This window comes from Phaenicophaeus curvirostris, chromosome 18 (assembly GCF_032191515.1).
Source record: "Phaenicophaeus curvirostris isolate KB17595 chromosome 18, BPBGC_Pcur_1.0, whole genome shotgun sequence".
NCBI classification, from domain to species: domain Eukaryota; kingdom Metazoa; phylum Chordata; class Aves; order Cuculiformes; family Cuculidae; genus Phaenicophaeus; species Phaenicophaeus curvirostris.
This window is the reverse complement of record NC_091409.1, coordinates 14,866,168-15,147,253: the sequence shown is the minus strand read 5'-3', so window position 1 is coordinate 15,147,253 and position 281,086 is coordinate 14,866,168. Positions and strand designations below refer to the sequence as shown.

At 54.0% G+C, this 281,086-nt stretch overlaps 3 protein-coding genes across 8 annotated transcripts in view; 2 read left to right on the top strand and 1 right to left on the bottom strand.

Moving 5' to 3' along the window:
• AAR2 (AAR2 splicing factor) overlaps positions 1–9,105 on the top strand; it is a 9,648-nt gene extending 543 nt beyond the window's left edge. The window contains exons 1-3 of the mRNA XM_069871771.1: positions 1–200; positions 1,982–2,211; positions 6,974–9,105. The exon at positions 1–200 is cut by the window's left edge and continues 543 nt beyond it. Coding sequence (XP_069727872.1) covers positions 1–200; positions 1,982–2,211; positions 6,974–7,141 — 598 coding nt within the window. The 3' untranslated portion in view covers positions 7,142–9,105. The remainder of the gene's footprint in view (positions 201–1,981; positions 2,212–6,973) is intronic.
• Positions 9,106–97,763: 88,658 nt separating this feature from the next.
• On the top strand, positions 97,764–258,023 carry DLGAP4 (DLG associated protein 4). 6 transcript variants are annotated; one of them, XM_069871730.1, is made up of 14 exons: positions 97,764–97,907; positions 173,340–173,433; positions 182,674–183,715; positions 185,033–185,203; positions 191,852–192,069; positions 195,726–195,840; positions 198,553–198,603; positions 199,695–199,941; positions 248,843–249,204; positions 250,671–250,762; positions 251,202–251,611; positions 253,794–253,885; positions 255,365–255,517; positions 256,225–258,023. In XM_069871730.1, the coding sequence occupies exons 3-14, from the start codon at positions 182,765–182,767 to the stop codon at positions 256,438–256,440; spliced, it is 3,078 nt and encodes a 1,025-aa protein (XP_069727831.1). In that variant the 5' UTR covers positions 97,764–97,907; positions 173,340–173,433; positions 182,674–182,764; the 3' UTR covers positions 256,441–258,023. The 6 variants fall into 6 exon arrangements, with proteins under 6 accessions (XP_069727831.1, XP_069727834.1, XP_069727835.1 ...); XM_069871733.1 differs by lacking the exon at positions 185,033–185,203 and adding an exon at positions 184,284–184,337; XM_069871731.1 differs by lacking the exon at positions 97,764–97,907 and adding an exon at positions 97,987–98,108.
• A 7,833-nt stretch (positions 258,024–265,856) lies between these two features.
• TGIF2 (TGFB induced factor homeobox 2) lies at positions 265,857–274,570 on the bottom strand. The gene is made up of 3 exons (XM_069871779.1): positions 274,540–274,570; positions 271,271–271,509; positions 265,857–266,896 (listed from the first exon to the last, which is right to left on the bottom strand). The coding sequence occupies exons 1-3, from the start codon at positions 274,568–274,570 to the stop codon at positions 266,318–266,320; spliced, it is 849 nt and encodes a 282-aa protein (XP_069727880.1). The 3' UTR covers positions 265,857–266,317.
• Between the last annotated feature and the right edge of the window lie 6,516 nt (positions 274,571–281,086).

Sequence of the window (281,086 nt, the reverse complement as noted above, 5' to 3'; positions counted from 1 at the left end):
GAGCTACGCCGAGGGGCTGGCGAGGCTGCCCCGCATGGAGCCCCGGGCCGGCACCCGCATCAGGTTCACGGAGCTGCCCGAGCAGACGTACCCCGAGGGCGCCACGCCGCAGGAGATAACCCGGCACAGCATGGACCTCAGCTATGCTCTGGAGAAGGTGATCGAGCAGCGCTACGCCAGCCAGCCCCAGGAGCTGCTTGGTGAGTCCCATCTGCCCTGGGGAGCTTTGGGGGAATAAAGCTATAGAGTCATAGAATTGCTAGGTTGGAAAAGACCTTCGATATTTTCAAGTCCAGCCGTACCTGAAACTCAACCACCTCCCTGGGCATCCTCTGTCTGTGCCTGAGAACCCTTTCAGTAAAGAAATTTTTCCTGCTGTACAGTCAGAACCTCCCCTGGCACAGCTTCAGGCCATTTGAGGTGCTGAGGGGCACGGTTTAGTGATTGATAGGAATGGTTGGACTCGATGATCCAGTGGGTCTTTTCCAAGCTAGTGATTCTGTGATTCCTCTCGTCCTGTCACTTTGGAGAAGAGACCAACACCCACCTCTGCACAGCCTCTTTTCAGGCAATCGTAGACACTGATAAGGTCTCCCCTCAGCATCCTTTTCTCCAGGCTAAAGGATTTCATAGAATCGCAGAATGTCCTGAGTGGGAAGAGACCCACAGGGATCATTGACTCCAACTCCTGTCCCTGCACAGGATAACTCCAACATTTACACTGTGGCTCTGAGGGCTTTGGCCAAATGCCTCTGGAATATTGTCATACTCAGCACCGTGACTGCTTCCCTGGCAACTGTTCCAAGGCTCCACCACGCCTTAGGGAAAGAACCTTTTCCTGATGTCGAGCCTAACCCTGCCCTGTGCCTTGAGGCATCACTGTCTACAGTTACCTGGAAAGAAGGTTGTAGCAAGGTGGGTGCTGGTGTCTTCTCCCGAGTAACAAGTAAGAGGATGAGAGGGGATGGCCTTGAGTCACTCCAGGGCGGGTTCAGATTAGACATTAGGAAAAACATCTTCACTGAAAGAGTTCTCAGGCACTGGCAGAGGTTGCCTAGGGAGGTGGTTGAGTCCCCATCCCTGGAGGGGTTTAAAAGATGGGCAGATGAGGTGCTTGGGGATCTAGTTTAGTAGTGGACAGGTATGGTTGAACTCAATGATCTCAAAGGTCTTTTCCAACCCAGTGATTCTGTGGTTCAAATCTGTGAAGGTCCCAAAGTGTGGGTTTGCTTCATGGCAGGATGGAGGGAGGGCTTGGGAACCCAGCCGAGCTGGAGCCTGGAGGCTACTGAGGTTTGGAATAAGCCTTTGGTTCTCCCTTCTTCTATTTTTTTCTGTATTAACATTACACAATTTATTCTTTATGAAAATTGTTAAAGACAGCTTTAGGATGCACAAGGGATGAATTATCTTAGGAAATGGCGACGCCCTCATCCTGGCAGAACAGCCGATGCCAAGCAACCAGTGCAAGGAACCCTAACTCTTCATTTAGTGAGGAAAAATCTGTTAATGTACCACTCACCTCTGTTTCCCCACAGCCCCTGTGTTCCAGGACAGCAGCGTTTGCACTCCCGTGTAGCTCTGGAAACACAGGCACCTGGTGGGTGAATGCTTGCAGGATAACAGCAGTGTCTGATTTCTCATGTGAGCATCAGTTTGAGAGCATAGATGACACGAGAAGCCCTTAGGGGGCTGATTGCCAGTACAGTCGCTCTCCAAGGGCGATAATTACACTGAGAGGTAGACCTGCCCCATTAGGCTTTGCTTTTTTCCACTTGAAGAGCAGAACATTAGGAAATAGTCAGAGTTGGGAGTAATGACTGCTGTTAGCAGAATTACTGGACAGGCAGAATGCTTCTGCAAAAGGCAAATGCAGAGTTTGATGCAGTCATTTACTGGGTTTTTGAGAGGACATGTACCGTGGGTATGATTTTGCTCTTACATGTGTTCTGTTTTGTTTTCCTTCATTGAATATCCGCAGCCGAGTTGCAGTTTGCCTTCATCTGCTTCCTGATCGGGAATGTGTATGATGCGTTTGAACACTGGAAAAGACTCTTGAACATCCTGTGCCGATCTGAAGATGCCATAGGGAAGTACCAAGACCTTTACATCAATCTCATTTCGGTGCTGTATCACCAGCTCAATGAAATTCCAGCTGATTTTTTTGTGGACATTGTCTCCCAGGACAACTTTTTAACCAGCACTTTACAGGTACATTTGCAGCTCTCCTGAAAAGTGGGAGTGGGAAGAGAGGGCAAACAGGAGGTCAGAGCAAAGTTGGGGAGCAAATGCAGATGGAATTAAGCTACAGGAGATAGTGAGCCGGTCTAAGCACATGTGTTTTCTTTTGCTTTTTCCCTGTGTTATTTGCAAAGAAATGCCCTTTGCATCTCAGAGTTGGATCTGCCCCAAAGAGTCTAATGCAGTGTGAGACTGAGTTAGTCTGCATGCAGAGAGGCCAGCGAAGTGAGGCAGTGTGAGGAGATGGGAGAGGCAATGAGAGAGTTGGGCTTGTTCAGCCTGGAGAAGAGAAGGTGAGAGACCTTAGAGCAGCTTCCAGGACTGAAAGGGGCTCCAGGAAAGCTGGGGAGGGGCTCTAGATCATGGAGTGCAGAGACAGGGCAAGGGGGAATGGTTTTCATTTGCAAGAGGGGAGACTGAGAGGAAGAAATGTTTTGCTGTGAGGGTGGGGAGGCCCTGGCCCAGGTTGCCCAGAGCAGTGGTGGCTGCCCCATCCCTGGAGGTGTTCCAGGTGTTGGATGGGGCTTGGAGCAACTGGATCCAGTGGGAGGTGTCCCTGCCCATGGCAGGGGTGAGACTGGATGGGCTTTGAGGTCCCTTCTGGCCCAATCCATTCTGTGATTCTGTGATATGTGGTCAGCTTGAGTGATATGTTTAGTATTCAGAGAAGCTGCAGTGAAACCTTACTGAGCTTAGGGCATTGACAGTATTTAAGAAGCTTTTCCGTTCCTGTTAGCCCTAAGCAAAGCTGAGGATTTCCTCTAATCAGATTCTTATCCAGAGGTACTTCATGGTTAGTGCAAAATGCAGAAGACGCTGCTACTATGGAGACACAGGCAAATCTGTAATTCAGCACAGTTAAAACTAGTTACCCCCACTGATGGTGACCACGTGAACAGCTCAACAAACAGATTGAGCAAAACTTGGTCAAAACAGAAAAAGAAAAAAGGCAAAACTAGATCCTGGTGAAGCTCAGCAGTGGAGATGTGAACTCAGCAGAAACCATAGTTAAATTATGTTGCATGTGCTTGATGCACGTTGGTGCTGCCTTCCCCTCTCTCTGGGAGCGATCGCGTTCCTCTGTGCTTAACTCCAAATTCTTGCTGTAGATTTCGGGAGTAGGGAGCTATTTGTTTTTAATTTGCTGGGTGAAACATTATGGAATGGATCTGGAGTGCAGGGGTTGTGGGAGCAGCTGAGGGCCCTGGGGCTATTTAGCCTGGAGAAGAGGAGACCTCATTGCTCTCTGCAGCTCCTGGAGAGAGATTGTGGGGAGGTGGGTGCTGGGCTCTGCTCCTAAGTAAGAAGGGATGGGACAAGAGAAAAGGGCCTCAAGTTGTGCCAGAGGAGGTTTAGATTGGATATTGGGGAAAATTTCTTTACTAACAGAGTGGTGAAGCACTGGCAGAGGCTGCCCAGGTGGAGTCTCCATCCCTGGAGGTGTTCAAAAAACATGTGGCCGTGGCACTTGGGGACAGGGTTGAGCAGTCACAGTGGGATTGAGCTGACAGTTGAACTAGATGAGCTGACAGGTCTTTTCCAACCTCAATGATTCTGTGATTCCATGTTAATCAATTTACTTTCTTCACTTTTTTTTAAATTTTGGATTCATAAGAATCTCTTATTTTTATTGAATTTTTGTTGGTAGTTTCTTTCCTTCCCTTTACAGGATTGGCAAATCTGGCTCTGATTGCAGCACACTCACACAGTAGCCTTTTGCACTGTCAGTTTACAGCAGTACAAAGAATGTGTGAACCAGCCATTCTTCCCATCTGAAGGGGATTTTGGAAGCAACCTTTCTTGCTGATTGTCTTTCCTTTTTGGTTACCCGAGTCATATGCGCCCTTGGGTTAATAGTATCACAGATTGGTTTCAGTTGGAAAAGACCTTTAAGATCATCGAGTCCAACCATTGTTCCTTGCTAAGTCTGCCACGAGATCAGGTCCCCAAGTACGACATCTACTCATCTTTTACACCCTTCCAGGGATAGGGACTCGACCACCTCCCTGGGCAGCCTCTGCCTTTGTTTGACAGCCCTTTCAGTAAAGAAATTCCTCCTAATGTACAAACTAAATCTCCCCTGGCACGACTTGAGGCCATTTCCCCTTGTCCTGTCACTGGCTACTATGGAGAAGAGACCAACCCTCACCTCCCCACAACCTCGTTTTAGGTAGTTACAAAGAGCGATGAGGTCTCCCCTCAGCCTCCTCTTCTCCAGACTAAACAGCCCCAGGGCCCTCAGCCACTCCCACAACCCCTGTTCTCCAGACCCTTCCCCAGATCCATTCCCTTCTCCAGATGCACTCCAGCTCCTTAGCGTCTTTCCCAGAGTGAGGGGCCCAAAACTGACCCCAGGATTCGAGGTGCAGCCTCATCAGCACAAAGTGCAGGGGGACGATCCCTTCCCTGCTCCTTCTGGCCACCCCATGGCTGATCCAAGCCTGGAGGCTGTTGGCCTTCTTGGCCATCTTGGCTCGTTTTCGGCTGACTGTCAGTCAGCACCCTGGGTCCTTCTCTGCCAGGCAGCTTTCCAGCCACTCTTCAAGCCTGGAGCGTTGCGTGGGGCTGTTGTGACTCAAGTGCAGGATCTGGCACTTGGCCTTGTTGAACTTCTTGCAATTGGCTTCAGCCCCTGGATCCAGCTTGCCCAGACCCCTCTGCGGACCCTGCCCACCCTCAGGCAGATCAATGCTCCCACCCAACTTAGTATTTATCTGCAAATTGACTGAAGGAGCGTTTGATCCCCTCGTCCACGTTGTTGGTGAAGATATTGAACAGAACTGGTGCTAGTATTGAGCCCTGGGGGCATGGCTTGTGACCAGCCCCCAGCTGCCTGCTTTATAGGTGGTAGAATCTGATGCCTCTGGGTGGCTGCGCTGGCTTCAGCGACCACTGCAAAGCCCTTACAGGAGTCCCCAGGCTCCTGGTAACAATGAGGAAATTAGCCTTATTGTTGAACTGAGCTGCTCCGTGCTAGAAGTTCTCTGTTGCTCTGCTCCTGTGATTCCCCTGGTGCCAGGGGACCTCTGGGCCTTACCCAGTGACTTTACACACCCAGCTGTCAGAGTCAACAGTCAGAGGGGGACGTAAGCAGGTGGATCACGGCAAGTGCAGAGCGATTTCTGTGGTGGGAGCAGATTATCTGTGTTAGCTTTCAATACAACAGCTTTGTTTTTTGGAGCTTGATTGAAGGCAACGCGAGTACAGCGTAACCTCCACTGAATGTGCTGCCCTAACGTTGTTGGAAGAAAGAAAAATACTGGTGAAATAACTAACTTAATGTGCAGTTCATTGAGGAGAAGTGGGAAGTATCATCTTTCCATTCTTCTTTAATAGCAGCCTTGCTGAGTACAAGAGTTCTGCTCCAAAGAGGCAGTTTCATGGTAGAATAAGCAAGGAAAAGGCAAATGATCATAAACAAAGCAATGAGTCTTGCTGCTCCTCGTCAATGTTTTATCCAGCTGTCAGAAGGTCTCTGCCAAATAAGAGCCTGCTTATTCCCCACAGGGCTTTCCTTCACCTCCAATGTGCAATGATTTTTTTTCTCTGGCTTTGAAATATAAGTTTCTTCCTCTGGAAATGAATTTGGGATGATAAGAAGATAAGATGATGCAGAAGCAGGCTGGTGAGGGATGGGCTCTGAGGCCAAATGCCCTCTTTGATCACACACAGACACTTTAACTCTCAATATTGTGAATGTGTGAAAACAGGTTTGTGGGGGTTTAGATGACAGAGGGGAGCCACCTGCAGAGGTCAGTCTGGATGGCAGTGCCCTGTGCTCCAGGGAATGGCTGTGCTGGGAAAAACTGGACTCTATCCAGAGAGCCCTCAGTCCTCTCTTACCTTCAAGATCATTTTATTGAGTTTCCTCAGCATCCTAAGGTGCTGGTGATACCATTTAACAATACTTTGGCGTGTAATTACCTGTTGGCCTCTTTGACGCCTGCTGTAAAACCAGTTACGTGGCAAATGAAAACTGAGTCTTTTTCAGTTTTTATCTTTCTGCTCAGACATTTTTATTTTGCACCCACTTAGGAGCATTTCAGAATTCCACGGTACGTATTAAATTCCATGTGCACTTCTGCTTCAAACGAAGTTGTTATCTTAGTGCAAATATTTCTAGCGCGGACCCAGTGGAATGAAGGTGACTCCTTTGGTCGGGGCGATGTTCATCCTAGAGAAGAGAAGGCTCTGGGGAGACCTTAGAGCAGCTTCCAGGACTGAAAGGGCCTCCAGGAAGGCTGGGGAGGGGCTCGCGATCATGGAGTGCCGGGATGGGACAAGGAGGAATGGTTTTCAACTGAAAGAGGAGAGATTGGGATGAGATCTTAGGCAGAAATGTTTTGCTGTGAGGGTGGGGAGCCCCTGGCCCAGGTTACCCAGAGCAGTGGTGGCTGCCCCATCCCTGACAGTGTTGAAGGCCAAGCTGGATGGGGCTTGGAGCAACTGGATCTGGTGGGAGGTGTCCCTGCCCATGGCAGGGGACATTGAAACTGGGTGAGCTTTGAGGTCCCTTCCACCCTAAACCACTCCAGGATTTTGTGATTCTCTGTCTGTCTCCATGGTGGGATAGGAGGAGAAGTGCAGGCAGTTTTCAGAGTGGTTGATCCCTTAACTGTGGCCTATCCTGAAACTTTCCCTGGTGCACCCTGCTGATGACATTGTTGTAGGAAAGAGATGCACATCTTGTGCCGTGGCTAAGTTCTCACTGACCTCTGCTCTCTTCTTTTAGGTGTTTTTTTCCTGCACATGCAGCCCTGCTGTTGATGGGACCCTAAGGAAGAAGGCTGAAAAATTCAAGGCTCACCTGACAAAGAAGTTTAAATGGGACTTTGATGCAGAGCCTGACGACTGTGCTCCTATAGTGGTAGAACTTCCTGAGGGCGTGCAGGTGGACTAAGCAAAATGCTTGCTTAGAAACAGCTTTTTACAATAACTCGTTCTCCAACCTTGTGAGTTTCCTAAGGTGTGTTTGTGAGGCTGACTCCTCTTTCTGCTATGGAGGCAGATGTGGAAAACCTAGGAGAATTCCTGACTTTGTAAGGAGACCAGGATTATTGAAGGTGTTTGAGTATTGTCATACAGTTACTTTGGGCACCTTGTTTTCTCCCCCAGCTCTCCTGCAGCATCTCCTCCTGGACACAGGTGAGCCCTAGATCCCTGCTCCGTTACCTCCTTCTGGGCTGGAGGGGTCACCCTGTTTGGAGGCCAGCTGTGGTTCACACTTGAAGCCTCTGCTGCTCCTATTTGGTGCCTCCTGAATGAGCAGTTTTAAGCCCATGGGACTGGTTATTGCAGCTTTTGACAGGCTGGACCCAGGCTGTGAACTGAGCAGCTCTGCTCTTCCTAGGCTTCTGTTGCAGGGAGGTAACCCCAACTGTTTCAAAACTGTGTGGGGTGCTTATGCTGCTCACTGTGATTTATTGCAGTGACCTGTTGTGGAGGAGGACTCAAAGCCACAGCAGAATTCCTCCCATTTCATACCCCTGGTACCTACTGTTCTGTAAAAACTTCCTGTATTTACTGCTGACTCTCTGTTTAAGCCTGATGTAAAGTGAAGTTATTGGTTTGGTAACAAGAAATAGAGTTATTGAACACCCGAGTCTTGAAGAAGAGAACCAGCATGAGAAAGAAGTTGGACTTCCACATGAACTGAATTCCCTGGTTTGTAACAGTTGGAAATCTTTTGTATTTTCACTGGTGCCAGTCCCTTCTTTCTCCTCATTTCGCACAGGCAGGTTCTAAGAAAATGTGAGATGCTTGTTCAGAGCTGTGCAGGGACTTGGTCCTGCCACTCGCTTGGTACATCCTCGGCTCTTGCACTCCTTGTCTGTGTGCGTGTCTAACAAGCTAACACTGTTTGTTAGTCTTTTCTAGCACAAAATAAATCTCAAGAGACCCTTGCCTACAGAAAACATGGTTGTTTAGTTATTTAGCTAAAGCTTGTGGTGCAGTGACGCTGCCCTCTCTCTTACTGGGATTTCCATTGTCCCCAGAAGGGACATCACAGTGGTACTGGGGACATCCAAGGACAACTCACAGTACAATGGTACACAGCATGGCACAAAGGGCAGCATGTTCTGGGAAGCAGGTATGTGGTGAGGTCGTTGCAGATAATCAGGAATCAGCTGTCAGAAGCCCTCCTCTCCCCCTCAGTGCTGTCCCTCCCTGCCCTCCAGGGCTCTGCACTCCATGACTCCGGTGTCCCGATGTGTCCGTTCTGAATGCACTTCATATTAACTGCAAGCCCAGAGGGGAGGGTACTCCCATTTGGCATGTGCTTAGTTCTTAAGTCTTGCTTTCTATGCTTTCTTGTCCTTTACACCCGTGAGATCTTTGGTACAGAGCTTTGCCTGTCCTCGTGTCTTGCTCTTTGTGTCACAGGCAGCATTAGCACCATCTTTGCAGTTGCCAGTTGGGCAGATAATTTGTAAGGCATGGTCCTAGCTTTGACCAAAGATGCCTTTTCAGTCAGCTGGCTCTTTGCACTGACCTGATGGTTGGTTCTGTTCCTTCGGAGCAGAACACCAGTCACTGCTGAGTAGGAAGTAGTGAAGTCAGTGTGGAGCCTGGGGCCCTGCCGGTGTGGAAGGCAGAGGGGCACAGTGCTCGGCAGCTGCAAACCGATCTGGCCAGGCACCGCTGGGGCTTTGCAGGCTGTCCTGGTGCCACCCTTGTTTGATGAGCATGATAATTTGGGTGTGTCTTCACCATCCAGAGGGACCCGGACAGGCTGGAGAGGTGAGACTGTGAGAACCTTGTGGAGTTCCACAAGGCCAAGGGCAAGGTCCTGCGCCTGGGTCAGGGCAATCCCAGCACAAACCCAGGCTGGGCAGAGAATGGATTGGGAGCCTCCCTGAGAAGGACTTGGGGTGCTGGGGGAGGAGAAGTTCAACATGAGCCGGCAACATGTGCTCACAGCGCACAAAGCCAAACTGTGTCCTGGGCTGCATCCACAGCTGAGGGACCAGCAGGGCGAGGGAGGGGGATTCTGCCCCTCTGCTCTGCTCTGGTGAGACCCAACCTGGAGTCCTGAGTCCAGTTCTGGAGTCCTGAGCACAGGGAGGACATGGAGCTGTTGGAGTGAGTCCGGAGGAGGCCACGGGGATGATCCGAGGGCTGGAGTATCTCCTGTATGAGGACAGGCTGAGAGAATTGGGGTGGTTCAGCCTGGAGAAGAGAAGGCTCTGGGGAGAACTTAGAGCAGCTTCCAGGACTGAAAGGGGCTCCAGGAAAGCTGAGGATGGGCTCTGGATAAGGGAGAGCAGGGAGAGTATGAGGGGGAACAGTTTTGAACTGCAAGAGGGGAGATGGAGATGAGATTTCAGGGAGAAATGTTTTGCTGTGAGGGTGGGGAGGCCCTGGCCCAGGTTGCCCAGAGCAGTGGGGGCTGCCCCATCCCTGGAGGTGTTCCAGGCCAGGCTGGATGGGGCTTGGAGCAACTGGATCCAGTGGGAGGTATCCCTGCCCATGGCAGGGGTGGAACTGGATGGGCTTTGAGGACCCTTCCAACCCAAACCATTCTAGGATTCTATGAGGAAAGAGAATATAATTGTTCTTCCATTGTGCTTTCTTCCTATTTGCCAGGTTGCTGTAGGGAGAGGTAATACTTTTTATACGAGCCACAAAGTAGGTGTGGGGAAACTCGCCTCTGGGGCCTGTTTTACATCCATTCCCTTTGGATGTGAAACAGAAACTGTGAACTTTCAGTTAAATAAAAGTTGAGGTGTTCAGAATTCAGCTGTGTTCTGTGAATCAGGTGCACACCAAGGGGAAAGGGAAGCCGGAGCATGTGAAGCGACATATGTTGGATGTTTGCAAGGTGGGGGTTATAACTCTGGGAGAGAAAAGAGTGCTGCTATTCCCATTTTAGTCAGCAGGAGGGAGGGTGTAAAAGGGAAGTGGTAAGATGTAGTAGAATATTTTCTTACATAGCATTGGGCGAGCGATGGCTGTGATTGCTCTGCCCCTTCTTCCAACTGAGATGAACGTAATGATCTGAGAGCAGAAGAGCGATTGTGTGTGTATGTAAACAAGCTTCGCTGCGAGCTAATGAAGGGTAATATGTGATGTGTTTGCAACACGGATCCAGCCATGAATTAGGGTCAGGACAAGCAGCTTTTAGTGCGTTGTGAAGCAGCACTGAAGCATGAGGTACATTGGCCTCCTGCTTACGCGGAGAGTTGTCCAGCTGCCAGAGTCATGCCGGTGGGGCAGCCTGGCATCATTCCCACCCCGTGACGCACTGTCCCTGCCGGCTCTGCTGGAGCGGGGGCCCTGCCGTGTCCTGGGTGAGCGTAATCCTTGGGGATCAGCAGTGGCTCCAGCTGATCACTGGGTACCCTCAAAGATGCGCTGCACACTGCATTGACAACTCAAAGCCCAGCGTGAGCGATTCCAGCCCCGAGAGCTGCTCTTCCTTTTTTTTTTTTTTTTCACACTTTCTCACCACCTCAATACTGATCGCCAAACCAGCGTTTGTGGAGACGTTTCTCCTGTATGCAGGCTCTGCATTGTTCTGCACCACTGCAAAGAGAGCTGCTTCTTATTCCAGCAACTTTGCAAATTCAGGGATGTGGAATGTGCCACCTCAGGCGTGGAACGCTGCCTCCCTGTTCCAGTGGTGTAGTTCACCCTTTATTCATTGGGAAGAGAAATGGTGCCTCTTGCTTTCCTAGTTCATGCGGCTTCCTTGGGGATTTCCACCACCTCCTCCCCAGCTGCCAGAAAAGCAACCAGACCGCTTCTGTTTTCTTCAGGTGGATTCCTGCTAATGGATGTTTTTGTATCACTGAAAACAGCTGGGTGGAAAAAGCCCTGGGAGTGCAGGTTGACAGCGGCTGAACATGATCCAGCAGTGGCCCGGGGGGGGGAGCAAGGAGGCCACCAGCCTCCTGGCTTGGATCAGCCATGGGGTGGCCAGCAGGAGCAGGGAAGGGATCATCCACCTGGGCTCAGTGCTGGTGAGGCTGCACCTCGAATCCTGGGGTCAGTTTTGGGCCCCCCACTCCAAGAAGGACATTGAGGGGCTGGAGCGTGTCTGGAGAAGGGAACGGAGCTGGAGAAGGGTCTGGAGAACAGGGGTTGTGGGAGCGGCTGAGGGCCCTGGGGCTGTTTAGTCTGGAGAAGAGGAGGCTGAGGGGAGACCTCATTGCTCTCTGCAGCTCCTGGAAAGGAGTTGAGGTGAGTGCTGGTCTCTTCTCCCAAGTAACAAGGGATGGGATGAGAGGAAATAGCTTCAAGTTGCACCAGGGGAGGTTTAGATTGGGTATTAGTTAAAAATGTCTTTACTGAGACAGTGGTGAAGCCCTGGAACTGGCTGCCCAGGGCAGCACTGAAGTCCCCATCCCTTAGGGGGTTCAAAAACCATATGGCCGTGGCACTTGGGGACATGGATTACAGGCACGGTGGGGTTGGGCTGGATGCACTGAAAGGTCTTTTCCAGCCTCAATGATTCTGTGACTCTACGACGAACGTACACAGTGTTGTTTTGTAACCCAGACTGGGTTTGTGTGGCAGCTCTTGCTCCCGTGACAGCAGCGCTTCCAGACCTTGAGCAGCACCAGGTCTGTACGGTGTTAGACGTTCCCCCTACACATGGAGGCTGAGCTCTTGTCCCGCAGCTTTCACCATCTAGATGCAAACTGAACGTGAAAGGGAGCAGGTGAGGAAGCTGCACAAAGCGATCAGTGACTGCAGCTTCTTAGTGCTGTGGTTTTACATTGGAAGGGAGCTCAGGGTTAATCGTTATATGAACCAGCAACTCTTTCCTGACGCTTTCACCTTTAGTGCTTAATGGTGAGTTGGATTTGTGGCTGTTTGCTGAATATTTTCTTCTGCTAACCTCAGCCTTTCTGTTTCGGTTCCAGTCTGTTTCTATTTTTATTAGCCTTTTCTAGTGTTTGTTACTACTGTACCCTTATTTTTCTAATCCAGAAGTAACAAATGATTGATGTCCATTTGCCATTTGTACCTCTGACAAATACCAGGAGCGAGAGACATTTCAGGGTCTCTTAGACCTACACCCCCTCTGGCTCAGTGTTTATTCCTGCTCCTGCTTTCACAGCTGGACACGGGCTGTGCTGCTGCTGCAGATGGAGCAGCTGCCACTGAGCTCCTGGAGTGTGGAAAAAGATGAAATGGAACATCTTGATCCCTACCACTGTAAAAGGAAATTGGCTTCCCCAGATATTGCTGTTCATTGTCTAACGAAGCTGCGACAGTGGGTGATTCTGCAGCCCCGTTACTATAAAAGGGATGTGCTGGGCATGGTCATTCCTTCCCAGTGCGGCGGTCATTCTTTCCTGGTGTGGTCAGCGATTTCATAGCTATTTCTGCTCCCTCCCTGAGAATCTCCACCTCCTGGAGCTGCCGTGTGCCCGGCAGAGCAGGGCTGGGATATGGCAGTGCAGGAGCCTGTCCCACGGAGGCAAGTGGCGTGTGACCCACGGAGCGGAGCTGGAGCACGAGTGGGAGGATGCTCTGGAAAGTGTGGGCTCTGCTGGAGCCTGTAATTAACGCACAGGAGCCAACAACTCTGCAGGGGCCTCATTAAGAGAGCGTAAATGAGCTGTAAGGCAACCTTATTACAAATAAACTCCAAATAAGTCAATCAATAGAAGGAAAAATCCATATATACAGAACTGTTGGAACCAATGCTTTCTGTGTGTAGGTCCAAAGCCTGTCTCAGTGGGACTGACCTGGCTGGATCCAGGGTCTGAGGGTCTTCGTAAGGAAGAAGCTGCCATCAAGACACAGCAGAACTGGGTGTTGAAGCTGCAGGCACCACAGGTTTGAAAGATAAAGGTTGTGTTTGTGCTGGTCATGGCGTGGCCCCAAGCCAAGGTGGCTCCTGCCAGGTCTCAGCTTTGGACAAGCGAGAAGTATGAGGGAGAAGGAAATGGGAGGATCAACTTCTCATCTCACGCAGCCCTCGAGAGCTGTGTCAGATCAGGTGCAACGCTGAGCTGAAGTGAGTCCCTGTGCTGGGTGGGATCCCATGGGATGCTGAGCTGGAGTGCGGATGCTTCTCCCACTTCAGAACCCTGAAGCTATAACACTTGAATCTTTCCCCCTCTGCAAGGGAGCTTGCACTGCAGACACAGCCGCCATGCAAGACCAGTAAGAGAAAGGCCAGCACCCAGGACCACTCCTGCGGGACCCTTTTTATTTCACTTGTCTCCTTGCCTGTAAAAATTGCATCTCTTCCTCCTGTAACCATTCAATATTGCAGGAAATCAACTGGAATTTGTAACTGGAATTTGTAAAGAAAGAGCAGTGAAATGCGCAGATGGTGAGCACGGAGCGGGTGGTGGTGAGCAAGGAGCAAACAGCTGCTCTGGCTGCTGGAGCTGCTGCAAGCCCACGGCCTGGGCTGGGGGCCAGGGGCCAGCACTGGCCCAGGGCACGTGCAGGACTCTCAGAAGATAAGGTAGCTTTACTCTGAGCTGCAGGCTCCAGACCTTTGTTTTCCCCTACAGGCAGGTTTAACCATATTTGATTTATTTAAGAAGTTGATTTTTAAAAGAAAAAAATTGCTTCTCCTGCCCAGCTCTGATCACTGTGCCTGAATTTATTAGGATGAGGGCAGAGTAAAGGTGATTCTGATGATTTTATACGTCACAGTAGATGTAAACCTTAATACAGGCAAGTTTCAAGTTTAAAGACATTTCTAAAAAATACTAATAACAATTAAAGGAAATGGATATTGTTTTACATTTTATATTCAAAAGTCCTTCAGCTGGAGAGCAGAAGGAAGAGCAGGTGGCATCCAGACAGGCTGTGGTGTCCCTGGAGGCTGCCGAGATTTGGAGATGGGGGATATCAAGGATGTTACTATGGAAAAGCTGGGTTTGGAAGAGAGCCCCCTCCCAGCGCTGAAGAAGGCTCGGGTTTGTCCTTGCTTTGGAGATATTGGATGTTGCACAAAACAAGAGCCATTTCTCTTGTCTGGACAGAAGTTGGAGTTCTCCTTCCTCTTGAGCAAGCCAAGAGGTGGCCACATCCATTGGGAAGGGATCTCCAAGGCATACTAATTTCCTTAAGAATCTGATCTCTTCTGTTCTGTGGGGTTGGTTCTTTTAACGAAGCTCTATTTGTTTAAACACTGCAAGCTGCTGTTAATTGTGTCTTAGGAGCCAGTGTTGGATACCCCAAGCTCATTCCACAGCTGGAAGTTAGCAGTGGCACAAGTTGCCTGTGAGTCTCTTCTCTTACTGGTGAAGTTGCTCATAACTTTACCGAACTGGCAGGAAACCTGGGAGTTAACATTCCACGAGCAGCCCTGTTCATGATGGGGGTTCTTACAGCTTCCCCCCTAAAATATCTTTCCTTGTGTTCACAGAGAGAGAAGCCGCTTGCTCTGCCATCGCTGTGGAGACTCCCGTGAGGAGAGCATCACTGGGAGGAGGAGAGTCTTCATCTAGTTTGGGTAAAACAAGCTTTGCTGTTAAAAATAGCACAGGAAGGACCTGGATCTGTTGGAGCAAGTCCAGAAGAGGCCTTGGAGATGATCTGAGGGCTGGAGCACCTCCTGTGCGAAAACAGGCTGAGAGGGTTGGGGTTGTTCAGCCTGGAGAAAAGAAGGCTACGGGGAGAACTTGGAACAGCTTCCAGTGCTGAAAGGGGCTCCAGGAAAGCTGGGGAGGGGCTCTGGGTCAGGGAGGGCAGGGACAGGAAGAGGGGGAACGTTTTTCAGCTGAAAAGAGGGGAGATTGAGATGAGATCTTAGGGAGAAATGTTTTGCTGTGAGGATGAGGAGGCCCTGGCCCAGGCTGCCCAGAGCGGTGGTGGCTGCCCCATCCCTGGAGGGGTTCCAGGCCAGGTTGGATGGGGCTTGGAGCAACTGGATCCAGTGGGAGGTGTCCCTGCCCATTGCAGGGGTGGAACTGGATGGGCTTTGAGGTCCCTTCTGGCCCAATCCATTCTGTGATTCTGTTTCTATAAAATTAGATTGGATCAAGAAAGCTGCTTCTTTGCAGAGAGGGAGTTTTCAGTGAAGGAGAAGGACCTCTGGGTGGCTCTGTCTTCACAGGTTTGGCATTGGATATTGTATTTCTGCATGCACGCTGCATGAGCAACTTTATTTTCCGGATCCATTCTTAGGTTTTAAGTACTCGGCAGCAGTGGGTACTCCTGCCTGGGGAATGCAGCCAGCTGGAGACAGTCTTACTCTGGTCAGTCCAAGGAATTACTGTTAGCAGGCAGTTATCCCAGGGAGTGCTGCTTCATTGAACAGAACCAGCGCCAGCACTGAGCCCTAGGGATACCCCTTGCAACTGGCCACCAGCTGGATTTAGCTCCGTTCACCACAATTCTCTGGGCTTGGCCATCCAGCAAGATTTTCACCCAGTGAAGAGCACACCTTTCCAAGCCATAAGTTGTGAGCTTCTCCAGCAGGATTCTGGGGTAAATGATGTCAAAGGCTTTACTGAAGTCCAGGTAGACAACATCCACAGCCTCCCCTTCGCCCACTAAGTGGGTCACCTTGTCATAGAGGGAGATCAGGTTGGTTCAAGCAGGACTTGCCCTTCATGAACGTAAGCTGGGCCTGATCCCCAGTTGACCTGCACATGCTTGGTGAGTGCATGTAGGTCTGCAATAACCTGCTTTTCAGGGACAGTTTTTCCCTCCGGGCAGGGGTCGGCTGTTCACAGTAACAGGAAGGCATTTTTTTTTTCTTTAATAAGGTTTGCTAGAGGTTTTTATGTAGATGCATTAACAGGTGTTCACTCAATGCTGCTTGTTCCTCCCCTGTGTAAGTTCTTGTGCTCTTCAGGTTACTGTGAGCTGCTGAAACAGGTAAAATGCAGGGTACTTGAACCCCTGTGTGCACCGAGGGGACCCCGAGCCTGGCCACAGTTGATCACACTGCTGATGGGGATGGCTCGCTCCTGGGAGATGTGTGGGTAGCGGGTCCGGAGCAGGCTGGTGACACGGGGTGCAGCCCAGCTCCTGCCACAGGACCCCCTGCTCACACCTAACCCCATCTGTGAGACTCACACATCTTGCTGCCTTGGATTCCTGGCATCTGGACGGGAGGTGATGGAGCAGGGATGAGCTGGCAGACCTCACAGCAAGCGGGGAGAGGAGGCGATTCAGGCAGGAGAAGCGCTGGGTGGCCCACAGGCTCAATTCTTCCATCGGTGCCAGGCACGGCCTCTTGTCTGCAGGTATCCTTGTTTTGTTTTTCAAACAGCCACTTCAGGATCTGAAAAGCATCACTCGAGAATGTGCTGATCGTTGCTGTGAGATTTACAGACTTCTGAGAGACCTTCCATGTGCAATCCAGCAGGGACCTGTTAAACACAGCCCCCCGCTGCGGTGCAAGGTCTCTTGGTGCCTCTAATGGCTTTATTTCATTAGCAGGAGTTCACCAGGGAGGGCCGGGCATGTTCATCCATGCTGGAAGTTCATGCTGCCTAAGTGTGTTCATTTAATGGACTTATTTTCTTAACAAGACCAATAACTAGTGTGATCTAATGTTCCTTCTGGGGCTCTAACTCACTTTATCCCTCAGCAGAAGCAGGCAGGTCAAGAGCTCTCCTGCATTAGCAAGAAGATGTTCCACCTTCCTTATTATCCACCGCTCCCTGCCAGGATTCTTTTAAACTCCCAAAGAAAACGTTACCTTTGATTTACATTTTTTCCTCCCTCTTCCTTCGCTTCTTCAATGACAAAACATTTATCGCTGCTTCAAAAGACCAGACAACTCCTCTTGTCATGTCATGGGTCCTAGTCCAATTCTAATATGACTTAACTCCATCAGCCTTTCCATGCTTCAGTACTGAAAAAAACAGCAGGTTTTGTCTTGTGTCAGCAGTAAACCAAGTTTTTTTTTTTCCCATGCTCCTCTCCAGTGATACTCAGTAAAAACATCTTTTGGCTGGATTTAGCAGTACCACCAGCTAGGGTCCCTCAGAGCTGGCTGGCAAGCTTGTGCCATGAACTCTTTGGTGAGTAGATGTACACGGAGCTGAGCTACCAACATGCACATCACACAGCTGATATCACCGAGCAGCTGGGTGGGTTTGAGTCATAGAATCCTAGAATGGTTTGAATGGAAGGGACCTCAAAGCCCATCCAGTTCCACCCCCTGCCACGGGCAGGGACACCTCCCACTGGATCCGGTTGCCCCAAGCCCCATCCAACCTGGCCTTGTCCCCACAGAGAACTGACCATGTGGAGGTGTCCCATGGAGAGCTGGCTAGAGAGACTTGTCCCTTTCTGGTCTCTGCAGCTCATAGCAGGGACGGAGATACGTGTGTGCCCATTGGAGATGTCAGTTCTCCAGCGAGTGACCTGACCAGCATCTGGCAGTCGCTTCTTGATACGGGTTGGAAATGTGCTGGTAGGAAGATGACTTTGAGTAGCAGGATTTCCCCCTGAAGGATGGCAGGGAGAGGGATGGTGGGTGACCTGCACTGCTGTGCATACAGCCCTGCCCAGAGCTGGGGAAGAGCTCCAGGTTTAGCCATTTTCCAGCCCCTGTAGCCTGACGTGCTCCTGAGCTGCCTGGCTGGGGAGGAACCCATGTGCGAGGAGCGACTGGCCCAAGGGGCAGCACCAGGCACCTTGGCATTGTCTTGAACTCCACTATATTTTGCAGAGGAGATGGATGCAAAAGCAAGAACACTCCATCTGTCCTGCAGGCTGATGGCTGTGCTGGGTCTGCAGCGTGCAGTCTTCCATGGGGTGAGCGACTGCTGTTAGTGCATGGGAGGCATCGATGCTTCCCTGTGCCCTTCTGCAGGTGGAATCCCCCTTTTCTGGGTAGCAAATTCCACCAGGCAGCACTCTGTGGCCAAATTCCCTCTTTAATCACACAGAGACACTTTAACTCTCAATGTTGTGAATGTGTGAAAACAGATTTGTGGGGGTTTAGATGACATCTGCCCCTCGGTTCCCCCTGCAGAAGATGTGCTTGAAGACTTCTGAAATAACCCCTCTCCGTGGGTCCTTGCAAGCAAAGAGGGCCAGTGTAGAGGACAACAGGAGGAGCTTTTCCTTGAGGTCACCTTTCCTAGAATGGTTCTACTTTACTTCTGATCCTGCTTGGGCAACATCTGTCAGATTTTCTGCTCTCTCACAGCAGAGACGGGGCCTGAAAATGCTCACTGGAGGGGAGCTGCTCTCCCTCATTGTGATGCTGATCGAAGACTGATCGAATGCTTCAGTGTGGTGCAGGACACAGTGTAAGTTGGACACTGTCCTCAGCCTGCTCCCCTTCCCAAAGGACAGCACAGCTTGGGAACAGCGCTGCTTCTGACAGCTCGTCCAACAGGTGCCTTCACAACACGTTTAGTTCTCTCCATGAACCGAGCCAGGCAGTGTCCGGCATGCTGAGACCTGGCAGAGATGGAAGGAGATGGTGGCCACCTCTGCATGGCTGGGACTGAGATCCTGCAGAGCCTGGTGAGGCTGCTCTCAGTGAGCTGGCCCAGCGGTGGTGGGCTCAGGAACGTGGATGGAGTTCACAGGTGTCCCTGGAAGGTGTTTTGAAGTGCTACACACACTGAAAGTACTATTTGTCTGTAGGTGGCAAAGAGTTACCTCGCTCAGGGAAATTGCTCTTATTTTCCACAGTGAGGGTGCAGTAGAGCCAGGAGGAGACCCAAGGCTTCTCCAAATATCACCTCTTGGAAAAGACTGGGGGGTGTTGGCCGACAACAGCTGAGCATTAGCCAACAGTGGCCCAGGTGGGCAAGGAGGCCACCAGCCTCCTGGCTTGGATCAGCCACGGGGTGGCCAGCAGAAGCAGGGAAGGGACCTTCCCACTGTGCTCAGTGCTGGTGAGGCCACACCTCAAATCCTGGGTTCAGTTTTGGGCCTCTCACTCCAAGAAGATCATTGAGGGGCTGGAGCGTGTCTGGAGAAGGGAACGGAGGTGGGAAGGGTCTGGAGAACAGGGGTTGTGGGAGCGGCTGAGGGCCCTGGGGCTGTTTAGCCTGGAGAAGAGGAGGCTGAGGGGAGACCTCATCGCTCCCTGCAGCTCCTGGAAAGGAGGTTGTGGGGAGGTGGGTGCTGGCCTCTGCTCCCAAGTGACAAGGGTCTGGATGAGAGAGGAAATGGCCTCAGGTTGTGCCAGAGGAGATTTAGGTTGTGCCAGGGGAGATTTAGGTTGAATATTGGGAAAAATTTCTCTGCTAAGAATGTGGAGAAGCATAGGAACCAGCTGCCCAGGGTAGTGGTTGAGTCTCCATCCCAGAAGGGGTTTAAAAACCATATGGCCATGGCACCTGGGGACGTGTTTGGAATGGATGAGCTTAGAGGTCTTTCCAGCCTTAATGATTCTGTGATTCCACGATCTTCTTGGCTTCTCCTGCTTCTCCACCACCACACACCCCAGCCAAGGCTGCATCTGACCCTTCGAGCTACACTGGCACCCGGTTATCTGCCACAGCTGGTGTGGTGGTTGATGGCGACAAGATGTGCAGCAGCCGATGTGCATCCAGGGCTGTGGGGCCATTGCAGGTGCAGATGGGAGCCACCTGTGGCCTGGGTGAGGCTGGGTGATGGAGCTCTGACCCCTCGGTGTCACATCGGTGCCAGAGGAGCTCCCAGCCCTGGCTGTGTGTCGTGCTGCCATCCGTGCCTGCCTGCCTGGCACAAGAGGAGGAACGGCGAGTGTCCCCTTCCCACGTGCAGCAGCTAATTGAGGAGCAGCTAATTGCTGTGCTCCATAAGAAGAAATAAATAAAAAGGACTTTTGCGAAGAATGTAATTTCCTGGTGAAGAAATTGCTGCTCTGCTCCACCCACACCGTGCATGAGTGGCCTTCATGCACTGACTCATCCCTTCCTTTCCAGTGCCGGTGGGCAGGGCTGTGGGAGCCTGCTGCTCCTCGGGGGGCTCTGCTGGCCTTTCCACTGTGGGGCAGGGCCAAGGCTCCCTGCCCCTCTTATCCCTGTGCTGAGCTGCCACACTAGGCTGCTGGGATGGGTGTCATCCACAGGGACCTCAATACTTGAAGGATTCCAACTCGACGTGACTATGGGCCTCCAGGAGCTCTTGTGACCACACCTGGCCATGCAGCCCACACCCTACCAAAGCTTTTCCTCAACCTGTGTGTCCGTCTATGTCTCCTGCTCAGCCAGCATGTGCTTGTGAGCCCAGGGGAGCCAATGGGTGTCAGTGTCCATGCACCCACTCTGCTGTGACCAGGCTGTGTGGGGCTGTAGGTGGTGATGGGATGATGTTTGGGGATGGTAGCAGTGTGCCTGTGTCTCAGGCTGAACACCTTTGAGGAACCAGAGAGGTGTGGGGGAGAGTTGCGACCTGGGGCAGCTTCCATTGAGCTGCTGGGAAGTTCCTGGTGACCTTGAAGACATCCTTCCACCCAGCACCTGATTTACTTGTGAAGTGGTTTCCCACAGGGTGTTGTAAAGACCAGAATGATTAGAAGGTGTTCAAGAATTGGGCAATTATCTGCAGGCTCTGGTGGAGGAAGCACCCTGAACGTGGCTGGACAGGGAGAGTGGGACATCTGCCTCACCCCCACGCTGTCAGCCCTGGTGGAGAGGAGTCTGTGGGGTCTGCAGGTGACAGCAAGAGTACTCGTCCCTCCCTACTAGGTGTGCTGGTGGGAGCTGGCAGAGTGGGAGGGCTGTTTCTCAAAGGTTCTTGTCCACTGTAGACTAAGCAGATTCTTCTAGATGCCTCAGTCCCACACAAGTGTCTTCTCTTTCCTCTTTGCATTTTCAGCTTCTTAATGATCTCTCGGTATCCTTCACCACAGACACTCATGGGGAGCATCTGGAAACGTGGTGCTGAGGCTGGAGACTGACTCTCGGCTGAAGGGCTTGTGCTCCAAGTGTGGCACTTGGTGCTTACTCAGGGATTTGGGGTGAGTGGCAGAGGACAAGCCGTGGCTCTCAGCCCAGGAGAGGCTTCTTCACCTCTCTCTATAACTTCATCCTTGTTGCAGGTCAAGCAAGGAGCTCCAGGGCCCTGATGATGCCTCCATGGGGCAAGATGACCCCATGCGGTCAGAAGGCCAATCACAGAAACACAGAATGTCTTGGGTTGGAAAAGACCTTAAAGATCACCCCATTCCAACCCTCCTGATATGGGCAGGGACACCTCCCACTGGATCCAGTTGCTCCAAGCCCCATCCAGCCTGGCCTGGAACCCCTCCAGGGATGGGGCAGCCACCACTGCTCTGGGCAGCCTGGGCCAGGGCCTCCCCACCCTCACACCAAAAAATTTCTCCCCGAGATCTCATCTCAATCTCCCCTCTTGCAGCTCAAAACTGTTCCCCTCATCCTATCCCTGCACTCCCTGATCCAGAGCCCCTCCCCAGCTCTCCTGGAGCCCCTTTCAGTCCTGGAAGCTGCTCTAAGGTCTCCTCGCAGCCTTCTCTTCTCCAGGCTGAACAGCCCCAACTCTCTCAGCCTGTCCTCATACAGGAGGTGCTCCAGCCCTCGGATCATCTCCGTGGCCTCCTCTGGACTTGCTCCAGCAGATCTGTGTCCTTCCCTCCACACCCCATGGAGCGCCTCTGTGATGTTTTGCTCTCCATATGGCATGTCCCAGTTCTGGTCCTTTGCAGGTGCTTCTCAGGGTTGCAGTCACAGCGATAATGTGATAATGGGCAGGGGAAGGACTGGAGTTCCCTCCGCTGCTCCCAGTTGCTCGACAAGCTCAGCAGCCCAGCCCTGGTAGCTTGAGCTGAGGCTCTGTTGTGGTCCGTAGGACACACAGTGAAGAAACAGCACCTAGCATCTCCCCCAGGTCTTCTGACCACAATAAATCTGTGTTTGTGGCTGGAGAGCAGGGGCTCCAAGGGGCCAGGCCAGTCACCTTTCTGCACACGTGCGTGGTGCTGTGCAGGGCGCTGGAAAGCCCTGGCAGATGACAGATGAGAGTTCGCGTTGCTTTGCTCATCGCAACACAATTTGCCTGAGTTGTACGGAATGAAGCACTGAGCTGCACGAAGCTGCTTCCTGATGAGGACACAGTGTACTGGAAAATCAGGTGCATGCCTTGATAATGATCCAATGATACAACTTGGGCTCATACAAGCAGTAACAAAAGACAGGAGCAAAATTCAACGAGTCAAGCACGATGTGAGAAAAGAACTTGATAGAGAGATGTGGGAAGGAGGTAGGGAAGGCTGGATCTGGGCTGCAGTGGAACTGGTGCCTCTAGCTTAGCCCTAGAGGCCTCTTCTCCCAAGTGACAGGGGACAGGATGAGAGGGAATGGCCTCAAGCTCCGCCAGGGGAGGTTTAGGCTGGACATTAGGAAAAAATTTTTCACAGAAAGGGTCATTGGGCACTGGCAGAGGCTGCCCAGGGAGGGGGTTGAGTCACCTTCCCTGGAGGGGTTTAAGGCGCGGGTGGATGAGGTGCTGAGGGACATGGTTTAGTGATTGATGGGAATGGTTGGACTCGATGATCTGGTGGGTCTCTTCCAGCCTGGTTATTCTATGATTCTATGATTCTATTGCTCTATCCATCCCAGGGAGAGGATGGGTAGGCAGAGGATGGCCCTTTCCTTTACCTGGTAGATGGATCTACATTCAGCTACAGTGATGGTGCTGTTTTGCCCCTCTCTTCTGAAGCCAGTAGGCAGAAAGGGGTTGGCTCCCCAGGCCAAGCTGCTTTCATTTTTGCTTTGAGATTTGTTTTCTTATTAGAATAAACCATAGGATGAGAGAGTTGAGTTGTTCAGCCTGGAGAAGAGAAGGCTGTGGGGAGAACTTAGAGCAGCTTCCAGTCCTGAAAGAGGCTCCAGGAAAGTTGGGGAGGGACATCTTACAAGAACATGGAGTGATAGGATGAGGATGAATGGCTTTAAATTAGAAAGGAGAAGATTTAGTTTACACATTGGGAAGAAATTCTTCATGATGGGGGTTGGGAGACCCTGCCTCAGGCTGCCCCACCCCTGGAGGTGTTCCAGGTCAGGTTGGATGGGGCTTGGAGCAACCAAATCCAATGGGAGGAGTCCCTTTCCATGGCAGGGGGTTGGAACTGGGTGATCTTCAATGTCCCTTCCAACCCAACCCATTCTGTGATTCAGAGATTCAACGGTTCTTCCATGCGGGGAGCCAGCTGCTGCTGCTCAGGGGGAGGCTGCCTAACAACGCAGGCAGCGTCACTAACGATTGCCTCATGCAAATTCATCATATGCATAATTTACCGAGACATTAATATATATTATAATATTATAATATATTATATATCCTATAGACCAACCTAGCGTAACCTCTTGGAAAAACAATCAGCAACAAAACTGCTCCCGCAGCTGCGTGGTGGTCTCAGTTTTCCACCACGAGCAGCCAGGCTTTCCTCCTGCTTCCATCTCGTGCTCGCTTGGGTTCCCAGCTCCTCCCTCAGCACCACATAAGTTGAGGAAAGGCAGTTTTAACAGCTCCTGGCTGCTCTCCCAGGCCATACAGGAGCTTGTCCTGTACCTCAGCAGCTCAGTGCAGCCTCAGGACTCCTTGTCCTACCTTTCCTTCCAGGCACGGGGTTGATTTTCACAGAAGTGACTTTGTGTCTAAGTTGAGGGGTTTTCCTCCCCATCTTGGGCCCAGCTCATCCTGATGCCTCTTCCTCACGTGGCTGCTGGGTGGCAGCTGTATGTGACTTTACTGGCACTGTTCAAATTGTTTCAGCTGGCACAACAGGCGTACGAGTCACTACTCACTAAGAATATCGGTGTCTCCAGTAATGAATCTCCATTCCCATGTTCAGCTCCGTTCACACTCCCATGAGCTCACACTCACACGTTCACACTCACACTCACACTCCCCGTTCACATTCCAACCTGAGGGAGCTGGTTCCAAGGAAGTGGAACCCAGGTCTGACCCCAGAGCCTGTGCCTGTGCCACCAAAGGAACAATATCTTTTTGGAAATTGCTTCAAATCATGGCCAGGTCTGGAGGCTAAAGCTTCTGAAAACTTCTCTGAGAGAATCTCCAGGGAGCCTGGTCCACTCAATACGCAGACTTTGTGAGCCAACATGGTCATATGTGCCTGCTGAGCAGCACCTTAGTGTTTTGGAAACATTCCCCCAGGTCTGGCTCCCTCATCCCCAGGGACGGGGGCAGAAGACGTCTCAAGTTGTGACACAAAGTTTAGAAGAGGTTGACAGCGTGGAAAGAAATGGATGGAGCGAGGGAGTGAGTGAAGGATAATGCACCAGCTAATTTCCAGCCTGCTCCCGCACCAAGAAGGCAGGAGGCCAGACCAGACTGGTGCTTGGATGCCTCTTCCAATGTATTTACTTATGTGCCTATGAGCAGGTAGGGAGGGCTTTGAGTCCATGAGGTTGGGCATTAGCAGGTCCCTGTGTGCAGTGCAACATTTTGCCTCTCAGAGGGATTAAAGATGAAGCAGTCGTGTCCCCTCAGCGCTCCTGCTCTGACCTTCCCTGTCCTTCCCCCTCTGCAGGCATCTCAACCTTTTGTTCTAGAAACTCCTGAATTGCTTAAACCTAAGCACGCCTTCCAGTCTGGGGGTTGCAATGCAGGAACTGGCACCTTCATTAATGGTTGCGCTCGAGCAATTTTTCCTTCCAGAAAATGGGAGACTGAATGGAGAGCATCAACCCATAACGCAGCCTTCCTTTCTTCTGCTAATGCTCGGTTGCTAGTGAGGAGGGAAGCTCTCAGCTCCTGCCAACCAAGTGATGCACTATCATTAAAGCTCTGAAGCAGCAAAAACACTTAAGAATATCTTTAAGTGTTTTCCTGAGCCTGGAGCGAAATCTCACAGCTGCAGTGAGGCTGAGCCCCACCAGATGCTTGGTGGAGCTCTCCTACCCCAGCTCTGCACCAGCAGATGGGACAGCGGGGACCTGTCCTCTCCAGGCCCTGGACAGCCAAGGCCAAGGTCCAACTTCTGCCCCAGGGCTGGAGGAGATGTCCCTAGAGAACCCTCGGGAAGTGAGTGGGGAGGTTTCCCTGGCAAAAATGACCATGCGAATGGGTTTCTCCGTTTATCTCCTGGTGTTTTGAACCAAACTGGGGGGCATATTTGCACTCTGATGGTCCAGCTTGGTGATCTGGCAGAGAATTCTTCCTTTTCATTAAGAAAATAAAGCCTGCAATGTGCAGGGCATGTATGGGGTGTGCTGGGGTCCCATTTCACCCTTCTGGTGGTGTTGGAAACTCCCTGGGTGCCTGTGACACGGCACAGAGTGCCAGACTGGCACAGGACCTGGAGGTCAGGATGAGCTGGGCTGCTGGGGAGGTGAGGGGGCTGCACCGATCCCTGTCTGCAGCATCTTGGAGCCCCTGTCTCAGAGCTGTGGGTTTATGCCCAAATACCCATCTCTGCCCCTTTGGGCACAGCCTTCTCCCTGCACCCCATGTCTCCTATTCCCGACACTTGCTTTTGCGGTCACAGAGCAGGGTGCGGCAGGAGGGGGAGCAGAGATGGAGTCAGCCAGGCACCCCCTTTCCAGCCACCCGCTGCGCCAGGGAGGAGGGAGGGCATGGCTGAGCACAGAGGCATCGCCTCTGCCTCACGGCCGCATTGCATTGCTCATCTCTCGTCCTCCCTGCTGCTGCCCTCATTTGGCTGCTTTTCGTAGATGAAAAGTGGCCTTTAAAATATAGGACAAGGTCACCCTTCCCTCCCCACGCAGCAATCGCAGCCCCGTGCAGCTGAGCCGTGGTGCTTGGTGACAGCAGCTCTGCGGAGCCAGTGCCTGCAGGTGCCGAGGGCCTCCCCGAGCGCCCAGCGATGGGACGAGAGCCCCTCGGGTGGGTTGGCCAGTGGCGAGGGGGCATGTTGGTGTCCTGCTCTAGAGCTACCCGAGTGCCCAGGCAGGGCAGCACTGGGCTGGTGACCAGAGGGCTGGAGCTGATATCCCGCTGTGCCACTGCTGACCTGCCTCAGTTGCTTCTCCTCCTTGTGTCTCACATGTCCTACACCATCTCCTTCAGCCACGCTGCCTGCTGCCCCTTCCTGCCCTGCCCAAGTCCTGCTGCTCACCTTGCAGGAGTTCTCTGGTCCTGACAGGGAATCTCAAGAGCAGTGGGACTCAGGTGGTTGGGTTTGTGGTCACTCCTGACTCAACGTGAGCTACTGCAGGTGCCAGTTTGTTTCCCCATGAGCATGAGATGTTCTTCTTGCTCATCGCCAAGCTCCTCCTGGTACTGCCAGTGCTTCTGACAGCTTTATCCCTCAGTGGCGGGAGGTGGTGGGGCATCCCAGCAGCCCAGTGAGCGTTTGGAGCATTGATGCTTTGAAGAACAGCATTGGATGGGCTTGCTCGAGTGTTCTTGCAGGGTGCCAGGGTGGGACCCAAGGGTGCTGTCTGGAAGGGGTCACCCACAGTCCATTTTATTATACCTTTCTGCTCCTTTCATTGCTGCTGCTCATGGGCCTGGGAGTGCCTGAGCCCACTGCGGTCCAGGTTGTCACCACTCCAGCCCAGCCGAGCCAAGGTGAAGGGTGCAAATGAACTTCCTTGGAAGCAGTCCAAGACTGACAGTCCTCTGCCCTCCTTCCAAGCATAAAGATATTGAATATAAACAGGCTTGTTATCTCAAGGGGAAATAGGGGTCTAAGGCAAAGCTTTCCAGAAGGAAATGCTGAGCAGCAGCAGCCCTTCTTGATGAGAAGTTTCCCCGTGTCTGTCCCTGATGGCTTTCCAGGTGGATGCCAGCACCCCCATGGTGCTTTTAGTTAATGGAGAAAGATATTCTGGATGTCCTGGCCAGCACCCTGTGTGTGCAGTGCCCAGGGCTGTCCAAGCTGCTGATGGCTGTTCTGTTTCTTTGTGCTGCTGTGTGCTGCCAGGATCTAGCGCTCTGGCTGGAGTTCCTGGTGCCTCTAGGAGAGGACAAGCTGCTGCCCCAGGCCTGGGTACCATCCTCTTCTCAGGGGTGCCACAGCGTGCAGGTGGGGCTGAGCCAGAGGTGGAGGGACAGGAGGCCAAAGGCAGCAGTGGACTGGGCACCAAGCACTTCTCCACCAAGGGGCTGGCCGTGTGCCTCCTACTTGCAGCCCTCCCGTTGCGATCTGTTGGCAAAGAGATGCTGCTGCTGACAAGAGGAGGCAGGTGGTCAACCCAAAATAACCAGATGGTGCTGTGCCTCTGAATGTAGGACAGGGAGGACCTGTAGCTTCCAGTGGTCTTGAATAGTGTCTGAGCGCTTGGATCGATGCTGCCAGCTCCTCCCCCAGGAGAGGATCCAAAGGACCATGTGGGTCCATGGTCACACTGGTGGGTGCTGTGCTGGATCATGGTGGTGCTGCCGCGGGGGTGACCTTGGTCCCCTGGAGTTGAGGAGCTGTTCCCATCACAGCAGCACAGCAGAAAATGTTTTTTCTGTCTGGGCCGAGATTATTTCCCACCTGAGAGACAGAGCTGCCCATGCAGCAGACCCTGGTGCAGTGCCTGCACGTGCCAGCACTCGGGAAGAAGGGCAAGGTGGGTTCCAGGCCTGTTGCTGCTGGAGGAACAGCCGGTGGTGATGGCAGTGCCGAGCTTGGGCAGCATCCTTCCTGCACAGGCAAGTCAGATCTGCTGGAACTAAAGCACCAGCTCCACACATGCAGTGTTGATGTCCCTATGATGGACCTGGGCCTCTCCAAATGAAGCAGCTGAAAGGTTGCTCGTTCTTCAGCAGGGACCTCCTGTGTCTGTCTCTGGCTGAAACTGGAAGACAGGCTCTTTGGAAAGAGTCTAACTGGGAGAGAATGGAAAAGTCCTCAGGGTGACTGTCCTTGAAAAACCAGCGTCTGTCTGGGCCTTTGCCTTCTGTATTTCTCCAGGCAGCCTTTTGGTCCCATGGCCCAGAGCCGTACTCTTCAAAACATACAAGTGCAAGGTCACCCTGAGGCTGTGTCCTGTCCAGTTTCATTGGCTTTGCTCACACCCGCTTGGACCAGCCGAAATGTCTCCAGACATCTTCTCTGAGGGACAGTAAGAGCATTTTTCTGGCTGAACTCTCCTACTCAGACTATCTTCATTCAGTATAAAACCCAATGAAATTTAATTTTAATACCTAGAAAGTGCGTTTTGACCATGCTGACTCATTTACACAAAATACCCACAACTGCGTGATGTTTTCTCTGTGTTTCGGAAGCACAAATGCCACGTGGCTCACAGCAGCTTGTTCTCTGTGCCGACAAGTCGAGTGAAGAAGACGCAGTAGGGACAAGCTCTTCCACACTCCCACCACCAGGGAGTCTGCGAAAGGGCTCTGCTGTGAAGTTCAGGCACCGTTAGCCTTTATTAAACATCGTTAAATGCGTCCCAGCAGCCTGACCACATGACAATTTCATGTGACTTTTAGGAAAGCTGGGTGAAGCTTTCTAAACATCTACATCTTGAGAGAGATGCAGGAAGAGATCTGAGCCAGGCTGGGCATCAGGGAAGAAGCACATTGAAACTGCAACGGTGTGACTTCAGGATGGGAGGTGACCTGTAGTGAACCTCCCATGACTCTCGAACCAAGATGATTTTTTTTTAAGCATCTACCTGTTTGGGGGCAGGAGGACAGGCTGAGAGAGTTGGGGCTGTTCAGCCTGGAGAAGAGAAGTCTGCAAGGAGACCTTAGAGCAGCTTCCAGGACTGAAAGGGGCTCCAGGAGAGCTGGGAAGGGGCTCTGGGTCGGGGAGTGCAGGGATAGGATGAGGGGAACAGTTTTGAGCTGCAAGAGGGGAGATTGAGATGAGATCTCGGGGAGAAATTTTTTGGTGTGAGGGTGGGGAGGCCCTGGCCCAGGTCACCCAAAGCAGAGGTGGCTGCCCCATCCCTGGAGGTGTTCCAGACCAGGCTGGATGGGGCTTGGAGCAACTGGACTCAGTGGGAGGTGTCCCTGCCTATGGCAGGAGGGTGGAACTAGATACTCGCATCGAAGGTTCTGCAGCCCTTGGATCATCTCCATGGTCTCCTCTGGACTTGCTCTAACATCTCCATGTCCTTCCTTTGCCACGGACTCCAGAACTGAACTCAGGACTTCAAGTGAGGTCTCACTGGAGTGGAGTAAAGGGCGACAATCTCCTCCCTCACCCTGTCCCTCACAGTTCTTTGGATGCAGCCCGTCAGAAGAAAGCACGGATGCTCCAAGTAAGGCAAGGAGGGGGTGAGGCCGTGTTCCCCCCCTCTCTGCAGTAGCACCTCTAGCTGTGCGGTCATGCTGACAAGAGAGGCTGCTCATTCCTTCCTGCCTGTGTTGGCACCTACCTGTGTGCCTGCCTCTCTGAAGGCTGCACACCACAGCCCTTGCTCCAGTTGGTATGCAAGTGGCCATCTCCTTTTCTGTGTCCCTTTCTCCAGATCCTGGTTTGACTGCACAAGCTGTTGCCTGCACCGACTGCTCCTGCTTCCAGCACCAGTGGCTTTTTCATGTCATAGGGCAGAGACATTGCAGTAAACACCCTTGTTGGTGAATGCAGAAAGAGGACAGAGGAGTTGTGTTGCTTCTAGTCATCAGGCTCCTCAGCCCAGGACAGAAAAGGTGGGAGAGGGAAGGCATTGCCCAAGTCTTTCTGCTTTGGTCCCAGTCTGAGCCTTTATAGAATCATAGAATCAGTAGGTTGGAAAGGACCCACTGGATCATCAATCCAACCATTCCTAGCAATCACTAAACCATGTCCCTCAGCACCTTGTCCACACATCTCCAGGGAAGGTGACTCAACCCCCTCCCTGGGCAGCCTCTGCCAGTGCCCAGTGACCCTTTCCATGAAATTTTTTTTCCTGAACCTCCCCGGGCGCAGCTTGAGGCCCTCTTGTCCTGTCCCCTGTCACCTGGGAGAAGAAGCCAGCTCCCTCCTCTCCGCAACCTCCTTCCAGGTAGCTGTAGAGAGCAATGAGGTCTCCCCTCAGCCTCCTCTTCTCCAGGCTGAACACCCCCAGCTCTCACAGCCGTTCCTCATAAGGCCTGTTCTCCAGCCCCTTCACCAGCTTCGTTGCTCTTCTCTGGACTCGCTCCAGAGCCTCAACATCCTTCTTGTGGTGAGGGGCCACAAGATGCCATGGATGGGGTTCCTTCTCCTCTCCGCAGTTGGGGGCTCCTGCTCCTCTCCCTCTGGTGCAGGTTGCTCCTCAGCGAGCACACGTTACAACACATTGCACTCTTTCCACCTCATGTGGGATCCTACTATCCTCTCCAGCCCCAGGGATGAGCACAGGGTTTCTGAGCCCATGAGAGAATTTGCAGAAGCATGGCTGGGGGTGTGTGCAGGGGATTTATTTATAACCTCCCCAGTTTCACCTGTCTGCTCAGTCATAACAGTCCCAGACACGCCGCCTTTCCTCCCCCGTTTTCCATATGCTAATGCTTTCCTCTCACCTGCCAGGGGCTGCTAATAGACTTGTTCCTGGCAGCCTGATAGACAGCTCTTTCATTTTCTCCACCTGCAAAGTGTGTGGCTGCAGGAGACGTGGTGGTCTGGTGGGTTTCCAACCTGCTGGAGTCTCTGGGATGGGGTGTCTGTATCCAAGCACTAGGTGGTTTGGGACAAGTGTCCTCTGCCTGACACTGCTGTGCCCAGTCTGGCCCTAGGAAGAGGTTGGGAGGCCAGGTAAAGACCACAGCCTTCCTCCTTCACCTCCCCAGCATGCTGCTCCCTGCAGGACCTTTTCCCCTCCTGCTCCCAGGCTGGCAGAGGGGCTGAGCCCAGCCCCAAGGACACTGCTCACCCAGGAGCAGAGCTGCCTGCCTGGTTGGCAGCTGCATGGCAAGATGTGGGGACAGAGGGAGCAGGTCCCTCAGGGCAGGGATGCTGCAGGGACCCTTGAAGGCGGCAGGGATGCTGCAGGGACCCTTGGAGGAGGCAGCAGTGCCTGACTTACCACCAGAGAAAGGGGCTGCAATCCCTGCCCGTGCGCTGGGTGCCCAGCCGGGTGCCAGTGTCTGCTCTCGGGCAGCCTTTGGGCTCTGCCAGCTCCCTCCCTCGGTTTCCCCAGGGCAGAGCCACAGCCCTGTTTTGTCTCCGTGCCTGTGTTCCACTTACCTCTAAGCCAAGGCAGATGGGCTGTTCTTGGTTTTACTTTAGGGGCCCACAATGATCTGGATCTTTCCAAAATCAGGAGCAGATGTGACACGAGCCTCCAGTCCCCACCTCAGCTTCCTGCAGCTCTCCAGTTCTGTGCTCTCGTGGCAAACCCAAATCTTTCCAACTCCTCACACTTCTCCCAGCAGCCAGAAGAGCTCAGTGCCCAGAGCGAGCTGGAGAGATGCTGGGCACCAGCACCCCTCGGCGCTGGGGCCAATGCTGAGAGCTTGGCAGCCTCCCCTGCCCTCCCTGGGCCTCCCCTGATGAGAGGTTCTTTTTCTTACTAGATATTACTCTTGTTGAGCACCTCCCTCTATTCTTGGACCTTTTGAGCATCGTTCGTTTCCCTGGCATTCCCTCCCCCCACCTTTTATTTTTAAATTAAAAAGAAAAAGAGATGTTTCCATAGGAACTTAGTGAGAGGCTGATCCCAACCTCATTATTTGCTCAGTGAAAGGAACTTTATTTTCGTCTGTTTGTGTACGTTGTCAGATTTTGGCTAAACCTACTTTCCTGACTTTGTACAGTGTGTTCTTTTAATCTTCGTTTCAAATACATTCATCCCATGGCTTAATTTATCCCGTATTGTGATCAAATTTAGCTGAAAGCGATCTGCTTTGCCAATTCTGAATATTCATCAGCAGCCTCATTCATTCACTGAAGCCAACCCTGCTCCGAGCGGGCAAGTGGCTGCAGTAATCTCCTCCAGGTGCTGCCTTACCTGCTGCAGGGATGCTGCCCAGATCCTGCGCCCACTGCCCGGATCCTGCGCCCACCACCTGTGCCTCCTGTGAGGGAGCTCTGGGGCTGGCACTGCCAGCAGCCTCGCACTGTGCCGGCTGGCTCAGCAGCAGCAGCCAGACCCAGCACCAGTAGTTACGGGATCCCCGGCATCAGTGGTTACGAGCTCCCCAACACTGGTGGGTACGGGCTCCCAGGCAACCAGTGGGAATTGGGTCCCTGGCATCAGTAGGTAGAGGATCCCCATCACCGGTGGGTATGGCTCCCCCTGGCACCGGTGGGTGCAGGCTCCCCAGAAGCTGGTGGGTACAGGCTTCTCAGCGGCTGATGGGTATTCACTCCCTGGCACCAGTGTCTTTGGACCTGTATCCACAGGGAATCACAAGGGATGGATGTGTTAGCCCAGTTCTCCTTGCGGGGGTCTGGAGGTGGTTGAGGACATCTGCACCTCCCTGCCTTCCTTAACTGTTTGAGACTTTTGCACAGCCAGGACACATCTCCCCTTGTGTCTCATTCTTTATCCAGAACTGGCTCATTTCAGATCCATCCTCCTGGGAGTGGTGGAACGCAATGAGGGGAACAGGGGGAGAAAGAGCTACAACTCAGAGCCCTAAGGAAGATCAACAAGACCCTTGGGGAAACACAGTCAGCGCAGCGTCTGCTTTTCCCAATAGTCTCTAGCTGGCACTGGAGCAAAAGCTGGAAAGACACTGTCAGCACAGCCCTATGAGGAAGCAGCATTGGATTGAAGGGCTGCTGACTGTTACACGATGCTGTTCCACCAGACCGTAGCATGTCCTGTGTGAAATACACCTTCAGCCTCCGGTTCTTCATCCATAAGAGGCAAAGTCTAGCAAGATTTGGATAATAGATCGAACTGGTCCACTCAGTATATTCAGCTGGAAAATTGGGGTTCCTGAGATGCCCATGAGGTCTTCAGAGGTAAGGGACCAGCCTGGGAGCTGGGTGCAGTGCTCAGCGCTTCCAGTCAGACAGTGCAATGCTTGCTGTGTCCTCTTCACCTTCTGGGAGAAATTAAATTAGTTGATTCATAGATAAATGAGGCTTGAGAAGAGCTTCATGTGACAGATCGGAAGCTGTGGGAGTCCTGAGGCTGAAGAGCCAGCTGAGCGAGGGATATAGCGGTTGTGCTTGCTTCCCAGCATCACAGCGAATGTGGGCTGAGTTTGCTCCAGAGGCTTGGGAGGGGGCGGAGAGGATATAGTAGAATCATAGAACAGTTTGGGCTGGAAGGGTCCTCAAAGCCTACCCAGTTCCACACAATGCCATGGGCAGGGACACCCCTGCAGGATCCAGTTGCTCCAAGACCCATCCAGCCTGGCCTGGAACACCTCCAGGGATGGGGCAGCCACCACTGCTCTGGGCAACCTGGGCCAGGGCCTCCCTAAACTCATCGTGAAGTATTTCTTCCTCATGTCTAATCCAAATCTTCCTCTTTCCAATTTTAAGCCATTTCTCCTCATTCTGTCACTCCACACCTTTTTACAAAGTCCCTCCCCAGCTTTCCTGGAGCCCCTTTCAGGACTGGAAGCTGCTCTAAGTTCTCCCTGCAGCTTTCTCTTCTCCAGGCTGAACAACCCCAGCTGTCTCATCCTGTCCTCACATGGGAGATTCTTCAGCCCTCAGATCATCTTTGTGGCCTCCTCTGGACCTGTTCCAACAGTTCCATTTCCTTATTATTTTGCAGATTCCAGAACTGGACACAAGACTCTAGGTGGGATCTCACAAGAGTGAAGTAGGGGGACACGAATGATTTGGGTTAGAAGAGACTTTAAAACCCATCCTGTTCCAACCCCCATGTCGTGGGCAGGGTCACCTCCCACTGGATCAGGCTGCTCAATATATTTGCAAGGTCTCAGGAACCTACCTCCAGGCTCTCTCTCACTTCTTGTATCCCCTTGATGTGGGACCAAGAACCCCTCAGCTGCAGATCTGCATCCGAGTGTGGGCACTGGGGATGTGAACAGCCCCGAGCAAACGTGGCCAAAGGGACACAGCGAAGTCAGAGGCAGCGTCTGTGAGAGGGACCGAGCACTTTGTGCATCACCTTTCTCTGCAGAGAGGCCAATGTGAGATAACCCTGAGTGCGACGGAGCAGAAATTCATGCATAATGCTACCTCCAAATCTCCCGTTTAATCCATCCCTCTGTATTAATGTCACTTTGTGGCTCTTGCACTAGCGTTGTGCTCTCCCTGGAGACTGGAGAGATTACTGGGAAGGAAGCGCGCCGGCGCTTTGCCATGGGCTCCCACAGCCCTGTGCCACCTTACACCGGCTGAGCATCTGCCCCTAATCTGGTTTAGCCGCACACAGCTCAACAAACCCGCTAAGTGGATTGTCTTATCTCTCCTCCACTAACCCAATCTGCGAATTAGATCTGGCTGCTTTTCGCATGGTGTACAAGTCTGTTCCTGAATCATTCAGGAAATCGGTACAGACGGCTGCCTCGCAGGCTCAGCGCCGTCCCCGAGCTGCTTGGCCCCAGCCACCTGATGCCACCCGCTGCCAAGCTGTTGGGAGCACAAACACCTCGCCCTGCCTGCCGGGCACAGCAAAACCCTCCACACCCCATCACCTCTGTGCCCTTCACAGACCCACATCACCACCCTCTCCCTTTGGCTGTCGCGGCGAGGATGTGTCCCTGGACTGAGCCATTCCCTGCCCTGCAGCCTCAGCCAGGCTGACAGGATTTTGAGTTGAGGTTGGACTGGAGAACAGAAGGCTCTGAGGACATCTTAGAGCAGCTCTCAGTGCCTGAAGGGTTCTACAAGAAAGCTGGGGAGGGATTTTTTATAAAGACGGGGAGAGATTTTTTATAAAGGCATGGAGTGATAGGACGAGGGGGAATGGCTGTACATTGGAGAGGGGCAGATTTAGACTAGACATAAGGAGGAATTTCTTCACAATGAGGGTGGGGAGGCCCTGGCCCAGGTTGCCAAGGGAAGTTGTGGCTGCCCCATCCCTGGAGGTGTTCCTGGCCAGGCTGGATGGGGCTTGGAGCAACCGGATCCAGCGGGAGGTGTCCCTGCTCATGGCAGGGGGGTGGAAAAGGGTGAACTTTAAGGTCTCTTCCAGCTCAAACCATTCTATGAAAGCAGGAGCTGGGAGTGCTGCAGTGGTGACGATTGCTGCTCTCCAGCACACTTGGTGGGGCAGGGGAAGAGGAAGGTTATCGTGGCTGTTGGAAGGTGGCTGGAGACACTGGTATGTGTTCCACATCACTCATATCTGTCTTTCTTTTGACTACAGGGGGACTGCTCAGGCTCTCAAGCCCTTCAGACCCCTGGGCTGGCAGTGGAGCACAACCACTGATGCTCTCAGCCCGTGCACAATGCTCTGCCTGCTCCCCCAGAGACAGCAGCTCCCAGCCCTGGAGCACAAACACCCAGCCCTGCCAGGACGTCACACTGCGTGCCTGCTTCTCCTGAGTCAATAATGCTGGGATGAAAGGGCTCAGTTTGGGCTGGAGATCTCAGGCAGAACCCCCACCAGAAGCATCAGCTGAGCAGAACACGGTGCGGTGTCCCCACAGCCGCCACCTCACGTCTACGGTGCCCTGGAGAAGAGTGGCAGTGTGACCATAGAGCATCCCAGCTCCAGGGACAGGGTAGGGGCATCACAGTTCCCAAGCCAAGACTGAGAGAAAAGATCCTGGACAGAAACCTCTTAATTATGTAAAAAAGTAAGTGCAAGCCAAAGCCTCTCCTTCCCAAGAAATATGAGGATGGAGGGCAGTCTGGTCCCCGAAGTCCCCAGCCATTCTGATCACCAGGCTTGTTCCTATCAATTCCGGTCTGTGCTTTTTGATTTCCCAAGCTGCTCGCTAGGTAAGAGCAAATTGCCTGCTGAAATCAAGTACAATCAGATATGTGTTCATAGAATCATGGAATCATTAAGGTTGGAAAAGAGCTCTAAACTCATCCAGTCCAACTGTCAGCCCAGCCCCACCGTGCCTGCTAAACCCTGTCCCCAAGTGCCATGGCCACATGATTTTTGAAACCCTCTGGGGATGGAGACTCCACCACTGCCCTGGGCAGCCAGTTCCAGTGCTTCACTACTCTTTCAGTAAGGGTATTTTTTCCTAATATCCAATCTAAACTGGGACTACTGGGACAGCCACTTTCCTGGGTGTTTTTAAAGCAACCCCCAAAGCTTTCGCAGAAAGTGTAAAGGTTTTCAACTTCTGAAAGCTCCTATTTAGATCAAGATCAACTTTTTCTTACTGTGAAGGTAAAGGACAGAACAGGAATAATTTCTGGCTGTGTCCTGAGAGCTCTTCTCCTCCCAGATGTTCTTCTGACAGCTCCCATCCAGGCTCAGCTGCAAGGGTAGCTCCTCATGCTCAGCTGCTCCTCAGCACCGGTTGCCAAAAAGGTGCAGCAGAGGTAAGTGTGAGACGTGCTTTTATTTCCAGGCTTTGTGACACTTGGAGAGAGTGGCTGCTCCGAGGATTTATGCTTTGAGCTGGGCATTCAAGTTGCTTCCGCTCTGGAGACCACCACTCCCCTCTACTCCACCTGGGAAACACTGATGATCCTTCTGCCAGTGGTGCTCAGGTCCCTCTCCAGCGAAGCCTGAAAATGGGACTGACAGAACTGGGACCTACGACTCTTTTCTTTAGCAAACAAGGTATGGAAAGGCAGCCGAGCTCCAAAACCTCAGGCCACCTGGGCACTGTGCTTTCTCTTATCTCTTGCTTCCTTTGTGTGGACGCACATGCAGGGCCCTGTGCAGTGAGCTCCGTCACCATCCCCGCATGCCAGGGTTCAGCTCTACTAACAGCTCATCACTGGGCTCACTTGATTTTTGATGGCAGAATGAGGCAAGTGCTGTGCCTTGGCAGGACCTCACCTTCCTTCCTCAGCAGTGCTGAGAAGAGGAGGAGGAGAAGGAAGTGGAGGAGAAGGAAGTGGAGGAGAAGTCCTATGGTCCAGGCTGGGTGTCATCCGTTGCTCTTCTGAGGGCAGGGATGAGGGGAAGGGAGCTGGTGGCATGCTGGGGGTAACACCTGGATGAGTCATCTGGACTTACTTTAATAGATCCATGTCCTTCCCATGCTGAGGACTCCACAACTGGACTCAGGGCTCCAGGTGGGGTCTCACCAGAGCAGAGGGGCAGAATCCGCCCCCTGGCCCTGTTACTCTCACTGCTGTGGATGCAGCCCAGGACATGGTTGGTTTCTGGGCTGCGAGTGCACATTGCCAGCTCATGATGACCTTCTCATCCCCCAGCACCCCAAATCTTTCTCCTCAGGGTGACTCCACATCCATTCTTTGCCCAGCCTTTAACTGTGCCTGAGATTATCTTCATCCAGGAGCAGGACTGTGCCTTTGACCTTGTTGAACCTCATGAGGTTCTCGCAGCCCCACTTCTCCGGCTTGTCCAGGTCCATCTGAATGACATCTCAGCCTTCTGGTGTGACAACTGCACCACTCAGCTTGGTGTCATCTGCAAACTTGCTGAGGGTGCCCTTGATTTCACTGTCTTTATCATCAATAAAGATATTAAACAGCACCAGTCCCAGTACGGACCCCTGAGGGACCTCTCACTGATCTCCATTTGGACATCGAGCCGTTGGCTGTTACCCTCTGGATGTGACCATCCAACCAGTTTCTTATCCACTGAACCACCCACCATATCAATATCTCTCCAATTTAGAGAGAAGGATATTGTGGGGGACGATGTCAAAGGCTTTACAGAAGTGCAGATAGATGACACTCATTGTTTTTCCTGTGTCCACTGATGTGGTCACTCCATCATAGAAAGCCACTAGGCTTGTCAGGCAGGACTTGACCCTGGTGAAGCCACACTGCTTGTCTCAAATTACCTCCCTGTCCTCTGTGTGCTTTAGCACAGCTTCTGGGAGGAATTCTCTTTTCAGGTAGTGGATGAACTGGAAAGGGAAGGCTGTGAAGGGCAGCTTCATTTCTTACAACAGCCTGTTCTGAAGCACACAATGATTTTCATATTTTAAATTATGACAGGCAGAATAAGGTGAGTTTTACAGGGTATTATGGGAAATTGAGGAGTTCTGCACTGTGCACAAAACCCAAGCAGCTGAGCGGTGCAGGTGTATGAAGTGCAGAAATCAGTGGTGAGCACGGAAGAGTCTGTGGCCCTTGTAAATCTAAAGAGGGCTAATGGATGCGAGATGAGATCTTTCAGCAATACAGAGATGGGGAGAAATGCTCACAAAGCCACCAGAAGGACACAGAATTAACCCCAAACTAATTAGGATTCAGTCACCAAGGGAGGACAGGCAAGCTGGCTCGTGGACTGACAAGTTGCCCTGACACTCTTGACCTGATAGAGAATCTGGCTGTCCAGGAGAATCATAGAATCATAGAATCACCAGGTTGGAAAAGACCCATCGGATCATCGAGTCCAACCATTCCTATCAAATACTCAACCATGACCCTCAGCACCTCGTCCATCTGTTCCAGGCAGCAACACGCAGTTCTTCAGGCACTTGAGTCAAAGTGATGGATAGAAAAGGGTGGTGAAGGGTACAAGGTGACTTCCCTCTGCAAGGAGTTCCCGGCATAGGGAGGAAGGAGCTGGTTCAGCCCTGACTCGCAAAAGGAGAACTCTGCTGAGGTCAAAGAGAGCTGAAGGAATGCCATAACTTTGCAAGAAAATTTCACTGTTTCCTCTTCTCACCCCCTGAGTCCTGTGTCCACTTCTGGAGTTCTCAGCACGGGAAGGAGGATTGAGTTCAGAGGAGGCCACAGAGATGATGTGAGGACTGGAGCACCTCTCGGCTGAGAGAGTTGGGCTGTTCAGCCTAGTTCTGGGGACACCTTAGGGCAGCTTGCAGTACTGAAAGGGGCTCCAGGAAAACTGGGGAGGGGCTCTGGATCAGGGAATGCAGGGACAGGATGAGGGGGAACAGTTTCCAGCTGCAAGAGGGGAGATTGAGATGAGATCTCAGGGAGAAATGGTTTTCTGTGAGGGTGGGGAGGCCCTGGCCCAGGTTGCCCAGAGCAGTGGTGGCTGCCCCATCCCTGGAGATGTTCCAGGCAAGGTTGGATGGGGCTTGGAGCAACTGGATCCAGTGGGAGGTGTCCCTGCCCATGGCAGTGGGTGGAACAGGTTTGTCTTTGAGGTCCCTTCCAACCCAAACCATATTGATTCTATGAAGAAAACATGTTCTGCTGTCTCTGACAGATCCCCCCACCCCAGCAAGTTAATTCCTGTCTTAGTTGTATCTATAGCATCTGAGAGATGTCCTTAGGGAAAGCAAGCATGTGAGCTTGAGGATTCAGAACCTCCAACACAAGGTATCTGTTGACGTTGTCTTCAGCACTTCACAAACAATTCAGGAGAGTGTGACAGGGTCCAGGTTCTCCATTGATGACCTTTTGATCTACAAGAAACCATCAAAGACCACAACCAGCCTATAAGAGGTTTTGGAAAGGGTCAGGCCTGATGAGGTGAAATAATGAGAAGGATGTCCTCAGTAAATAACATGTCTGAGGCAGTGAGGGACGCAGTGAGGCGCCAGACTTGGCTCTGAGCAAGCGCTGGAAAACATCAGTTTTACCAACAGGAGGAAGATCTGGCCCTGTTAGCAGCTGTGGGAAGTCACCTGTTGTCACCAGGAACCCCAAATCAGGCTGAGCAGTGGGGGCTGTGCCCTCTTCTGTGGCTGCTGAAGGATTTTCTGTGGCTCTGGTGCCACCAGAGAAGCAGGACAGGCTCACCCCAGGGCTATGAGGCAGGGGAACCTGGCAGCTGTGTTTTCTGGACCTCTCCTGGCTGGTACTTGACTGAAATAAGCGCCAGGAAAGGAGTCAGAGAGGTCAGGATGGAGCTGGAGCTAACAATCTAGGGCTCTGCACGCTGCCAGCACGTCACACTGCTGCCTGAGGTGCAGGTCTACACCACGAGGCACCTTTACAAACAGTATTTTGGGGTACCAGAGCTGAGATCCATCCCTGCGGTCATCAAGAGCTGTCAGTTTGCTGAGGCAGTTTGAGATGATGGATCTGTCAGCTTCCAAGGCCGCCTGGCAGCAGGGTGGCCATGTGCTCTGCCAGAAGCTGCTGCCATCAGAAAGGGGACAACGGAAAACGTGACTGCGAGAGAGGGGGAATCACGGCTCGGGGGTGCGTGGGCAGTGCACATGTCTGCAGTTCAATGCCCATCTGTCCCATCTGCATGGCTGCTGCTGGGGGTCAGCCCTCAAGGAGCCCCCTTCTTCCCTCCCAGACTGGGCAGGGTTCCTGCTCGGCCCCTCCAGCTCATCTTCCTCTGCCTGGCGCAGGCTTGGATGCAGCCCTGCTCCTGATGCCTTCATACAGGGTCCTGCCACCCCGTAATGTGCCTGCTCCACCACGTCAGTGTTGGCATTGCCAGGTGCCTCAGACCAGGTTTGGCGTCTCCAGTTCATTTCATTCAGATCTTTCTGTCCTCTATATCCAAACTTGGGTCTCCCAGGGGCAAAAATGCTCTGGGGAGATGTCATAACAGCCTTCCAGTACTGAAATGGGGCTCCAGGAAAGCTGGGGAGGGACTTCCTACAAGGGCATGTGGTGATGAGACGAGGGGGGAATGGGTTTCAGCTGAAAGGATATCGAGATGAGATTTTAGGGAGAAATGTTTTGCTGTGAGGGTGGGGAGGCCCTGGCCCAGGTTGCCCAGAGCAGTGGTGGCTGCCCCATCCCTGGAGGTGTTCCAGGCCAGGCTGGATGGGGCTTGGAGCAACCGGATCCAGTGGGAGGTGTCCCTGCCCATGGCAGGGGGTGGGATGGGGTGCTCTTTGAGGTCCCTTCCAACCCAAACCATTCCATGATTCTATGACTCTGTGTAACACAACCAGCACAGCTTGGCATTAAGGGTCTCAAAAGCTCCAAAGGAAGACAAATCCACCGATTAAGCTTCTTTTCATGCCCTGAGGAAGACGAGGGTCCCACCCTGGAATAGCCAGAGTCCTCAGACGAGTGCATCTTGTAACAGAGATGTGAGAACCTGTCCATGAGGAAGGTGGGAGAAGAAGGACACTCTACCCCAAGGGACGGCATCAGATGGACTTTGAAGATTCTGGTTCCTACCCCAGGCTCAACCCAGTTTTGGCATTTGGGAGATGAGCTGCAACTTGCACTGCAGCCAACCTGGCCCAGCTGCCTCCTACTCTGCTGTGAGTTCTCCTTCCACACATGTTCCTTCGGTATTGCTTTTATCACCACACGCTTCCTGGGAAACAGTTATTTGGAAGCAAAATGACTATTAGCTAACAAACATTGGGGCAATATTTGTCTTTCATAGGAGGTAAACAAACCCATGCACCTCGTCCTTAGGTTGCCTCTGGCTGCTAAGCCCGGGTGGGTGGCAGAGTCCCATCCCTGTCTGGTAACAGTCCTGAAGAGTCTTAAACTGGCAGGTTGGGGGTGGGAAGGGGGATGTCTACCCTGCTGCTAGCAGTTCCCTGATTCCCCTGATGGATCTGGGCCCCTCACCACAAGAAGGATGTTGATGCTCTGGAGCGAGTCCAGAGAAGAGCAACAAAGCTGGTGAAGGGGCTGGAGAACAGGCCTTATGAGGAACGGCTGAGAGAGCTGGGGTTGTTTAGCCTGGAGAAGAGGAGGCTGAGGGGAGACCTCATTGCTCTCTACAACTACCTGAAAGGAGGTTGTGGAGAGGAGGGAGCTGGGCTCTTCTCCCAAGTGACAGGGGCCAAGATGAGAGGGAATGGCCTCAAGCTCCACCAGGAGAGGTTTAGGCTGGACATTAGGAAAAAATTTTTCATGGAAAGGGTCATTGGGCACTGGCAGAGGCTGCCCAGGGAGGTGGTTGAGTCACCTTCCCTGGAGGGGTTTAAGGAACGGGTGGATGAGATGCTGAGGGACATGGGTTAGTGATTGATGGGAATGGTTGGACTTGATAATCCTGTGGGTCTCTTCTAACCTGGTGATTCTATGATTTTATGATTTTATGATCCTTTATGATTTTATGATTCTATGATTTTATGATTCTATGATCCTTGTTACATGGCAGCCACTGGAGGTTACCTGTGTGAAGCTAACTTCACACAAGGTCAACCAGGCTCTTTGGAGGCATATTCTTTGATTTGTGTACCTGTGTTGACACATAGACATGGGCAGCTCCATTCTATCAAACCAAGGCTGTCAAAAGCATTTGTCTGACCCTTAAGCAGAGGGACATTACTTTCTGGATTCTTGTCACGCACGACCTTCTAGCAGCCTTCTAGTTCTGAAAGGACTGGAAGGAAAGCTGGGAGAGACTTTTTTACAAGGGTCTGTACTAACAGGGCAAGGGGGAATAGTTTTAAGCTGAAAGAGGGGAAACTGAGATGAGATCTTAGGAAGAAATGTTCTCCTGTGCAGGTGGGGAGGCCCTGGCTCAGGTCGCCCAGAGCAGTGGTGGCTGCCCCATCCCTGGAGGTGTTCAAGGCCACGTTGGAGCCCCTGATCCAGTGGGAGATGTCCCTGCCCATGGCAGGGTGGGTGGAACCGGCTGGGCTTTGAGGTTTCATCCAACCCAGTATATTCTAGGCTTCGTGCATCTTGCAAGGAATTCCTGTCTACTTCAGGCTGGTTTTTACAGCCAGCGGGACGTGTGCCTGGGCAAGCATGACTTTCCCTTGCAGCTTGCTCTCAAAGATCAAGGATAGGGATTCACAGAGTGACCTCTTGTGTGCACTGCACAGTGCCCTGTACCTTCCTAGGCTGTAGGCTGGGCACTGGGAACTGTACATTTGCTATGAAAAGAGCAGGCACCACTCCAGAGTGGAAGTAGGAACAGCTCTGCTGGAGATACTGAGGAAAGGAACTCGAAGCTCAAGGCTTTGCTGTCAGAAGAGTCTGTGAGCAGATGGGGATGCTCGGGGAGAAGCTTAAAAAATACGACAGCCCCAAATGCCTTCTCTACCTGCCTCACTGAGGCAGGTTACTGCTCATTCAGAGTCTTCTGAGATTGCGTGCAGACCATCTCCTCAGGTGCTGTACTTATCCCATCTTTAATCCCTTTATTCTCTTTGTCAACATGATGCCTTGTGGCAAGGGGGTTCACAGTTCCCTCCACATTTTTATGGGCAGACCTGCATGTTTTAAACCTCCCGTGGGACAGCTTCTTTGGTGGCTTAGCTCCTGCATTGTGAGACAGGGCAAATAACTGTGTCTGCCTTGTGCTTCTGTCCTCCTCATTTCCCCAACTGTGCCACAAGGACCCTTCAGGAGCAGGTCCCGGGCAGCAGACAGCATTTGACTTTTCTCATGGAGCAGTTTCCTTCCATTATGGGTTTTTTTGGTTTTTTTTCCCCCCAGAACAAAGCCTTTTGTATTGCTGAATCTGTGAAGGTAAAGAGCACAGGACAGCCTGTGGTCTGGTTAATGCTCTCACCAGGCAAGCGGCATGAGGAGATTCCACAGAACGTGCCAGGAGGAGCCCTGCCCATCCCTGCCCACCCCTTTTCCCCTGGTCTGCTCCTGCTTTGGCTCCAGGAATTCCAGCCTGGATTGTACAGCAGCTGGCCAGACAAAGCCCTTCTGAACTGGCTGAAATTAAGCAAGATGTATGTGAGACAGGAGCCTGGACAGGGTGTGAAATAGCTCTGCCCCTTCCCAGCAGCTCATTTCCAGATTGTCAGAGCCATTTACAGATGCCTTCCTGCTGCAGCCTCCCTGTCCTGCAATCCGATAGCAGCCAAAAAAATGATGAATAATAGAATTGGGTTTCTCCATTAACTCCGTCTCTCAGCCCATGCTCGTTTACGGAGCACAACGTTCTCAGGGTAGTGGGTAGAGGCTGCAGCGCTAGCAAATCTCCGGCGTGTTGACAATAAAGTGAATCACTAGCTAGACGGACTCGGGCAGACAACTGCCAGGCACACACATGGCTGGATAAACAGAGGTGCAGGAGCTGAGCAGGGGGTGGAAAAGCATTAAAGATCCTTTCATGGTTCATCTGTAGTGCAATAAATAAAACTCTTACCCAGAGCAGCGAGCCCGTCTCTCCACGGTCTGCAGGAGTGCGGGTGATGTACCTTTGGCATGAGCTGTGTGGAGGGACGAGACAGTCCCTGATTAATGAAGCTGAAGACTTCAGTCTCCCGTGCTTCCAAAGCAGGTCAGGCTGCACCACGAGCTGAGATGTGCAGAAAAAGAGAGGCTCTCAGCTCTGCCAGGCCAGAAGCTCTGGTACTGGTACATCGTTCCACCACTTCTGAGACTTTTTTTGTTCTTAAAATTGAGCCTTTTTGCTGAGATTCTGTCACAGTTTAGCCCTGGCCAGGCCAATTTTGAGAGCTAAAACCAAGCAGTTGGACTCCCAATTCCCTTCCCCTGCAACCTCCAGGGAAAGGGGAACGAGAGGAAAAAGATTTGTGTGTTGGAAATGAAAACTACAGTGTTAATAAAATAATAATAATAATAAGAAAAATAATAAGAAAATAATAAAATATATACAAAGGTATGAGATCGTGCCTGCAGCCCACCCCTCGATGACTCTGTCACCACAAATGTTGCAGAGCAGACAGGAGACAAAGCGTCCCAGCCTAGAACAGAGCCAGGCTCAGGAACTGGATTCAGGAACACATGGATTGGGGATTGGTGGCAAACAGAATCATCGTATCACCGGGTTGGAAAAGACCAGTGCCCTGTGTGACCCCGCTGGAGACAAACCCTGCCTGAAAACCTGCAGTGAACTTTCAGAAAATGAAATTGCTCAGACAAGGAGGCTGAGCTGAAATCAGAAAACGGATTCCACTTTATCTCCAACCAGGACAGATTCACAACATGGATATTTCCATGGGAAGAACAATCCAAATCACACTCAAAATTTTAATTGTTATTAATACTTTCCCCAGTGATTCTCTATGCATGCCATGGTAAATGGAAATATTTGCAACTCTGTTGTGAAAATAGGAGGATCCTTGCATTCATAATGAAGAAAGAGGAGACCAGCAGAGAGCATTTCCCAGTTTCACCACACGTATTGTCACTCCTTGAGCAGAAAAAAAAAGAGACATCTATAGATGTAAGGGAAGCAGAGAAATCTATGGGAAAAGAGCACCTTGTGATGGGCAGAAATAAGGTGGAATTTGAGCAAAGTATATGTTCTGAGGGTGAACCGGGACAGGAAAATACATAGAGGGGAGACCTCATTGCTCTCTACAACTACCTGAAAGGAGGTTGTAGAGGGGAGGGTGCTGGGCTCTTCTCCCAAGTGACAGGGGACAGGACGAGAGGGAATGGCCTCAAGCTCCGCCAGGGGAGGTTTAGGCTGAACATTAGGAAAAAATTTTTCACAGAAAGGGTCATTGGGCACTGGCAGAGGCTGCCCAGGGAGGGGGTTGAGTCACCTTCTCTGGAGGGGTTTAAGGGACGGGTGGATGAGGTGCTGAGGGACATGGTTTAGTGTTTGATGGGAATGGTTGGACTCGATGATCCAATGGGTGTCTTCCAACCTGGTGAGTCTATGATTCTATGATAGAGGGGTGGCAAACTGAGCACAGGAGGAGTTCCGATTGGTTGAATTCATTGCACCTGGTGGCTTCTTCTTGCCCTTTCCCCAGCAGATCATGGTCTGCTGGCAGTGCCCGACTGCCCCAGCCTCCAGCAGCTTGCAGGGAACAGGAGCTGGTAGAGGGCAGGATTTACAGCAAAGAGAATGCAGAGCACATGAGGGGCACCAGAGCTGGATAAGCTATAGGGGCACCAGAGCTGGATGAGCCACAGACGACAGCAGCCGCTGAGCTGGAACCAATGCAATTCCCTTGGAAGGACCTGCGGGCCACCACATCCTTCATCTGAAGGGTCTTGCAGAGCACAGGGAGCGCTCAGCCGCTTGTCCCTGCACGCTGGGGCCGTGTGCTTTACTTAAAACACTCTTAATCTGTGTTCACAGGTGGACAAACAGCACTCAAACCCACCCAACTCTAGCCCTGCTAAGCCTGGACATTTTTCCACATTTTCACTGTTAGTCTCCAAATTCTTTCTACTTTCAAGGCTAATTTTCTGGTTTGCATCGCTGTGATTGTTATTTGGATGCAGCGGTGCGGTGTACACCTCATATCAAAAGACACATCACGGTGCACACCACCACCACTGATGTATCCTAATAGAATTGTTTCGTGGTGAAATGTTTTGACACTTTGAACAAGACAGGAAGGAAAGCATGATGCATACTAATTAGAGGACCAGCGGTTTTCAATATATTAAATAATGAGTTTAAAGTAACACAAAGCTATTGTGTCAAAGTATTTCATTAAAATACAAAGAAACACTTTGATCTAGAGAAGAAGATGTTTCAATCAGTGCTGAGTAAAAGCTGTTCTGACTGGTGTAAAACAAATACAGTAATGTGAAATGATCCGAGAGCTGGAGCAACTCCCGTATGAAGACAGGCTGAGTGAGTTGTGGTTGTTCAGCCTGGAGAAGAGAAATCTCTGGGGAGACCTTAAAGCAGCTTCCAGTACTGAAAGGGGCTCCAGAAAAGCTGAGGATGGACTGTTTACAAAGGCTTGGAGTGATAGGATGAGGGGCAATGGCTTATAAATTGGAGAGGAGAAAATTTAGACTAGATGAGGAGGAAATTCTTCACGATGAGGGTAGGGAGGCCCTGGCCCAGGTTGCCCAGAGCAGTGGTGGCTGCCCCATCCCTGGAGAGGTTCCAGGCCAGGTTGGATGGAGCTTGGAGCAACCAGATCCCGTGGGGGGTGTCTGGGTGTCCAGGGGGGTGGAACTGGATGGACTTTGAGGACCCTTCCGACCTAAACCATCCTATGATTCCCTGAATAAAAGAACGACAGACCTGTGATTGCCCACCCCAGTGTGTGCCTGGTGCGTGTTACACAGTGCTGCCGTTTCTACCTCTTGAGTGACAGAGATGTAAAGGAAAGCAATTTGTATCCCTGGGAAAATGATGGAATGAATATTTTATTTCAAACTTTATTTGTGTATTTTATTTTAAAACATAAGTTGCACTTTTATTTCCAAAACTATATTTGTTCAGGACTTGCTCATTTTATAGGACAGTTCTATCTCTGAGCTGGAATTCATGTGGGTTTCAAGATGTGACTCTTTCTTATTAGATGCAGTTTCCAGGTGTCAGCCACTGGTCAGTATGTCTCGTTGCTGCCTGGCTTGCTCTCCCTTGCCTGCCCATGGCTGGATGCAGCTGGGAGAGACCTTCCCAACCCCACATTCCAGGCGCCTGGTGCAGTTTTTCCCTTCACACTCATGAAGCCCAGCAGCTGTGCTTGGGCTGCCCTCACCTCACCCTCAGCTCTTGCAGAAGGGCTCAGAGTTGGTGCTCCCTCCTCTTCCCTGGGACTGATGCTCTTTGCAAGGGCAGCAGGCACATTGAGCTGGAGCAGCTGATGCTGGCGTCCCTCCCCAGGCTCCTTTCCCAGTATGCGACCAGGTTCCTGCAGCCAGAGTCTGTTGGGAGCAATGGAATTCTCCACAGACCAATGGCATCATTAGAGAAAACAGCATCAAAGGGAGTTGCAATTGTCTCTGACTTTCCCTTAGGACTCTAATTCTCTTCCTCATTCCCAAGTGCCAAGTCCAGCTCCACCAGGAGGCTGGCTGTTATCCTGAGTGCACCCTGAGGTCCTCAGGATCTGAACTGAGCCGTACAGTCTATTACTCTCCCACCGCCGGGTTGAGGACTCGTTTCCTACCCCTGGCACTGCAGAGGAGCAGAACTGAGCCATGCAGTCCATCACTCTCCTGCTATTGGTTAAAGGACTCATTTCCCACCCCTTGCACTGCGGAGGAGCAGCACTGAGCTGTGTGGTCCATCATTCTCACACTGATGGGTTGAAGATCCATTTCCCACCCCACGTGCTATGGAGGAGCAACACTGAGCCTTGCAGTCAGTCATTCTCACAGGGTTGGTAAGAGGACCCCTTTCCCACCCCAAGCACTGCAGAAGAGGGAGCCTGCAGGGAGTGCGGCAGTAATTCAGTCCTGGCTACTCTGGTGACTCCTGAAGATCTAGAGGTTTAACAAGGCCAAATGCCAGGTCCTGAGAAGAACCAGGGGATGTTGGTTGACAGCGACTGAACATGAGCCAGCAGTGGCCCAGGTGGCCAAGAAGGCCAATGGCATCTTGGCTTGGATCAGAAACGGCGTGGCCAGCAGGTCCAGGGAGGTTATTCTCCCTCTGGACTCAGCACTGGTGAGACCGCTCCTCGAATCCTGTGTTCAGGTCTGGGCCCCTCACCACAAGAAGGATGTTGAGGCTCTGGAGCGAGTCCAGAGAAGAGCAACGAAGCTGGTGAGGGGGCTGGAGAACAGGCCTTATGAGGAACGGCTGAGAGAGCTGGGGGTGTTTAGCCTGGAGAAGAGGAGGCTGAGGGGAGACCTCATTGCTCTCTGCAACTACCTGAAAGGAGGTTGTGGAGAGGAGGGAGCTGGGCTCTTCTCCCAAGTGACAGGGGACAGAATGAGAGGGAATGGCCTCAAGCTCCGCCAGGGGAGGTTCAGGCTGGACATTAGGAAAAAATTTTTCCCAGAAAGGGTGATTGGTCCCTGGCAGAGGCTGCCCAGGGAGGGTGTTGATTAACCTTCCCTGGAGGGGTTTGATTCACCTTCCCTGGAGGGGTTTAAGGGACGGGTGGACGAGGTGCTGAGGGACATGGTTTAGAGATTGATGGGAATGGTTGGACTTGATGATCTGGTGGGTCTTTTCCAACCTGGTGATTCTATGATTCTTCCCGGGCTGCAACACCACAACATCACTGTGCCCTCATTTTCCCCCAACCCCAAGCAGCAGCTCCGTTGCTCTTCCTTCCCCAAGCCGTGCTGCAGCCACTGGCTCCCATCTGAACATCTGCAGCATCATTGAGTCAGAAGTCTTGCTGGTGGGCTTTGCTCCAAGCTGTCCCAAGTGAGCTTCTGGTGGCAGCCGAGGCATCCTGCTGCCCAGCCTCCCTGGCCAGGAGGCAAGCCTTGCATTTTCTGTTCCACTGGGTTTTTCATATATATGCTAAGTAGGTAATCCTGGCTGGTAGACATAACCCATTCATCTTAACGTGGCTGGGGATCCATTCATTTATTTCTCCTGTTTCGCAGGGTTGTGCCAGAACTTGCTGGCAGTACCTGAGGTTGGGAAAGTGCCGAGGTGCTACAAATCTGACAGGGACACAGCACCAATGTCCCGATTATGCAGACAGGTAGGCAGCACTGCGTTTCCTGGACACCTGCCCAGCCAGCGCCTTTTACATCTCGGGCTCTCAGCAGGGCAGGCGGATGGGCTGCTAGCACTGCTTCTGCCCTCTCCACTCTCCCACAGACCCAGCCGGGCAGACAGAGCCCGGAGAGATGTCAGACTGGAGCATCCAGCCTCCGTATCCCACCTCCTCCTGGCACGAGACAGGGCGCTCCCGAGGAGGCAGGTGAATGCAGCGATGAGAAGCCTCAGCAGGGCTCCCAGGGCTGCTGGGCAGCAGGGATGTTTTGCACGGACTCTTCTAATCAGAGCATTTGAAACGGTGCTAAAAGAACAAAGGGACTGCTTCCCATCCTGGTGAGAGTTCCTGTAGGATCCGCTGTCACGGTGCACAGATGGTTGCCCCGTGAACAGCACGAACAATTTCTGTGCCCATGAAAAAATGCCTGCAGGATCCTTCCTGACTCCAGCTGCAGCAGGCAAGCTCCAGCAACAGTGACTGCATCCCGTCTCAGCTCCAGGGAAGTCCCGTAGTCACCTTAGCGCTCTTGGAAGACCAAGAAGGTTGTGGACTGTGCCTGAAGCACCAAGGATGGTGCCTACTCTGTTGCCTCAGTGAGAGACCTCATTGCTCTCTGCAGCTCCCAGGAAGGAGGTTGTGGGGAGGTGGATGCTGGGCTCTGCTCTCAAGGAACACGGGGTAGGAAGAGAGGAAACGTCCTCAAGCTGTGCCTGAGAGATTTATATTGGAATTTGGGAAAATCTTCTTGACCAGAAGAGTGGTGAAGCTCTGGAACTGGCAGCCCAGGGCAGTGGTGGAGTCCCCATACCTGGAGGTTTCAAGACATATGTGGCCATGGCACTTGGGGTCATGGTTTAGCACTCATGGTGGGGTTGGGATGACAACTGGACTGGATGAGCTTAGAGGTCTTTCCCAACCTTAATGACTCCACAATTCTATGACTTATCCTCAAGCTGCTCCAGGGACTCAGTTGTCAGACTCATGGGTTGCGGTTCAGTGTTCTCAGCTCAGGGTCTTCTCAAGCCAGATTTGGTTTCTGGATCATTAACAACCTGCCTGCAGATTTCATTTATTTCCATTTATTTATTTTTCACACTTGTTATTGTTGAACCCTCACAATTTTCTCTTTTGAGCAGTTTTCTGCTGTCTGTCTATTCCTGTGCACTCTTGTCCCCCACAGTATCCCGTGGCAATGAGCACCACAGCTCTACCTCTGCTTCATCACAGCACCTGGGCTTGATTCGAACCTCGTTGCTGTCAGCTTCATTTGGTGTAAGAGGCTGTGAGCTCTTCCCAGGTCTTATTCCTGCATGTGCTGCAAGGAACATGACTGCAGTCAGTGTTCAGGAGGTGGTTTTCAACGTGCACGGTGGCCCTGTCTTCTCCTTTCTTCTGCTTGCGTTGCTGGGTCCCAGCTGCACTGCTGGAAATGGGAACAGCTTCCCCAGGTGCACGGCCACCTCAGGCTTTGCTCTGCACCGGGGCTGAGACTGCATCGCGACTATCAGGAGCAGTTCCAGCTAATGCCAGCTCCAGACCCTTCAACTGCAGGAGCTCTAGGGCACAACCCCTCAAAACTCCTTTGCTGCTCAGGATACTGAGGTCAGAAAGGCAGCAGTGAGCTGCCACGTGTCATCTGAAGGAGCCAGGACCTTCAGCTCTTGAGACATAGAATCACAGAGTCCTAAACTATAAAATCGCTGGGTTGGAAAAGACCCATGGGATCATCAAATCCAACCATACCTGCCCACTACTAGAACAGATCCCCGAGAATTTCATCTGCCCATCTTTTAAACACTTCCAGGGATGGGGACTCCACCACCTGGGCAGCCTCTGCCGGTGCCTGAGAACCCTTTTGGTGAAGAAATTTTTCCTGATGTCCAATCTGAACCTGCCCTGGTGCAATTTGAGGCCGATTCCTCTTGTCCTATCACCGGTCACTTGGGAGAAGAGCCCAGCACCCACGTCTCTACAACCTCCTTTCAAGAAACTGCAGAGAGTGATGAGGTCTCCCCTCCGCGTCCTTTTCTCCAGGCTAAACAACTCCAGGTCCCTCAGCCTCTTCTCCAAACCCTTCCCCAGCTCCGTTCCCTCCTCTGGACATGCTCCAGCCCCTCATTGTCTTTCTTGTAGTGAGAAGCCCAAAACTGAACTCAGGTTTCGAGGTGCAGCCTCACAGCCTGCCCTGCCTTTTACAATGCCCTTCCAGTCCATCTCTAAATGTGCCTTGTGTGCTTTCTGTGTCTGGAAAATAAAACAAAACCCAAACGTGGTATCTCTACGCTGCAGGGAGATAATTAAGACTAATAATGATCCGTGCCCTACGTGATTTTAAAAACAAAGCACAGCTATTTCTATTTCTATTAGGCTTTTATAAAGCTTTTATAGGCTTTTATGAAGCTTCGAGTTGGCTTTTTTAGATAATTAACTGCAAGCCTCAGGCGACTGGATGCTGATGTTGCACCTTCCAACCAGCCCTACTCTTCCAGCCTGCACAGAGCTCCTCTGGCCAGGGTCACCTCTCCCAACAGTTAACAAAGCACCTCATATGGCCTCTAGGTTTTCCCCACACTTGTGTGAAGCTAATTGCTCTGTGATAACTCAGTGTTCCCATACGGTGTGTCTGCTACTTCTCAGTCCCTGGCAATCCTACTTTTCTGGAGGGAACTCAAGCCTGGTGCTTACCTGGAAGCTGCATTTCTCTTGGCTCCAGCTAAAAGCTTGTTCTTTCCTCAGCTGCATTCGCCCAAAGAATTACATGCAAAAAGGGAAGTAAAACGTGATTGACCTTTGCTTTGGCCAGGAAAAGTGTCATCTGATGTGGAAATTTTAGATAGGCCAAAAGATTCTGCCCCTCTGCTCTGCTCTGCTGAGACCCAACCTGGAGCCCTGCATCCAGTTCTGGAGTCCTCAGCACAGGAAGGACATGGAGCTCTTGGAGCAAGTCCAGAGGAGATGATCTGAGGGCTGGAGCACCTCCCGTACGAGGACAGGCTGAGAGAGTTGGGGCTGTTCAGCCTGGAGAAGAGAAGGCTGCGGGGAGACCCTAAAGAAGCTTCAGTACTGAAAGGGGCTCCAGGAAAGCTGGGAAGGGGCTCTGGATCAGGGAATGCAGGGATAGGACGAGGGGAACAGTTTGAAGCAAAAGAGGGGAGATTGAGATGAGATCATAGGAAGAAATGTTTTGCTGCGAGGGTGGGGAGGTCTCCTGGTCTCCACCACTCACCATACCCTCAGCTCTTGGGCTACCACTTGCTGGCGAGACTGGGACAGGGAAGGAGATTTTTGCTGATACGCACCTGACACATTATTTATAAAGCACTTGTGTATTTGAATGAGGAAAAAGGTTTTTAATTATTCTGCAGTAACTAATTAGGTTTGACCAGTCTGCACATGAGAGTAAGAAGGGCATCACTGTTATAACCATTGGACATTCTGCTTCACCGTTGAGAGGATGATTCTACAGCACCTGTGAAGTAAGACCTTTCATCCCACCAGGAAAATAAAAGAAGAGTTATTCTCTGTGTAGCTATGAGAAGAAACATCTCACATTTGCTGCTGTCATAGGGTTGTATTCTCCATCTGAGGAAAATAAGGTATCAAAGTCCTTTCTGTAAGAATGCCTCTTATAAGGGAACTGGAGAAGTTAAAAGAATAACTGTTAGCTATGACCCACCAATCAAATGTCTTCTGAGATCAGCTAAACCATGCAGGAAGGGAGGCAGGCGACGTGATGGGAAGGTTAGTCTAGCACTGCAGCCTATTTCCCATGGGAAAACATCCCCAAAGCACAAAAGCTTCTGCCTTGGAGGGGATTGGGGTGGGGTGGGATGGGATGGGATGGGATGGGCATGGGCATGGGCATGGGACTGGGACTGGGATGGGATGGGATGGGACTGGGAATGGGGCTGAGCATGGGCATGGGCTGGGGATGGGCTGGGACTGGGGATGGGCTGGGATGGGATGGATGGAACTGGAACTAGGACAGAGAAGGGCTGGGCTGGGACTGGGTATGGATTGGGGATGGGTATGGATTGGGGATGGGGATGGGGATGGGGATGGGGTTGGGGATGGGGATGGGGATGGGGATGGGGATGGGGATGGGGAGGGGGAGGGGGATGGGAATGAGGATGGGGATGGGGATGGGGATGGGAGTGGGTCTGGGATGGGACTGGGTCTGTGACGAGACTGGATCTGGGCTTCACTGGACAGGGACTGGGCTTGGAATGGGAGTGGGAGTGGGAGTGGGAGTGGGAGTGGAGCTGGCATTGGGATTGGGATTGGGATTGGGATCGGGATTGGGATTGGAATTGGGCTGGGGCTGGGGCTGGGCCTGGGCCTGGAGCTGGAACTGGAACTGGGGCTGGGGCTGGGATTGGGGTTGGGATTGGGATTGGGCTGGGACTAGGACTGAGCCTGGGGGCTGGACTGGATTGGGCTGGGCTTCCCAGTGGCCGAAACAGTAGAGGCTTCTGCAGCCTGACCCGGATAATTCAGCTCCACAGCCACAAACACCTCTGTTGATGCCTGCCCATCTCTGCTTTGCTCTGTGGATGGCAATTTCATAGTTTCTAAGCATTTTGGTTTGAATTCAGTCAGGTTGTAAAAATATTCATGTTATCCCTAGCTCAGATGTTGAAACCGAATGTCAGTTTGAAGCCGAAACCCAGAATTATTCTGTGAGAAAATGCTAAAAAGAGGTTCTTCAAACTTTTTGTCCAAAAATAAAATAAACATTACAGGGAGGCAGTTTGCTCCTGCAAGCGCCTGCGCTCTCGGCAGCCCGGCTGGCTGTGCCCACGGCCGGGTCCAGTGTCGCTGCCCACCTGGCAGCTCAGGGCTTCACCAGGAGTTGAGAATATTTGTAACCTCACGCATGCTGACTGCCAGGGGACCCTCAGCTCCCTTCCCCTCCCTTCCTCCCTCCGTGCCCTAGGTGATATTCTCACACAGCAAGAGCTTAGATATGCAGACTCCGGAGGTTTATAGACCAGAAAGCAAATACAAATGCCAACAATTATTATTTGAACCTCTCCAAATCTGTAATCCAATAACATGGATTTAAGAAATAGTAATTTATTTTATCAGGCTTCACAGTGAGGCTGATTTTTTCCCTCTTTAGACTCACTGTGGAGTTACCTCCTGCTTCTGCCAGGGTCTGGTGCCACAGGCGTCTGGGTTTGCTGTGTCTCCTGCCCACACAGAACTGGGCTGGGTGTGAGCCCCGCTACCTTGGACATGTCCACTTGCCCTTAGACCCAGCTTTCTGACGTTGCAAACCCCAGTTCCTATAAGGCAATCCCATTTTCAGCAAGCACTGACCAGTCACCAGCACAGGATCCTGTCCCCGGGAGAAGACCCAGGCGAGAGGGATGCTGCCTGCCTGGCTCTGGGTGCAGCCTCTGCCTTGAAAAGGTGAGGCCAGCAGCTCCTCCGTGCAGCCCGTGCCCATGTCCAGGCACCAGCATTTCCATCTCGCATGGGAAGCTGCAATTATGCTGCCATCACTTTTGTAGTTAGTGCTGGCTTCGCTGCGCCTGCGGTGTGCTCCAGTGAAGCCTTCCTTGCTTCTGTTTCTGGGTCACATCCTTAATCTCCCTTATCAGGTTGCATCTATGTTTTTAATTGAATGCCCTTTGCTTAGCTGGTGCATTTCTCTCACCTGCATCCTCCCTGGCAGAAACGTGGCTTCTTCCTGCACGTTTGCATGCTGAGAGCTATTACCGTGCCCACTACAGCTGAGAGCAGTGTATAAAAATACTGGGGTTTGGAGAGGATGTGTAGATTTTGGGTGCATGGTTTTAATTAGAAAATGACATTTCTAAGCCTTTGGCTGCCAAGCAACAAGCATCTCAAAAATGATCTCAGTTGTGCTACGTAGGTACCCAGTGTCCATCCTCGCTGCTGTATTTAAAGCCTCAGAAAGGGCCACCTCACCATTCATGGCATAGGCACTCATTGGTGGTTAAGTTAGCAATTAAGCTAGATGGAAACCAAGGCAGAGCAGCTGAGCCAGGACCTTGTCATCCCCAGCACTGCTGGAGTAGCAGAGCTTTGAATGTAAAATGATGTGGGAATTAAATTTGGTATTAGAGCCAGTAGGAATCTCTGGAACTACAGGCTGAACCCTGGCTGAGTGGACCCTGGTTGCTCTGTGGGTCAAGCCCAGGACTTCCACAGCCTGAGGACCTGACTCCTTGTTCAGTGGGCAAACAGGAGGACGCAGCCAGATCCCGGACCAACAAGATGTAGCAGGAGGCAGGAGCACAGAGATGCTTGCGCAGCTCTGGAGGTTCAGCCATGCAGCCTCCCTGGACTCCTGCTTACAGAACAAGCAGTTTCCTCCTTATCATTCCTTTCTGGAAGAGATACTTGCCTCGAATTAGCTGACTGACTCACTGCACTCTTCGCAAAACAGTGATTTGTCCTTTCTTGCTTGCAGCACCTCCTCAAGAGCTCTTCAGACAAGCAGGCTCCAGAGGAGAGCAGCAGAGACTGTCTCTGGGAGCAAAGCCCTACAAGCTCTGGGCCATCCTGCAGGATGGAGGTCCTGATGGACACAGCTCCCCTGCACAGCCCCTGGACCTCTGCCCTGCTCTGGCAGGAGAAGGGCCGTAGCTTTGGCTGCTGGGTGAAGCTGCTCCCTGCTCAGCAGATACAGCGCTGCCGGCTGTGATGGGAGCGTGGCAGCAGGATGAGCTCCTGAGCACTGGAAGGACGGCTGAAGCTGTCTCATTCATTTCCCTCTTCCTTTCCTGGCACAGATTCATTTTCCATATAACATTGCTCAGACCTTTGCAGGTACTAACTATGCTGGTATCTCTTGAGGAACAGCTGGAAGCTATCATAAACTCTTTCCTCATGCTCAGGCTTTGGTTCCTGCAGTAAAAACATGCAGTCACACTGGGACAGACTGACAGCCCGGCTGGTCCAACACTCTCTGTCCAGGTCATGCCAAACACTCCCAAGGAAGGCATTATACGCTTTTAATGTGCTTAACTGTGAGTCCTGGATCCCAGCTGGCCAGCAGCTCTTGGTCAGCAGCAGGACATCTGCTGTCCCTTGTTTGCTTCCCTCTCTGGCCTCTTCTCCATAAGGACCTAAGCTCCTTTCTGAATCTTACTAAGCTCTTTCCTTCAGTTTTATCTCATTACTGCTCAGCCCTGGCATCTCTTCAGATAACTAGATAGGTCCTTAGACTCTCAGCCCTACTCTGCTCATTGCTTGGTTCATCTTGCATTGAGTTGAAATGAGTGCATCGCAAACGTGAGAAAAAGAGTCTGACTTTTAGTCCATTTATTTAACTTTTCAGCATATTCAGTTCTTGATGTGCCCTCTTTCACCTGCTCTCTCAGGTAGGGCAGAGGATAACTTTTATTTCAAGATACCATAAACTATAGATGATGCATCTTGTCTATGGGGAACGTGTCTCTCCTCAGGTGTGCTGATGGTCTCCAGCTCGTTCAGGCAGAGTAAGACACCATCTGCCTGCGGGTGCCCGTGAAATAACCATCCCATCCACCCTCAGAGAGAACGTGGACTTCAAGCCTCCAGTGAAGCCACATTGCCTGGAATGAACCGTTACCTGATTAGGAGGAATTTTGTGACAATGGGCAGCAGAAGCTGGTCTGACAGACCATTCCTCCTTGGTGAAACAGCCTTCATAAGCACTGCCACTCAAGACCAGGGCAGGGACAGTGGGAGATACAGAAAGCACAGGAAGACTCAGGCTAAGGTTTTAAGTGTGAGGTGGAGACAACAGGCTGTTACTCACCAGCATGTGTTTTCAGAGAGGAGAAGAGCTAACAGATGATCAAAGCAAACCAGGCCTGCCCTCTGCCCAGCTGGGAGGTGCAGGAGGTCTGCACCCCTGACCTTTTAGAGCCCACTGAAGATTTTCAGGCCTTTCACCCCTCAGTGATCTCCAGAAGATCTGTGGCACCCTCAACATGCAGTGGGGTCATAGCATCTTGTTGGCAGAGCCACATCAACTCAGAGCTTTGGGATCTTGGGGGATGCCAATCCATCCTGTGCCCAATGCATTTTCCCTTTTATGTATCTCCAAGTGTCTGAGAGCACTGAGTTCTGGACTCCACATGCCAAAGGCTGCTTCCCTGCAATGTCCTCCTCTAGAATCCTAGAACAGTTTGGGCTGGAAGGGACCTCAAAGTTCATCCAGTTCCAACCCCCCGTGGGCAGGGACACCTTCCACTGGATCTGGTGGCTCAAAACCCCATCTAACCTAGCCTGGAACACCTCCAGGGATGGGGCAACTACAACTTCTCTGGGCAACCTGTTCCTGTGTCTCTTCTTACTCCCCATGCTCTAAGTCAGTTATGTTGTTTTGGTTTTTTTCAGGATCCTACAGACTCAACAGCCCTGATATTGCTTTGTGTGTGCTCAGCACTGCATCCACCACTCTACACCACTACCTTACTTACTCCTTCTCCTCTGGCCTCCCTCTCCATATATTGTCCTCTGGTCCCTCCCCAGCTTGGCTTGCTTCCCGTGTATCTCTTCTATTGACAGTGAATGTTTGGTCCAGCATGACTGAAACGTTCAGTGGCATCTTTGACAAATTCTGTCAACCTTGGAGACTGAAGCAATCCAGTGCCTGAGGACTTGCTTCTGCTTAACAGCAGAGAGTTACAAGGTACGTTCAAAGGCTGTCCTGTGGACTGCAAAGCCATCCACCAGCTAAACTTCCAGGAGGATAAAACATGAAATAGAGGGTATGACCAGGGTGGCTTTTGTTCTCAGACACTCCATGTGTCCATTGCTCATACAGTGTCACAGTGCACAACCCAAAGTCAAGCCAGCTCCTTGACTCAAAACTGTTCCCTTTGGATTTGGCTCTTCTTTCTCCTCCCTTAATGACTCTGTTCCCCTCAGCAAATTGACCTCCCACACAGCATCCTGCCGCTATCTTCATAAAGGATGATAGAGATCCTGTTTTGTCAACCCTGCTCCTCTTCTGTTCTGTAGAGATAAATCTCTGCCATTCTGGTGGGACCCTCCTGGATCCCTTTGCCTTGTCCCCTCCCTCCCATGGGGACAGCCTCCCTACACCCTCCCTCTGCTCTGCTCTCTCCCCAGCCTGTTCCAGGGCCCCTCAGGCTTATGGCACAAGCATCTCTAAGCCTGGAGAAACCCCCTCAGATTGCTGCCCCATCTCCCCCAGGCCTTCTCTTCCTCCACCTCCATATTCACACTGTCTCTGCCTTCTGTCCCATTTGCTCTGCACAGAGTCCTGTGTCCAGGTTTCCCATGATGGTTTCAAAGCTGTGTTCAATCTTCATCTTTGATCTTTCTCCTGGCCTCCACATATTCAGCCACACTGGCTTAGAAAGCTGGTCCTTCTGAGCTTCTCTGATGTCCTCCCCTGGTTTTCTGCCTGCCTTCCTCATCACTGCTTCTCTGCCTCTTTCTTACACTCGCCTCCCCTCTCCTCCTGGTGCCCACAGCATCCTGTCCTTCAGCCCTTTCTCTCCTTTCACACATGGTCTCTGGGTAATCTCCACCACCCACTGATTTCAACCACTATCTCTCTAGTGACTCTCAGATCTACCCCTCTGCACCAGACGTCTTCCCAAAAGCATCAGCCAGCTTGGATGACGTTTCCTGGTGGAGATCTAAGCCCATCAGCCCAATTTCAGCACAGTGAGAGAAGAGTTTGTCACCTCTCACCAGCCTTCCCTGAGCAGACCAGACCTCCGTGCTGCATTGCTTTCCACCACTTTGAGCTTGGCTCCCTCATCCCAGCTATGCCTGAGTCCCACATATTCTCTCCACACACAGCTTCCAGATAAAGACTTTCATAAGCCAAGCAAGTTGAGGGAGGGGATTCTGCCCCTCTACTCCACCTGGAGTCCTGTGTCCATTTCTGGAATCCCCAACATAAGAAGGATACGGAGCTGTTGGAACGACCCCAGAGGAGGGCTACAAAGATGATCCAAGGGCTGTAGCACCTTCCATATGACGACAGGCTGAGAGAGCTGGGGGTGTTCAGCCTGGAAAAGAGGGAGACCTTATAGCGACCTTCAAGTACCTGAACGAGGTTCCTGGAAAGCAGGGGAGGGACTTTTTAACAGGGGCATGGAGTGACAGGACAAGGGGGAATGGCTTTAAATTGAGAGGGGGAAGATTTAGACTAGACGTTAGGAAGAAATTCTTGATTATAACTATGGTTCTTCCAGCAGTCCTGGCTGACTGGGAAAGCTCCACTGGACTGGAGGCTGGGTGACGTTGTGCCCATCTACAAGAAGGGTCGCAGGGAGGATCCAGGGAACTCCAGGCCTGTCAGTCTGACCTCAGTGCTGGGGAAAGTCATGGAGCAGGTGATCTTGGGTGCTATCATGAAGCACATGCAAGAGAACCAGGTGATCAGGCCCAGTCAACACAGGTTCACAACAAGCAGGTCTTGCCAAACTAACCTGATCGCCTTCTATGACAAAGTGACTTGGCTGCTGGATGAGGGAAAGGCTGTGGATGGATCTTCCTGGACTTCAGTAAAGTATTTTTCATTTATCATGAGGTTTAACAAGGCCAAATGCCGGGTCCTGCACTTGGGGCACAACAACCCTATGCAGTGCTACAGACTGGGAGAAGTCTGTCTAGAAAGCTGCCTGGAGGAGAGGGACCTGGGTGTGTTGGTTGACAGCCGACTGAATATGAGCCAGCAGTGTGCCCAGGTGGCCAAGAAGGCCAATGGCATCTTGGCTTGTATCAGAAACGGCGTGACCAGCAGGGCCAGGGAGGTTATTCTCCCTCTGTACTCGGCACTGGTGAGACCGCTCCTCGAATACTGTGTTCAGTTCTGGGCCCCTCACCACAAGAAGGATGTTGAGGCTCTGGAGAGAGTCCAGAGAAGAGCAACAAAGCTGGTGAAAGGGCTGGAGAACAGGCCTTATGAGGAGCGGCTGAGAGAGCTGGGGTTGTTTAGCCTGGAGAAGAGGAGGCTGAGGGGTGACCTCATTGCTCTCTACAACTACTTGAAAGGACGTTGTAGAGAGGAGGGTGCTGGCCTCTTCTCCCAAGTGACAGGGGACAGGACAAGAGGGAATGGCTTCAAGCTCCGCCAGGGGAGGTTTAGGCTAGACGTTAGGAAAAAATTCTTTACAGAAAGGGTCATTGGGCACTGGAACAGGCTGCCCAGGGAGGTGGTTGAGTCACCTTCCCTGGAGGTGTTTAAGGCACGGGTGGACGAGGTGCTGAGGGATATGGTTTAGTGTTTGGTAGGAACGGTTGGACTCGGTGATCCGGTGGGTCTCTTCCAACCTGGTTATTCTGTGATTCTGTGATTCTGTGATTTGACGCAGTTTCTCACAGCATTCTGCTTGAGAAACTGTCACCTCTGGCCTGGCCAGGCGCACACTCTCCTGGGGGGGAAACTGGTTGGCTGGAGGGCCCAGAGAGTGGTGGGAAATGGAGTTAACTCCAGCTGGAGGCCAGTGACAAGTGGTGTCCCCAGGGCTCAGTGCTGGGTCCTGTTCAATGTCTTTATCAATGACCTGGCTGAGGGGATCAAACGCACCCTAAGTAAGTTTGTGGATGACACTAAGCTGGGTGGAAGTGTGGATCTGCTGGAGGGTAGGGAGGCTCCAAAAGGATCTGAACAGGCTGGATCCATGGGCTGAGACCAATGGGATGAGGTTTAACAAGGCCAAATGCCGGGTCCTGCACTAGGGGCACAACAACCCTGAGCAGCTACAGACTAGGAGAAGTCTGTCTAGAAAGCTGCCTGGAGGAGAAGGACCTGGGGGTGTTGGTTGACAGCGACTGAACATGAGCCAGCAGTGGCCCAGGTGGCCAAGAAGGCCAATGGCATCTTGGCTTGGATCAGACACGGCGTGGCCAGCAGGTCCAGGGAGGTTCTTCTCCGCCTGCACTCGGCACTGGTGAGACCGCTCCTCGAATCCTGTGTTCAGTTCTGGGCCCCTCACCACAAGAAGGATGTTGAGGTTCTGGAGCATGTCAGGGGACAGGACAAGAGGGAATGGCCTCAAGCTCCACCAGGGGAGGTTCAGGCTGGACATCAGAAAAAAATTTTTCACAGAAAGGGTCATTGGTCCCTGTCAGAGGCTGCCCAGGGAGGGGGTTGAGTCACCTTCCCTGGAGGGGTTTAAGGGACGGGCGGACGAGGTGCTGAGGGACATGGGTTAGTGATTGATGGGAATGGTTGGACTCGATGATCCCGGAGGTCTTTTCCAATCTAGTGATTCTGTGATTCTGTGATTCTGTGATGAGGCCCTGCCCCAGGTTACCCATGGAGGTTGTGAATGCCCCCACCCTGGAGGTGTTCCACGCCTGGTTGGATGGGCCTTGAGAAGCCTGGTCTGGTGAGAGCCGTTCCTGCCCATGGCAGTGGGGCTGGAACTGGATGATCTTTAAGGTCCCTTCCAACCTAAACTATTCTATGATTCTATATGAATTCCTCCAGCTAAAAGGCTTGCCTGGGCTCAAGTGTGATGCTGTTTGGTTACTGCTGCACTCTTTTCTCTGGCCTGACAACAGCAGCATCCATGTTAAGGAATACTCATCACACTGGTTCCTGGAAAGATGATTTCCCCTTCGCCTTGAATGAGCCACCTCTTCCTGTGCTCCCTTACTGTTCCCTCCTTTCCCACTAGCAACTGGAGCCATTTCTCTTCACTTGGAAAAGCCTCTCCAGCTGCCTGTGGCTCTCCTGCTAGTGTCCAAGTCCCGTTGTGACTCCTGTACACCTGAGAAGTGTGGTTTGGGGCTATTTGGCAGACAAACCTCCCCAGCTGTCCTTCATTCTTGCTACCTCTCCTTATCCCACCATCCGTTCCCTCCCCATGGGATTTGCTGGGTGGCTAACTGGAAACACAACAGAGGAGCATTCCAGTCTGCCAGGGCTGCTCTCCATCACCCTGGGCACTGCCCCTGGCTGTAGACTTCTTGGGACACTGAGTATGATTGTTGAGGAGCATGCATACACTCATAGTAAAATTAGTAATAAACAGCATTATTCATGCCTTCACCTGAATTTCCTTTCCACTTGGGGCTGACATAAGGCTTGGGAGGGCTGTTAGAATAGGCAGGATGATGAAAAAGGCATTACCCCTCAAAGCCAAAAGATTACAGACCGGCTGGTCACAGAATCACAGAATGGTTTTGATTGGAAAAGAGCTTTAAGATCATCAGGTCCAACCACTGATCCAGCCCTGCCAAGTCCACCACCAGACCATGTCCCCATGTATGACATCCACTCATCTTTTAAGCATCTCCTGCCACTGGGATCTGGAAGCCTTTTTGCCTTTGACAGAGATGAAATGTTCTTTGCCTCAGGAGCAGTGTGGTGTCTTTTGAAGTAGGCCATTCACTGAGCTTCTGCTCTCTTTTGTCCCCACACCTCTGGGCCCCAGATTCCATCATTGACAAATAACCTGCCAAATTCCAATTTGAGAAGAAAAACCACTTTGAAGATAATAGGCATTTAGAGAGTGGGGGGTGGAAGCACACAGGTAGCCTTCATCGCCCTGCAAAGGGGGGCAGGCACCTTTGAGACTTGGGAGAGGAGAGTGCCTGGGTTGGGAAAGACTTCAGAGGGTGCAGAGAGCACTGTGGGTCTCGTTGTTCCTCTCTGCTTGGTCATTCCCCCTCGGGGATGTACTGAATAGTCAATTCTGTATTCAAGGCTCTGAAGGCAGCTGCACTTTTGCTGAATCTGCTACAGGAAGGGAAAAAAAAAAATCTGTATATTTCCATTTTCCTTAAAGAATGAAGCCTCTTCCCCAGAAAGCCAAGCTCTCCATTTGCAAAAGCACCTGGGCAAAGCAATGAGAAAACGACCATGACAGCAGCTCAAAGCATCTTGTACCTATCCTTCAATTCTCCCCCTCTGCCCCACCCTGGTGAGACCCCACCTGGACCCCTGTGTTCAGTTCTGGAGTCCTCAGCACAGGAAGGACATGGAGCTGTTGGAGTGAGTCCAGAGGAGGCCATGGAGATGATCTGAGGGCTGGTGAACCTCCCGTATTAGGTTGTTCAGCCTGGAGAAGCAAAGGTTCGAGGGAGACCTTAGAGCAGCTTCCAGTGCTGAAAGGGGCTCCAGGAAAGCTGGGGAGAGGCTCTGGATCAGGGAGTGCACGAATAGGATTGGCGGGGGACAATTTTCAGCTGAAAGAGGGAAGATGGAGATGAGATCTTCAGAAGAAATGTTTTGCTGTGAGGTTGGGCCCAGGCTGCCCAGTGAAGTCATGGCTGCTCCACCCCTGAAGCTGTTCCAGGCCAGGTTGGCTTTGAGCAACCAGATCCAGTGGGAGGTGTCCCTGTCCGTGGCTGGGCCTTGGAACTCGATGGGCTTTGAGGTCCCTTCCAACCCAAACCATTCTATGATTGTATGAAATGACCACTGCTTGGGTCTCTGAACACCTCACTTTCTCATGGGGCAGCCCTGGGCAGCCGTCCCAGGTTCATGAATCGATCACCTCTGAAACCACAGATGCTTGAATTGATTGAGGCCGGGCTGCGGATCCTTGGCATGGGGAAGTCCAAGAGCCACTGAGCTGGCCCACCTGCATGGACCCATCGGCTCAATGTACGAAGCAGCTCGTTGTTTGTCCTGCACATCAATAGAGGGGCTGTTCCCCTGGAGAGGTTCCTCAGCTCTCCTCAGGAGAGGACTGTGACGGTCAGGAAGATGAAGCAGTGGGAATGCCTTCCACTCAGATTGGAGCAAAGCATCCTAAGAAGATGAGAGAAAGTTTGAGGAGCAGCACATTTACCTGCAGCCCAGCGCTGGCTGCCAGGCCTGGTAAGTCCCCTGCAGCCCATGGTGAGCTGGTGGCTGGGAAGACATGTGCACAAGAGAAGAAGTGAACAGTTGAGACTAATTTGTGCAAGGCTGTAAATGAAAATCACTGTGGCAGATGGTCAGTGGATTATTTTCCAGAGGGTTAAACAAGACCCAGATTAGGAAAAGCCAAGAAACTTTGAAGTGGTGTACAGAACATTATCCTGGGGCTCAGGACACATGGAACCCGGTGCCTTTTGAGGGGTCCTGGCTGAGCCGGGGAGTGGAGGAGCCCTGGCTGAGGCTGAGGATGGCAAAGCTGAGAGGCTTCAACGGCAGTTATGGGGCCAAAAGTGCAGGTTGGCAACACAGGTAAAAGGTGTCCCTTGATCTTTACAGGTCTCTAAAGCCATGCTCCTGGTGGCTGGTGACCCCTTAGGTGATGTCAGCCCTGACAGGGGAGGTTCAGATTGGACATCAGGAAAAATTTCTTCACTGAAGGGTTTCCCAGGCACTGGAAGAGCTGCCCAGGGAGGTGGTTGGAGTCCCCATCCCTGGAGGGGTTTAGAAGACAGGTAGATGAGGTGCTCAGGTATCTGGTTCAGTAGTGGACAGGTACAGTTGGACTCAATGAGCTCAAAGATCTTTTCCAACTAAATGATTCTGTGATTCCATGAAATGTACCTGCCACTTCCCAGGATTCAGGATTCTATGATTCTGACTTAGAGGAGGAGGACATTGAGGTTCTGCAGGAGAGCCCTGACAGTGCTCTGACCCCTGCATGGGGGCCGTGCCCACCACCTGTATTCCCCAGGCTTTTGCTTGCCCTTGCCACCCTGGCAGCATCCCTGAGTGCTGGGCTGGATGCAAGGGTACCTTTCCACTCTTACAGCATCCCTGGATGCTGGGCTGGATGCAGGGCTCCTTTCCACCCTCATGGCATCCCTGGGTGCTGGATGCCACCCTTGCAGCGTCTCTGGGTGCTGGGTTAGATGCAGGGCCCCTTGTCAGCTTTGTAGCATCCCTGGGTGCTGGGCTGGATGCTGAGCCCTTTGGCACCCTGGCAGCATCCCTGGGTGCTGGGCTAGATTCTGAGCCCCATGGCATCCTGGCAGCATCCCTGGGTGCTGGGCTGGGTGCTGAGCCCCTTGGCACCCTGGCAGCATCCCTGGGTGCTGGGTTGGATGCAGGGCCCCTTGCCACCCTCACAGCATCCCTATGTGCTGGATGCCACCCTTGTAGCATCCCTAGGTGCTTGGCTAGATGCTGAACCCCTTGGCACCCTGGTGGCATCCCTGGATGCTGGGCTGAGTGCCACCTTCGAAGCATCTCTGGGTGCTGGATGCCACCCTGGCAGCACTCCTGGTGCCGGGCGGGATGCAGGATGCTGTGCCAGCCCCGCTCCGCACCCTGCCCTGATTTCCTTGTGGAAATCCCGGAGTCTTCTCCAGATCCAGCTCTGGTTTTGGGGGCAGCCACCTCCCTCTCCCTCTCCCCCTTCCCTCCTTCTGCTCTCCTTCCTCCTCCTCTCCCTCCCTCCTCCTCTCCGCGCTCTCCCGGGGCTCTGGGTACCGCTGCAGCATCGCCACCACCTCCATCCAGGGGCGGAAGGGGAGGGCTGCGGGGGACAAGCTGAATGAATGGGCATCGCCTCGGTGCCGCCGGAGCCTCCGCATAGGGGAGGGGGGCCGGGGCCGGGCCGAGCCGAGCCGGGCCCCCCCGCCGGGGCGCTGCGAGCTGCGGGGGCCGCCCCGCCGCGGGACCGGCCCGGGCACCGCCGCCTCCCGGCCGGACAGGTGAGCCCCGGCTCCGGGGAGAGGGGCTCGGGGAGGGCTGGGGGCTCGGGGAGGGCTGGACGGGGCTGGGAACGGGCTGCGGGGCGCTGGGGAAGGGCTCTAGGATGCTAGAGTCGGGCTGGACGGTGCGGAGCTGCGATGGATGGGGCTGGGAATAGGCTGGGGGATGCTGAGGAAGGGCTCAGGGATGCTGGGGAAAGGCTCAGGGATGCTGGGGTCGGGCTGGACGGTGCTGGGAAGAGGCTGGGTGATGCCGGGGAAGGGCTGGACGCTGCGGGGCTGAGATGGATGAGGCTGGGAATGGGCTAGGGGATGCCGGGGAAGGTCTGGGTGGTGCTGGGGAAGGGCTGGACGCTGCAGAGCTGCGATGCATGGGGCTGGGAATGGGCTGGGGGATGCCGGGGAAGGGCTGGATGAGGCTGGGAATGGGCTGAAGGATGCTGGGGCCAGGTTGCATGATCCTGAGGAAGGGCTCAAGGATGCTGGGGTCGGGCTGGACGGTGCTGGGAACAGGCTGGGTGAAGCTGGGTTTGGGGTGGACGCTGTGGAGCTGCGATGGATGGGACTGGGAATGGGCTGGGTGATGCTGGGGAAGGGCTGGAGGATGCTGGGGCCAGAATGGACAGTGCAGAGCTGCGATGGACAGTGCTGGGGTTGGGCTGGATGGTGCTGGGAAGAGGCTGGGTGATGCTGGGGTAGGTCTGGATGGTGCAGAGCTGTGACAAATGAGGGTGGGAAAGGCTCAAGGATGCTGGGGAAGGGCTCAAGGATGCTGGGGTCAGGATGGACGGTGCTGGGAACTGGCTGGGTAATGCTGGGGAAGAGCCTGAGGATGCTGGTGTTGGGCTGGATGGTGCAGGGATGGTCTGGATGGTGGTGGGGTTGGGCTGGATGATGTTAGGATTGGGTAGAACAGTGCTGGGGTTGGGCTGGATGGTGCAGCGATGGGCTGGATGGTGCTGTGGCTGGACTAGAGGATGCTAGGTCCAGGCTGGATGATGCTGAGGTCAGGCTGGATGGTGCAGGGATAGTCTGGATGGTGCTGGGCTTGTGCTGGACAGGGCTAGGAATGGGCTGGGTGATGCTGGGGAAGAGCTCAAGGATGCTGGGGCCAGGCTGGATGGTGCAGGGATGGTCTGGACACAAAAGACAGTGCTGGGGCCAGGCTGGACAATGCTGGAGCCGGGCTTGATGATGCTGGCGTCGAGCTGGATGGTGCAGGGATGGGCTGGATGATGCTGGGGCAAGGCTGGACAATGCTGGGATCGGGTCTCAATGATGCTGGGATGGGGTCTCGATGATGCTGGGGTCAGGCTGGACAGTGCAGGGCTGTGTTAGATGGTGATGATGCTGGGGTCGGGATTAATGATGCTGGAGTCAGGCTGGACGATGTTGGGTTCGGGATCAGTGATGCTGGGACCAGGCTGGACAGTGTGGAGCTGGATGGTGCAGGGCTGGGCTGGATGGTGCTGGGGCTGGGCAAGAAGGAGTTAAGTGGCTGCAGGGCAATGGACTCTGAGACTGTGTGTGTGTGAGGTCCAGCACCCATAGGGTGTGTGGCCCATCATATCCCGCTAGTGGGCAGGGAGCACGGGGCAGTGGGAGGCCGAGGAGTGCAGGTTGCAGCATGTTGGGGCTCCACGGCTGCGCAGGTTGGGTGCGAGAGCCCCAGCAAAGCCTGGCCCCACCACGGTTTCCCTGGGAGCCACATTGCGCTTCCATGTGTGCGTGCGTGTGCGAGAAGCCCAGGCTGAGCATTTGTGCGTGTGTGGGGGATCCACTGCGGAGCCGGCGTGTGCGTTTGTGCCTGGGTGTGAGCTCCACAACACGCCTGTCGCTGGGAGGGATGCAGAGCTGAGCGTGTTCCTGTTTCCGCGTGCGTGCCAACCGCATTAAGCCTCTGTGTGGGAGCAACCCCGAGCTCAGCGTGCGTGTGTGCACCCTGGTGCATGCGTGTGCCCTGTTCAGGCTGCGCACGGTGCATGCACGCTGGTGGATCGGTCACCGATGTGTGGCTGCAGGATGTGTGCGTGTTAGGGGATGTAGGGGTGTGCCCGGAACATGCAAGTGTGATGGAAGGTGCAGGCACGTGTGGGGAAAAGCGGAGAGGCTCGGGGAGATGGCGAGCACCCATGTGCCAGGGCAGCTGACTTCCTCCACAGGCAGAGGGACTGCATCTGATGGGGCTTCTGACTCTGAGAGAGAGGGGCTGCTGGCTTCACCCCGGCACCGAAGGTGGCCCCAGCCACGCCGTGCATCCCGGGGTGGGGAAAGGTAGAGCTCATCTCTGCCATCCCTTCCACCTGGCCCTGAATGTCCTCCTCAATGGGGACGGGTGTCAGTGCTGTGCTGCGCGTGCGGGAAGGCAATACAGAGGCAGGGTGGCCAGCCTGAGCCTCAGCCCTCGCTGCCTGCTGGATTTTGCCTAAGGAATAGTACTCCTGCTCTGCCCCAGCTCCCACAGAGCCAGAGGGGCTGTGGGGCAGTGGAGGCGGCTGGCAGCGAGCGGCAGCGCGTGGCAGGGCAGCACCCTCTGGTCCCCTGTGGACACCTGCTTCCTGGTGCCCCTCTGGCTGTAGCGATGGATGGTGTGGATCCTCAGGTCATTACACTCGCGTTACACATTTGGAAGGGCAGACAAGTGTCCCCCCCACATGCTGGTCCCCCTCCAGGAGAGAGTTGCCACCCAACAAACTCTCCTACGGGCTTTGATGCAGTTAGGAAGCCCCAGTCCAGGCTGTGAACCAGGCAGGAGTGGGATTTAGAGCCTCGTTGCCATCATTTCGACTGGAGTTTGACACCGCCGTGCCTTCAAGGATCTGAACCTTTGTGACCTTCCTGACACCGTGCCACCATCCCGGACTAGGGCTGGCACCTGCTGCACCCTGAGTAGATGCAGCCATGCAGATGCGCAGGGGCTGGTGGCCCACAGGACCGTCTTGGAGTGCTTCTTGCAAAATGGACTCTTGGAGCCTTGCGAATCCGCCTCCGACTGCTTCTTCTCTGAGGAAGCACAAAACAGAGCCAGCCCAGAGGCTTCCTGCGGGAAGCTAACGCCTGGTCGGAGCTGCCACTCCTGCTCCTGAGACAAGGGGCTGCTTCTTACGCCGGCAGGAAAATGGGGCTTTTCCAAATCCGAGCTCGGCAGCTGGTGTGTGCAAGCCCAGGTCTGATCTCTGCAGCAGCTCAGCTCCTCTCAGTGTCCATGACGTACCGGTACAGTTTGAGGCACGGCTGCAAGTGGTGATGGAACAGAGCAGCACAAGGGAAACCTGCCACTCTGCAGCAGGAGACCTCTGCACCTTCGTACCCCATCTCACCAGCCCAGTAAGCACCAGGCTGAATTTCACCCTTGGAGCATAAACATCTGGGAAGCCAGCAAAAGTAAATCAAATAAACATCAATAGTAATTGGAGGCTCGTTTTGAAATTGGTTTGATACCTGTGTGCCTCCCAGGCAAGCTTTTCTCTTGTTAACCATTGTGCATCTTTGCATGAAAAGTGAGCCTTGATTTTCAGGCTGGGTAATAGCAGCACAGCATGGAGAGAGATGAACACGCTGTGTCCCCTCTAATCTGTCCACAATCAGGTTTCTCTGAGCACTGAGCCGCTCCTGCCGGCTCATTCAGAGATGAATAGTCCTGGATCCAGATGGCAGCCTGCTTTCCTCAGTGCCCGCATCATCCCTTTGCCATCCGCAGAGGAGGGGAGCAGACTGTGAGAAGTGTCCCCAGGAGGACCCCCTGTGCCACCACAGCCGCCTGCGTCCCTGGTTTTGCTGCCCATGGCTCTGGCTGGAGTCATCAGCTTGTGCTTAGCGGCATCAGCCACAGGCAGGGCAGCACCTGGTTGCCAGAAGCTGCGCTGACTTCCGATTTGCTTTTGGACAGGGTTCAAGGCGCTGATTTTGAGCCTGAAGCTTGGCACGGTTTTAACTCTTGCCATCTTCCAACCTGGATCCGTCACACCCAGGGCTGAAGCAGCAGCTGGCCGAGCGCTCTGGGCAGCCGTGCCTGGGGCTGGAGGCAGCAGGAAGCCCCGTGCTGTGGCTCTGTAGCCAGGAGCAGCCTTTTTTGTGCTCTTGGACCACGGTGAGGTGTGCCGAGTCACCTTAGATCAGTCTGAGACATCACCCACCCTCCCTGTGAGGAGGTTGGGCTTAAGGAGGGGTCTCCAGTCTGTGTTTACTGGCAGCAAAGAGGTTGCAGGGGAACCATATGCCATAGCTGGGATGATTGGAGTGACTTGTTTTGGGAAGGCAGCTTGCTTGACTAGTCTTCTTTTTGGGGGGGTATGGTTAGATTTATGCAGAACAAATGGCAGCGAAGATTCAGTTCCTCTGCTTGGGGATGTGAGGGAGGCCTGTGGCTGGGCCTTGCCAAAACCTGGTGATGTGACAGCAAAGCTTTGTTGAACCCACGCTTCCTGAGATCTCCCCAACCTCTTCCAGCTTGGACTTGGTCAGTCTCCCCTGCCTGTGGCGTAAGATTGACAATGCTTTGCAGGAGATACTGTATTTCACACTCTGTATCTGCTTCCCTGCCTGGTTTGGGAGCTGGGTCTGTGGGTAGCCTTGCTGGCTACAGGCACCATGCAACCAGCTGCAGAGTTTCCAGTCAGCTCCTTGGGCAACCTCATCTTATGGTTTTGTGTGTGCAAGAGCGAGGGAGCCCGGAGCCCCTTCGTGCTTGCAGAGGCATCGCACAGGGAAAGCTCCCATGAGGCTGAACCTAAGGTGGCCCTCAGGGATGTCAGCCTTTCCCAGCTCTACCAGCTGGCTGATGGGTTTGGAGCTCCTGAGAGCTTTTCCTGAATGAGGTCTGGCTCACTGCAGCGCTTTGCAAAGCTTTCCAGCTGCTTGAAGCAAGCACCGTACGACTTCCAGAGCTGTCACGGTGATCGCCGTGGGTTTGTATCCCGCTGGGGATGTGGGGGGCTGTGACAAGCAGCCACAAACCACCACTTCTGCCTACAGGATCGTGTTGATGTCCCCTGGGTCTGGCTTCTGCATTCCATGGGGAGCGTGCACCCTTTGCGCATCCCATGGGTGATTCTCACATCAAGAGACCCTGTTCCCTCGGGCCCCCAGCAACTGCCTTTGGGTTTGGCGTCCCCTTTTATCTCCTGTGCTGCCCATAGAGCAGTTGGTGAGGAGTTGGAGGAGCCCTCTGCAGGAGGGACCCAGGAGCTTTGAAGAAAGGTGTTGACACTTCTAGGTGGGCAGAGGTCTGGCCTGCAAGCAGGGAAGGTGGGTGGCAGATCTGCGTGTGCACGTACAAGGCAGGAGTGCTAAAACTGCTCAGCGCTGGCTTAATCTGTGCCCAGGAGGAGCAGCATGAGACCCATGAGGAGTGTCATCAAAGTCCCCTTACATCAACTATTTAATATCCAAATCCCTCAGCCATTTGTATTAATGTGTCTTGGCAGGACAGGGGCCACCTACACAATTTCCCTTGCAAGGTGACAAATGGGTGACAACCCCTCCCGGCTCAGCGCCACAGTGGTGCCTGCCTGGTACCACTGAGGTGCTCACACCCTCTCCACACCTCTTGCCCTCATCCCTTTCAAGATGTGGCATTGTATTTTCTTCATCCGCATTGTCTCAGAGCCTTGGTAGAGGAGCTGGTGTTGGAGGTGTGTCACTGATTTCTCGTGTTCAGTGTCCAGGATGGTCCAGCTGATGGCTTTGCAGGGAACAGCTTCCCTCCATGCCATGAGGGCTGGGAAGAACGTGCAGTAAACGTCCCAGGATGTTTCAGGGCGTAGGCTTGTGCCCTGAGAAGCCTGAGTTGTTCTTGTGTGAGACTCCCCTCTGACCTGAGGCACCCTGGGAGGAGGATGGAGACAGGCTGACTATGTCAGGCTGGTTTGAGTCAGACCAGAGAGCTCGGCTGCAGCTGCAGGAGCCTCACAGTTTGCTTTGGGAACATCACAGAATACTAGAATGGGTTGCGTTGGAAGGAACCTGAAAGCCCATCCAATTCCAACCCCTCTGCTATGGGCAGGGATGCCTCCCACTGAATCCAGTTGCTCACAGCCCCATCTAGTCTGGCCCTGAACACCTCCAGGGATGGGGCAGCCACCACTGCTCTGGTCAACCTGGGCCAGGGCCTCACCACTCTCTTCATGAAGAATTTCTTCCTAACATCTAATCCAAATCTTCCCTGTCCCAATTTAAAGCCATCCCTCCTTGTCCTATCACTCCAGGTCCTTGTAAAAAGTCCTTCCTCAGCTTTCCTGGAGCCCCTTTCAGGACTGGAAGCTGCTCTAAGTTCTCCCCACAGCCTTTTCTTCTCCAGGCTGAACAACCTCAGCTTTCTCAGCCTGTCCTCATATGGGAGGTGCTGCAGCCCTCAAATCATCTTCATAGCCCTCTTCTGGTCCCCTTCCAACAGTTCCATATCCTTCTTATGTTGAGGACTCCAGAACTGGACACAATACTCCAGTTGGGATATCACAGAGTGAAGTAGAGGGGGAGAATCACCTCCCTCATCTGGATGCTAATTCTTTCCACCATCTTCCCTCCATCCTCCAGCTCAGCTCTGGTGTCGCTAGGGCTTACACAGCTCTTGCCCCATTCCAACTGACCGTGGTTCTCCTCTGGCGCTGCCCCAGCCCCATAATGTGTCCTTTTGTCCTACACCCTCGGGCAGGGCCAGGCAGCTGCCAATTCCAGGGATGGCAATGACCTTTCCGTCCCCAGGAGGCTGCCAGGACTGGCCCCAAGGTGGGCAAGGGCCACGTCCTACTGCTCCATCAGCAGAGCAGCACCCCCAAGATATTTATAGGCTCAGCAATGTTATTCCCCTGCCAAACTATTACTGAAATAGGCTCAGTGTGTGTCATAGGAGAGAGGATTTTTAATGGCACAGTTTCTTAGCTGCAGGAATGAAGTCGACGCTCCCTCGCTGTTTCCCGCGCCTGATTAATCCTTCATGCGGTGGAGAGGATGTGACCCCCATGGCTCTTCTGGTGCCTCGGCTGGGTGTTTGTGGACTTCGATAATTCCTTGAGATGGGCCCCTCAACCAGGTGTGTATCACCTGTGGCTGCTGGGACCTGCTGCCTCTCACCCTTGCTCAGCTGGACCTGAACCGTGGGGATAAGGGGGCCGCTTGGCAGCTCCTGGTGAGATGCTAGGAGGCACCTGCCAGGAGCAGCCCAGACCCTGGCAACCCCCTCGTGGGCAGCTGTGACTCGGAGCTGGTGTTGGGTATGAGCAGAGGCTGTTTAGGGGGCAAGGTCCCTTTTCCAGCCATTTTCATGTTCTGAACAGTAAGGCAATCTTCCAAACAGTCAGAAAAGCTCAGTTTGGTGTTTTCTAACTATCCCGCCCTCCTTTTGTCTCAGCTGGATGCTGCTGCTGGTTTGGGAAGAGGTCAAAGTCCAGTGAATACTTTTAGAAATGTCTTCAGGAACAGTTTGAGCCGGCCAAAGCACGAAGTATTTCTCAGCCTTTCAGTTTATAAACACTGGTGGGACTCCCTGTCTCATCCCCGCTTGCTGTATGTCTCCAGGATGGAAAAAAACCTTTCCATGCCAGGCGTTAGGTTTGGGTTGTGCTTTCCGGGCAGCATGCTGGATGTCCTGGAGGCTGGAGGTGCACAGACACACAGACCCACCAGAGCACGACAGCCAGTGTCCTCTCCCCCAGGTCAGCATGAGAGGGTGATGCTCACTGAAGGTGAAGGTGCCATCCGTGATGGGCTGAGGGACAGCAGGACTGGACAGGACCAGGGCCACAGATGCTCTCAATGAGCTCTTCAGTCATTTCCTGGAGCTGGCCAGGCATGGAATCCTGGTTCCAATGGTTTGGATGGGTCTGCCTGTAGGATTTGAGTCCTGAAGGGCATGATCGGAGCAGAGCAGCCTTTCTGCTGCCCAGTACAGGAGCAGTGGAGCTCATGGGCTCTGAGCCACGGCGAGTCAAGCCCCCAGTGTGAAGTGAAGATGGGAGGCTCCTGGAGACCAGGGCTCCCCATGTCTGAAAACAGTTGCTGCTGGGACTGAAGGAAGGATGCGAGGCATCAGAGCTGGAGGAGCAGCTGTGGTGGAGCTGCTGACTGTGCAAACTCTGACACCCTGATGTCTCCATTCCTCTGCTTGGAGCTGTGAGCTGGGGAGGGAAATCTTCCCCTCCCATTGCTCCCTGACAGCCTCCAGCACTGCTCACATGTGATGCAGACAGACTTGCTCCTGCGGTCTCTGTGCCCTCTGCCCTGAGGGCTGGTGGTCAAGGGCCAGTGGGCAGGAGCCCAGCACCCTCTCCCCCAGGCCCCTTTGCAGCGCTGCCCATGAAAAGCAGCAGCCAGGCCCTTGCAGAGACAGCTTGGGAACCAATGTGCTCAAGAGAAATGTCCTGCCCACACCACCCAGCCCGTCCTCCTCCCTCCTCCAGTGCTGCTGCCAGTGAGCTTCAGGCTCAGCGCTGTGCCCGGAGCCAGCAAAGCGATGGCATCGTACAGGATGGAGAGACCTGAGGTCCAGGAGAGACAGCCTTGGAGATGCTTCTCCTGTGATGCCATGGGTATCTCCCAGAACTCAGTTCTCCTGCCCATGGCTCTGCAGGCCTCACTTTGCCTCCTGCCAGCTCAGTGTGCTACCTTTTACTGGAGGTTGCTGTGAATGGTGCCTGTGTGGCTCTGGAGGCAGTATCCTTGCCCTGCTCTCCTCCTGCCCACACATCTTCGGCTTCCACTGTGCTGGTAGCCCCCGAGACAGGCTGCCTGGACAGCTGGACCCCTTGTCCTTTCCACCCCCAGTTATTTTCTGGACAATCATTCCATTCCTCTCCCTCTGGTGGCTGCGTATCCCGGGATCAGTGCTGAGCGCTCTCCTCCTCCTCCTTGCTATACTGTCCCTTAGGACAGACCATTCAGCTTGCTCCTCCTCCTCCTTTTCCACCTCATTAATGAGTCTCTTTGCACTAAGAAGTCGTGATAGCTTCTAGGGGACCTGGGAGGACTGGGGAGAGCTGCTGGGAGGCCACCAGCCCAGCTGCAGGGTGTTGCGATGCTGAGTGCCGGGTTTGGGTAGCGCCACGGTTGCCTGAGTGCAGCCTCAGCCCGGGTGAGAGGGCTGCGATAGCCAGTGAGGGTATTGCAGTGACAGGAGGTGGAAGAGTCAGTTTGGGGCAGCTCCCTGCTGCTCTGATGTGGTTTTGCCCCATTTCTGCTGTGCATGGTGCTCCTTACCCTGCTGCAGGGCTTGTCCTTCAGGACTCTCATGGACGGGGGACGCGCAGACCCTTAGGGTGGCCGCCTGGCTCCATCTGCACCGCAGAGCTCCACACAGCCTCTGAGACTTCCCGCGTGCATCTCACAGGAGGCTTCCACCAGCCCCTGGTGGCCTTCAGACCTAGGGGGCTGTGTGTGGGCAGGAGATGTGGGTGCTGAGGAGCCTCCAGCCCCTCACCCAGCAGCCGCTCCCCAGCTCAGCGCAGGCAGGTTGGCAGCAGAGGGGTCTGTCTTGCAGCCTTCCTAATGAAAACTGGACCTTCCAAACACATTTTGTGGGCATTGTTTTAGTTTCCCAGTGTCTCAACACTCTCCAAAACCTGAGAAACAGAGATGGCTTCTTCTCAGCGGGGAGGGAGCTCCTGTTGTCGCTCTCTCACATGTGCACACATGCACGCACACACAGGCTCTTCTTTCTCTTCCTTCCCACTTTCCTCCTCCAAAAGACTTCAAACACTTTCTACAAATGTTTTTTTTAATCCCAAACTGTTGCCTTTCTGCCTTGCTCGCCCTGGCAGCCGCCTGCTTTTCCTCAGGCTCTGCTCCACCAGCGCGTGGCTGCGGCTGCTCCACGGGTGCAACATCCCTGCAGTGGGCACGGCCTGCAGAGGGGGAAGGTGCTGGGGTGGCTGTGCTGGGCTGTCCTGGGGACTCATAGCAAACCTCCCTTTGAATCGCAGAATCATAGAATGTTTTGAGTTCGAAGGGACCTCAAAGCCCATCCAGTCCCACTCCTGCCATGGGCAGGGACACCTCCCACTGGATCAGGGGCTCCAAGCCCCATCCAGCCTGGCCTGGAACCCCTCCAGGGATGGGGCAGCCACCACTGCTCTGGGCAACCTGGGCCAGGGCCTCCCCACCCTCATCATGAAGAATTTCTTCCTAATGTCCGATCTAAATCTTCCTCCTTCCAATCTAAAGCCACTCCCTCTCATCCTATCACTCTGCACTCTTGTAAAAAGTCTCTCCCCAGCTTTCCTGGAGCCCCTTCCAGCCCTGGAAGCTGCTCTAAGGTCTCCCCAGAGCCTTCTCGTCTTCAGGCTGAACAACCGCAACACTCTCAGCCTGTCCTCGTATAGGAGGTGCTATAGGAGGTGCTCCAGCCCTCAGATCACCTCCGTGGCCTTCTGGACCCCTTCCAACAGATCCATGTCCTTGTCATGTTGAGGACTCTAGAACTGGACTCAGGGATCCAGGTGGTGTCTTAACAGAGCAGAGCGGAGGGGCAGAATCCCCTCCCTCCCTGCTGGTCCCACTGCTGTGGATGCAGCCCAGGACATGGTTGGTTTCCTGGCTGTGAGCACACGTTGCCAGCTCATGCAGAGCTTCTCCTCCCCCAGCACCCCAAGTCCTTCTCCTCAGGGCTGCTCTCAATCACATCATTCTCTGGCCTGTATTGAAACCGCAGATTGCCCCAACCCAGGTGCAGGACCTTGCACTTGGCCTTGTTGAACCTCATGAGGTTCGCACAGACCCACCTCTCCAGCTCGTCCAGGTCCCTCTGTGGTTCTAGTGAGGCTCATCTGGTCTCTCACAGTTGTCCTAGATTCAGTAAAGTGCATTGCTCCTGCAAGGTGCTGCAGTGAGGGCACAGCTGCCCAGCTGTTTTCTCCAGGATGCCATGAAGGTCCTGTTCACTAGAAACACCTTGGAAGAAGCCCACAGATGCCACAGCCCTGTGGCAGCCTGCACGCCTCCAGCAGCTGCCCTGCCCTGGGGTACTGGGCTGCGGCGCAGAGCAGGAGCCCTGCTCTCCCTGGGAGGGGGCAGGCTCTGACTTCTGAGTGTCCTGCAGGTGGGGACAGACCCAGGGCCAGGCTGGAGGTGGGCTGGAGTTGAAAAGCCCTTTGTTGTCATGTAGGAAGGGAACTGACTCACTGCTCTCCCGTGCTGTCATAAGCAGATGGATGATTTAATCACCTAGCAACCAAAATAACATCAGGTGAGGAGTGTTTCCTGATCTACTCCCAGCCCACAGCCTCTCCACCAGGCTGGTGGTCAGCGCTGGGCAACCCCCAGCCCTTGGGTTCCCCTGGGATGAGGTTGGCAGGGAGCCCTCTCCTGCAAGCCCCACAAGAGCCAGGTGCAGGGATGGGGTGAAGTGGGGTGCAAGGGGTGAGGGAGGGTCCCCTGAGACCAGCTCATAGAAAGGTCAAAGGCACATCTCCAAACATACAGCAGGGCAAAGTCTCCAGCACCATCTGGGCAGGTTGCTGACTGGAGCATCCAGAAGTCACATACGATGTGAGAGGCTTGTGCCCAGGACCTCCAGAGCACCATGAAGTTTCTGGAAGGTGAACGCAGAGGATGGTGGATGGGATCCTCCAACCTGCTAGCACCCTCTCCTTTGTGTGCACCACTGTGGCACCGGCTCCAAGTGCCCTTTGTTCCTGCCCGATCCCTCTGCCTGGCACCCTCAAACTGGGAGAATAACTGTGGCATCAGTGTTCAATCTGGTTTTTCTCCCATCATGAGCAGAGAGATGTTTCCCTGCCCTGCTCACGCTCATGGCAGAGCCCTGGTGCTGCCAATGCTCTGCTGCCCCAGGTTGCAATTGCCTCCTGAGGACTCCAGCCACTCCCAAAGGCTTTTGGAACACAGCTACTGCAGGTCTGCATGATGGGTTCACTACAACCTCCCTGCAGCAATGTGACGTCCTGCAGCAGGGTCTGAGCTAAGAAGGAAGAAAGCTCTGTTTAATATCTTTGTATTCCAGTTCTGTTCAATATCTTTACCCATGATCTGGATGAGGGAATCGAGTCAGCTTGCGGATGACACGAAGTTGTGCGGGAGTGTTGATCTGCTTGAGGGAAGGAAGGCTTTGCAGAGGGACCTGGACAGGCTGGATTGATGGACCAAGGCCAGTGGGATGGGGTTCAACAAAGCAAATGGCCAGGTCCTGAACTTAGGTCACAACAACCCTGTGCAGCTCCAGCCTTGGGGAAGAGCAGCTGGAAAGATGCCTGTGGAAAGGGCCCTGGGGGTTTTGGGCAACAGCGTCTGAACACAAGCCAGCAGTGGCCCAGGTGGGCAAGGAGGCCACCAGCCTCCTGGCTTGGATCAGCCATGGGGTGGCCAGCAAAAGCAGGGAAGGGATCGTCCTCTTGGGCTCGGTCTGAAATCCTGGATTCAGTTTTGAGCCCCTCACTCCAGGAAAGTCATTGAGGGGCTGGAGCTTGTCGAGAGAAGGGAACAGACCTGTGGAAGGGTCTGGAGAACAGGGGTTGTAGGAGCGGCTGAGGGCCCTGAGGCTCTTTAGCCTGGAGAAGAAGAGGCTGAGGGGAGACCTCATTGCTCTCTGCAGCTCCTGGAAAGGAGGTTGTGACTCTGCTCCCAAGTAACAAGGGACTGGATGAGAGTAAATGGCCTCAAGTTGTGCCGGGAAGGTTTAGGTTGGATATTAGGAAAAATGTCTTCACTGGAAGGGTTGTCAAGCACTGGAAGCATCTGCCTAGAGCACTGGTGGAGTCCTCATCCCTGGAGGCGTTGTGTGGGTGTGGTGCTTAGGGTTTAGTGGTAGAGTTGGCAGTGTTGAGTTAAGGGTTGGACTCCGTGACCTTAGAGGCCTTTTCCAGCCTTAACAATTCTGTGGTTCTGTGATTCTCGACGCTGACTCAGTGGGGCACAGGGGTGTGAGGCCTTGGGTTGTCCATGCCACCCACTCACAGCTAGCTGGAGTCCGTTGCTGCAGTCCTTCACAGCTCCTGGCAGAGATGCAGGTGCAAGGTGGTGCAGTGAGAACTCATCTCTCCAGACCACAAGTTCCAGCACCCTTGTAGGGTTGCCCTGCTGGGCTGCCCGGGGCTGCTTGTTTCCCGAGTGCCTGATGTGGTGCTCAGACCTCGGAGGGGAGGGTGGAATCATTCGCAGCCCTCAGGCCAGCCCAGTATCAGCCAGTCCAGGAGATGGAGGGTGGGATGGAGAGAGGCCACTGGTCCAGTGGGCACTGACCCAGACCCTTTCCCTGCTCCCCAGAAGCCAACATCACCAGGTTTGGAGGTGCAGGCGGTGAGGAGCTGCTGCTCCCCTCCTCCAGCTGCTGAGGCTGAAGGACAATGGGGCCATCGCAGCATTGGACAAGCTGGCCCCAGTGCTGCAGCTGCGGGGGACTGGAGGAGGGCTGTGTAAATAGGGCAGCCCAGCTCCCAGCTCCTCTTTGTGGGACAGAGGCGATATAATTAGATGATACGCCCTGTTCTGTGCACTGTGCTGAGAAAGTCTCTGTGCTGCCGTGGCCCCGGGGAGCCTGGCAGCCCTACTTTGGTGTCACCGCTCGTCCGGGCGAAGGTGAGCCACTTCCAGGTGTTGAGCCCTGACCAGTTTGCTCCCTCCTTGCCTGTGCTGTTCCATGAACCACTGTGTGGTCTCCTTGCTAGAAGACCACATCCCCTCATCTCTGCCATGGAGTTTAGTGGCTTTGGTGGAGCCTGCTGACCTACGAGCTCGGTGAGGTGGTGCTGGCAGGAGCTGAGCATGGATTAGCACCTGCACCCCTGTACACCTGTGGGAAGAAGGGACCAAATCCAGTGCCTGACACAGCAAGACAAGCTGCAGGACACCAGGCTGGCCACTGTGAGCCAAAGCCCCACAGGCAACCTGGGGATGGAGGGGTCCCTCCAAGTCAGGCTCTTAATCTCAGTACTGGGCATCCCAAACTCCATCTGCACTGTCTCAGGAGAGCCTTGTCCCTCCTAACATGCATTAAACCATCCAAGGGTAGCTCCAGAAGCACAGTGACTCATGGTAGGACACATCTCCCTAGTCCTCTGTTAGTGTCCCATTTTGGGGGGAGAAGCCCAGGCCTCCTCTGGCTTGGCCTGGTTCACTTCTGCTCAGTGCCACAGCTCTTCTCCCAACACCCTGCGGAGTTCATGAAATCACAGAATGGTTTGTGTCAGAAAGGACCTCAAAGCCCATCTAGTTCCACCCCTTGCCATGGGCAGGGACACATCCCACTGGATCAGGGTCTCCAAGCCCCATCCAGCCTGGCCTGGAACACCTCCAGGGATGAGGCAGCCACCAGTGCTCCGGGCAACCTGGGCCAGTGGTTGGTTTACAACCACACCACCTACGTGTGTCTGGCTATTGATTTCTGCCCCAGAGTGTTTGTCATATCCCTGTGGTGATCCGTTGACCCTCCTGGAATGGTCCTGCCAGAGAAGATGCTCAGTAGCTATTTGGGAACTCCTGTTTTGTGTTCTGACATCAAAGCCATCAAATCCAGTCATTTTTGTCCCCATCAGCAGCCAATAACGTGTTTGGCCTCCTCACTCCTCCAGATGCTTCCAGCTCCTCCACAGGGATGGGCTCAGACCAAGCACCCACCAGCGCTGTTAGAGTTTCTCTGCCAAGCTCCCATCCTGGTCTGAGGGTGATCAGTGGGTGCTCCCTGCAGCGTTTGCTCTGGGACCATCCCTCATGGTCACCGCACAGTTTGCTGCAGAAACAACTGAGCTCTCTATGAACCAAGGCAAATTTCAGAGAAAGAGAAAAGGAGTCTGTATTCCACAAATGCCTGTTGATGCTGGTTGATGCAGGATATGGAACACTGCTTTAACCTCCCTTTCTCAGAAGGGTGGAAAGGGATGTTTATGTACACAGGCCCAGCACTCGGCTCTTCAGGCTGTTCTCCACAGGAATCAGGTCTGGTCTCCCATCTGAGGAGCAAGGCAAGGATTTGCCTCCCTGCCATCAGAGGACACTTGCCTCAATTGGATGTCTTGGCTGGGAGGTGGTGGCCATCGCCACCAGCCAGAGCAGGTAGCATGGACCAGGTCATCCTGGTAGCCATGTGTGTCCCCTTCAAGCCAGGAATGACCTAACCAGCCGGAGAAAAGAGGAGGGAGAATGGCAGCTGGTTTGACATTTCCCACCCTGGGGACTCCATCAGGGGGTGCGTGGGACCATGGGACACACTGGGACCTTTTCCATCAGAAGAAGGCACAGCACCTTGTGGCTTTCAGGGAAGCTGGGGCAATGAGAGGCCCTGGCTCACCCTGGCTGCTGGTCCTGAGCCGTGCCCTGAGCAGAACAGTGCGAGTGGTTGTGTTGGTGAGCTGGACAGGGGGTGAAGGCAAGATTGTCCTACCTGGCTGCTGGCACAGGGGTGTGTCTGAGAGGACCTTGCAGCAGCCCTTGATGAGGCTCTGGTGCAGGAGGGGCATTAGGAACCCCCAAGTTTTCCTGAACCCCACCATGATATCAGAGAGCTGCTGTCAATGGGGTGAGCAGAGCAGGGATGGGAGTGGGGCTTGGCGCTGCTCCTGTGGTATGTGATATCTCCTGCCCTTGGCAATGCTGCTGGAGGATGGGGTATGCTGGAGGGAGAGGCATTTTTGGTTGGGAAGTCAAAATGATGAGAGACCAAGCCATCCTTGTAGCTGACAAGGACTCCCCCCTGCTCTGCAGCACCCCAGTGGCTCCTGTGTGAAGGCCAGCAAGGGGCACACCAGGTCCATCCCTCCCCTACCTCTGCCCAGTGCTCGGAGCAGCTGCTGGCCCTGAGCAAAAGCCCTCAGAGAACCAACCTGCCTCACCTAGAGGGGGAGAAGCTGTCACTTCTCTTGATACCTTTTAATTTCCAGTGCTATTCCTGTTTTTTCCTCTTTCTGAGGTTGTGATGGGACAGCTTTCTGGTCAGCTTGATGGTTTTGTGTAAGGTTCCTCTGTTTGTCCTCCAGGCAAGGAGGAGGGAGGAGAAAATCCAAACCTGTGGATTTGAGATGATCCTAGGCCTAAAGCAAGCCCTGACTCTCCTGTTTGCCCCAGTGATGGGAAAGGCCAAGTCTGGGAAGGAGCCAGTGAATCAAACCCTGCTCCAAAAGTAACTGGAGCATCAGAAAAATGAATTTCTACTGGCCAAGCCAACAAGGGCGCACTGGAGGCTGGAGAGCAGCTCCAGCGCAACTCCTTCTGCAAGAGCCTGGCCAGCATCCTGTCCGCTTGAGATGAGAACAAGTGGAGGATACGAACACCTCAGTGGCTCTGAGTGCTCTGCTGGCCTGGGCATTGTCATCATTTCCATGAGCAATTTGTTCTGTGCGCACTGTCTGCTCTCCAACAGAGAAAATCCACTGTACATTTGTCCATTGAAATTCACAGTTATTCCAACTTTTAACATAATGGGAATGTGAAATCCTGCCTCCCCTGGAAGCCCAGGCAGCTCGAGCAAGGGGTCACTCTGTTTTTAACTGGCAGGGTGCAGGGTGCTGCGGTTTGGGCAGCGGGTGCTTTTCTCCCAGTTGTTGTGCTGGCACAGCTGTTAAACAGGCTTCTGCAAAAAACCCCCACATTTAGATGTCTTAAAAATGTGGCTGGAAGTCCTGTTCTCTCTCAGATTGTATGTTTATGGGCATAAAGAGCTTTTAAAGGTAGATTAACTTAATTAAAACTGAAAGCAGCCATCACTACCACTGTAACTCAATGTAATAATACCTTAAGCCAGCAAAGTCCATCTCTGCCATGGAGCTGCTCCCCTGTGGGTGCCTGGCCCCATCGCTGGGGCTTCCCAAGTCCTCCCTCTGCCTTCACGTCGTGTTTGCATTTCTGTGTTGGATGGTGCCTGATCAGGGTTGTGCCCGAGCGCTCGCTCAGCAGGAAGCATCTGGGACAACACAGTGTTGGACACTATCCAGGGTGGGTTTTGCAGACCCCTTGAGCCCCAGCAGGGTCATACCAGGGGTGGAAGGCAGGGCTTATGCTTTGGAGCTCTGGTTCTTTGCTCCCTCTCCTCTGGAAAGCTTTTGCACGCAGGATGGGGCACTTCTGGAGCCAGCCAGGCTGCTTGGGTTTGTGCCTGTTGGTGAGTTGGGTGCGATGCTGGGGAACAGGCATCAGCACTAGGATGAGCTGCCTGAAGAAAAGGGACCTGGGGGTGTTGGTTGACAGCCAACTGAATATGAGCCAGCAGTGTGCCCAGGTAGCCAAGAAGGCCAATGGCATCTTGGCTTGGATCAGAAATGGTGTGACCAGCAGGTCCAGGGAGGTTATTGTCCCTCTGTACTCGGCACTGCTGAGACCGCTCCTCGAATCCTGTGTTCAGTTCTGGGCCCCTCACCACAAGAAGGATTTTGGGGCTCTGGAGCAAGTCCAGAGAAGAGCAATGAAGCTGGTGAAGGGGCTGGAGAACAGGCCTTATGAGGAACGGCTGAGAGAGCCGGGGGTGTTCAGCCTGGAGAAGAGGAGACTGAGGGGAGAGACCTCATTGCTCTCTCCAACTACCTGAAAGGAGGTTGTGGAGAGGAGGGAGCTGGGCTCTTCTCCCAAGTGACGGGCCAGGACGAGAGGGAATGGCCTCAAGCTCTGCCAGGGGAGGTTCAGGCTGGACATTAGGAAAAAATATTTCACGGAAAGGGTCATTGGTCACTGGCAGAGGTTGCCCAGGGAGGTGGTTGAGTCACCTTCCCTGGAGGTGTTTAAGGCACGAGGTGCTAGGGTCATGGTTTAGTGTTTGATAGGAATGGTTGGACTCAATGATCCGGTGGGTCTCTTCCAACCTGGTTATTCTATGATTCTATGATTCTATGACTTTGGGAAGGCCAAAGCTGTAGAGCACTTCCTTAGATGGCCCTAGACCCACTTGATCTTCTGTTTGATCCGAGGAGCAAGTTTCTCACCAAGGAGAGAGGAGCCCAGTCCTGTAAGGAGCCACAGAAGAAACAGAGGCCGTGCTAGAGACAGCGAGGATTCAGAAGGGACTGCATCCAGCTCTGCTGCTTTTCCTCACCTGGGAGCAATGACATCCAGCTCTGCTGCTCCTCCTCGCCTGGGAGCGATCGCTCCCAGGCAAGGAGGAGCAGCAGAGCTGGATGCTGTCTGGAGCAGGTGTTCAGAGCAGTTTCCATGCTCCTGTCATGGGCATCACCCAAAACACACAGACACAGGGCTCCTGCCCTCATGCCCTGCTGGTGGCCATGGGGCTGGTGTGCTCCTCTGGGCACGGAGCTGGCTGTGGCTGGGGAAGGACTCCAAAAGGAAAGCCCTGACTGGCACCTCCCAGCTCCGTGCCACAAGTGCCAGAGAAGGAGACAAGGGGGAACCCCAAGAAGTGGTGTGAGCCATCTGGGGTGCTCGCTGTGCCGATGCCCAGTCCTCCAGCACGACCTGCCAGTGGATGAGTGGGAAGGAGGGTCCGTATGCCCCTGAGACAGCGCAGGTGGCCCCCAGCCTGGCGCCAGGCTGCCCTTCTCTGGCAACAGTGCAAAGATCCAATTTGTCTCCCCTGCCTTCAATTGGCCACACTAAACAGGTTTTAATTTTGTTAAATAAATATGAAGTAATGGCAGCAGGGCTGGGAGCCAAATGGCCTGGGGACATTCTTGAGAGCCAGACAAGCTCTGCAGAAGGGCAAGACTCGCTGCAGGAGCTGGGCTAGCTTGGTATGGCATCAGGCAGAGCCTCACAGGGTGAGAGGGAGCTGTGGCAGTGGGGCCAGCGGGGTGGTCCTGGGCTTGCTGGCATGGAGCAGACGTGGCTCCACGCTGCGGAGTGCTCCCAGCGCCTTGCCGCCTTTAGAGCAATTTCTAAATGGCTGCTAAACATTGCTGTCAGAAGCACACTCATCTTCTCTTCCTAATTAGTGGATCAGACAGTAATTTGTAATCCTTTGGAATTGGAAGATCTTAGTGTCTGGCCCTGAAGCCTGGGCAGGACACAGGGAATGGCAGCGCGGAGTAGAGCCTGCCCCAGCCGGCAAGGCAGCCCAGCTGAGACGAGGCAGAAGGGCTTCCTGCAGGAGCCTCTTGGTCTCTGCAAGAATTTCTTCCTGCTGCTTCTTTGGCCCAACGCATCTTCTTCTTCCTTCTCCAGATTTTTGGCATTTTCGTTTCTCTTTGTGCTACTAAAGTGTAAAATAATCAGCATGGCATCCCAGCCCCAGCAACAGGCTGGCTCACCAAGACACCTCCTGCTTGTCTCCAAGGTGGCATCGCTGATGGGAGCCAGAGCACTTTGCGCCACTGGTGAGCTGGCTGGACGTGGCCACAGCAGAGCTGTGTTGGAGTCAGGGTGCTGTTTACATTTTCAAGGCTGAGGATAACATGAGACCTGGGAGCAGAAGGGGGAAAAATGCCAACAAGCTGAAAACTAAGATGCAAACGAAGAGGAAATGAGGGTGGGAGGTACACAGAGGGCAAGGGGGTCAGCAGAGCAAGTAGGAGCAGACCTGGGTTAGATGGGGGTTGGAGGCCAGCATGGAGATGGGCTGGACTGGTGGCCAGCAAGAGCAGCATGTGAAGCAGAAGTTTGGTGTGATGGCCACAGCCTATCTCAAGTGTCAGCACTGTCGTGTGGTCCTTGGGCAGACCAAGGCACGCTCTCAGGAGATGGGGATGGACAGGGAGGCTCACAGAAGGGTCACAGCAGCTTTCCTCTTCCACAAGAGCAGTGGAGGGGACAGCGATCGTGGGTCTGAGCCAGGAGAAGGACAGCAGGCAGCCCTGCAGGCACAGGGTGATGGTGAGTGTTGAAGCTCACAGGACAATTGGTGTTGAGGCTCTGGGTGACAGGCAGGTGCTTTGGGCAAACTGAGGGGACCAAGCATGCTGGGAGAGGGTCATGCAGCCCTCACCACGTCACCGATGACACTGAGCAACTCCTTGCTGCCGGTGTTTTTAGCATCAATTAATCTGGGAAAGGCGTATCTTCCCTGCATGCATTAACCTTTATAAATGGTTTAATATGAGGTGCAGCCGCAAGGCACGAGAAGGGTCGTGGGAGTGGTGCAGACGCAGCTCTCGTTGTCACCCTGGGCATAAAGAGCCTGGCCCTGGGGAGCACAGCTTTGGCAGGGCAGGTGCCCATGAGGCCGGGGTGGGGACGGAGCCGTCGCAGGTCACAGAGCTGAGATCTTGATGGAAGGAACCAGCAGTGACTTCAAGGAACATCGCTTTCCTCCTGCATTTCTCCAGTCTTCAGAAGAAAGTGTTTATAATAGCATCGGTGACTCACCAAGCGCGATTTACTCACCAGTTAATGACTGAGCAGAGTTCCAGGGCTCTTAGCGATGCTGGCTTAGATAAACTCAACCTTTCTCCCAGATTCCTGTTAACAGGAGAGAGTGGCCTGGAGCTGGAGCATTCAGAGAGGGCAGGTGAGCAGCAGAGATGAGGAAGGCACCTTCTTACCCCAGTCCCAGCACCCCCCAGCTCCCCTGATGCAGGACATCCATGGAGAGGGTGGTGAGAGGCACCTGGCTCCCGGAGGAGCAGAAGGAGGCGTCAGCAGGATGGAAGGGGCATTGTGGCTGGAGAAGGGGGCTGGGGAGCCTGAGAACCTGCACTTCTGTGGTCCTGGGCTTACATAAAGTTACAAGTCTGCAGCGGGGGAGGCTGCTTTGGGGATGAACAAGAGGTCCCTGCAAGGCGAGCTTCAAGCCAGCCCTGGCTACGAGTGGCTTGCAAGGAGCAATAAGCAGGAACAGGGCCACCATGCAGTGCAGGGCATTTCTGCACCATCAGAGCTTGGATTCAGAGAGGGGTAGGCTCTGCCTTTCCAAGAGAGTGTGTCCCACCAACGTGACCACGCTTGCTGCCCTGCTCATGCCCCAGGTGAAAGATGCCGTTGGGTGGGTGCTGGCTGTGGGAATTCCCAGCCTGGCCACAGCCCTGGCCGCTGGCACTGGGGCAGTGGAGCACACAGGAGCCCATCTGTTGAATCCTGGCCCTCTTGCTGTGGGTGAGCTTCCCCTGGCTCTCGGCACAGCCCACTACCCAAGCAGTGAATCGTGAAGCCAGGGTGAGCGAGCGCTTGCAGGTCATCACAAGAAGCCTGTCAGCGCTGTCATGGGCTTCACCCTCCAACCTGCCAAGCTTGTCACCCTTGTCAGGGAGGTTTTGGTGGCACCAAGCACTCACTGGCTGATTTTGGCAAATTGGAGGCCCGCCCTCCCCAGGTCCTGCCCTCCTGGAGTGCCTCTGGATCAAACCACTCCATGTGAAGTGGGAGTGTTGACATTGGCGTTGGCACTGGTTTAGATAAACTGTGAGGTTGATGGGATCAAAACTTATTCCCTTCATATGCCCGCAGAACATAGGGGTCTGGATTGTGTGTGGGGACCCTGGGATGGCTGGAAAGGCTTCTCTCCTCTGTCAGGCATGTGCTGGGACAGTTAACAAGCTATTGGAGGAGTAGGATCAAAGAATTATAGAATCATGAGATGGTTTGGGTTGGAAGGGACCTCAAAGCCCATCCAGTTCCAATCCCCTGCCACGGGCAGGGACACCTCCCACTGGATCCAGTTGCTCCAAGCCCCATCCAGCCTGGCCTGGAACCCCTCCAGGGATGGGGCAGCCACCACTGCTCTGGGCAGCCTGGGCCAGGGCCTCCCCACCCTCACAGGAAAACATTTCTTCCTAAAATCTCATCTCAATCTCCCTTCTTGCAGCTGAAAACTGTTCCCCCTCATCCTCTCCCGGCACAACCCAGCTGTCTCCACAGGGCTGGAGGGGCTGGAGGCTTCTGGGGTTCCTCAGGTGAGGTTGGACACATGCTGAGAGGCTTCCCCACCAGGCAGGTAGGCTGCCCACACCACCCTGTTCTGTCTGCCCTCTTCAGACCATGCCTCGTCTGCAGTTAAATGTGTCTCCGCTGGCACTAAGACCAAGAGCCAAGCAAAGATCTCTGTTTCTGAGAACAGACTTTCTTGTGCCATTCATCTTGTCTGGATGCATCCAAACTGCCTCCTGGCATGGTTCCTGCCTGTGCTGGTCCCAAACCTTGTCCTGACCTCAGTCGAGGGCTGTGCTGAGACTGGAGGGGTCACGGCTTGGTCCCTACGGCTGGGGAGGATTCCTGGAGTCTGAGTCTGCCCAGGATGGAATGGGTGATGGCTCTCATGCTTGCAGTGCAGGGAAGCATCCTCACTAGGTATGTCCTTGCTCATGTGGACCAGAGCAAAGACCCTCCTTTGTTGGGGGGACTGTAAAGAGGGAGCAGTAGGACGTTTCTGGGGGCTTCAAAAAATCCTGTGAGCCTGGAGAAGGGTCTGAGAAGCACCTGGGGAGCAGCTGGAGAGCAGAATTGGGCTCGATGGGGAAGCCTTGGCTCCTTCACTGTCGCTGAATAAGGCGTTCCAGCAAATCAGTCTTCCAAACTTCTTCTGAAAGAAACTAGGGGGTTGAGCTACTTGTTTGACTGAAACAGGATAATCTCACTGGGCTGCAAGGTGTCATCTCCTGTGGGCACAGAGATTTGGCACACCCCCCCCCCATACACCCCAGTGCTCAGGGGGACAGGGGTGGGGGCTGGGATCAGCAGGGTCCTGTTCTCCCAGGCTCAGATGGGCCCCTCACTCCAAGAAGGACATTGAGGGACTGGAGTGTGTCCAGAGAAGGGGAATGGAGCTGGTGAAGGGTCTGGAGATCAAACCTTATGAGAAGCAGCTGAGGGAGCTGGGATTGCTCAGCCTAGAGAAAAGGATACTGAAGGAAGACCTTATCGCTCTCTACAACTGCCTGAAAGGAGGTTGTGGTGAGGTGGGGTTGATCTCTTCTCCCTGGCAGCCAATGACAGGTTACGGGGAAATGGCCTCAAGTTACTCCAGGGGAGGTTTAGGTTGTATATTGGGAGGAATTTCTTTACTAAAAAGGCTGTCAAGCACAGGCAGAGGCTGCCCAGGGCGGTGGTTGAATCCCCATCCCTGGAGGGGTTTAAAAGACGTGTAGATGTTGTACTTGGGGACATAGTCTGGTGGCAGACTTAGCAGGGCTGGATCGATGGTTGGACGTGATGATCTTAAAGGTCTTTTCCAACTGAAACCATTTAGTGATTGTGTGATTTGGGGGCCCCAGGGAGGGCAGGCTACCCAGGGGCAGCTCTCTCTGTGTGTGATGGATGGCGAGATCATCCCAGACCTTTGCATTGCAAAGAGGACCAACAGGGAAAGTGGATTGAAGAAATCATTTTAAGATGTTTTGTTTTTTTCCCCTAGCTTTCCATTTTTCTCCCTAAATTACCAAATCTGGGACAGAGAGCTGGCTGTCTGCATTTGTCACACATGCACACAATGTTACATCTGTGCATTATCTTGGCATCAAAGGGAAAGTGTGACGTTGCTCTGGCTGTGCAGGCAAGGAAGGACCACGCCTGCTTTGGGGAGAGAAGAGATTATTATCAAAGAGTTACAGACAGCTTCTGGAAAGGAGAATGCAAAATAAGGATGGAGAGCACGGAACTGGGAGCGACAGTGAGGTGCTGCGAAAGCAAATCTTCTCCTGGTCTTTTCATCTTCCCTCTTTATTAAAGCAGGGCAAGAGCAAGCCTCTCATGGCATGGACTTAGTTATTATTTGAAGGCAAAAGAACCTGCAGCTGTGATAGCTTGAGGGAGCTGGGGGATTTTGTTTGGGGAGGAGACTAAAGGAAACCTATCCGCTTACAAAGCTTGACTGCAGTGAGGCTCAAGGTTAAGCCAACACAGCCGCCTTACCCCATCCGGGTGTGTACTGAGCTCCTCAGGGTGGAGAGACTTGTGCCACCTTCTCAAGTCCCCAAGGAGTCCAGCACCTCTCCGGCACAGGAGCCCAAGTGCCCGAGCACTTGGAGGAGACATTTCCCAAAGTGCCACATGAGCTTGGGAAGATGCTGAGCCTTTGGTACCCAGGCCAAGGCAGGCTTAGCCAGAGGGAAGCTGCAAGGAGCAGTGTGTGGAAACGCACCTGGAAACAGTGGGCAGGAAGCTCCCATCCCCCTGAGCTCCTCAGCCCATCCTTACAGAACACAGGGGAATGACCTCAAGCTCCGCCAGGGGAGGTTCAGGCTGGACATAAGAAAAAAAAATTTCACAGAAAGGGTCATTGGGCACTGGCAGAAGCTGCCCAAGGAGGTGGTTGAGTCACCTTCCCTGGAGGTGTTTAAGGGACAAGTGAACGAGGTGCTAAGGGGCATGGTTTAGTGTTTGATAGGAATGGTTGGACTCAATGATCCCGTGGGTCTTTTCCAACCTGGTGATTCTATGATTCTGCCCGCTGTCCCTCAGCCCTGCCTCCTGTTCTTCCTGCCTGCCCTCCCTCCCAGCTGCCAGGGGCCTTCCCCATGTCCCCCTCCTCTGCCCATGGAAGCGGATGACCAGCTTGTCCCCATGCATGTCCCAGTGGTGGCCATGCCTGGCATCTGAGCTCTCCTTGCATGGGGTTGTCCTGACCAGCTGGGCAGCCCAGCAGAGCCAGCTGAGCTGCTGCCAGGCAGCTGGGCAGCCAGGAGCAGCCTGCCCTGCCTCCAGCCCCCCAGCTGCTGCCCAGGCAGCCCCCCCAGTTTGCCAGATGACAGCTCGCCTTCCACTTCAAGCGATCTCCCAGTCACGATGCTCCTGGGGCTTTCCATCAGTGCAAGGTCAGATGCACCCAAGGGCTGTTCTCCCTGCTCCAGAGAGCTGCAGTGCCTTCTTCTTTCTCCCCATCTCTTTCCTGACATCAGGAAAGAAGCACAGTGGGACAGTGGCCATGATGCCATCCAGACAGATGTCCACATCCAGCCCTTGCTGTCTCTTGAAGCTTTTCACACCAAAGCAGTGCAGCCAAGTTCTTCTCTGCACTGTACACTCACCATGGGATTCAAACAAACCCATCTTAAGGCTTTGCTGCAGTCAAGCTGGGTATGAAAAACAGGGGGAGAAAATTTTTCGAGCCTGAAACTGGTGGTAAATCCTGCTGGGGAGTTTCCACAAGGGAGTCGGTGGTGGACAGTTCTTGTGGAGGAGACTCGTCCCAGCACAGGACCTGCAGGCTGGTGCCTCCAGCCACTCTTTGGAGCTGGCAGAGCTGGTGCAGATGAGCTCTCAACTGGAGAGCAGCAAACCACAGGGGATGCGTGTATTGTCCCTCCCATTGGAGGTTTCTTGTCTGTCTCGCAGGAAGCCTGGAAGGCAAAAAGGCTCCTGCTGTCCTCTGAGCGGCCAAGGTCATTTCTGGGAGCCAGCACAGATGCCAGCTGCCACGTGGCTCGTGCCCAGAGCACCACGGGGTAATTAGGTGGAAAGATGGTCGAGCGATGTGCAAACCAGGCAAGAAAAGGAAGGAAAGAGCAGAGCCATGCCCAGACTGGGGCCTGAGGAGGATGCTCTTCTCTCAATAGGTGCTTTCCGTGCTCAGGTCTTCAGCCCCTGGAGTGGTGAGGAGAGTTGTGCAGGTATGTGTGGGGAGAGAGGTGCGAGCACAGGCCACGCTGGCTACCAATACTGTCTTGGTTGTGCATCAAGGCACTGCCAGCTCACCCCAGTGACTCCGCAATGCCCCCAGCCATCCCTCCCCAGCCCTCCGCGGACAGATTGTGTTTGTTTCAGCTCAGCGCACTCATTAGATTAGAGTGGAAGAGTCGATCTGATCAAACTTGGGAACACAAAAATAAACGTGCTGGGTCCGGCAGATGGAGGGAACAGCCTGGCAAGTTGGGCGAGCGATGGCAGCATCCCACAGCAAGCGCTGGCAGCAGCTGCTTCGCAGCAGCCCTCAGCAAAGCTGCCCTACGTGACGGGCTGTGGGGCTCCTGCCCTATGGTGCAGCATGGGGGGTGGCGGCTGTGGCCTTGGGAGGGGGCTGTGGGTGACAGGGTGAGCGCCAGGGGCTGGATCCCCGCCTGGTGTAACCACGGGGGGTTGCACCTGGGGCTGTGGCTTGGGACTAGGGGTTCTTCTAGGACTGAAAGAGCCTCCAGGAAAGCTGGGGAGGGGCTCTTGGTCAGGGAGTGTAGGGACAGGACAAGGTGGCGGGGGGGGGGGGTGGAATTTTCAGCTGAAAGAGGGGAGATTGAGATGAGATCTTAGAAAGAAATGTCTTTCCGTGAGGCTGGGGAGGCCCTGGCCCAGGTTGCCCAGAGCAGTGGTGGCTGCCCCATCCCTGGAGGTGTTCCAGGCCAGGTTGGATGGGGATTGGAGCAACCGGATCCAGTGGGAGGTGTCCGTGCCCATGGCAGGGGTAGAACTGGATGGGCTTTGATGTCTCTTGCAGCTCAAACCATTCTGTGATTCTGTGATTCTCCCTTTTGCTTCCCCTGAACCTCCATGCAGTAGCCTGGAAGCTTCTCCCAGTGCTTCCAGTCTGTCGAGGATGGAGGTCTCAAGATGCTCCCAACTCTCACTGGCATTTACTGAGGCTGGGGATTTGCTGGGTGCTTCCATCATAAACCTGAGCAGAGTCAACTGTTATTCCCCATCTCAAAGGAGAGCACTGGGGACAGAGGTGAAGAGACCTGTGCTCTGTGGGACAGCTGCAAGATGAAAGTTTTGTTTTGCTGTGATGCTGAGGTACCTCTGGAGTTCAAGCAGTGCTGAAAGACATCTCCCCTGTCCTTTCATAGAATCATAGAATCACCAGGTTGGAAAAGACCCACCGGATCATCAAGTCCAACCATTCCCATCAATCACTAAACCATGTCCCTCAGCACCCCGTCCACCCGTTCCTTAAACCCCTCCAGGGAAGGTGACTCAACCCCCTCCCTGGGCAGCCTCTGCCAGTGCCCAATGACCCTTTCCATGAAAAATTTTTTCCTAATGTCCATCCTAAACCTCCCCTGGCGGAGCTTGAGGCCATTCCCTCTTTTCCTGTCCTCCGTCACTTGGGAGAAGAGGCCAGGACACTCCCCTCCACAACCTCCTTTCAGGCGGTTGTAGAGAGCAATGAACTCATTTTCAGCTCATTAACACCTGAATCCAGCCTGGCGCACACAAGCAGCTGTTGGATGGGCTTTGGGAGATACAAGCTCCATCCCTGGGTCTCCTCATGGTTCCCTGTGATCTCTCTGGCAAGTCATTGCTGCTCTGTGTCTCATCACCCCTATCTGCGAGACAGATGTGTGGCTCATCAAATGTACTGTGGAAGGTCTTCCTACTAGTGCCATGCAGTGGGGCAGAGCGCTTACAGCAGGGACAATATATCCCTCTCTGTAGGTTGCGGGGACAGACCTCATGGGCTGTCTGCCCATGGCAGGGGGGTTGGAACTGGTTGATCTTTAAGGTCCCAAACCATTTTATGCTGCTATGTCACTGTCCTCAGCCCACTGGGAAACAATGGGACTGCAATGAACCTTCCCGATTGTGCTTCTCCAGCTGGGAAACCTCCTACTGGCTTCTGGGTTTGCTTCAGAGTCTTGTGAACATGTGAGGCTGTCCAGAACACTGAAACAAACTGATTTTTAAAGAAAACCAAGCAGGGCTGTCCTGTACTTTACTTTCTAGCAGGTGACCTGCTTGGGATCAGGCAGTCTTGGCTGATTTCTCCATTCCAGCTGGGTTTTAGAGCCAGCAGAGAATGGTTTGGGAGGCAGCAGGGATGGGAAGGCTCTGGTTAGTGTTTGGGACTGGGGGAGCAAGGTTTGAAACCTGTTGGAGATTGCTTTTGTCTTGAAGAAAAAGGCAGCGTGAGAAGACCGGTCCCCAGGCTGTGCTGGGAGGGCGTTGGAGGTGGCCTGAGGTGAGACAGGGGAGGTGGTGCAGCAGTTTGGGCTTTCTGGTGGCCCCAGGGTCAAGTGACTGCACTGGTGATGCAAGGATGTGGAAAGTCACGAGGGAGGGAAGCTGGGGCTGGTGGGGCTGTGACATACAGGACCATGGTGGGGAGAGGAAGCTGCTCTGTGGTTGACAAGGGTGACCGCTTCCAGATCTGCCTCTGCAGGAATTGCAGGCCAGTGGCTCACCTTGGCTCCTCCACTCTCCCTGCATGGATGGGACTCATCCTGATGCTCTCAGCCATCCTGGTGGTCACAAGCCCTGTCTTTGCAGGGATGGTCTGTGTTTGCTTGGCACCTGATGCAAAGAGAGGACTTCTGAATTCTTCTGTCTTATCAACTCAATATTTTTTCCTACCCAAATGTCTTTTTCCCCCTTGCCAAGAAAGCTGTCTGATCGGCAGCAATTAACAAAGCAAACTGCAGGAATTACCTTTATGGTGTGTTCTGTGTGGTCTCTCTGAATGCCCTCAAGAAGAATGAACCAGGATTTTTGGGGATTTCTGCCAGGCCATGACATGGGAGATGCACAGAAGGGGCTGTGCTGGGCAGGCAGCAACGGTGACTCTGCTGAGCTTCCCCTGGGGCAGCCGTCTCTGCAAGCAGGGATCCTATTGCTGGTCAGCAGTCCAGGTGTGGGCTGTAGGACCTGCACCAGGGTGTCCCACCAAGGCTGGAAAACCTGGGGCTCAGCAGCTGACTGTGCCACTTGAGCTGCAATAGGTCCTGCAAGCCTACAAGTTGGTGAAGGGTGTAGAGGGGAAGCCGTATGAGGAGCAACTGAAGTCACTTGGTCTGTTCAGCCTGAAGAGGAGACTGAGAGGAGACCTCATTGCAGTCTGTAGCTTCCTGACATGGGCAGGAGGAGCAGGTGCTGAGCTCTGAATTCTCTGGCACCCAAAGACAGGACCCAAAGGGGTGGCAGGAAGCTTGCCAGGAGAGGGTTAGGTTGTACATGAGGAAAGTGTTCTTCACGCAGGGGGTGGTGGAGCACTGGAACAGCTCCCAGGGAAGCAGTCGCAGCACCAAGGCTGACAATATTCCAGAAGCATTTGGCCAAGGCCCTCAGCCCCATGGTGTGAATGTTGGGGTTCTGCTGTGCAGGGACACGAGTTGGACTCGATGATCCCTATTGGGTCCCTTCCAAGTCAAGAGATTCTATGATCTTAAGCCCCTGTGGCTGCCCAAACTCGATGGTTTGAGCTCAGTATTTCTTGCCTTGCTGCTGTTCAACAGCACATCCAGGAAAACTCTGGACTCGGATACTGCTTTCCCATCCATCATCAATGATTCTCGTTTCATTTGCTTTTTGGGCTTCACCTTTTTAATCCAGCTGTCTCCTGCCTTACAAACGTTCTTTTCTCAATTACGTACACCAGGCTGCAGGGCTGCCTCCATTCATTTCATGAGCTGTGTGCTCAGCCAGGGCTGAGTGCAGGAGAACCCGCACCAGGAGCTGCCCCTGCGTGTTCCTCCCCACTGATGCCAACCAGACTGCACTGGCATGAGGGGTGGCTCCATCACCGACCACATCCCAGTTGGCTTCTGCCTGTGGGTCCTCCAGATGTGGGAATAGATTTCCTTCCTCAGCCTTCATCAGAGAACAGTCAAGGCTTCTTATTCCCTCCCTCTCCCCTGATGATGGGGATTATCCCTCAAGGGACACGAGGAAAAAGATGCCTGGCTTTCTCGAAGGAGCAAGTTGGAGAGCAAGCAGCTTGTCTCTGCTTTGCTGCAGCAGCTGTCAAGCTCCTGTTCCACCCATTGGGAATGGCTTGGGGTCGGAGATCACCCAGGTCGTAATGGTGGTGATGGCTCCTCATGAATGCTTCAGAAGTAGGAACAGAGCTCTGCAAAGTGCATGTTGCCTCTGGCCCACAGAATAAATACTTCCCAGAGAAGGGAATCCAGAGTCAGCTTGGAGCTGAAGTGCAGTCAGAGCTGGTAGGTGCCAGATCCCCTACTGGAAGGAGGGACCATGGGGAGAGGTCCCACGCTACTCTATGGTCTCCTGATGAAGTCTGTGCTGTCCTTGTTCTTGAGATTTCAGGCTCTCAGAGCCATCCTGTGTCCTCTGCCCTGCCTTTCTCAGAGTTTCCCCATCTGCTGTCCTGAGATGGCTGCAGACATGGAAAGCCAGGTCATGTTTGAGGAGATGTGCTGAGCTGCTCTCAGGCAGCAGGCGTGCCACAGCCAGCTCTGCTGTGCTGCTCCCCAGACCAGCGACCAGCTCAGATCATTCCTGCACCAAGGCTGCTTTATCCCCACTTCTTAATGCTCTTATCTTGAAGGCTCCCCTCAGATTAAAGCCCAGGCAAGCAGTCCCCTCCCTGGATTTATTGCAATGCAGTTTTCTTCCTCTAATCCGATCAGAGTGTAAGCTGCTCTTTTCAAAGTGCACGGGGAGGACAGATGTGCATGTCACTGGTGCAGTGAGCCGGGCTGACGGGAGGGAGAAGGAAGGTGCCACATGCTTGGTGGAACACGTAACCATTTTCATGGCTTGAAGCCCATTTCTCCTCTGAGCCTTTGAGAGCAGCTATGTGATGTCCCAATTGCACCAACAGTCATAAGGTGAAAGGTTTGCTTCGCAGAAGGGCAAGTTGCTCACTGTGCTGGGGTCTGTTGACCTTCCTGGACACCTTCATCAAGCTGGAGCCCAGCTTTTGGTCTCTGGCAACCATGGAGAGCCTGGAGTTAGGGAAACAGTGCTTCCCATTTCAACAGGACCCCAGCAGGTGTTTAGATGTTGTCTGAGGATTTGACCTCAGCAGTGTGACCACCATACACTCATGGTGGACTGGTTGTTTCTTCTACCAAGTAACAAGTGATGGGTCAAGAGGAAATGGCCTCCAGTTGTGACAGGGGAGGTTTAGATTGGGTACATTTCTTCACTGACAGAGTGGTGAATCACTGGAACTGGCTGCCCAGGGCAGTAGTGGAGGCTCCTCCCTGGAAGGGTTAAAAAAACGTGTGGCCGTGGCACCTGGGGACAGGGTTTAGCAGGCACAGTGGAGTTGGGCTGACAGTTGGACTGGGTGGGCTTCGAGGTCATTTCCAACATCTGTGATTCCTGATGAGCTCATGAGTCTGTGGCCATGCTTGGAGCAGGTCTGGAGAAGTCAGGGATGGACTGTTATCCCTGCTGGGTTCCTTCTTTGCTTCTGCCTCTTGCTCTGCTGAGAGACAGGGCAGCTGAGACCGCTCCTCTCTGTTCCTTGTGAGGGCTCTCCCAGCTCTTCTGATGGGTTCCCTGTGGCTCAGCCCTGCCTGGTGTGTTTCCAGGGAAGGTAGGGGCATGTGGGGATCCACAGAGGGCTGGTGGAGAGGAATTCCTGCAGGAGATGCTGGGTATGGGTGTGCTTTGAAGTTGGCAGATGGTGATTCATCTGCGGCCTGGGTACTTTTCAGCTGGAGCATCTCTGCTGGCTCCTTCCCTCGCAGAGTGGGCCTAAAGTTTGCGGATGACACTAAGCTGGGTGGAAGCGTGGATCTGCTGGAGGGTCGGGAGGCTCCAAAGGGATCTGAACAGGCTGGATCCATGGGCTGAGACCAATGGGATGAGGTTTAACAAGGCCAAATGCCGGGTCCTGCACTTGGGGCACAACAACCCTGAGCAGCTCCAGACTAGGAGAAGTCTGGATGGAGGATGAGGGACCTGGGGGTGTTGGTTGACAGTGACTGAACATGAGCCAGCAGTGGCCCAGGTGGCCAAGAAGGCCAATGGCATCTTGGCTTGGATCAGAAACGGCGTGGCCAGCAGGTCCAGGGAGGTTCTTCTCCCTCTGGACTCGGCACTGGTGAGACCGCTCCTCGAATCCTGTGTTCAGTTGTGGGCCCCTCACCACAAGAAGGATGTTGAGGCTCTGGAGCGAGTCCAGAGAAGAGCAACGAAGCTGGTGAGGGGGCTGGCGAGAACAGGCCTTATGAGGAACGGCTGAGAGAGCTGGGGGTGTTTAGCCTGGAGAAGAGGAGGCTGAGGGGAGACCTCATTGCTCTCTACAACTACCTGAAAGGAGGTTGTGGAGAGGAGGGAGCTGGGCTCTTCTCCCAAGTGACAGGGGACAGGATGAGAGGGAATGGCCTCAAGCTCCGCCAGGGGAGATTTAGGCTGGACATTAGGAAAAAATTCTTCACGGAAAGGGTCATTGTGCACTGGAACAGGCTGCCCAGGGAGGGGGTTGAGTCACCTTCCCTGGAGGTGTTTAAAGGACGGGTAGATGAGGTGCTGAGGGACATGGTTTAGTGATTGATGCGAATGATTGTACTCGATGATCCGGTGGGTCTTTTCCAACCCGGTGATTCTATGATTCTAAAGGGACCTGGGGAAGGGGAAGAACTTTGCGACGGGGAAGGGACTGAGGTTAATCCATGCCTCCCTGGACTCACACTTGTCTTTGCCCTCCTCAGCCCAAGGAGCCTGGTGAGCACGATCATAGAGCTGCCACCTGGCTCTGCCCACCCTGCAGCCAGCACATGGACCACCAGCGTCCTCCAGCTCGTGAATGACTGCAGTGTCCTGGCAGAAGAGCCACCTCGGAGAGCAGCGTCTGGACTGTGAGTGCTCTGGGTGCCACGGGCAGGGAAGGGCCTGAGGCAGGACCCCCGCGGGGTCATGGTTCTGCTCCATGGGGTTTTCTTGGTGCCAAAGGCAAGAGGAGCCATGGGGTGTTGGAACATGGGCTTCTCTCTGGGGATCCTGTTGCCCTGCAAGGCAAGAAGAGATCCTGAGTGCTGGGCAGCAGCGAAGGAGGAGAGGTACTGCTGGCAGGGGAAGGGGAGATATGGCCATCCAGATGAGGTGCTGGTGTGGCCCTGGTGGCATCGGAGACTGTTTGGGGCGTGGGCGGATGGTGGTCTCTGCTCCAGGTGATGCCTGTGATGCTGGGCAGTGGCTGGAGGAATGCCAGAGCACTAGAGCATCCAGGCTTCAGCTGTGACTGTGGCACAGAGCCCATGGAGACCAGACCAACCATGAGCCAAGTGGCCAGCAGAGCCAGGAGGCACCTACACAACCAGGTTGTAGGTGCAGTGGGACCGATGGGGCTGCCTCTCACCATGGTTTGCTCTATGCTGTTAGCCAGTGACTATGAGTTCAGCTACACACGTGATGGTCCCGAAGGTCCTTGAGTTGCTGTGGGCTTGGTGGACAAGAGGAAGGTGCAGATACTTGAACCCTCTGGCAAGCTGGAGAAGGAGGCTTCTGCAGGGAATGGCTGCAGCCCTTTTGAGCATACGGAAAGCCTGTGTTTGTCCCCCAAGGCAAGAGATGAGCTTGTGCAAAGGGAGGGCTCTGGACTCAAGCAGTGCTGTCACGGATGCTAAGGTCTATTGAGAAGGAACTTGTTCTGCAAGCAGCAGACATTTGAGAGGCAGTGAATAGGCAGGGCAGACCTACGGAGGGATAAATCACATGCCTTCCTCCTGTCAGGAATGATCTGCCATCTCCCAGGATGTGACACTGGCTCCATCAGCAGCTCAGACAAACTCAAACATTCAAAAGGTCTTGATTTGGCCTCCCAGTGGGAGAAGGTGGTCATAAAATCCAATAAGCATCAAGAACATGGCAGGGGATTTTCCCTCACAGCCCTGGAGCCTGGGTCAACAGCAAGCAGCTGTGTTCCCCAAGGGGTGGGGACAGTGCAGGGATTGCTGTGGGTGCCCTGTTCTGACCCCAACACCACTTAGAAGTGAATAATGGCTTCTCCAAAGAGCACAGGCTGCCAGGGAGTGCACGACCCTCACAGCATGTGGCTTTCTCAGTACAGCAGCGACCAAACCCCTTCTCTGAATTGTTGTCATGGGAAAATACACATTGTTTTTCAACGAAGTTGATCTTTTTGCCCACCCTCTGGGCCAATAAAAGCATGTACTTGCAGCCTTCTGGGGTTATTGAGAAGGAAGAGGCATGTGGTTTTCTGCAGGCTGGTTGGTTTCTCCTTGATATCAAGGCTGTAGCAAGTGGTGCAGAGACCTCAAGGACAGCCCTTGAGCCACAACAGACGCATGCAATGCTCCAGGCTTGGGGAAGAGCGGCTAGAAAGATGCCCAGTGGGAAAGGACATGGGGGTGCTGATCAACAGCACCTGAACATGAACCAGCAGTAGCCCAGGTAGGCAAGGAGGCCACCAGCCTCCTGGCTTGGATCAGCCATGGGGTGGCCAGCAGGAACAAGGAAGGGATCGTCCCCCTGGGCTCAGTGCTGGTGAGGCTGCACCTCGAATCCTGGGTTCAGTTTTGGGCCCCTCAGTCCAGGAAAGACCTTGAGGGGTTGGAGCGTGTCCAGAGAAGGAAACAGAGCTGGGGAAGGGTCTGGAGAACAGGGGTTGTGGGAGCGGCTGAGGGCACTGGGGCTGTTGAGCCCCAGAAGAGGAGGCTGAAGGGAGACCTTATCACACTGCAGCTCCTGGAAGGAGGTTGTGGGGAGGTGGGTGCTGGGCTCTGCTCCCAAATAACAAGGGATAGAACAAGAGGAAACAGCCTCAATTTGCACCAGGGAGGTTTAGATTGGATATCGGGAAAAATTTCTTCACTGGAAGGATTGTCAAGCACTGGAAGAGGCTGCCCAGAGTGGTGGTGGGATCATCCCTGGAGAGACTTCAGAGTGGGTAGACAAGGTACAGTTTAGTAGTGGACAGGTACAGTGCAACTTGATTATCTTAAAGATGTTTTCCAACAAAATGATTCTCTGAATCTGTGTTTCTGAGAAGCAGATTTGGGGATGAGGATGGAGGTTGGGCAGGCATGCATGGAGGGATGGGATCTGTGCCGCGAATGGCTGCTGTGTTGGATTGAGGATTGAAGTCGTGCACAACCACAACCTCATCCCCTTCTCCACTGCAGGAAAAACCTCCTCCAGCTTTCCTCCTGAACAGCACACGCACAAACAGCAAACCCTTCCAACGCAAACTGAGCACGTGGCTGGGTGATGACTGAGGCGCAGCGACGCTCCAGGCATCTCCCACACACTGTAGTGCCAAGGACAGGGAAAGGGACAGAAGGAAACAAAGATGGGCTTGGGTATTTCCTGGATGTGACACCAGGGAGGATGAGTGAGACAAAGCTTGGGGTCTGATTTAGGAAGGGAGACTTGAGAGCAAATGGACACAGACCCTGCAGGCACAAAATTGGTTGGTTGCACAGGAGACAGTGAAGTGGAAGGGTAGCTCTTCCAGAGAAGGGTTACAAGGATGATCTGAGGGCTGGAGCACCTCCCATCCGAGGACAGGCTGAGAGAGTTGCGGTTGCTCAGCCTGGAGAAGAGAAGGCTCCAAGGAGACCTTATAGCAGCATTCCAGTACCCAAAGGGGCTACAAGAAAGGTGGGGAGGGACATTTTATAAAGCCACATAGTGATAAGACAAGGGGGGATGGCTTTAAAATGGAGAGGAGCAAATTTAAACTAGACATAAGGAGGAATTTCTTCACAATGAGGGTGGGGAGGCCCTGGCCCAGGTTGCCCAGAGCAGTGGTGCCTGCCCCATCCCTGGAGGGGTTCCAGGCCAGGCTGGATGGGGCTTGGAGGAACTGGATCCAGTGGGAGGTGTCCCTGCCCATGGCAGGGGGTTGGAATTGGATGGGCTTTGAGATCCCTTCCAACTCAAGCCATTCTATGTTTCTATGTCCTTAGCATAGGAGAAACCACTGGGAACATCACTGAGTTCTGGGAGGCCTCTGCACCAGCAGGACTGCCCCGCTCCCATGGGCCCCGCGGGGCACAGTGAGAACACCAGCGCGAGAGCCATGGGCAGCAGGAGCAGAGCCCTCACTGCCCGGCCTTCCCTGCTCCCCGCAATCTCCCATCTGTCTCTTCTCCTTAATTGCAGTTGCTTGATTTCTCTCTGGGTTCCTTTTTTTTCCATAGGTGACACATGTTTGGTTCGAAGCTCTTAATTACCTCTTGGGATGCATTTCATTTATTCATTAAGCCAGAAATTGGAGTTGTCGGGTTTCTTTTATTTTACTGTATTTTCTTTTCCTTCATTTTCACTTCTCTATTTTGTACGGAAACAGTGAGGGAAAAAAATCCACATCTACCTCCAGTGTGTGTGTGCCCAGCCTCTCTCCTCTGTGCCTCCCAGGTGCTGGGGAGGAATGGTCCTCCCTGGCAGTCTCTTGGCATGCTGTATCTCCTTGGAAACTGGAAGGTGAACGGCTGTGCCAGTGCCAAGCCCAGCTCCCACACTGCTGCCATGGGAGCTGCTGGAAGGCGAGAGCCTCATGCCAGATGCTCTGGCACAGGGCAGGAGTGCTTGAGATGGGAGGCTCCCCGCACCCAGTTAACCATGGTCCTGCCTGCAACGGGCTGAGCAGGCAGGGGGACAAGCTGTGCCTCAGGAGGTGCCCTCAGCCCTGCGTGGCACACTGGGGAAGCTGTGGAATGGGGGCAGAGACAAGCGTGGTTCTTCCTTGCTGACCTGGATTTGAGAGAAGAGTCCTGGAGGTGTCTTTGCTTGTGACCCTGTGAGGCTGGAGGGTCAGGGTCAAGGATGTGTGTGCAGGACATGCTCTAGCCCTTCTGTGCAATGGGAAGATGCCCACCGACTGTGGTGGTGGGCTCTGCTTGACTGTCAATTTGCTCAAGGGTAGGAAAGCTCTGCAGAGGAATCTGGACAAGCTGGATTGATGGGCTGAGGCCAATTGTATGAGGTTTAACAAGGTCAAGAGCTGGGTCCTGCACTTGGGTTGCAACAACCCCACATAACACTCCAGACTTGGGGAAGAGTGGCTGGAAACCTGCCTGGGGAAAAGGCCCTGGGGGAGCTGATCGACAGCAGCTGAACATAAGCCAGCAGTGGCCCAGGTAGGCAAGGAGACCACCAGCCTCCTGGCTTGGATCAGCCATGGGGTGGCCAGCAGGAGCAGGGAAGAGGTCATCCTCCTGGGCTCAGTGCTGGTGAGGCTGCATCTCGAATCCTGGGTTCAGTTTTGGGCCCCTCAGTCCAGGAAAGACCTTGAGGGGCTGGAGAGAGTCCGGAGAAGGGAACAGAGCTGGGAAAGGGTCTGGAGAACAGGGGTTGTGGGAGCAGCTGAGGGCCCTGGGATTGTTTAGCCTGGAGAAGAGGAGGCTGAGGTGAGACCTTATCACTCTCTGCAGCTCCCGGCAAGGAGATTGTGGGTGGTGAGGTGAGTGCTGGGCTCTTCTCCCAAGGAACAAGGGATGGGATGAGAGGAAACAGCCTCAGGTTGTGCCTGGGGAGGTTTAGATTGGATATGAGGAAAAAAATCTTTGTTGACAGAGTGGTGAAGCACTGGAAGATGCTGCCCAGGGCAGTGGTGGAGTCCCCAAAACCATGTGGCCATGGCACAGTGAGGCTGGGCTGACGGTTGGACTGGATGAGCTTAGAGGTCTTTTCCAACCATAATGATTCTATGATTTTATGAATCTACAGTGGCTGCACCCTGTGTTGGTCCGCAGGTGGGGGTCCCAGCATGTCGCAAGTGATGTCCCAGGACGTGGGTGGCAGAGGTCAGTTCAGCCTGACTGGGAAGCTGCAGAGCTGTGCTGCTGGATGGGCTTCCTGCATCCTTTACAGCGTGGCAGGCAGTGGGCTGGCATCCAGGGCGATGATTCAGTGATGCTTGGGAGGGAGGAGCAGTGGGCATCCCCCTGCTGCCAGAGCTGCACTTCCCACTGGGAGGGACACATCACAGGAGTGGAACACAGTGGTGGGATACATGGTGCTTCATTGGTACAAGCTACCTCTAGGTGCTTGTGGCCTCTCATGTTGTGGTGAAGACTAGGAATGAAAGGTCAGCCTCTCCTTGCACCTTCTCCCAGCACAGGGTGCCCCTCCATCACCGGGCAAGGCTCCAGCTCTGGCTGGGTTTTGTGTTGGTGATATTCCCCGGGCTTGGAGAAGACACTTGTGCATGCCCACTGCCAGCCAAGCACTCTGTGAGCAAACCTTGGCATGACAACTGCATGGAGATGGAGCCACTGAGAAGGACCTGGAGCTGCTGTCCTCCACCTGCTCACTCCATGCCAAGGAGGCTGAACCCCTCCTGGCACCCATCTGAGAGTGGTTGGATGCTTCAGCACCTTCAAGAAGCACGATGACACTCATGGCAGTCTTAAACAGGGACCTTCTTGAAGTTTCTGCACAGGGTGCTCAGTGAAATTTGTCTTCAGAAAGGGGATTTGAGTCCTCATCATGAGTCAGGACTTCTGCTTCCATTACCCTTCTTGAATGCACCAGAAAATGCAGGTGGACTGCCTGTCTCTTGCCATATGTCTTGTTGGGGCTCTGGTCTCACTTTGCATTTGCCTTTCTGCTTGGAACCCAAACAACCCCTTCACCAGAGACATGACTGTGTTGCAGCAACCCTCCTGCTGCCTATCAGTCATGAGAAACCAATAATCCAAATGCATTGAAAGGAAAAAGGCTTGCACTAGAAGCCTCCATCCCTTTGCTACCATGTGTCTGCACACAGAGGCCCCTGGGATGGTTGCTGTCCATGCTGGATAGTTGTGTAAACCACTCCATGCTCTGACTTTGGGTCTGGAAGTGAAAAGGAACACAGGTTAGGTGAGCAGGGATGTGTTTGTTCTGCTCCTGGAAGGATTTGCTGGTGGGGCTGGAGGGAGCTGCTGTCCTTCAGGAAAGGGACAGCAAAGCCTTTGTGCATTGTGGGAGGGCATCTGAAATTAAAAACAAAAGAGTGAGACTGACTGAAGGTCCCAGAGCCCTGCGAAGAGGCAGCTGAGGGCTTCTTACTCTTAATTCCCTTCTTTTGTGTGTTGGAGTGAAGTTTAATCTAAGGCTCCAGCATTGCTTCTTGACCCGTGCTGCAGACAGAGCCAGTGAACGGGAGCAGGGCTTGGTCCAAAGTCTGGGTCCAGTGTTTTTGTGAAGGACTAGGGACCTGCTCCCCTGACAAGCCTTGCTTCCTTGAGTACAGAAGGAGGCGGTGTAAGAGGATGGGATGGCATATATTCACCCTGCTCTGTCCAACACCTGGCCCGTGCTCTCTAGGTTTCCTCCCAAGAGAGGAATGTAGTCCCTGAGCACATTCGTAACAAAACATCCCCGTGGATCTGTTTTTTCCAAAGTGATTGGCACGTCCTGGAGCAGGGGTGTTTCTGCAGGGAGTGAGGGTTGCCTGGGGGGTTGCTCTGAAGCGATGTTCAGCCTGGAGAAGTTCTAGCACTGGACAACATGAATAACACAGAGCAATGAAACCCAGCATGTGACTTGCAGGCTCCAGCCCTCCTTGCAAAGGGAAGAGGTCCAGCAGAGTCAGCTCCCCCACCCGCACGTGATGAGCTTGTGGGATTGTTTTGGGTTTTAAATGCTGTAGGCCACTGATGGAGACATCTGTACTCCTTCTGGAATAGAGATTGAATAAAACCAAAGGACAGATTTAAGGCTTGGTGTTTGTTGCCCCAGGCCACATTTTCAAAGTAGTGTTGGTGCCCAGACCTCTGCAGATCCATCTTCAACCTGGCACAGAGGCAGAGTGCACCTTCTTCCCTGTGGAGAAACCCACAGACACCGACCGGAGCTGATAGATGAGGAGCCTAAGAGTTGCCTGGCTACCTTCCTTGGTAAACAGCAAGGCAGACAGACGATGGGTTTGGGCTGTGTAGATAAAAGAGAAATCTATGGAAGGACAGATCACCAGGTAGATGGAGGGATGGGTGGTTTGTTTGAAGCTGAGTTGAATCAGTTTGGAGAGGTGACCGGGTGAATGCTGTGGTGAGGAGGATGGGACTGAAGAGCCAGACCCTGCAGGGCTAGCTTGGCCAAGGGCAGGTGGATCTGGAACCTCCCGACCCCACACATCCCTGTGGTGCTTCTTGTCAGAAGCCTTGGGGCATTGAATACATCCTGAGGTCCCTGCCCCAGCGATGGCTCTCTGCTGCTGGGGATTGCTGTCCCTTGGTTTTAGGGCTTTCTGGTTTTATTCCTGCCTTTCTCCTCCTAAGCTCTAATCAGTGTGATCTCTCCCATTAGGAACAAGTGGACTGGACCAAGAGTGCTGGCATTTTCTGTCCCTTGGCGTGTGCCCTGTCCACAGAGCAGCACTTCCCTCACTCCATCCCCCTCTACCTGGTTTCCAAGGGCCTAGAGGAAGAGTCATGGCTTTTTGACCCAGCACAGCTTCCTCCTGAGAGGCTCCTGGTCCATATGGGCTCTTTCCAGTGTCAGACAAATGCATACATAGTTAATCTAAGCTCCACCGTACTCCGGTCCCCTTCATCCCCCCAACAAGGGCTTGTCACCTGTAAAGTACTCTGTGGACACTGTCCTGGATTTCCACGCTCCATCAGTCACTGAACCTCTGTGCTGAGGAGCACAAGCCAACATCTGTCTCCCTGCAGAGTGGAGGGAAACGTTGAGTAAGGTGGCTCCCACAAATTTGCTGATGGGGGAACTTGAGCACCTGCAAACATGGGAGTCTTGAGTCCTCAGCACAGGAAGGACATGGAGCTGTTGAAGCGTGTCCAGAGGTGGCCACAGAGAAGATCCAAGGGCTGGAGCATATCCCATGTGTGGACAGGCTGAGAGAGTTAGGGTTGTTCAGCCTGGAGAAGAGAAGGCTGTGGAGACACCTTAGAGCAGCTTCCAGTCCTGAAAGGGGCTCCAGGAAAGCTGGAGAGGGGCTCTTGATCAGGGAATGCAGGGATAGGATGAGGGGGAAGGGGTTTCAATTGCAAAAGGAAAGATTGAGATGAGATCTCATGTTTTGCTGTGAGGGTGGGGAGGCCCTGGCCCAGGTTGCCCAGAGCAGTGGTGGCTGCCCCATCCCTGGAGGTGTTCCAGGCCAGGCTGGATGGGGCTTGGAGCAACCGGATCCAGTGGGAAGTGTCCCTGCCCATGGGAAGGAGGTGAAACTGGATGGGCTTTGAGGTCCCTTCCAACCCAAACCATTCTGTGATTCTATGAGGATTGTTTTGCTGCAGATTCCCAAAAGCAGCATTGCTGCATGTCTGGCAAGAAAACTTGCTGCTGGGGGTGTAAAGCGGGTGCTGGGTGTTGGAGATGTGCACGTGTGGAGATGCATCTCTGGATTGGGAATTGTGAGGAACCTGAAGAGCTTGCAGCCACATTCCTGGGGGCTCAGGGCTCAGCACCCTATAGAGACCGGGCAGGAAGGTCCGGGCAGGCTTCCCAACATCCTGTGCCACAAAGGGAATAAATGCAGTCCAGTTTTTTTGCAACCAAGGTCCTCCAACTGGTCTGGAAGAAAGCACAGAGCCTTCACACTGCCTATTCGTCGCTGAGGCACTCAACCCATCCCAGAACCGCTCTGGCCTCTGCTGTAAAGGGGCTACAGCCACACACCGGGAGCTCTTTGCTTCCACTGTTTCTCATGGCTGTTGTTCTGCTGCCAGCCAGCCTCCACAGACCTGGAAGCCTTCTTCCCTCTGTCTTCTCGTCCTCTCCACCCGCTTCCCAGGTTTGAAGAGAGAGCTCAGCCAGGACTGTCTGTGCCAGAAACCAGCACAGGAGAATGGGAAGGGATGGTTCTTGCTCTGAGCCAGGCTGCCTGCTAGGGAAGCTTTAGCTTTATCTACGGAGCCAGGCTCTCCCGGGGCTAGTTCCAGGACCTGCCTTGGGCAGGAGAAGGTGCCAGTGCTGTTCTGGACCCCTTTGTTCTCTCTCCAGAGTGGTTGTTTTCCTTCCAAACAGCACTGCAGCACTCGAATAAGAAGGGATTTGCAATGCAGAGAAAAAACCTCCCATCCACCACTCAGCAGCGTGTGGGCTGAGAGCAGAGCTGGGAGCAGCTGTGCCACTTTGCTTTAACCGCTTGGGCTCACCAGTCCTCCTGCTCCTGCCCTCTGTGCTCTGCTGCCTTACAGCATGTTCTTGGCCAGCTCCTGCCTCCAGGGCCATGATCCTGCCAGGTGGGCTTGGGACAGTCCTCCTGGGACCCTCTAAGGAAGGTGGAGCGCTGCCCAGGGACCCTGGAGATGATGATGCTCTGCTCTCAGCTGGGTTTAGGCTTGCTGCCTCCTTGCAACAGGCTTTATTTTCCCAGCCTGCTGAGCAGGGACAGGGCTGCTGGCTTCTCTTCGTGCCCTGGAGTCCTGGGGTAGAAGCAGATACGAGACAGTGAGATCTTTCGTGTCTGTGATCCAGCTGATCAGTGTGTTATGAAAGAAAGTGGATGAATGCTTTGGCAATAGGGCACCAGCAAGAAGGCCTGGAGGACTCCGAGGTGTCACAGGGTCTCACACCAGAAGGGAGGACTCCGCTCCTGGTCTCCACAGGTCTGGGCATACTTTGCTTTCTTGCTGGGAGAATGAGGATGGCTGCTGGAGGCTGGTTTTGAAGGGACGGTGTGTGCTTGGTCTTAGCTGTCCCCCACACTGGGCTGGCAGAAATTCAAGCAGCCTCAGTGGGAGGGGACACCATCCCCAGATTTGGAAACCAGTGCTGACCACATGGCCTCTTCTGGGAAGGCCAGCACGCTCTTTGTTTCCTGACGAAGCTTCAGAGTTACCTACAGAGAGAAGGAAATGCCCTGCCAGGCACAGAGAAGCTATTTGTGCCCTTCTCAGGCATGGTTTGGGTGATCCCAAGGTCATCCCTTCACTGGGGCTTTCATGAGGGACACCTCAGTGCTGCTGCTTTGCACTTTGGGCTGCTGACCTTGCCTCCAGCCTAGAAAAAGGGGACTGTAGTGGCTTATATTGCTTCCCTCCAGACTGAGGGTAAACATCAAAGTGCTGTAGTTGCTTGGCTCCAGGTATCCCTGATCCTGGCTGGGACAGACTTACGTTGGCGATGCTGACTGAAGAGCTCCAAAGCACATCCCCATCTCTCCTCCCATTTTCATTCCCAAATGAAGGCAAGGCCCGAATCCCTTCGTCTGGGCAGTGATAACACTTCTCTTTCCTGAGATGTCATGCTGTTGTCTTGAAGAGTCAGCTCATGGCCCACAAGGAACCCACTGCCGGCAGCTGGGAGCACTGGAGTCAGCTGAAGACACTGAAGGGAGCAACACATACCATGAGAGCTGAGGGGTTTTATCTTCTAGGAGCTAAAGGGGCTTCCACTGCTCCCCTCTTGGTTTGCAAACAGCCACTGGGTTGCTTTTGTACAGGGCGTGCCGGTTCCTGGGGGAGCTGGGGCTGTGGTGGCTCGGCACCAGCATCTGCATGGCTGTGGTGTGGGAGATGCCATCCAGCATCTGGCAGGGAGATGGTTCCTCCTTCAGAAGCTCTGTCCTGAACAGGCAGGAGATGCGCGGGAGATGAGAAGGGAGAGGGGATGGTCTGAGAGCGATGAGTTTTGGCAGAGTAAAAGGGAGAAAGAAGCTCTGTGCCCTCCCCAGGGTAGGGTCACAGGAGAGAAGGAGTTGCTCTGGCTTGCAAGGGGTGGCAGCAGACCCCTCAGCCTCCTGAGAGCTGGGACCACTTGGAACCTCACTGGATGGATGTGTTTTCTTGCTTAGAGCACAACTGTCAATGGAAAAGTCTCGGCACAGACTTCAGTGCTCAGAAACATTGTGGGCTGGGACATTTTGGGGAAGATTTTTAGCTGCAGCAAAGAAATTTGGCAGCTTGGAAGCAATCTAATCATCCTCCTCCCATATGCTTGGTTCTATTTAAAAGGGAGCATGTACCCAATTCCTTCCGACCAGCATGGTGACATTTCCAGAGTGAGCTTGGAAATAAATTTGGCATCCGCTGTCAAAATCTCAGATTGAACCCAGTGCGGCTAATTTGGGCACTGAATGCCTTTGCCTCTGCAGGGCACCTTTCCCTGCTGACAGATCCCAAAGGCAGCGATGGCAGGGTTTGCTCCCTCTGGTCGGATGGTGCGGGACCAGCTGGGCTTTGGGGCTGAAGGGCACAACCAATTTGGTTAGTGGCTGGTGGCTCAAGCTCGTTTTCAACAGGTGCTCAAGCTGAGGAGGCTGTACCTGGATGGGTGGTAGCTGGGTGCCTGGCCCTCCCAAGCCATTCTCTTCCCAGCATGGAGGCAGGAGGAGCTGTGGGTGCTTGGACTTGTCTTGCCAGCCTCCCTGGGAAGACAGGGTAGTCTCCTTCCCCTTACTCGCTAATAGAAGACCTGTCTTCTGCTCTCCAGAAACCTCTCTGAAAACAGTCCTGACCGCTCCCACCCAACACCCTGCCCAGTGTGGGGCTGACAAGCAGTGGAAGAGCGTTTATGTTCTGCCTCATCTTCCCCCTCCTATTCCACCCCAGCTGCCTGGAGCTCCAAGGTGATACCCCAACAGGGTGGGAGCAATATCACAGAGTCACAGAATCACTAGGTTGGAAAAGACCCACTGGATCATCAAGTCCAACCATTCCCATCAATCACTAAACCATGTCCCTCAGCACCTCCCTTAAACCCATCCCTTAAACACCTCCAGGGAAGGTGATTAAACCACCTCCCTGGGCAGCCTCTGCCAGTGCCCAATGACCCTTTCTGTAAAAAATTCTTTTCCTGATGTCAAGCCTGAACCTTCCTGGTGGAACTTGAGGCCATTCCCTCTACTCCTGTCCCCTGTCACTTGGGAGAAGAGCCCAGCTCCCTCTTCTCCACAACCTCCTTTCAGGTAGTTGTAAAGAGCAATGAGGTCTTCCCTCAGCCTCCTCTTCTCCAGGCTAAACAACCCCAGCTCTCTCAGCCGCTCCTCAGTCCAGAGCCTCAACATCCTTCTTGTGGTGAGGGGCCCAGAACTGAACACAGGATTTGAGGAGCGGTCTCACCAGTGCCGAGTCCAGAGGGAGAAGAACCTCCCTGGACCTGCTGGCCACGCCGTTTCTGATCCAAGCCAAGATGCCATTGGCCTTCTTGGCCACCTGGGCCACTGCTGGCTCATGTTCAGTCACTGCCAACCAACACCCTCAGGTCTTTCTCCTCCAGGCACATTCTATCACTCGTCCCCTGGTCTGTAGCTGCCCAGGGTTGTTGTGTCCCAAGTGCAGGACCCGGCATTTGGCCTTGTTAAACCTATCGTGCGTGGCAGCACTGCCGCACGCTTTGCTGGGTGTTTTACGCAGCTGTAATGAAGCTCATCTCCAGCTGACCACAGGTGAAAACTGGCACAAAAATTCACCAGCTGAACATGAGGCAGCAGTGGCTCAGAAGGCCAAGAAGGCCAATGGCATCTGGGCTTGTATCAGAAGCAGCATGGCCAGCACCAGCAGGAGCAGGGAAGGGATTGTGCTTCTGTACTTGGCACTGGTGAGGCCACACCTCAAATCCTGAGTTCAGTTTTGAGCCCCTCACTATAAGAAAGACTTCAAGGTCCTGAGTGGGGGAACAAAGCTGGAGAACAAGCCTTACAAGGAGCGGCTGAGGAAACTGGAGTTGTTTTACCTGGAGAAAAGAAGGCTGAGGGGAGACCTTATCACTGTCTACAACTGCCTGAAAGGAGGTTGTGCAGAGGTGGGTGCTGGTTCTTCTCCCAAGTGACAGGGGACAGGATGAGAGGGAATGGCCTGAGGTTGTGCCAGGGAAGGTTTAGGTTGGACATTAGGAAAAATTTCTTCACCAAAAGGGTTCTTGGGCCCTGGCAGAGGCTGCCCAGGGAGGTGGTGGTGTCTCCATCCTATTAAAAGACGGGTAGATGAAGTGCTTAGGGGCATGGTTTAGTAGCGGACAGGTATTGTTGGGCTTGATGGCCGCAAAGGTCTTTTTCAACGTAGGGATTCTACGAAAAGGGTGCCACTCGTAACTCCCTTGTGGAAACATGTGTTGGGTACCCAGCCAGTCCCTGTCCTGCAGATACATCTCTGCACTCCCCAAGATAGCTGAGCATGGCTCCTTACATCCTGATCTTTGCCCTCTGCCTGCAGCCGCCCTTTGCTCCCTGGGCTTGAGGCCGTGGGTGAGATGGAGATCAGCTGGTTGTCCCAAGGGGAGCATGGGGCTCTGGGGCTGCACTGCACCCTTGGTGAATGTCGCTGGTGGTGACAGCAAGGGGCAGTGCCCGGCGGGTGGGAAGAAGTCTGAAGGGGGCTGTCACAGGGGTGCTGCACACACACAGGGTTTCGAGCCACGTCAGCCTGTCTCAGCCTGTTAGCTTGGGGTGGATGGACAAGAAATGAGATCTGGTGCCACACCTCTGAGCAGAAGATGATCCCTTACCCAGAATCTCAATTCTGGTCCCCCCAGCTCCCACCAAACTGCAGGCTGCGGGGCACAGGGGTGTGAGCACCCATAGCAGGGACCTTCCTCCCTCTTCCTTCCCACTGGTTTGGGTCTCTCCCAGTGCTGCGAAGGGCGTTGGGGTGAGGGGGGAAGAGTAAAACGGACTGAAAGCATATGGTCGGATTACTGCTTTATCTCTGCCTCCTAGCCATACATGTGTTCCTCATCTGCCTGTGCCATTAGCTTTGTTAGCACCACTGGAGTGGTGGATTAAATCCAGTGAGCTGTGCAATGAACCTCATGGCTTGAGTCAGTTTGAAAGATTACAGTGAATTATGTAGATCGGAATCAGACAGCAATCCGGGCATGGCCCAATGTCTCGAGGGGGTAATAGGGCTGTAGCTTCACCATTCAGGAGGTTTGTTTTTTTCTAATTAGATGTTCAAACAGATCCTCCTGGCCACAGCTCTGCAAATGCCTGCGCATGTTTACTGCTCCCCTCTCTGCGCTCAACATTGCTTGGTCTCTGTAAACAGCAAGGTCTAGGCTGGGCTTGAGGACAGAAAGTGGTAGGATATGTTGTGATTAGTTCCCAGATGGTAGAGGGACCTGGAGCCATGGAGGGAGCAAGGGAAGGAATTAAAGGTAGGAAATTAAGGGATACGTCTTGGCAGCAAGAAGAAGGTGGGACCTGATCATAGACTCATCGAATCATAGAATGGTTTGGCTTAGAAGGGATCTCAAAACCCTTCCAGTTCCAACCCCCTGACAGGGACAGGGACACCTCCTACTGGATCAAGTTGCTCCAAGCCCCATCCAACATGGCCTGGAACACCTCCAGGGATGGGGCAGCCACCACTGCTCTGGGCAACCTGGGCCAGGGACTCCCTATGCTCATCATGAAGAATTTCTTCCTCATGTCTAGTATGAATTTTCCCCCTTCCTATTTAAAGCCATTCCTCCTCATCCTGTCACTCTATGTCCATGTAAAAAGTCATTCCTCAGAGTTCCTGGAGCCCCTTTCAGTCCTGGAAGCTGCTCTAAGGTCTCCCCAGATCCTTCTCTTCTCCATGCTTAACAATCCCAACTCTCTCAGCCTGTCCGCAGAGGTGCTACAGCCCTCGGATCATCTCTGTGGCCTCCTCTGGACCCCTTCCAACAGTTAAATATCCTTCTTATATTGAGGATTCCAGAACTGGACACAGGACTTCAGATGGGGTCTCACCAGAGCAGAGCAGAGTGGCAGAATCCCCTCCCTGGCCCTGCTGGCCACGTTGCTTTTGGTGCAGCCCAGGACACAGTTTGGCTTTCTGGGCTGCGATCGCACCTTGCCAGCTCATGTCAAGCTTCTCTTCGATGGGCAGCCCCAAGTGCTCTGCCCAGGCTGAGCTGTGGGGGTTGCAGGGACGTGCTCCTGTGCTCCCACTGTGCAGAGCCGTGCTGCCGGCCAGCTGTGCAGGGTCAGTGCCTTGCTGCGAGCACACAGCTCTGCACGACTCCCACAGCCCCGGGAGCAGCACTCCATGCCCTTGGGGTGAGCTTCCACTTCAGCTGAGGGAGACCCAGGGGTGAAAAAGGCAAGATCCCTCATTGCAGGCAAGAGGTGAATCTTCTTCCATGGTCCTGATCTACATCCATTGACCAGTGCCATCCTTCTGGGTCATGCTAGTCAGCTTCCAACATGCCATCTGCTGACGGCCCCTCTGCAGTGACCAGGACAGGCATACATGGTATTTTTTTACCTATCTCTCTCCTCAAGCCCGTTTGCTTCTCCATTGCTCCAGATATTCTATGATATAGAATCATAGAATCATAGGCTCATAGAATCATAGAATCATGAATGGGTTGGGTTGGAAGGGACCTTAAGGATCATCTAGTTCCACCCCCTGCCAAGGGCTGGGACACCTCCAGCTGGATCAGGGGGCTTAAAGCCCCGTATGATGCGCACTGTGCACTGGCAGCGCAAGCCCAGGAGAAGCTTGACTCCCAGCAGTGCCCAGACCAAAGTCCCATGGCCCTGGGGGCAGGTGAGCACCATCTGCAGAGCCTTGGGGAGGGCTCTCCAGTGGCCAGCACCCTCTTGCCAACCCCCTGGGCATGCTCAGGGCAGAGGAGGTGGCTGAAAAGCTCTTTCCATGGCTGGGGCTGCAGGTAACCGGCGCCGCTGAGCCAAATGCAAGGGTGGGCTAGAAGAGGGGTTATGATCTTGCCCAATTTGGGGCTTCTCTGGGTGAGGTGATCATCATGATGGCCTCCTGCCAGGCACACCAAAGTGCTCCAGCCTGCATTTAAGACAGGCCTAAGGGCCTGAGACCATGTCAATCCAGGAGATATCTGGACAAAGCCCGTCCTGCCACTCCAGGCTGCTGTCTGCTGGGGAAACCTGGGCAGAGTGTGCTGGAGAAGGGGTATTGCCTGGGCCTTTCACTCCCCTGGAAGGGCTTTTCTGGCTGCCTTGGCCCTTCCTTGGGTCTCACACCTTTTTTTCTGCAGCATTTCTGTCTCTGCTGTGGTAAGGTGGAAGTGCCTGAGAATCCTTTCGGTGAAGAACTTTTTCCTGATGTCCAATTTGAACCTTCCCTGTGCAACTTGAGGCCACTCCCCCTTGTCCTATCACCAGTCAACTGGGAGAAGAGACCAACACCCACCTCACTAGAACCTCATTTCAGGCAATTGTAGACAGTGATGGGGTCTCCCCTGAGCCTCCTTTTCTCCAGGTTAAACAGTCCCAGGTCCCTCAGCTGGCTCTCATTAAGACTTGTGCTCCCTGCCTAGGATGAGGGGGAACAGTTTGTAGCTAAAGAGGGGAGATTGAGATGAGATCTCAGGAAGAAATATTTTGCTGTGATGGTGGGGAGGCCATGGTCCAGGTTGCCCAGAGCAGGGGTGGCTGCCCCATCCCTGGAGGTGTTCCAGGCCAGGTTGGATGGGGCTTGGAGCAACTGGATCCAGTGGGAGGTGTCCCTGCCCATGGCAGGGGTGGAACTGGATAGACTTTGAAGTCCCTTCCAACCCATTTTGTGATTCTATGATTTGGCCAAATCTGTGAGTCTTTAAACAACACTTGGAGAAATGTGCTGAGTGGGTCCGGTTTGGTTTGGGCTGTGAGTTCGTGCAGCCACCGGTGCTTCTACTCACGGCTCTGTCCCCAGAGGAGCTCTGCTCAGGCTGGAGAACAAGGACAGGACGGGGAAACAGCTCTGAATCATGAAACCAAAGGTGTCTGACGATGGCCCAGGGAAACGTACACATGCACCAAGCTTGCTTTATCCATTGCTTTGCTAGAACGGATCCATTAGGATTAAATGAAGAGTGACGCTTGCCCTGGTAGCTTGTTTTTATCACTGCTGTTCTTTTTAGCATCAGGCTATAAATTGTCTGCCTTGCCCAGGCACTGAAACGCTCTTCGCCTTCCCTGGCTGCTGGAAACAGAGCCAGCCCAAGGCTGCTGTGTAGTGGTACACAGAATGCACCACCCCAGCAACACCTCCCATCCCAGGGTTTCAAAGACCATCCTGGAATGGTTGAAGTGAGCCTGACAGTCCTGCAAGCCAGTTCAGCAGGGAAAAGGGGAAACCGAAGCACACTGAGGAAAGTTTGGATAGTGGACACTGGCTCAGGGCCCCACAGCAGGTGGCATCCACCATAGGAAGGACACCAGCCTTCTCTCTGCCTGCCCTGCTTGTCACCAGGCTTCCTCTGCCTCGCTGGGTGGTTGCACTTAAGAGATGCCATGGATTTAACCTCTGTGTTCCTCATGTGAGAGGAGTGTGGGTGCAGGTGAAGATGGAGAATGCTGCCAGCTCTCAGCCTCCCAAACCCGCTCTCTTTTGGGGCTGTGACTGACCCTTGCACCCAGGCCAAGTATTGCTCGGCGAGTAAGCCCAGAGCCAGGGAAGCCGAATGCCCTCCTGTGCTGCCCTTACCCCTGTTCCAGTAATGGGGCCAGGAGAGCCGAGAGCCCAAGCAAGACTTGGTAACAAGGGACACCTTTTCTGTGTCAGGAAATAAGGAAGGTGACTCCTGTGAGGCAGGTCCATAGCGACTCCTGACTTGCTGGGGCTGCCCAAGCTGAGCATCCCTTCAAATCCCTCGCCTCGGTGAGAACCCTGCCAGATGCCTGCACCGTGGATGCAACAGAGCAGAGAAGGAGCTGGTGGTTCAGAGTCATTGAGCTCCAGGTAGAAGATTATAGAATCATAGAACGATTTGAGTTGGAAGGGACCTTTGCAGATCATCCAGTCCAACCCGCCTGCAGGAGCAGGGACATCTTCAACTTGATCAGGTTGCTCAGAGCCTCATCCAACCTGATCTGGAATGTTTCCAGGGATGGGGCACCATTGGAGACCACCACACAAAGTCTCAGATGGGGAAGGGATTAGCCTAGCCCAGAATGACTTCAGTTTCAGCTGTAGCAGTGCTGGGCATGGATCTTTTTCTGATTAGTGATGGAAATCTGGAATAGCTGTCGGTATGAATCAGGATAACTTCAGCATGGGGCATCTTTGCTCCTTGGCCAACACCCATTCCTGCTTCATGCCCACCAGCACTGAAGTTCTTTCCAGGCACAGAACTCCCTGAGTCCCCTGAAGACAATTGAAGTCAAAATCAGACCATTTACCCAAAATAACTCCACTGCAGTCAAAAAAGTCCTCTGACTTCCAGCCTGAGGTCAGAAGGGAGAAGTGCTGGCTTGGACGAACCCTGGTGGCTGTCTGGCAGCACCTCTGGCACCTCCGTTGGGAATCACCCACCTTCCTTGTGTAAAAGAAAAGAGGGGAGAGCAAAATCTGAGATTGGCACGCACCAAAACAGGAAAGGTTTGGGTTATTTAAAGGTCTGTGAAGAACTGGGTGACAGATGTAGTCTCCATGACAACCCACAACTGGCTGGGCAGGAATTAAAGGGCACCATGCTTCAGTGGAGTGTCAGCATCCTCAGATTCTGGATACTCCTAGGAACTCGAGTACTTAGAGATGCACTTGAAAATGTGCAGATGCAAACACGTTCTTCTTTGAGGCTTTTTGGAAAGAAGCAAATAGGACAGTCATCCAAAAGGTTTATCTTCTGCTCTTGCTTCTGCCTCCCAGCGATCGTTCTCTGGGCATTGAGGGTGGTGGACATGAAACCTCAGCTGTTTGTTCTCCAGGCAGCTCGCTGGAGGGGCAGAGCTGCTGGTACCAGCACGTACAACTTCTGTGTTTTGTGCTGCATTATTTGGTAAACTGGTGGTTCACAAAGAAGGCTCTGGGCTCCGAGCCAAGCAAATTAGCTGTAATAGGTAGAGAGCAATTAATGGCAGGTTTAACTGAACACCATCTCAGACAGGCTCTGCCCCACGGCGTGGGCTTCCCTCGTGGTAAGGACCCAAGGCTGAGGGATTCCTTACATTGGGAGGTTTGTTACCGAACGGCTGCTCAGCTCGAAACGAGGGCAGCCAAAAGCAGACTCTGCCCTATTTAAATTGGTAAAGGGACTTCATTGATGTAAGGCAGAAACAAATGGAGACCGGCCTCTCCTCAGAAAAAAAAAAATATCTTTTCCCTGTTATTACTATAATAAGTCTCCAAGTCATGTGTCTGAAAGGGCTGAAGGGAAAAAGCTATTTTTCTCGCTGTTTTTTTCAGCTGCTGCCTGTGACAGTCGCTCTGCAGTCGCTGCGCTGGGTTCTGCGTAGAGGTAGCCAGCTTTCCTGTTGTTTGTGTGGGTTTTTCACATGGCAACGGCAGAGAGAAAATCTTTTTTGAAGAAGAAGAAGCAAATGTGATTGTAAAAAAGCAACTAAAATTTGCAAGGAAGAGAGGGGAAAGGGGCAGGGACACAGGCATCCATGTGCCTCACTCCTTTCTCTTTTTTGGGACCACTGCGGTTGTTGTGCTCTTCTCAAACAGCCAGGCCTGGGGATGTTGTCTCATTGTCTGCTCCAAGGACACCCAAAAAGAGACCCTTGCCTGGGTGGGTTTCCTAATGGCCAAGGTAGAAGTAGGCCAGTCTGAGGCTGGAATTTTGCAGGGAGGCTCTGGATGTGCCATGGTAGAAAGGATTTGGGGTTGGGATGCCTCGGTGCTCGGGCATCCTTTGGAAAACTGAGATAGCAAAGGGAAAGGGAGAGGTCTAGCTCTGCCTGGCCACCAAGAGCTGTGCAGGAGCTCTGAGGCGGCAGAAAAAGCACCTGCACTGCTACACCCCATGCTAACATAGCTCCGGTTTGCAGGAACCAGCTGGGTGCTGTAGGGGAAGGTGATCCCACCACCCCAGCCCTGCCTGTCCAGTGTAAGGGCCACCAACAACTCCCATACTGTGTGTACCAGGATGGTCCTTCCCAATCCTCCTGGCTCGAGCCCTGGCTACGGCTGGAAACCACGTGCAGGCTCCGGGCAGGCTGTTCTGCTCTCTGCCCACCAGGCTGTAACAGCCTGCCGTGCTCCCTTGGGAAACTGTTCCCTTCCTCGGTCCATCACATCACTCCCACGGCTGGTGCATGCGTCACTTTTTTCCCCTTCATCATACAACTGCCCTTTAGATATTTATATACTGTTATCATGTTCCCCCTCAGGCATCATCTTTCTAGGCTATACAGATTAAATTCCCCTCGTCTCTGTCCATAACTCATCCTCTCCAGGCCTTGTAGCGATTTGGCTGCTGTACTCAGGATGTTTCTTTCCCTTTCAGTGTGCGACGTCTCTCGCCCTGTAAAAGCCACACTGGGTATTGTTGGGCACATTTACTACCATAGCAGAAAAAGAGGATTAGAACCTATTTTGTTCAGTGAAGGATCGTTCTGGGCTCACACCTGCAAACAAGCTGCCTTTCAGCAGCTGCCTCACACTGGCCCAGGCTGCCCAGAGCAGTGGTGGCTGCCCCATCCCTGGAGGTGTTCCAGGCCAGGCTGGATGGGGCTTGGAACAACTGGATCCAGTGGGAGGTGTCCCTGCCCATGGCAGGGGTGGAACTGGATGTGCTTTGAGGTCCCTTCTAATCCAAATCATTCCATGGTTCTATGATTCAGCGGCCTGTCAGCTCAGTGCTGCATCCTCACCCAGGTGCTTCCAGCTCTCTGGTCCATGATGTTCTCACTGGTGAACAGGCTGGAGAACAGGCCTTATGAGGAATGGCTGAGAGAGCTGGGGGTGTTTAGCCTGGAGAAGAGGAGGCTGAGGGGAGACCTGATTGCTCTCTACAACTCCCTGAAAGGAGGTTGTGGAGAGGAGGGAGCTGGGCTCTTCTCCCAAGTGACAGGGGACAGGACGAGAGGGAATGGCCTCAAGCTCCACCAGAGGAGGTTCAGGCTGGACATTAGGAAAAAATTTTCACAGAAAGGGTCATTGGGCACTGGCAGAGGCTGCCCAGGGAGGGGGTTGATTCACCTTCCCTGGAGATGCTTAAGGGACGGGTGGATGAGGTGCTGAGGGACATGGTTTAGTGATTGATGGGAATGGTTGGACGCGATGATCCAGTGGGTCTCTTCCAACCTGGTGATTCTATGATTCTGATTCCTCCTTCCCAGCTGGGAGGGTCTTGGTGCAAACCTGGAGTGCCAGTCTTGGTGTGCATCCATCCTGGATCTCTGTGGATGTCCTTTTGGATCGTGATAGCCCCTCATCCAAGCACTCACCCAGCTCGTGTGCCTGGTGCCCTGGGAATGTCCCATCTTGGGTGTAGTGGAGGCTTCTCCATCCTGCTGGACACTCCTGGCTTGGTGACCAGGGATGCTGGGGGGAAGGTGGGATGATCAGCCCTGCTGCTGTTGTTCTGTTTCTGGTCAGCAGTTTTCTCGCAAACACTTGAGGACAGCAGCTTGTTGGAGCCATGACTACAAAAGGCCAACGTTTGTCATTATCCCGTCAATGAATCCATCACTGGAAATGATCATGATTAAATGTTTGTGCTCTCTACCTCAGAAACCTGCAAACCCACAGCTGCAGTGCCAGCACTTAGTGCTGATTTCCTTCTGCAGGCACTCGGCTGTGGCAGAAGAATGGACAAGGAGGAAAACGTTAACATTGCCTCCCCTCTGCAGTGTGACAGAAGCCACAGCAGCACGGTAACAAGTGCTTGACAGGGGATAAACTCATTCACACAGCAGCTACCTTCTATTTTATTCATATTTTCTCCTGGAAAATTAGATTTCATCTCCAGCTGTTGCCGCTTTTACTTTCTGTATAAAGCTAAGTGAGTAATGTGAGCTGGTTGGGGGACCTGAAGCAATGCTAGCGGGGGTTCGGTGTCTACCTGGTAGAGAGCTTGGCTCTCACCACCTCTCCCAATATACCATGGAGACCACGTGTGGCTGCAGAATGACCTCTTGGGAGAAACTGTGGTAAATATGGAAGTTCCTATCAACCAAAAGGGTTTCTGTAATTCCTGCTGCCATGTTTTGAGGTTGCTCTTATATACTGTCAGACTGTATGTTCCTCTAGATCTACTCCTGGGGGCCAGCCAGAGCTGTTATGTAGAGCAGAGGGACAAGCTGTGCCATGCCTCCAGCTGGTGGTTTTGCAGCCACTGTGTTTCAATCCTTTCTCCTGAAGGATTTTGATCACTCCCTTGTTCTACTCCCTATCTCTCCCTCCATATGGTAGCTTGGGATTCTCTCCTGGTTGTTGCCTACAGGATGTCTCTGGGGTGGTAGTGTCTGAGATCATCAGGAGGACTGGGGAGCATTGCTCTGTCCTTTAATATCCTTCATGACTCCCTTCACCCATGTTCTTTACTGGCACCTCACAACCTCGTCTCCAAGGGCTGGTGGGTTGTTGATGCAGCATCAAGTGCCTCTGGCTGTACAAGGCTCAGCTTTGCCCTATGCAGATGCTGCAAGCTACAGTCACTCCCAGGGGGGGACAAGGCAGGAGGAGGTCATGGAATCAGAATCAAGGAATGGTTTGGGTTGGAATGGACCTCAAAGCGCATCCATTCCAACCCTGTGCCAGGGGCAGGGACACCTCCCACTGGATCCGGTTGCTCCAAGCCCCATCCAACCTGGCCTGGAACCCCTCCAGGGATGGGGCAGCCACCACTGCTCTGGGCAACCTGGGCCAGGGACTCCCCACCCTCACAGCAAAACATTTCTTCCTAAGATCTCATCTCAATTTCCATCTTTCAGGTGAAAACCATTTCCCCTCATCCTATCCCTGCACTCCCTGATCCAGAGCCCCTCTCCAGCTTTCCTGGAGCCCCTTTCAGTCCTGGAAGCTGCTTTAAGGTCTCCCCGCATCCTTCTCTTCTCCAGGCTGAACAACCCCAACTCTCAGCCTGTCCTTGTACAGTGGGTGCTCCAGTTTCCATTATCTTTGTGGCCTCATCTGGTCTCACTCCAGCAGCTTCATGTCCTTTCTGTGCTGAGGACTCTATAAATGGACGCAGGGCCCCAGGTGAGGTCTCGCAAGAGTACAGTAGGTTGTGTGGCATCAGCAAGAATAGTGGGAGTCTGAAAAGCGGGAGTCCCACCTGCACACTCTCAAGCTCAGCTTGAGAGCCGCCTTGCTGTTCTGAGAATCCCATAATCTAAGAATACCACAGGGTAGGGAGACCTTGCCCAGCACTCAGTCCCCAGCACGCCCCCTGTTTCAGTGCCAGTGCTCTGAAAAGGCTCAGGTTGTCCATCTCCAAGCACCCATGGTCCTGCCTGCGCCTCCCTGGCTGCAGCCTGGGAGGGACGCCAGTGCACTACGCACCAGCCCCGTGGAAGGGTCTGGGTGGCTCCCAAGCCCTGAGCACCCTGTGATGCCCTGGGCTCTCACAGCCATCCCTCCACTCCACACCGTGCCCCTTCCAGCCTTCACCAGCCATCGCTGATCTCAGGCATTCAGAGAATCACTTGAAACGCCACCATGTTAGAGTCTCTCTTTCATCCCTGGCATCTCCATATGTTTCATCTTGGAAGGCTTGATATTGAAAAGCATCTCAGGAGACATGATGAGAGGATTATAGAGGTCGAGTTAATAATGCATTTCACTTTGCAGCTTCCCTTTAAGCAAAATCTGGCTGGGGTGAGCTGCCTAAGCAGGTGGGGACCATGAGTGACAACATACAGACCAGCTGCATGGCTTGTAGAGTTTTTCGAGGCATTAAAGTTAATTAAGTACTAATTAACTGAAACACTCTGAAGTATCCCTGTCATAGCAACCTTGTGTATAAGAGCCTGCCTGATTTATATTCACATAAGCTCACGTATTGCAGCAAGGCAGGCGGCTTTGTGGATTCACTGCAGCATCCCGTTGCATATCTAACCTGCCTCCTGGCTGATGGACCAGACAGGGTGTGAACCCGAGTCAGGAAGGGAATCGGGTGTGTTTATAACCAGCAAGTTGTGATGAGCTGAATGGAAATGAGCCACATGCCTGGGAGTGGGCCACACGTTCCCCATGGCCCGTGAAGCACTCGTAGGAGCCCTGCAGGACCTTCCCCTGTTTACTTGGCTCTTCTCAGAGGCACCAAGCGCATCACATCTCCTGACCACGCTTCTTGCATCAGCCAGCGCTGCCCCTGGGCTGCCAGGGACCCGTTGGGTTCAAGGGTTCCACAGGTCCGAGTGCCTCCAGTGGAGAATGCGCAGCATTCTGTATATCATGTATCAGAAACGGCGTGGTCAGCAGGTCCAGGGAGGTTCTTCTCCCTCTGGACTCGGCACTGGGGAGACCGCTCCTCGAATCCTGTGTTCAGTTCTGGGCTCCTCACCACAAGAAGGATGTTGAGGCTCTGGAATGAATCCAGAGAAGAGCAACGAAGCTGGTGAAGGGGCTGGAGAACAGGCCTTATGAGGAACGGCTGAGAGAGCTGGGGGTGTTTAGCCTGGAGAAGAGGAGGCTGAGGGGAGACCTCATTGCTCTCTCCAACTACCTGAAAGGAGGTTGTGGAGAGGAGGGAGCTGGGCTCTTCTCCCAAGTGACAGGGGACAGGACGAGAAGGAATGGCCTCAAGCTCCACGAGGGGAGGTTCAGGCTGGACATTAGGAAAAAATTTCTCACGGAAAGGGTGATTGGTCCCTGGCAGAGGCTGCCCAGGGAGGTGGTTGGGTCACCTTCGCTGGAGGTGTTTAAGGCACGGGTGGACATGGTTTAGTGTTTGATAGGAATGGTTGGACTCGATGATCTGGTGGGTCTCTTCCAACCTGGTTATTCTATGATTCTATGATTCGAGGTGTGGGCAGCAAGTGCCTGTGGGCCACACAGCCCAGTCAGGCTCTTGCACGGTGGCATCCTGCACACTTGGGACTGCTTGAACCCTTGTGCTTTCATTCTCTTTTCCCTTGAAGGGGAAAATCTCTATGGGATTTTAAATCTACCACAGCAGCAGCCAGAGTCTTTGCTCTGCCTTGGTGCTTCTCTGACTTCCACTGCTGTCTGGTCACATTGGATGTGACAGGTCCTTTTGATGTCTGTTTAATTCAATCAGGTGATGCCAGAGAGGCTTTCTGCCTGCCGGAAAGCAAAGAGTTACCTCTTTAATGTCTGTATAAGCCTTTGGGAAGAGCGGAGTTGGGGAGATTAATCCTGAAATGAAAAACCTGCTCCTTGATTTGACAAGGTTGGCTGAAAAAAAGGAACCATTGGAAGGGCAGAGAACTGGGGAAGCACATGGGGGTTTGGAAACCTGAGAGCTAGTACAAAGCAGAAGACAGTGAGGAGGAGATATGATAAGATTTAAAACTCATCAGATTAATTCTGATCTCAGTAGCAGGAGTTTTTCTTGGAAGCAAGGCTGCTGGGGTATTCCTGCCATGCCAGACCTGAATCCAGCTCTCCAGATTTCAAGGTTGTGATTCAACCTCTCTAGATTTCTTTCCCTGGCACTTGAGATTTTCTGAGCCGAGTATAAGAGCAAAGTGAAGCCTTGTTTCCCAAATTCCTGCAAAGCTGTCAGCATCAACAGGGAAAATGCAGCATAAGAGCAAGGAGCAGAAGCCTGGAGAGCTCAATTCTGATTATGCTGGGTGCTAAAACATCCAGGGAGGGCAAACTGAGCCCAGGGTGCTGCAAAGCACAGCCTGGCAAAGAAACCAGTGACAGAACTGCTGCCTGAAGGGCAAATCCCTGAGCAGGTCAGCTGGTCTCCATCCCTTTGAATAGCACAATTTGACCATGCTTTGCTTTTATTCAGACACGAACCATCACTTTATAAAGCAAGCGAGCCAGAGAATGTATCACAATACATGCAGGAGAGAGAGAGAACAGATTTTTCTGCAAGACCAGCGAAGGATAATTAGCAGTTTAGCCATTATAATGGGATCCCTGCATCCCGAGGCTTCTCCCCTGGTGGGTACCGTTCCCATGGGTTGCTCTTGTTCATCTTCTTGCCATGCACATTGTCCTGGTGTGCTTTGTTGCCCAGCTGTCCAGCCAAAGTTCCTCTCTCCTGGGCTGTAAATCATCCCAGAACCTTGTTTGGGAAGGGCCCTGCCGAGGAAGGGCCAAGCCAGGCTAGGGCAGGGGAAGGAATGGATGCAGGATGCTAGAGATCATAGGAACTTTGATTCATACAATTGTTTAAGTTGGAAAAGGCTTTTAAGATCATTGAGTCCAATCCTTAACCTCGCACTGCCTACTCCACCACTGAACTGTGTCCCTAAGCACCACATCCACATGGCTTTTAAATCCTTCTGGGGATGGGGATGCAACCACTGCCCTGGGCAGCCGGTTCCAGCTCTTGGCAACGCTTTTAGGGAAGAAATTTTTCCTAATATCCCGTCTAAGCCTTCCCAGAGGTGACAGTAACAGAGCTGGAGATGGACTTCGCATCTGGGCCTGAACCCCAGGCCTGCTGAAGATGGGAATGACCAGTCAGTGCTGACCAGCTCCATCTTCTCCCAAGCAGATCATAGAATCACAGAATGGGTTGGGTTGGATCAAAGCCCATCCAGTTTCACCCCTGCTGCCATGAACAGGGACACCTCCCAGTGGATCGCGTTGCTCCAAGCCCCATCCAGCCTGGCCTGGAACCCCTCCAGGGATGGGGCAGCCACCACTGCTCTGGGCAACCTGGGCCAGTGCCTCCCCACCCTCACAGCAAAACATTTCTTCCTGAGATCTCATCTCAGTCTCCCCACACTGGTGCCCATCAGTATCACAGTTGCCTTGCTCTCCCAGGACAGCTTTGCCAGGTCTAAGGTGGTTGGAGCTGTCACACTAGGCTGGGATCCTGTTGGCACACTGGAGAACACTGAGGATTCTGGAAAGAGACAGCTCTCCAAAGATCAGGTTAGCACTGGTCAGAAAAGCCCTTTGAGTTTTTACAGACCAAAACTATCCTACACTAATACCAATAACATTTTACAAGTATCTAAAAATTTACTCTGCGTTTAGTCTCCTTTGCCAAAGCCACGAGTCTCTGATAAATATTTTATTTTCCTCAAGTAAATAGGCTTTCCAATAATTAAAGCAAATGATGAGCCCTCTACTCCACTCCACTTGAGCCCCAGCAGAGGCAAGGCCAGGGCTCATCCGCAGCTCTCGTGCTCGGCACACCAAGCCTCACCGCAGTCGAGCACCAGCCCAACACTTGCTGCACTCCACGTGCCTTATGGAGCAATTTGTGAAAGCTGCTGCTGGAGATAATAAGAGAGTTTTGCTGCTTGCAGCAACATTTGAAGAAGGAGGAGAGGAAGGCAGATGAGAAGGTCACTGCTTTCTCTGTGGAGGGTTCATTTTTCCCTTGATGAAAAAAGTTGTCAGTTTTGTGGTCATTTGGAGATTGCGATGCAGTGCAACTCCGTGCTGTGTCCGGCACACTTCGTCGGCACTTTCTGCTCTTCTCTGAGTGGGGAAATTTAGAAAACAGCTTTTTTCAAAACCCATTATAGTTTTTAGGAAACGCAGCTGCCATTAGAAATGCCATCAGTGGAACTTCAGATAGGGAAAGGTCTTCCCACCTCGCTAAGGCAGAGAAGAGTTTTCAGTGGAGCCACGAACATGGTTTCTTACCTAGAATCATATAATCACAGAACGGTTTGGGTTGGAAGGGACCTCAAAGCCCATCCAGTTCCACCCCTGCCATGGGCAGGGACACCTCCCACTGGATCCAGTTGCTCCAAGCCCCATCCAACACCTGGAACACCTCCAGGGATGGGGCAACCCAGGCCAGGGCCTCCCCAAACTCACAGGAAAACATTTCTTTGTAAGATCTCATCTCTATCTCCCCTCACTCAGCACAAAACCCTTCCCCTCATCCTATCCCTGCACTTCCCGATCCAGAGCCCCCAGCTTTCCTGGAGCCCCTTTCAGGACTGGAAGCTGCTCTAAGGTCTCCCCAGAGCCCTCTCGTCTCCAGGCTGAACGGCCAGCCCTTGGACCATCTCTGTGGCATCATCTGCACTCACTCTAACAGCTCCATGTCCTCCCTGTGCTCAGGACTCCAGAACTGGACTCAGGGCTCCAGGTGGGTCTCACCAGAGCAGAGCAGTGGGGCAGAATCCCCTCCCTCCCTGCTGGTCCCACTGCTGTGGATGCAGCCCAGGACATGGTTGGTTTCTGGGCTGCGAGCACACGTTGCCGGCTCACATGTTGCTTCTCATCCCCCAGCTCCCCAAACCCTTCTCCTGAGGGCGGCTCCTAATCCGTTCTCCACCCTGTCTGGGTTTGTGCTGGCATTGCCCTGACCCAGGCGCAGGACCTTGCCTTTGTTGAACTTCATGTGGTTACCTGATAAATGAGCATCAGTAGCTCCAGGAAGATGAGTGTGAAGGAAGGAGGCTTTCCAAAGAAGGCGAGTGCAGTGCATGGTGCCTGAGCTTGGCAGAGCCTGGCCAAATTATAATGGCTTTGTCATGGAGCAAGTGGCTGGGCTGAGCAGAGGAATGATACTGTCACAAGATCTCCATAGAGGGAGTACGTGAAAGTCCACTCAGTGTGCGGGGAAGGAGAGCATGTCAGCCAGCATAAATCTGCTGGGCAGCGAGGAGAGGAGGAGGGCTGACAGCATTTGCATGGGCAGAGCACGAGCCAGGCAGGGACTGGAGGAAGCAAACTGGGATGGGAATGGTTCTGCTGTGAAGTCATTGACCTGGCCTGTGTCCCCGAGGCTCTGGGAGCCTTGTGAGAGGTTGTCCCATCACCCACACCATGGGGAAAACCATCTCCACCAACACCCTCTGTAAGCAGGCGGAACTGAGCTGGGAAGGCACAGGGGACACAGCTCCTGGCATGGGGCAGGGAGAGCACATGGGAGGAGGACCTGGTCTCCTCCACTTACCCCATCATCAGGCTGATGGGTGAATGGCAGGGTGGGTGACTGGCCCTGAACTGTCACCTCCTCGCGAGTTGGCCAAACTCAATGGCACGGTGAGCTAACAGGGCAGCTCTGCTGGGAGCCTGCAGCAAACCAGAAACCCTGCCAGCAGCCCCTGCTTCCACCGCTACATCCCTCTCTCCTGACTCGCCCCCTCTCAGCCTCCATCCAGCGATTCCCCCGGAGCCGTCACAGCTCTCAGTGGCTACCGACAGACCCACAGGACTGGCACCCCCTGGCAGGTAGCGGGGCTGGGCATAGCACTCAGGTCCCTGCAGCTCCCACAGCTGCCCCGCTCCAGCCCTTCCCAAGATTTGCTCCCCTCAGCCTTGCCCTGCGGGGTGGAAAACTGGCAGGTGAGCTGAGCGGCTTGCACTGTTACAGCATTTTTTTTCTTGCAACTTCTTATTTTTTTGGCTCTCTAGACAGTGCTTGTAAAAACAGCCATAAAGAAGTTAAAAAGCAATGTGCTGGCTCAGAGGAGTCATTCAATATCCTTATTAAAGATCTGCGGTACTGGAGCCGTAATAGTGCTCGGCACTTAGAGGGCACCTTTCATCTCACGAGTTCAAGTCACTTTACAAGCGCTAATGAATTAAACTTCCTAACAGCCTCACATGCAGAGCCTCGCTAGCGAATTATTCTTCTGTTCTCACAATACGGGCATTAAATAATAATAATAAGGTGGTTAATTCTGTCTCTTCTCTGGTCTGGGGGTTGTCTCTGAGCAGATACCAATTCCCTCCCATTTATCCAGCGGTAACAGTCAATAGTTCTGATCCACAGGACTGGGCGAGCAGATGAGGAGCGGCTGAGAGAGCTGGGGGTGTTTAGCCTGGAGAAGAGGAGGCTGAGGGGAGACCTCATGGCTCTCTACAACTACCTGAAAGGAGGTTGTGGAGAGGAGGGAGCTGGTCTCTTCTCCCAAGTGACAGGGGACAGGACGAGAGGGAATGGCCTCAAGCTCTGCCAGGGGAGGTTCAGGCTGGACATTAGGAAAAAAATTTCACAGAAAGGGTCATTGGTCACTGGCAGAGGCTGCCCAGGGAAGGGTTTGATTCACATTCCCTGGAGGTGTTTAAGGGACGGGTGGATGAGGTGCTGAGGGGCATGGTTTAGTGATTGATGGAAATGGTTGGACTTGACGATCCAGTGGGTCCTTTCCAACCTAATGATTCTATGATTCTATGATTTTCTGGTGTATTTGACAGTCAGCTTCTGTTTGGGTCAGAGCAGCCCTGGGGTGGGGCTTCTCCTCTCTGCCCCAGCCAAGCCTGAGACCTAGAGGTCTCGGATCCCACCAAGGGCCAAGCACTCACCCTGGCCCACATGAGCTTTTAACCACTGCCTTTCTTTACATACATGAGCAAGGCAGTTAACGTCTGGGAAAACGCCCCTTCCAGCACATTCAGCATCTTCTGTAGGGTTTTTCTGGCTGAAAATTATCTAGTGCTTCAGAGGATGGCTCCAGAAAGAGGCCCTGGGCACTGTGCTTCTGAGGGGATACAGGAGTTGTACTGAATTGGTTCAAATGCTTAAATTAAGCACACTCAGAAGGATCTTGAAACATCAGAGTTTGGGCGAACAGTCAATTCAGATGTTGCTCTCAGAAAGCTGAGGTCGAGTGCAGGATTTCCTGGGATGGTTCTGAGAGGCAGAGAGGGAATGTTAGGACCACACCAGAAAAAGAGACACTTCTCAACCATGTACAAAACAAAATGCCTCTCTGATGTATTTAATCTGGTAGAAACTAAGGACCGTCGTGCCCCTGAGCACAACTGGATCCTCTTGCTTATCATAGAGTCATGGAAGGTTTTGGGTCAGAAGGGACCTCAAAGCCCATCCAGTTCCACCCCTGCCATGGGCAGGGACACCTCCCACTGGATCCAGTTGCTCCAAGCCCCATCCAACCTGGCCTGGAACCCCTCCAGGGATGGGGCAGCCGCCACTGCTCTGGGCAACCTGGGCCAGGGCCTCCCCACCCTCACAGCAAAACATTTCCCCCTAAGATCTCACCTCAATCTTCTCTCTTTCAGTTTATGCTCATTTTTCCCTTTAATTTGTGAGGTTTCAGTGTTAAAGCCCAAAATCTCGCCGTTTCAAATGGCACATTTAATGTCGAAAAGAAGAGGAGCAGCTGTTCCAACACACCTGTCACAAATGCAGTCACTTAACAACAAAATGCTTTTCAAATTGCATCTCCCTGCCTCTGTTTTTGGCCAAGCTCTTCACCAAGTCTTTAATAGAAACAACTAGTTTTAGTCTCTCAATGCCAGCTGCTCTCCCTTGGTAGGGGCTCACTTTAGAGAGGCATCACCCTGCCACAGTAGTGGTACCTTCCTGGATGCTAAGACATTGCGGGGCAGCTGGTGGTTCAGGCAGAAGGTCCTTGTTCCAGTCAACTACTGAGCCTCTGGGAGGAGGTTGGACATGGCATCTTTTGAGGCCACCAGGTCAAGGGAGGAGATTCTGCCCCTCTCCAGTTGTGGAGTCTCCAACATAAAATGGAAATAGAACTGTTGGAAAATGTCCAGAGGAGGGCACAAAGATAATCTGAGGGTTGGAGCACCTCCCATACAAGGACAGGCTAAGAGAGTTGGGGCTGTTCAGCCTGGAGAAGAGAAGGCTCCAGGGAGGCCTTAGAGCAGCTTCCAGTGCTGAAAGGGGCTCCAGAAAAGCTGGGGAGGGCCTTTTTAAAACAGCATGGAGTGATAGGATGAGGGGAAAGGGCTTTAAATTGGAAGAGGGTCAATTTAGATTGGACATCAGGAAGAAATTCTTCTCGAGGAGGGTGGGGAGGCCCTGGCCCCAGTTGCCCAGAGGTGGCTGCCCCATCCCTGGAGGTGTTCTCGGCCAGGTTGGATGGGGCTTGGAGCAACTGGATCCAGTAGGAGCTGTCTCTGCCCATGGCAGGGGATTTGGAACTAGGTGGGCTTTGAGGTCCCTTCCAACCCAATCCATTCTATGAATCTATGGTTTGATCTCTTATAAGGAACACTCCCCATCTCTTACAAGGAACTCTCCCCATCTCTTACAAAGAAATAACAAACTGTCTTGACCCAGTTGTCAGGATTGAGTCACTGGTATAGGCAAGGGTGACAGCAACTAGTGGAAAACTGCCCCAGAAACCTTGAGTGAGGTGTGTCCTGCCCTGTGTCCATGCCAAGCCGGAGAAGAGCCTCTGGGAGAACCTGGGATCCATGGCACTGGGCACCAAGGCCACTGCACGTCATTCCCAGCACTGAGGACTGTGGCACGGTGGGAAATGTGGAAGCACAAACGGTTGACATCTGTTCCCTGATGGTCTTCAGCATTGGTAAATGGGAGCAAAGTCCAGACTGGGTCATGCTAAAAACCATCTGCCTGTGCTGGAAATGGATGATTGTGCCACAGAGCTGGGGGGTTGCTGGAGCACCCGCTCTTACTCTGGCCAAGGAGAAGTGTGGATGTCTTGCACAGTGGGGCTCATGGAGCTTCTCCAGAAAGAGCAGAGCAGGGACAGGCAATGAGCCAGTACCACCTGCTAAGCTATGCAGAGCCACAGCAGACCTCTTGCATCCTAGGTGAGGCTCAGGCTGTGTCTCCAGGGCTTTCACACAGTCCCTCAGCTGGAAAGATGGATTTGCAGGTGTGCACCCCTGTGCTGCTTGCCTCGTGGTGTCCATGGGGGTGTGACACTGGGATGATCCTGCTCCATCCTGTTCACCAGCATATTCGTGGGGACTGGGGTTGCCACAAAAGCAGTGACAGCAGCCGTGTGGGCATGGTCCCAGGAGGGTGCGCAGCATGTGCCGACTGCAGGGTGGCACAGCCTCTGCGGCAGGGGGACAGCTCCTTCCAGCCAACCAGACCACAATGGTCCTGCCCTCTGAGGACACTGGAGTTGGTCCCTCCCATCCCTACCTGGGCAACCCTCCTTTCTCCTGGTTTCCATGGCACATATTTGGGCAGTAATTATAAGGCTGTTGCCAGTGAACTCATGGCTATATTAATTCATCTGGCTGCTGAGGTCACTGCCATCACACTGGCAATGAACACACTATAAAGTAAATCTCCAGTTGAAGGTCAAGTCCAGAGGAGGGGTGGGATCCCGGTAGCTGGCTCCTTTGCAAGGATATGAGATAAAGAAAAGCTCAGTGATGGGGATCTGCCATTTTCTCCCCATGATCTGGAGAACACAGGTGTCTAACGTGCTCCAGAGCAGCATCTGAAAGGAGTGGGACAACACGGTTTGAATTAGCCAGGGGTTCACCCTGCCAAAACCAGCTGGGAAACAGATCCCAGCGGAGTGATGCTGCGTCTGTGCCAGCGCTGCGGGTTGGGGGGCAGCAGCCCTGCTGGTGCCGAAAGCCTTGGCTGCGCCTGGGCGCTGCGGGATTGCTGAGTCAGAAAAATAATAGCACTGAGGAGTCAGAGCAGAGCATCAGGCAGAGATGCCGGAGGGCTTAGCAATTGTTTCCCGCCTCCAGCTCCTAAAGCCTCTTGCTGGGAATCCCAGTTCCCACTAAGATCCAACCAACATGATCCTGGACAAATAATCATTCCTCTGGCACTTGCATGGGGGACAAGGATGCTCCCCCTGTTTTTAATCTTCATCAGGAGCCAGAGGTGGAGGCACCTGGGTTGCTCTGCCCAGGTGTGGGACTTCCCACTGGGGCTGAGCCAGCTCTGCCCTTGGGATGGATGTGGGAGGAAGCAGACGGGCATCCAAGGGCTTGTGTGTGTGGGTACCACCTTGAACATCACAGCAGCAGAGCGAGCCGGGGCTGCAACCCACCTGCTCTACCCCACGGGAGCAAAGGGTTCTGTTCCCGGAGCGTCGGAGAGCAGAGCCCGTTAATCCCAGCTTGAATTTGCCTGATCATTTCCGTGTCGCTGCCCAGAAATCACATTTATTTCTGTGTCATTCGGAGCATTAAATAGTGGTTGGGAACCGGGAGTGAAGTGTCAGCGGAGGGATAAGCGTGTGTGGAAATAGCGTAAGATTAATTACAGAAGCAACCACCCTGATTGCTGATAAATCAGCTCCCGTGGTCCTGTAACTATCTACCATTCTCAAGCTGGGATGAATGAACTAGCTAATTGTTTGCTGTGCTGAAAAGCAATCTTCGGGGAGCAGCACATTACATTCAATGAGTCAGCTCCATGCTGGCAGGACTATTATCAAATATTATAATATTGAGCTGGACGATTTCTACCCAAGCTCATTGTCAGTGGAGAAGGGTGCTGTTTTCGTCAACGTATAAAGAATGAAAACCATCAGATACTGTTTGTTTCCTGATGAGCGGAGATCTGGCAAAAAATGGGATCATTTCACTTGTTAGTGCACTTTTGCAATGAGTCATGTGTGCTTCAGCGCTGCTTCCAGAAACTTAATTGAAAGTTCTGGTGTCTGTTGTTGTAAGGGGAGAACCATATGCTATCGAAAGACATGACTTGTTTTTTATAGTCCAGAATGATTATAACAGCATCAAATCCCAACTGTTGTGGAAATGCGTTCAGGGAGTAGAGATAAATCTAGGCGTTTCTACTGTAAGGGGATCAAAAACTTGACGAGGGCAACAACAACAACAAAAAAGGAGAGGATATGTGTGAAAACAGAGCTTTGTTGTGCTGTTTGGTAGCGCAGATAATCAGTGCCGACGGATCCTCTTAAGGGCAAAGGGCTGGATGGGGCTTGGAGCAACCAAGTGGGAGGTGTCCCTGCCCATGGCAGGGGTGGAACTGGATGGGCTTTGAGGTCCCTTCCAACGAAACCCATTCTGTGAGTCTATGAAAGGGCTGCAGGAACACCTGCCCCTCCAGCAGGGAAGAGGACGCAGGATACAGTCAGTTGTTTGTGATGTGCTTGTGCTGCTGGCAATTCAGCCTGCTGGCCCATCTTTGGAAATGCAGGTTAATCATCCCATGCCATCCCATTCATCCTTTCTTATTATTATTTGCAAAGCTCTCTTGGCTGGAAAATAAAGTGAGTGAATAACACACTGGGAAACGAACCAGCCTCGTGATGCCGATCTCCAGCAGCATCAGGAGCTGAGCTGGGAATCCACAGAGCGCGGTGGTGAGAACAGTGCTCCCAAGACCCTCATGTAAAAGCTTTTGTGAGAAGAGCCGGGGTCCCTCTGTGCCCATCTCATCAAAGGCTGCATGCAGTGGTGCTACAGAGGGCTCGCTGAGGTAGGCTCTGCAAAACAGCCAAGTGAAAGTGAAGAGACTGAAACAACAGCACTGCTGGTAGAAGTTGCATCTTCTAAGGAGAGTGATGTGGGGAGCTGAGGGTGTTTATGCAGTGTTGTCCCAGGGAGACTGAGCCCTCGTTCATCAGCTGGAGATGTCCATGAGGACATAGTCTGCCAAGCACAAGTGTCACAAGTCAGAAATCACTCTGTCTATTTGGCTGTGCAGTTGCAGAGTGTTGGCAGTTGGATTGCTGAGGTTTGCTCTTTGAGTTTAGTTGGGATTCCTGTTTGTATCAGCTGCTAACTCTGTCACTTACCTGGTGATCCCAGCACAGCCTGACACCTCTCCTCTGTCTCCTCTAGCCACGGTGTTGAAGGAGGTCAAGGGGATTCTGCCCCTCTGCTCTGCTCTGGTGAGACCTCACCTGGAGCCCTGCATTCAGTTCTTGAGTCCTGAGCACAGGAAGGACATGGAGCAGTTGGAGCGAGTCCAGAGGAGGCCACAGAGATGATCCAAGGGCTGGAGAACCTCCTGGACATGGACAGGCTGAGAGAGTTGGGGTTGTTCAGCCTAGAGAAGACCTTAGAGCATCTTCCAGTCCTGAAAGGGGCTCCAGGAAAGCTGGGGTGGGGCTCTGGATCAGGGAGGGCAGGGACAGGATAAGAGAGAATTTTTTTACCTGAAAGAGGAAAGACTGAGATGAGATCTTAGGGAGAAATGTTTTGCTGTGAGGGTGGGGAGGCCCTGGCCCAGGTTGCCCAGAGCAGTGGTGGCTGCCCCATCCCTGGAGGGGTTCAGGCTGGATGGGGTTTGGAGCAACTGGATCTAGTGGGAGGTGTCCCTGCCCCTGGCAGGGGTGGGACTGGAAGGGCTTTGAAGTCCCTTCCAACCCAAACCATTCTGTGATTCTAGGTTTCTATAAGTAGGACCTCTTAAGGAGAAGATGTCTGCAGGTGACTGAATTTCAGTTCCCAGGGACTGGGAGAAGCAAACACAGGAGATGTGTTTTAGGGATTCATCTTGCATCCCAAAGCAGAGCCAATTGCAAATAGCTAAGTGGGCAAGACAAGAAGGCAGATACAGCCGTACAAAGACTGCAGTGGAGGAAGAGCCTTAAACTCCAGCTTAGGTTGTTGCCCCATTGCCTGCCAAGTCGGAGTTCCACATCCAACTGCTGCAGTGAACCTAAACACTGCAGCACCCCCATGGCAGGATGGGTGCTCTGGGAGATGTGAGCAGTCGGTCCCTTTCTGTTTGCCTTCCTTGTGTCTCCTTGCCTCTGCCAGCAGCTGCAAAAGCTCTGTGGAGATCATTGACAGAACATTCCTTGCCATGAGGAGGGTTATTTTCACTCCAAATGGAGACCCGGACGCAGCAGCCAAGAGGCAGGGTGAAAGGCAGCGTGTGGGCAACGCCAGGATGCTGGTGTCTCTGGGAGAACATGATGAGGAGTAGGAGGCTACTTTGCTCCCACCCAAGGGCAAACCAGTTACTCACAAGGTATTGCCAGGCAATGCTCAGCATGTTTAGGCAAACCAGATTGGCAGCTTCAGTAGAGAGCAATAATTTGCCCACGTTGCAGGGTCTCTCCCACTGCTTGGTTAGCACCTACCTTTTACCATGCCCAAAAATGAGGAATGAACTCAAGTATGGCAAAAAACTGCCGAGGAAAGATGTCTTGTGATGGTCAAAGGTGATTGTTTTCCATTCACTCATTGCATGTCACTATAGGAGCTTCCAGATGATGTTCTCATCCTTCTTCATCTTTTGGAGTGAAATTTTGCAGGGAAACACAAGCTACAGTGGCTCCCTTCTCCTTATTAATTGTTTCCCTTGCCACAGCTGCTGTATGCACAGCCCAGGGCAAAGGTTTAGTGGGCAATTTGTTGAAGAATATGCAGCCAGCAAGATCTCTGGGGCTTGGTGACATGATTGCCATGTGGATTTGTGTAGGAGACCAAAGCCAAAGTCCCTGGGAGAAATCACATGGAATGAAATTCCTACCAATAGAGAGAAAGACAAAAATAGTGCATTTTCTGAGTGGTTGAAAATGGAATTGATCAGCTGTGTCATAAAACACTGTTAGTAATCTACAGCAGTGGCACACCCCACTTATTCCAGCATGGCAGAGTATTGTCCTGATGGCAAACCCAATAAATACAGCACATGGCATCTGCACCCCCTCCAGTGGGGTGTGCAGATCACAGAGACGCTGTGCGGTGACACCTGGCACAGCTCCACATTGAGAGGGGGGAGGACTGGCGCAGGTTGCCCGGGAAGGCAGTGGAGGCTCCATCCCTGGAAACATTCCAGTTGGACGAGGCTCTGAGCAACGGAATTGAGTTAAAGATGTCCCTGCTCCTGCAGCGGGGCGCAGGCTGGATGACCTGTAAAGTTCCTTCCAACCCAAAGCATTTGGTGATTCTATGATCTCAGTGCCTGGTCTTCAGTCACCCAGAGGGCTGGGGATGCAGTGTGTCTGGGACCCAGGGCCCTGGGATGAGCTAGCTCCTGCGGACTACTGGTCCTGCTGCTAGCAGAATGCAGGGCCTGACAAATGGCATTCCTAGTGATGGCTCCTTCATTGCAAAGAGCCCAAGGACAAGTGCCGTGAGCTGGGGCTCCTAGGAGAAAGGTCAATCCAGAGACCAAGCAAAACTCCAGAAGGTTGGCCAGGTTTGGATAGAGGAGGCAAATGGCTCTCACAAGCTGGGCTGGGGATGCTTGGGTGTCTTCATAGCTATTCATAGAATCATAGAATCACCAGGGTGGAAAGGACCCACTGGATCATCAAGTCCAACCATTCCCACCAATCACTAAACCATGTCCTTCAGCACCTCATCCACCCGTCCCTTAAACCCCTCCAGGGAAGGTGACTCAACCCCCTCCCTGGGCAGCCTCTGCCAGTGGCCAATGACCCTTTCTGTGAAAATTTTTTTCCTGATGTCAAGCCTAAACCTCCCCAGGGGTAGCTTGAGGCCATTCCCTCTCATCCTGTCCCCTGTCACTTGGGAGAAGAGCCCAGCTCCCTCCTCTCCACAACCTCCTTTCAGGTAGTTGTAGAGAGCAATGAGGTCTCCCCTCAGCCTCCTCTTCTCCAGGCTAAACACCCCCAGCTCTCTCAGCCGTTCCTCATAAGGCCTGTTCTCCAGCCCCTTCCCCAGCTTCGTTGCTCTTCTCTGGACTCGCTCCAGAGCCTCAACATCCTTCTTGTGGTGAGGGGCCCAGACCTGAACACAGGATTCGAGGAGCGGTCTCACCAGTGCCGAGTCCAGAGGGTGAAGAACCTCCCTGGACCTGCTGGCCACGCCGTGTCTGATCCAAGCCAAGATGCCATTGGCCTTCTTGGCCACCTGGGCCACTGCTGGCTCATGTTCAGTCACTGTCAACCAACACCCCCAGGTCCTTCTCCTCCAGGCAGTTTCCATCCAGACTTCTCCTAGTCTGTAGCTGCTCAGGGTTGTTGTGCCCCATGTGCAGGACCCAGCATTTGGCCTTCTTGTCACTCCATCCCATTGGTCTCAGCCCAGCAGTCCAGCCTGTTCAGATCTTAGGGAGAAATGTTCTGCTGTGAGTGCAGGGAGGCCTTGGTCCAGCTTGCTGAGAGCAGTTGTGGCTGCCCCATCCCTGGAGGTGTTCCAGGCCAGGTTGGATGGGGTTTGGAGCAACTGGATTGAGTTAAAGATGTTCCTGCTACTACAGGAGGGTTGGACTGGATGACCTGAAAAAATCCCTTCCAGCCCAGAGGTTTCTATGATTATCTGCAGTGCCATGCTGCTGGCACCCACTACCATGCTCACTTCTCCTCACACCATGTTGGTTCTTGATGGAACAACCAGCATTACATTTGGGGCCAGCCAGCCAGGTCACTGGAATAAGGTGTCTTCATAGCCAAGGCGCAAGTCGGTTGGTTGTTCACCACTGCAAATGTGGAACAACTACAATTAAATCATTGGGGGAGGGGGGAGGGGAAGGTTGTTTCCATCTGTAAAAATAAATAGAAATCTCTGAGCTCTATGCTGCAAACTCTATGCAAATTCAGACCTCGTGCATCTGAGCCGGGGGTTCTGAATGTCAGTCCCTCGAGCTGCCCTCGGTACAGGGTCAGAGGTTTGCAAGCCGTCGGCACCTCTTGCCCTTGGAGCTGCAGAGCGCCTGCCTTCTCAGCTCTGGCTGGTCTGAGCACTGCTCAAGAAGGTCACTCTGAACGTGCTTTGACTCGCGGAGCTGGCAGGAACAATGTGGCATCCTGGGGATGGCTCAGCAGATGAGACCCTCAAGCGTGAAGCTGGATTCAGTCCCAAGAGCAGCCAAGCGATGAGCTGGAGCTGACAGCTGGCTGCAGGGGCTGGGGAGCCTCAATGAAGGACCCTGCAGCCACCCAGGGGATGAAGCCCTGCAGGTTCAGGAGATGCCCAGAGCAGCTTTCTCCCACTGTGGGAACGATCCACCAGCAGTGCCCTCGCCTCCCTTCTGGCTGCTACATGGGATGTGAGGTGCTACCGTCTGTCCTGACTTGAGCTGCCTTTGCCCTGAGTGCTGACAGTCAGGAATAAAAACCCAAAGCAGGTGGAGAGCACTGGAGACCAAGGGCAACAGGCTCTGCAGGCGTGGGGCAAAGCCCTTCCCACTCCCAGCCGGCAGCTCTGCTGCAGGAGCCCAGCAGGGACCTGGTCCTGCCCCAGCCTGCCAAGAGAGAAGGCTGCTTTTGCTTGGTCAGGGGATGGAGCTGGAGGGGAAACGTATCATAAACAATATTTCTTAGAACACCTTTTATTAATGAAGTTCTTCTTATTAGTAGAATCGAGCCATTAGGAAGAGAGCAGTGTCACTACCTCACATGTCAGCTGGAGCCCAGGGCAGCCTGGTCCTGGAGGGGCACGGTGATGTGCCAGTGGCTTTCAGGCTCAGAAAGTCTTTCAGGGGTATCTGCTTCTATCAAATGTGGACATAACCTGTAGTCCTGCCCTGCAGCAGCACGTGCGCCAGAGCCCAGGGCAAGGCAGGTCCTGCAGGCTTGGAGAGAAAAGCTCGTCCCCAACCCAGCAGCTCCAGGAGCCCTGTCAGCCTCTGCGCCAACCCTGCTCCTCTAACAAGACTGATGGGGCAGCTCAACGTGTTTGTTGCTGCCTCAGACAAAGCAAGAGAATGTGGCGGTGTCTTCTGTGATTTTCACTACCTGAGGACCTGACCTTCCAGCAGTGCCTGCTGCAACTCACACAACACAGGCTCAATTCTTCTTGCCTACACAGGCCCCTGTGTTGTGACTGTGATGAGTTGGTGAAGTGGTACAGTCCCAGGCAAAACTCCGTACAAGGTGTGATGTGACTCACAAAGAGACCTTGATTCAGAGAGCACGTCACATGTGTTATCTTCATCTCTACAGACTGTCCCCTTCCTGGCTGCTGAAATCATAGAAGGATTTGGTTGGAAGGGACCTTAAAACCCATTCAGTTCCAATCCCATTGACCTAGTTGCTCCAAGCCCCATCTAACCTGGCCTGGAACACCTCCAGGGATGGAGCAGCCACCACTGCTCTGGGCAACCTGAGCCAGGGCCTCCCCATCCTCACAGCAAAACATTTCTTCCTAAGATCTCATCTCAATCTCCCCTCTTTCAGCTGAAAACCATTCCCCCTTGTCCTATCCCTTCCTTCCCTGATCCAGAGCCCCTCCCCAGCTTTCCTGGAGCCCCTTTCAGGACTGGAAGCTGCTCCAAGGTCTCCACGCAGCCTTCTCTTCTCTAGGCTGAACAACCCCAAATCTCTCAGCCTGTCCTCGTACAGGAGGTGCTCCAGACCTTGGATCATCTCCGTGGCCTCTTCTGGACTTGCTCCAACAGCTCCATGTCCTTCCTGTGCTGAGGACACTAGAAGTGGATGCAGAGCTCCATGTGGGATCTCATGAGAGTGGAGCAGAGGGGCAGAATCCGCCCTCTGGCCCTGCTGGTCCCACGGCTGTGGATGCCATCTCCACTTCCATGTGCTATTGCACCAAATTCCCGTGCTGCTCCCAGGGGATCTGAGCCCACCCCAGACTTCTGGGCCAACTTCTGCTAAATGCAAGGTAAAACCTTTGAACATGCGGGCGAGCTCACTGCTGAGCTGGAGAGGGAAAACCGAGGTGACGGGTGAGATCAGTGGTATTCACAGAGCATCCACATCCAGCCTTGTGCACCAGCAGGCAAAGGAGCAGCTCTGTCACAGGAAGGAGGACACAGCAGGGAGGAGGTGGAGGTGAAGTAGCAAATGTGCCTCTTTGGAAGCAGCACTCCAGGAGTCCGCAGTAGGTCATGTCTGCTACAATCGACCCAGTTGCATCAGGAAGTCAGACAGTCCTGAAGGGCATATGTCATGGCATCTGGAAGCCCATCATTTGGTCACTTAATATTCCGCCTCCTAACGCACACTACAGGTATAAGAGGTCTAGGAAAGCCATGTGAGCCTGACAGCTTGATTTTCTAAGGCTGAAGGTCAAATTAAAATTCCAGCATCCATGAGGCTGGAGACCTCATAATAACATAGCCAGAGGTAAGCAGGAATAGTCAGAAGAACACAGAATCATAGAATCACGGAATGGTTTGGGTTGGAAGGGACCTTGAAGCCCATCCAGTTCTACCCCTGCCATGGGCAGGGACACCTCCCACTGGATCCAGTTGCTCCAAGCCCCATCCAACCTGGCCTGGAACACCTCCAGGGATGGGGCAGCCCCCACTGCTCTGGGCAACCTGGGCCAGGGCCTCCCCACCCTCACAGCAAAACATTTCTTCCTAAAATCTCATCTCAATCTCCCCTCTTGCAGCTGAAAACTGTTCCCCCTCATGCCATCCCTGCACTCCCTGACCAAGAGCCCCTCTCCAGCTTTCCTGAGGCCCCTTTCAGTACTGGAAAGAAGAAGCTGAAGGAGAACCAGATATTAAAACGTTTGGAAGTGAACCTGAGTTTCTGGTTCACAGAAGACAGACCCAACAAAGATCCATGTGGAGTTCAGCAGCCCTGGCTTGGACCTGTCACACCCAGTGTTGAAGGAAATTATAGGTTGAAAGGAGAGTGTGGTCTCAGAACCAGCTAAGTGGGACTTTGAAAGAAATCATCAGCTCTGGGGGAAAATTCATGCTGGTGGCCAAACCCTCAGTGGATCAAACACCAGTTTCAGCAGGATGTAGGATCTGGGATGGCTGGAGGGGCTTTTCCCATTTCTTTGATCCATCCATGCTGTGCTAAGGTGGGACAGAGAGTATCACCACCCAGGACAGCAGAGCAGCAGTGCTTGAGTCAGTGGTGGCACAAGAGCAGTGGAGATGTTCGTAACGTTGAGCTGATGGGACGGCATGCGGCTGATGATGGCAATGTGAGGGACCAGGCTGAGCACTACCCCTGGGGAGAGCAGGAGCGTGGAACCACCAGGGGTGCAGGATCAGTGTAATGCTCCAGCAATAGTACGAGCGCAGAGGACAGCATCCCCTGTTCTGTCTCTGTGGTAGGTTCTGCAAAACCCTGAGGATGGATTGACAGCACAGGAACAAGGGTCCCAAGTCCTTCCAGGGGGGAAGGGAGGGGAGGGAGCAGGGGTCCCAGCCATAGGGCTGTGACACAGCAGTGTGCCAGTGAGCTGCACGTGCTGTCTCATCACATCTGTGTGCTCGTGAATGATTGCAGAGCGGGGCTGAACGAACGCTGCGTGAGCTGTGGAGCTCTGCCCCTCTTCTCCCCTACACCAAGCAGGCAGAAGACATGCTGTGTCCATCCTTCCCTGCACAACCCCACACCAAGTGGTAGATTAAATGATGGCACAAATTAAGACCACTTCCCGGCAACACATCTCAGCCAGAGATAGAATCATAGAACCGTAGAATAGTTTGGATTGGAAAAGACCTTAAAGATCATCCAGTTCCAACCCCCCTGCCATGGGCAGGGACACCTCCCACTAGCTCAGGCTGCCCAAGGCCCCATCCAGCCCTGCCTTGAACACCTCCAGGGATGGGGCAGTCACAACTTCCCTGGACAACCTGTTCCAGGGCCTTCCCACTCCCACAGTGAAGAAATTCCTCCATAAGTCTAGTCTAAATCTTCCTCTCTCCAGTTTATACCCATTGTCCCTCATCCTATCACCACAAGCCTTTGTGAACAGTCCCTCCCCGGCTTTCTTGTAGCCCCTTCAGGTGCTGGAAGGTCACTATAAGGTCTCCTCGGAGCCTTCTCTTCTCCAGACTGAACAACCCCAACTCTCTCAGCCTGTCCTTGTATGTCCTTGTATGTATCCAGCCCTCTGATCATCTTTGTAGCCTCCTCTGGACCCGTTCCAACAGCTCCATCTCCTTTTTATGTTGAAGATTCCAGAACTGGACACAATAGTCCAGATGAGGTGTCACAAGAGAGGAACAGAGGGGTAGAATTGCCTCCCTCGCCCTGCTGGATGCGCTGCTTTTGATGCAGCCCAGGACACGGTTGGTTTCTGGGTTGTGAGCACTCATTACTGGCTCATGTCAAGCTTCCCATCCCCCAGCACCCCAAGTTCTTCTCTGCAGGGCTGCTCTCAACCACATCATCTCCCAGCCTGTATTGAACCCCCCTGGGGCCTGACTTTCCTCCTGACTTACAATCTGTCCATCCCGCTCTGGAGAGCTTCTGGGAGTGTTTCCCCGGCTGCATCAGCTCTGCCAGGCGACCTCTCCTGCCTGCACTGCTCTTTTCCAGCAGTCAGGCACTTTAACAGGGACCTAGTGACATTTGCTGCCAGAGAAGTATTTTTGACAGGAAAAGGCTCTTTAAATGAAAAGTGACAGGTAATTCAGCACTGGCGATGCCACAAACTTGCCCTGTGTGTGTTTCTGTACAAAAATTGCACAGACGACACCAGGAAGCTGCATGGTGCTCGGTTTGTGGCTTTCCATCTTTCCCAGCCTTTCACATGCCAGCTGACCTGCTCCCATCCTGCTCCTCAGTTTCCCAGCAGATGAGGGGATCCCGTGTTCACAGAATCATAGAATCGCTTAGTTGGAAAAGACCTTTGAGATCGTCAAGCCCAACTGTACCCGTCCAATACAGAACCAGATCCCTGAGCACCTCATCTGCCCATCTTTTAAACACCTCCAGAGGTGAAGACTCCACACCACCCTGGGCAGCCTCTGCCAGTGCCCAAGAAACCTTTCAGTGAAGAAAGTTTTCCTGATATCCAGTCTAAACTACTCCTGGAGCAGCTTGAGGCCATTTCCTCTCATCCTATCACTCTGGAGAAGAAATCAGCACCCACCTTGCTACAACCTCATTGCAGACAGTTGTAGACAGTGATGAGGTCTCTCCTCAGACTCCTTTTCTCCAGGCTGAACAATCCCAGTTCTCTCAGCCATCTCTCACAAGACTTCTCCAGTCCCTTCACCAACTCCATAGCCCTCCAGCATCTCGATGTCCTACTTGTAGCAATGTAGCATATGTTGTAAAAGAAGAAGCAGACCCCATTGCCTTCTCCTCATGCTTCCTGAGATGCTTGCTGGTCCCTCATTTCTCAGATGAGGCACCTTGAGAGTGAGGCTACCTCTTGTGCCTGTGTTGCATCAGAAGAGGTGGGAGGCTGAATATTCCAGGGATGGGGGAAATTTGGGTCTGTGAGAGTAAATCACGACCCCCCACCCCCCCAAAAAAAAACAACAAAGCCCTAAGCTCCAAGAACTCTGCTGATTTCCTACCCATGGAAAATGATGCCAGAGGAAAGGCAGCACCCAGCCTAAGCAGGGTTTAATTTGCTGTTGACAATCCAGCTGGTAATTATATCACCAGGTACCTGGTTTTTCATTAAAGTCCCATGCAGATGTTACTTTTCTGGAGCTGACATAAATGTGCTCGTTTGTCTTCATCACGACAGCACACACACATTCCCCCTGCTCTCCCCAGTGACCTGGCGCAGCGCTGGCGCTGTGCCCCTTCTCTGCACTCACTGGGTCTATTATTCCCCCAGAAAGGCACATGGACCCAGGAAGGTTCACAGAATCACTAGGTTGGAAAAGACGTCTAGGATCATCGAGCCCAACCATTCCTATCAGTCACTAAACCATGTCCCTCAGCACCTCATCCACCAGTCTTTTAAATATCTCCAGGGAAGGTGACTCAACCCCCTCCCTGGGCAGCCTCTGCCACTGCCCAATGACACTTTCTGTGAAATTTTTTTCCTGATGTCCAGCCTGAACCTCCCCTGGCAGAGCTTGAGGCCATTGTTCCTAAATGCGGGTTCTCTGTGGTCACAGCCATCAGCCTTTCCCTGTCACTGTTGTAGCCCTGCCATCACCCTCATCCCTGCTGACACCCCTGTCCCAGTCATTGGCCACCGGCACAGGCAGCATGGACAATTTCGCTTCCCTGCAGACAAAGTCGGGCACCTCTGGGCTGGTTTTGTGGCTGAGCCAGAGAGCTTGGCTGAGGGGAGATCACGATGCCTTCCCCAGCACCGGTGATGACCCTTGTCCTGGTGCACAGCCAGCCTCACGTTGCTTACTCATCCCCCTCACAGAATCCTAGAATGGTTTGAATTCAAAGGGACCTTAAAAATCATCTAATTCTAAACCGCTGCCGTGGGCAGGGACACCTCCCACTGGATGAGGCTGCTCCAAGCCCCATCCAACCTGGCCTGGAACACCTCCAGGGATGGGGCAGCCACCACTGCTCTGGGCAACCTGGGCCAGGGCCTCCCCACCTTCATCGCGAAGAATTTCTTCCTCATCTAGTCTAAATTTTCTCCTCTCCAGTTTATAAGCCATTCCCCCTCATCCTATCACCCCAAGCCTTTGTAAACAGTCCCTCCCCAGCTTTCTTGTAGCCCCGATCAGTCTCCACTTCCAACATCAGCATCTTCAAAACGCCCTTCAGCTAACGGGGGATCTCAGTAGTCTCTGGAGGTCTCAAAGCAAGGAGGGAGTTGCTGCAGCTGCTGCTGGGGGAGGTGGGATGAGGCAAGCGGGTGGTGAGTGATGGTACATCTTTGCCCCTTGCATTCTTCCACACTCCTTGTGCTTCCGACTCCCTTTTTTGGCCGTGCATGACATCAGCAGCTGCTCTTAGATAATCACAGATGGACGGGAAGCCGAGGCAGCTGACAGCGCAAACATCCCATCTCTGCCCAGCGCCTTTCCTTCCCCTGCCAGGTTCTGCTCTCCGTTCCTCTCTTGAGGTGGAGGAGCCCAGAGAGCCCTGATGAGTGAATGGCCTCCCTGCCAAAAACCTGGTTTGTCTTCTTGGTGGCAAAAAAAAAATGCTTCCAAACGTGCCTTCCAATGAGTCAAGCAATGTTTTTAGAGTGGGATACAGTCATAGGGAGAACAAGGGACACCCGGTATGGCTTGTCCCATGCTCTGGAGACAGACCGTGCATGTCCCAAGCAGTGTGGGTGGGGTGGCTCTGGCTGCTCATCGTGCAGAATGTGTTTGACCTGTGTGGTTTTGCTGACCGTGTTTATCCAGAGGAGCTACATTAATAAGTGCCACAGACAAAGTAAGTGCCTTTGCCTGCATCTCCCACCAGCTCTAGTCCCCAAGTGCAACGTGAGAGCTTCTGGCAGCAGCCCAGGCTACAGCAGGTCTGGAAAGAGGAAATCACCATGACCTAGTGTCCCTTCCAAAGGGCTCAGAAGCACTTTGAGACCTGTGGATCTAAAGGGCTCTTGGGGGAAGGCCAGTCAGGATTGCTGCTGCAGTGCAGGTGTGAGCTGAGCCATCCCCTGCAACATGCAATGTCCTTCCACCTTCACTCTGCTGCTTCATGATCAGGCAAAAGCCCCTCTCCTGACCCGCTGAGTGTGCGTGCTCGGGGCGTGTGGCAGCTCCAGCCTAGGGCAGCAGGTCTGTCCATGAGAGCCCTATACCAGGGCACAGCGCCGGCACCCTGACCTCCTTGTCTCGCTGTAGCCTGTGCAGGAGAAGCGCTCGAACTTCTCACCGCACACGCAAGCAGCTGCTCAGAGGGCGGCTGTAAATCGTGCTCTCTGAGCAGTTGACAGATGCAAGCTGGCAGGCACAGGCAGGACCCTACGAACGGCTGGAGCATATGGATCGGTGCAGAGCGATGCTGCCAGCTTTCACCCTCCCAGCCCCTCCAGCCGCTGACCCTGGGACAGAGCAGCCTGGCTGGATGAGGGACTGGACTTGGGCATAAGGGCATTAATTTGCCCTTCCAAGTCCATCCCATGCTTCTCACAGAATCTTGTATGAGCCACTTACTGCTAGACCTGTGTAAAGCAAGGACAGAGCATCCCTGCCCCATGGAAAAGCTGAGAGAGAAAAATCCTCACCACTGGGATGTGGTGGTGTCCTACAGGGACAGCACTGCCAGCAGGAGTGCAGGTGGGAGATGGGCAGAAGCCATTCTAGACTAGTGCTTCTTGAAATCTGATGCTATTTTGTCTCTGGAGGTGTTTCTGACCATAAGTCAGTTCGTCCTGCCTGACAGTACATCACACCAGCCAGCAGCACAAGACGCCCTGATGATAAATAATTTCAAAGACAGGACTAGGTAAGGTGCAATATATTATCATCTTACTCTTAACACATAGCTCCAGGTGCCAAAAAGCAGCTTTCCTGGCATGTTTTCAGGGCTCATATGCCAGACTCGCATCCCAGCTGCAACTTTGACAATGACACTCTTGAGCTGTACTTATTCAGGTGCAGGATGCAAACGAACCACAGAGCAACCAAGCAATTACTAGGATTCGCAGCCTGTCCTGTCCCAGATGTTATTTCTAAGCATGTCCTTGGCCAGGACTGTTCAATCCTGTGGTCTGAAGGTCCTAGGGATCTGATTGAGATTAGGAACCACTTCCTGCTGCTGTTGCCAGGAGAAAGACTGAGCCAGATCCTCACCAGGCATACAACCTACAGGCAGGAGAGCAGCAGGTTATGGGTAGCATGAACATCCCATCCTTTTCCTGAGGCTCACAGCTCAGGAAAAGCCCTTTCATGAATGTTTTCAGTATCCATCTCCCAGACCCTCAGTCTCTCCAGGATCAGACTCCAGCACTGCCTTTTGCACTCAACAGCGCATCCCACAAGGACGTATCACATGGCAAAACAAGAAGGCAGAACAGACTACATGCTTTTTCCTCCCTGTTCTACCAGGAGCCTTCCCTTTCCCCACCTCTGATCCTTCTCCAAATCATTCTATAACATTTATTGTGCAATCCCCAAGTTCCTGGGTGCAGGAGGCCAGAGGAAGCCCTGGGCACTTTGAGATGCAGCCCCATCAGTGCATACACCTTTTCAGAGAGTTTCTGCTGCTGAATCCTCATGGGAGGGTTGCTTGCTCAGCTGTGGTGGTGTAGGGTTGTCTCGGGGTTAGCTGAGGTCAGCACCACTTCATCTCCTCTGGTCGCTCTCGGTTTATTGGCGTCGTCCTTACACAGCCATCCTTGAAGGACAGGGGCGCAGCAGTGGAAGTGCGAAAGAGGGGTGTTCATCACAGCTTTAGGTGAGCATAACTCTCATTTGAGGTGTTGGGCTTCTGTATGGCGTAAATACGTGTGAATACACAGACGCCAGAGCAGCCCTGTCTTTGAAGGTTATGTGTGACCCGTCCCGACCCCTTAGCAAAGTGTCTGTTGTCAAATAACAGCACATGATAAATTGGTGTCTGCGAACGCCTGAGCTGAGACCACCACGCTCGTTGCTTGTGGGTGTGATTTGGAACGACACAGAAGCCTGAGCAGCATGTGTTGTGTCGTCCCTGCTGAACTCCTGTCTCTGAGCACAGCAACAAGTGCCCACAGCACTGTATTTCTCTGCGCGAAAGATCCCATTAGTCCCTAATGAGCCCAGGACCCCCCCATGCGAGCCAGACGCAAATTCGTATTTGGAGACTTTTCCAGTCCCAAATGGCTTATGAGCTCTCCTAGTAAGACAGACAGAGGCAATATGATAAGCTTTGCTTTATAGATAAGGAACCGAGGCACCAAAAGGCTTAAGAGACTTAATAGGAATTTGGAGAGGAGGATCTCTGGAGCCCTAGGGCAGAAACACCCCTGGAAGAAGACCTGACCTTCCAGCACCCACCTTATTAAAAATACCAAGGGGCACAAAACAAGAGCTATCAGCACCTATGGATGAGCATTCAAGCTGCCGGCACAGGTGCCTGGTCCCCAGCTCCCCTTGCCTCAGGCTGGTGGGATGCAGGCAGCCCCGAGGATCTGGGCAGAGATCTGTGTCCCCTCCTTGGGGACTGTCCCCTCCCCTGGGCAGGGTGCACAGGGGCCCCATGGACCAGTACACAGACACCAGCAATGCTGGCACAGGGGTGGTGCCAAGGTTAGAGAAGGAGCTAAGATACTGACACGAGTGAGCATCTTGAAAGCAGCCCCAATGGCCACACACAAGACTCCAGAGCCCACCATGTGTGAGGAGCACTCTGGAAACCGAGGGGGAGTTAGAAGGTCCTAGGGAGCTCTTCCTTCAAGGGACTTGCCATTCTGTTTGACTTTCTGCCGTCACCTCAGGTCGTCTGCTCCTCCTTCTCTTGGATACTTTTGGTGGCTCTGGGTTGTGTCACAGCCTGGGGAACTGTGGCAACACCTGTCCTGTGCATGCATCTGCATGCATGTATGGGTGAGTGGCAGCATGTGTGTGCATGCATGTGCATGCTTGGAGAGGGAGAGACAATCCTGTAACCCAGAATCATAGAATCCTAGAATGGTTCAGGCTGGAAGGGACTCCAAAGCCTATCCACTTCCAGCCCCCTGCAATGGGCAGGGACACCTCCCACTGAATCCAGCTGTTGAAAGCCCCATCCAACCTGGCCTGGAACACAGTAGTGAGAGACACACTGGGAAGGAACCTTCCAGGGCACCTCGGAGCCTGCATCCACCCCAGACACTGGCCACACAGCCCCTCCTGTTAGCCCTGGCCTCCTGCATCCTCACAAACAGATCAGCCTGTGGCCCCAGGTCTCCTGTGCTCTGTAAGACTTCAGCAGGAGGTCAGGAGAGAGGCACTGAAGTGGGTTTACAAACACCTTATGTTTCCATACATGGGAGAACAGGACAATCATTGTTGGAGGCCCAGATATGATGTCTAGCTTTCTAGAAAGCTGGGGATGGAAGATTTTAGAAACACCACATGCTGAGATACATTTGCTTCTTTCTCATTTTCCGAGCTCTTTGGCATGCCGGCGCAGCGCTGCAATCAGAAAGCCAGAGTTTTGCTACTTAAAATACAGGAAAGCAAGCTGGGATTTCACGCAAGCCCGTGGCTCCTGGAGCTGCAGCGTGCAAAGCCCACACCGAATGCAGAGAGGGGAGAGCTTCCCGTGAGTTGGCCAGGCGCTGTGCGTGTTTGTGAATGAATAAATTGGCTGCTGAACTCTGAGCGAGGGGGAAAAGCTTTGGCAATTTTCTGCACAAGTGCAAAGTGGCAGCCAAGCGGCTCCCGGCTGTGCTCAGGGCTGGGGGAAGCTGTGCCCCCCACAGACACCCAGAGGGGCTCTGACAGGCTCGGGTGCTGATTGCCGTGGGGTAAAACAGCCCCACGCATCTTCAGAGCCTCCCCAGGCCAGGCTGAAGTGGCCGGTTCCCCCACTCCAGCAGCAGCAGCAGGCTTGGCTTTGCAAACCAGTATTTGCAAGCAAAAAAATAGGTATTTGCTGCTGGTTCATTTTCTTTTCTGTTTTTCTGAAGGGAGGCAGTAAGGTGCTTTAGTGGCAGTGGTGGAAGGAGGACTGGAGGATCTGCTTATGCAAGGCAGGGTGCGGCAGTGGGAATTGCAGCTGTGGATCCCAGCTCTGCAGGCAGTGGGAATTGCAGGGGTAAAAGGGCTTTGGTGGTTTGTAATCTCCTTCTCCTCCAAGCAGCTCTGTGTTTCAGGTTCGTCTCAGCAAATGTGTGTTATCCCTGAATTGTTTGCAGGAAACCCAGCCCTGCTTCCAATAATCCCTTTGTGTCTTGTTCTCTGTGTTTCTTCGGGATTGGGTGAGGGTTTGTGTCTGTGCCTCTCTGTTAATATTACGTACTGTACGATTTTGAACCTATTCTGTGCTTTGGCTGAGGGCCTCACTTAATACTGGCCGATCTCCTGGCTCAGAGAGACCATTGTCAGGTTTGTAAGCGTGTGGTTCATGCTCACAGCGTGCTCGGGAGCATCCAAGGGATGTCGGAAGCACAATGTAGTGAAGTCTGAGCCCCAGACACCAGGGATGGATTTGCCTGAGTGGAAGAGGTGGCTCCCCAACAAACTCCTGAGGGCTTGATGCCCTGGGAGCTGAGGTAGGGATAGGGCAGGATGCTTAAAGCCAGGCATGACAAAGCCCTGGGGAGCAGCATTGCCAGGGTGCCCTTCAACCCCAAGAGGATGAACCTGAGCCACAGCCCAGCATTCTGAAAGTCGCTCTGCTGAGACCATGCCCAAGCACCAGGAGGGATCATAGAATCATAGAATCATTAGGTTGGAAAGGACTCACCGGATTATCAAGTCCAACCGTTCCTATCAATCACTAAACCATGCCCCTGAGCACCTCATCTCACCAAACAACCAAGGCAGGCTTGATACAAGAGGTTAGGAGTGTTCTCCATGATTTACACAGCGATGGTCTCCTTTGGCTGCAGCAAGTTGTTCCCAGCACTGCGGTCATCATTGCTTCAGGGTTTGGGGAGCTGTGTGCATGCCAGGGGAGCTGCAGTCCCTCCAGCATCCCACCCCCTGCTTCTGAGCTTTGGCTCCTTCACCTAGTGGTGAAGAAAATTCCTTGTGGACTGCTTCCAGGCTGCTGGGTCGCCACCAGAGCCGTGGTGTGAGCCAGACCTGGCTCCCATGGGATGCGGTTTGCTTCCCACTGACTTGGGGAGCTGGTACATGATGCGATGCTCCTGCAGGGAGTCAGCTGGTGGAAGCTGCGCTGGCCCTGTTTGCAGATGGCTGCAGGGCACACGAGCCCCGCACAGCTGCCTGCCTGTCCTGTCCTCTGTTTTATGTCTCAGCCACAAGGAAATAAATGACCCAGAATGAGATTTTTAAAGCTGAAGGGTGACCATGTCAGATATGGCCCTTTTTGAGCCATTCTTGACATCTGCAGCTTGGAGTGATGGTTTCCCACAGGACCTGCTCCAGCTGTACCTGCTGGGTGGCTGTACCCCACTTTCCAAACATCGTGCCCAGCTGGTTGCCCTGGCCACCCCACAGCTGGGATGCCAGGTCAGGGCTGGGGACTGATGGTTATCCCATGGTATGGTGTTCCCAAGGCACCAAGGGCTCCAAAGTCTGCAAGTGTGCAGGTGTCCACTCTCCAGGTTGCTCATGGACCCAGTGTTGGTGGAGCCCACAACTGCATGTTGGGATCAGCATTCTGGTAGACTTGGTTTTCCCTATTTCTTGCCAAACAACAGATTGAAGCAGAGTTCTCTGGCTTCCTGGAGTAACAGTAGAACTAACCACAGAGCTGGCAAGAAGTGCATCTACTTGCTGCCCTACAAACCATGTCTGGGCGTGCTGCTGAGCCTCAGTTTCCCCCTCTGTGCAGAAGGGATGGTTTTTCTTAGCTGTTTGCATGAGGCATTGCTGCCAGGCAGGCACCCAGGGCAGCAGGCTGAGCCGAGCTGGTTAAATGGGTGACTTGAACAACCCAAAGCCTTTGATGGAAGCCTCTGAACCACAGGCTGTGCTGCGGAAGACACTCATTTTCCTGCATCAACTTCCATATGGGACACAGCTGGTGTGAGAGCAGAAGGGAGCACATTGTCCCTGCAGAGCCTTCCTCCCAGGGCATGCAGAGAGGATACAACGGGCCTGTGGGTTTGGCTGGTGGATGGGGACCCTGCTCACCCTTGGAGATGGGTTTGCTTCGTAGTAGGAAATGGCAAGAATGGGATTGAGCTGCTTAAACAGTGACCAGTTAGAGAGAAAGGAAATTCCACTGCTCCCTTGAAAGGGTGTTCGATGCCTGGGGTCTATTTTCCTGGTGGAAAAGGTGCTGGGGGAGCTGGGTGACAGCAGCTGAACATGAGCCAGCAGTGGCCCAGGTGGGCAAGGAGGCCACCAGCCTCCTGGCTTGGATCAGCCATGGGGTGGCCAGCAGGAGCAGGGAAGGGATTGTCCCCCTGGGCTTGGTGCTGGTGAGGCTGCACCTCAAATCCTGGGTTCAGTTTTGGGCCCCTCACTCCAGGAAAGACCTTGAGGGGCTGGAGAGAATCCGGAGAAGGGAACAGAGCTGGGAAAGGGTCTGGAGAACAGGGGTTGTGGGAGCGACTGAGGGCCCTGGGGCTGTTTAGCCTGGAGAAGAGGAGGCTGAGGGGAGACCTCATCGCTCTCTGCAGCTCCTGGAAAGGAGGTTGTGGGTGGTGAGGTGAATGCAGGGCTCTGCTCCCAAGGAACAAGGGATGGGATGAGAGGAAACAGCCTCAGGTTGTGCCAGGGGAGGTTTAGACTGGATTGTAGGAAAAATGTCTTCACTGACAAGAGTGGTGAAGCACCACGCAGGGCTCTATCTTTGGAGAGGTTCAAAAACCGTGTGGCCGTGATGCTTGGGGACATGGTTTAATTGGCACAAGGGTGTTGGGCTGATGATTGGACTCAATGATCTTAGAGGTGTTTTCCAATCTATGCTTGCAGCTGATGTGAGATGTCCTTTCTGCCTGGATTTTTCTTTAGAAACAGCCGGGATTTCAGGTTTCATCACACTGCTTTGGTGAGGAACTTCTTGGGCTGCCAGAAGATTAGGGCACGGCATTTATCATCTGGCAGCCAGCAGCCTGTGGAAGGGGCTGTCCTGCCACCCCTGCTCATTTATACCCTTCTCTTTCCCCTTTTAGTCCCTTTTGGGGCACTCCCATGCACCACCAGACCAGAAAGTTCAAACCTAACCTAATGGGGAATAAAAAGAGCTCTTGCTGGTAATCTAGGTCCCAGACAGCTCCCTGGGGGATCAGCAGGGTGAGGTTTTCTCGTCTCTCCTTGAGCTCCTCCCCAAGGACTGGGTTTTTTACCCTGGGCTGTTCTGTGAGGGCAAAGCATGAGTTCAGCCCCATCTCCAAGCGAGCAGCAGTGCAGCCCGAAGCAGCACCTGGTCAGAGCAAGCAGCATGTTTCCCCAGCGAGGGGCTGCGCGGCAGCTCTAGCATCACTGGGTTCGCGCAGAGGTTTGGTGGGATATCGGACACCTGCCTTTGCACAACACAGCCTCGCACGACGGCTGTGAGATCTGCTCTGCTTGTAGTAAGGAAGGTGTCACGCAGCGTGACCTCCAAGGGGTTGGCCAGAGCGTTTCCCTGACCTCTGGAGGATGATGCTATGGGGCTGGTGAGCCCTGAGCACCAGCGCTTGCCCTGCTCCAGGTCATTCCCATCTCCATCTCCCTCGGGGTGTTGCTGGTGTGTGTTCGCACACGCTGCGTGGCGACACTCGCTGCTGCAGAGCAGCTGGTGCCGCCGCGCTCGCCTGATGCCTGTGAGCCGGCTGCCACCGGGGCAGCACGGAGGCAGCTGCCAGCCCTGTCCCCACGGCCGCCGGCCAGTGGGGCTGGGGGGGATGCCCGCTGCAGGGATCCAGCGGATCCAGCGCCTCATCTCCTGGCAACGGTCCTTCCGTAGCAACCGCCGAGCCGCCGAGGGGAGCGGGAGCAGGACGGCTGCGGCCAGGGAGGAGGAAGAGTGGGAGGCCTTGGCGGACGCCCCAGGTACGTGTGGCTCTGGCCAGGCAGTGTCTGCGTGGTCCTGCTGGCATCCTCCCCCCAGCACGGGGCCAGCTCGCCCAGTGGGTGCGTGGGGAACACGCTGAGTGGGGGCTGCCGCCTGCCAGCCATCCCTCGGGCAGGGGAGGGTGGGTGGTGGGGCTGGCAGAAGCTCCAGCTGGTGTCCCCCAGGCTTGACCATGGCCTGGCCAGCAGAGCCAGCACTGGGCTGGTGGAGGTCTCTTCGCAGACATCCTTCACTTAAGCTTTGTCAAGGCCAAACCATCTGCTGGGTGGACTGGTGGCATCAGAGCCTGGCCCCAGCAGGGCCTTCCCAGCCGCCCCTTGGCAAGGAGAGCCAGCACCCACAGGCCAGCTCTCCCAGCAGCCAGCTGAGCCCGAGCCCTGGAGTGTGAGGGCGCTCACCCAGGTGTGTCCCTTCAAGCTTGCTTCCCCTTGGCCCACCCTGGCTTTTCAGTTGTGTGTGAGTCACACAGCGAACATCTCCATGACTTGCCTCTGCCCTTCTGATTCCTTTTATTATCACTGGCCTCTCTGAAATTGCTTTGCTGTCATGGTTGCCTCCCCTCCCAGCTGCACCTGGACCTGTTGAATGCAGACCAGTGCACTCCAACGCTATAGTTTCATCTCAGCCTTTTGGTGTTCCCCCACCTCTCCAAAACCCTCCAGCCTGTTCACTGGAACAGGCTGCCCAGGGAGGGGGTTGAGTCACCTTCCCTGGAGGTGTTCAAAGGACGGGTGGACAAGGTGCTGAGGGACATGGTTTAGTGTTTGATAGGAATGGTTGGACTTGATGATCAGTGGGTCTTTTCCAACCTGGTAATTCTATGATTTCATGATTCTATGCGTGCATCCCCTCCGCCATGTGCCCATGGGCACCTCTCTCCACCTGAGGCCGTTCCTCTCCCAGGAGCAGGGCACCAACAGCTGATTAAGGTCCAGGGCCGGGTTGTAGCACAGGGTTGGTGTGGATGTGGCATGGTAAATATCGCACCCCGCTGCAAAGCTCAATACTCACACATGGGACAGAGACCCTTGCTGATGCTTGCACTGAGGTGCATACTTATTGCCCTGTAGCATTCTCCCAAAGATTCGCACCTCCCGTACGAGGCCAGGCTGAGAGAGCTGGGGCTGTTCACCCTGGAGAAGAGAAGGCTCCAAGGAAACCTTAGAGCAGCTCCCAGGACTGAAAGTGGCTCCAGGAAAGCTGGGGAGAGGCTCTTGGTCAGGGAGTACAGGGATAGGATTGGGGGGGACAGTTTTCAACTGACAGAGGGGAGATTGAAATGAGAATTTAGACGAAATGTTTTCTTGTGAAGGTGGGGAGGCCCTGGCCCAGGTTGCCCAGGGCAGGGGTGGCTGCCCCATCCCTGGAGGTGTTCCAGGCCAGGCTGGATGGGGCTTTGGGCAACTGGATCCAGTGGGAGGTGTCCCTGCCCATGGCAGGGGTGGAACGGGATGGGCTTTGAAGTCCCTTCCAACCCAAACCATTCTGTGATTCTATGATTCATTAGGTCTGTGGTTCCCATCCTTTCTGCTGCTCTTCTTCCATCACTGCCCACAGTCTGGTGCCTGTGGGTCACAGGAGAGTTCCCCATGGGGCTGCAGGCTCAGGCTGTCCCATCTCATGCCACAGCCAGCTAAATTTGTCTGGAGAGCTGGAGTACGAGCTGCAGCTCACACCATCACAGGCTGCCGATGTGCCATTGAGGCAGACAGCACGCAAGCCCCTGCGGTAGTCGTCATGGCCAGAAATGCTGCTTTTTTTTCTCTGTAACAACAAACGGCATTCACAGGAATACAGTGTGCAAATCAGGCACTTGGAGAATCAGGGCCAGAGAGTGCAGGTGCCAGAGGACACAGGGAGAAAACATAGCTGGAGGCGATCCACCCGCAGGCAGTGGGGGAAGTTGAGATGCAGCAGGCTCCCGCAGGCACGAGCGGCGCTGGGCATGGATCTGGTGGGAGAACAGGGCTGAGTCACCTCACCCCCCCTTTCTCCCATCCCTGGGCTTCCTCACATGCAAAGCCCCGTGGAGCCAAGTTGGATGGATGGAGGCATGAAGAGCATAAGCAGGCGATAAGCAATGTCTGCCCATCGCTCTGTGCTGCTGGGGCCGTTGTGTATCTGGGCAGCGTTGTGTATCTGGACTGCTGATGCTTTGCCCACTGCCGGGGGGCGATGGGACATGCCTTTCCCTTGGCTGTGCAGTTGCTCATGGGAGACATTCATCAGACACAGCAAATCCCCAGAGACCAAAAACCTGAGCCCAGGGACCCTGACCATAGGGGGTTCCTTGTTAGGGGTTCTGGCATCATCCTCAAATGATATGTTTGGCCCAACTCTCCAATCTAAAGATCCCCATCTGGAGATCCAACCCGAAAAGTGACTTACAGGACCCCTCAGACTCCTCCAAGCTCCCAGCCCCACCACCCCCCCCACCCTGCAGGTAAGCAGAGTCCTCGTGACCCACCACTTTGGTCTTGGACTTTGGGTCAGCTCTGCCTGCAGCAGGGAAAGCAGTCAGCTCAGCTTGCAGAATGCAGTCTACCCCATAAATCCAGCGCCTTCCCTCCCTTTCTCATCCTCTGGCCTCTCTGAGTTGGTGTGGTGAGGAGCTGGTCTCTGTCAGTGGCTCAGCAGAGGCAAAGAGAGGATGGGGCGTTGAGGTCCCATGCCCAGAGCTGGGTGTTTGGATGGGGCAGAGCTCTCCAGGCAGGGAGAACAGGAGGCAATCAGATCAGGGGTTGTTGTAGGAAAGCCTGCAGAAGAAAAAGCAAGGTATCTCTGGCCTGAAACCTTCAAATACAGCATGACTGGTGTCAGGCCTTGTAGAGGAACAGGAATGAACTATACTGGAATCTGTCCCTGTATGCAGAGGGACCAAGAAAAAAGTGTTCTTCTAAACAAGTGCATCTGTGTCTGTCTGAGGTGGGGCCAGGGCTACCCTAAAAGCACAACCAGCTCAGTGAAGCGAACCTTCCAGAACTCAACAGAGTCATCTCCAGAAACACTCTGTGAAGAGACTGTAAGATCTTATGCAGATGAACTATGTCTTTCCACACCTGTGGGCAGACGAGTGGGAAGAGCCTGTGATCTCTGTTTTTTGGCCTTCGTATGCTGCTAAGTTTAAAAATTTAGCAGCTATAATTTCAGGCACAGCAGGCAAGTTTCTCCATGATGCCATTGCACTGGTCTAACTGAACTCATCTCCCAAGAACACAGCAGGACCTTGGCTTGACTTTGGAGATCCCAGATCACCGGGGTTCCCCTGAAATACTTAGATTGGAGAAGCGTGGGGAGTGAGACATGGAGAACAGGGGACAGCACCAGCTGTTGGCAGATGGCCCAGCCCCTGCTAGCCCCAGTGGCCAATGTGGCGCGGTTCCACAGATGGATTGGTGTTGCTTGGCACGGAGGTTTCAATGCAGCCTGTGTTCGTTCTAACAGCCGGCTGCAAGGAGCACCAAATGCAGGTCTGACTTTACAGGACCAGGGAGTGGGATCCTGGGATGCAGTGATTGCAAAAACGATTTAGGGATGGAGGCAGAGGAAGCATTAAATGCAGGATGGATCAGCATTGCTTGGCGCGGAGTTTTCGTTGCAGCCCACGTCCGTTCTAACAGCCAGCTGCAAGGAGTGCCAGAGGCAGGTCAGACCTTGCAGGTCTAGGGAGTGGGATCCTGGCATGCAGTGAACTTGAAAAGGATTTAGGGGTGAAGCATTAAACACAAGATCCCAGCGAGGCCAATCCTAAGGGTGTAGAGTCAATCTGCAAATCCCGAGGATGCCAGGCTCATTTGGATTGTTGAAAGAAAGGGGATTCGACAGCTGCCTATTGATGCGTTACTGGGTAAATACTGGAGTAGAGAAGAAAGATGGAGTTCAGCTAAAGGACACAAGGAATGGTGCAGTGTTTAGAGATGTTCAAGCTGGCAATTCCAACAAAAGCACAAACCGGCGCTGTGGGAGGTGCTGCAGGGAGAGCGGGGCTGCTGTGCCTGGGGGCTCCTTACATCTCTCCCTGCAATGTGCAACGGGAATGGAGAAGTGGCTCCCTGCCCACCCCACCCTCTCAAAACCACTGCTAAAGCAGCTGCGTCTCTTTCAGGGCTCCAACAATTAAGATGCACGATCTATTTATTGTGTTCCAGGCATGGTAAAGGATGTCATGGTCAGAAATTACTAGCATGCAGCCAAGATATATGGTCCACATGGCTGAGGAGCAGCGCAGAGGGTAGCGGTTAGGAGGCGAGGCTAAATGTGGCCGTAGCTAGGGATGGGATGACTTCTTTGTATAACATCCAAGCCCGACCCAGGCTGTGGGCTCATTGCAAGTGCAGGTGGGTGGCAGGTCCCACAGGATCAGGTGTGGGAGCAGAAATGTTCCCTCGGCTCCCACTAGGCATTCAGACCTTAGCCACAGAGGCCGTGTTGTGTTATCGCTCCACGAATTCATTGTGCCAGGATGAACACACTCCAGCAATAATAAATCACAGTGATAAGGAGAGATAGTTGCAATTAGAACCACTCTGCTGTAATTAGGATGTTTGATATAGAATGGCAGAAGAGGCGGTACTGACAGCATGGGTGGGTTCAGTCTTGAAGCCATGCATGACAAATAGGACTAAAAGGACCAGATGATTCCCCTCAGCATTCACCAACCATGGAGTGGACGTGAGGACTTGGCAGGTTCTCCAGGATGTCACAGACATCAATCTGCCTTAGATGGTGGGGATACCCAACCCATGCTTCCCTGTCCTGTCACCCAGTGATGGTATCATCCTCTCCCAGCCCTTGCTGCTGGCCTCAGGGAGGAATGGCTGGAAGGCATTGCCAGGGAGCACAGGCTGAGAGAGTTGGAGTGGTTCAGCCTGGGGAAGAGAATGGTCCAGGGAAATCTTGGAGCATATTCCAGTACTGAAAGGGGCTCCAAGAAAGCTGGGAAGTGGCTCTTGGCCAAGGAGTGTGGGGACAGGATGAGGGGGGAGCGGTTTTAAAGCTGAAATAGGGGACACTGAGATGAGATCTTGGGAAGAAATGTTTCCCTGTGAGGGTGGGGTGGCCCTGGCCCAGGTTGCCCAGAGCAGTGGTGGCTGCCCCATCCCTGGAGGTGTTCCAGGCCAGGTTGGATGGGGCTTGGAGCAACAGGATCCAATGGGAGGTGTCTCTGCCCATGGCAGGGGTGGAACTGGATGGGCTTTGATGTCCCTTCCAGCTCAAACCATTCTGTGATTCTGTGCTGCAAAGACCTAACATCCACCTGTCTGCCCACAAGGGCTGTGGAGCAGTGGGGAACCTCAGGTTTGGTCCCCTCTGGACCAGCTGGCAGCTTCAAAGGCAGCAGCAGATTCTCCTGCAGCATCTACTCACCAGCTCTGCCGCGCTGCATTGCCGAGAGCTGCCTGCCTGTCTCTGGCATCAGCAGAGCATGGAATGGGCTCCTCTCCCCCTGGCTTGGGCACAGCCCCAGGCAAAGCGCAGGCAGCAGCTGAGCTCCTCTAACCCTGACACCCAGATTTTGCTGTTCCACAGCTCCTGCTGTGCCTGGGGCTGCTGCTTTGGCATCACCAGCCAGAGAGGTCTCAGCTATGCGGGTTTTGCAGGTGCCTGGGCTTGGGGCAGCCCTCGCTGTCACCACACCATGCAGGGCTGAAGGATGCCCCGTGTTGCACCAGGCAGAAGAGCGGCAAGAAGGGGAATTTTCCATCCGTAATCTTTTTTTGAGCAGGGAAAAGAAACCTCACCTTTAGATTTTTGGGGGGGAACACACCAAAAATGCCTCTTTCCTTTCCTCCACGATGCCTCAGCGTCAGTGTCAGAGTTTCCTTCCATTTTTAGTCTGATTTTATGTTACTTCCAAAATTTAATCAAAGCTGGAATTGAAAGGTCTTGCTTTGGCCCAAGCAAAACTGCTTTTACTTCCCAGGATGCTTAAAAAATTGTTCATTTTAAGGCTGCTCAGCTCACAATTATTTTTTCTCAGTTTCTGTGTGCTTGCTCCCTTGACCTCTCCCACCACAGGAAGAGCTGCTGGGGTGCCAGGGATCCCTGATTCGAGCTCCCCAGCTGAGGGAACCCAGTGAACAACCAAAAGAGCCCCTGTGCCATGGCAACCTGGTGGGCTGCGGCAAACATAGAATCATACAATCATACAATCATAGAATAGTTTGGGTTGGAAGGGACCTTAAAGATCATCCAGTTCCAACCCCCCTGTGACAGGCAGGGACACCTCCCATTGGATCAGGCTGCCCAAGGTCCATCCAACCTGGTTTTGAACATGTCCAGGGATGGGGAATATCTCTGCTCTGGCAGTGGTGTTGTCCAGTGGAGAAGAGAAGTCACTGGAGATAGATAACTCCAAAGGTCAGGCAGGGAGGGTCTTTTAATGACAAAGCATCAACCTTGGGTTCCACCTTGCTCCCCTCCAGGGCAGCTCCCTTGCACGTGCTCCTGCCTCTTCTTCAGAGGAGCTGCCGTGCTCCCTCCCCATTCTACAGTCTGTCTGTGCAGACAACAGGGTTCATCTCTTCCTCCCTCTCTGCTCCAGTTTTACTCTCTCTCACGTATTTCTGCAACATGCCCTCTGCTCCACCTCCTCCGCTTCTGTCCACCCTCCAGCTGGTGAGCGCGAGGGCCGATTGCCTGGGACACCAGGGCCAACAGGAATAGCCCAGTAACAGCATGACCTGCCCGGGTTGCCTGGCTGCTCTGTCCTGCCCCATCTCTCCTCTGTGTTTACCAGGCATGTCAAGGAAGAGTCCTACTAATATGTCTCTTCCTCCCAGGAGCCTTGGAACGATTAATTAGTTAATATTTGTACAGTGCTTTGAAGATAATTGCCAAGCAGGATGATGATAGGAGTAGAAATGGATTCTTTCATCTCGTCTCCTTCCTTTTTCGCTTGGGATAGCGCTAAGAGCCAAGTTCCATTTCCTTCACTGGGACACCTGGTGGGGATGATGTTGCTCCTTCTTGAAAAGCAGGAGGTGATCTCAAGGGAGCAGAATCCACCAATGGGGAGTGAATAGAAAAGGGAGAGAGAAGGTGGCCAGCTGGAGGCAGCAGCAGGGTTCAGCTCTGTGGGGTCTAGGGATGCAGCTGCATGCTGCAGCCCTGGGAGATTGGGTGCTGGTCTCTTCTGCCAAGTAGCAAGCAAATAGGATAAGAGGAAATGGGCCCAAGTTGTGCCAAGGGAGGCTTTAATTTGGTATCAGAGAAAATTTCTGACTGAGTGGTGAAGCCCTGGAACCGGCTGCCCAGGGCAGTGGTGGAGTCTCCATCCCTGGAGGGGTTCAAAAACCATGTGGCTGTGGCACCTGGGGACAGGGTTTAGCAGGCACGGTGGGGTTGAGCTGATGCTTGGACTGGGTGAGCTTAGAGGTCTTTTGCAACCTTAATGATCCCATGATCCTGTGAGGCTGCCACCATCAGATTGAGATGAGATCTTAGGAAGAAATGCTTTGCTGTGAGTGTGGGGAGGGCCTCCAGTGGGATGTTGGAACTGGATGGGGGTTGGAAGTGGATGGGCTTTGATGTCCCTTCCAACTCAAACCATTCTAGGATCCTGTGATCTGTACCACCTGCCTCAAAAGCAGCCAGCTCCGGGAGGCTCCCAGCAGCTATCCCCATCCCAGAGCAAGAGAAGGGAAGCTGAGACAGAGCTTCCCTGCCTGAGCAGGGCAAGTCCAGCATGTCGGGCAGCAAGACGGAAATTTCAGTCTGGAGAATTCCCACCAGCCGTGGCCCAACCCCTGCTCTGTCTCATTGTATATCAATAGTGGACGAGCTCTGGCTTTGTCTGGGCTGGGGAATACGTGTTGCAGCTAGTGATGTTAATTAAGTGGTAACTAGACTGACGGAGATTTATTTTCAGGCTGCCTGCTAGAAACTGCTTGTATACATCTGGGAAATTGAAAATTGACCTCCTGCTCATTTCCTGTCTTTCCCAAAGCAACGGTTAATTATGGTGGCAGCCGGCAGGAGCTATGGGGCAGGCTCTGGGTGCAGCCCTCCCTCAGGATCACGCCGGCAGGCCTGGCAGGAAGCATCTCTTCAGCTGGTTCTGGAGCCTGGTCCTCATCTCCCTCGATCCCAGACCCTGATGCAGGAGATCTGGCTGGCTGGGGTGGCTTGGGGTGGTGTCCCAGTGCCCCTTCCTTGCCTCCCTCCCACTCCCAGCCTGGACAGCCCCAAGGACAGGGAAGCTGCTCATGGGTGTGGAGATCTTCAAGCCTGGAAAAGGAGGGACATGAACAGTACAGGGGGCAGATAGGGCACCTCTGAGCTCAGCTGAGCACTCAGGGCATGGTAGCTCTTTCCACATTAGTCTCCATGACTGATGTTCCCTATCCTATGCCTCGGTTTCCCCTGAATAACAGTGATGCTTTGAGTGAGGCGATGGGTTTTGCATTTAGCAGCGTTCGTCCTTTTGCTGTGGAGGAGGCCAGCATCATTCGCTCCAGAACCTGTACATCCAGGTACAGGATGCTCTGGCTTTCCAAACCTCTGTGGCATCAACTTCTCCTTGCCAAATTTTCCTCCATCTGGTTTGCACACGGTCTTTCTCTCCACCCCTGTATTGCACAGCAGGCTGGAGCATGAGGGGAGACCTCATTGCTCTCTACAACTACCTGAAAAGAGGTTGTGGAGAGCAGGGAGCGGGGTTCTTCTCCCAAGTGACAGGGGACAGGATGAGAGGGAATGGCCTCAAGCTCTGCTAGGGGAGGTTCAGGCTGGACATCAGGAAAAAATTTTTCACAGAAAGGGTCGTTGGGCACTGGCAGAGGCTGCCCAGGGAGGGGGTTGAGTCACCTTCCCTGGAGGTGTGTAAGGGACGGGTGGACGAGGTGCTGAGGGACGTGGTTTAGTGATTGATGGGAATGGTTGGACTCAATGATCCGGTGGGTCTTTTCCAACCTGGTGATTCTATGATTCTATGACTCCTGTGAGCTGCTCACCTGCATGGAGTGGGGCCACCCTGGGGAGCTCCCCTGCCTCCTGCGCTGGGTGGGCTCTGGGTCCCTGCAGTGGGAGCAGCCTCGATCCCTGAGAGCAAGAACCCAGATGATGCCAAAGAGGTCCAGGCATGGGGAGAAGCAGCAGCTGCCTGGAAAAGCACCTAAGGGCTGTAGAGCCTGTCTGGCTTAGCACAGGGCTACAGGCTCCATCTGCTCCCTGTCCCAGCCAGCAGCCTCTCCAGCAGCAGAGGGCAGGCCTGCAGGGAGAAGAAGCAGCACTGTAGCTTCTAGGTGCCCTTAACCCTTGAGTTGCAGGTGGCCGGCAAACAAAGCCCACACACCATCGCCTGGTTGGTGCCAAAAACTCATGCAGCACTGACCCATAATGCTTTTATAACCCGCTTTCTTTAAGATGACTGTTCCCACAAGAAAGGGAGGGGGAGGGATGATTAATTTTCATTAGCCTTGTAAATAATAAGCTTGTTTCTGCTAGTCTTGCCTTGTAATTAGGGCTCTGGTTCCAGGGCCCTGCAGGAGGAAGCTGAGATTCACTGGTGACTCACGGGAAGCCGGGCCAGCCTGGGTATCCCACCTTGGACCAGGAAAAGGAAAAGTGGCCAGAGCCTCCACAGAGAGACAGAACATCCCCTCACTCTGCTCCAGAAGGGAAGGGAGCGAGGGACGGGTGTCCTCTGAGGGGGAAAACCCACTCGAAGGAAGTGTAGGCTGAGATTTGCACATCTTCCTTATTAAAATGAAAATGAAAGCAAAACTTCTTGTTTAGGGCTGGCAGCACCTGCTCAGATAGCTGGATGTTGAACATGGATGTAAAATCAGGAGATCAGTCACATGGAGATGAGGTAGGGAAGGTGAACCTGGGTATTTGCATCAAATCTGGGGCTGAATGACCTACAGTTGTCAGAGCCCAAGCACTCAGCTTGTGACCAAGATCACTAGCCTGCTCTTGGGCTGTGGCGTGAGTAAGCCTCTACAGCTGAGAGTACCACTGCATCTTTGTCAGAGGGACCACACAATGGAGCAGTGGGACTTTCCAGGTTGATATATAATCACAGAATCATAGAATTGCATGGTTGGAAAAGACCTTTGACATCATAAAGCCCAACCGTACCTGTCCACTACTAAACCAGATCCCTGAGCACCTCATCTGCCCCATCTTTTGAACCCCTCCAGGGATGCGGACTCCACCGTCTCCCTGGGCAGCCTTTGCCAGAGCCTGAGAACGCTTTCAGTGAAGAAATCTCCCTTAATATCCAATCTGAACCCACTCTGGCACAACTTGAGGCTGTTTCCTCTCATCCTATCATTTGTTACGTGGGAGAAGAGATCAACACCCAATTCACCACAATCTCTTTTCTTGTAGTTGTAGACCGTGATCAGATCTCTCGGCTGCCTTTTCTCTAGGCTGAACAACTCCGGTTCCTTCAACCAGCTCTCACAAGACTTGTCCTCCAGACCCTTTCCCAGCTCCGTTCCCTTCTCCGGATGTGCTCTAGCCTCTCAATGTCTTACCTGGAGTGAGGGGCCCAAAACTTACCCCAGGATTCGAGGTACAGCCCCACCAGCACCAAGCTCAGGGGGACGATCCCTTCCCTGCTCCTGCTGGCCACCCCATGGCTGATCCAAGCCAAGAGGCTGGTGGCCGCCTTGCCCACCTGGGTCACTGATGGCTCCTGTTCAGCCGCTATTGACCACCCCCAGGGACTTTTCTGCTGGGCAGCTTTCCAGCTGCTCTTCCCCACGCATGGAGCATTGCATGAGATTTGTGGCTGGGGAGCTCAAAATCCCATATGTACAAGAGGGGAATTCTTTGGCACCTCCATTTCTATTTCAGTGTCCGCTAAGAAAAACCATTTCCATTCTTAATTAGAAAATGTTGGTTTGATATATTTTAAAGAAAGCAATCTTTTACAACTAAAAGATAGAACAGTTTAAAAAAACCAAACCAACCCAAAAAAAGTATTTTATTATAAAACCCCCAAATAATGGTCATGCTGATCCCAAAATAATTCTGTTATGCCAATTGCTTGGGAAAACCAAAGAGAAATTTAATTGCAGGAAAGTCTGAAAGAGGTAATTTTTTACTAAATTTAGCCAAAAACTGAAAAATTTCTCTGTGTGCTGCTCCCTCACCCTGCCCTCTGGGAACTGTGCCTGGGACACAGCATCCTTCATCACCCCGTCCCCAGCTCAGCAGCTTCTTTGAGACAGGATGAGATGTGGCCCTACCCCATCATAAACCCTGTGCCAAGCAGTGGTGCCATGCTGACCACAAACTCTTCTCTTTCCCTCACCAGGGAATGTATATTTTGCTACCACTCCAATTTCATTTTTCCACAGCTTTACCTACACCCTCCCTTGCTGTAGGCTGGATCCCACACCTCTACGTGTGCCAAAATGCCTCCCCACCAGGATGTGTTTGGGCACAGGGGTTTGACTTAGGCTGAGATGGATCTGGCAAGTAAGTGACTCTCTTGCAGTATTTGGCACTGTGTAATTCATTCCCTTCACCAAACATATTGATATCGCTTGGAACCAGACCTCATTTCTGAGCATCCTCTTTCCCAGTTCCATCGGTCCCCCGGGTGTGGGATGGTGCACAGCCCATGTTGCCCAGGGCAGCAGTAATTCTTCACATTGGAAGAAATAAAGAGGGGGTGATGGGGCTGAGATCTGGGAAACAGAGCACACCCAAAGGTAAGGGGGACCTGCTGCTTTGGTTTCTCTTCTCCCTAACACAAGCATCAGAGAAAGTGGGATCCTTTTTCCACAAGCAGAATTCATGTGTGGGACTCATTGCCATGAGATATGAGAAACACAAAGCAAAGGAAGTTCCAAAAGAAGAAAAAAAAGGCTGAAAGGGATCACAGAATCCTAGAATGGTTTGGGTCAGAAGGGACCTCAAAGCCCATCCAGTTCCACCCCTGCCATGGGCAGGGACACCTCCCACTGGATCTGGTTGCTCCAAGCCCCATCCAACCTGGCCTGGAACCCCTCCAGGGATGGGGCAGCCACCACTGCTCTGGGCAACCTGGGCCAGGGCCTCCCCACCCTCACAGCAAAACATTTCTTCCTAAGATCTCATCTCAATCTCCCATCTTTCAGCTGAAAACCATTCCCCCTTGTCCTGTCCCTGCGCTCCCTGATTGGATCATCTCCATGGCCTCCTCTGGACTTGTTCCAACAGATCCATGTCCTTCCTGTGCAGCAGACTCCAGTCTCTGCCCACAGGAGAAGAAAGCCAGACTTTGGGTCCTCTGGAACATGCAGTGTTTCAATCCTACCACCATGGGGAACATCTAGGAATGCCCCAACCCAGCAACATGGACTTGATCCCTCGGTGAGCTTGCAAGATTCCCCATTAGCTGTGCATGCTGCTGAGAGCACTGTGGAGGTCACCCTGTCCTGCTCAGGCTGCCTGAGAGGTGAACTGCCAAGCCAGGCAGGAACCACCAATGAAGGTCACATCTTCTCCGGTTCAAATATGTGAGAAGTTGCCCAACTTGAGCAAGGCAACAGCCCGTTGTGGCTAAACACTGCTGGAGTCAGGAAAACAGTCATTTTTGATTGGGGTAACCACCTATTTTACAGCCACCCAAAAGTCTGAGAGAAGCAAGTGGGCCTCATTGTTGGTGTGGGCCAGGGAGCAGCAGGACCTATGCCATGCTTCTCATATGAGCCCGGTCATAGAATCATAGAATCATTAGGCTGGAAAAGACCGTTGAGATCACCAACTCCAACCATACCCATCATATCCCCAGTCACCTCATCTATCCAGCTTTTAAACATCTCCAGGGATGGGACTCCACCACCTCCCTGAGCAGCCTCTGCCAGGGCCTGAGAATCCTTTCAGTGAAGAAATTTTTCTAACATCCAACCTAAACTTCCCCTGACACAGCTTAAGGCCATTCCCTCTTGCCCTATCACCTGTCACTTGGACAAAGAGATGAATACCCACCTCTCTACAACCTCCTTTTAGGCAGGTAGAGAGCAATGAGGTCTCCCCTCAGCCTCCTCTTCTCCAGGCTAAACACCCCCAGCTCTCTCAGCCGTTCCTCATAAGGCCTGTTCTCCAGCCCCTTCACCAGCTTTGTTGCTCTTCTCTGGACTCTCTCCAGAGCCTCAACATCCTTCTTGTGGTGAGGGGCCCAGAACTGAACACAGGATTCGAGGAGCGGTCTCACCAGTGCCGAGTCCAGAGGGAGAAGAACCTCCCTGGACCTGCTGGTCACGCCGTCCTACAGCCTCCATGGGAGGATTCTCATGCCAAAGAACTAAGGCACAGCCTCTCCTGGGAAGAGTGTTTTCCCAAGCTGGCAGATGCACTAAAAACTCTTCTTGAAAGAGCTGTTTGCTAAGGTAAAAACAATTGCCCCACTAATTGAAAGTGACTGATTAAGTGACTGAAAGGGAATTACTCAGCTTGGTAAAGGCAGGCACCTGCAGAGCTCCTCTTACTATCCATGACAGCATCCTCCGTGCCACAGCGAGGACATCGCGGCTCAGCAGCAGCAGGCACAGGCACAGCATAGCATGTCCTCTCAGGCAGCACAAACCCACAGCCACCAGCCCAGAGCGTCCCGGGGAGCTGCAGCAAATTGATCAGCGACAAGGCAATGCCAGCTGGATATGAGAGTGTGACAGCAGCACAGCGCGGGGCGGCAAACCAGCGAGTGCAAGGGCCAGGGGGCAAACTGCACCTGGGGCACAACAACTCTGGGCAGCTACAGACCAGGGGAAGAGTGATAGAATGTGCCTGGAGGAGAAAGACCTGAGGGTGTTGGTTGACAGCGACTGAACGTGAGCCAGCAGTGGCCCAGGTGGCCAACAAGGCCAATGGCATCTTGGCTTGGATCAGAAACGGCGTGACCAGCAGGTCCAGGGAGGTTCTTCTCCCTCTGTACTCGGCACCGGTGAGACCGCTCCTCGAATCCTGTGTTCAGTTCTGGGCCCCTCACCACAAGAAGGATGTTGAGGCTCTGGAGCGAGTCCAGAGAAGAGCAACAAAGCTGGTGAAGGGGCTGGAGAACAGGCCTTATGAGGAGCGGCTGAGAGAGCTGGGGGTGTTTAGCCTGGAGAAGAGGAGGCTGAGGGGAGACCTCATTGCTCTCTACAACTACCTGAAAGGAGGTTGTGGAGAGGAGGGAGCTGGGCTCTTCTCCCAAGTGACAGGGGACAGGATGAGAGGGAATGGCCTCAAGCTCCACCAGGGGAGGGTCAGGCTGGATATCAGGAAAAAGAATTTCACGGAAAGGGTCATTGGTCACTGGCAGAGGCTGCCCAGGGAGGGGGTTGAGTCACCTTCCCTGGACGGGTTTAAAAGACGGATGGATGAGGTGCTAAGGGACACGGTTTAGTGGCAGATAGGAATGGTTGGACTCGATGATCCAAGAGGTCTTTTCCAACCTGGTGATTCTATGATTCTCTGAAGCACAGCCTGTCCTGCTGCCAGCACCGTGACCCAAACAGCACCACATGCAGAGGGATGCATGCACACTCACTTGGCCCCTCTCCTTCTGGGCTGGCTGCTCTCTTCTAGCACCACCATGGTCTGCCCTTGCTTGGGTTTACCAGAGTTGGCTCCTCCATCTGCTTCAACTTCTCTATCCCTTGTAGAGATGGAGCCAGTGGCCATGCCAGAGCAGGGCTTAGGAGAGAAGCACAGAGCAGAGAGATGCCTGAGGATGGTCCAAGTGTTTCTGTCCCAGTGGCACAGAATTAGAGAGGTCCAGAGAAGACCACAAAGATGATTTTAGGGCTGGAGCACCTCCAATCTGAAGGCATAACACCTTCCACTGGATCAGGGGCTTCAAGGCCCATCCAACCTGGTCTAGAACCCCTCCAGGGATGGGGCAGCCACCAATTCTCTGGGCAACCTGGGCCAGGGCCTCCCCACCCTCACAGCAAAACATTTCTTCCTAAGATCTCATCTCAATCTCCCCTCTTGCAGCTGAAAACCATTCCCCTTTGTCCTATCCCTGCACTCCCTGATCCAGAGCTCCTCCCCAGCTGTCCTGGAGCCCCTTTCAGGACTGGAAGCTGCTCTAAGGTCCCCGCAGCCTTCTCTTCTCCAGGCTGAACAACCCCAACTCTCTCAGCCCGTCAAGTCTCTCAAGTCCATCTCGGGGTCTTACTAGGATACGGTTATCAGCACAAGGATCTCCAATTAAGTTCTCACAACAAGGCAACATCTTTTCCATGCATTTCGCAAAGATGTTTGCAGAGCAGGCTGTTGGCCTTACTGGGATGAAATGGTGAATTGTGAAAGTTCCCATACATTTTCCACCTTCTGCGTTCTCTGCTAGGATCCAGATCTGTAAGCTTTACGGGTAGATATGACTAAAAAAGCTGACATGGCTTGCTCGCCATGACATTCAATGCCCTCTTTGTGCCCTCATTCCTCCCTAAAGGTGCTGATTTTAACATTTGCTGATTTTAACACTCCAATTATGTGACTCTCCTAGGCAGATTTTGGGAGCACAACTAGGTCGAATTCATGTCCATACGTGAGCAGAGTGTATTATCCAGGCTCCCTGGCACTGGTGTGAAACCAATTAAAGAATTTCTTCTCTTTAAGTCCCTTGCTGCCTGGACCAATTTTATTCTCAATGACATGATGTGGAAGTTCCTCAGTCCCTCCTACTTGTCCTTCTCCTTCACTGTTCCTTATCCTACTAGGTCTGTCCTACACCTTTCTTGGTCCCCATGTCCTCAGAGGAAGATGTTCATAGAATTAAAGAATCATGGAACGGTTTGGGTTGGAAGGGACATCAAAGCCCATCTAGTTCCACCCCCTGCCATGGGCAGGGACACCTCCCACTGGATCCAGTTGCTCCAAGCCACATCCAACCTGGCCTTGAACATCTCCAGGGATGGGGCAGCCACCACTGCTCTGGGCAACCTGGGCCCCACCCTCACAGCAAAACATTTCACCCTGAGATCTCAGCTCGATCTCCCCTCACTCAAAACTGTTCCCCCTCATCCTGTCCTTGTACTCCCTGATCCAGAGCCCCTCCCCAGCTTTCCTGGAGACCCTCACTGGAAGCTGCTCTAAGGTCTCTCCTCAGCCTTCTCTTCTCCATGCTGAACAAGCCCATCTCTCTCAGCCTGTCCTCGTAGGGGAGGTGCTCCAGCCCCTTCCATCACAAACAGCATCTCCTGGAGTGCTGAACAAAGCCAGATGCTGCCAGCTCCCACCCTAACACTGTCAGCTGGGCACGGGTGCAGAAGCCTTCTTGCAGAGGCAGGCAGCTACCCCAGCAGAGCTCCCAGTACATCCCAGCATAACTCGGCATGGCCAGGAGGTCTTTCCTGTGAGGTGTGGATCAGTGAATCCCTCTGTAGGCATTACAGGGAACATCCCACTCTGCTCAGCATCCCCCTTCCCTGCTGAGTGTCACCATGGGCGTGATTATCTCACTGCATGGACCAGAGAGGCTCAGTCCTGCTCCACCCAGCTCCATCTCCTGTTCCTTCGCCAGGCACCTTAGAACTGGTTTCTTCTGTTCCCATGCTAAAAACTGGCAACCTCCACCCACAGGGAATGATGACCCCTCCTCCTCTCTCTGGAGCTGCTGGCCTGCCCCAGCTTCAGCCTCTAGTCAACTCTTGTTTTCTGTGTGTTCATTTAATAAATTAGTAAAACAAAATTTACTGTAAGACCTTACTGGAAGAGAAGGTGATATTTCTTTCAAACTAAACAATTTTCAGTCACCCAAACTCATTCTCTCCCAAGTCTTTCTCCTTCATGCACTTATAAGCTCCAAAGCTTGTCTCCAGGTTATCTTGCCAGGTTCACCCATGAGTAGGAGTGCTGCTGTTGGGTCCTCACTATCTTCCTGAGGTTCTTCTAGACTGACAATGATGTGGGTTTGGGATCAGTCTTTTGCACCCCCTAGGAGTCAACGGTCACGCTGGGTGGATCTTTTGCCTCAGGCTCTTGCATACTTCACCTCCCAAAAATATTAGGCAAGGTTAGCGTGCATTGTCTTCATGCCCAGGGTACTTTCCTGGTGGAGTGCAGGAAGAGGAACAGCTCAGGCAATGTGCTGTAAGCTCATTTCCCTCTTCCCATGACCTGAACACAACTCTTCTGCTGACAAGTCATCTGTGCGGGGACCTTTCCAGAGCACCAGCCTCCTGGGCTCAGAGAGAGGGACTCATTCCTCACAGTACAGCAGGGCTTTGCCACAAATCCCACCTTTGCTGGATTGTTTCCTCTGGTTCTTTCAAGCATATTTTTCCATTCATACCTCCCTCGGAAGAATCTTAATACCAGCTACAAATCTCTTCAGTTATGAACAGCCATATCTCATCTCTGCTCTCCACCACATCCTTCTTCAATGTGAGGCAGCGATGGTTCTCAAATCAGACCCTGAGCATCCTTCATATGAAATTTAATTCCTTCTGAGAGACTCAAAGGAGCAAAGGTATTTGTTTTATCCAGAGAAATGGTTATGGGATTAGAGGTACAAGAACACACATATATTTACTTTCATTATTTCTGTTGCTGGATTTGAGCAGGGTGATGCTACATCCTTTTCATAAAGGAGAACAGCCCAGAGGCTTGTAATGACTATGCCTGAACTTACAGTTTCTAAATCTAAGTATCAGAAGGAACTCAAGCTAGGGATGATAGCAGGAATCATAGAATCACAGAATGGTGTGAGTCGGAAGGGACCTCAAAGCCCATCTAGTTCCATACCCCTGCCATGGGCAGGGACACCTCCCACTGGTTCCAAGCCCCATCCAACCTGGCCTTGAACACCTCCAGGGATGGGGCAGCCACCACTGCTCTGGGCATTTAAGACCTTAGGTTACCAAAGTGTCTTGAATCCTGCAGGGGAGGGAGATCAGTTCATCAGCAGGACAGCCCTGAGCAAATGGCAGCATGGGAGCACTCACACCACCCTGGAAGGACCCGTGGCAGCTTCTTTCAGCACCCTGCACCTTCATTGCCTGGATGCTCGGAGACCCCAGCTTGCTCCCCACCGTTCCCCTCAGCCTGCAAACCGCTTGCCTGAGGTTACATCACCTCCCCTCGAGATGTGTGCCCTTCCACACATCAGCCCCCACAAAGCAGCTGTGATGTGAGCCAGCTGCTCCTGAAAACAGGAGGAAGAGGTGGAGCGCTGGCAGTTAACGTAATAGAATGGTGCCGGTGGCACAATCACTCATTTGCATTTCCTTGGGGCATTGATGCTTATATTAATTAAAGGTAATTATAGCACTGCTTTCTCAATGAAACAGTAGCATGCAAAGGCAAAAGCAGTATTACAGACAGAAAGGTTTCTTCCTCCAGAGCTTCAATCCTGTCTTTTATTCTGAGAAATCTGCTGGGTGAATGGAAGCCTGGAGCTCAGGCTCTGCTCCTCCAACCATCAGAGAAACTCTGTGCCAAGGGGTCCCAGGGTGGGCATCGTGGCAGCACTGAGGAGATGCTTCCAACACAAGTAGCTACTGGTGATGATGCAGGATGCTGGGTGCTGGTGGCAGATACCTGTGTGCCCAAGAGCAGTGCTGAGAGCATTACTACCAGATGCTGGTGGCTTTTGTGGTGGATGTTAGTGTCTCTAACGACACACTGTGTTATCCTTCATAACAGCACTGGTGGCAGCAGAGAAGGAGAGTGATAGCCTTGCTGCTGGATACTGCGCAGGCAGATATTAATGCTGTGGGTGGTTGTTGGTAGCACCAGCCATGGATACTGGCTGTGCTAATGGGTGTTGAGGGCTCTAGATGGTGAGAACTCACCTGGAGCCCTGTGTCCAGCTCCGGAGCCCTCAGCAAGGAAGGACACAGAGCTGTTAGAGTGAGTCCAGAGGAGGCCAAGGAGATGATCCGAGGGCTGGAGCACCTCCTGTATGAGGACAGGCTGAGAGGGCTGGGGTTGTTCAACCTGGAGAAGAGAAGGCTCCGGGGAGACCTTAGAGCAGCTTAGAGCAACTGTACCTGTCCGCTACTAAACCAGATCCCTGAGCATCTCATCTACCCGCCTTTTAAATCCCTTCAGGGATGGGGGATCCACTACCTCCCTGGGCAGCCTCTGCCAGAGCCTGAGAGCCCTTGCGGTGAAGGAATTGTTCTTAATATCCAGTCTAAACCTCCCCTGGCACAACTTGAGGCCATTTCCTCTAATCCTATCATCCATGTCACTTTGGAGAAGAGACCAGCACCCATCTCACCACAACCTCCTTTCAAGTAGTTGTAAACAGGGATAAGGTCTCCTCCTAGCCTCCTTTTCTGCAGGCTGAACAACCCCAGTTCCCTCAGCCTCCTCTCATAACGCTTGTTCTCCAGCCCCTTCCCCAGCTTCGTTGTCCTTGTTGAGCATGTTTGGAAGGAAACCTGGTGCCTCTGTCCTATCCCCAGCACACATTGAACCTGGGATGTCTGTAAAGACTCCAAAATACGTGGTTTAACCTGGGGAGAAAACCCCTCCTGCTGGTGGTGGCAAGGTGAGAGCGCAGGATCTCGTGGGCACCGCAGTGCCCAGCTCTCCTTTCTGGGGTCAAAGAGCCACTCTTCTATCACTGGCACTAGGACACCAGTTCGGTCTTCCTCTTCTTCATCAGAGAGGGGGTCAAATCCACCATTCAGATCCAGCTTTCCTAGAAAACTGCTGAAGTTTGTAACATTGTCCCAGACTTCCATACGTCCTCCTGGGCAAGAACCTGTTGTTCACCTATTTTAAACCCCATTGAGCTCTTGGCAGGGCTTCTCGAGGCCCAGATGCCTTCCTGCATTCACCTAGGAATGAAAAACCACCCTGTCCTGGGGAGGCTGACTCCTCGCTTTGAGTTACCCTGTCATTCCCACCCCTGCTTCTCAGCAGTGAAAGACTGACCTCCCCAGGCTGTCCCAGCACCAGGCTGAGTTCCAGGCTGTCCCAGCACTGTACCTGCTTCTTCTCAGTGCAGGAGAGAAAGCATGCACACACACAAACCTACCTTCGAAATTCATTCATGTAAACCCCAAATTATATTTAATCACTGCTTAACTGTGGTCTGTGTTGCCTGTGTTCTCTGCTGTGATGGGTAGGGTTTTGAGGACATCAAGAAACACTGGCAGGGGGGCGTCCCACTGTTTATTTCCTTTACTTTTCACACAGGGAGCATTTTTGCTGTTGTTTGCCACATAGCTGATGATGAATGACAATGAAGAACGCAGCACATTTTAGCTGCAATACAGTAGCACCTAGTGACCAGATGGAAAAGGTTTACAGTGCGAGCTGCTCAAGCAAAGGTTTGATGAGCAGTGCTGGTAGCTGAGAGTAAGAGGCAGATTTTGGCAGGTTAGGAGGCACCACAGATAACTGGGTACCATCTGCCACCCTGGTCAGGAGGTTTATCCCCAGGATTGTCCTTCCTGCCTTATCAGACTCTGTTCTCCCAGGGCTCAGAACAAAGAGAACAGCCCAGGAGATGAGGCACAAAGGGTTACAGAACCACCAGGACAGCATGGCCAAGGCACAAAGCCAACAAGGAGGTTCTCTGAGGGTTTGTTTCATGACAAAGAAACAAGGGAGCGAAGTAAAAGAGCACTTTCTCACAAAGGTGCTCCTCCAGCCCAGGGCACCCAAGCAAGGAGCCCAAGCACTTTGGATGATCTCCTCCCCACTTAGCTGAATTCCAGTCCATCCTTTCAGCCCATAGACAACACAGACATGGGACCTACTTCGACCTCCCCTCCTCCCCTCCCATGGGTATTGTCTCTGCCTTGACATAGGATGTTTTATCCAGCCGACCTGTGCCTGTGCTAGGACTTACAGGAGACAACCTGAGTGTCAGTCAGTCTGTTGTGTCTTTATAGCATCAGAATGATGGCCTGGGACATTTGGCAGGAAGACACCACTCTGCTCTTCATGACCTGAGAACATTTTCCCTCTTCTCTTTGCCTGGCAGGTCTTCATGAAGGACATCTCTGGAGCCTGGAGGGACACAAGGTGCACAGGATACTGAATCTGGTCTAGTCGCCAAGCCCAGCAAGCTGTGAGAGGTACAGTATGACCCAGGGATGACTTTGGGGCTACAGCCAAGGGGGCTGGACAGATGGACACACAGCTGTGGGCTTGTGGTACAAGGGACAGCCCAGGAGGAGGGGAAAGGAGGTTGGGGAAGGGGAGCTGGAGAGGACATTTCAATGACAGCCCTTCCTCCATCTAGTAGTGAACCCTGCAGCACACCCATCACTAAAATAAAGTTATGAAATCTAATACTGATTGCTATAGTAACGTCATGCCTCCACGCTGACCTAGTTTGAGACAAAGGAAGTGCTCCTGCAGCTCTGAGCACACAGGAGGCTGCAGGCGAGGCTCAGGCTGTTCTCTGGAAAGAATGGCAGAGGGAGCTGCTGGTTTTTCCACACCTGCCTTCTCCTTGTCCCAGGACCCTTAGGCAACATGAGCTGCTTTGCCTCAGGCACTGAGCAACCCACTACTGAGAGCATCTCCATCCTGCATCCCAAATGCTGGCAGGGCCCCACCTAGCTTCATCTGGATGTTTAGACAGTGTGGATGCCTGCCCTTGGAGCAAAGCAACATTCTTGCAAAGCTGCAGAGACCTGGTGGCACAGCAGCAGCAGCAGCTGTCACCATTCAGAGCACACGGCCGCTGCTGTGCCCCAAACAGCTAGGACAAGGAGCCTGTCTTTCCCCTCCCAGCTATCCGCATGTCCTCCTCACTTGCTAGTCCTCAGTACCTGGAGCCTTGCATCCACTTCTGGAGTCCTCAGCACAGGAAGGACATGGAGCTGTTGGAATGAGTCCAGAGGAGGCCACGGAGATGATCCAAGGGCTGGAGCACCTCCTGTACAAGGACAGGCTGGGAAAGTTGGACTTGTTCAGCCTGAAGAAGAGAAGGCTGAAAGGAGATCTTAGAGCAGCTTCCAGTGCTGAAAGGGGCTCCAGGAAAGCTGGGGAGGGGCTCTGGATCAGGGAATGCAGCTATGGGTCAAGGGGGAACAGTTTTCAGCTGAAAGAGAAGAGATTGAGATAAGAATTTAGAAGAAACGATTTGCTGTGATGGTGGGGAGGCCCTGGCCCAGGTTGCCCAGAGCAGTGGGGGCTGCCCCATCCCTGGAGGTGTTCCAGGCCAGGTTGCATGGGGCTTGGAGCAACAGGATCCAGTGGGAGGTGTCCCTGCCCATGGCAGGGGGTGGAACTGGATGGGCTTTGAGGCCCCTTCCAGCCCAAACCATCCCGTGACTCTATGATCGATTCTGGAGAACTTTGTGAAACTTCTGTTTAGGGACAGACAAATAGGTTGTAAAAGTTTCTGGGGTTTTGTGCCCTTGAGAGCTGATGGTATTACCAGTGACATTTGCATGAAAATAAGTTCTCTGTCTCTCACCATTTCATCTGCTCCTCCAGCTTAGTCAACACCTGAAGTCAAAAATCTTTCTCACATTGCAGCCATTGATTTTCAACAGCATTTGGTTGTTTGGAAGCTCCAGTCAGACCCCATCCCTCCCCATAGAATCAGAGAATGCTTTTTGTTGGAAGGGACATTTAAAGGTTATCGAGGAGTAAAAGTTTTAAATAGCCCTTTGTCTGAAGAGCCGGCAGGAGAGCCCAGGTGTGCACCGAGGCTCCCAGGGCTGTGGGGCACTACCCAGCTCCCAGGCCTCGGGACCTGTATTCAGATTCTCATTCCAAAGGCACGAGCCACTTATTCACATGTGAAGTGAGACATGAGGAGATCCTTCCACCAGTGACATGGAACTCAGGAGCACTGAGAAATCGGCGCTGCACGGTTTCCTGAGTTCATACCAAGGTAGCCTGTCCTGGGATTGGCTTCATCTGGCATTACCTGCCTGGAAGACGAGTTTGTAGAAGGGCTGGGTGAGCCCATTGGACACATGCAGGCAACAGGCAGACTGGCTGTCATAAAGCAAGTCACGCATCTCCTAGGGAGGTATCTCAGCTAGATGAGATGACTCGCTGGAAGCCCATCTCTCCTCCCTTGCATTGAGGGGAAGAGGGCAGTGTGCCCCAGTTCTCCCAGTGATGCTGTTGCATTTGGTTTAGTGATTGATAGGAATGGTTGGACTTAGTGATCCAGTGGGTCTTTTCCAACCTGATGATTCTATGATATCCCAGTGGAGAAGTCCAGGTGACATCAGCCTCTCAGGAGACCTGGCTGAAGCTCTTCTCAACATCCCAGCGTGGGCAGCATCGCTTGCTGCTCAAACCTCAGGTACCCACTCAGCCCATGGGACGAAGCTGCCTGGTGGCAGTGGGAAACTTCCCAGGGAGAATCAAGAGGCAGAAGGAGCTGGAGGAAGCTCTGTTGTGTAAGGAATTGTTCTAAGTAGAAGCCGGCTATTTTTATCCCCTGTGATTAGATTCTGAAGTCTTTGAATCATCATTAATGCAACGCCCTGGAAGCCGGCGGCCCCCCTCGCTGAATGCCACATGAAGTGTTCCTGCTAATTCAGGGAACATTGGAATTCATGCGTGTAGGCAGAACAACGTCACCTACACCACAGTAGACAGTTTTTTAAGCTTCTTGAGGCAGAGTGAGGGGAGTCATTTCTCTTCTGCAGGTTGCGAATCATTTATTCCTTATCTAGCTAGTTATTAGCATGCTGCTAGGTTTCTATATATAAAAGCCACCCATGTGTTTGCAGCCTGCTTGGATGGCTGAACTGAGGTTTACGTGGGAGATTATGGTAAGTGGAGCCCTGGAAGAGCTAATCAGCAGAGGGCAGGGCTGACTGACTCCAAAGGGAGCCTGCAGACCCGCTAGAACAGGGGTTCTGTTGACCCCATAGGGTGCCTGCAGCCCCATCAGGACAGGGATTTCTTCCTTCTGGAGGACTTGTGTCCTGAGCAGTCTCATTTTACAGTGTGTGGCTTCTCCTTATGATTCTCCTTCTTCTCCTGAGCAGCTCCTGATCGGCTTCCTGGCCCTTTGTGGCCAGTCCTGCCACAGCAGCACTTCTCTCTCTCCAACCAGTCCTGTTCCAATGAGCCCTGCTTTGAAGGTTATGGTCTCAAGATGCCTTCCAACCTACTCAAGCCTGTGTCTGTTATAGAAATGCCAACCAAGAATCCTGTCAAGAGGGTCTGTGGCTTCTTGCTGGCCCCACCGGGACCAAAGCCTGGCTGTGTGTCTGTTACCGGGTGTTTTGCGTGGGTGCAGTGATTTTGTGGTGCATTATGTATTTTAGATGGGACGTGACAGAGGTTAGGATGAGAGAGCCAAGTTCTCCTAGGAGGTGGTCGGTTCCTCGCTCTGTTTGGCAAGGACGATGGCCCCTGGGCTGGCACGCAGCGTGGGGGCAGCATCTTCCATGTTTCCACAGGGAACAGACTCAGAAGCTGTTGGAAAGCTCTGCTGGTTGCAATAGCAGGAATTCTGAGTTGTGAGGGGGAGGCAGAGAGGAGAAGGAAGCAACGGAGGGGAGGAACGTTGCTTTTGGCTGTAATCTTGGGGAGAAAGGAGAGCTCTTCTTAGTGCCTGTTTCTAGATCGAGGCACCACTCAGGGCAGCCGCGGCTGTGTTTGCAGAGGAGGGTGGGCAGGGAGAGGACTTCATATGTGGAAGATGTGTGCCAAGGGCATGGGAGAAGGGAGGGAGGCAGCACAGAGTCTACCCATGGGGGTAAAACGCAGCCCTAGGCCAGCGCTTGCAGCTCCCTGTTTTCTGCAGGAGCAGCAGCACCCGCATTCAGGCCACCCTTGCACCATGAAAAGCATTTACCCTGCCCTCTGCTCAGTATTCTCCATGCCCTCAGTATAAGCCTTTTGAGGTGAGTTTGCAGAGTCAGAGTTGGGAATTTGGCTCACAGGAACCCAGAGATTTGAGGGAAAGAATCATTTCTCCTGGCAACCCAGCTCCATCCCCAAAGTTGAGATAGAGGCACAGTGGGCAGTGGTGGCTCGTTTGCCCACGTGGTGCAGAAGCTGATCAGAGCAGGTGGTTCCTCTGGTGGTTGCCTTGCAGGAGGTCCTCTGCCCTCTCACAAGCACAGGGGGGTCCCAAGCTTTGTTGTTTTGTGCCTTGAGGCTCAAGTCTGTTCAGAATAGGTGGAGAGCAGCCCCTGGGGAGCAGTGGTCCTCTGACTGCTGCCCTAACCACACCAACAGGGGTGGAATTACTGTGAGGACGGACATGTGGCCAGTGTTTCCCAGGCAGCCATCCTCTCGAGGACACTGTGAAGCACCTCCAAGGGGGCATGGAGCTAGTTTCCAAGAGTGGGAAGGAGGAAGGAGATCTGTTCTGCATGTGCAGGGTGGACAAGACAGGACATCGTGGCTAGAGCTGCCACTAGAAAGATCCTAGGTGGTTTGTTCATAGGATCACAAAGACAGGTAGACATCTCCAGGGCAGCTCACAGGACTTCTGCCCTGGTGCTGCCCTGCATGACATTTTGACAGACTTTTAAACCACATTTTCTGCCAGGAGTTACAAACCACAATGTCAAGGACTCACCCAACACTGCCCAGCTGGGATACAGGCTGGATGGACAGCCAGGCTGGGCAGGCACATGAGAACAAGGACAGGACAGGTAGCTGGGATATCATTGCTTTGCTAGGTTCTACACTGCATTGCAGCTCTCTCCTCCTCTCCATCCAGTTCCTTTCGGTTCTCTCCTGCTCTGCCCAGAATCTGAACCAGTCTAATCTCTTTGCTTCTAAAATGAGACAGAAAAGCAAATATTTGCAGTCACTGAAGTAGCTCTTAGAAGAATGGAGGCTTGTCAGCTCACAATGAAGATGTGATTCAGGCTGCCTGAAGTGGAGTGAACCATCTCCCACCAGCTTCTGCCGTCCCCATCTCCCACTCACAGCACCTGGGGGTCCTACAGGAGGGAACACCAGCAGCACTCAGCCAGGGGAGGAGGGCTCCTTGCTGAGCAGGAAGCTTCAGCAGGCAAGGGTGTCATGTCCCGCTTGATTTGAGATCGCATACGCTGCTTGGTGGCTGGAGCTGTGATTGTATTTTGCAGGAGGTGATGCTGTAGGTGAATTTGGTGCAGCCGGTCCAAGCCTGCAAACAGGCAGCACCAGCGCTGCTGTTGTAAACTGTGCCCAAGGGGAAGGTGACTCCAGCTGGGGTTCTGAGCAGTTTGGGACACACAAAACTGCCACAAATCAGGTCACATCATCCACTGTGCCTCAGAGACCTCTGAGCATCAACAAAGCCGCTGGGAAAAGGAAAGGCAATGCTGAAAAAACACAGGCTGAGGGGAAGGAAGGTAACGGGGCCATGCAGCAAAACCAGCGCCTTCCACTGCGCTCAGGGGCTCATCCTCTCCATGCAGCCCCTGCTATGACCATTTGCTAACCAGGGTCTTCTCCTGCCGACCACCCCAGCTGCCCTCCCTGGGGTCAGGGCTGTTCATCTCCTTGCTGTGGTGCCTGACTCGGGGCAGGGGGACACAATCGGGGCACCCGGCCGCTCTCCTTGCCTGGTTTGGGAGCTGCAGGATCGTGGATTCAAAAGGTTTAATTTCAAGCTTTTTCATCCTTACAAATTAAAAAGATGGCAGGGAAGAGGTTTGCTGGGTTTTTCCCTTCCCTGACCCCCTGTCTTAAGGAAATGCCAAGGATTGTGGAGAGTAATTGCAATGCAATGAAAGGAGTTTAATCCCTCTTAAAGGGAAACCAGTTCCAGGAGGCTGCAGCAAACAGAGGGTGGTGGGCACCGTCAGCGGGGAGTCCTGACTGCCCCACCAGCCCTGACCCCACACATGCCCAGCAGCCAGGCTGGTGATGAAAGGGAGGGATGCCCAGGATAGACAGGAGGATCAGCAGCCCTGCAAGAGCCCACAGAAAGAAAAGGGAGCAATAAATTAGCTGCTGTATAGACACAAGTGTCCATCCTTGGCACAAGCACACCAGTCTGGGAGAGAGGGAGCTCCTGCCTTCCCATCCCTTCAGCTCTCACCTCCCCGGCTCCCACCCCAATTTTCACTTTTCGTCCCTTCCCACTTGTCCCCACAGCCCCTCAATCACTCCTCCCAGCCCCTCTGCTTCTGGAGCTCTCCTGAGCCAGACCAGTCCCACTCTTCCCTTGCAAGACAGGTTTTCATTGCATTCCATTTATTTTCATTTCATTTATTTAACTTAATTTCAATTCCCTATTTATTTTGAGTCCTGAGGTGGTTTTACTTTATTCTGGAACCCAGCAAAGACAAAAGCAGTGATGCTGATGTGCTTTATGGCAGAGCAATCATGGGGCTGAAGTCTCTCTCCAGAGTGCCGGGGAGATTTCTGCTTCAAATATTGATTGCCCTTTGTAGGAAAAGATGTATTTACTGTCGATATCCAGAGACATCCCATTATAATCAAATCAACGTGGTGCTGTCTCCCTAGGGATTGTCTGACTCCTGTACCGTAATATGACGGGAGAAGCACAACATCCATCAGAGCCGGGATAGCCCTGGGCAGCTGAACATGAGCAAGGGACCCGCTAGGAGCCAAGAGCTGGACCATGCAAGGAAGGGAGAAAGAGGCCAAGGTGAACAGCTGAGCCTGGGCAGATCAGGGTGGTATTCAGGGAGGATTTGGGCTCCCTGCTACCTGCAGGGCAGGGTTAAGCTTGCCCATTCGTGACCATCTGGAATTTAAGACACCAGGCAGACAGTCTGGAGCCTGTGCTTCTAGACCCCATCTTTCTGTCCAGAGGGTTTCCTTTAAGAATATCTCCCAGGGCTTTTTGTCGCTGCTCTTTAACCACTGGGTTGATGCCAGTTTGTGCCTGGCACATCCATGAGCCTTTTTCTGTGCCACTTCTCCAGCCGGTGCCCACTGCTGCTCCACCAGCTCGCGTGGATGCTGTCCCGTGGGCAAGAGACTCAAGAAGGCTGTGGATGAGCATAGCAGGAGAAGGATGGCACCCACAGGGACCATGAGCAGCTGGACACCAGTCAGGGCTAATGTGGCACTGGGTGTTTCAGGAAGAAGGCAGATTTGGTATCAAAGTTCTCCCAGCTCAGACCATGTCCTCATCCCCAAGACTCATGGGCACTATCTGTCCTCTTCACAGCACCTGAGCAGCCTCTGCCAGGGCTTCACCATTTTCAGTAAAGAAATTTTTCCTAATATCCAGTCTAAACTTCCCTTGGCACAACTTGAGGCCATTTCCTCTCATCCCATCCCTTGTTTCTTGGGAGAAGAGCCCAGCGCCTGCCTGGCTATAACATCCCTTTGGGGAACTGCAGAGCAATAAGGTCTCCCCTTCAAGTTCAAGAGGAGCCACCCAGTGGGCCATACGGCTCCCCCGGGTGGGTTTCAGGAGAGGTGGGCAGGACGGAGCAAGCCATGTAGGATCCTGGGGACAGGAGCTGCGCAGGGTCACGGGAGGACAGGGGAACACCGGGAAGCGCACTGGGCTGCGTTTGCGATGGGGCAGCTGGCGGGACTCCCTGGGAGCAGGATTCACGGGAGGAGAGCAGGAGTCTCTGTGTTGGAGCAGGGTGAGGAGCCCAGGCTGTGCTCACCCGCTGCCTGCAAACCACTGCTTTAAAAAAAACGGCTTTGCCTTTCCAGCCCACTGGGAACAATAGGATTAGATGGAGACTTAAAACCCATCAAGCTATGAAAGGCATTGCACTTCATTTTCGGTGCTTCCAAACAATTATTTAAAGCCCCAACTGCTTGTCCTTATTAATACATCTTTCCCTGTGTAAGGAAGGAAAATGAGTCTGTCAAATCCTACCATCCTTCAGTGACTGCTGACTCCGCTCCCCACACCTATGCGGGTCTGCTGACCCCGCCACGTGCAGGAGCACAGGCTCCACCAGGAGACCACGGCCAAAATTTGTGCCTGAAGAGGGAAAATCCAGGAGCCCAGCCTGCCAGTTCTGCTCCTCACAGGGACACACCATTAGCCTCCTGAGGAATAGGCAAATGATGGTTTTCTTTCTCACAAACTCACTGGAGGCTCTGAGCAGCCCCTTCATCCTCCCAAGGCGCAGCTGTTCAGCTCCATGTTCATGTTTCAGGGTCCTGGGTTTTTCAAAAGTAGCCTAGGATCCCAGTTTTCACACTTGTAGGATGCTTCAGAGCCTGACCTGAGAAGCTGTTTCCTGCTCAGTTGATTTTCCCTGCCTTGCTGCATCGCTCCTGGAGGAGTGACAGAGGAGTTTCCTGAAATGAAAATGAAATAGAAAACTACACTGAAAGGTAAAAGGAAAGAAGAATCACTTTATACTGTACATGATTTCAAGTAGGTTTTAAGTATGGAAAATCAACACATCGATTGATCGACTTCAACGTCTCTATGTTCATTGGTTTTCTTTAAGCAGCCCCAAAAAGTTTGTCTTTGACCCAGTGCAGATGAGGATCCCCGAGCTGAGAAGGACAGGGTAAGCGCAACGGAGAGACCTTCAGTGAGGAGCTGCCCTGCCTTCAGGGCCCCTCTGTGTCCAGTTGCCTCCCCCCAGCACCCACAGGGATGCTTTTTCCTACTGAGGGGCTGCAGCTTGGCCCCTCACTGCAGCAGGGAAGGACCAGGGTGAGGAACAGCCAGCCAGGCTCCGTCACTCCTCCAGGAGCGATGCAGCAAAGCAGGGAAGATCAACTGAGCAGGAAACAGCTTCTCAGGTCAGGCTCTGAGCTTTCAGAAACACCTCTGCTCTCATCAGAGCTACTGAAACAATTTCCTCCGGGGTAAAACGGAGGCGCTTGTTGGAGAGGAGACGTTTGACATCAGATCGCATTAGAGCAGCTTCACGCAGCACACGGAGCAGGGCTGCCAGCCCCCTTCCGAGATCCAGTAACCACAGAAACACAAAGCAGAATGCAGAAGATGGGATGCTCAGCTCCAGACTTCCCTTGGCTCAGGCGAGGCCCGTGCACAGTGTTTGACAGCAGGTTTTTCTCCAGCCCCCTGAACAAATGGGACAGGAGCAGTGATTTGCTGGCAGCGCCCCTGCTAGCCTTTGTTACGCTGCCTGGGGAAGAGACTCTATTAAATAAACATGTGCAGAGACCAGAAAAATAGCAGCAGCATTATTTAAGCAGACTGTGGTTCGGCACTGAGACATACGAGCACTTAAACTGCAGCTGTAAAAAAGAATCCTTTCCCTCCTCCTCTCCTGTATTGTTTTCATGTCTCCTCCCCTCCTGCCATGCCATCTCTCTCCCATCCTGCTTCTCTCCTTCATCCCTTAACCTTGGTGGCATTCACTTTCAGAGCTGGGATAACCCTTGCAAGGATGCCCTGGCGAGGACCGGGCTGCCAAGAGGTTCTCGGCAGGCTCTGAGCCTCTCTCCTCTTCCTCCAGGTGCAGGGAAGTCTGCGGGGAGCAGGGTCGGCGCTCCTGTAAGGGCTCTGCCGCACCGTCCTTGAGCAATGCTCTAGGAAACACTGGGACCATGAAGGGCTTAGGAGATAACAGAAGCCGCCACCTCTCTGAGAACCTGGACTCCCCTCAAGACTCCCTTTATGCCCCCCAGGACAGGAACCCTTATCTCCTCAGCCCAACTGACTCCTTCACCATGGACCCCCGATTCCCAGCCCAGAACACGCTCCACGGCGACTGCCTCCTTCCACTCAACAACCAGATCTCCAACAGCAGCACTTTCCCCCGCATCCATTACAACTCCCACTTCGAGGTCCCAGACGACAACCCTTTTCCAAGCCATGCCCAAGCCACTAAAATCAATCGCCTGCCTGCAAACCTCCTTGACCAGTTTGAGAAGCAGCTGCCCATCCACAGAGACGGCTTCAGCACCCTCCAGTTTCAGAGAAGTGATGCAAAGCACCGGAGCGAGAGCCCTGGGCGCATCCGGCACCTTGTCCACTCTGTCCAGAAGCTGTTCGCCAAGTCCCAGTCTCTGGAAGGACCCACCAAAGGCAACATGAACGGCAAGAAGGGGGCGGATGACCCCAAGCAAAACCGGAGGAGCAAGAGCAAAGACCGAGCAAAGACCTCCGAGCCCAAGCGCAGGACCAGATCCAACATATCAGGCTGGTGGAGCTCAGATGACAACTTAGACAGCGATACTTGCAGCTACCGCAACCCAATGGGCCTCATGACACTGGGCCGGCAGCCAGACCACAGCCAGCCCAAGTATTTCATGCACGCTTACAACACCATCAGCGAGCACATGCTGAAATCCTCCAAGAGCAATAATGACCTCAAGGTCACCCCTTGCACCAATATCCCCATCAACAATGACTCCAACTACATTAAGAGGGGCTCCTGGTCCACGCTGACACTCAGCCATGCCCGGGAAATGTGCCAGAAGGCCTCGGCCACCATCGACAAAGCCTTGCTGAAGTCCAAGTCCTGCCATCAAGACTTGGCCTACCACTACCTGCAGGTGGGTGCAGCAGGGGGGTGATGGTTTGCTCCATGCAGGGAGAGCAGGAAGGCAGGGGACACCTTCTCAGTAGGCAGCCTGTTGCCCAGTGGACCTTCTCAAACAGCTCCTGATGGTTCAGATGCCACCCCAAGTCATATTGCCAGGAGAGGGCTGAGGGGGTAAGCTCTGCAAGGCACATGGGAAAGACCTCCACACCTCCAGTGGGGACACTAGCGCTGGTGGGTTCTCTCTCCCCAGCTGCAGCGCTGCCCCAGGCCCCCAGCCCCTGTGCTGGACCATTGCAGTATGGGGAGGAGGTGATGTGCCCACACCACACGCTTCAGCAGCCTCTGCTGTGATCCCCAGTTGCTGTGGGACCACAATGTGTCCCCACTGCCCACCCAGACCCTGCAGATGCTCTGGTGGGGTGGACTCTTGGGTAGTAGGTGGGCATGCTGAGGGCTTACAGCTCATACCCCACCCAGACACAGCTCCCTGGGCTCCGACCGAGCACCACCACCATCCTAGGGTCTGAAGGTCACCAGTAATAACTGATGCTTAACCCCTTATATCCACGCATTGCAAGGATGTGCCGGCGTGCCCAGTAAGCCCCGCTCTACAGAGCTTCCCGGGAGCACTGGTAGGACCTGCAGCTCCGCGGGGCTTGGCTGCCTTCACCGCTCGCCCTCCGTGGGGCAGGGCTGGGGGGCCAGGAGGGCAGCGCCAGCCACCCCGCTTGCATGGCAGAAGCCTGCATGCATGGCTAACGCTGGTTTGAACCCCTCTGCCACCAAGAGCGCCCAGGTCACCGTGGCCTTTTCAAAAAGAGGCGCTTGAAGGACATGGTTGTGCCCTAGAGAGAGGAAAGAAGACAAATAAGCCAGGCCTGGACGGGGTGGGGGAGGTGGGAATTTTTCTCTATATGCACATCTCTGGCTTCCTTTTAATGCAAAGCTGTCCTGGGCTCGCCTGGCTGCGGCCAGCGGGTGTAGAGGCTTTAAAGAGCAATGAATTATTGAAGTACATTCTGCTTCCAACACCTTGCTGGCCATGGCTGCAAATCAAATTTCAGAGGGACTTATTGCATAAGGAACATCATCAGACAAAATGTCCTCAGCCTGGTTTCTTTTTCTTTGCCCCCCTCCTTTCGAATAAGCGTTAGGAGGTTGAAGAGCAGCAGATGAAATACCTGCTAGCGCTGTTCCCCCTCCGGGTCCATCGCAGGCAGCCCCGGGTGCTGAATGCGACTCCCGCAGCCCCTCACCTGAGCCGGGGGTACAAGACGGCCCTGCTGGTTGTTCCCCATCCATGTAATGAGCATCCGTTTCTCGACAGCCTGACGGAGGGTTGTGGGCACAGCTGGGTGGCGTGAGCCCAGCCAGCAGCTGGGCAACCCCACCGCTCGGCTGGGAGGACACGGGGGGCACCCCGCTGCAGCCGAGCGAGCCCCCGCGGAGGTGGGACCAGCCCCTCAGCCCCGGGCCAACCGACGCAGGCAGCGGCCAGGTAGGGATCTTGTTTTGAGGGGAAGCTTTTGCCCAGCTCCCTCCCTGCCCTGACCCTCCTGGGACCATCGGCTGGGGTCAGCCGCCAGCGCCACCACATTCGGAGCAGGATCTGCCTGGGTAGGGAGCAGCCAGCAGGTGCTGGAATGGGGGGATGCTACGGCGTGACCAGCATCCTGAGTGACCAGGAGAGCCTCCTCGGCTAGCAGCATCCACCAGGCCAGAAAACATGATGTTCGGTGGCCCCACAAGCCAATGGATGCTCAGGCTGCCCTTAGCCCCAGAGACCTGGTGGGAGCCCGGGCAGGGCACAGGGCTCAGGGTCCTCCGGGTAGGAGTGGGTGATCGTATCCAGGCTCCTCCTTGACATGGGAAGAGGGCTGATGATGGAGAAGTCACCTCTGGAGTCCAGTGTGTGGGAAACATCCTTTTGCAAGGCCACATGTCCCCTGCCACTCGTTCCTCCCAGGAGCAGGACGAGCCCACTCCCTGTGCCCTGGTGAGGGACCACAGGCGTCTGCCAGCCCACAGAGCCCAGTGCGTGGGGAGCACAGGGTCCTGCCCCGCTGCAGAGGGGCTGCTGCAAAGCAGGCGAGCCCGGGGGGTCCCGAGGTGGCAAAGTGCCTCTCTGACATGAGGGAGGGCAGGAGAAGTGGGATGAGGACAAACAGGACCCCCCAGCCTCCAGGCTGGGCTCTTCACCTCCCCTGTCCCATTTGCAGGCTCTGGGTAGTCTTGGGGCTCATTGGGGACTATTGGGGATCTGAGGACCAGACCCATTGGAGCTAAGAGTGAGTGATCACCCAGCTCCAGCCCTGTCCTATCAGGGTGGGAGGTTTCTTGGGAGCCGTTCACAGGGTGACGCAGTGCAGTCCCCAGGGAAGGAGGCTGTGATCCCCATCCCCTGTTCTCCCATCCCCATGGGCCCCATGTGCAAAGGAAGAGGTGGTGCAAGGGAAGAGGCCGAAGGGTCAGGATCCCAATGGCCAAGAAGCTCCTTGGAGTGAGAGATGGTCCAGGCAGGGGGTGAATGGGAGCAGGCAAGGCTGAGCAGCTTTTCTGCCTCAGACCTGTGCCCGTGGACACTGAGCCCACAGTGTCAGGGCTCCCAGGGGACAGAGTCACACCACAGCCACCAGTAGCCAAATGCAGCATCCAGATGAGCCTTCCTAATGCCACTTAGAGTCAGAGCACACCAAAGCTTTCTTAATCCCCAGGAAGCCTGAAAATAAAAGAGTGGATGATCTCTTCAGTGCCAGCCACTCCGCTGATGCTGGTTGCCCTCACACCCCGCTCCAGTGATGCTGGTTGCCCTCACACCCCACTCCAATGATGCTGGTTGCCCTCACACCCCACTTCAATGATGCTGGTTGCCCTCACCCCACTCCACTGGTGCTGGCTGCCCTTGCAAGAGCCCCACAGAGCTCCCACAAGGCAGGAAACCAAACCCAAGTCCTTCCTAGAGGACCAAAAGGACAAACAGGGTGTGCAGGCAGCCTGGGCTCCAGCTTTCTTTCTTGAGGATGTGCCCTCAGGACCCCCCGAGGGATCCGGCCCTGGAGGGAGCAGTGCTGTGCCCGCCTGGGGCTCCGTCTCTGTGCGTTGGAGCCTGGCTGCATGGCACGTGCACCCCGCACGCTGCGTCCGGCCCTGCGGGTGCGTTGGTGTGTGGTGCATGTCTGTGTGTGCTGGGGCTGGGCTGCATGTCAGAGCTGGCACACGTGCAAATGGAAACCCTGTCTGCAAGTCTCTCTTCCACCCAGACCTCACCGAAGCGATGGGAACAGAGCAGCTCTTTCACCCCTGCCCAGCACCCAGGATTGGGATTTTCCCCTCCCCTCTGCTAATCATAGAATCACAGGATGGTTTGGGTTAGAAGAGACCTTAAAAATCATCTAGTTTCTACCCCCTGCCATGGGCAGGGACACCTCCCACTGGATCAGGGTGCTCCAGGTCCCTTCCAGGTTTGGGGAAACCTCTGTGTGGCTCCTTCTTTCCTTTTCCCCCCTCATTCAGCTCCAGACACGGAGAGCAGGAGAACCAGGAGGCGCGGGTGCTTTGCAGGATGCTGACAGTGGAGCCCAGCTCTCCGAGGTGGACGGGTGCCTGGATCCCACATGCCTGCACCACGAGGCACCACATGGACCAAGGCTGGGCAGAAAGGAGGATCCACATCCTGAAGCCTGGCAGAGCATCTCTGCTGTGCATCCCTCCCCTCCCGTGCATCCCCTTGGCAGGACGGATCCCCGAGCCCTCTGTGCCAGCAGCCACCTACAAGGGCGCTCGACTCGAGCGTCCTCTTGCTCCCACCCCTTTCACACCAAGCAAAGTGTTATGACCCAAATAATGAAAATGAGAGTGTCACAACAAAAACCACCATGGGCAGAACCAAGTCTGCACCTGGGAGAGCGGCGTGAAGAGCAGCAAGAGCTCTCTGTGCCAGGCCTAGGTGCAGCACAAGGCAGCCCTCATTCCACATTGTCCTCTCCATAATATGAGGGGCATGGTTTAGTATTTGATAGGAATGGTCGGACTCGATGATCCGGTGGGTCTTTTCCAACCTGGTGATTCTATGATTCTATGTGGGCTGTGTTCAGAGCCTGAGGTCTCAGCTGCCAGAAAAGTTGCTGCCATCGAGGTGCTGCACTGGCCACCACCAAGGTGCGTCCCTTGACAACAGATCTCTAGACTCTTCATACCTATCACAGAGCTTCAGAGACTGTGGGATGAGCTCCTCACATCCTCAGGGGCCTGAAGGGGGAGATAAGCACCTCAACGGGTCCTGAAGATCCCCTAGGGCACCTACTTGACTTTTCAGGAGCAGCAGTTTTGAAATTCTTCTGTGCCCTGTCCCACTGGAGCAAGAGTTGTGGGGCTCCCTGTGGACTCTCCGTTCAGACAGAGGCAGGACACGCTCCAAACTGGGGCACCAGATTCAAAGGGCGTCCTGCCAAGTGCCTCCCTTCCCCTTGATCCTGCAAAACTGGAACGTGGAGCACCTTGAGAGCAGCTTTGTGTCTTGCCGCTGTGTCAAGGCGTGAAGTAGAGGAGAGGCAATGGAAAGGAGAAATACAGCAGCTCAGATAGGACCAGCGAGCTGTTGCAATGTGACGGAGAAGCTGGTGGAGGCTGTTAGGGTCTGCATGGGGCAGGCAGCACTGTGGGATGCTTGGCTCCTGCTGCTGTAGACAAGCACGGTCTGTGTGTTGCATTGCCTAGAGCACAGGATGCTCAAGGCCAGGAGGTGAATGCCCAAGCCTCGAGGGAGCTGAACAACCCACAGACCTTGCGCTCAAGCAGCGGTAGCATAGCAGCCGCAAGGGTCTGGCTTCTTAATGCCCCTGCTGAGCCCGGCACCTCTCACTGCCCTACAAAATGCAGCATCTGCCCTGCAGAGGGGATGATGTGTCATTCCCTGGCCCCTGCCTGGCTGCTGGCAAGCTCTCACCTCCTCAGCCCAGCCCGCAGACTCCAGCCCTGCCTGCCCCCTCGCCCCAACCCTTGCTGTCCCAGGACCCTCACAGGCAGGAGGCTGCGACTCCTGAGGAGAAGGCAGGCAGCGAAACGCAGTCTTAGGTCAGACCTGATGCAAAGCAATCAGTATGAAAGCGCTTCTCAGGGCTCCTGTCTCCTTTAGGAAAGGTCAGAACCAGCCGTCCTGGTGACCTGCAGGATCTTTGCTGTGGCAAGACTCAGCTGGAACCAGGTCCCTCCTGGCTGGCTGGGCTGGGGGGAGCGCTCACACCTGGGAAACAAAGACCTCTCTGCTCTTACTTCTGTAGGAACCTGCCAGACAACCCCAGTAGCCCCTGAGCTGGGCGGCCTTGCAAGCAGCCAGCCCAGAAGCTATTGCCAAGCACAAAACTTGCAAGAGGCTGAGTGGGAGGTGCTGGGAAAAGCTGCAGCCACAGTAAGCCAGGCCAAGGAGACCTGGCCAGGTTTGTGTCTCACGTGTGAGACTCAATCCATGTCACCCACCTGGATCCCATATGCAGGAAACACAATGTCTCAGGCTCCCTGTTCCATGTTCCCCTGGAATGAGGGTCCAGGCTCATGGGTGCACATCATGGCAGGAGCCCCAGCACCAAAGAGAACCCACAGGATGCTTGGCTTCTGGTCAACATAGCGCTGGGGTCATCCCTTGCCTTCTCCAGAACACGCCCAGCAAGCAGAAGGCTGAACCTCTGGCTTCTTTGGGTGGAAGTCCTTGGAGTGAAATAAGCTGTTGCATGTTGATTTAGACTGAATCTGGCACAACCCAGGCCCTCTTGGAAGAACGAGAATCATAGAATCACCAGGTTGGAAAGGACCCACAGGATCATCAAGTCCAACCATTCCCATTAATCACTAAACCATGTCCCTCAGTCACCTCCCTGGGCAGCCTCTGCCAGTGCCCAATGACCCTTTCCGTGAAAATTTTTTTCCTGATGTCCAGCCTGACCCTCCCCTGGTGGAGCTTGAGGCCATTCCCTCTCGTCCTGTCCCCTGTCCCTTGGGAGAAGAGCCCAGCTCCCTGCTCTCCACAACCTCCTTTCAGGTAGTTGTAGAGAGCAGAGGTCTCTGTAGAGAGCAATAAGGTACCTATGGATCTGAATCCACTACATATGGATCGAAAGCTCATGTGAAGATGCTGCACCCCAGCAGCAGCAGACAGCAACCTCAAGCCGGCTCTGGCTCCCACAAAACAAGCCTTCTTTGAACAAGGAGGGAAACAGGAACCACATAGCGCTTAACAGCTCTGGGTCACCACAGTCAGGTGCAACACGGCTCTTTGCATCCCCACAGCACTGGATAAATGCTGGCTGAATAATCCCACAGCCCTCTGGGGAGCTGGGAAAATCCAACAGCTCCATCCAGCAGAGTCAACGTGGATGCCCTCAGCAGCATGAGCTGCTCCCCATGGTGCCCCCACACCAGCCTGTTCCCCACAGCAGAGCAGGGGTCCTCAGGCTGTCCTGGTGTCTGCACAGTTCATTCATCACTGCATTCCTCATGCCTTCCACTGCTTCTCCTTGACCACATCACCCCATTTCAAGGCCACATCAAAGGCCAACTACAAACCAGGACAGCCATGTAGCCCCTCACCACAAGAAGGATGTTGAGGCTCTGGAGCGAGTCCAGAGAAGAGCAACAAAGCTGGTGAAGGGGCTGGAGAACAGGCCTTATGAGGAACGGCTGAGAGAGCTGGGGGTGTTTAGCCTGGAGAAGAGGAGGCTGAGGGGAGACCTCATTGCTCTCTACAACTACCTGAAAGGAGGTTGTGGAGAGGAGGGAGCTGGGCTCTTCTCCCAAGTGACAGGGGACAGGACGAGAGGGAATGGCCTCAAGCTCCGCCAGGGGAGGGTCAGACTGGACATCAGGAAAAAATATTTCACAGAAAGGGTCATTGGGCACTGGCAGAGGCTGCCCAGGGAGGTGGTTGAGTCCCCTTCCCTGGAGGGGTTTAAAAGACAAGTAGACAAGGTGCTCAGGGACATGATTTAGTGGCATAGGAATTTAGATACGAATGGTTGGACTCGAACCAAGAGGTCTTTTCCAACCTGGTGATTCTATGATTCTATGACAAACCCCAGCTTGCTCCTGGCAACTCAGGTTGCCCCACCTTCCTCCTGGCTTGTCCCACACCACATGTGCTTCTTGTTCTGATTGATCCAGGGCTGATGTCCAGCTCTGCCCTGGTTGAACACCGTGGCTGTGCCTCCAATCACCTCCACAAAACCCCTGGCAGCACAGGCAAGCAGTCGTGCTTCAGTTGCTCAGCGCTTCAGGCCTCTAGTGGAAACATCAGGATTTCTAATGATCGATCAAGAGACCATATCTGCTTTACATTAATGGCAGAGTTGTTGTCTCGGTGAAGTTAGAATTGCTTTTATTGTACGAGGTACAACTCATCTCCATGCAGAGAGGTCAACACAATGTCTCTGTGCCTGAGCTGTTCTGCAGGCACCTGTGAGGGCCTGGCTTGACTTCAGAAATGGATTTCATAGAATCATAGAACGGTCAGGCTGGAAGGGACCTCAAAGCCCATCCGGTTCCACCCCTGTCACAGTCAGGGACACCTCCCACTGGATCAGGGGCTCCAAGCCCCATCCAACCTGGCCCAGAACACCTCCAGGGATGGGGCAGCCACCACTGCTCTGGGCAACCTAACTTCCACCACCAAGAGTCACATTCAACTCAGAAACCTTAAAGGGTGTCAGACCTAGTTAAGGTCAGGGCTCTGACGCACGGGTCCTAGACTACAACAGCTTCTGATTGGTTTGGTGTGAGCAGGACGTGCACTGTACATTTAAATGAGAGTGGGCTTGGTGTTTAACAAGCGTGTCCATTCCCATCCCAATGCCCAGTGCAAACCTGGTGAGCCTCTTCCCTCCCTGTTTGTCTGGCATCGTGCAGCTTGGTGTCAGCTGTGTGAGCATGGCCCAGCGGGCAGGTGGGCTGCAGCGGTGGTGGGGCGAATGGCTGTGGGTAAGTGTGCTAAAACAGACGTGATCCAGTGTCAGGCTGCTTGGCATGAACTGGTAAGGGAGGGTCGGAAAGGGATTGGGTTGCCCATTCCCACTACCCTCCAGCTGACCAGTCTTCCCAAGTCCCCACGACCCCAGAACCGTTGTCCTCACACCTCCTCATGCTCCCCTTCCTCTTGCAGGTGCCTCAGGGAGAGTGGAACAATACGCTGTCTCGGGACAAAGACAGCGAGATCCCGTGCCGGCGCATGCGGAGCGGGAGTTACATCAAAGCCATGGGGGATGATGACAGCGAAGACTCAGAAACCAGCCCCAAACCATCCCCAAAAACTGCAGCTCGGAGGCAGAGTTACCTCAAGGCCACCCAACAGTCCCTGAGTGAGCAGAGCACCACCCAAAGGTAAGGCTGGAGCTCCACCAGGAGCTCTGCACAGGTCCCTGGAGGCCACCCCAGGAGCAGCCTGTGGGGTCAAGACAGCAACATCCACATAGAATCATAGAATCATAGAATCACCAGGTTGGAAAAGACCCACCAGATCATCGAGTCCAACCATTCCCATCAATGACTAAACCATGTCCTTCAGCGCCTCATCCACCCGTGCCTTAAACCCCTCCAGGGAAGGTGACTCAACCCCCTCCCTGGGCAGCCTCTGACAGGTACCAATGACCCTTTCCGTGAAAAATTTTTTCCTAATGTCCAGTCTGACCCTCCCCTGGCGGAGCTTGAGGCCATTCCCTCTCATCCTGTCCCCTGTCACTTGGGAGAAGAGCCCAGCTCCCTCCTCTCCACAACCTCCTTTCAGGTCCCCTCAGACTGCCCGTGGGGCAGGCAGGTGAGGACACAAGCAGGACAGGACAAGATGTACCAGAGGAATGGGAGACAACTGTCCATCCTGGTGTTAGGAGCCTGCTGCAGGTCCCTGTCCCCTAAGCAATGGGGGATGGATGCTTTGATGGAGCTGGGAGGATTTCCTCTCTGAGCACCTGCGTCTCTGAGGGCTGCAGAGGTCCCAAGGCCATGATGCTACTCAGACATGGAAGATGCTTAGCTGGCACGGCCGAGGGCTCTTGGCACACGGCCCACAGGCTGCTGGGACCGTGCCATGTACTTTGCTCCACACTTGTCCCAGGGGCTCTGGGATGAGTCAGAAAGTGCCCTGCTGGATGACTAGGCTGGGTCATACCCTGAGGCCAGGAAATGTGAGCTAAGAGGTGTGGGACCAGGCATCGCAGAAGGAAGACCCACCGTGGCTTGAGGCAGCCAGCAGAGCAAGGTGACATAGCACAAGCTTGCTGGGAAGAGGCTGGTCCTTGCAGGACGGGGCCTGTGGGCCACCTGACTGGAGGTGATGCTGTGCCATGTCCTCACCAGCCACCCCACTTCCCAGGATAAGGCACCAGGGACTGGCGCAGGCTGACAGGGCTTCTGATGCTGCGGTTCTGGAGGAGGCAGGAGCCACTGTAGGTTGCCTGCTGATGTTCAGCAGAGCCAGAGGGAAGTGAAGACACAGCAGGCAGCATGGAAACACCTCATGGTGGCTTCAGATTGCTGACATGGTGAAAAATCTGCAGGGAGCCCTGGAAATCCTTGCTCTGAATCCATCCCCATTCCCTGCCTTCACATCCACTTTAAGGCAAGCAGGACCAAGGCTCTCTGATGCAAAATACCCAAGTCAAGAGATTGAGATTCTTCCTCCATGTCCATTTGGGTCATGTCCACCAGGATATGACCTCACTTGGGCTGCTGAGTTCCAGCTGGAGCCCATGGAAGGGGCTACGTCAGGGCCGGAGGGCAGAGCCGGCTGAGCTGCGAATGCAGCTGTGTGGAAAAGGAGGGGACTGGGCATCACAGCCAGGGCTTGGTACCCGAGAGGGGGACCTGGGAAGGAGGGGGCTCCGCAGCTCCTGGAACTGAGCTGTTCCAAGACCGTGGGCTCCTGGTCCACCTTGCCCCACTGCCCCCAGCTGCGAGAGCTTGTGGTGGGCCCAGTGCAAGCTGGACCTGCCATCTGCTGACCGCCCCCTCACCTCCCCCCTGCACCAAGGAGCTTTTTGAATGCTGTGGCCACTTTGGTTGCTACGGGGCCTCCCTGGGATGCTCTGCCAGCCTGGTGCACCCTTGGGACAGCAACGGGAGCTGCTCAGCCCCACGCCAGCCCTCACCAAGGTCCCCATGGTGGAGCTGCTGGGGCCACCAGCTGAGGGGCACCGGGCCTGTGGTTTGGGCCAAGAGGGACGGCAGGAAGAAGGATGGCTGCATCCTTAGGCACAGAGGCGTATTGCAACGATCCACCCCTGTGAGAGGGTCTCTGCCCTTCCAAAGCCTGTTGCCTGCTTTGGTTTCCCCACGGGCAGGCTGCGAGGGAAGGTCAGGGTGAAGCCCAACGGGATGGGCACAAGGAGGCTGGTGAGGACACCGCCTGCCCCGGGGAACGATGGATTCATGCCTTGGATGCCTGGTGAGCCCACAGGCAAAAGGGAAGGAAACAAGGCAACGAACAGCGAGCCCAGCGAGCCCAGGGCTTGGGGCTTGGGGCAGCACATTGCCCTTGGCTGCTCACCGGTGCGTCCCCAGGGGCTGCGTCTCCTCCATCACCCCTGGCAGAAGAAACTGCTTCCCACTCTCATCGTGCCCCAGGATGCCACAGTCCTTCCTGGAGGTCCACACGCTGCACAGGGTTCCTGCCAGCTGGGACACACCCTGCCCTCAGCTTCCCTGTCCCCCACGCTGGTGAAGGACAGATCTCTACAGAGATGGGGGAAGCAGCACCCCGGGGGCATCTGCAGGGACTATGGGCATGGCCAACCCTTGGCATGGCTAACCATGCCCCTCCTGATCTGTGACAAGGACCCTTTCACACAGGGTGTCCTGGTGGAAAAGAAGAACAGGGCTACCCCACCCTTCTGATGTCCCTCTTCTTCCTTCCACATCCCTCCCATCCTTCCACATCTTTCCTATCCTTCCACATCCTTCCTATCCTTCCACACCCCTCCCATCCTTCCACACCCGTCCCATCCTTCCACATCTTTCCTATCCTTCCACATCCCTCCCATCCTTCCACACCCCTCCCATCCTTCCACATCTTTCCTATCCTTCCACATCCTTCCTATCCTTCCACACCCCTCCCATCCTTCCACACCCGTCCCATCCTTCCACATCTTTCCTATCCTTCCACATCCCTCCCATCCTTCCACATCCCTCCCATCCTTCCACACCCCTCCCATCCTTCCACATCCGTCCCACCTGCTCTGTGCCTGGATCTCAGCAGACGGTGGCTGTGGCCTTGGCTGGGTCGGGCTCAGGGACAGCCCTGCTCAGAGGCTGCTGCTGAGCCCAGGACGTGGGGACAGTGCTTCTCTCAGAGACTGCAGCAAAAGCTGCTCTGGAAACACCACCACTCCCCCCTGCTCCTGCAACACTGTCATGCAGGCTGGGCTCCCCTTGAACTGCTTCCAGAGAACCTTTGGGGCTCCTCTACACAAATAATAATGAACAAAACAAAAAAAAACACAAAACTGCAGATGCTTCCAATTGCAAACTCCACTAAATACCATTTTAAAGTCATTTCTCACCCTCTTTCTACCAGCCCAGGCAGGGAAGAACCAGCTTCCCTGACCCCCAGCCCTTAGCATCAGCCTGTGCGAGCTGCTCTGTTACCAGGGCTGTGACTTGAGGGGTTGTCACAGTTCCCCTGTATCCCCTGGGGTTCAGCAGGCATCTCCTGGGGTCAGCAAGACCTGAAATCTTGTCTTTTTTCCTGCCCCTGTACCTTCACATGAGTGTCAGACTCCATAGCTCAGACTAGGGTTCAGCAAGGTAAGAAAGTGCTTCCTTCTCCTCCAGGGGCTGAGCAGAGGACTCCATGCCCAGCATCATTCCTGTGTTGCCGTGTGTGCCTGTGCTGAGCAGAGGGAGGGCAGGCAGGGGTGGTCTGGCTCTCCTGGCAGCCCCAGCACAGCCCCACGTCACAGGGACACCCCTTAAACCCTCTCGCCCTGTCCCAGTGCCGCCCGTGCTGTGGGGACACCCCTCACACCCCCTCTTTCTGCTGGCAGGAGCCTGGACCGCCTGGACTCTGTCGAGATCCTCCTACCTCCGAAGTTCCCAACCTGGGAGGAAGAATACAACCAGATCTCCGACAGCGTCAACGAGTCCAGTTGCATCAACCAGGTGAGATGCTGGAGAGCTGAGACCGCTGCTCCAGCACAGCCCGGTGGGAAAGGAGGCCGGCTGAGGGGAGAGAGGAGTGATTTTCCCCTCTTCAAAATAAGACAGGGGCTGCTCTGCAGGAGTTGCACACGCTATTCTCTGGCAGCTTGAGCAAAGTCTTGAGGCCAGCTCCTTAATTCTGATTTACATTAGCCCCCATTCCTCTCACTTTGCCTCCTCTCAGCACCGCTGGTGCAGCTGGAGTCACTCTGCCAGGGCCACAGGTCCGGTAGCATGGGGTGATGCTTCACAGCCACGGGTGAAGCTCCAGACTGCTCCGAGCGCAGGATCCCACCACGTCACCACCTCCTGCTGCACCGTGGTGGGTGCAGAGCCTGGGCCAACCTCAGCCACGCACGTCAGCCCTGGGGAAGGAGCCCCGCTCAGCTCCAAGGGCCTCGTCCCTCCTGTGGGAGCCTGGACCCAAGAAAAGGTGCTCAAAACTTGGGAGCCTGTCCTGCCAGCGTGCTGGGGAAATCTCCCTTCAAGATTGCTGGTCCTCAGGAGAACATCAAAGCCAAGGGTGCCAGTGAGGCACTAGCGGTGGGTTGCTCTGAGCCCAACCTCTGGGATACGGTTTGTGCAAACTGGGATTAACTCCCTGTCCCATACCAACCCTGTGGATTTCTGCGGAGCAGCTCGGGGCCTGGGTACCTGTAAACCAGCTGCCTCACAGCCCAGGAAACAATCCATGGCAGGATGAGGCCCCTGCAAAGGTCCTGCGTGCTCGTCTCCACACCGGGGTCCCATCCCTTCGATACCCAGGCCAGCAGTGGCTCCACAAGCATTGCCCAGACATTTTGCTGTCGACCTGGGCTCGGTGGTGTCTCGTCTCTGTTCACACGTGTCTGTATGGGAACACAAGCACACACGTGCCCCTTCCATGCTGCTCTGCTCTGTCCAGGCACAAGGGCCAAGGGTGCCAGCGCAAGGCAGGGGTTAAAGCAGGGGGATGGACACCACAAACCAGAGCCTGGAGGAGGCTGAGGCTGTCCCTGCTGGTGTTCTCCTCCAGGCTTGGGGGACTCACAGCCCTTCTCCATCCCATCCCATCCCAGGCTGGTTTCTCCTGCTGCCACAGAGCAGTTGGGAGAGCTCTGGGGAAGGACACGGGGCATTGCTCGTGGGTGTACATGTTCCTTGTGGTCAGTCTTGTTCCTTGTACAAAACCAGCCCTGTGCTGGGTGTGTCATTGCACGGAGAAGGGGTGAGGACCACCACAATCCTGCTCTTTGTGTGTAAATCCATGTCCGAAGCCAGGTATTTGCATGAAGACAACGGGCGGGTTGAGTTTCTAGTCTCTCCCAGGCTAAAGCAGCTGAGAGCAGCACCTCCAGGAAGGCATCCGAGGGGGCTCTGATGCCACTAAATGCTCCAGACTGGTGGCACCGTGATGCTGGGGGCACGGTGACTGCCACGGGGCCTGGTCAGGCACGGAGCTGCCCTCCTCACACGCACTCTGCCCTCTTTCCTCCCATCAGAGAGAGCTCGATGCCAGATGAATTGGGATTTCGAGGTGTCCCATGAAATCTGTTCCAGGATAGAGCTGGTGCAGCCACCAGTGTGTGCTGATCTGGTCCTCTGGCAGGTCTGACCTGTCCTTTTGTTCAGTGCCAGAGGCAGTTCCTGCCCTGCCCTCATTTTTGTGTGACCTCCAACGCCTCCTTTCTGTGTCCAGCAAGACCCTTGTGTCCTCCCACACAGAAACACCCTCAGCTCTGAAAGACAAGCCTGCTTGGTTTTGTCCCAGATGACATCTACCTTGCAAACCTCTGGAAGTCTGAGGTGTGCGTGTCAGTCACACCAAGGGGACCGGTGGCCAGAGACAGCCAGACGGTGACCCCAACACTGCTCCTCCACACTTGGAGCTGTGCAGAAGGGCCAGAGCCAGCCACAAAGCCAAACCTCTTCCCTCAGGTACATTTTGAACCTGGATTCTTCCCAAGACAGTTCATCTTGGGCAAGCAGGCAGAGCTCGTAGGGTGGATGCGCTCTGTAGATCAGAGATGGAGAGGAGAAGACATTCCTCCCTCCAGGCAGCACAGTGTCTGTCTGGTGCCTGTCCTTACGCCCAGTGTGTGCCGTGGCTTTGCGATGGATAGAAGGCTTCAGTGTGGCTTCTTCCTGGCACGGGAACACAGGAGACATCAGCGAGGTGGCCAGCCCAACCCCATCGGGGTGAAGGATGGTCTCCCCGGTGTGGAGCGCTCAGCCTGCGCGTTCACCCAGGAGCTGTGGAGGCCTCATCGCTGCTCTTGGCCATGTTGCGAGGTCGATACTGGGGGCTTCACAGAGGTGCCGACTGGGAGCCACAGCAGGTCTTGTCCAGCAGCCATGGGCAGTGCCAAGGGGTGTCCAGCATTGTGTGTCTCGAGTGTGCCCTGTGTCCGTACAGCGATATACGGTGCAGACAACAGGTGGAATGCAGCAGCAGCTTCTCTCCGTCTGGCAGGCGTCCCGTGGAGCTTTGCCGTGCCGTGTTTGTGCCGCTTTCTGAGGGGCCTGTGCGGCATCTTGCTTGGCATCTTCTGAGCTCTGAAGTCTGCAGTGAAGTGTCAGCAGCCCCAGGGGACGGGCCGCCGGCTCCCCTGTCCTCAGTCCCTGTGCAATGGCTGTCTGTGTGAGGGGCTCCCCCGTTCCTGGCCTTTAACCTTCTCCAACTCTTTCTTCCAGATCTTTGGACCCCCCTCACTTATCCCTCAGATATTTACCCATGGAGAGCAGGTACCGTCCCACCGGCATTTCCCTCTTCCTTCCTCACAGAGATTTTTTTATATCAGCCTGGATGCCCACGGCAGGATGTGGGGTCAGCCCACAACTGAGGCCAGGAGCAGGAGGAACAGGAGGAGGAGGAGAAGGTGGAGAAGGAGGAGAAGGTGGAGAAGGAGGAGAAGGAGGAGAAAGTGGAGAAGGAGGCGAAGGAGGAGGAGGCAGCACTCCCAACCCCAGCACTGCAGGGTTTTGGAGAGCTCAGTTCCCCTGGTCCTGGCAGAGGCTTAGGGATCGTCAGTTTTAGGGGGAAAGTAGATGAATTTTTTGAGCCAAAGCTTGTGGAGCTCCAGTGCCAATGCTGGGCAGTAAGACTGCACTTGAGGCCAAAGAAAGGGCCAGGAGAGATGGAAGTGGGCAGCAGGTCCCACTGAGCATCTCTCATCTGTGTTTCAGAACGTTCTGGTTTAAGCCTGGTGAGTCTCTCCCGAGTCCACGTTTGACCAGTCACTGCTACCAGAGAGCAGGGGTGGGAGGGAGGTGGAGGAGCAGGAGAAGCAGTGAGTGAAGCTGCCCCTGCTCAGCTCACCCCTCGCCCATCCTGCTGCCGAGCCCGCTCCTAGTCCCGGTCTCCCACCACAGCCGCCCCGGGCTGGGTTCCTGATGGTGCTACCCAGAACCCATCAGCCTGTCCCTGGTGCCGCATGGGTGCTGTCCCCACATCTCCCACCTTCTCTCGGTTCTCCACGAGGAGCCGCCTGCCCCTGTAGGGCTGGGGTCTCCCAGCTGTGCTGGTGAGGCTGGAGAATCTGTCGGAGGCTGGACAGGGATTTTGGCCTCGCGCTTTCAGCCTTTCCATCAGACACCGGGGGTCTTTGGTGAGTGCTGTGGTGGTCTGTCCTGCTCCACAGCCCTGTCTCCAAGGAGAGTCCCCTCTTCTCTCTCTCGGCAGAGAGTCGGGACATCCTGCACCCCATCAGCACCTCGTGGTCTCGTATGCTGTGAGCAGCCCCACGCAGGAGTGGCGGCCGGGAGAGGAGCAGGAGGGGAAGGGAAGGGGCTGCCTGCAGGCAGGGCATGACTGGATCTGTCCCTTTTCCATGCAGGCACCCGAGCCGGAGCTGGGGGAACAGTTCGAGGCGGTCTGCGACTCTACCTACAGCGAGGCCGAGTCGGCCGCCGCGGAGGTGCTGGACCTGCCTCTGCCCAGCTACTTCCGCTCCCGGAGCCACAGCTACCTCCGAGCCATCCAGGCGGGCTGCTCCCAGGAAGAGGACACGGGCTCCGTCCGCTCCATCTCCCCTCCACCGGCCGGCAGCCTCAGCGGCAGCAGGACCCTGCCCACCAACAGCAGTGAGTGCCTGCGGCGGGCAGGGGCGCGAGGCCAGCGGGACGGGGTTAACCACTGCCACCACCCAGGAGGTGTCGAGCACTTGAGGTGCTGGGCTTGGATACCTCCAACCGTGGTTGTCCAAGGCTTTCGTGAGCTCATGGGGGCTTGATTTGTGCCAAAGAGAGTGGCCAGAAGCCAGGCGTGCCTAGGATGGCTGGAGCCATTGATGTCTTTATCAATGACCTGGATGAAGGCATCGAGTGCACCCTTAGCAAGTTTGCGGATAACGCTAAGCTGGGTGGAAGCGTGGATCTGCTGGAGGGTAGGGAGGCTCCAAAGGATCTGAACAGGCTGGACTGCTGGGCTGAGACCAATAGGATGAGGTTTAACAAGGCCAAATGGCGGGTCCTGCACTTGGGGCACAACAACCCTGAGCAGCTACAGACTAGGAGAAGTCTGGCTGGAAACTGCCTGGAGGAGAAGGACCTGGGGGTGTTGGTTGACAGCGACTGACCATGAGCCAGCAGTGGCCCAGGTGGCCAAGAAGGCCAATGGCATCTTGGCTTGGATCAGAAACGGCGTGGCCAGCAGGTCCAGGGAGGTTCTTCTCCCTCTGGACTCGGCACTGGTGAGACCGCTCCTCGAATCCTGTGTTCAGTTCTGGGCCCCTCACCACAAGAAGGATGTTGAGGCTCTGGAGTGAGTCCGGAGAAGAGATTGTGGAGAGGAGGGAGCTGGGCTCTTCTCCCAAGTGACACGGGCCAGGATGAGAGGGAATGGCCTCAAGCTCCGCCAGGGGAGGTTTAGGCTGGACATTAGGAAAAAATTCTTCACAGAAAGGGTCATTGGGCACTGGCAGAGGCTGCCCAGGGAGGGGGTTGAGTCACCTTCCCTGGAGGGGTTTAAGGCACGGGTGGACGATGTGCTAAGGGGAATGGCTTTGTGTTTGATAGGAATGGTTGCACTCGATGATCCGGTGGGTCTCTTCCAACCTGGTTATTCTATGATTCTATGATTGATTCTATGATCAGCTGTACACAGACCCCAACATCCCCAGTGAACGGTAAAACTAGGTCTTGCTCTTGAGTTCCAAGGCTCTAATGAGCCTTTCCATGCCCCAGAGCCCAGCACCCTGCAAACTCAGTGCTCTGAGCGATGGGCAGCGTTACACCCAGCTCCAGACTATCTGGATGTAGTCATTATTCATTCCAGACCCCGCTCCTTTGATCAGTAATTATTGCACTGGACAGGAGCCTGGCCTCCCTTTGATGTGAGTCAGGATCGACTCCATCCCTCGGAGCAGGGGTGAGGCTGCAGCAGCCTCGTTCAGCTGGTGTTTCTCACCAGCCAGATTGTCTCTTCCAGGAGGCAGCGCCCAGCGTTGCACCAGAGAGGTCTTTTCTCCAAATGTCTGGCCAGAGCTGGCAGTCCCTCATGCCAAACCCTCCCTTCCCAACGCCCAGAGCACCCAGCACCTCTGGGATGAGTTGGAGCTGCCCACACTTCCCAGCAGGAACACCCACCTGCAGCCGCCAGAGGAGCCTCCGGTGAGCACCCCACGCATTTAGCACCTGGGTGGGATGCAAGGATAGCAAGGGCTTTGTCCCAGGATGTAATTTTGCCAGGATGCTGGGGTCACTCGCTCAAGACAGCAAGGAAATAGCAAGGGCTGCTCAGACCTCGCAGTGCTGAGAAAGCCCAGGAGGAAAGAGATGCAAGGCTGTCTCATCCAAAACTGGCTGGCTCCCTGCTGCAGAGACCAGCCTCACCATGGCTTGGGGACATGTTTTGTGCATCTGCCTTTGCTGAAGCACAATCTGCAGCGGTGGCTTCACTCCCCAACGGTCCATGCCATTCCTGGAAAATGTGTGCAAGGGAGGAGCATCGCTCTGGAGATGCTGCTTCTGCAAACGGCTCCTGAAGGCCTGAGCAGAACCAGCAGGTTCATCTGTGCGAAGCTGCACAATGGGAAGCAGATCTGCTCTCACTGCAGCGTTTCAGCTGGCACAAGGACCTCCTGGGCGATACAGCAGGGTGGGAGCAGGCTCTAGATGGTCGCCAGGCTCTTGCCAGAAGAGAAACTTGTTACCTTTCCATGACGCTTCAAGTCACTCGATCTGCATCGCTTCTGCATCATTTTCTTCAAGGCATTTTCATTTCTTCAATCATTTTCTTCTGAGTGAGGCTCATCCATAGTGCAGGGTGCAAGGAGTTGAGGGGTCCCATCCGGGGACAGTACTAGGAACTGATTAGAAAAGGCACCAAATCACAGAGCTATGGGGGAATTCATAGAATTACAGAATCACAGAATGGTTTGGGTTGGAAGGGACCTCAAAGCCCATCCAGTTCCACTCCCTGCCATGGGTAGGGACACCTCCCACTGGATCCAGTTGCTCCAAGCCCCATCCAACCTGCCCTGGAACACCTCCAGGGATGGGGCATGAGCCCCAGCACATCTGCCATGGGCAAAGCTGCTGGAGTGCAGGGGTGGGCTGTTGGTGGGAGCCAGGTTGGAGCCCCATCCCAGCAGTGAGCAGAGAGGGCAGTGGGAAGGGGAGCACCGGCAGCCTTCACGCCTGGCTCCAGACCTTCCCACACAGAGACCTGCCTGTGCCATCACATCTCCCCTTCAGTGGTCATCACAGTCAGTGTCCTCAGGAGGAGGCAAGGACTGGAAGACATCCCCTGTGAGGGACAAGCTGCTTGCTCGGCCCCATCCTTCCTTCTTACCACCTTCTCTGCTCTGCTTCTGTCCCATTCTCTTTCCACTGCTCTCCCCGCACACCCAGCCCTGCTCCTTGCTGGCAGCAGAGCTGATGATGCTGAGCTCAGCACTGCTACAAATCCAGGTTAACACTGGGGAGCAACAGCAGGTGTAGCACAGAAGGGGGGTTTCAAAATGACTGGTTGCCACCTCTCTCTGACGTGACCCAGCAGAGATCTGCTGCTTCCCAGAGCATCCTCCAGCCCTTCGCGTTAGCTGCTGTGGCTTGGAGTGGGAAACGTTTTTTTTATGGAGGGGGTGGGGAGCAGGGAGTGTGTTGAGTGTGTGCACAGCAGGGAAGGCAGGAGGCATAGCTGGATGGCAGTCACACCTTTGATCAGCTCCCCAGGCTCAGATCCCCCCTGCCAGTGAACAGCACTGAGGATTTAAGTGGTTGGTGTTGTACGAGAGGGGCCTCCTGAGCAGCAGATTGGGACTTTTCTGCTTGAGGGCATCAGTCCTGACTAACAGACACGTGTAGGTGCCCGTTGTCTGCAGGTCCAATGGTCGCTCATGGCTCCACGCTGGGTTCTGGGGTGAAACAACTGAAAGCCCTGCACATGGACACCCTCCTGCACCAGCATCCACGCACCCAGAGGAACTGTTCCCATCCCGTGCCTGGACCCTGAGGGGAGTATTGGGTTTCTCCTTTGCAGGGACACATGCCAAAGGCAGCAGTAGCAGCCGTGCTGTGGCTCACACAGGCTTTGAGGACAGCGTGGGGCTTGAATTGTAGCACAAAGGTCTTCAGCCACCAGCTGAGGGCACAGAATCATAGAATCACTAGGTTGGAAAAGACCCACTGGATCATCGAGTCCAACCAATTCCTATGGATCACTAAGGCACACCCCTCAGCACCTCATCCACCCAAGGAGGTGCCGCGAGCTCCATTCCATGGAGAACTGCCAGTTTGGGGGCTGTGTGAAGAGCACGGCCGGTGGGAGAGCCCTGACAGCCATCACACCCCTGACAAGCCCCTTCCTCCCCCAGAGCCTGTTTCACACAGGGATTACAAGGCAATTAGCTCCCGTTTGACAGCCAGTGAAACAGATGATGAGCTGCCCTTGATCAGCCTTAAACAAAGCTTTATGCCTTGCGAAGCTGGAGACTCAAAAGCCCCAGTGAAACCTATTCATCTAATTGCCAGGCGTTCAGCGACAGCCACGCAGCTCCTGAGCTTTACAAAGGGCTCCCCAGCCCCTGCTCCTGCTTATTAGAGGCAGCACTGGGAATTGCTTGCTTAATAGACTGCTTGCAATACCAAGCTGAATATTTGATGTCCAGGGGAAAAGAGGAAAGAAGAGAGGAGCAAAGCACAGCAGAAGGTGGGGAGAATCCCCAGTGCCAGCCTCCACCCGATGCACCAGTGACAGCAGGGAAGATTCACATCAAGCCAGTTCCTGCTTGAGCTCTTCACAGTTCTCCCCGTGCCATGTGGCAACATCACCCTTGCTCAGAGCACAGAATCATAGAAAGCTAGTATGGTTTGGGTTGGAAAGGATCTCAAAGCCCATCCAGTTCCACCCCTGCCATGGGCAGGGACACCTCCCACTGGATCCAGTTGCTCCAAGCCCCATCCAGCCTGGCCTGGAACCCCTCCAGGGATGGGGCAGCCCCCACTGCTCTGGGCAACCTGGCTCAGGGCCTCCCCACCCTCACAGGGAAACATTTCTCCCTAAGATCTCACCCCCATCTCCCCTCTTTCGGCTGAAAACCACTCCTCCTCATCCTCTCCCAGCACTCCCTGATCAAGAGCCCCTCCCCAGTTTCCTGTAGACCCCAAGAATCCTGCCTTGGGATTCAGCAGCCTGTTCCCAGAATGTGCCCGGCTCCTCACCCAGTGCCCAAATCTTTTCCAAGGAGGCCAGGAAGGCCAAGGAGGCTGTGCCTCCTCCCCCAGGACTGGGCTGTCTCTGTTGACCTAGCTTACCAATGGTTAAGATGGCCCTGAGAGTGTGAGCGCTGGAGTGCGGCGACCGCCAAATTCTCCTGCTCTGCTGACCCCGTGAAGGCAGTTCTGGCTGCAGGTCTCCAGCCTGGCCCATCATGGGAACCACAGCACCTGGAGAAGAAGGAACTCAAGAAATTCTAGCCAGGTCTTCAGGCCAGACAGACCAGGTATAGGGCTTGTCCTCGAGAGCCACCGGCACTACCAGAAACAACTGCCACAGCTGCACCCACCTTGTGCTCAGTTGTATTCCAGAGCTTTGCCAAGCCAAGGCGAGGCATGGAAGCCCTACCTGGGAGAGATTCCTCTCCAGAGTCATGACAGAATAGCTGTCCTTCTGCCTCCAACATGCTTTCTGTCTTCTTTGTATTTTTTTTTCTCTTTTCATCACTGAATTAGAGAGATGGCTCCCAGCACCGTTCTTGTGCTGGGAACCCTGCCCCACGAGAAGGCAGATCCCAGCCTGGTCCCCTGGCACCAATGCTCTTGCAGGGACAATAGGGTTGTGCTTAGCAGAGGAAAGACAAAGTGCGTTTACACCTCCGTGTGCTGTCACTGCACAAAGCAGCAGCGTGCAGACCCAGTCCCCAAGGGCTGTTTGACTGTGGGATGAGTTTCCACGGCTTCTGGGAAAGTCACGTAGGGCTGGCTTGTGAGGGATGGGTACTGACACCACCCTTCCTCCCTCCTTCTCCTTCTCTGCGAGCAGTGATTACCTGGTCTCTGGGTAGGAAGGCAAGTTCTGCTCCTCTCTTGGCTGTCGTAGCCTTCTCTTTGTGGGGAAAATGTAGTGGTGTGAAGGGAAAGGAAATAATGGCCCAGGTTGTCCAGAGCAGTGGTTGTTCCCCATCCCTGGAGGGCTTCCAGGGCAGGTTGGATGGGGCTTGGAGCAACCGGATCCAGTGGGAGGTGTCCCTGCCCACGGCAGGAGGTTGTGCTGGTCGTGCTTCCAACCCCACCCATTCCATGATTCCATGAAAACCCAAAGCAGGCCAGGACACCTTATATAGTGGGTGAGCGGCCGCAGCTGAGGAGTAAACACCTCCGCTCCCCTTCCCTAATCGCATCAGCCAGAGCTGACCCCAGACAGCCTTTGAGGAGGGAGACTGCTCTCATTCCCTTCAGATTTTCTCCTTCTTTTTGACCTAGATTTTGCGTTCCAGAAATAGCTTTCCCTGGCATACCAGCAGGAAAGGGATTAGAGAGAGAGAGTGTGTGTGTGTGTGTGTGTTCATGTGTGCGTGTGCCAGAGAAAGATTTCTGTTGTGCGCTCTATCCGTGTTTGTAAGGGAAAAAAAGGGCACACATACACGTTCCACGATCTGTTCATATGTCTGTAGGAAACAAATTCATGACAACTGCTTCTCTCCATGCCTACCTGTTAATTTTCCACCGCTAATCTTTCCTCTGCTACCATGGAAACTCCCCTGTGCCCAGCCAGCACTCCCTTTTCCCCAGGAAGCCCCTACAACCCTGCTCTCCAACTTCACCGCTAAAAACAAAATCTCTCCGTCTTTGTGCCTCACATTGGTGCTCGTTGCTGCCAGGTCTCAGCTCTACCACAGGCAGCAAGCTCTCCCTGCTGCCCGCCGCGTGCACGGCTCTCTCTGGCACCCAGCACGGCTGCGATGGCTTTGAGCCCCATGGCTCTTGCCCAGACCCGCAGAAAGCGGGGAGCAGCAGCCCACACGCCACGCTGTGACACAGACAGACCTGAGGGAGATGGGAGCAGCTGCCCAGAGATTTAATACTGGGAGGGGAGCAAAGCTCCAGGGTCCTGACCAAGCCCACCATATCCCTGCAGGAGAAAGAAAGGCAGCTGCCAGCATTTCCCTTTGGTGATATGGTCCGAAAGCCAAGTCCTTCTCATTGCGTGCTTTTATCAACCTTAATGGCAGGAAAGGGAGTCAGAAGCAGACACGGATCTGTGTTGGAGCAAGTCCAGAGGAGGCCATGAAGACGATCCGAGGGCTGGAGCACCTTTCATATGAGGAGAGAGTTGGGGTTGTTCAGCCTGGAGAAGAGAAGGCTGCAGGGAGACCTTAGAGCAGCTTCCAGTGCTGAAAGGGGCTCCAGGAAAGCTGGGGAGAGGCTCTTGATCAGGGAGGGCAGGGACAGGATGAAGGGAATGGTTTTCAGCTGCAAGAGGGGAGATTGAGATGAGATTTTAGGAAGAAATGTTTTGCTGTGAGGGTGGGGAGGCCCTGGCCTGGGTTGCCCAGAGAAGCTGTGGATGCCCACGCAGGGTAGCATGTTCCACCCGCAAGGCCAATCATAGCAGATACCAGAGTTCTTGTCTTGGTCTGAGGGGACCAGTAACATCTCGGCATGCTGACCCACAAGCATGTGCAGGATTTCAGACAGTGCAGGCAAATGAGGATTTCTTTGTGCATGTTTCTCTTGTTCTGGGTTGCTTTTCCTCTCCTTCATGCTTTTCCATTCCTTTTCCCATCTACTGAGCCACGAGGCGGCTGTTCCTGAGGATTCAGGAAAGGATCGGCTCAGAGCTTTGCAAAGCAGCACTCACAGCTTGTGTGGGTGAGGGGCTCTCAGAGCTTCTCACCACTCCCAAAAGCAGATGAATTGCAAATGAGCTTGCTTCTCCCCCTCTGCTCTGGTGAGACCCCACCAGGAGCACTGTGTGCAGCTCTGGAGTCCTCAGCACAGGAGGGATGTGGAGCTGTTTCAGTGGGTCCAGAGGAGGCCACAGGGATGGTCAGCGGGCCAGGGCGCCTCTGCTGTGGGGATGGGCTGGAGAGTTGGGGTTGTTTGGCCTGGGGCGGAAAGGGCTCTGGGGAGACCCGTCCTTCCAGCACCTTTAGGGGGATCTGCATCCATGCCACGCGGGGCTGGGCTGGTGGACACCTCACAGAGGTCCCCTCGAGTCCCACAGTTTGGATCAGCTTCGTGCTCAGGTCTCCGTGTCTCAATGCAGGATGGGAGGGATGGAACTGGATGCTTCTCCAGCACGTCCATGCCCAGGATGCCAAACCCAGCATGACTCTACCCGGGCAGGCTCTCCTGCAGCCCGCAAGCCTTCCTCCCCTCCGCATGTCAATGCGATTTATCAATGACCTGGATGAAGGCATCGAGTGCACCCTTAGCAAGTTTGCAGACGACACTAAGCTGGGTGGAAGCGTGGATCTGCTGGAGGGTCGGAAGGCTCCAAAGGGATCTGAACAGGCTGGATCCATGGGCTGAGACCAATGGCAGGAGGTTTAACAAGGCCAAATGCCGGGTCCTGCACTTGGGGCACAACAACCCTGAGCAGTGCTACAGACTAGGAGAAGTCTGGCTGGAAACTGCCTGGAGGAGAGGGACCTGGGGGTGTTGGTTGACAGCGACTGAATATGAGCCAGCAGTGGCCCAGGTGGCCAAGAAGGCCAATGGCATCTTGGCTTGGATCAGAAACGGCGTGACCAGCAGGTCCAGGGAGGTTCTTCTCCCTCTGGACTCAGCACTGGTGAGACCGCTCCTCGAATCCTGTGTTCAGTTCTGGGCCCCTCACCACAAGAAGGATGTTGAGGCTCTGGAGCGAGTCCAGAGAAGAGCAACAAAGCTGGTGAGGGGGCTGGAGAACAAGAGGAACGGCTGAGAGAGCTGGGGGTGTTTAGCCTGGAGAAGAGGAGGCTGAGGGGAGACCTCGTTGCTCTCTACAAATACCTGGAAGGAGGTTGTGGAGAGGAGGGAGCTGGGCTCTTCTCCCAAGTGACAGGGGACAGGACGAGAGGGAATGGCCTCAAGCTCCACCAGGGGAGGTTTAGGCTGGACATTAGGAAAAAATTCTTCACGGAAAGGGTCATTGGGCACTGGCAGAGGCTGCCCAGGGAGGGGGTTGAGTCACCTTCCCTGGAGGGGTTTAAGGGACGGGTGGACGAGGTGCTGAGGGACATGGTTTAGTGTTTGATAGGAATGGTTGGACTCGATGATCCGGTGGGTCTCTTCCAACCTGGTGATTCTATGATTCTATGTCCATCCTCCAGCATTCCTGCTCAGGCAGCCTGACAGGGAGGCACAGAACAGGCGCATTAGCAGACCCGATGGGGGCTTTGTTCCCTCTCCATAAGGATGAAGCTGGTCTGGCAAATCCATGACCAGCAGGAAAACCCCACTCAGGGAAACACTCATTTCCATGCTGTTTTCTTTCCCATTTATATGGCTCTGCGATGGGGGCTTTCCACCTCCCTGCAGCAGGGCTGTGGCCTCACAGGGCCATCGCCTGCACCACTTGGACCCTGTGTCCCTCTTGAGGTCCCACCAGCAGCATTTGTGCCCTGCTCCCAGCTCAGGGTCACAACCACAGCTCTCACCTCCCACTCCCAGGGCAACCAAATCCAGTGGAAGGTGTCCCAGCCCATGGATGGGGTTGGAACTGGATGGGTTTTGAGATCCCTTCCAACCCAAACTATTCCAGGATTCTGTGATTCTCCTCGGTAGGCAGTGGAGCAGTGAGGCCCTGGGCTGCAGGGTCTCAAGGCTGACTCTGGTGAGACCCTCCTGCTGTTTTGGAGAGCAGAAGCAGCACATCCGCAGCGATTCCATCGCTGTACACCGAGGGCACAGCTCAGCGCCCCACTGGCAACACCCACACCCCAATCCCCCAGCTCAGGGTCCCCCTCCCAGCTCTTACCCCCTGCTCCTGGCTCAGGGTCCTGCCCGCACCCCTTGTGCCCCGCTCCTGGCTCGGGCTCCCACCCACAGCACTCACCCCCCGCTCCTGGATCGCGCCCCACCTGCAGCCCTTGCCTCCCACCCCTGGCTCAGGATCCCCCTGGCAGTTCTCGCCTCCCACTCCTGGCTTGGGGTCCCCCTGGCAGTTCTCGCACCCCGCTCCCACCTTGGGGTCCCACCCGCAGCCTTTGTGCTCCCCCCTCCAGCTCAAGGTCCCCCTGGCAGCTCCCACACCCCACTCCCAGCTCCAGGTCTCGCTCCTGGCTCAGGATCCCCTGGCAGCTCTTGTCCCCAACTCCCCGCTCGGGGCCTGGGGCCGGAGGGTGCCGGAGGGCTCTGTCAGCCGGAGCCCATTTACACGGGGGGGTGAGGGGCCGCGCTGGGAGCTCCCCCCGCCCCCCCCCCCTCCCGGCGCTGCTCCCCAACACCGGGTCCGGCGGCCGCGGGGGCGGAGGGGGGCGGGGCCTCCTCACAGTGGGCGTGGCCTCGTGGAAGTGGGCGTGGCCTCGGTACATTAGTGGGGGGCGTGGTCTCGTCTGAGTGGGCGTGGCCTCCCGCAACGGCGTTTCGCCTGGTGGGCGGGGCCTAACCGGAGCAGGGCTTCTACGGGAGGGGCGGGGCTTCTCGCGGACTCAAGGCGTTGGCGCGGGGGGGCGGGGGGTGACGCACGAGAGGGGGGGCGGGGCCTAAGAGGGGGCGTGGTCTCTATGGGGCGGGGCCTCGGGACGCCCGCTCGTTTTTCGCGAAGGGGCGTGGCCCGCCGGGGCGGTGACGCGAGGGGGCGGGGCCTGTCGGGGCGGGGCGGGTATTTAAGGCGCGGCCCCGCCCCGGTCGCGCAGCCGGAGCGGCGGGCGGGCGCGGTGAGTGCGGTGCCGGCGGCCTCTGCGCGTCTCCTCCCTCCTCCGTCTCGGCGGCCGCAGGAGCAGCCGGCGCGGCCCCGGCCCGGCCTCTTCTTCTTCTTCTTCCTCCTCCTCCTCCTCCTCTTCCTTCTTCTCCCGCCGGTCCGGGCTCAGCCCTCCCCTCTGCGGGGTCCCCTCCGCCCTCCTTTGTGTCTCCCATGGCTTTGTGTCTGGAGCTCCTCCGGCAATGTGAGTGCGGGCCCGGGGCGGGCGGGGGGCCGGGCGCTGCATGGCTCCGGGCGGGGGTGCCGCGCCCCGCCTGCTGCCCGCCGCTTCTGCCGCGCCCGCCCCGCCGCTTCCGCTTCCCCGCGCGGGGCCCGGGGTCCGGCTGCCCCGGGGGCTTGGGGGGGGGGGGCTCCATGCTCCCTGGGGCTTGGAGGGGGGGGGGGGCTCCATCCTCCCTGGGGCTTGGAGGGGGGGGCTCCATCCTCCCTGGGGCTTGGAGGGGGGGGCTTCATCCTCCCTGGGGCTTGGAGGGGGGGGGCTCCATCCTCCCGGTGCCACCGAGGCCGGGGGGGCTCCATTCTCCTGGTGCCACCGGGGCTGGGAGGGGGCTCCATCCTCCCTGGGGCTTGGAGGGGAGGCCTCCATCCTCCCGGTGCCATCGGGGCTGGGGTGGGGGGCTCCATCCTCCCGGTGCCACCGGGGCTGGGGGGGTCTCCATCCTCCCGGTGCCCCTGAGGCTGGGGGTGGGGGGGTCCATCCTCCTGCTGTCCCCCGGGTTTGCCGGGGGGGACTCCAGCGCGGTGCTTGAAGCCCGTTGAGGGGTCCCCCGGTGTGGGGAAATGCAGTAGCACCTCCCTAAATGGGCTCTTCCTAGGAGCGCCGACCCTTCCCCTCCTATGTGTTCTCCCCCAGGAGATCCGAGCCTTTTCTTAAGGTGCTGGTTGGGATCCTCCTTCTCCTGGAGAAGGAAAGGGCATTGTCTGGGTGAGGCAGGAACGCTGAAGCACGGATCCTTCCCCCCTAAATGGCTTTTCCCCCAGGAGCACTGACCCTTCCCCTCCTACAGATTCTCCTCCAGGAGCCTCAAAATAGGTTCTCCCTAAGGAACACGAACCCTTCTTCTCTTATGGATTCTTATCCAAGGAGCACTGGCCTTTCTTCTCCCGTGGGTCCTCTCCCAGGGACACCAACCCTTCCCCTCCTATGGGTTCTCCTCCAGGGACCTCAAAATAGGTTCTCCCCTGGGGAGCACCAACCGTTCTCTTAAGGTGGTGGCTGAATTATTCCTTCCCTTGAGAAGGGAGTTGTCGAGGGAGGCAGGAATGGTGGAGCTTCGGTGCCCATTCAGCAGCAAGCGGGCAGCTCCGCCTGGAGCAGCCTTTGTGAAGTCTCTTTCTTAGCTTGGCAGAAGAGATCCTGGCTGAGCATCCTGGTGCCAAATCCCAGTGCTGAGCCATCCACGTCCGGGTGGAATGGCTCTGAGTTGAGCCACAGGTGTAGTTCATGGATTGCTGTCCGGTGTTGGAGAGCAGGGATGTCACCTTTGGCTTTGGGCAGTAAACGTAGCTCTTTTTGGAGACTGAGGTAGGGATTAAGAGGCTCGAAACCCAGGATCGTTTCCAGGATCCAGTTGATAGGACCAATACCTCCCCTTCTGCAAAGGTACAGCCCTTGGTCCCCAGTTGTGTGGGAAATGTATGTTTGAGACAGGAATGGAATTGAGATCTCAGGCTCCCAGGCTGTAACCTGGGGGAGGAGAAGAAGAAAAGGAGAGAAAAAAAAAACCCAACCCACAGCGTGTGGTATTGGATCCTAAAATAAATTCCAATCATGTGGGATGATAACAAGCCAGATTGCCAACTTGTGTAAGCTGGCAGACTGGAATCCAGAGGGTCCACATTGCTGCACGCTTCCAACAGGAATTTGGTGCTATGGCGTTACACATTCTTGAACGTGTGGAGAACAATAAGCTGACGTAGGGATCAAATCCAGCGTGCTTGTCTTTGATTGAGAGAACTTGTGTGTGCATACCCTGCAGTAGCACCCAGGTACCCAGCAAGGATTATCTGCAGAATTTGTCACTGTAAAGGCATATTACAGTGTTGAAAGCCGAAAAGCTTCTTCTTAAGGTGCAAGTGCTGATCTGCTGTATGCTATTCCGCTTATGTAGTGGCAGCGTAGGAGGTTTTGGTGCAGCTGGAGGCCTGTAGCTCAGCCCCCGAAGAGCTGGAGTAACTCTGGTGCCCATTCTGAAAGGACAAGATACCCTGTGCAGCCCCTGCCAGATCCTTGTCAGCAAAGGTGATAATAGAAGGACTTGATTTCTGTTATATATGGATTGATTATCTGGTGAATCCAATAGGATTTGGTAAACAACGGAGCCACGGAGGCCAACAGGTACCTCTGTGGAACTCGATCGGCTGTAGCTGGTGTCTCAGCCCTCAGCTGACGGGGCAGACATTGTCAGCTGCTTGGGGGAGAGAGGGGAGAGCTTGCATTTCGCTTCGCAGCTGTGTGAGTCAGTACTTGGAGTCTCAGTTGCTTACGCTGTGCATGCAGTTTGGGTTTGTGGACACTTCTGAGTATTTAGCTGGAGGTTATTCATCTGCTGCTCCAGCCCAGTGTGGAATGCATGGGAGACCTGCTGTTCCGTGAGCTCATTCCTAGCTGTGTGTGCTGCCAGAGCCATATAATTTTAAAAGCTTTTAATGGATAACTAATAACTGCCAGGCACTTACAAATAACTGTATGTTACTTCTTGTCTCCCATATAGATTTTTCCTGTAGTTTGAGTCCAGCCTCACATAGTTTGGAGGGAACTATCCACGGGACCTTGTAAAAATCACTCACTGACACTTCGTTTTCCTAATAACGCGCTGCCTGCAGAAGCCGGGCTGTAAAGCCACGATGCCGCAGGGCTCATGTGTCTCCTTGGTTGATACTTTTGCTCTGTGCAACCTGTGCAGCAGCCTCAAATATTTTTTAATGGATTGAGGAGGCATAATTGGATTCAGTGCAGTGCAAGTTACAGTAACATATGTCAGCTGGAAGGATTAAGGCTGTGCAGGCGGGTGGCCTCCTTCAGGAAAAATCCCTTTAATTTCTGCAGTGAAAAGTTGTCAGTGTGTTTCGTATCAGAGGAGATTTTAAAAGGGAGGAGAGAAATACCAAGTATGATTGCTGTTTTGCTTGGAAAGGAGATTAGAGGTTCAGGCTGTCAGATAAAGTTCTGTGGTGGCTGTAGTTGGGGCATGGGGATGAGAGCAGTGAAGTCAGGTCGCTCCAGGAGAGCTCACAGAAGAATGAGTTTGTCCTTCCCTTCTCTCCTGGTCCCCATGCCAGCCTGTCACCTGGAGAGGGGGAGAAGTGGGCAACGATGACAGCAGGGTGACATAAGCTGCCTTGAAACAAGTGGAAGTTAAACCATTTGCAGATGGGGTAGTTAATGAGGAGAGTGGAAATTCTGTCCACTTCAATTTGTCTTGCAAAATTAATGAATTGCTGGCCCTCTGGTGCAGTTGGGTGCGCTCAGGCAGCCTTCTGTCCCCTGGAGAAGCCACGGGCGGAGGGAATAATGGCCCGTGGGTAAAGTCCTGAGCTGTGCCTTAGCCCTGTGCTACTTCTCTGCTCTGCCAGGGTCTTGGAAATCTGACAGGCACTGTTTCAAAAGCGTTTGTGGTTTCCACCGACAGTGATGAGGTAGTTGCTCAGATACACCTGCCCAGGGCAGTCTGGTCTCATTTTCTAGACAACACAAGGTGGGGCAGCACCAGTGTCTGCGTACTACTGCGTGGGCTGCTCGTCTGCCATCGAGGTAGGTGACAAGCAGTGGGAAGCGATGGTTCCTCGGGACTGGAGGTTTCGTAGTGGACAGGTACGATTGGATTCAATTTGGGAGGTGGTTGAGTCACCTTCCCTGGAGGTGTTTAAGGGACGGGTGGATGAGGTGCTGAGGGACATGGTTTAGTGATTGGTGGGAATGGTTGGACTCAGTGATGCAGTGGGTTCTTTCCAACCTAGTGATTCTGTGATTGTCTCCTTCATCCCTTGGGGTTCTTGATCCTGCACTGGGGAATGGTCAGTGAGGACACAGAGGGGCACACACACACACACACGTGCTGCAGTGTGAGAAGGGTGTCTGGTCCCTACAGGAGCACTGCAGCCTGCCTGCTGCCGCTTCATCCTAGCAGACGGCGTGTTGTGCAGGAACAGGGTCTCTGAGGCTGAGGTTTGTCAGCTGTTCTGGCCACATCAAGGAAATGCAAACAGTCCCTTCAGAAGGGACTCACCTGGGACAGGCTGTAGCTTGCTGCATCAGACAGCAGAGCTCAAAAGGGGAACGGTGTGAGGACACAGACATTTTAAACATTAACGCTAGTATTTACATCAAGGATGTGCCGACTGTCAGTCTTGTGTATCTCATTTATAACTTGTCATTCAGATATCCAGGTTTGACTGCAATGATCTTTTCATCTGAACCTAGTTCTAAAAGATCAAAGCTTAAGCTTGTCTCTCCTGTTTGAAGTTGACCAAGAAACTTGAGTGATGAACGTTTCAAAGGTAAATTCTTACTTGTGGTGCAGGTCTGTCAGAGCTAGAATTAAAGCGAAGGTTAGAAGTGGCGTATTCCTTTCTGCTGATGCGCTGTCATAGCACACAGTGATGGTTGATGAAAGCTGGAAGGTGTTTAAGAGTTGATAAAAGGAAATTTTTGTGGCAGGTTGTCGTCATAAGATTATTCAAACTTCTAAGGGAATTATTTGTCTGTGTTCTATATTCTGGGAGTGGCTGGGGATCTCTGTGCACAGCTGCAGCAGGACATTTTCTCCAGAAGGGTCTCCAAGCCTGAAACTTCCTACCCAGGGTGGGCAGATCTACAGCTTTGTTAAATTGGGAGTTAAAGCATGGAGTGAGGATGGAGCTGGGTGATCTGTAAGCTCTGACATTTCTGTCCAGGACCTCTTCCAGGTTTTGGTGCCCTCTTTTGAATGGCCCCAATGCTGTCTTGTCCACACCCCAGTGCTGCTGCTCTGAACAAAGCAAACTCCCTGGCGAAGCAAAGCTGGTGTAGTGTTTAGCGTTGTACGGCGCGGACTGGGACTTACAAGGGAGAAAGTGGATTTGGGTTCTGTTCTCCAGAAAGGAACCGGAGAGCTCTTCCCAGTGCTTGAACAATGGCTTATTCTCATCCTTAGAAGAAAAAGGCGGTTGGACAGTGTTTGTACCTCCTGAGCTCTGCTCCTGGGCAAAGTAGTGACTTTGGCTCAAAAGCATTGAGCTTCAGTAGCCCTCAGGTTTGCATTGTGTTTCAAACGAGGAAATCCTGGATGCTGGGAAGCAGAAGTCTGCTCACCAGCAGCCTCTCGCCTTGGCCACAGCACTGCTGCTCTTGGCCTTTGCACTTGGCACCAGGCTCCAATGTCTGCATCTCACTGTCACCCTGCAATCTTCTAGGGCGTTCTGGAGGCTGCCGCTGCTAACAGGGGTACTATGCCACGCATTAGCTTTTATCGCTGCTCTGTTAACGTCTTTCCTGGAGATGAGTGCTGCAAAATGCTTCGGGAGGCTGCCAAAGCGGGTTCCTACAGCCTCCCACAGGAGTCCTCCTTGCCCCAAATCGGGCTGAGTGGGGAAGAGGGAGCTTTGAGGAAGGGAATTGGAGCGCGTGCGGCTGCATGTGGTGAGTTCTTGCCTGCGGAGCTGCTGCTGCGAGGGATGTGCAGGCTGGGTCTGTCTGACCCACCGGCACCAGCTTCGTCCCCCTGTGCTCGGTGCTGAGGCTGAATCCTGGATTCAGTTTTGGGCCCCTTACTCCAAGAAGGACATTGAGGGGCTGGAGCACGTCCGGAAAAGGGAACAGAGCTGGGGAAGGGGCTGGAGAACAGGGGTTGTAGGAGTGGCTGAGGGCCCTGGGGCTGTTTAGCCTGGAGAAGAGGAGGCTGAGGGGAGACCTCATCGCTCTCTGCAGCTCCTGGAAGGAAAGGAGGTTGTGGGGAGGTGGGTGCTGGGCTCTGCTCCCAAGGAACAAGGGACTGGACGAGAGGAAGCAGCCTCAAGTTTTGCCAAGGGAGGCTTAGGTGGAATAATTGGAAAAATTTCTTCACTGACAGAGTGGTGAAGCCCTGGAACCGGCTGCCCAGGGCACTAGAGTCTCCATCCCTGGAGGGGTTCAAAAACCATGGGGCTGTGGCACTTGGAGACAGGGTTTAGCAGGCACAGTGAGATTGGGCTTAGGGTTGGGCTGGATGAGCTGAGAGGTCTTTTCCAGCCTCAGTGGTTCTATGGTTCTGTGACACTGAGCAGGCACTGGCTGGGAGGATCCCAGGATTTCTCTACCTGCTTGTGTGATGCTTCAATTCCTTTTCACGGTGCTTCAGGGACTGGGGGAACCTTGGAAGGTGATGGATAAGGAGGGTGGAGAGCGCACACTTTGTCGATGCAGGGAGCTCGGAGCAGGGCTGGCAGCTGTGGGGATGGTGGGGGGCGCAGTCCCACCAGGGGCAGGGTATGCTGAGGCTCAGGGCGGTGGGTGTCCCGGTCCCCAGAGGGCTGTAGGGTGAGGTAACAGGTGACAGTGGCTGCCTGTCCCTCCCCAGCAGCTGCCTGGCAGTCATCCTTCCACAAACCCAGGCACGGAGCCCTGTTCCTCACGTCCCCCAGCACGTGTGGTGTGATGCCAGCCAAGCCAGTGTTGGAGCGTTGCTGTGAGCCAGCTGTGGCACAGCTCTGGTGGAGGAAGCTCGAGCGTTGTGGCATTCCCACGAGCTCCAGCTAAGGAGATGGGAGCGTTGGAGCGTTCCTGGGAGCTGGCTGTGTCAGAGCTCCAGCTAACGAGGCCTCCTCTCGTGGAAGGACAGATCTGGGCCAGCCCCTGTACCGGGGGGCGGTGTGGCAGCAGTAAACTTTGAAGCACTGTCTGCTTTCTTCTGGCACTGCTTTGTGTGCTTACCTTTGATTATTTTTTTTTTTTAAAGCTCTGAATATCTTGGGTGCTGGGGGAGGCAGCTCTAAAAATACCTTTAGAGGCTGGTTGTTTTCAAAGTCATCATTTCTGCTTCTCTTGGGTTTCTTTCCCTTCTGTAGCTCCTGTCTCTTTCTAGCCCTGCCAGGCCTGATGTGTTTCATGTTCTCTCCTCTCTTCTGGTCTTGCTCTGTTGGTGAAGGTGCTTTGGATGTGGTGTGTCCAGACAGCAGGGAGATGTGATTGTGGTTCAGGGGGAAGGAGTTGATATACAAGGAGCACTGGAGCCAGAATGGACTAAAGAAGAAGGAACTAAAACCTTTATGAAGGGCTGAACTGTAGCTTCTGAAAACCAGAGCTGCTCAGGTGCTGTCTTGCAGAAGGAATGTGTGCATCCGCTGTGTAAAGCAACTGTGCTGCTGGGTGACAGTGGCTCAAGGACATCCCATTGTCCCACTGCTCAGAAGCTTCAGGATGGCTCGATTTTAATCACTGGACGTGCAGAAACCCTCATCACTGTTAATGTTTTATCTCGAGTTCCGCTGTTACGTGCGAAGTCCTTTCCCAGGCTGAGGTAGGAGCTGTAAGTGTTGTGTACAAGACTCGCTTGGGTGGGTTATGACAGAGAACTGCTGCTGCAGTTGTTGAGGGTACCAGGTTTCACCTGTGTTATGCTATTTTTTTATGCTGTGATGTCTCTCAGCATCACTTGAAGCTGGCTCAATCAGAATTTCAGCTGGCTGTGCTCCTCACCCTGAAGCAGCTAACTCGATTACTGCCCAGCCTCTCCGTGCTCTAAGCTTGCTGGTACTAGGGACCCATGTGCCCTGTTTCCCCTGCCAAGAGTGACAAGCCTCTCTTTTCTGTCTGATGGCAGGAGAGGAATGGAACAGGACTGCTAACTGTAGCTCTGGAACCAGCGTTACCCTTGTAGGTTTAACCACCAGTTCAGTATCGCTGTGCTGGATGCAGCTCTCCTTGCTCCTAGTGCCCTGACTTCAAGCTGTGGCTCATGCTTTCAGGCTTGATTTTTGGGAAGGTACAGCATAAACTCATTCAGGGGCTGCTGCAGCATTTAGCCCAGCCTGAGAGAAGAGAAATCCTCTAAACATACTCCTGAATGTAGCTTGTTTTTAGTAGCTGAATCTGTGGACAGAGTAGAGATGCCTGAGGTGTAAAGCCTGAGCGTGGTACCCTCTAAACAGATGCTCTGCCTGGAGGACTTCCTACCAGCTTTGTGTTGTTCCAGGCTGCTCCAGCAATCCAGGGGTTGCTCTGTCTCCGGGACTGCAGCAAGTGCTTCTCAGTTTATGTGGAGATCAGGTGAGGAGTCAGATTTGGCCTTACATGCCCCCACCCGCATCCTAGCAACTTCACCTGAGCTGGCAGAGGTCACTCCTGTGTGCCTCATTGATTCAGGGCTTGAAAATAGTACAATGCGGATACCTAGAAGGTCCAGACCTTGTTCAGATCATCTATTTCAAATCCTGAGTGTGCCTCATCTTAAAGGTGGAGCCTTAGCTTGCCTGAGTCACTGGGTCGGGGGCCTGGGGTTGGTTTCTTTTGTGTTTCCCACACACACGTGTGTGTGCATGCTAATTGTAGCAAGTTGAAAGTGCTTGGGAGGCTTTGCTTGAGCGTGACGGGTAGAGAAGCCTCTTAAAGTGTGTGGGCAGGCTGCAATGGAACGGAGAACCTAACATGAGGGACAAGAAAAATGATCTCTGTGATCCAGGCTGCACTAAGTGTTCTTTAGAGCTGGGAAAGAAGCTGATGATATCATGGGTTTTCCAGTCTAGAAGCTCTGTTTTAAACTGAGCCGCAAGCTGAGGGTTTTACATTCACCTGGCAAATGAAAAGCAAGGTTTTTATTGTTGGGACGATGTGCTTTCTATAACAGCTTCTCTTATTTCTGTCAATTACTATGGTTCCAACCACAAAAGAGCTTTCTTGCTCTAATTGGCCTCCTCCTGCTGGGATTCGGTAGTGTTGCTGTGTCACCATGGAAACAGCTGTGATGTCAGGAGCGGTGGCATCACCGAAAAGTGGCCAGGAGGCAGTTGTTGATATTCCCCCTCACCCCAGCGATCAATAGGTGGGAGGACAAAGCCGCACAGCTTAGCCCGTTTCAGGGGAGGATGGCAGAGCTTTTAAATGAACCTGAAGTGTGGCTGTGATTGTAAGGCTGGTACTTCAGGAGTGACGCTGGAAGAGGTGTAATATCGCCTCTTGCTCAAAACTGCCCTCACTGCTGTGTCTGTTGCTGAGCTCTTGATTACTTAAAATGAATAAATAAATGGCAGGAAGACCAAAATCTCCAGTGATTGCCCCACAGCTTGTCTCGAGCCCTGTTAACAAACATTTCATTGCATCATAGAATCACAGAATGGTTTGGGTCAGAAGGGACCTCAAAGTCTATCCAGTTCCACCCCTGCCAGGGACACCTCCCACTGGATCAGGGGCTCCAAGCCCCATCCAGCCTGGCCTGGGACACCTCCAGGGATGGGGCAGCCACCACTGCTCTGGGCAGCCTGGGCCAGGGCCTCCTCACCCTCACAGCTAAACATTTCTCCCCAAGATCTCATCTCCATCTCCCCTCTTTCAGCTTCAAACCCTTCCCCCTCGTCCTATCCCTGCCCTGCCTGATCAAGATCCCCTCCCCAGCTTTCCTGGAGCCCCTTTCAGCACTGGAAGCTGCCCTAACGTCTCCCTGGAGCCTTCTCTTCTCCAGGCTGAACAGCCCCAACTCTTCTTAGCATTTGTGATGCTAAAAAACCCAGTATCCGCTGGGCTTTATCCAGTTGCGGCATGAGGGGTTCGTGCCTCCTGTGGCTGGTAACAGGTACAGTGAGCTGGTCTGGCCTGAGTTGTTCTATCACCAGGGTGGCAGTTTGAGGAACTTTGGGGGGATTTCTGCCTTTCCAGTGCTTCAGAGACGACTGTTTCCACTGTGGGAACACTTAAGCACATAATGGGGTAGCTGGGTTGCTGAGAGCTGTTGAATGAGGTCATGAAAACCAACAGGATTTGACTTGTATGCCCTGGCACATGAGCTCAGTGGAGATGGTAACATCGCGGAGACCTGGGCTGCTTTCATGGCTTAGTGCTGCTCTTTGCCGAAACGCTGGGAACTTTCCCCTTCCTTTCTGGAATGCTGTGACTGGGCACAACAAAGCTGCGAGGGAGGCTGCGTTCTGATCCGTGTGGTCTCCTCTGTGCAGTTGTCCTTGGCTTTATCAGTTTTCTGGTAAGGCCTCTGGCTGAGGGCATGGCACAGTGTGCTCTCTGTCTGGAGCTGTAACAGCCTACTCAGATATTAATTTATCTCCTAATTAATGGGAGGTGGGGCAATCTGCAGTGCCTGACCTGGCAAACCAGTAGCTAATACTTTGCAAATTGTGGTGGTTTTTTTTTTTCTTTTTTTGATAGAGGAGTGAGTTACAGCTATCGCAGAAGCACATTATTGTAACTTGTCCCTCTGTGTTAGATATTCAGGAGGGGAGACGCAGCCTTTTCCTGGGGTGGGCTGTATCTGGAGCTCTGGGGTGGGATGGGTGCTGGCTCCCTGCTCAGCAGGAGCTCTGGGTGCTGCTCTCTTGGCCTTGGACTTCTGGGGCTGGATTCTGCCAGGGCCAGCACTCGTTGGCAGGCGCGGTGGTAAAGCTTCTCCCTTGGGTTTCGCTTGTTGAAGCAGCCTTGTATTTGGATGAGAGGGATAAAATTCCTTGTCAGATGGAAGCTGTAACGGGTTGACTTTTTCAGTGTGAGAGAAATTTCTGGCTGTTTTCCTGAAGGGATCAAACCTGTTTTCCAGCAGCGCTGCTGACAGGCTCCTCTTCTTTTCCTAATGTACGAATTGCTGGGTTTTTCAGATAAAAAGCTTGAGCCTTTAGCATAAAGACTGCTTTTCACCTTCACTGTTCCCTTGGGACCCTCGGTAAGTGTCCTGTTTAGGACGAAAATGTGCCTGGAAGGCCAGTTGCATTCGGATCACGTTAATTTGTAGTGCTGTTGGTCTGTTTTAATAGCTAGATGTCTGAGCAAAGATGCTAAAGCCTGCTTTGTAACCAACATCAGTTAAAAACTGTGGAGGGCAGGAGATGTTTTAGTTCTCTCCTGACATTGGTCCCATCTGTCCTGGTTGCCAGTGGAACAGCCCACGCCAAGGCTGCTTGGCTCTAAGACTTCTAGCACTGCTTGTGCTATAGAGGAGAAAATAAACACATTAAGGTCTAAGATAGGAAATGTTTAGGTTTACAGTTTGCAGACTGATGCTGTTCAGGTGTAGAGTTAAAACTTCATCTACACATCATCTATGGGTTTTAAGCTTAAGCTATATTTTTAGCATGCATTTAGTTATAGAGAACTACCTCATCGATGGGAAGGGGAAGATGAAGTTTCCCTTAATACAGCAAAACAGCTAAATCCAAAGTATCTGGAGATTTCCATGAAATTCCTATGAACAGATTGCTTCCTAGAAGGAAAGTGGTCCTCCTGTCCTTACTCATGGACTTGTCTAACACAGTTAACCCCAATAAATTCCTTTTCTACGTGAATTGCTGTGAAATGGCTCATTCTTTCAGAATCAGACTCTGCGTGGAGCTCCTTATCCCCCAAAGCTGTTTGTGCCCAGGGGTTAACTGAGGATAACGCTGTGGGTGAGTCCATGATCTGATATTCTCAGTTGCTCTATTCTAATGCTAGTGATGACTTCTGGCAGATGTAAATGCCGCATATACATCAGATAATCTGACCACCAGATCTCCACTGCCACGTTCAGAATAATCCATTACATACAGTGAGTGTGTGAGGAGATGCTGTGCAAGCTGCTTTTGTACCCTTATCTTTCAAAAATATTAAGGACTTGATTGAATTTATGGTCCTCATGGAGGAGCCTGGAAGCTCTTGTGCTTTCCCTGATGCTTCAAGCCCGTAACTCTTACTGATGAGGAATGGGGTCATCCAGCTCTGGATTGGGTGGAACAGGCGCAGCTCTTGGGAGTGACAAATCTCTGGGCGTTGCCTGCTTTCCATGGCTGCTGTGATAAAGCCAGAGGAAAACTGGGTCAGCGTTGTGCTGCTTGGGGAGCAATAGGCCAGCAGGAGGGGCAGAGACCCCTCTGTCACAGGAATGCAAACACCAGGGTGCTCGTTTCCATGCTCCTGGTCTGCAGCCAGCAGGACTGCCTTGACCAGCTGGGGCTGGGGCTGTTTAGCCTGGAGAAGAGGAGGCTGAGGGGAGACCTCATCGTTCTCTGCAGCTTGTGGAAAGGAGGTTGTGGGGAGGTGAGTGCTGGGCCTTTCTTCCAAGTAACAAGGGACAGGACAAGAGGAATCGGCCTCAAGTTGTGCCAGGGGAGGTGTAGATTGGATGTTAGGAAAAATGTCTTCACTGACAGAGTGGTGAAGCCCTGGAACCGGCTGCCCAGGGCAGTGGTGGAGTCCCCATCCCTGTAGAGGTTCTAAAGCTGTGTAGCTGTGGCACTTGGGGACAGGGCTTAGCAGGCACGATGAGGGATGATGGTTGAACTGGATGAGCTGAGAGGTCTTTTCCAGCTTTAGTTATTCTGTTACTAAAGTGCAGGTGCTTTAACTTTGTAATTGTGTTGTATGATTTCCTTTTCCCCTGTGCCAAACCCCTTCCCTCAGTCCTTGCTGATTTCTGGGGTCCCTCAGGCTGGCTTGGCTAGCATCTCGCAAAGGTTAAGACTGAGGTGCTGGCTGAGGTAGGTGGAGCACTTGATGTGGGAGCAGAAACATAACCCCTAATATCCTACAAATCAATGTGGTGTTCTACTGCATCCCCTGGAATTTAGACAACCTGTCATTGAAACAAGTTGTAAATGCGATCATTGTAGAAGATTGGCACCTGCAGGATGGTGAGCAGCGTCTGTACTCAGAAGAGTGAGTGGGCACTGACAATCTTTGCAGAGTAGCTCTGAAAAATATATCTCTGGTATTTAAGAGAAGCAGCATTCCTGCCTGAAAGATAAAGCAGTGAAAATTGCTACAAGTTGGTCTGGGCGCCTTTCCAGCTGTGAAGTTTCAGGCGTTCTTTCAGCAGTGGTTGGTGAAGGGTTGTGACACCGAGTGCTTGTTCAGACTATAAGTCAACAGATTGCGTGCTGCAAGCCAGGGCCTGGAGCCGAAAATCACATTGTCTTGTGTGATCTCTGATAAAGACTTGGAAACGGGAGCTGCCAGATCCTGCAGCAGCACTGTCTGAAGGTAAACAGAGCTCCTGGAGCATCCCCCAGGGATGGAGGTTTGGATTTGTGCTCAGACTGATGCAGAGAAGAGGAGATGCAGCAGGGCTATTGGGTGTCCTGAAGTAGCTGACTAAGGGTGAAGTTATTTAGGAAGGTCTGGAAGCCTCAGGTTCTCATCCAGCTGAGCTGCCCTGCCTCAGAATGACAGAGTGGGACTAATTCCTTGGTGTCTCCTCACTTCTTGGTAACTGCTGGTCAGGGAACAGCAAGAGATAAGAGTCCTTCCCTTTGCATTAAAGAAAAATGCATTTGCTCCTTAAGTCTTGTTCATTCTTTATTTGCGCCTTGGCAGGAGGGCAATGTCATAGTGAACCAAGGTCCATGCCTGCCTGGGCTCTTGGCACTCCTGTTGAGTTGCTTATCAGTGTGGTGTCCCACACAGGGCAGTTGGTGCACAAGGGTGGCACTTGGCTACTTTCAGTCTTAAGGATCTCCTTGTTGAGCCGGCAGTGACACACTTCAAGGATGTGAGTCACCTCTGTGTCAGGGGCGTTTGTGTAAGGGAGGCAGACTGGCTGCACCAGGGTCTCTGCAGAGCTGAGGAACTTTAAAGACAGAAGGGCAGCACGGCTGGATGATGCTGACATGCATTTTTTTCTGGTGCTGCAAGGTGAACTGTCAGTTTAACTTAGAATCGTAGAATCCTAGAGCAGTTTGGGGTGGAAGGAACCTCAAAGCCCCTCCAGTTCCAACTCCCCTGCCATGGGCAGGGACACCTCCCACTGGATCCAGTTGCTCCAAGCCCCATCCAGTCTGGCCTTGAACACCTCCAGGGATGGGGCAGCCACCACTGCTCTGGGCAGCCTGGGCCAGGGCCTCCCCACCCTCACAGCAAAAGATTTCTTCCTAAGATCTCGCCTAAACCTCTCCTCTTTCAGTTGAAAACCATCCCCCCTCATCCTGTCCCTGCACTCCCTGATCCAGAGCCTGGCCTCAGCTTTCCTGGAGTGTCTTTTGGTACTAGAAGCTGCTCTAAGGTCTCCCCTCAGCCTCCTCTTCTCCAGGCTAAACACCCCCAGCTCTCTCAGCCGCTCCTTGTAAGACTTACTCTCCAGCCCCTTCACCAGCTTCGTTGCTCTTCTCTGGACTTGCTCCAGAGCCTCAGCATCCTTCTTGTGGTGAGGGGCCCAGAACTGAACACAGGATTCAAGTGCATGACCATCTTCCTCCTGCAACCAGTCACCCTTCATGAAAACGTCAAAAGACTTGGAAAACCTGGGCAAGGGCTGAAACAGCCTGTGGTTTCATGGGATATTGCAGGAGGTTACACGGCCTCTACGGCCGGGTGTGCGGGTCCTCAAATCACTCAAATCACTTGCTATGCACAAGCTTCTTGCAATCCTGCCAACAGGATTAAGCGCCAGCCAGCTTTAACACTGCTGAAGTGCACCTGGGTCAGGGCTGGGCAGAGAATGGATTGGAAACAGCCCTGAAAAGGACCTGGGGTGCTGGGGAATGAGACGAAGTGCTGAGGGACATGGTTTAGTGATTGATGGGAGTGGTTCACTTGATGATCCGGTGGGTCTCTTCCAACCTAGTGATTCTATGATTCTGTGACATGGGCAGACCTGTGGTTGTATGTTGTCTGCATCCGACTTCTCGTTACAAGCAGCCTTTGCTGTGTGACGGGGCGGTGGATGCTGTTCAACTGGCCTCTTGTACCGAGTTTCTCTGAGCCTGCTCATCCGTACCGCAGCTGATTCCTGCCAAACTGCACATGGCTCTTGATTGAGTGTGGCTGCTGATGGCTACGCTGGCGTGGAGTTTGTCTTGTGTAATCATTGAGGTCCAGTGAGCAGGGTCAGTGGCTGCCAGGGAGCTCTCCTGCTGGGAAGCCCTGCCTGCAGCTCTCAGCTCCTTCGCTTGTTTTTTTTCCCCCACATCTAAGTGGTGAAGATCAGAGCTGGGGCTTTAATACAGCTACAGTCGGAAAATGTAGAAAGGAAAGAGTCCACCAGCGTCTGCTGAAGGGAGAACTTTGCACATTCTGCAGTGGAACTTGTGCACAGGGGAACTCTGGTCTCTCTGCACAGTTTCTGCATGTTCCAATATCTAAAAGCTAAAAGTAGTTCATTTATTCCTCTTAAATTTATTAATAAAACTTCTTAGCTGGCTGTATGGTGAAGTCTCATTGCTAAAACAAGCGAGTGAACTTCCTTAGTAAGGAGTCTCTGATGGGGTTTAATTTCTCTGGTATTGATAAATACTTCCAGAAAACAGGGTTCTTAACACACCTGATTTGGTACTTGGTAACCTGGTAGGTACCAGGGCGTGAAAATCTAGTTACTGTTCTCAGAGGTACTGGGAATGACCGTGTTCCAGTGCTGTGATTCCAGCTCTGGGCGTGCTCCCTGGAGTGCAGGTGTTTAGCTCTTCGTGTGTTGAGGTTGCGGTTGGATTTCTTGCCCTGAGAGGCAGCAAGGATCGTTGCTCACCTTGTCAGGCTGGCCCGAGCCGTCTGCAGCATGAGGGAGCTCTGAGTGGAACAGGGATGGGAAGGGGGACTGCTGGCTTGTCTTAATGTAGGGAAACTTATGCTTAGTTGTGACTTAGCGTTTTTTGAAGTGTAATCTCCCTCCAGAGTCTGAAGTTGTGCCTTCTGTTTCGCTCTTGGGTTCAGTTTCTCATCTTGTTCCCTCGTGCTTTTGGAAAGTCAACAGGTCAACCTCTCTTTACATTGGGCTGACAGCAGATCGCAGGATGGAGTCTGCCTCACCACCCACCGCAGCGACGCTGATGCCTTGAGAACTTCAGGAGCAGTTATTCGACGCTGTTGCTCTCTGCACAGTCCTCACACGTCCATGCCTAACAAACTGCTGTCATAGGAACGCGCAGATGACGTGTATTGTGTAACATCTAAAGGAAGTGTCAAATAACTTGAACTTGAATGTTTTGGAGCTCCTTGCATCTGATATGCAAGAACCAAAGCCCTAAGGCAAATTAGTTCTGGCACAGGCAGCGGAATCAAACCATAAAGCAGTTCTCAGATTCCTGATAGCATGCTCTGATAACATCCTGGCCTTGGAGACTGCAGGATCAGTTGCTTACGGGAACCCATCTCTGGCTTTCAATGCTATTGTGCTTTTCTCTCTGTTCAGAGCGCTACGTGCAGTGATAGCAGGGCCCTTGCTGCGGTCTGGCTGGACAGGCCAAGGATAGAACATCCCAGAATGTAACTGCCTGATGAAAAGTAGCATTCTGGTAACACCAGGCTTCTGATGAACTTGCTGTGAGTTCATGCTGTGTTAAAATTTCCCTTAAATCATGCTCTTACTTCAAGGTCTCTGCAGAAGCAAGCAAAGAGAGATGAGGCTAGAGTTGGTCAGGTAATAAATTGAAGGGTAGATTTAGTTTGGATGGTGGTAGTCAGCTTCCCAATGCGTTCCTAGATGCTTCTGGATGTTTTGTGTGTCCATACGCATCTTGGGGGTCTGCAGAACCTGAGTGTAGGGATGCTATTGTGTAAAAAATGTACCAGCTCATTTGACCTGACGTGGTTGTACCAAGGTGTTTCCTTCTGCACTGCCACAGTGTGTGAACGCTCTCCCTTAGTGTTGAACAGGGAGCACTTCTAAAACTGTTGCTCACACAGAATAGTCCTGGGGGAGAATGTGCTCTCCTGGAGACACATGTCCTGTCAGACAGCAGTTCAGGAGGGAGTGTCGTGTTTCATAGAATCATAGAAACCGTGTCCTGGGCTGCATCAAAAGCAGCCTGGCCAGCAGGTCAAGGGAGGTGATTCTGCCCCTCTGTTCCTCTCTTGTGAGACCTCACCTGGAGTATTGTGTCCAGTTCTGGAATCCTCAATGTAAGAAGGAGATGGAACTGTTGGAACGGGTCCAGAGGAGGCTACAAAGGTGATCAGAGGGCTGGAGCACCTCCCGTATGAGGACAGGCTGAGAGAGTTGGGGTTGTTCAGCCTGGAGAGGAGGAAGCTCTGAGGAGATCTTATAGTGACCTTCCAGCACCTGAAAGGGGCTAGAAGAAAGCTGGGGAGGGACTGTTCACAAAGGCTTGTGGAGATAGGATGAGGAGGAACGGGTATAAACTGGAGAGGGGCAGATTTAGACTTGACATAAGGAGGAATTTCTTCACCATGAGAGTGAGGAGGCCCTGGCCCAGGTTGCCCAGAGCAGGGGTGGCTGCCCCATCCCTGGAGGTGTTCAGGGCAGGCTGGATGGGCCTTGGGCAGCCTGATCCAGTGGGAAGTGTCCCTGCCCATGGCAGGGGGGAGTGGAACTAGGTGATCCTTAAGGTTCCTTCCAACTCAAACTATTTTATGATTTTCACCTGCTTCTGTAGCCTGGCTTTTTCTGCCCCCAGCTCCGAGCTCTGCTGCTTCCCTTGCCTCTGCTGCTGTCGCACCGTGTTGCAGGGGGAGCGGGAGCGGTTTGGGGGTTAATCTTCTCTGCACTGCCCATTTAATGCTCTGCTTCTCTATCCAGTGTCTCCATGGGTCTCACACCACTGCTGTGCTGCCTTGTGCCAAAGACCCTGTCTTTAGTGTTGCTCCAATTCCTCCTTCTCTTATCTTGCTTCTTGGCTCCTGTGTGCAGATTTTTACTGTAATGAATCCCTGGTACGATGCCTGCTGGGGCAAATGAACCATTGTGAAATGAGGCTGTCCTGGCATAACTCATGTCAGCAGGGTGGCCTGCTGTGTGCGAGGTGACTCACTCCAGTTGTTACACCCTTTCCCCAAGGATACAGCATCCTTAGGGATGTCGGAGGCCCAGGTTGCACTGGGCTCTATACAGTTGAGTCAGATCTCTTGACAATTAAAGTAATTAACGTGTAGCTGTAGTAATACCTCCTCAGACTTTCTTCATGGTTAGTGGCTGGAGTAGGAGGGGACAGTCCTGTGGTACCCAAGGGAGACGGTGCTTCACAAACTCTTCCCGGTGTCTTGCAGCGAAGCTGCTGACAGTGCAGACTCATGGAAAGTTACTGATGGAGATGATGCAAGCTACTTGGAGCTTGCAGTTAAATAACCCCACGAGCGCTCTGCTGCTCCCTCAGCCTACTCACACGGGTGTTCCCATGGTTAGATAACTGGCCATGCATCTGTTTACCAAACAGTATCCAAAATAACTTGTTACTGTTTGGTTTCCTCAGCTGTGCTCTGCATCTTGGTGACAGACAGAAATACAAGAACTGAATCTGCTGCTGAAATGGGGTTGGACTACTTTTCTATCACTGCTTCAAGGCAAAGTTTTCTTCAGCATCTCAGGACTTTGGTTTGTTGGAATGATACGTGTCTGCTGTCATCTCATAGGCATCCTATGCCTTCTGGATGTCTGGGACAGTAATAGAAACATCCTCAATCTGGTGATTGCACTGAAGATACGAGCCCTAGTGCATGGGGGATGGTGGCTTGTAGGAAGGGCTCCTCTAGCCCATCTGCCTCCCTGGAAGTCCGCAAGAGGATAATTGTGCAGGCGGGTGCTGAGATCTCATTGGAGCAGGCAGAGCAATAGCGTTGGAGGGGAGCAGGCCCTGGGCTCTGTCCTGGCTTGGATCAGCCATGGGGTGGCCAGCAGGAGCAGGGAAGGGATCAGCCCCCTGTGCTTGGTGCTGGTGAGGCCACACCTCGAATCCTGGGGTCAGTTCTGGCCCCTCACTCCAAGAAAGACCTTGAGGGGCTGGAGCACATCCAGAAAAAGGGAACAGAGCTGGGAAGGGTCTGGAGAAGAGGGGTTGTGGGAGCAGCTGAGGGCCCTGGGGCTGTTTAGCCTGGAGAAGAGAAGGCTGAGGGGAGACCTCATCGCTCTCTGCAGCTCCTGGAAGGAGGTTGTGGGGAGGTGGGTACTGGGCTCTGCTCCCAAGGAACAAGGGATGGAATGAGAGGGAGCAGCATGTTGTTTATGGGAGGTTTAGATTGAGTATTAGGAAAAATATCTTTACTGACAGAGTGGTGAAGCCCTGGAACTGTCTGCCCAGGGCAGTGGTGGAGTCCCCATCCCTGGGGGTGTTCAAAAACCATATGGCTGTGACACCTGGGAACAGGGTTTAACAGGCACGGTGGGTCTGCGCTGATGGTCAGACTGAATTGATTCTACGGCAGCAGCCGTTAGGGCCTGCTTGTGTCTGGGGATGTTCCAGCCCGCTCTGGGCTGATGCAGAGGTGGAGCAGGAGCAAGCAGGAAAGCTTCCAGCTTCTCACCAAGTTTGTGCAATTGGAAGAAAATGGAAACCAGACCCTTGAAGTAAAGGCACTTACTAGGTGTTGTCCTACCTCTCCACTTGCTACAGAACTATTAAGAAATCTTCTGAAGCCCTTCTAGTTGGTTTTGCCCTTTGAAAGGCTTTTAAGGGATAAAGGAGGTATTTCTTTTGCTGTCACGTGGTGACAGAGCCAAGAACATGGTTCTTTCTTTAGGTGTATTGAGGAGGAAAATTCATTTCCGCAGCAGGTGCTCTGGGTGTCCATTAACCTGTGCTGTCATAGGAGCTCCTGCACTCCCTTTTTTCACTTTCCTGACAGTGCTTCTCCCTGCTGCCTCGTTTTCTTGCTGACAGCGGCTTCACAGCGTTTCTCTTCCCTGGCTGCCAGAAGCCAATTGGGGGCGACGTCTTGTAGAGTCATCCTGTTCCACTGACCTTCATCTAAACCCTAGTGGAGCCTTCAGTGCAGCCGCCTTCTCCCGAGGGATGGACCCCTCTGGTGTTTAGTTGTTTACTGTGATGAAGTATTGAGTATTCTGTTGTAACTAACTCTTTTGGCACAGCTGAGATCCAAGAAACTTGACTGGGTGTCCCCTCCTCTGAAAGTGTGGCTCTGGGACATAAACAGCATGAATGTTTTCTTGGAGGTGCTTTCTAGGAAAACATAGAAGGGATTGAACTGGTTTGTTTCCTAGTCTGGTATTGCAAACATCAGGAATGGCCCTGAGCCACTCAGGTGCCCTGTCCCCTTCCCAGCAATGCTGGGACCACCAGAGCGTGTCGGGTGGGTGCGTGGGCGCTGTGCTGTGGTTTGGGCCTCGGTGGAAGGGCAGAGCTGTTTTCCTCCCAGCCGTGTCCCTTTCTCAGAGGCGCTGTGACCCGCTGGATCTCGCTCTGCTCTGATGGGGGGGTCCTTCTGCCAAACAAACCCCTTGGAGCAGCTTGCAGGAGATCTGCTGCCGCGTGAGCTCCCCTTGCCCTCACACATACCATGCCCTGCAAATTAAATGCAGCTCTAGGGTTGTGGCTACACAGCTTGGTTATTTTTGTCTGGGGGTTCTCATTTTGCAAGGCCACTCCAGGTGAAGGCACAAGCTGGAATGACCCTCGAGTCACTGACCCGGTGTCGGTCTGCGCTGGGCAGTCGGTGCAGCTGCGTTCTCAGCCACCCCTTGAGCTAAACATGGCAAGGGCTGGGTTGGTGCCTGCCCTGGAAAGCACCGCACCAGAAGATTGGCATTTCACTATGGTGAGTGTCATCCTGCAGCCGGTCTTGGTGTTGGACAACTGGCATGGCAAGGAGTGGCTGCTTGAATGCAGGAATTCCTTCCAAGCCCAGAATTGTTCTCTGGCCAAGTGAAGGAATAGCTCCAGCCTTGGGCAATCCTCAAAATGTCTCATTTGGGTAGGGTTTTCAGAGAAATGTAGAGGTGGGGCTGTTCCCTGAGCGCTGCTCAAGCCCTTGGTGTGTGCGTGTGAGCCGGGTCAGGCTGCCTCCAGACACCATGAGGAGCTATTGGAAAGCCTGAACTTGTTCTCTCCAAGACAGTTTTGTCCTTGGTTGTGTGAGGAGATCTCTGCAAGGAGCAGTTTGTTTAGGTGTTATGCTCCATCCGGCACTTGCAGGTAGAACTTCTTGCCCTGGGTGCTCCTGAGCTGTTTCTACCTCTGTCCTGTAACAGCTGCCCACGTGCTTGGGCTCTGGGAAGGGGAAGCCATGGGCAGGGACAGGGTTAGCAGCGATCCCATACCTGCCTGCTGAACCTCTCATTGTGTTCCCCGAAGCACTAGTAGCACTAGGACCGCAGCTGAAGACTTCTAGCAAGAAGCCCCATCATTTTCTTTCCAGAGCTTCCAAGCTGTTCAGCTCCTGGCATGAAGAGCAGGGCTGCTCTCGCTGCAGCTGTCACCTTAGGTTTGATGCTCAAATGATGTTTTCTGTCAGACTTGGAGTCTGGCAGATGCTGCCTTTTCCCGTGGCACCACTTCAGTCGCCTCTTCGGTTACTCCATAACTGACCAAAGGCTTCTGTGCTGGTTTAGAGCGGGGTCTTTGCAAAAACCCCACTGGGCTGTGCAGCTGCCTAGGACAGCCCTGTGGAACCTGCCGGGAGGAAAGCTGGGGGCGGATGGGAAGGGAAGTCTTGTGGCCTGGCTTCTCTCAAGGCCAGTCTCTGCTGTAAGACGCTGGAAAAGCTGTTCATGGCACGTGTTTGCAGCTCCTCGGACTAACAAAGAGCTGGGGTGGTGCCATTCAGCAGCCTGTCCTGGAGGCTCATCCAGCTTGGGAAGGTGGAGTGAGTGAACGTGGTTTTTCAGGAAGGTCAGCTAGCTACCTGTGCTTCAGCTTCTTCTGAAAACACCTCTGGGAAACTGTCTTCTGCTGGAATAGCTTCAAAACAGTCTGACTCAAGATCAGGCTCATCGCCTCCCTCAAGCCACTAACTCGGTGGGGGTTACCTCCTTCTCACCCCTTCTTTTAGTGTCGTGCCACAGACCAGGGAAAGGCACAAGTGCCAGCGCTGAGAGCTCCGCTTCATCTGCCTGTTGGGATTCAGCATTTACAGGTGGGGTCCTGGGAGGCAGCTTTTTGGAATAACCTGCAGAACAGCCTGAGGATTTCAGAGTTCGGTTTGGGTGGCATTTATTTTGTAGCTGGAGCTATGCAACTGGTAAACTGAAAGAGGAGGGAACCGATATGGAAACAGGAATAAATAGAAGCAAGGTGGCAAGTGAAGCCAAGAAGTCCTCTGGCACACAGCTTTCGAGGCGGAGAGATAGTCTGTTCAGCAGTTGAGCAGGTTCCTGGAAGCAGCAGGGGATGCTTCGGTGACATTTAATATTGGAGGCTGGGTTTGACGCTTGACTCCCTGGGCTTCTGAGGGTTATTGTGTCAAACACTGAATTTAAGAGTACAGGACGGGCAGGAGTAGGTCCTGGGAGCACCGTGGCAGGCAAAATGGCATGAGAACAGCGTGGCTAAGCCGGCGCCTTTAGCTTTGTTGCCTGGAAACTGAACCTGTTCAATGGATGTGGTAGGGCTTTTTGCTAGCCTCTCCCTTGTGTCCCTTTCTAGTTAACAGTCTTAGATCTTCAAAGTGCCTTTGTGGTGAATTCTGTGAGCTGGAGGACCAGATGAACGGGTGTGTGGATGAACAGGTACCACACGCATGAATCCAGATCTCCTTCTAGCCATATTTGTGGCTGCAAAGTGGTGGTCTGTGCCCTCTGTTCAAAAGATTACAGGGACTCTTCAGGGCTGTGAACCAGGAACTCGGTGCTTTGGAGCCTCCCGTAAAAGCAAACAGAGCTCTAGAGATGAAGGTTTGCTGATGGCTTGAAGCTATTTAGGTCACAGATATTAGAGGCTGTGATGTGCTTGGAGAAGACTCAGTTCATGCTTGGGGTTTGTTGTGCTCTTTTATTTTGGAGCTGAAGCCTGCACAGTGGTGCCTTTGTCAAATGGCCTGCTGGATTCCTGAAACGAAGTATTCCAGAAAGTGCTGGGTTTACTCCGGATCCCCCCTCCCTTGGGAGGATAGGAGAAGGAACCATTGTTCAGGAAGGGCTTGTGATATTTGAAATTTGTAAGTCAGAGCTGAGGTCTCTTGCCCTCTGGGACCACAGTGTGAGCAACGTTGCTGTGGCCGTACGCTGCCGTCTCCCTGCGTACCTCTATGCCAAGATGGGGAAAGGAGAAACTTATTGAATCAGGGAATGGTTTGGGTTAGAATGGCCCTCAAAGCCCATCCAGTCCCACCCCTGCCATGGGCAGGGACACCTCCCACTGGATCCAGTTGCTCCAAGCCCCATCCAGCCTGGCCTGGAACACCTCCAGGGATGGGGCAGCCACCACTGCTCTGGGCAACCTGGACTGAGCCCCTTTCAGCACTGGAAGCTGCTCTGAGGTCTCCCTGGAGCCTTCCCTTCTCCAGGCTGAACAGCCCCAACTGTCTCAGCCTGTCAAGTATCTAATCTCAATCGCCCCTTTTTCAGCTGAAAACTGTACCCCCCCATCCTGTCCCTGCACTCCATGAACCAGAGCCCCTCCCCAGCTTTCCTGGAGCTTCTTTCTGTACTGGAAAGAAGGTGAAGGAGAACTGAGTATTAAAAACACTTAGAAGTGAGCCCTTCTTCCCCTGCTTCCCTGCAAGCTCAGCTTCACTGCGTCCGTAGGTTAGTTCATGCAAAAGCAGTCAGAAATCCAAACAATGATAACTGCTTTCAAAAGCTTTCTAGTTCCCTACCCAAAGGGATTAGAAGGCTGGGATGTTTGCCTGATTGCCCGCTGGCTCCCAGCACGTCTCTCGCCTCTGCAGATCAGCCCAGGGCTTTGCAGTGTCGCCTGCTCTGGTCAGTGCAGCAGCTCCCTGCTGCCACGTTTAATGCTGCTGGAGAGAGAGACCAACCTGTTACAGCCCTTTCCATGCTTGTTCACGGGATAGTTTGTTAATCTTAGAACTAATGCCATGTTAAATTGTGAATTCAAATATAGAGTGGCTTTCCCTAACATGCAAAGCTTGTCCTGTGCCTCTGCGAGCAGAAGTTTCCCAGCAATTTTGACTTTGATTCTTAAGGATTAGCATAATGTTGCCACATCTTGGTATAAGGGAGGAAATGGCTTCAATTGCATCTAGCAATTAAAACCTCTTGATGATGGTAGCTTTGAAGATGTAAATCTCAGCTGCTGGCTGCCTGACAGGAGATATCCAAGAGGAGCGAGTCTTGACTAAGGGTGAGGTTGTTTCCTAGGCTGGGTGAGCGCAGGGAGATGCGTGTTCAGCTGGTGCCTTCCCCATCTCCCTGGCTGGGAGGTTGTGTTGCATTGTTGTCTCCTCATTTGCTGACGTTTGTGCTTTCCCTGGCCCTGTGGGTACCGGGTGTGGTTTGTTTTCAGTTTACAAAGCATTTCCAGTCGTCTGGGTGTGGGGAGGATTCTTTGTAATGGTCTGACAGAACCACCTCTGGTGCTCCTGGTGGCATCGATCGCCTTCCTCGTAGAGGGAATCTCACCCTGTGAACAAAGTGCTGGCAATTCCCTTTCTGGATCAGGTAGAATTTGGGGTGCGGTGACTGAAAACTGTGATGAAAATCTTGATGCTGAATAAAGTGATGGAGAAATTAATTCTTCTCTTGCTCTGAGGTATTTGGCAGCAATGGTGGCAATTTCTCAGTAGGCTGGAGAGTTGTTGGCTGCTTCTGTTATTGGGGGTGAAGCAATCCCTGAGGAGCCGTGTTTGTATGAGGGGGAGCTCGGCTGTTGCCTACACCAGCGTGGCTGTTCCTGTTATCACACTCTGCTGACAAGTAGCTGGCTGCCATCAGCATTTTCAGCACCCTCTTGGCCAGCTCTTCGGTGAACAGTGTTTGAAATGATGGCAACTCATCCATGCCACTTCCAGGACTGCGTGCTGCTGGGGCCAGGCCAGGATTGCCACGGCATCTCTGCAAGTTTTGCAAAAACTTCCCACTTTAGGTGTGATTCTGCTTTACTGGAGCTCTTTGTGTTCCTGCAGCTGCAAAAAAAAGGTCATAGACAGAAGGCGAAGTGGGTTCCTGGTGGGCTTAAAGGTTGGACACCAGCTGAAAGGGAACCATGTAGGGAATCATAGAGTAATGGAGTGGTTTGGGTTGGAACAGACCTCAAAGCCCATCCAGTTCCAACCCCCTGGAAGAGTTCCAACCCCTCCCACTGGAACCGGTTGCTCCAAGCCCCATCCAGCCTGCCCTTGAACACCTCCAGGGATGGGGCAGCCACCACTGCTCTGGGCAACCTGGGCCAGGGCCTCCCCACCCTCACAGCAAAACATTTCTCCCTAAGATCTCATCTCAATCTCCCCTCTTTCAGCTGAAAACCCTTCCCCCTTGTCCCATCCCTGCCCTCCCTGATCCAGAGCCCCTCCACAGCTTTCCTGGAGCCCCTTTCAGGACTGGAAGCTGCTCTAAGGTCTCCCTGGGGCTTTCTCTTCTCCAGGCTGAACAGACCCATTTCTCAGTCTGTTCTCATATGGGAGGTTCTCCAGCCCTCAGGTCATCTCTGTGGCCTCCTCTGGTCTCGCTTCAACAGCTCCATGTCCTCCCTGTGCTCAGGACTCCAGAACTGGATACAGGGGGCCCAGGTGGGGTCTCTCTGGAGCGGAGCAGAGGGGCAGAATCCCTTCCCTCCCTGCTGGTCCCACTGCTGTGGATGCAGCCCAGGACATGGGTGGCTCTCTAGGCTGCAGGCACACCTTGCCAGCTCCTGTCAAGTACTACAGAATAACTGCACTCTGTACTGTGCTGGGCAGAGAAATTCCCTTTCCAGAGAGGGTGAGCAGTTGGGTTATTGCATTGATGTTGAGCTCCGGATGCAGCTTACTGCCCATACATCAAAGCTTGTAGTGTGTCTCCTTTGACACATGAGCAAATGCTTGGGAACAACTTGCTTTGTGCTTTAGTGGTCAGCATCTCCTAAAATAGCGCGGTTGAGCTTTGCCATAGACAAGAACAGCCTTGCTTTGCCAAACGGTGCTGCGTGGTTTCTAGCCATATGGCTTTGTGGCTGGGTGCAACTTTGAGGAGGTGTGTGAAGCTTCCCTGGGCTTCTGCAGTGGCAGAGAAGCGAGTTAAAAGCATCTGCGTGTGTGCTCTCCTCCGAGTGATGTGGCGTTGCATAAAGTGAAGTGGTGGCGAACGGAAGGGGTATTTCACGCAGTGCATAATGAGCTGGTGGAACTGACTCCTGCGCGATGTTCTAGAAACGCCTAGCTTGGAGAAAAACCAATAAGTCTTGCCTAATTAAGCTAGCTTTCCCAAACGCTTTGAAGATTAACACTAATACCCTCCGTGCACTTAGAAGTGGCAATGGTAAATGCAGGATTCTCAGTCATTCCTGATGTTGGTGTCTCCTAACCCTGGTCCATGAGGTTTTCTGCCTGCAGAGTGGCAGCCACATAACGTCCCCTACTGGGGAAGGGAGACGGGAAGCAGCCTGCAACCCTGTGGCTAATTCATGTCTGGTTCACATTTGTGCCCTGAATTCATGTGTTCTGCCATAATCCAAAGCAAAGCTTGCAGAGGGTAGCAATAAACAGGGAGAGGAGTGCAAGGACTGGTGGCTGTTCCATGGCAGCCAGCTCAGAGCTCCCTTCGCCGCCCCTCTACGTGTTGTCCGTGGGATGGATGTCCTGCACCGTTCCTGCTCTTCAGAGGCTTTTAACACAGATACTGGGGCTGTAGAGCCAGAACCAGTGTGGACAAAAACTCCAGCATATGGTTGGCAGTGATGGACTCCCAAGCCCCTCTATGAGGGAGCTGTTGTTTCGAGACCGCATCAGCGTGTGTTCAACAGCAAGGAGGAATGGGGCCTGAAAAAGTCCCTTGAAAACGCTCTCTGGAACGCAAATCTTAAGTATGCTTAGCTGCTTTTTCTCTCTCCTATTCTGCTGGCAGTCAGTCTTGTCTCTGATCGCCAGGCTGGTGGTGTTGGAGCTTCCCCGAGCGCTGTGTTGTGCTGCAGTGCTGACCACAGCGTGTGGTCCAAGTTCACTGGTCAATCCCTTGCACTGGGACTGATTCTGCTGCCAGGGGAGCTTTATTTGCCCCGCCAGGGTGGGATCGCTGCAGGTGCAGCTCCCTGGATTGGAAGGGAGAAGCAGTCGATGCTTTGATGGGTCAGCAGGAAGGGTTGTTGCAGGCTTGGGTTTCTTCTTTAGCTGTGCTGTTCCACATCCTTTGGTGTATTAAGCTCATTGGCATCAGCCCTCGTTTCTGAGAGTGAGGGGATAAGCACAGCCCAACTCCCGGTATGGAGCACAAGCACGCTGAACCAGTGGGAGATGATTCCCCTCCATGGAAAAGCATCTGCCACCACAGAACAGCAGTGGGCTTGCAGGTGAGGGAAAGGGACTTTATCCCAGGGTATCAGGCCCCCGTGCCCATCAACGCTGACATTCTACTTCACCTGGCACCACGCTCGTGGCTCTTCTCTTCCCATTGACTTCTTGAGGCAAGGACGGCTGGGTCTGGGGATCTTGGTTCTTGTTGATGAATGAACATCTTGGGTAGGGAGAGGAGGGAAACACTCTCATGAGCTACTGTCCTGTGCTGGCGGAATTGTCCCTCCTGCGTCCCGCTGGTGGGATGGATGGACAGCTTGCTGCATGTGCATCTGGAGCAGGGTGGAGTTGCCTATCGCTGCTCCAACTTACTTCACACTGCAAAGTACTTTGGGGAGGAATTGCACTCTCTCCCAGTTCCAACAGAAGCCCCAGGAAGAGTTGCAGATGGGTTTGGGAGTGGCTGGGGCTGGTGCGCTTTGTAGCATCTGTGTCCGTCCTGTGCAGCCTGCGATGCTCAGCGGGGGAGATGCCCGGGTTGGTCAGCAGCGTGAGATCCTGTGTGTTTAAACTCTGACATTCTTCGGTCAGGTGGTGCTGCCTGATGTTTTGTGCCTTTGTGACCTTCTACCAGTGGCTTTAACAAAGAAAAGCGAGCCGCCGTGCTTTCCCAGCACAACAGTTTTCAATGTATAGGTGCTTATGAGAATTTCCATGCTCGAACACTGCTATAAATCCCAAATCAGAGCATCTCCAAGAAGCTCATACTTCTGGAATGCTTAAAAATACAAAGTCCCTCCTAGAAAGAGGTCACAGCCCTCTTAGCCTTGCCTTCACTGATTAAATGTTCCCGCTCTCCCCACAAAGTGTAGGGATGAGGTCTCTAATCAGGAGTGGCTGCTAAATCCTGTGCAGTCCCAAGCCGCAGAGGCTGCCGCCCTCACCCTCTTCCCTGCCCTGTGCAGCCTGCAGCTAACCCCACGCGGTGCCTCCCCGCTGTAAATAATGTGCCCTTCACCCCACGGGCATCTTGCTCCCAGGCAAACAGTGTGATCGCAGTGTTTTGTGGTGTGTTTCTGGTTGAAAGCTGTGCTGCCAGGCTAAAACACAGCTGATAGTCGAGGAGAGCCCTTTGCAGCTGTATTTCCTTTGAGGGGCTCTTTGACTGTAACGTTTCAGAGATGTTCCCTTGAGTTGGAGGTCCAATTCCTGCAGATTTGACCCATTCTTTTGATAAGTAACATACAGGAACTCACTGGAGAAGGCAGTGGTCAAGCGAGTGCTGGACAGTCCCTTGTTTCCTAGTAACAGGGAGCACAGAGGGGATAAATCCTATACTTCTTGCTGTGAGGGTGGGGAGGCCCTGGCCCAGGTTGCCCAGAGCAGGGGTGGCTGCCCCATCCCTGGAGGTGTTCCAGGCCAGGTTGGATGGGGCTTGGAGCAACTGGATCCAGTGGGAGGTGTCCCTGCCCATGGCAGGGGGGTAGAACTTGATGAGGTCCCTTCCAACCCAAACCATTCTATGGTTGTGCTGGCATCGCCAGAGATCTGCAAGAGTGCAGTGACCAGTGTGGGTGCTGAACCAGAACAGCAACTGCGAGTGCCAAACCTTTAACAGCTCTGTGGTTTTTGACCAGCACTCACAAAAGGTTTCCCAGCTGGTCAGCCAGCCAAGGCCCTTCTGCACAAATCTTGAATTCTGCACTTGCTTCTTGATGGTGAGGAGAGGGCAGCTGTAGCTTCTCTAGCTGCATTGTGGTGGGGCTTTAGGAGAGCAGGTGTTTCTGTTTTGCTCTCTACAACTACCTGGAAGGAGGTTGTGGAGAGGAGGGAGCTGGGCTCTTCTCCCAAGTGACAGGGGACAGGAGGAGAGGGAATGGCCTCAAGCTCCGCCAGGGGAGGTTCAGGCTGGACATCAGGAAAAAATTCTTCACAGAATTTGGGTCATTGGGCACTGGAACAGGCTGCCCAGGCTGAGTCACCTTCCCTGGAGGAGTTTAAGGGACAGGTGGATGAGGTGCTGAGGGACATGGTTTAGTGATTGATGGGAATGGTTGGACTCAGTGATCCAGTGGGTCTTTTCCAACCTGGTGGTTCTATGATTTTATGATTCTTTTCTTTCTGCAATGAAAGAGTTTCAAACATTGGAACCGGCTGCCCAGGGCAGTGATGGAGTCCCCATCTCTGGAGGGGTTCAAAAACCATGTGGCTGTGGCACTTGGGGACAGGGTTTAGCAGGCACAGTGGGGTTGGACTGGATGAGCTGAGAGGTCTTTTCCAACCTTAATGATATGCCAGACAGCTGAGATGTCTACAAACCTTGTACCAGCTGTGCCAGCAGGAGGATGGGCTATGGGGCAAACACCTACATGGGTTGAATAGTGGGTGCTCCCAAAGGAAGCCAATGTGCCTGTGTGGGAAGAGTGGAAGGCATCAGCCTTCTGTGTGTGTCTTGCAGGTGAGCTTATGCTGTTAGCTTCATGTGGAAATAACCACTTCCCATAGCTGTTTGGGTCAAGAAATGTGACTTGGGTACGACTCCAGGTGAGGGCTGGTCGCCTTCCACAGCTGCTGCAGCTCAGCAGAGTTTCAGTGTATGACCCCAGGCTGCTTCAGGGGGAGAGATGAACCTGCTGCCCCTCCCCACGCGTTGGTGTGGGCTGCAGGGGTCATGGCTCTGCCTGCTGCGCTCTGCCAGGGCCAAAAGCTGAGGCTGGGCAGTAACAAAGGGGAATGTAAGCTTGAATTTCTCCACCAACCTCCCTCAGAACTGCTCGAGGTGGTCCAGACGCTTGGGGCAGGAGCAAGGGCTGGGTTTGAGCAGAGCTGTTATGTGGAGGTGGCCGTGCTTTTCCCTGGGGAGGAGCACCCGGGGCAGGCTCTGTCCTCTGGCTTACAGCTTGGCTTGTCTTTGCCTCTGTGACTGTAAGGAAGGGGCAAAGTGATGGTAAGGAAACAGCAGGTACCTAAGCAAAGCTGAGGGCTCTGGGGAGCTGGTGGGGTGCTAATGATGTTCTCTGGATCACCTGAAGAGCTTCAGAAAGGCTCTGGGCTGGTCTCTCTTTGGTCCCTTTGGGTGTTTCAGCCTCCTCAGAGATGGCAACTCAGGCTGTGGGGTGAGCGAGCTGCTCGCTCGGGAATGACGCTGCCGTCAGGGGGTTTGGCTGCGGCCTGGGGAGTGAGTCCACAGCCCATCCCGGTTCCCCGGCTCGGTCACGCTCAGCAGCGTATTTCCCTGCCAGGTTTCCCTCCGTGTGGTATCAAGGTGAGACTTTTTCTTTTCTCTAAGATCAATACTGCAAAATGCAGGGAAAGTGCCAGAGGAGTAGGTATTTATAGCAATTCCATAAATAGTCTCTCTAAATACCTGCAGTCACTGAACTTGGCTTTCCAGGAGTTTGGTTTTGTTTAACCGCTGTAAGACCCTTACAGTTTCCCAAGCTCTGAAGAGTTGTCCTGTCAGGGCAGGAGGTTGCGTCTGGTCCAGAGGGAGATATTTTCCTGTTGACTAATTAAATCAGAGTAGGTTTCTGTGCCTGTAACTGATGCAGGTAGAGAATCAGAGAATGGTTTGGGTTGGAAGGCACCTCCATCCAGTTCCACCCCTGCCATGGGCAGGGACACCTCCCTAGTTGCTCCAAGCCCCATCCAGCCAGCTCTGGAACAGCTCCAGGGATGGGGCAGCCACCCTTGCTCTGGGCAGATGGTTCCTTGACCTTCCTTCTGCAGAGCACTCAAACAGCTTCCACACGGGCCACATACAGACTCGAGGCAGCCTGCATGTGCAGTCATGGCTGTAAAGGAGAGAAACATCCTATTTTAGCAGATAAATAAGGTCTGCAGTGATTGCTGAGAACCAAAATCAATAAAGACCTGCGTTGTCTTCAGTAGCGGTTGTAACTGGGGATTGTTTTCACTTGGACTCTTGACAAATAAAACATCCTCCAGTTCATTATAGCTTCAACCTTGAAGTGTTGCGTGAGCTGATGAAAATCAGAGGTCAGGCTGCTTAGAATGCAGCCCTTCCCTTTGCTCTTGGAAACTGCCTCGAAGTGCAGCTCCTTCCACCCAAGAGCCCCCAGGGCAAACCCAAGCCCAGAGGCACTGAACCTGCGGGGATGGAGCACCTGAGGGTGACTCATTTGCTGCAAAATTATTGGGTTGCTTCATTTACCAGCCATATGGGCTTGGCTTGTAGTAGGAGAGATGATTTCAGAACCTCTTGCTTTATGCACAAGGAGATGAAGTCATTCCTTCATTCCTCCAGAGAGTGGTGGGAAATGGAGTTAACTCCAGCTGGAGACCAGTGACAAGTGGTGTCCCCAGGGCTCAGTGCTGGGTCCAGCCCTGTTCAATGTCTTTATCAATGACCTGGATGAAGGCATCGAGTGCACCCTTAGCAAGTTTGCGGACGACACTAAGCTGGGTGGAAGCGTGGATCTGCTGGAGGGTCGGAAGGCTCCAAAGGGATCTGAACAGGCTGGATCCATGGGCTGAGACCAATGGGATGAGGTTTAACAAGGCCAAATGCCGGGTCCTGCACTTGGGGCACAACAACCCTGAGCAGCTACAGACTAGGAGAAGTCTGGCTGGAAACTGCCTGGAGGAGAGGGACCTGGGGGTGTTGGTTGACAGCAACTGAACATGAGCCAGCAGTGGCCCAGGTGGCCAAGAAGGCCAGTGGCATCTTGGCTTGGATCAGAAACGGTGTGACCAGCAGGTCCAGGGAGGTTCTTCTCCCTCTGTACTCGACACTGGTGAGACCGCTCCTCGAATCCTGTGTTCAGGTCTGGGCCCCTCACCACAAGAAGGATGTTGAGGCTCTGGAGCGAGTCCAGAGAAGAGCAACGAAGCTGGGGAAGGGGCTGGAGAACAGGCCTTATGAGGAACGGCTGAGAGAGCTGGGGGTGTTTAGCCTGGAGAAGAGGAGGCTGAGGGGAGACCTCATTGCTCTCTGCAACTACCTGAAAGGAGGTTGTGGAGAGGAGGGAGCTGGGCTCTTCTCCCAAGTGACAGGGGACAGGACAAGAGGGAATGGCCTCAAGCTCCGCCAGGGGAGGTTCAGGCTGGACATAAGGAAAAAATTCTTCACTGAAAGGGTCATTAGGCAATGGAACAGGCTGCCCAGGGAGGGGGTTGAGTCACCTTCCCTGGAGGTGTTTAAGGTGCTGGTGGAAGAGATTGGTGGGAATGGTTGGACTCGATGATCCGGTGGGTCTCTTCCAACCTGGTGATTCTATGATTCTTCAGATCTTCCCATGGAGCAAGGGGGATGCATGGAGCAGGAAAGCAATAGCACCTTGAGCTCTGCTGCAGTGGCTGGGGGCAGCCTGACTCGCCTTCGCTGGGGAACGCGGCTCGGAGCCCTGGAGGTGATTAACAAAAGCCGGGATGGCTCAAACAGGGCCTTGCAGCCCCTGGAGCCATTAGGAATATCACCAGGCTGTACTGAAGCAACAACAGCGCAAAATCACCAGGCACTTGGTGCTAGGCACACGCTTGAGGGCGATTATATTTAAATCTAAATTCAAATACCTCGGCTGTGATCCTGGTGGCACTGCCAGGTAGAGAGCAGGTCAGCCTGGAGGGTCTCAATGGGGCCCTCTGAAGGCGCTGCTGGGTGGAATAATTTTTTATGACTCCTATGTTTAGTTTTCCAAAAGTGAATGCCTGGTTCCTTGGAAGAAGAGGGAGAGGATCCCAGCTGCCCGGCCTGCGTGGGGGCCAGGAGGGCTCCAAAAGTACAGCTGTCCTGCCTGGGAATTAGGAAACATGCTGCTTTCTACAAATAATTAAGCAAGGAGAGCTATAATCAACCAGCTCTCCCTCCAGAAATCCCTCGTCCACAGCAGAGCTGTGGATTCTAACAGCTCGCTTAAATGAAGCTTAGCAGAGCCTATGAGCAGGAGTGGTCGAGTGCTGCAAAGCTGGAAACTTAAGCAAAACTTGCCCCTTTTTCTTGTTCTTCCGCACTGTTTTGGGATGTGTGTGATGGTGCTGTGGGATAAGGTGTGTCCATACAGGTTGTGGTTACAGCACAGGCTGATTTTACGCTGTGATGGGCTGCGACCTGCAGCGGCTCAAGAGCAGGCTCAAACCCTGGTGAGGCACAGCCCTTTGTAGGGGGTAAGGCAGCAACCCGACCACTCCTTGCTGGAGGGATTGACCTCGGAGCCACGAGGAGACACTGTCTGCTCAGTTGGTCCAGTAACAGCTCTCCTACTGGAGTATTGGGATGTTCTTGGCTTCCTTGGCTCTTCCCGTGGATGCAAGAAATGGAGGAGCTTAGCTCAGAGTTGTGTTGAGGGAGAAGGGCAGGCTGTTCAGATGGGCTTTCTCTGGCTTGTGCTTCCACCACCCATTTGAGCTGAGCTGTGGTTTGGGGTTTTGCTTGCATAAAAACTCTGTTTTATGGTTACCGAGGGCTTCCATGGGATTAGTTTGCTGTTGCGCTGATCAAAGCACCCCCAATTTTTCCACACGCCTGATCTTTTTGTATTTCTTTGCAGTATTTCTTAGAGCCATAAACTTGGTTTTAGAGCTCACAAGCCTTTGACCACACGTGCATTAGCAGCGGCGTTGTGGTGTTGGTGCTGTGTGGTTCCCTCCTGGCAAAGTCAGCGATGCCCTTCAGCCGAGCCGGATGGTGTGAAGGGATCCATGGGAACAAGACAGTTTTTGCTGTGTTTGCAGCACAGGGAGCGTTCGTACCCTCTGTTGATAGGTGAGAGAATGAGTTTGGATCTAGCTTATTGACCCTGAGCACTGCTTATCTTCACCAGGAAACCGTACTCCCTGTCTGTGCCGATGCACCGCCCTCCCCTTGTTTGGCCTGGCTGTGGCGTTGGATATCAGATAGCGATTGATTTGCTTTCCCCAGTTACAGCCCTGCGGGTGTAAACAGCTGGGAAACTGGAGCTTGGCTCCTGGTAAACACGCTGGCAGAGCTGCCGCACTCTCCCATCCGCTCAGCTCCAGACTGGACAGGGCAGCCAAGGCTCACGGGGAGGTGGCAGAGGAGCCCGGGAGTTGCTGTGGGTGGGCCCTCTCCTTGGGGAAGGACCAGGAGGGAAGGGGTTAAACTGGATGGCAGCGGTGGGGTGACCCTGGCTGGATGCCCCGTGCCCACCCAGCCACTCTGTCTGCCCCCTCGGCTGGACGGGAGGGGAGGGTACCTGTAAATTGTCCTCGTGGGTTGAGATAATGACAGGGAGATCACTCACCCGTTACTGTCATGGGCACAGCACTCGATTTGGGGGAATCAGTTTAATTTATTACCAAGCAAATCAAAGCAGCATGATGAGAAATAAACCCGAATCTTAAAACAACTTCCCCCCACCCCTCCCTTCTTCACAGGCTCATCTTTACTCCTGATTTTCTCTACCTCCTCCCTTTGAGTGGTTGCAAGGGGATGGGGAATGGGGATTGTGGTCGTTTCATCGCACGTTGTCTCTGCCAGTCTTTTCTCCTCACATCTCCTCTGCTCTGGCGTGGGGTCCCTTCTGCGGAGACAGTTCTCCACGAACTTCTCCATTGTGAGTCCTTCCCGTGGGCTGCAGTTCTTCACAAACTGCTCTTGCGAGGCTCCTTTCCACAGGGTGCAGTCCCTCAGGAACAGGCTGCTCCAGCAGATCCTGCCGGGAACCTGCTGCCATACGGTCTCTCTGGGGTCACAGCCTCCCGCAGGCATCCACGTGCTCTGCTGCAGTGTCGTCCCTGGGCCGTGGGTGGAGATCTGCTTCATCACGAACCTCCAGCTCACCGTGGGCTTCAGGAGTCTGTTCCAGTGCCTGGAGCACCTCTTCCCTTTCCTTCTGCGCTGCCCTTGGTCTCTGCGGGGCCGTTTCTCACTCGGCTCTCCAGCTGCAGTTGCTGTCATGTAGGATTTTTCCCCCTCCTGAGCTGTGTCGTCCAGAGGCGCTGCCACCGTTGCTGATGGGTGGCTGGTCCCTCTTGGAGTTGGCTGGTGTTGGCTCTGTCAGGCACAGGGGAAGCCACTAGCAGCTTCTCCCAGAAGCCCTAATCCCACCGCTACCAAAACCTTGCCGCGCAAAGCCAATACAAGGGCATGACCGGCTTTCTCCACGGCCAGTTTGGGTGGCTTTTTCTTGTCCTCAATAACAGCAGCACAAGCATTTTGTCTGCAACCTCCAGAAAGGAAGTTGTGGAGAGGTGGGTGCTGGTCTTCTCCCAAGTGACAGGTGATGGGATGAGAGGGAGCGGCCTCAAGTTGCTCTGGGGCAGGTTCATATTGGACATCAGGAAAAATTTCTTCATGGAAAGGGTTCTCAGGCACTGGCAGAGGCTGCCCAGGGAGGTGGTGGAGTTTAAAAGACGGATAGATGAGGTGCTCGGGGGTCTGGTTTAGTATGGGACGTAGGTCTGGGACAGGTATGGTTGGGCTTGATGATCTCAAAGGTCTTTTCCAACCTAGATATTATGATTCTGTCTTCTGTTTTGGTGGTGCAGCCACAGCCTATCGAGGGGTGCTTCTGTGGTTGCTCCGTTCGGGCTGCTCCAGCGCTCTGTTGGGATGAGCTGTGCAGGATAAGGCTTAAGACTTGGCCTAGAACTTGCTGTTTCAGTGCTGTCCTGTCAGACTGCCCAGCAGTGACCGTGTGGGTGCTCCTCATCCTCGGGCGCTCAGTGGCTTCCCTCCCTCTGGCTGGCAGGGCTCAGCCTGTGCCACTTCACTCCGGAGGGCAGGGAACAATGTAGGGTCCTCTCACCCTCTCTGGTTTGTGGCTGGGGCTGAATTTCCTCCATCGTCAGTGCTGGTGGATGAAGAACTGTTTTGCCATCCAGCCAGGGAGTTTGCAGTGATGGGGCAGAACTCTCATAGCTGTGGTTCCGTGGGAAATGCTTTACCTACCTGCGTCCGTGCTGTGCTCCGTGTCGGGTAGGAGCCGTCCCCGTTCCTGCTGTGAGGGCAGAGCAGGAAAACATTGGTAACAAGGCAAGTTTTACATTGGCCAGATGTACAGTGCGCTAAACGAGGCTTTGGGGACATCCAGCAGGGAACGTGGGGAAAGGGGCAGCGATGGTGCAGTGACTGTTGCTTTAGCACCTTTGTGCCTCCTGCTGTGCTGGCAGTTTGTCTGTTTGCACCATAAACTGGAACGTGTCAAGGAACGTCCAGGGGCAGAGTCAGCTCAGCCTGGGCTTGCGCGAGTGGTGCCGTCTGAGCCAGCCACACCTCGAATCCTGGGGTCAGGTTTGGGCCCCTCACTCCAGGAAAGACCTTGAGGGGCTAGAGTGTGTCCAGAGAAGGGAACGGAGCTGGGGAAGGGTCTGGAGAACAGGGGTTGTGGGAACGGCTGAGGGCCCTGGGGCTGTTTAACCTGGAGAAGAGGAGGCTGAGGGGAGACCTCATCGCTCCCTGCAGCTCCTGGAAGGAGGTTGTGGGGAGGTGGGTGCTGGGCTCTGCTCCCAAGGAACGAGGGATGCGGTGAGAGAAAATGGCCTCAGGTTGTGACAGGGGAGGGTTTAGGCTGGATATAAGGAAAAAATTATTTTCCAAAAGGTTGGTGAAGCCTGGAACCGCTTGCCGAAGGCAGTGGTGGAGTCCCCATCCCCGGAGGGTTCAATAACCATGTGGCCTCGGCTCTTTGGGACATGGTTTAGCAGGCATGGTGAGTTGGGCTGAGGGTTGGACAGGATGAGCTCAAAAGTCTTTTCCAACTTTAATGATTCTGTGATTCGAAGTTCCTGTCCTGGCTGGAGAGGCAGCAGCTGTGGGCTCAGGCTGCCCGAAGTCATTCACAGGGCAAGTGCCTGCGCTGGGCACTGGCCAAGCTGAAAAATAATCCGGTCCCCAGACACTGGAGGCTGTCCCGGTTATTTTTCAGCCTCGTGGCTCCCTGCTGCAGGTCCCTCTCCCAGCCCCATGGGCCGTGTGTCAGAACAGGACGTAAGGGCTGGGGTGAGCAGCTAGGATGGGTCCCACTCTCGTGGCCATCAGGATACGGCTCAGTTTGGGCTGGACTTGGTGTGCTGGGGGGAGCTGGTGGGGCTTTGTGCCTCCCTGAGCTCCTGTTCACTCTGAAAAGCAGCTTGGTTGGCAGCCCCATCATAGGCTTCTTCGTACACCTGTACCAGTGGCTCTGTGACAGCGCTGCTGGGCAACTTTAGGCATGTAAATGGGTTTGGAAACATAGACGACATCCTCATCTCTCACCCCTCCCTTTGAATTCCTTCCTTGAAGCGGAACTTTAGCTGTTAACATAGAATCCTGGAATGGTTTGGGTTGGAAGGGACCTCAAAGCCCATCCAGTCCCACCCCCTGCCATGGGCAGGGACACCTCCTGCTGGATCGGAGGCTCCAAGCCCCATCCAGCCTGGCCTGGAACACCTCCAGGGATGGGGCAGCCACCACTGCTCTGGGCATTGCATAGGTCTTAGTGGGATGTTTCGGAGAGGAACCAAAGGTGGGACAAGAGGAGATTTGGTGATTTTGGGAGGACCAGGAGTAGGGGAGCACAGGGGTAAGGGGATCAGAGGGGTCAGCCGCGTGTCTGGCCATGCCCTGCCCGGCACTATCTGTCCTGTCTGGACAGCAACTAGAATTGGACTTCAGCCTCAGGGCTTCATGTGTCCAAGGTCCAGGAACTAGGCAGATGGAGTGAGCGCAGCGGCTGCAGGATCCTCCTTGCACACAGGGATACGTTATATTTTCCCTAAGGGACTTCCATCCTGCCAAGCCAGAGACAGGAGCAAAGGAAAGCTGTTGCTGCCCGTGTTTTTGGTGCCCCCCCGGTGATCTGCATGGCCACCCACGTGTACACACACGCGTAGTAGATCTGGGTTCCTGCTGGGAACACATCTTCAGCCACAGCGCTGCTCAGACCTGGGGATGTGGTGCCACGGCAGCCTCGCTGCTCTTACACTGCTGCGTCGGGATGGTGCATTGTCCTCTAATGCGTATCTGCTAGGGTTTTAAAGGGCTTCAGGCTCCTGTTCCTGCCGTCAGCATCTAACAAACTTTGTGGCTTCTCTCCATTTTTATAGGAAAAAAAACCCACCTCCTTGAGCCAGACACTGAAACTTGTCAACTGATGGGACAAAGAGATGGGACCCTTGGCTGTACTAAGACACTAAAACATAGGGTTTAAGCCAAAGGAAATTTCCCCAACGTGGAGGCTCACACCTGCCAAGCCCTGTAGCGTTCTCGGGAGGCTTTTCTATTCCTTTTCTCCATTTCCAGCCTTTCCATACATCATGGTATTCCTTTTGACTTCTTTTGCAAGCTAGCTCTGCCTCTGCCTTCTGCTTCCTCATGCTTTGGTTTGGGTTACCTGGTGCAAGCTGCTGGCTGTAGGCTGGTTCTGCGTTTCTACCTCCAGCTTCTACCTGGAGGCTCCTCTTGGATGTTGTGACTGACTTGCTTTTTCTTTCTCTTCTACTGTGTATCTCTCTCTCTCTCTATCTCTCTCCCCCCAATCTGTCTCTTGCATTCTCCGTTCTTCCCACCTCCATTCCTGCAGGTTCATCATGCCTAGTGGCATATAAAAAGACTCCACCTCCTGTTCCACCTCGGACCACATCCAAGCCGTTCATCTCTGTCACTGTGCAGAGCAGCACTGAATCGGCGCAGGACACCTACCTGGACAGCCAAGACCACAAGAGTGAGGTGACCAGCCAGTCGGGACTCAGCAATTCCTCAGACAGCTTGGACAGCACCAGGACACCCAGCGTGACAAGAGGAAGCGTCGTGACTCCAGCCAGAGACACTCCAGAGTTACCCCAGAAAAATGCAACTTTGAAAAGCGACAAAGGGACTCTGACGAGCGAAGAGCCGAAAGTGGAGAATATCCCCAAACGGAAGCTGTCGTCAATAGGAATACAAGTACGGAATAGTTTGTTCTCCTTTGTCCTTAACCCCATCCATTTACCGTGTGCATTTTGTGTGGCCAGGGCTGCAGCTGAGCTCGCTTAGGGTACCAAAAGAAACTACCTTCCTTGTCAGACTAACTTCCTGTGTTCCCAGGGGTGAGATTCCGCAGGAGCCTTCCCAAATAGACCAGAAAGGACTGAGTTCTTTTGTACTTAAAGTAAAATGTTTTGTTAAAGCAATGGGACTGTGTTAATGGGCTGAGCCCCTTCAAGAGGCCTTTTGCTGCAGTGTCATAGAATCACAGAATGGTTTGGGTTGGAAGGGACCTTAAAACCCATCCAGTTCCACCCCTGCCATGGGCAGGGACACCTCCCACTGGATCCAGTTGCTCCAAGCCCCGTCCAACCTGGCCTGGAACACCTCCAGGGATGGGGCAGCCACCACTGCTCTGGGCAACCTGGGCCAGGGCCTCCCCACCCTCACGGCAAAACATTCCTCCCTGAACTCTCATCTCAATCTCCCCTCTCTCAGCTGAAACCCATTGGAGAAGGAGCAGAGCAGTGTTCAGGAAGCGCCTCCTCGGTCTCCACCATTCCCAACAGGCTGCTGCTTCTCTTGCCGGAAGCATTTAACTGTGGAAATCAATGGAAATGTTCTGTTGGTTATATAGTCAAGTGAGAACCCACTGAGCAGCATAAATCCATGCTTTATTGAGCAAAACTGAAGCTGTCCACAGTTGTACGTTCTTCTTGCAGACAGGTTTCCCAGTTGCAGGTAGCTGAGTGCTGCCAGCACTGGATCTCTCCCACAGTGCTGGTTCAGTGCTGCAGGCTCGTACCTGCAGGCAGGAACTGGAGCACTTAGGCAAGTCCTAATGCAGGATCTGAGCTTTAAGCCACCATGTGTATGTGCTGAATAAGCTCTTCCCAGCAGGGCTAACTGGCCAGTTTAGCGTGTGATAGTGAAGGCTTTTCTGCAGGGCTAGTGGGGCAAAACAAGGGCAGCAAGGTGAGAGAGCTCACACTGGAGAGGCTGGCTGCCTTCCTATTCCCTTCCTTCCTGAGCTGGTTCCTAAGCCACCTGCCCCATGGCCTGGATTTGCTTCCTAAAACCTTCTAACCCTCTTATCCAGAGCACAGAGGGTGTCAGTCCATGGGAGAGAGGAAGCTGGGCTTTTCTGTCAGTCTCAATCAGATCGCTGCCCTCTCTTGAGCCTCTTGGCCTTTGCCCGTGCCAGCTGCTGCGCAGACGGGGCTCCCTCGGGGGCACAGACCCTCGGAGCGAGCCGCAGCCACGCGAGCAGCAGCGGGTGGCAGAGCCCAGCGCCGTTAGAGCCGACGCCTGGCAGGGTGTGGTCCTGGTGCTGAGCCACGATCCAAGGCGATTGGTGTGCTCGTGTGCGTGCAGTTCTCCTGGTCGTGAATTCCAGCAGCAAGTTCTCGTGTCTGTTTTTGTCTGTATTTTCTCTGTTTAATAAGGTTGACTGCCTTCAGCCGGTGGCAAAAGAGGAGCCTCCTCCACCAGTCACCAAATTCCAGTCCATCGGGGTACAGGTAGAGGACGAGTGGCGGTAAGTGAGAGACGCAAGTGTTCGTAGTTTCCTTTCGTTTAAATTGCGCTTCCCCCACTTCTGCTTGGACCTTCTCCCCTGCTTTGTTCCGATACGAGTGGTGTTGAATGGGGCCCATGGAGAGCTCTTCCTCCGCAGCACACCCACTGCACAAAGCCCTGGTTCCATAAACAGCCAAATCCACGGGAGTTTGGCATTAAATAAAGTACAAGGTGTAATTATAGATGTGCGTCAGTCCTCTCGTCTGAACAGCCTCATGCAGTAAGCAGGCAACCTTATAATTTTGTCTGTCTGAGCGTGGTGTGTGTTTGTGTGAGGAGGGGTGGGGCCAGGCTCGGCCACAACAAACATGAGGCCTCGTTGCCCTCGTGTTCCGCTGTCCACGTGAGGGCAACCGGGTTGGATTCTGCTCCTCACAGTTTGCTTTTGATCTCTCTAGAAACAGCCACTCTCGCAGCATGTCCTCCAAACAGGACACAGACTCTGACACACAGGAACCCAATAACTCTAGCTGTAAATCATCTGAGAGAAGCCTCGCTGAGTGCCCCCAACACAACAACTCCACTGGGGTTGATGCCACTACCAGGCAACCAGCCAAGCCCTCACAGATTAAAAGAAACCTCTCCTATGGAGAAAACAATGACCCAGCCCTGGAACCTTCCTCTCTCCCTCCTCCCGACCCCTGGCTCGAGACGTCCTCCACCTCGCCGTCAGAGCCCACGCAGCCAGGAGCCTGCCGGCGGGACGGGTACTGGTTTCTGAAGCTGCTGCAGGCGGAAACAGAGCGGTTAGAAGGCTGGTGCCGCCAGATGGACCAGGAGACCAAAGAGAACAATCTCTCTGAAGAAGGTAAGTGCTGTCAGCCGCTTGGCACAGGACAGGAGGAGCAGCCTCACAGCTTCTCCCTCAAGAAGCTGTAACCGAGGAGTGGAACAGCTTCCTGCAGTTCAATCGCTGATAGTGTGCAGGGCGAGGGTGGAACACAGAGAGGAGGATGGGACAAGGAATGTTATTTCTGTGTCATTAACATGAATTTTAGTCCTGTGTCCAGTTCTAGAATCCTCAGCGTAAGAAGGAGATGGAGCTGTTGGAATGGGTCCAGAGGCTACAAAGATGATCAGAGAGCTGGAACACCTCCCATATGAGGACAGACTGAGAGAGTTGGGGTTGTTCAGCCTGGAGAAGAGAAGGCTCCGAGGAGATCTTATAGCGACTTTCCAGTACCTGAAAAGGGGCTACAAGAAAGCTGGAGAGGGACTATTCATAAAGGCTTGTGGTGATAGGACGAGGGACAATAGGTATAAACTTGAGAGAGGAAGATTTAGAGTAGACATAAGGAGGAATTTCTTTACCGTGAGAGTGGGGAGGCCCTGGCCCAGGTTGCCCAGGGAAGTCGTGGCTGCCCCATTCCTGGAGGTGTTCAAGGCCAGGCTGGATGGGCCTTGGGCAGCCTGAGCTAGTGGGAGGTGTCCCCGTCCACAGCAGGGGGGTTGGAACTTGATCATCTTTAAGGTCCCTTCCAACCCAAACTATTCTATGATTCTATGATTTCTCTGGAAAGGATGAGGTAACTTCCTTTAGCAGATGGTGTAAGGAACAATATTGCGATGCAGCACAGAAGATGGTTGGAGTGGTGCAGCTTCTGACCATTCCAGACTGCTAAAATCTTACGTAGGTTGCATTCAGGGAGACTGTGGGATCTTCTCCTGCCTAACCCATTGTCCAGAAGCGGGCAGGTTGAAGTTTAGTTGGCAGTGGGGCAAAAGGAACATGACTTCTGAGCTTATTTGATCTTTTCAGTTGGTGGATTTGTCCTCACAGGAGAGGAGATTTCTTGTGGGAAAGCTTCACTGGATGTGTGCTAAATACGCACGGGGAACACAAGGCCGCTTGATTTTACCGGGTTCTGTCCCAATTGCGCTTGTTTTGTTATTTTCAAACAACCTGGGAAAAGCTGCGCTGCTTGCAGTGCAAATCGTGCCCCTGGTGCACACCGAGTGACAGAAGGGGGTGGCCACGATGCGCGGGGCAGGGTCTTGGTTTGCAGTCTGGTTGCTTTTTATCTTTTTAATATAAACTGATGGTGAACTAATGAACTGACGGTGAGGCTCGGTTAGGGCTGCGTCAGTGCTCAGGCCAAGGAGCTGATCTCTAATCCTATTGCACTAAGACACTGCACCGGCTGCCGAGCTGGCCAGGCAGTGCCAGGGCTCTCCCTGCCTCCGGGGATGCCTGTGGCAAGCGTGACCTGGCAAGGAAAGAGAGAAAGAGTGGTGTGATGTATCTGTGACCTCCAAGAGCAATCTCCTGGTAGAGTCTGTAACTGAGAACTCAGTGGGTACAGAGAGAGCCCAGCTTAACGCTTGTCCCACCAGAATCTGTGAACATTCAGAACTGATTCCGTAGGTGCAGCCACACATCAGGGAAGGGAATCGGTTCATCCCTGGTCACGAGGAATTGTCTCTCAGCCCTTCAGAAGGGAAAACCCCAGACAGTGTTTTTCCATTAATGAGTAGAGGGATGGTGCCATACCCAGAGGCATCTTGGAAAATGCACCAAGAGCAGCAGCAGTTCCTAGGTATTAAAGGCCCTGGCCAGCCAGGAGTTTAATCCCTTCAGGTAAACAGAGGTTGGAGACAGTTCTCCTGCCCTTTGCCACCTTCACCTCATACAGGGGTGTGATCTGCAAGCCAGTGCCAGCAGATCTACTCACAAGACGGTGGTGGTGACTTGGATGAGGGGAACAAGGGAATTTTCTTGATCAGGACACGCTGAAGGCAGCGTAGGACACTGCACACGCTGATGTGATGTTCACACTCTTGCCTGCGCTAGAAGGAGCAATAATAGATGGCAAAGACAACTGTAGATTATAGTATGAATACATCTTTCCCTGAGCACTTGCTTTCTTGGGGTCTCTGAAACTCGTTTGCTAGTGAATCAGGAGTGTTTCTTTGCTCCAGAAATGTGAGTTCATTGCTGCATTTAACAATCTGTTCAGCTGAGGTCTCCTTTCTCTTTTTCTCTCCCATAGTCTTAGGAAAAGTCCTGAGTGCAGTGGGCAGCGCACAGTTACTAATGTCACAGAAGTTCCAGCAATTCCATGGCCTCTGTGAACAGAACTTGGTGAGTCTGGGTCTATTTCTCCTGGGTCTAGGGGAGAGGAATGTATAATAGAATCATGGAATTAAGGTTGGAAAAGACCTCTAAGTCCACCCAGTCCAACCATCAGCCCAGCACCCCCGTGGCTACTTAAACCATGTCCCCAGGTGCTATGGCCATGCTGCTCTGTACCCTGGAAACTGCCTCTGTCTTTTTAGTTCTAAAAGGCATTTTGAGGTGAACCATCGAGGTTTTTCAAAGTAGGGGGAATGTTTGATGAGTCTGTATTTCTCCCAACGTGCTTGCATTGTGTGTAGATTATGCGGATGGTGAAACCATTCCCAGAGGATTGTCCCTGGTCACAAAGCGCTGCTTGAATCGGATCTCTTCAAATGTAACGCAAGGGTTTGCCCTTGCTGGGAGCTGAACAGGGATGATGTGGGGATGGATGGGAATCTTTTGGGTTTTTCCTTTCAAGCCTTATCGTGGTATGGATTTCTCAGACCTCCTCAGAGGCAAATGCCCCTTTGCCTGCAAAAAAAAAAAACTTCAGGTAACTTGGGAAGGAGGAGAAGGGGCTGAAGTGCTGATCTCTGGCTGGTCAGGGCTGAGAGATGAGCAGCAACACCACTTGCTGCCAGGCTCTCAGCAGAGCTGTGTCCAGGGTCTCCCTGAGACACCTTGTACTGAGTTGTTCAGTATGCTTCCTTGAGACACCCAGGCCCACGATGGCAGCTCAGATGTCTCAGACAACTCTGTTCTTGCAAGAAACTTAAGCTACTTAAAATTGTTCAAGGTAGCCTGAGAAATACAGATACTTTCAGATTTTGTGCAGGACTAACAAACTTATTTTTCTCCTGGAAGCTGGATTGCTGCACTCTGGCATGCGAGTTCTCCAGGTGTCAGAGCTGTGCTTTACATCCATTTTGATTACTACCTATCCTGAAATCAGGATCTCTGTGTAAGAAACCAGTGTTCTAGCTCTGAATCACATGCTGGAGTTGAAATTACAGCTGTGGGATTAGCGCTGGCTGGGGAAGCCTTGGGAAGAATGGGAGCTGTTGCTTTCTGCTACAGAGAGCATCTCTTAGGATTCTTCTTCAAGCTCTTCTAGGAGAAACACAGTCAGGATCTCTGCTTGGATCTCTTTTGCCTGGAGCAGTGGTGGCCGCGCCATCCCTGGAGGTGTTCCAGGCCAGGTTGCATGGGGCTTGGAGCAATTAGATCCAGTGGGAGGTGTCCCTGCCCCTGCCAGGGGGTTGATGCTGGATGGGCTTTGAGGTCCCTTCCTACCCAAACCGTTCTGTGATTTGGTGATCTCTGCAGAAATAGTTTTGACTGTAAATGATGCATTGGGTCTTTGCATACTATGGGCTGGTGTCTCCCATGGGTTCCTGACGTTTCAATTGTCAGAGGTAGAATTGCAAGGGGAGGACACAGAAGCTGTGCGGTCTGGAGGGTAAATTCTTCCTGAAAGGCTGTTTTTTATGCTTTGCCTTCTAGAACCCTAATTCCAATCCCAGACCCACAGCCCAGGACCTCGCTGGGTTTTGGGACCTCCTGCAGTTGTCTATTGAAGACATCAGCATGAAATTCGATGAGCTGTACCACCTGAAAGCAAATAGCTGGCAATTGGCAGAGACACCGGAGAGAAAGGTGAGCGTGGGGCAGTTGAGAGTGGCCGGAGCACCTCGCAGGCATTTTGGGTGTCTGTGATCTGTTCCTGTCTGCAGGCAGGAGATCTCTGGGGCTCTGACCACGCTGCATTTGTGCAGTGTAACCTCACAGCCTTGCAATGCGCTGAGCCCATTCCTCCTGAGTAATAGCGGAAACTATTTCCTGTTATAGAGCGGGAAGGAGTGTCAGGATGCAGGGAGACCGGTGGCGAGTGGCTTTACAGCAGTGATACAGAGGCCTCTAGTGTTGCAAGCGCTGCATGGATGGGGTTTATTCCTGGTGTCTGAGCAGGATAAAAAACACCTACTGGAGCCCATTGAAAATGCAGCGCAGATTGTGTCCCTGGGCCTCGAGGGCAGGAACAGAACCAACCGTGGCTCCAGGCAGGGCGGCGTGTTCAAATTTTGCAATTGCAGATCAAGTTCAGCTTTCGTGCTGCCCATGCTGGGTCCTTGTCTGCTTTGCGGAAGGGCTCTGTACCACAAAACACAAATAGGAACATTTGTAAGGGTGGGGGAAGCTGGTTTTGATGAATGTCTGCCTCAAGAACAGCTCCCGCTTCTCTCACCTGACACTCGATCTCATTGCTTGGCCGTGAGAGTCCCCACCAGGTCAGAGAGGAAGCTTCTGTATGTGCATTTTTATTTTATGTTTGGGGTTTTTTTTTCCTTACTGTCTTCCTAAAGGAAGAGAAGAAACCACCCCCTCCCGTGCCAAAGAAGCCAGCCAAGTCCAAATCCCAGCTGAACCGGGACAAAGCCTCTGATTCAGACAAGCAGCGCCAGGAGGCTCGCAAGCGTCTCATGGCAGCCAAGCGGGCGGCCTCCGTCCGGCAGAACTCGGCCACGGAGAGCGCGGATAGCATCGAGATCTACGTACCCGAGGCACAGACCCGCCTTTGAGCAAAGGGGCAGAGGAAGGAACCGCGTGGTTTTTATAAGTCATTAAAAAGGAAAAAAAAAAAAGGGTTCTCTCTAAACTAGTGTGATTTATTCAGTCTAGAGACAATGAGCCATCCTTGAAAAGGGCTCCCGAGTTGGCTTTTTTCTCTCAGCTTTAAGTAATGAAGATTTTAAAAAAAACAAACAAACAAAAAAAAAAGAAAAAAAAATGCCCCTTGTTTTTCTCACTGGCTGTGGTGTTGCGGAACGGACTGGACAGACTCCTGGAAACTCCAGCCCCTCGACTTGGAACTTCAGTCTTTTTACTTGTTCTATCTAACGAGAATTACAAGCTTGTTTACGAGAAGAAGACAAGAAAACATGAAGCCTCGAGCACTTGCCATGCTGTGTTCCTCCTCCTCCGTTCTGTTCTTCCTTCTCATCCTTTATTTTTTCCTCCCACTCCCTTTATCCCACCTTTTGCATGGCTTTGTTTACCGTGTAAGAAGTAACCTCTCTTCCACAGAGCTCCCGAAGAGAACACCGTTCAGTGTGTGCTGCCATTGCACTCTGCTCCCCAGCAGCCTTTCCTGGGGTTTTTTGTTTTCCTTTTGATGGGGATATCGGGGTGGGGGGGGAGAACAGGTGGGCAAGGAAAGGCCAACGGCTTTGTACTCCTCAATTTGTTGAAGTGAGAGGATGGCGGGGTCTGTGGAATGTAACGCGGGGCTGTCAGAACGCAACCCAGAAGCAAATGTGCAATAAGCTGGCAAAGGGAGACGGGACGGCGCTTGGAGGCTGATCCCGAGAGTGGATCCAGGCAGAGGGGAGCCGAAGGACTGCGGAGCAACGGCGAGGACGAGACACACATGCTTCACTTTGATTTTTCTCCTCCTCTTCCCTTTACAAAATTATTTTCCTTGAATTGCTTGTTGAGAAAGAAGCTGCTGCACCGGGGGAACCTGTTTCCGGGGAAGGGGAGCGCTGGAGGAGAGGGTGTTTTGGGGTGGGGGGACCGGGTTTTGTACAAAGAGAAGGGCAGGGGTGGCTGGCGGGAGGCTGCCTGCCTGTACGTATGTGTACATATGCACATATACACTTAGTAGTACCTGTACATTGAATTCATACACACGTATACATGCCCGTACGCACAGCGCAGACGGTGCTCTCACAGCACCTTGGTGAGAATGGGCATATGTATAGCATATATTTTTACATGTACTATATCTAGATGTGTGTAAAAGTGTGTGTAAAAATATATACCCTGTGTGTAATCAGATGACTATTTTTTCCTTATCTCCCTGCTCTCTGGGTAGAGGAAGGATTGCTAAATATTTTTTAGCCCATTTTCCCCTTTGTAGGTCTCCTTTTCAGTCTGACTTCTCGAAGCCAGAACTTCCACCACCTTTGCCGCCCCCTCCAAACAAGCATTCGGCCCCATACTGAGCGAGAAGGCTGGGGATTTGGGGTTTTTTTCTCTTCTTCACTTGCTTGACTGAGTTGGGAGATTGTGCGCTACTGTAAGGGGGTGGGGGCAGAATCCCAAAGAAGTTTCAGCGAGGGTGTTGGTGATCCAGAAGGCAAAAAATAAATAAAAGTGAAATCCTGACTGACCCCTGTGTGACTGGTGTCTGGTGTAAGTTGTCCGTCATCGTCCCTGCGCAGGAGCTCTGAGAGGATTCTACCCTACTGTAAAAATTGTGCTGCTTCCCATCAAAGCTTGGCTCGAATTCCACATCGGCCTTGAATCATCGCGGTTGAGACACGGACTCGGGTTGTGCTGCTGGGCTTGGGGGAGGATGGTGAAGATGCAGGTTTGGGAAATCTCCAGTGTTGAAAAAGGTGATTTTTTGCAAAGTAGAAGGGAATGTTTGAAAGGTGTTCTCCAAACGTGCTTGTTTGGCGTATAGATAATGGGGATGGTAAAACTATCCCCAGAGGATTGTCCCTTGCTGGTCACAAAGCATGGCTTGAATTGGATCCCTGCTGATCCCTAGCAGGAAAAGATGATGTCTCTTTCTCCCCATTCTTTCTTCCCTCTCAATTTACTCTTCCAAGTTTGGCTGCAGCTGCTGCCAGGGCCTGGAAAGCTGCGTTGGGGCTGGTGCTCCAGCCATCGGCCGTCTTGCTGCGCTCCCACCTACTGTTCTGCATTCAAGGCTGGGGCTGTTCCTTGTCCTGGGTCAATCGCTGCCTGGGCTGCGCTGGGTGCTGGTGCCGGCCGGGCCGTGCACAGCTCCAGGATGAGTTTGTGCAGCAGAGGTGAGCACCCATATCCCTGCCTGGCCCTCGTTTTGCCTGGCCCTGCTTTCTTGGAGGAGGAGAACCCACAGCCAGCACAGCGGGGTTGCAGAGCAGTGCTTTCCTGGCAAGATGGATTTCTCTCTACAGCTGTATAGATGTACATGCAGATATTAAAATATAAACACACATATAGATGTGTACATAGATGAAAAATACACATTTATCCATATTTCAGAGAATCACAGAATCCTAGAATGGTTTGCAGGAAAACAATTTAAAAGCTGCAGAGCTTGAAGCCACAGAGCTGCCTGCTCTCTGCAGAAGGATCATGAAATCATGGAATGGTTTTGATGCCAAAAATGCCAGCAAATCAAGTCTCTCAGACCCACTTTGGAGTTTTAGAAAATGAGCACCCTTTATCAGCCCTGGGCAGCACAAGGAGCGATCCCCATCAATTGTGTGCAGTGAGAAACAAGCTGCCACAGAACAGATTTCCCACTTCCATGCAGGTGGATAGATTTTCCCAGAAATCTTACACGTATTGTCCTACTTTCCAAGGTCTAATTTCAATGCATTATGAAACTTTGCAACAGCCAAAACTCTGGTCATTTGTAGCTGGGTCCAGCTCTGCCTGACCTTGCCTGTCGGATAGGGAGAAAACTGCAAACAGAGGGGATTCCAGCAGCAGCCCCCTCTGTGCAGCACAGACCCCCCTGAGCACAAGGCGTTCTCATCCCCAAAGAGTGAGCAGTGTCGGGAAAACCCTCGCTAAAAGAAGCCCTGCTCTCGGAGGGACGTTCTGCCTGACTTTCGAAGGACACGATTATTTGGATTAAACTTATCTTCAACGCTGCTTTAGCTTATATCACAAATATAGAATCATAGAATAACCAGGTTGGAAAAGACCCACCAGCTCATCGAGTCCAACCATTCCTATCAAACACTAAATCATGCCCCTCAGCACCTTGTCCACCCGTGCCTTAAACACCTCCAGGAAAGGTGACTCAACCACTATCCTCAGCCTTTCCCTCATCCAGTAGTCAAGTCACTTTATAATAGAAGGCAATCAGGTTAGTTTGGCAAGACCTGCCTTTTGTGAATCTGTGTTGACTGGGCCTGATCACCCGGTTCTCTTGCATGTGCTTTGTGATAGCACTCAGGATCACCTGCTCCAGGACTTTCCCTGGCACTGAGGTCAGACTGACAGGCCTGTAGTTCCCTGGATCCTCCCTGCGACCCTTTTTGTAGATGGGCACAACATCAGCCTCCAGTCCAGTGGAACTTCCGCAGACTTCCAGGACAGCTGGAAGATGATGGAAAGACTTTTTGTAACAGGAACTACTTCTTGTACCAGTTTGGGTTGGAAGGGACCTCAAAGCCCATCCAGTTCCACCCCTGCCATGGGCAGGGACACCTCCCACTGGATCCAGTTGCTCCAAGCCCTATCCAACCTGGCCTGGAACACCTCCAGGGATGGGGCAGCCACCACTGCTCTGGGCAACCTGGGCCAGGGCCTCCCCACCCTCACAGGAAAACATTTCTTCCTGAGATCTCACTTCCATCTCCCCTCTTTCAGTTGAAAACTGTTCCCCTTCATCCTGTCCCTGCAGTCCCTGATCCAGAGCCCCTCCCCAGCTTTCCTGGAGCCCTTTTCAGCACTGGAAGCTGTTCTAAGGTCTCTCCACAACCTTCCCTTCTCCAGGCTGAACAGCCCCAACTGTCTCAGCCTGTCAAGTATCTAATCTCAATCTCCCCTCTTTCAGCTGAAAATTGTTCCTCGTCACTCTGTCCCTGCACTCCCTGATCAAAAGCCCTTCCCCAGCTTTCCTGGAGCCCCTTTCCATACTGGAATGAAGAAGGTAAAGGAGAACTGCCATATTAAAAACACTTAGAAGTGAGTCCTTCTTCCCCAGCTTCCCTGCAAGCTCAGCTTCACTGCGTCCGTAGGTTAGTTCATGCAAAAGCAGTCAGAAATCCAAACAATGATAACTGCTTTCAAAAGCTTTCTAGTTCCCTACCCAAAGGGATTAGAAGGCTGGGATGTTTGCCTGATTGCCCGCTGGCTCCCAGCACGTCTCTCGCCTCTGCAGATCAGCCCAGGGCTTTGCAGTGTCGCCTGCTCTGGTCAGTGCAGCAGCTCCCTGCTGCCACGTTTAATGCTGCTGGAGAGAGAGACCAACCTGTTACAGCCCTTTCCATGCTTGTTCACGGGATAGTTTGTTAATCTTAGAACTAATGCCATGTTAAATTGTGAATTCAAATATAGAGTGGCTTTCCCTAACATGCAAAGCTTGTCCTGTGCCTCTGCGAGCAGAAGTTTCCCAGCAATTTTGACTTTGATTCTTAAGGATTAGCATAATGTTGCCACATCTTGGTATAAGGGAGGAAATGGCTTGAATCTAGGAATTGCATCTAGCAATTAAAACCTCTTGATGATGGTAGCTTTGAAGATGTACATCTCAGCTGCTGGATGAGATACTGTGATACATACTGTGTTCAGTTCTGGGCCCCTCACCACAAGAAGGATGTTGAGGCTCTGGAGCGAGTCCAGAGAAGAGCAACGAAGCTGGTGAAGGGGCTGGAGAACAGGCCTTATGAGGAACGGCTGAGAGCGCTGGGGGTGTTTAGCCTGGAGAAGAGGAGGCTGAGGGGAGACCTCATTGCTCTCTATAACTGCCTGAAAGGAGGTTGTGGAGAGGAGGGAGCTGGGCTCTTCTCCCAAGTGACAGGGGACAGGACGAGAGGGAATGGCCTCAAGCTGTTTAAAAGACGGGTGGATGAGGTGCTGAGGGACATGGTTTAGTGATTGATGGGAATGGTTGGACTCGATGATCTGGTGGGTCCTTTCCAACCTAGTGACTCTGTGATTCTGTGTGTGGCTGCCTGGCAGGAGACACCTGCGATCACCCGAGGGCTCTGCAGCAGCTCCCCGCTGCCACACTTCATGCCGCTGGAGAGACAGCTCCCCGCTCAGCCTCCCCTCCTTCCCCTCACCCCCCGTCTCTCCCCTAGGCAGGTTCCCGCCCCGGGGCCGCCAGGGCGCGAAGCGGGGGGGGGGGGGGCTGGAGGGGGGGGTGGAGAGGGAGGCAACCAATCACCGCGCTGTGAAGATCACGTGGTCACGGGGCCAGCCAATCACTATGCGGCGTGACGTTAGGCAAAATGGCGGCGCCCTTCCTCTGAAATGGCGGCCGAATACAAGATGGCCGCCCCCACGGCCCATAGAGAGCGCTTTCCCTGCATGGGGGCTTCCGGTTTGCCGGTGCTGGCAGCCGGGCGGAGGATCATGTGACCGCGGCGCCCAATGGCCGCGTGGGAGCTGCCCCCAACCCTGGGCTGGCGGGGGCTTCGGCCGGGGTCAGAGAGTCACAGAGTCACTAGGTTGGAAAACACCAACTGGGTCATCAAGTCCAACCATTCGTATCAGTCACTAAACCATGTCCCTCAGCACCTCGTCCACCCGTCCCTTAAACCCCTCCAGGGAAGTTGAATCAACCCCCTCCCTGGGCAGCTTCTGCCAGTGTCCAGTGACCCTTTCTGTGAAAATTTTTTTCCTAATGTCCAGCCTAAATCTCCCCTGGCGGAGCTTGAGGCCATTCCCTCTCCTCCTGTCCCCTGTCACTTGGGAGAAGAGCCCAGCTCCCTCCTCTCCACAACCTCCTTTCAGGTAGTTGGAGAGAGCAATGAGGTCTCCCCTCAGCCTCCTCTTCTCCAGGCTAAACACCCCCAGCTCTCTCAGCCGTTCCTCATAAGGCCTGTTCTCCAGCCCCCTCACCAGCTTCGTTGCTCTTCTCTGGACTCGCTCCAGAGCCTCAACATCCTTCTTGTGGTGAGGGGCCCAGGACTGAACACAGGATTCGAGGAGCGGTCTCACCAGTGCCGAGTACAGAGGGAGAAGAACCTCCCTGGACCTGCTGGCCACGCCATTTCTGATCCAAGCCAAGATGCCATTGGCCTTCTTGGCCACCTGGGCCACTGCTGGCTCATGTTCAGTCGCTGCCAACCAACACCCCCAGGTCCCTCTCCTCCAGGCAGTTTCCAGCCAGACTTCTCCTAGTCTGTAGCTGCTCAGGGTTGTTGTGCCCCAAGTGCAGGGATTGGCATTTCGCCGTGTTAAACCTCATGTTTATGAATGCTGCCTTCACCCAGTGGAGGCTGGTGACCCTTCCCCAGGGAGGAGAGCGTAGGTCCCTGCACCTCTTCCTGATCTGCCAGGGTCCCCCAGGTCTGGCCAGGACAAATGCCCCTGGGTGCAGCTCAGGAGCTCTGTGGTTGTTGCTGTGCAGCCCCCAACTTGCAAGCTGGGCTCCAGCCCCTCTGAGCACCCCAACCCACATTCCACCAGGAGCCATGCAGGATGGGGGCCACCTTGGAGCTGCATCGACGAGTCCTGGCTGGAATCTGTGTTCCTCCATCCTCCCTCAGCCTTTGCCCAGGGCCAGGGCTTGTGGAGCCCCCGGAGTCTCCTGACACTCCAGAAATCCAGGCTGAGAGAGATGCAAAGGGCTTTGAACCAGCGTCAGCCTCACTCCGGCACCTGCTATGGGAAAGCTGGCATCCCTTTTATGAGAGGCAGGGCATGGAGCTGGCACAGGGACTGCAGCCCTGAGCACGAGACATTTTGGCACACACACTCCCAGTGTGTGCTCCAGAGAAGGGAAGGGAGCTGCAAAGGGTCTGGAGAACAGGGGTTGTGGGAGCGGCTGAGGGCCCTGGGGCTGTTTAGTCTGGAGAAGAGGAGGCTGAGGGGAGACCTCATTGCTCTCTGCAGCTCCTAGAAGGAGGTTGTGGGGAGGTGGGTGCTGGGCTCTGCTCCCAAGTAAAAAGCAATAGAATGGGAGGAAATAGAACGGTTGGACTCGGTGATCCGGTGGGTCTCTTCCAACCTGGTTATTCTGTGATTCTGTGATTCTGTGAAATGGCCTCAAGTTGTGCCAGAGGAGTTTTCGATATTTAGATATTCCTGATATTTGGAAAAAATTCTTCCCTGAAAGGGTTGCCAAGCACTGGAAACGGGTGATACCATTTACTGGTGGGGTTGGCAGTGTGAGGTTTAAAGATTGGCTTGATGATCTTCAGGGTCTTTTCCAACCTTAATGATTCCATGATCGTGTGATTCCCAATGCATGCAAGAGGCTGGCCAAGCTCCAGGGGCAGCACAGGAGCAGGCAGGGCAGCCCCAAGCCCAGCCGTGCCCGTGCCAGCAGCACACAGCCTGGGGTCCACGGTGGAGCAGACCCCTGCCCACCGCACAGCATCCCCAAGGCACTCTGTGCAGTGAAGTCCCCGAGCTCACTGCTTTTTCCCCTTGCCAAGGGGCCAGCAGCGATGCCATCTCCCTTTTCCACTGCTGGCCAGGAGAAGGGAAGACACAAAAGCATCGTCAGCCCACTGCTGCTGCCCGCCAAATGCTTTCCTGCTCCCAGACACCGGCATCAGAGACTGTGGGAAGGTGCAGGCCTGTGCCAGGCACCATCCCTGATTTTTTCCACTCCCAGCACTGCTCTTTCGACCTTGTAAGCCGCTTTGCCTGGGTGTCGGGAAGTGGGAGCTGGCTGAAGGAGGAACAAGGCAGCCCCCAACCCTGACAGAGCCTGGCCTAACCCACACCTCAGGGTTAAAAAAGAATAAGAAAAAAAAAAGAAAAAAAACCAAACTAAAAAACCTTTTATTTGACAACGGAAGAACAAACAAAAAGATATTTACAGTAGTTTTTTGCTCCATAAATTCCATTCCAATAATCCCTGCCCTCCCCGCTCCTTCTAGTCCATCCGCAGGGCAGCACACCGCTCCAAGGCACGAGCACGACTGCGGCTTTCCTGCCCCAGAGGAGGAAAACACTTTGGTTCGACTGGGGCAGAGCAAGGCGAGGAGACCAAAAAGCTTCTCCCTCTCCTGGGAAAGGGAACAGAATTGCTGGGAATGACAGGAGAAAGGGCAACCTAGAAATAAGGGAGGGAGTCCTAAAATTCAGGGCTTTCCCAGCAAGGAGGCTGGAGACAAGACAACTGGGGGAGACGGGAAGGGTTCACAGCCATGTGGCGAGCAGCCACCGCAGTGGTGCCCGTGGCACAGCCAGGCTGAGCCAGAGATGGAGCCATCCTGCTGCACAGTGGCAACCAGCCAACGCGGCACACGACTGCAACTCTTCCCGCAGCCCCTGCCAGCACTCAGAACTCCGCTCCCCATCACCTCCGCTTAAAAGAAAACACGGGGAAAGCACCAGTCCCCCAAATCAGTGCTTTGCCCTTCCTGGCCCCATCACCTCACAGTGCGCTGTGGAGTACCAGAACCCGTGGACGTTACCTTCTCTAGTCATGCAAATTAACAATCAGTCTAATTACCTAGGATTAGTGTTTCTCAGGATAACATAGGTGTGTACGTATCGCTATTTAACTTACATTTTACAATGGAACGGCAACATCTGCGCCAAGACCAGCTCTGGGCCCCAGTCCCAGCCCCAGTCCAGGCTGGGGCCCAGCCAGCTCCCAGCAAACACCAGTTTGTCACGAGAGGTCCCCAGCAGCACACAGCCTCACTCAGCCCTGGAGAGCCATAACAAGAGGCAGGGAATCAACCGGACTCCATCCTTCCGCGTTCCCAGGGCATCAGCACTTGGCTGACAAGACAACTCCGCTTTCCAGGAACTGTGGTCTGCAGGCTGCTTGCAGAACACTCATGGCCATGCCCGCAACACGCCTTTTTTCCCAAATGTTTTGTTTAAAAAATAGGAAATAAAGAAGTTGGATACAAAATTCCACAGTCCTGGCTCTGGGCCCGCCCCAGCAGCAGCTGGCTGTCAGCGTCCCACAGGCTCTGCACCGCGCTCTCCGCTCCGGGATACAACGTGCACACATTCAGCAGGAACTCAAAGAGAAACACGGGGGAAGTTGTGGAAATGCTTATGAGGGGGAGGGGGGAACATATAATAAATCACAATTAAAGAGAAAATGTTTCAACAAAAAATTGTGAAACAGCACCATGGAGATTTCTACTGGCAGCATCTGTAACGCGCTGCAACAGGAGAGGAGGGTCCCACGTCCTCCGTGTGAAAAAATGCCACAGGCTTCAGGTTTTCCAGTCCTTTTCCCTTCCCTGGGCAAGGCAGGGCTCCCAGCCCGCTGAAGAGCCAGAAAGGCCCACAAACAATAGGAAGAAAAGAGGGCGGGGGGAAGAGATCAGAGATCTGACAGAAAAAATATCCATAGTCCCTAAAACAGACACCAACTGTAACAAACATAAATTCTCTCTTTTTCTCCCCAAGAAGCAGTGTGGGCTGCACCCTTGTTTACAGGGGAGAGAAAAAGAAGTCAGCAGGTTTTCCAAGGGGAGCTCCAGAGTGGCTGTCAGCAAGGAGAGGCCAGGAAAGCTGCTGGTGTTTTCACAACAGCCAGACGGCAGCAGCCATGTCCTCCTGCGCAGCCGGGCACCGTCCTCAGTGGCACAGGGCATCTCCCCAGCGAGTGGCTGGTGGGCTGGGACGGTCCTTCCCACCGGAATGACTGAGTCTCCAGGAGGGAGGCAGGAGTCTGCTTCCAAGATGAGCTGGTGGGGGTTCAAGAACGGGTGGTGCAAGGCCAGGAGGCTGAGGCACTGCCCAAGGAAGATGGGCCCCCCATAAGGAAGGGCACTCCACGGGACCTGGCCCGGGTGATTATTTGGAGACAGAGGCTGCTGGATGTTCAGTGTGGGGCGAGAGGGGCAGCTGCCCACCCTGCCGCTGCGACTCCAGCTCAGCTGCCTTCTGCAGAGCCACCTCCACCAGCAGCTGGAAGCTGCTGAAGTCATCACCAAAGAGCTCAGGGGGCGTGGGGGGCGGCGTGTTGAAGAGTCCACTGGTGGGGCTGGCCGCCTCGGCACGGGCCAGCACGGTTACGGTGCTGCCAGCAGCACCCGGTGCCGCTTTGGGAGCGGGGTCTGGCTCTGCTCGCTGCAGGCCGGGGGGCTTCTCCCGCTTGGGGCTGTGGGCGCCCACCACCGTCAGGTTGCTCCCCAGTGCCTGGGCAGGGTGGCACAGTACCTGTGGGCACATGGACATCGACAGCACCTTGGAGGCCCCGGTCACCGGAGGCACCACCAGCAGCCCGGAGCCAGCAGCAGCCCCCCGTGGCAGGGCCACGTCTCCGGCTTTGCCCCCTCGGCGGGAGATGGTGAACTGGTTGGGGTCCTTCCCATCCTTGCGCAGCATGTCGGGGAGCAGCCGCCGCCGGGCGTTGATGAACCAGTTGCAGATCTGGGAGGAGAGAGGAACGCAGTGCTGTCAGCCCAAAGCCCGGCCAGCAGAAGAATCATAGAATCACAGAATCACCAGGTTGGAAGAGATCAGATCATCAAGTTCAACCATTCCCATCAATCACTAAACCATGCCCCTCAGCGCCTCATCCACCCGTCCCTTAAACCCCTCCAGGGAAGGTGACTCAACCACCTCCCTGGGCAGCCTCTGCCAGGGACCAATGACCCCCTCCATGAAAAATTTTTTCCTAATGTCCTGCCTGACCCTCCCCGGGTGCAGCTTGAGGCCATTCCCTCTCGTCCTGTCCCCTGTCACTTGGGAGAAGAGGCCAGCTCCCTCCTCTCCACAACTTCCTTTCAGGTATTTGTAGAGAGCAATGAGGTCTCCCCTCAGCCTCCTCTTCTCCAGGCTAAGAAGCCCCCAACCCCGGACCTGGCAATCAGCTCCCGCTGGAGAACACTCCACCACTTCCCTGGGCGGCCGATTCCAGTGCTTGACAACCCAGCTGCCACAGGTCTCCCCCCCAGCTTCCACACCTCCTTCCCGTGGGGCTTCAGAGACGCAGAGCTGCTCCTGGCAGAGGCTGCCTGACCACCCACGGAAACCCCAACGCCGGCTGCTTCCCGCCTGGCACTGCCCGCGTGGGGCAGCCCCTTCCTCCCTGCACCCCTGTCCCAGGGTGCAACGCTCTCGCTCGGCTCTGCCAGCCCACGCTGCCAGGGACTGCACGTGGTGCCGGCTCCCCAGGGCACCGCCGGCACTGGCTCACGGCGCTGAACAAACAGAGCCTGGGCAGCTACGGGGCTGAACCACCCCGTGAGCCAAAGCAGGCCTGCACGGAGCCACTGGAGCTGCAGTGGTTCCTGAGCAGAGATGCTCACCCCCTGTGAAAGGAGTGTAGAATCACAGAATGGGTTGGGTTGAAAGAGACCTCAAAGCCCATTCAGCTCCACACCCTGCCACACCAATGGCAGGGACACCTCCCACTGGATCAGGGGCTCCAAGCCCCATCCAACCTGGCCTGGAACACCTCCAGGGATGGGGCAGCCACCACTGCTCTGGGCAACCTGGGCCAGGGCCTCCCCACCCTCACAGCAAAACATTTCTCCCTAAGATCTCATCTCAATCTCCCCACTTTCAGCTTCAAACCGTTTCCCCTCATCCTCTCCCTGCACTCCCTGATCCAGAGCCTCTCCCCAGCTTTCCTGGGGCCTTTTTCAGTACTAGAAGCCACTCTTAAGATCTCCCATGAGCCTTCTCCGGGCTGAAAAACCACAAATCTCTCAGCCTGTCCTTGTACAGTTGGTGCTCCAGCCCTCGGATCATCTCCATGGACTCCTCTGGTCTCACTCTGGCAGCTCCATGTCCTTCCTGTGCTGAGAACTCCAGAACTGGACTTAGGGCTCCAGGTGGGTCTCACCAGAGCAGAGCAGAGCAGAGCAGAGCAGAGCAGAGGGGCAGAATCCCCTCCTTCACTCTGCTGCTCACCCTGCTTTGGATGCAGCCCAGCACCAGCAGGTTCAAGGCTCAGTGCTGTCCCTCCACCGCAGCCCACAAGTCCCAGCAGCTGACTGTGCCCAGCCGCATGCTGGTGAAGCGGGTGCAGCTCCCAGTACCTCCCTAAGACTCCTGCTACCCTCCAGCCAGAGGCTGTGGGATTGCACAGAGCCAGCGCAGAGCCCAGTGGCCTCCAGCAGCTCCCCAGGCTGCTTTCCCTTCTCTGGGACACCCATCCTGGATGTCAGCACACCCAGCCATGCTGCCACCCCAGCCGGGAGCACTGCGGCTGCTCTGAGCAGGACAGCAGCGCTGGTGAAACACCCTACTAACCATCAGCTGGCAGCACTGCAGCTCCCATCCCGTAACAGGGCAGCAGCGATTGCAGCAGCACACCCACACCTTCCCAAGCCTCCTGCCAACCAGAGAGGTTATGGCTAACTTTAAAGGCTCTTCCAGACATCAGCGCACGGAAGAGGCCAAGCTCTGCAAGCCCTTGAGAAACCCAGCAGCCATCTATTCATATCAGCCATGTATTGTTTCCGTATCATTATACAAAATGCTACATTAAAATAACCGCCTTCTTCCCAGGAAACAATTAGAAGGGAATAAATCAGGAAGGAAAAAAAGTACCGATCTTTCCCAAATCAACAGCTATGGAAAACATTTCCCCCAGAGAAAGAGAACTTCCCACAACTTCGATTGCAGCAAGATCTCAGTTGTCCTTTTTTTGTTTTCAAGACAATATTTGGCATTTAACACCCTCAAATACACAATCTCAGTCTTTTTCCCTTCCAAACACTGTCCCTTGCCAGCCTTCAACGGGTCCCCTTGATGTGATCCTGCGACCCCATGGCCAGCACTGCTGTAAATCCCCAGGTAGAGAGCCAGACCCCAAAAAAAAATCCCACCCAATTCTGCAGTACTGGGATGCCTCCGAAAATCCTGCCTGTCCATGTCCTCCCCACCTCCTTCCAGCATTCAGCTCCCTCTGGAGAACACAGAGCCACCGGTGACACAGTACAGCATCCTCTCACACACCTCAGCTTTTAAAGCAAGCAGCTTATATTTTTCAGACACAGCCACCACTTGGTCCTGAGCCGGCACCTTGGGCTGTGTCTGTCCCCAGCGCCGCCGCGAGGGCAGCATTCTCTCAGCAGGAAGGAGAAGCCCATCCTCACAGGAGGGCACAGGCTGTGTCCTGGAAGCCTCGCCAGGAGCAGTCATTGCTTTCTTACCTCCCGACTTTCTGCAAGGGAGACACATGGCTTCCTGGTCTCCCTGGAGAGCCGGGGTGGCTGCGCTCCTGCTCCCTGTCCACTGGAGCTTGGCTCCAGCTCCCCAGACCCTGGACCAGGCAGGGGGACGCACAAATAAACAACCATGGGGTGTTCAGCAGGGGCTGCAGTGGAGCCCAGTGCTCCCAAGGCTCCTAGAGGGGTCAAATCAGCCACCAACAGATCGAAGCCCACAGCCACTCCAGCCACAGTTGTCCCACGCCTCCACCCCACAGAGCAGCCCCCATGGTGTCCTGTCACATCACCTCAGAGTGACAGAAACCCCAGTGACGGCCCTGGGAAACGTCACCCAGCCCAGGGGTACAGGAGTCATCCCTCACTGGGTGCACGCCAGCAGCAGGGAGTCCCACAGGGCAGGCAACAGCCAGTGAGCAGCAAGCCCACACCTCAACACAAGCCCACGTGCCGGCCAGCATCTCCTTGGTCCCAAATTGCTCAGGGCATGGAGAGTCAGGCACCTCCTGGTCCCTCTGCCATAAGCCTGGGGGTAAACCCCCATACACCAGGCACTGCCGTGCCAATCCCACAGCTCCAAACCCATCCCTGCTCCCGCCACCACACTGCCTCAAGCCCTCCCGGCACCTCCAGCCTCACCCCGGAGCAGCAATCCAGACACAAACCTGTTGCACATACATTAAAATGAAGAAGAATGTTTGCCTTGCTGGCCAGGAATAGGGGAAGCAGCCAGCCCCTGCCCACACACCGGTGCCTGGCCAGGATGGCTGGCCAGGACTTGCACCGACCCTCAGGGAAAGGAGCCAGAGATGCAGAGGAAACCCCAAAGAGAAAAGTTCAGCTGCAATCCCACTAGCCCTCACCTTCTCTCTTGCACAGAAGAGCTGTTTCCCACCCAGCTGTGTCCAGAGAATGGAGCAAAGCCCTTGTTCATCTCCCACTTTGCCAGGTTGGCAGAGTGGAAATGGGCCCTGGGCACCCAAGGATCCACCTGTCTGGAGGTTTTGCACAGACTAAAGGACAGGCAGCTGCAGGCTGGTTCTCCCTGCACCCTGACAGCAGGCAGGGTGAAAGCTGAAGCCAGAAGGAAAAGCACTGCTCACGCTGCTGCAGGCCAGGGCTCCTGGCTGGGCACCCATCATAGCACCACAAAAACATCAGCCCACAACCAGGAGCAGGACAGGGTTCTCCTGCCCAGGAACTCCGAGCTGGGCTGGGCTCCCCTTAACGCAACTGGTGGAACTGGGGCCAGGTCGGCCAGCCAGCTCTCAGCGTGGCTGCTGGCCCTGGCCCCTTTGCTGGGGGGTGCCCATGCAACAGGGTAAAGCAGCACCCCCTAAAAAACCCTCCTCACTAGTGATGGGGTGTTGCTTCGTTTGGCCCCATCTGCGTCCCTCCATCTCCTGGCCAGCCAAAAAAAAAGCTCCACCACGGAACAGCCCCCAGAGCACGGACCTTGGCCAAAAAGGGGCTGCCCACATGCCCTGCTGCCTGTCAGAGGGAAGCGGTTCCAGCACACCGAGTCCTCTGGGATTTCTGTTGGGGTTCTCCCACTCTGTCCCAGCCCAGGCACCGTGACAGGGAATGCAGCAGCGTCCTCGGCGTGTGTGGAGCTGGCTCCTACCTGCAGCACGGAGAGGCTGGTCTGCCCTGAGAGGCTGAGCTTCTCCTGCTCTGAGGGGTAGGCATTGAAGCGGTGCTCGTACAGCCAGTCCCGCAGGATCTTCACCGACTCCTTGGGGAGATTGCCCCTTCTCTTCCTCTTGTTGGACTGTGAGGGGTCCAGGGACGTGGCACTGTCGTCCTCCCCGAGGTCACTATCTGACATGGTGGAGCTGCTCACAGATCGCTCCTGGTTAAAGCCTGGCGAGGCGGAAACCAAAAATCAGGCATCAGGCAGTGTCCCGGCTGGAGGAGCGCGAGGAACGTAGCCATGGGGACCCCACACCACCTGGGAGCTGGAGGGCGGCTCACCCTGTCCTTGCCCAGCCAGGGTGGGGGGATAACCCAGGGCAGAGCCCCCGGGGGAGGAGAATTGGAGACAACAGCACCTGGCACCTCTGCCTGAACAGAGCCTGCAGAGCCACACACAGGCAAGTGGGTCTGAGGGGGCTTGGAGGGGTTCAGGAGGCTCGAGGGGGTCAGGAATCTAAAGGGCTAGAAGAACTTAGAGGGTCTCTGTGGTTAAGAGGGCTCAGTTTGCTTGGGGAGCCTGGGGGGGGTCCAGGGGCTTGGGGAGCTTTGAGGGGCTTGGGGAGGTCTGGGGGGCTCAGTGTGCTTTGGGGAGCTCGGGGAGTCTGGGGGGACTCAAGGGTTTCAGGGCGCTCAGGGTTCCCTGGGGCCTCAAGGATTCTGGGGGTCCAGGGGGCTAGGAGGGCTTGGGGAGTCAGGGTGGTTCAGGGAGTTTTGGGGGGTTCAGGGGGTCCAGGGGCTTTGAGGGGCTTCGGGAGGTCTCAGTGGGAGGTCCAGGGGGGCTTGGGGAGTCCAGGTGATTTCAGGGGGCTTGAAGGGTCTGGTGGCTTCAAGGGGCTCGTGGGGGATCAGGGTGTTTGGGGGCCTCAGGTGGTCTGGTGACTTTGAGGGGCTCGAGAGGTCCAGGAAGTCTAAGGGGGTTGGGGTGGTTCAGGAGGTCTGGGGGCTTTGAGGGGATCGGGGCAGGGGCTCAGGGTGTTTGCGGGAACTCAGGCAGTTTGGGAGGTTCAGGGGTGTTCGGGGGATTTGGGGGGTTCAGTGGAGCTCAGGGGAGCAGGGTTTGGGGCTTCTGCAGGGGCTCAGAATGTTTGGGGGGTCTGGTGGGTTGAGGGGCTCGGGGGGGCTTAGGGATTTTAGTGGGTTCAGAGGCCTCAGGGTGTTTGCGGGGGGATGCTCAGGGGTTTGGGGAGGACCAGGGTGTTTGGGGGCGCTCAGAGGACCTGGTGCTGCTCAAGATGTTTGGGAGGTCCAGGGGGGTGGGGAGTGTCTGGGTGGTTTCAGGGAAGTTGGGGGGGTTGAGGGTGTCAGGATGTTTGGGGGGGCTCAAGACATTTGAGGGCTTAGGGGGAACGTGAAGTCCAAGGGGATCAGGGTGTTCTGGGGGGAGGCTCAGGGGTTTTGGGGGGATCAGAGTGTTTGGAGGGAGGCTCAGGGAGCCCAAGGGGGCCTCGGGGTGTTTGGGGGGAGGCTCGAGGTATCTGGGGGGGGGGGTGGTCGAGGTGTTTGGGGGGAGGCTCATAGGGAGCCCGAGGGGGCTCAGGGTTCAGCGTGTTTGGGGGGGCTCAGGGATTTTGGGGGGCTCAGAGTGTTTGGGGGGCTCAGTGTGTTTGGGGGTCTCAGCGTGTTTGGATGGAGGCTCAGGGAGCCCAAGGGGCCTCAGAGTGTTTTGGTGGGAGGCTCAGGGTGTTTAGGGGGTGGCTCATAGGGAGCCCGAGGGGGCTCGGGGTTCAGGGTGTTTGGGGGTGCTCAGGGATTTTGGGGGGCTCAGAGTTTTTGGGGGGCTCAGCGTGTTTGGACGGAGGCTCAGGGAGCCCAAGGGGCCTCAGAGTGTTTTGGGGGGAGGCTCAGGGTGTTTAGAGGGGCGCTCAGGGTGTTTGGGGGGTGGCTCATAGGGAGCCTGAGGGGGCTCGGGGTTCAGGGTATTTGGGGGTGCTCAGGGGTTTTGGGGGGCTCAGAGTTTTTGGGGGGCTCAGCATGTTTGGATGGAGGCTCAGGGATCCCAAAGGGCCTCAGAGTGTTTTGGTGGGAGGCTCAGGGTGTTTGGGGGGTGGCTCATAGGGAGCCTGAGGGGGCTCGGGGTTCAGTGTGTTTGGGGGTGCTCAGGGATTTTGGGGGCTCAGAGTTTTTGGGGGGCTCAGCGTGTTTGGATGGAGGCTCAGGGAGCCCAAGGGGCCTCAGAGTGTTTTGGTGGGAGGCTCAGGGTGTTTAGGGGGTGGCTCATAGGGAGCCTGAGGGGGCTCGGGGTTCAGGGTGTTTGGGGGGACTCAGGGATTTTGGGGGGCTCAGAGTGTTTGGGGGGCTCAGCGTGTTTGGATGGAGGCTCAGGGAGCCCAAGGGGCCTCAGAGTGTTTTGGGGGGAGGCTCAGGGTGTTTAGAGGGGGGCTCAGGGTGTTTGGGGGGTGGCTCATAGGGAGCCTGAGGGGGCTCGGGGTTCAGGGTGTTTGGGGGTGCTCAGGGGTTTTGGGGGGCTCAGGGTGTTTGAAGGGGCTCAGGGTGTTTGGATGGAGGGTCAGGGAGCCCGAGGGGCCTCAGGATGTTGGGGGGGGGGCTCAGGGTGTTTTGAGGGGAGGCTCGGGGGTCTTTGGGAGGCTCAGGGTGTTTGGGGAGAGGCTCAGGGGTCTTGTGGGGCTGCGGGTGTTTCAGGGACAGGCTCGTGGCGTTTGGCTGCCTACGGAATTCGAGGGGTCCGGGTGTTTCAGGGACTTTGTTGGGGGGGGGGGGTATCGGGGAGTTTGCGGGGAGGCCTGAGGGGGCGGGAGGGCCGGGGGGCGGCTGGGGGGCCGGGGGGCTGTGGCCGCCGAGCAGCGCGGTGCGGGCCGGCCACGCGGGGCATTGTGCGAGGGGCCCGCGCTGACAGCCCCGCAACAGGTCGGGGGGGGGCGGGTTATAGAACTTGGGGAGGGGGCAGAGCCGGGGGAGACAGAGCTGGGGGTCAAAACTGGGGGGGAGGACAGAGCTGGGGGGGGAGAGCTGGGGGGGCAGAGCTGAGGGGGGGGCAGATCTCGGAGGGCAGAGCTGGGGGAGGCAGAACGGGGGGGGGTGTGGGGGAAGATCTCGGGGGGCAGAGCTGGGGGGTCCCCGCCGCCCCCCCCCCTCCCCCCCCCCCCGCGGTGCCCGCTCCTCCCCGCTCGGGGTCCCCGGCCCCCCCCTCCCCGGTCCCCCCGCCCCCCGTCCCCGCTCCCCGTCCCGGTGCCCCGTTACCCGCGGGCCGGCGCCGCCTCGGGGCTCGCATTGGGGGGGGCGGGAGGTGGGGATGGGGCTGAAGTTGGGGTGGGGGGGGGCGGCCGGAACGGCGAGAAAAAGTTTTGGGTGGGCGGCGGTGACAGATGCCGAGACAGAGTTCCCTTTGTTCGCGAGGAGGCAGGAACTCGGCCGGGCCCCCCGCCCCCGGCCCCGGCCCCGGCCCGCCCGCCCCCGGCTGTCACCGCACCGGCCACCGCCGGGCCCCGCCGCACCTGGCGGCGCCCCCTCCCCGCACCCCGGCACCCCGGGATCCCGGGACCCCCGCACCCCGGGACCCCCGCACCCCGGCACCCCCGGGATCCCGGGACCCCCGCAACCTGGGACCCCGGCACCCCGGGACCCCGGCACCCCGGCACTGGGACCCCCACACTTCGGGACCCCCAGGATCTCGCGACCCCACACCCCTGGGATGCCGGCACCTCGCACCCCGGGACCCCGGCATTGGGACCCCTGGGATTCCGGGACCCCCATAACCTGGGACCCCGGCAACTCGGAGACCCCAGCACCCCGGCACTGGGACCCCCGCACCCCGGGACGCCGGGACCCCAGCACTGGGACCCCCAAACTTCGGGACCCCCAAGATCTCGTGACCCCGCATCCCTGCAATGCCGGCACCTCGCACCCCGGGACCCCGGCATTGGGAACCCTGGGATTCCAGGACCCCCATAACCTGGGACCCCGGCAACTCGGAGTCCCCAGCAGCCCGGCACCAGGACCCCCGCACTGCCGCACCCCTGGGATCTCGGGACCCCACACCGGGACCCCCACACCCCTGGGATCCTGGCACCCCGCACTGGGACCCCCACACCCCTGGGATCCTGGCACCCCGCACTGGGACCCCAGCACCTCGGAGCCCCCACCACCCCAGCACTGGGACCCTGGCACTCCTGCACTCGTGGGACCCCGGCATCGGGAGCCCTGGGGTCCCAAGAACTGGCACCGGGACTCCCACACCCCGGCATCCCAGGACCCCCACAAGCTGGGACCCCAGCAACTCGGCACCCCCGGCACTCCACACCCTGGGACCCCCGGGTTCCCAGCACCCCACATAGGCACCCCTGGGATCCTGGGACCCCCGCAAACTGGGACTCTGCGCTGGGACCCCACACCTCTGGGATTCTGGGACCCCCGTAACCTGGCACCCCGGCAACTTGGAGCCCCCAGCACCCCACACCCCAGGACCCAGGCATTGGGACCCCTGGGATCTCAGAACCCCACACACCAGGACCCTAGCATTGGGACCCCTGGGATCTCGGTACCCAATACTCTGGGAACCCAGCACCAGGACCCCCACATTCCTGCACCCCCGGGATATCAGGACCCCACACTGGGACCCCTGCACCCCTGGGATTCTGGGGCCCCCACAATCTAGGACCCCAGCAACTCAGAGCCCCCAGCACCCCACACCCCAAGACCCCTGGGATCTCGGGGTGCTGGCACCCTGCATCCCAGGACCCCCGCATCAGGACCCTTGGGATCTCGAGACTCTGCAGCCTGGGACCCCAGGAACTCAGACCCCTGGGACCCCTGCACCCCTGCATCTCTGGCACCCTGGCACTCCCAGCACACACACACTGTGGGACCACAGGACCCCAACACCCCCCTGGAACCCCTGCACCCCATCACCCCCGACATCCAGCACCCTTGGCACCTGCAGTGCTCGACACCCCTGGAAGGTGCAGGGCACTCACGCCCACGGATGCTGAACAAGGGCACCCGCACAGGGACACACAGCTAGGGACACCCACCCTGGAGCCCCCACGCAGGGTCACAGCACAAACTCTTTGTCCCCAGCCATATTCAGGCTGAATCCTGGGCTCTGCGGGCAGGGGACAGGGACTGACTGCAGGCACCGTTTGCTGCTGGGGTGGGTGACAGCCCCGGGGACCTCAGACTCCCCAGACACACCACCATTTCTTCCTTTGGTGGCTTTTTGATTTACTAGATGCAAAGGGACAACTCTCCATGGACAACTTTCTGTAGCAGATACCTTCCAACGGGGCAGATCTATACCAGGAGGGTTAGGGTTTGAGACTCCCTGTGTAGAATCGTAGAATCACTAGGTTGGAAAGAACCCACTGGATCATTGAGTCCAACCATTCCCATCAATCACTAAACCATGTCCCTCAGCACCTCATCCACCTGTCCCTTAAACCCCTCCAGGGAAGGGGACTCAACCCCCTCCCTGGGCAGCCTCTGCCAGTGCCCAATGACCCTTTCTGTGAAATATTTTTTCCTGATGTCAAGCCTGAACCTCCCCTGGTGGAGCTTGAGGCCATTAGAGTTGTCTTCGTGGAGAATTGTCCTAGACGCTTACTAAATAGGAAATCAGAAGCTCAGCACATCACTGCTCCCATGAAAGCTGAAGCTGTTTGAATGCAAGAGTGGCAATTGAGGAGGCACCAGGTAGGACCTTTGCTAAGTCCATCACCAATGGGCCAGGTGATGTCTTTGGAGGCCTCACTGGCTGCTGCTGCTCTCCCTGCACCTCCCCACAGCCACAGCAGAACCTGAGGTGACCGCTGGAGTTCTGGAGACCCCATGGCTTCATTTCTGTGCAAGCACCTGCTGGTCCAGGATGTGGCTGCCACACCACGTGCTCCCTGCCTTTCTGCGATGTGGGGCTGGGTCACACCTTCCCCCTCTGCTAGATGCTCAGGTGAGCAGCACCAGGACTAGAAGGGGATGTGCCCTGGGGTGGCACTCATCATGGGCAGGAACCCTCTCTCCACTCCTGTTCCATCTTCCTACCTGGAAGGAAGTTGTGGAGAGGAGGGAGCTGGGCTCTTCTCCCAAGTGACAGGGAACAGGAGAGAGGGAATGGCCTCAAGCTCCACCAGGGGAGGTTCAGGCTGGACATCAGGAAAACAGTTTTCATGGAAAGGGTCATTGAGCACAGGGAGGTGGTTGAGTCACCTTCCCTGGAGGTGGATGAGGTGCTGAGGGACATGATTTAGTGATTGATGCGAATGGTTGGACTCGATGATCCGGTGGGTCTTTTCCAATCTGGTGATTCTATGATTCTGTGATTCTATGATTCTATGATCTTTCTCCACACAAAACTTGTTAGCAGCAGGTTTTGACCAGGAGCCACCCATGGGGCAGGTCTCCCCTCCCAAGTTCCATCACCTTTGCACCCCCCGCCTCCTTCCCCTCTTTTCTGCTTGCAGGCAAGAGGTGGGTATTGTTTAGTTATCAAGAAAGGCCAGAAAAAAACCTTTTATAGGCTGGCTTTGGTCCCTGCAAAGCAGTTTGTGTGGTGCAAGGACAGACTAAATAACAAAAAAAGGCAAATTCCTCAAAGCATTTGTTTCATTGCTGCTAAAGCTCCAATGTCCTGAGTGAAACTGGACCTGCAAAGCACGATTGATGCAAGTGCAGTACGAGGCTGGTGACCCCCAGATGAGGTGTGGGGTGCAAACCCTGAGTGCAAACCCCTGTCCTGTGCAGGGTCCATCCCTGGCCCAGTGGGTGACACTGCGGAGCTGGGCTCCGTGTCAGCCTCCTTCCCAAACTTCGTTTCTCCCACCCTTCAAAAAAAGGCTCTATCACTCTTCTGCCTAATTGAGACAAGCGGGAATTGGTCCCTGGGCTCAAAAACCTGCCCAGGGCTCCTGTGGATGCCAGCAGCGTGGGAGCAGCTCTGGGAACACCCCACTGGGTGCCCAAGTGCAGCATGTGGGGAGCTGCGACCCCTGGGCAAAGCCAGGCTGGGGCAGGAGTCAAGGAGCTCGCAGCTGGTGGGGAGCTGAGGGCCAGGCCAGGGGCACCAGAGCAGCTCCCTGCCTGCTCTCCAAGGCCTTCTCCAGGCTGAGTGTCCCCCCAAGCCCAGCCAGCCCATCGGCATGACAATGCCATTAAACCCCAGTAATTTGGAAAACAATCAGCAGGGCAGAGCCCAGGGGGGATGCTGGGAGCCCAGGCAGGGCTCCCTTACCCTTTGCTCACCCTCGGATATTTAATCAGGGGGTTTGGCACGGAAAATTGGATTTGTTATCAGTTGTGCCAGCATCTGGCTCCTGCTCTGCCCTTGGGGCCCAGCTCTGGTTCCCCAGCAGCAGGAGTCGTGCTCCCTGCTCAGGGAGGGATTCCTCCAGCAGGACTGGTCCTTGGAGCCATGGAGCGGCTGAGAGAGCTGGGGGTGTTCAGCCTGGAGAAGAGGAGGCTGAGGGGAGACCTCATTGCTCTCTACAACTACCCAAAAGGAGGTTGTGGAGAGGAGGATGCTGGGCTCTGCTCCCAAGTGACAGGGGACAGGACAAGAGGGAATGGCCTCAAGCTCCACCAGGGGAGGTTCAGGCTGGACATTAGGAAAAAATATTTCATGGAAAGGGTCATTGGGCACTGGCAGAGGCTGCCCAGCGAGGGGGTTGAGTCACCTTCCCTGGAGGGGTTTAAGGAACGGGTGGAAGAGGTGCTGAGGGACATGGTTTAGTGATTGATGGGAATGGTTGGACTCGATGGTGTGGTGGGGCTCTTCCAACCTGGTGATTCTATGATTCTGTGAACCCACCTGGAGCCCTGAATCCAGTTCTGCAGTCCTGGGCACAGGAAGGACATGGACCTGTTGGAGCAAGTCCAGAGGAGGCCACAGAGATGATGCAAGGGCTGGAGCACCTCCCATAAGAGGACAGGCTGAGAGAGTTGGGGTTGTTCAGCCTGGAGAAGAGAAGGCTCAGGGGAGACCTTAGAGCAGCTTCCAGTGCTGGAAGGGGCTCCAGGAAAGCTGGGGAGGGACTTGTGATCAGGGAATGCAGGGATAGGGCAAGGGGGAATGGTTTTCAGCTGAAAGAGGAGAGATTGAGATGGCATTTTAGGAAGAAAAGTTTTCCTGTGAGGGTGGGGAGGCCCTGGCCCAGGTTGCCCAGAGCAGTGGTGGCTGCCCCATCCCTGGAGGGGTTCCAGGCCAAGTTGCATGGGGTTTGGAGCCCCTGATCCAGTGGGAGGTGTCCCTGCCCAGGGCAGGGTTGGAACTGGATGGGCTTTGAGGGCCATTCTGCGCCAAACCATTTTGTGATTCTATGATTCTATGATACGATAGCTTGGGTCGTCCTTGTCTTGCTCAGGGATGGAGGAGGAGCCTGGGGCTGTTGCGCTCCTTCACCCTTCCCTAGCAGGGCTGTATCAGGACGAGGGTCCCAGCAGGCAGAAGGAGGGGATCCTTCCCCTCTGCTCACACCTCTGGAGCCCTGGGCTCAGCTCTGAGCTCCCCGGGCCAGGAGAGACTGGGAGAGACTGGAGAATCCAGCCAGGGGCGAATCCAGCTGCTGGAGAGCCTGGAATGTCTCTGTCAGAAGGAGGGGCTGAAAGCTGGGGCTGCTTAGAGTGGAGAGAGCAGGCTCAGGGGGGTGTATTTTGCCTTTATTAAGGTGCTATTTAGTACCTTGGAAATGGCTGAGTCGGGTCAGGTTGTTCTCCTGGCCACGGTTCTTGTGAGGCAGCCCAGGATCTCCTTGGGTTTCTGGGCTTTGAGCGCACGCTGCTGGGTCACATCCTATTTGTCACCCACCAGTGCCCCCTGGTCCTTCTCAGCAGGGCTGCTCCAGTCTGTGCTGGTAGCTGGGGTTGCTCCTACCCAGGTGCACAACCTGGCACTTGCCCTGGTTGAACCTATGAGGTTTACATGGGTGCCAATAGATGGGGATTTGCCGATTGTCCTTTCTCCCTCTTTGGATGAAGTGGTTGACCAAAGTGGATGAAGCATTTCTGGGGAACGCACAGTTGCCAGCACAGAAGAACTGCCCTGTCTGCTGGGTTGTGGCACCAGGGGCCTTCCAAGAGCATCAGCTGATGGACAATGTGATCAGAAAAGCTGCCCTCCAGCCTCCACACTGCCAGAAAAGCCAAGAAGCCAACAGCTGAGCAAAACCAGGGGAAAAGGCTCAGTTAGTGCCTGGACTGAAAAGAAATTAAGAAGCTTGGAAAGGGCTCTGAGCGTACCTGGACTAAGCAGCATCTCTCCTAGGGCCCCATCTCCCACCGTGGCTAGAGGCGCTGACAGAGGGTGGGAGCAGAGCCTGGGGGAGAGGTGCTCCTGGCCACAGACACCCTGAGCCAGATGTGGCTCCTGCCTGTCTGGGAAGCCCAAGGAAGGGTGGGAAGTAGCACCATCCCCATGCTGCCACCCTGCTTCCATGTCCCCTTGCCAGGCCAGAAGGTTCAGCCTGGGACTCTTCAGGTGGAGGCTGGTCCCTGCTCCAAATCTCCCCCTTGCTCTTCTCAGGATGCTTCCACTTTGGCTCCATCTCTTTTTTTAATTTGAGGTGTGGGCAATGAAAGGACCTAGGCAATGGCCCAACGATGGCCTCTCTTCTAACCTCCTTTCTTCTTCTAGCAATTTCTAGCATGGGATTTCCTTTCTCCTTTCTGTATTGATTTTGCTGAGCTCCAACGTTTCCTTGGGGCTGTTCCCAGGCCCTTGGAGCTTCTGGTCTCACCTGTGGAGTCAGGGTTGATCTTCCCCATATGCTTCACTTTCCCTCAACCCATCTATGACTGCACCTGC

Excerpts from the sequence above, each read along its gene's own strand:
- DLGAP4 (XM_069871730.1), top strand. The coding sequence starts at position 182,765 with ATGAAGGGCTTAGGAGATAACAGAAGCCGCCACCTCTCTGAGAACCTG. Across the intron at positions 192,070-195,725 it reads GAGCAGAGCACCACCCAAAG|GAGCCTGGACCGCCTGGACT; the intron begins GTAAGGCTGGAG and ends TTCTGCTGGCAG. Across the intron at positions 198,604-199,694 it reads TATTTACCCATGGAGAGCAG|GCACCCGAGCCGGAGCTGGG; the intron begins GTACCGTCCCAC and ends TTTTCCATGCAG.
- TGIF2 (XM_069871779.1), bottom strand. The coding sequence starts at position 274,570 with ATGCGAGCCCCGAGGCGGCGCCGGCCCGCGG. Across the intron at positions 271,510-274,539 it reads GAGGCGGCGCCGGCCCGCGG|GCTTTAACCAGGAGCGATCT; the intron begins GTAACGGGGCAC and ends CCGCCTCGCCAG. Across the intron at positions 266,897-271,270 it reads CCAGCCTCTCCGTGCTGCAG|ATCTGCAACTGGTTCATCAA; the intron begins GTAGGAGCCAGC and ends CTCTCCTCCCAG.